The sequence below is a fragment of the Salvelinus fontinalis genome, chromosome 38 (assembly GCF_029448725.1).
Source record: "Salvelinus fontinalis isolate EN_2023a chromosome 38, ASM2944872v1, whole genome shotgun sequence".
Lineage (NCBI taxonomy): Eukaryota > Metazoa > Chordata > Actinopteri > Salmoniformes > Salmonidae > Salvelinus > Salvelinus fontinalis.
Genome location: NC_074702.1, coordinates 21,866,772 through 22,155,129, shown reverse-complemented (window position 1 = coordinate 22,155,129; position 288,358 = coordinate 21,866,772). Strand labels below are relative to the sequence as shown.

General features: G+C 43.9%; 4 protein-coding genes across 9 annotated transcripts; 2 read left to right on the top strand and 2 right to left on the bottom strand.

The window, feature by feature from the left end:
* Positions 1-49,602: 49,602 nt before the first annotated feature.
* LOC129837937 (semaphorin-6D-like) lies at positions 49,603-199,224 on the top strand. Of its 4 annotated transcripts, none has more exons than XM_055904523.1 (21): positions 49,603-49,816; positions 74,424-74,529; positions 121,140-121,337; positions 151,654-151,862; positions 159,789-159,903; positions 160,271-160,328; positions 165,934-165,990; positions 166,393-166,494; positions 168,379-168,469; positions 168,719-168,841; positions 169,092-169,180; positions 171,582-171,799; positions 172,114-172,245; positions 172,440-172,595; positions 173,435-173,608; positions 173,915-174,052; positions 176,133-176,210; positions 178,906-178,964; positions 179,349-179,399; positions 185,009-185,089; positions 195,448-199,224. In XM_055904523.1, exons 4-21 carry the CDS (start codon positions 151,715-151,717, stop codon positions 196,812-196,814), a joined length of 3,237 nt encoding a protein of 1,078 aa, XP_055760498.1. In that variant the 5' UTR covers positions 49,603-49,816; positions 74,424-74,529; positions 121,140-121,337; positions 151,654-151,714; the 3' UTR covers positions 196,815-199,224. The 4 variants fall into 4 exon arrangements, with proteins under 4 accessions (XP_055760498.1, XP_055760496.1, XP_055760497.1 ...); XM_055904521.1 differs by having other exon boundaries at positions 185,009-185,173; XM_055904522.1 differs by lacking the exon at positions 74,424-74,529 and having other exon boundaries at positions 185,009-185,173.
* Positions 199,225-230,176: 30,952 nt separating this feature from the next.
* On the bottom strand, positions 230,177-235,522 carry LOC129837939 (GA-binding protein subunit beta-1-like). Of its 3 annotated transcripts, none has more exons than XM_055904526.1 (9): positions 235,432-235,522; positions 234,461-234,571; positions 234,092-234,259; positions 233,696-233,893; positions 233,332-233,437; positions 233,066-233,146; positions 232,712-232,876; positions 231,815-231,933; positions 230,177-231,728 (listed from the first exon to the last, which is right to left on the bottom strand). In XM_055904526.1, exons 2-9 carry the CDS (start codon positions 234,566-234,568, stop codon positions 231,261-231,263), a joined length of 1,413 nt encoding a protein of 470 aa, XP_055760501.1. In that variant the 5' UTR covers positions 234,569-234,571; positions 235,432-235,522; the 3' UTR covers positions 230,177-231,260. The 3 variants fall into 3 exon arrangements, with proteins under 3 accessions (XP_055760501.1, XP_055760500.1, XP_055760502.1); XM_055904525.1 differs by having other exon boundaries at positions 234,461-234,568; XM_055904527.1 differs by having other exon boundaries at positions 233,696-233,890; positions 234,461-234,568.
* A 474-nt stretch (positions 235,523-235,996) lies between these two features.
* On the top strand, positions 235,997-256,865 carry LOC129837935 (tyrosine-protein phosphatase non-receptor type 23-like). Its single transcript, XM_055904519.1, has 23 exons — positions 235,997-236,081; positions 241,893-241,967; positions 242,088-242,215; positions 247,650-247,726; positions 247,842-247,891; positions 248,071-248,202; positions 248,347-248,427; positions 248,660-248,791; positions 248,895-248,942; positions 249,079-249,135; positions 249,280-249,338; positions 249,532-249,611; positions 249,704-249,884; positions 249,988-250,133; positions 250,228-250,548; positions 250,636-250,790; positions 250,910-251,061; positions 251,290-253,792; positions 254,098-254,282; positions 254,372-254,476; positions 254,591-254,729; positions 254,903-255,019; positions 255,661-256,865. The coding sequence occupies exons 1-23, from the start codon at positions 235,998-236,000 to the stop codon at positions 256,234-256,236; spliced, it is 5,583 nt and encodes a 1,860-aa protein (XP_055760494.1). The 5' UTR covers position 235,997; the 3' UTR covers positions 256,237-256,865.
* Positions 256,866-256,968: 103 nt separating this feature from the next.
* Positions 256,969-283,454, bottom strand: LOC129837936 (sterol regulatory element-binding protein cleavage-activating protein-like). Its single transcript, XM_055904520.1, has 21 exons — positions 279,383-283,454; positions 278,943-279,149; positions 275,475-275,595; positions 275,072-275,229; positions 274,744-274,964; positions 271,601-271,879; positions 270,835-270,961; positions 270,167-270,279; positions 269,269-269,363; positions 269,008-269,106; positions 268,493-268,705; positions 267,661-268,055; positions 267,322-267,468; positions 263,397-263,598; positions 263,117-263,232; positions 262,239-262,746; positions 261,828-261,996; positions 260,842-261,008; positions 260,640-260,720; positions 259,857-260,063; positions 256,969-259,701 (listed from the first exon to the last, which is right to left on the bottom strand). The coding sequence occupies exons 1-21, from the start codon at positions 279,418-279,420 to the stop codon at positions 259,456-259,458; spliced, it is 3,909 nt and encodes a 1,302-aa protein (XP_055760495.1). The 5' UTR covers positions 279,421-283,454; the 3' UTR covers positions 256,969-259,455.
* Between the last annotated feature and the right edge of the window lie 4,904 nt (positions 283,455-288,358).

Below are 288,358 nucleotides of genomic sequence, written 5' to 3'. Positions count from 1 at the left end.
CACTTTATATTTGAGTTAAAAATATATAAACTGTTTATTCAGTTTAGATACTCCTCTCTTATTCCTATGAAACCCTTTTAACATCCTTTCAAAGATTTTGTCAGGAAAGTGGTTCGCAATTACAAATGTCAGTTTCAACGTCACTTTAGTATGAAGGAACTGAACAAGGTATGAAATCAAATCAAAGTTTATTTGACACGTGCGCCGAATACAACAGGTGTTACCTTACAGTGAAATGCTTACTTACAGGCTCTAACCAATAGTGCAATAAAGGTGTTAGGTGAAGAATAGGTAAGTAAAGAAATAAAACAACAGTAAAAAGACAGGCTGTATACAGTAGTGGGGCTATAAATGTAGCGAGGCTACATACAGACACCGGTTAGTCAGGCTGATTGAGGTAGTATGTACATGTAGATATGGTTAAAGTGACTATGCATAAATGATGAACAGAGAGTAGCAGTAGTGTAAAAGAGGGGTTGGCAGGTGGCGGGAAACAATGCAGATAGCCCGGTTAGCCAATGTGCGGGAGCACTGGTTGGTCGGCCCAATTGAGGTAGTATGTACATGAATATATAGTTAAAGTGACTAGGCATATATGATAAACAGAGAGTAGCAGCAGCATAAAAAGGGGGTTGTGGGGGGCACACAATGCAAATAGTCCGGGTAGCCATTTGATTACCTGTTCAGGAGTCTTATGGCTTGGGGGTAAAAACTGTTGAGAAGCCTTTTTGTCCTGGACTTGCCATGCGGTAGCAGAGAGAACAGTGGGGTGGATGGGGTCTTTGACAATTTTTAGGGCCTTCCTCTGACACCGCCTGGTGTAGAGGTCCTGGATGCCAGGCAGCTTAGCCCTAGTGATGTACTGGGCCGTATGCACTACCCTCTGTAGTGCCTTGCGGTCAGAGGCCGAGCAATTGCCATACCAGGCAGTGATGCAACCAGTCAGGATGCTCTCAATGTTGCAGCTGTAGAACCTTTTGAGGATCTCAGGACCCATGCCAAATCATTTTAGTTTCCTGAGGGGGAATAGGCTTTGTCGTGCCCTCTTCACGACTGTCTTGGTGTGTTTGGACCATTCTAGTTTGTTGTTGATGTGGACACCGAGGAACTTGAAGCTCTCAACCTGCTCCACTACAGCCTCGTCGATGAGAATGGGGGCGTGCTCGGTCCTCCTTTTCCTGTAGTCCACAATCATCTCCTTAGTCTTGGCTACATTGAGGGATAGGTTGTTCTTCTGGCACCACACGGCCAGGTCTCTGACCTCCTCCCTATAGGCTGTCTCGTCATTGTCTGTGATCAGGCCTACCACAGTTGTGTCGTCTGCAAACTTAATGATGGTGTTGGAGTCGTGCCTGGCCATGCAGTCGTGGGTGAACAGGGAGTACAAGAGGGGACTGAGCACGCACCCCTGTGGAGCTCCAGTGTTGAGGATCAGCGTGGCAGATGTGTTGCTACCTACCCTCACCACCTGGGGGCGGCCCGTCAGGAAGTCCAGGATCCAGTTGCAGAGGGAGGTGTTTAGTCCCAGGATTCTTAGCTTAGTGATGAGCTTTGAGGGTACCATGGTGTTGAACGCTGAGCTGTAGTCAATTAATAGAATTCTCACATAAGTGTTCCTTTTGTCCAGGTGGGAAAGGGCAGTGTGGAGTGCAATAGAGATTGCATCATCTGTGGTATATCATCTGTGGTATGCAAATTGGAGCGGGTCTAGGGTTTCTGGGATAATGGTGTTGATGGTGTTGATGTGAGCCCTTACCAGCCTTTCAAAGCACTTCATGGCTACGGACTTGAGTGCTACGGATCTGTAGTCATTTAGGCAGGTTGCCTTTGTGTTCTTGGGCACAGGGACTATGGTGGTCTGCTTGAAACATGTTGGTATTACAGACTCAATCACGGACATGTTGAAAATGTCAGTGAAGACACCTGCCAGTTGGTCAGCACATGCCCGGAGCACACGTCCTGGTAATCCGTCTGGCCCCGCAGCCTTGTGTTTGTTGACCTGTTTAAAGGTCTTACTCACGTCGGCTACGGAGAGCGTGATCACACAGTCGTCCGGAACAAGTGATGCTCTCATGCATGCCTCAGTGTTGCTTGCCTCGAAGCGAGCATAGAAGTGATTTAGCTCGTCTGGTAGGCTCATGTCACTGGACAGCTGTGCTTCCTTTTGTAGTCTGTAATAGTTTGCAAGCCCTGCCACATAAGACGAGCGTCGGAGCCAGTGTAGTATGATTCCATCTTAGCCCTGTATTGACGCTTTGCCTGTTTGATGGTTCGTCACAGGGCATAGCAGGATTTCTTGTAAGCTTCCGGGTTAGAGTCCCGCACCTTGAAAGCGGCAGCTCTACCCTTTAGCTCAGTGCGAATGTTGCCAGTAATCCATGGTTTCTGGTTGGGGAATGTACGTACAGTCACTGTGGGGATGACGTCCTCGATGCACTTATTGATAAATCCAGTGACTGATGTGGTGTACTCCTCAATGCCATCGGAAGAATCCCGGAACATGTTCCAGTCTGTGATAACAAAACAGTCCTGTAGTTTAGCATCTGTTTCATCTGACCACTTTTTTATAGACCGAGCTACTGGTGCTTCCTGCTTTAATTTTTGCTTGTAAGCAGGAATCAGGAGGATAGAGTTGTGGTCGGATTTACCAAATGGAGTGCGAGAGAGAGCTTTGTGCGCGTCTCTGTGTGTGGAGTACAGGTGTTCTAGAATATTTTTCCCTCTGGTTGCACATTTAACATGTTGATAGAAATTTGGTAGAACTGATTTAAGTTTCCCTGCATTAAAGTCTCTGGCCACTTGTAGCGCCGCCTCTGGGTGAGTGGTTTCCTGTTTGCTTATTTCCTTATACAGCTGACTGAGTGCGGTCTTAGTGCCAGCATCTGTCTGTGGTGGTAAATAAACAGCCATGAAAAGTATAGCTGAGAACTCTCTAGGCAACTAGTGTGTCCTGCAATTTATCACAATGTACTCTACTTCAGGCGAGCAAAATCTAGAGACTTCCTTAAATTTTGTGCACCAGCTGTTGTTTACAAATATGCACAGACCGCCCCCCTCGTCTTACCGGAGTGTGCTGTTCTATCTTGCATGTGCAGCGTATATCCCACTAGCTGAATATCCATGTAGTCATTCAGCCACGATTCTGTGAAACATAAGATATTACAGTTTTTGATGTCCCATGGTAGGATATTTGTAATCGTACCTCGTCTAATTTATTGTCCAATGATTGCATGTTGGTGAGTAGTATTGACTGTAACGGGAGCTTTCCCAGTCGCCTTCGCCGGGTCCTGACCAGGCATCCGGCTCTTTGTCCTCTGTACCTGCGTTGCTTCCTCTTGCAAATAACAGGGATGTCGGTCCTGTGGAGGTGTTTGGAGAATGTCTTGTGCGTAGTCTTTGTTGTAGATTTTTTTTTGGTCTAATCCGAGGTGAGTGATCGCTGTCCTGATACCCAGAAGCTCTTTTTTTGCCGTAAGATATGGTTGCAGAAACATTATGTACAAAATAAGTTACAAATAACGCGAAACCCCCCCACATAATAGCACAATTGGTTGGGCGCCCGTAAAACTGCTGCCATTTCGTCTGGCAGCAAACTGCTGCCATTTTAGGGCGCTTGTGTGTGTACTGTATGTGCGCGCATCTGTGTGCATGTGACTGAAGTTACTCTCTTATTAAACCATTCATCAAAAGTCCTGTATCGATTACAGGGATGTAATTAAATTGTGAGTATAAAAAAATGATGCTACAGGCACCGCACCCATGGCGTGCTGCGCTAAACACCCATAATTCACCTGTGCGCCTTGTCATCATAATAAAGAAGTCATTTCTCAGCTGCGTAGCATTGCTAAATGGTCCCATATTTGTCAATGTATTATAAACGCATACAGTGTTGATCCTCCCATCTCTACCAGGCTCTATCAGGTACCTCTGGTGCAAATGGCCAATGACTTCTCCTTCATTATCTCTCACAGGGAAATTTTAAAAAAGTAACACAATTACAGAGAAAGCAATTAGTGCCACGCTGTCAATGTTACGGAACTGAGGGGTGTAATTACCAAGATGAGGTTTTTGACGGCTCTGACTGTGTTGCGCTCGGCAGCGACGCCACCCTCCATACCTGTTTTTTTAATGAGTGTCTCTCGGCTTGGGTGAGGCGGTAAGGAGTGGTGAGGATGTTCACGGGGTGCACAGGAGAGAAAAGGGTTCCATTATGCAATAGGATAGATGCGAGACCGACAAATTGACTACATAAACTTTAACTGAATAAGTAATTCTCCAATATTAGGCTATTACCCCATCTTAGAAACATACTGTATCTAAACTATAAATACCATTTGATCATATACAACATTTCTTTAGCAAACATCACATAAAGCTAGGTTGTATCTGATAGCATCACCTCTCTCCCCTCTCATGTCTATGTGCTCCCCCTGTGACATGAAGAGTCTACACCACATATGAGATCTTGAGAAATCCTGACCTTTCGCAGGAAAACAGTTCCCTGCAGCCATCTGTCAAAAGCCCTGCGAGATGAAACCCTGGCTTACAGGGAACAAGATGGATGACTACACTTCATGTCCTCTGCACTTCAGTGGCAGCAGGGTAGCTTCTGTAGCAAGTATTCTTCTGTCATGGCGCACCTTTGTAATGAGTCACCCTTTAGCAGTATGGAGTACTGATATCATTTGTGCATGATTATTCGCAAGAATACACATCTGTTCATTCAACAACAGCAAAGCAAATGCCTGACTGCATAATATAGGGTGGATTTGTATATTGAGATTGTGAGTGTACTGTAGTAACATAGTATCTTTAGGTGCTTTTTATTTGAAAAAGACAGCCAGGTGTATACTCTTACAAAGTATTGTAAGGACTATGACTCCATAACAGTGATAGAGAAGTCCTCCTCAGATTAAGTAGTGTATAGCTTTAGTCCGGTACGTTAAGCCGATGATCTAGGTTTTATGGCTCCATTTCTCTGTATCACGGCCCAAAACGTCTCTGTTGAATGCACCACAGCCCCATTATATCATTATGGAGCCTCAGCACCAGCTTGGAGTGACTTCCTGACTTTACACACTGATCCAGTCAACCACAACTGGGCTTCAAAACTTCAATGTGTCACCATAAGCCTGGTGATACTTGCTTTTTATGGGTGGTTTGATGGTCACCTTTACTGTCTTCAGACTAGAGTCTGATACTGGTTGTATACTGCCTCAGCTCAGTGGGGAAAGCAGGCCAGTGTTGATGGAATTGCGGATTAGCATAGATGGCTGTTGGTTTTACATGCATGCAGTTTTTGTTCATGTTGCTTTTGAACGGCATTCCAGTGTTTTGAGCACAACATTTCCAGTAATTTGTCTTGACTGTAGCCTATACCGTATGAGGGAATATTGGAGCTGAATAGAAACCAATAACCCAACATGTATTTTACATTACTGTGTCGTTCCATGAAATGAGTGACCCTTTAATATTTGAAGTAGAAATTGTGCCCCAATATTGCATTTTAAAAGCCTGTTATAGTCAATGAAGTAAAATAGACCACATGGAGAATTCAATAAATCAATTTTTTTGATATTAATAAAGACTTGCTAAACTGCCAAAATTCAGTTGAACATGTGCTCTTTATGACAGAATTGAAATATTTTGTGAAATCAGATGTTTTTTTTCTCACCAAATTACACCTCTCAGAAGGCACCGAATTAGTGGAATGTATACTAGTATGTTTAAAGGTAAGTGGTTGCAGGTCTTCAGGCAACATTATTTGCCAAAACATGCACATTCAGAGAGAGGAGGAAATGACATTTTCCACATATTCTTCTTAATGCAATACATGTCCAGATCACTGTTGTTAAATTATTTTACAAGAATATGTGTGCCAATCCTCTCTCCTTATTGCTCTCATTTTCACCTTCTTTAATTGCTCTCATTTTCACCTTCATTTTCCCTTACTCCTTCCTTCCTTCCCTCCCCCCTCCATCCCTCATTCCCTTCTCTCCCCTCTTTCCATAGACACAATCAACTTTTCACCCTTAGATTTGGGTTAAGTGTTTACAGTGAGAAAACGTCCCGTATTGTGACTGCTTCTCTGTCTGCAGCCGGAACCCTAAGAGAGCTCTCAAAGACTGTCTGTGCTTTGGCTGTCTCATATCGCTGGAACAGATTCAGAAAACAGGGCCAGTCATAAGGCAAATTTATGGAGAATGACGAGACAGATATGGAAATGTCCAGATGGTTATCATTTTTACCCTGACTGTCTGGGTGCTTATTAGAATATGCTTATATCTCTGAGGCCTTGAGGATGTCTTAGGCATTAGACATGGTCATTTATTAAGCCTTTAAAAAGCACTGATGGATTGTGAACGTGGCAGTGTTTAGCTGAATGTTACAGAGACAGTTTATTAGTGTGGTGACAACAAATAGTGCATCGGTCTTAGAACTGGCCAACTCTACTGGGATTCATTTAGACAGGATCACAGAGCAATAGGCATTTTAACATTTCCCCCATGTCTAGGCGTGGTCCGATGTTTATTTGACGTAGTTCTCTGATATATATTCAAGATCACGTAAGTGTGCAATCTTCAGTATCATCATGGATTAGCAACCACTGAGACAGAAATAGGGGATTCTGATCGGCAGACCCATTTTGATTTTTGCAGTCCAAAAAAGACACAATCTCCTTATGAATAATAGCCCAAATCCTCTTATATCAGGCATAATCGCGTCTTGTGGGGCTTGTGGATTGCTTGACGAGAGAGGAGATTGGAGACAATTTTTTGCATCACTTGTTTTTTATGGGTGGAAAATATGAATTGATTTATTAAAAGTCATTGTCTCTCCCATCCTAATCCTCTGGTTGGTATCCCGGAGATGCTACAGTGATTTCAAGTGACATAGTGTGTCGCTTCGGGAGTCCAGAATTATCATACAGATAATGCAAGTCCTTGTTATAGTCTGTGGGTTTAGTTCAGCTTAATGGAGTGATTTTAAAGTGCTTTTACAGTTGAATAAAAAATAGCAACAGCTGAGCAAAGGAGCAATAACATCCCATAATGTTACATTGGGACAATGATGTGCAAGGGCCAGGGCTAAAACTCCTGCTGTTACTGGGGCAACATCTAATCTAATGCATTATACACACCTCTCACATCACACGCACAGGAAACTCTTGTTTTCCAAAAATGCTATTTCAATTTCAACCAGACAGGAGAAAATACACACCTAGAGTTACCAGGCACAGGGATTTTAATCCTGCCATCTAATCGATTGGTATTGTACGATGAAGCCAACAGCTGTTCAATTGTCAACACCCATCCACTAGGGCACATTTAGCTTCCTGCTTTGTGTCACATTCTGCATGGTTTTGAATGAACAGCTTCCTGCCTGCAAGCCGGAGCATCTCTCCCATTCTGACAAGGCAGCTACACTCTATGTAGACACAGACAGCCCAAGCCTTTATCAGCTGTGGAGAGAATGAGAGTGCTGCAATTGTGTTATCTAGCCTCGGGCCAGCTATTTCCCTGATACTTCTGCTCTCTCAGTACCCACTCTTCTCATAACATCATAGCTACACCCATTTCAAGGCATCCAACGATTAATTGGGACCCCAAGTGATTCACAGCCAAAGGGCAGAAGAACCTGAAGAGTCTTTTAGATTACAGCATTTTGTTTAAACACCTCTAATAGCTACTTATGTCTCCTAACTCATTCCCCCATGGTAACAACATCCCCATTCACGAACATTACTTTGCAGTAAGCGGTAACTTGCGGTTCAAGAGCATATTGATTTTATACAGCTAAATGCTTCAGAGATATAACAGTGGAACACCACTGAATTACCTCGAACATATCCTGTGTCAACCTGGACTAGGGGTAGACGTAACATAGTAAACTCAAATTAGTATGATATGTTCCGTTTGGTATGTGTTAATTTGTGGACGTCCATCATCCATTTCATATGATATGTTACGAATGAAAATTTGAATGATATGTTACGAATTGCAATTTGTACAGTATGTTACAAATTTATAATATGTTACGAATTCCAATTTATTGTGGCTAACGTTAGCTAGGTGGGGTTAAGGTTAGGATTAGGATTAAAGTTAGGGTTAGGAGTTAGGTTAAAATTTAGGGTTAGTTTTAGGGGAAGGGTTAGCTGGAATGCTAATGTATCGGGTCTTATATGTACCACAGGAGAACCAAGAAATGAAGAGCGACACCACGGCTGACTTTTAGGCATTTATGTTGATCTGCAATAGTATTGTGAAAAGACAGGACAGGAACACATCAGTCTCCAATGCACCATCTGATAAGTTGTTCTTTCTCTCTCAGTCTTTTCTCGGACTCACACAATCACACTCATACATAAAGCCATAATGTATAGTATAAAATAATAACCAGTCCTTAATACAACAAATGTATAGTCTTAATTCTTAGACAATAGAACCATACCATTGTGAAAAGCCAGGACAGGAACACATCAGTCTCCAATGCACCATCTGACAAGTTGTTCTATACAGGAGCATGAAAAAAGGTAAAAACACATATCCTGTCTCACATCCCCAATACATTGCTAGGTGCTTTCAGTGTTGACAGTATCAAAATACAACAACTCATGTACAAAAACACTGCAACACAAACAAGTTACGTGAAATCACCTCTATCCCATTCAGACCTTAGTGTCAAAACTACATCTCCCATAATGCAACGCCAGCAACAGTCGGCAGCTCAGCTAACCGTCTGCATCACAGAAAGGCATGCTAGCTAGCAACAGCAGCACTTAGCACTCTGTAAACTATATTAATAACAACAATAAAACTCTGAAAGTTACATTTTTCAACAGTCTCAAACTCCCTTATAACAATATCTACAGCATTAATCTTGGGATGTTTTATTTATTTCACGTTATGGACTTCTACAAAGGAGTAATCTGCAACACATACCTTTCTCTCTCAGTGTTTTCTCGGACTGAGGAGAACGGGAGCTACGGGTAGTACCAGGGTGTTAGTAGGTGACGCAAGCACCCAGATGAAATAAAATACATTTAATGAAACACAACCCGAAGATGTTAACATCATTCAGCTACTGCAGCTGCCTACCTAACATCAACAGGCAGCACCAGTAGCGCAACAATTAAAAATAGACACCAAAAGTAAAGTTCCTGGCGATCATAGTGATCTGACTCCCCCTTTCTGTCTGAACTTGGAATATTCCTGTTTGCGGGCTTTGGCCACTGACCCTCAACCTGGTTGTTCTGTTCTGCGTTGTGTACTATTCTAATAATTTGAAGTTTGATGGAATAACCATTTTAACTCTCCTACACTAAGTAGATGCAAAGTAGCTCAAAAGTAGTAAGTAGTTGCAAGTTTGCTAGTTTACTAAAGTTGTCCATAATGAGATTCGAACTCACAACCTTTGGGTTACTAGACGTTCTCGTTCTACGTCTACCCATCCACCCCGACCAACCAACCTTCTTTTCATTTTTGCCTTATTAAGTAACCTTCTGTCTTATGTTACGTTTGATATGGATATATATCATACTAATTTGAGTGTACCGAATTTATGTCCACTATGTTACGTCTAGTCTATGATACCAGGCTGCTTGTGTTTACACTATGGCTGACATTTTATCAATGTAACATGCAAACTAATAAAGATGTGAAAGAGTGCAATAAAATCTATCATGGCACTAACTGAAAACTCCAGATCACAATAGTCTGATACAGTATGGGAGAGTAAGCACAGAGAAACTGTATGTAAAGCTGCATGTCATCAGGGAGGCTCTGAGACAGAGTGTAGTGAGGTGTTGTATGTCTGTATCATCAGACAGACTTTGAAGGGCGTTTTACGTACACACTCTCCCTCTAGCTCGTGCTCTGTCCCTTGGAACTGCCATGCAGGCTGGTGACAGTCTGGGGCATGCCCCTGTCACTGGCATCACCCAGCCCAGCCACACTGTCTGACACACCATGCCCTGCCAACCATACGACTCAGGGGAGAAATGAGCTCAGAAGTTAGTGGAGAGTTATTGTGCTATGTCAGTGAGTAAGTGATGGATTGAGTGAGTTAGTAATTGATTGACTTAAACGTTTATATAATGGAAAAGCACAGTGTATATTATTTATTTATTTAACCTTTATTTAACTAGGCAAGTCAGTTAAGAACAAATTGTTATTTACAATGACGGCCTACCAAAAGGCAAAAGACCTCCTGCAGAGATGTTTTTCAGAAGCTTGAAGTCCGTGGATTGTAATTTAATAATGTGACTTATTCACAGTCAAATGCAGGGACTGTTTCACTAACATGAACACTATAGAACAATTTGGTTTTAGGGTTTCCTGGACACAGATTAAGCCTAGTCCTGCACTAAAAAGCATGTTAAATAGAGATTCTCCATTGAATGTGCTTCTGTGTCCAGGAAACCATTGGTATTAGTGGAGGCTAGGACTATTATTTAGGTACATACTATTTTCATTCTAATGCAAAGTTACTATTCTCTAATCCTTCCTTCTCAATGTACTGATGGAGATTGCATGGAAAAGTCAAATGTTTATTCATAATCTTAAAAAGTTTGGAAGTTCCATGGCATATTTCACAGTTAAATAGTCATAATCTGTGCACTGCATAGCCGGCCATTTCATGAATAGGACAATTATTATATTGTACGCTACATTAGCCGTAAATTAGTCCTTAGAAAGGCTGTACATTTTTCCTGACAGTAAGCAGAGGATTATGACTTGACATACCTTTTTAACAGTTGTCCCACGTTTTCCCCATCGTCAAAGCGGGTATTGGCATGTCCTTACTCTTCAGGTCCTTTGTCAGTTTCAAGGATTCCTCATATGGTCTTTTCTTTGATAAGGGGCTAGCTCTGCTGGGTCATATGTCAGGCTTTTCAAATGGAAAAGTCACTGACTTCGTCTCCCATCCCTTTTCTAAGGCCTCCTGTCAGATAGTGGTAGAGTAATACAATGTGTTGTGGAGCTATACTGAAGAGGTTGATATGATTATGAAGGTGGTGAGAGGGCCATGTGCAGCCAGCAAATCAATATCACCTCTATATTATTTTTTACATTTTGTAGTATGGTTAGTCTCTTTTTTGAACCAACATTTCAGTGAAAGGGTCTTCAGTCTTTTAATTATATTTAAGTGATTTGTAATTCAATTATTTAATGTCTGTTTTTTCTGATACCATTTTCTTCAAAGTACTCAATTGTCATACTTGAGTAAAAGTAAAGATATGTTAATAGAATATGACTCAATAGGGCCTCCCGGGTGGCGCAGTGGTCTAGAGCACTGCATCGCAGTGCTAGCTGCGCCACCAGAGTCTCTGGGTTCGCGCCCAGGCTCTGTCGCAGCCGGCCGCGACCGGGAGGTCCGTGGGGCGACGCACAATTGGCATAGCGTCGCCCGGGTTAGGGAGGGTTTGGCCGGTAGGGATATCCTTGTCTCATCGTGCTCCAGCGACTCCTGTGGCGGGCCGGGCGCAGTGCGTGCTAACTGAGGTGGCCAGGTGCACGGTGTTTCCTCTGACACATTGGTGCTTCTGGGTTGGAGGCGCGCTGTGTTAAGAAGCAGTGCGGCTTGGTTGGGTTGTGCTTCGCAGGACGCATGGCTTTCGACCTTCGTCTCTCCCGAGCCCATACGGGAGTTGTAGCGATGAGACAAGATCGTAATTACTAGCGATTGGATACCACGAAAATTGGGGAGAAAAGGGTTGTTTTGCTGTTGTTTTTTTTAAATAAAAAAATTACTCAATAAAAGAGAAAATGTCACCAAGTAAAATTCTATAGTAAAAGTCTAAAAGTATTTGGTTTTAACTAAACTTATGTATCAAAAGTAGGAATAATTTTAAATTCCTTATATTAAGCAAAACAAACAGCACAATTATCTTTTTTTTCTTTATGGATAGACAGGGTCACACTCCAACACTAACATTTAAAAACAAGGCATGTGTGTTTAGTCCGCCAGAGCAGAGGCAGTAAGGATGACTAGAGATGTTCTCTTGATAAGTGTGCGAATTGGACCATTTTCTGTCCTGCTAAGCATTCAAAATGTAACGAGTTCTATTGGGTATCAGGGAAAATGAATGGAGTAAAAAGTACAGAATTTTTAGGAATGTAAGTGCAGTAAACTTTTACGCTGTCAAAAATATAAATAGTAAAGTAAAGTACAGATACACCCAAGAACTACTTAAGTACTTCACTGCATAGAAATACTGTTGAAAATCCCTTTTATCCTCACCACTTTCCTCTGTTTCGTTTGTAAGCCTTTAGTCATTCCCTTTCAATCTACCCCATGGCCTATAACCCATAAGCACAGAAATATCTGTGGATCAAAGTTTGGAACACCCGTTGTGGCTAGATTGACACAGCATTGGGATTTCTTCTGAAACATTAGTATTCTCACCCTCTCAGCAGGTACTATAATTAATCCATCTTCCCTAATTACTAAATGATTAGCGGCGTATCATAATTTTGTTGTTCTGAAGGTTTCTTTTGTCTATTCTTTTGGGGGAAAAACAGATATGAGTTTTGGATGCAATTAGTCATCATTAAAGATGTGGTTGTTGTTGTTGACAGTTCTAAAGGTTCGCTCGGGAGACAGATTAGTGGAATATGTGTTGTATAGAAAACCAAGACGATGCCTCTGATTTTGGAATTGGGAGGGGGCGGAATGTTAATGACCTATACTGTATTTAGCAGCACCTATCAGGTATGAAGGTAAGACCCAGATGCAGACCAAATCCCAAAGGGGCAAGCAAAATAGACAGGTCATTGCAGGCAGGGGTCAATAATCCAAAGAAGTGGGGGAGAGGTACAGGATGGCAGGCAGGCTCAGGTCAGGCTGAGGTCAGTAAACCAGAGGTAGGGAAAAGGTACAGGAAGGCAGGCAGGCTCAGGATCAGGGCCAAGGAGAGTGGTCAGGGAGGCGGGCTCAGAGACAGGACAGGCAAGGTTCAAAACCAGGAGGGCGAGAAAAAGAGAGACTGGGGAAAAGCAGGAGCGGAGACAAAATGCTGGTTGTCTTGAATAAACAAGATGAACTGACAGACAGACAGAAAACACAGGTATAAATACACAGGGGATAATGGGGAAGATGGGTGACACCTGGAGGGGGGTGGAGACAATCACAAAGACAGGTAGGACGCCAGGTGTCGCCACCAGGCGTCCTACCTGGGCGCGTACCTGGTTGACCGGGGTGCCGGCGGTGGAAGTCGGTGATGAGGGCTGGGTCCAGGATGTCTCTAGAGGTGGGGGGGAGTACTGTCACACCCTGATCTGTTTCACCTGTCTTTCTGATATAACCGGTCCAGGATGTCACCTGTCCAGGATGACCCAGCACCTCTCCTCTGTGCTGTAACCCTCCCAGTCCACCAGGTAAACACCTGCCCAGTGGTCAAACACTCAGCAGGCATCTCCCCGTGTATGCCGTGCAGAACGCCCTCCAGAACGAGAACTGCGGACCCCGGTCGAAGACCCTGTCCACCAGGAGTCCGTGGATCCGGAAGAAGTGCTGAACCATAAGCTGGGCCGTCTCCTTGGCCCGAGGGTAGTTTGGGGAGAGGAATAAAGTGGGCGGCTTTGGAATAAAAAAAAAATAATTGGTCGACTACAGTCAGGATGGCAGTGTTGCCCTCAGACGGGGGAAGACCCGTGACGAAATCTATGGATATATGAGACCAGGTACAGTGAGGGACAGGCAATGGTTGGAGAAGACCAGCCGGAGTTTGCTGTTGAGTCTTTTCTGGGCGCAGGCGGCAACAAACGCGGCGACATCCGGAAACATGGTAGGCCACCAGAAGCGTTGTCGCACGATGGCCAGGGTCCGGTGAGAGCCCGGGTGACAGGCTAGCCTGGAGGAATGGGCCCACTCCAGGACTACGGAGCATACAATGTGAGGCACGAACATCCGGTTATCTGGGCCTTTCCCTCAGGGTTCGGCTGGGACCGCTGACCTGTTTCCCTCAGCTGAGTGCCGTCCCCAGGCATGAGGTGGGAAGGATGGTCTCGGGCTCCAGGGTGGTAGCCGTGGGGTTATAGCGGCGGAACAGGGCATCCGGCTTGACGTTCTTGGACCCCGGCCGGTAGGAGAGTGAAAAGTTGAACCGGGTAAACAGCAGGGCCCATCTCACTTGCCTGGAGTTGAGGCGCTTGGCAGTGCGGAGATACACCCGGGGGAGTAGCAGACAGGGGGGAGGCCAGTGTGCTGTAACTCCGGATAAAGCGGCGATAAAAGTTGGCGAACCCCAGGAAGCATCGCAGCTGCACCCTGGACGTAGGTGGAGGCCAATCCACCACCGCTTTCACCTTCTCGGGGTCCATCTGGACACTGCCAACAGAGATGATGTAGCCCAGAAAGGGAATGACGGCACGATGGAACTCACTTTTCCGCCTTGACAAACAACTGGTTCTTCAGAAGGTGCTGGAGAACCTGTCGGACATGTAGCATTTGTTCCTGGGGGGAGTGGGAGAAGACGAGGATGTCATCCATGTAGACGAACATGAAGCGGTTCTGCATGTCACGGAGAACATCATTCACCAGAGCCTGGAACACGGCAGGGGCGTTGGTGAGGCCAAAGGGCATGACCAGATATTCATAGTGGCTGCTGGCTGTGTTGAAGGGTGTCTTCCACTCGTCCCCCTCTCGTATCCGAACCAGGTGGTAGGCGTTCCGTAGATCCAACTGGAGTGGCCCCTGGAGTGGCTCGAAGGCCAAGGAAATGAGTGGTAGCGGATAATGGTTCTTCACAGTGATGTCATTGAGTCCCCAGTAGTCAATACACGGGCGCAGGGTCTTGTCCTTCTTCTCCACGAAGAAGAACCCTGCGCCAGCGGGAGAGGAGGGATGGATAAATCCTGTAGCTAGGGAATCTCCAATGTAGTTCTCCCTAGCCTTGGTCTCTGATCCCGACAGCGAGTACAGACATCCCAGAGGCGGCGTGGAGCAAGGGAGAAGGTCAATCCTGTAGTCATAGGGACGGTGCAGCGGCAGGGAATTAGCGGAGAGATCCGGGGCCATCTCAGAGGCCCCTGGAAGTCGTCCCGGGGCAGGTTGCACCGACTTCACACAATGGGCGTGGCAGAACAGACTCCTGCCCATGATAGTGCCCATAGACCAGTTGAGTGGATTGTGTCGCTGGAGCTGGAGAATCCCAACACCACAGGAATCTGGGGGTACTTGATGAGCATGCCTGAATGGTCTCGCTGTGATTCCCCAACACACGTAGGTTGATGGGAGTGATGTTATGGGTGACCCAACCTATAGAGCGCCCATTCAGCGCTCTAACATCCATGGGAAGGGAGAGGGGCTGAGTGGGGATGTTCAGCTCGGAAGCCAGTGTGGCATCCAGAAAGCTCTCATCGGCCCCCGAGTCAATGAGGACCTGGAGAGATTTGGACTGATTCCCCCACAGCAGAATGACATGTAAAGGGGTGCGAGTAAGGGAAGCAGAAGCATTCTAAATAAGACTCACCTGAGTACTCACTCCCTGGCGAGCATGGTCCTTTACCGGGCACGAGGACACAAAATTACCAAAAGTCCCACAATACAGACAGCTCCTTGTGCTAATCCTGTGTTGCCGTTCCACTGGTGACAGCCCAGCTCTGCCTAGTTGCATGGTCTCGGAAAACAGTGCCTCGGCTTTCTTTAGTAACTCTCGAGGAAGGTCGGGAAACCTCGGGTGCTCTCGGCTACAGGACCGTTGGGGGCTTCCGGGGTGGCGAGGTGGAATCCCTGGATGAGCGAGTGACATCGAATTCCCTCTCAATCCGTCTTTCCCGCAATCGGCCATCGATGTGGATGATCAGGGAGTCAAGGTTCGTGTGTAACTCCCGATCCGCAAGCTCGTCCTTAACCTACCCTGAGACGCCATGCAGGAACATGTTGAATAATGCTTCCGGGTTCCACGCACTCTCCTCTGCCAACGTGCGGAAATCCACCGCATAGTCGGCCACAGTGCAGACGTCCTGCCGGAGCTGGATTAGCTTCCGGGCAGCTTCTCTCCCAAAGAACGGAGCATCGAAAACCTTCCTCACCTCTCCCACGAACCCCCCCAGGCTCACGCATATGGCCGACTGCTGTTCCCATACGGTGGTAGCCCAGGTGAGAGCCCTTCCAGACATCAATGTGATGAGGTAGGCTATTTTGGAGCGATCCGAGGGGAAGGAGGGCTGAAGCTCGAAAATGAGGGCACACTGAGCTAAAAATGCCCAACAGGTGCTCGGCTTTCCATTAAAGCGTTCTGAGGGAGTTAACCGGGGCTCCCGGGAAGGTGGAGTGGGGCTGCTAACCGCTGAGTTACTGGGGGGCGGTGGGGTTCCCACAATGGCAGGCTGCGCCCCAAACAACCTGCGGAATGGCTCCTGCAGCATGTCCAACGCCCGGTCATGGCGCTCAGCCAATGTTTGAACCCCCTCTATCAGCCCACGAAGCAATTCCTCGTGCCTACAAATGGAGGCTCCTTGGGAGGGGATGGCGTTGCGCAACTGGTCCGGGTCTGCTGGATCAATCATGGCCAATTCGTGCTATCAGGTAGGAAGGTAAGCACCAGATGCAGACCACTTCGGATAACCAATAGTTTAATAATCCCAAAGGGGCAGGCAAAATAGACAGGTCAAGGCAGGCAGGGTCAATAGTCCAGAGAAGTGGGGGAGAGGTACAGGACAGCAGGCAGGCTCAGGGTCAGGTCAGGCAGAGGTTGGTGATCCATAGGTAGGGTAAAGGTACAGGATGGCAGGCTCAGGGTCAGGCAGAGTGATCAGGCAGGCGGGCTCAGAGACAGGACAGGCAAGGCAAGGGTCAAAACCAGGAGGGCGAGAAAAAGAGATGGGACAAGCAGGAGCGGAGACAAAACGCTGGTAGGCTTGAACAAACAAGACAAACTGGCACAGACAGACAGGAAACACAGGTATAAATACACAGGGAATCATGGGGAAGATGGGCAACACCTGGAGGGGAGTGGAGACAATCACAAAGACAGGTGAAACAGATCAGGGTGTGACAAGCACCATCCCATATGAATAGTAGATCCTGGGTTAACTTCTGGGGTTTTAAATAGAAGTTTAGGAAGAGTGTGCATGTGAGTGTGTGTATATTAGGCATTTGTGTATAAATGCATGTTTATCTAGATTATTGTTCCTGCTTCTGCTGATAATGAGTCATTTATCTTGATCATTTAGAGCTCAAAACAACAACAGCAGTTTGAAATGATGTGCAACTTTACAAATGCAGCCAGATAATTTGGTAATGCCCTATAGACATTGCATTGTGTAGTAATTATTCTCTATGTTATGTCAGTAGGGAAATACACAGCAGTGAAATTATGGAGCACCTATGGAGAACAGGAGCTAAAAATATTTTTTTCTTCTTCATTTTGTTCTCTGTGGGATATCTAAAAGCTAGCCTGGCCTTGATTTTCTGCCAACATAAAAGCAGCTCAAAAATATCTGTACATTAGAAGGATGTTGAGCACAGATATTACTGCTTACACTAACCTGTGATCACATTATTTATGACCAAACAGATGCAAATATTTGAGGACCCAACCTTGAGAATGAGATATTGCTCATGTTCCAGAGTGGTGATTCCCTATACATTGGCTTTTGGGGGTTTGTATCATTTGATTTACACAACATCCCTACCACTTTGAAGATGCAAAATATTTTTTTATTGTGAAACAAAGAAACAAGAAATAAGCCCAAAGTAAATACTTTGTAGAGCCAACTTTTGCAACAATTACAGCTGCAAGTCTCTTGGAGTATGTCTCTATAAGCTTGGCACATCTAGCCACTGGGATTTTTGCCCATTCTTCAAGGCAAAACTGCTCCAGCTCCTTCAAGTTGGATGGGTTCCGCTGGTGTACAGCAATCTTTAAGTCATACCACAGATTCTCAATCGATTGAGGTCTGAGCTTTGACCAGGCCATTCCAAGACATTTAAATGTTTCCGATTAAACCACTCGAGTGTTGCTTTAGCAGTATGCTTAGGGTTATTGTCCTGCTGGAAGATGAACCTCTGTCCCAGTCTCAAATCTCTGGAAGACTGAAACAGGTTTCCCTCAAGAATTTCCCTGTATTTAGCGCCATCCATCATTCCTTCAATTCTGACCAGTTTCCCAGTCACTGCCGATGAAAAACATCCCCACAGCATGATGCTGCCACCACCATGCTTCACTGTGGGGATGGTGTTCTCGGGGTGATGAGAGGTGTTGGGTTTGTGCCAGACATAGTGTTTTTCTTGATGGCCAAAAAGCTCAATTTTAGTCTCATCTGACCAGAGTACCTTCTTCCATATGTTTGGGGAGTCTCCGACATGCCTTTTGGCGAACACCAAACATGTTTGCTTATTTTTTTCTGTCCACTCTTCCATAAAGCCCAGCTCTGTTGAGTGTACAGCTTAAAGTGGTCCAATGGACAGATATTCCAATCTCCGTGGTGGAGCTTTGTAGCTCCTTCAGATTTCTCTTTGGTCTCTTTGTTGGCTCTCTGATTAATGCCCTCCTTGCACCGGTCCGTGGGTTTTGGTGGACGGCCCTCTCTTGACAGGTTTGTTGTGGTGCCATATTCTTTCCATTTTGAAATAATGGATTTAATGGTGCTCTGTGGGATGTTCAAAGTTTGGGATATTTTTTTAAAACCCAACCCTGATCTGTACTTCTCCACAACTTTGTCCCTGACCTGTCTGGAGAGCTCCTTGGTCTTCATAGTGCCACTTGCTTGGTGGTGCCCCTTGCTTAGAGGTGTTGCAGACTCTGGGGCCTTTCAGAACAGGTGTATATATACTGAGATCATGTGACAGACCAAGTGTCACTTAAATAAAGTACACCTGTGTGCAATCTAACTAATTATCGGACTTCTGATGGTAATTGGTTGCACCATATCTTATTTAGGGGCTTCATAGCAAAGGGGGTGAATACATATGCACGCACCACTTTTCCGTTTTTTTTTTTTTTTTAACTGTTTGAAACAAGTCATTTTTTTCATTTCACTTCACCAATTTGTACTATTTTGTGTATGTCCATTACATGAAATCCAAATAAAATTACATTTAAATTACAGGTTCTAATGCAACAAAATAGGAAAAACGGCAAGGGGGGTGAATACTTTTGCAAGGCACTGTATCTATCAATCAATCAATCAAATGTATTTGTAAAGCCCTTTTTTTCATCAGCAGATGTCACAAAGTGCTAATACAGAAACCCAGCCTAAACCCCCCAATGAGCAAGCAATGCAAATTTGTACAAATTTGCTCTACAATGTCTGAGAGTTTCGACAAGAAATCGTTTGCTTTGCAGATGTGACCCCAGTAAAATCATGGCTTGAAATGCTTACTGGGAGAAAAACGCCATGGATAACAAATATTGATCGAGCAGCCAAACAATCGATAAGCCGCGATTAGGAAATTAAATAGTCAGGTGAAACAGACAGGCTTGTTCTCTGATTCCCCAGCGACTTGCTGCAAACATACATATTTATAAACGCACGCGTGCACACACACTCTCACATGGACAAACATTCCCCCTTGTCCCATACAAACTGAACTTCACAAACACTGCCATGTTCTATCCTTCACACTGGCTAGAATACCTTTCTGGGAAATTTCAAATAAATTGATAAAACAATGAAACAAATAAATTATCCAGGCTGAGGATGAAGGATTATGCCACTAATAAAATGAAATAGCTGAACAATTGTATTAGCAGGGACAAACAATTGAATTAGGACCATTGACGGATGTTTGCCACTGAAACGATTCACATTCAATGTTTTCTATCATTGTCCACAATAATACTTTGTCCAAGGCCTGAGCAGGCCAACTGTATTGGGTGTGAGAAAGTGACTGCTATTGTAAATGAGATGTTTTGTGGAGTGCAATTGTGGTGCTGAAAACTTGCCATACAGTATGTTCCCTAACACAGATTGATTGGTATATTTTTGTTTTTAAAGTGGTGTTGAGAAGTGCTTGATGTATTGCATGCTCACCCCATCTTTGGAGCATGACTAATTTACTGGTACTGGACACTGGTCTCGACTACCTCCAGCAACAACCTGGTGCCAGTCATTTCAATTCAAGTCGACCACAGCCAGAAGCACAAATACTGTATAGTAAAGGAAATAACACTGCTACTTGTCAAGCCACCACAGGCTGTAATTAGTATAATTTTAGACCATGTTTACTGTTCAAATTATATTCTTTGAGTGGCATCATAGTATCATTATTGTGTTGGTGAAATTGCTGTAATTAGTACCCTGGTCACTATGCATTTGACATAACCTACAGTATATGCCTATTATGGATATGGGTTCTAAAAACACCCCGGCAACAACAACATTTCCCCCACTAGTTAGGTTTAAAAAGATAAGTCACACACCCACGCACAGCACTCTAGCCATTAGATGTTGACAGGCATTTGTGATTGTCAGTTGTTGGAATTGCAGCATTTGTAGCAGCTCTTTAGGGTTGGGAAATGGGCGAGAAAGTAGACAATTTAGGTTCATCCATTTCCTCTTGTAATGAGCCGACCAAGTGGGAATCTATCTAATAACAAATTACATACGTCCTCCCACTCCCTGTCCATGTATGGGGAGTTTGGAGTGAGTGGGTTTCTAAATGGGTGAGTAGCAATGTGGGGGCTTTGTTAGAGGAAATGTGCCTAGACACCATTTTAGGAGGAGGAGATGAGTGTCTCTCTGTTTGTTCAATGTAGCAAAGATGTTATAAAAAATAAAAAAAGATATACAGTTGACAGTGGAAGTTTACATACACTTAGGTTGGAGTCATTAAAACTCGTTTTTCAACCACTCCACAAATTGCTTGTTAACAAACTATAGTTTTGGCAAGTCGGTTAGGACATCTACTTCGTATATGACGCAAGTAATTGTTCAAAAAATTGTTTACAGACAGATTATTTCACTTATAATTCACTGTATCACAATTCCAGTGGGTCAGAAGTTTACATACACTAAGTTGACTGTGCCTTTAAACAGCTTGGAAAATTCCTGAAAATGATGTCATGGCTTTAGAAGCTTCTGATAGGCTAATTGACATAATTTGAGTCAATTGGAGGTGTACTTGTGGATGTATTTCAAGGCCTAACTTCAAACTCGGTGCCTCTTTGCTTGACATCATGGGAAAATCAAAAGAAATCAGCCAAGACCTCAGATTTTTTTGTTGTAGACCTCCACAAGTCAGGTTCATCCTTGGGAGCAATTTCCAAACGCCTGAAGGTACCAAGTTCATCTGTTCAAACAATAGTATGCAAGTATAAACACCATGGGACCACACAGCTGTCTCCTAGAGATGAACGTACTTTGGTGCAAAAAGTGCAAATCAATCCCAGAACAACAGAAAAGGACCTTGTGAAGATGCTGGAGGAAACATGTAAAAAAGTACACTGCTCAAAAAAATAAAGGGAACACTTAAACAACACAATGTAACTCCAAGTCAATCACACTTCTGTGAAATCAAACTGTCCACTTAGGAAGCAACACTGATTGACAATAAATTTCACATGCTGTTGTGCAAATGGAATAGACAAAAGGTGGAAATTATAGGCAATTAGCAAGACACCCCCCAAAACAGCAGTGATTCTGCAAGTGGTGACCACAGACTACTTCTCAGTTCCTATGCTTCCTGGCTGATGTTTTGGTCACTTTTGAATGCTGGCGGTGCTCTCACTCTAGTGGTAGCATGAGATGGAGTCTACAAGCCACACAAGTGGCTCAGGTAGTGCAGTTCATCCAGGATGGCACATCAATGCGAACTGTGGCAAAAAGGTTTGCTGTGTCTGTCAGCGTAGTGTCCAGAGCATGCAGGCGCTACCAGGAGACAGGCCAGTACATCAGGAGACGTGGAGGAGGCCGTAGGAGGGCAACAACCCAGCAGCAGGACCGGTACCTCCGCCTTAGTGCAAGGAGGAGCAGGAGGAGCACTGCCAGAGCCCTGCAAAATGACCTCCAGCAGGCCACAAATGTGCATGTGTCAGCATATGGTCTCACAAGGGGTCTGAGGATCTCATCTCGGTACCTAATGGCAGTCAGGCTACCTCTGGCGAGCACATGGAGGGCTGTGCGGCCCCACAAAGAAATGCCAACCCACACCATGACTGACCCATCGCCAAACCGGTCATGCTGGAGGATGTTGCAGGCAGCAGAACGTTCTCCACGGCGTCTCCAGACTCTGTCACGTCTGTCACATGTGCTCATGTGCTCAGTGTGAACCTGCTTTCATCTGTGAAGAGCACAGGGCGCCAGTGGCGAATTTGCCAATCTTGGTGTTCTCTGGCAAATGCCAAACGTCCTGCACGGTGTTGGGCTGTAAGCACAACCCCCACCTGTGGACGTCGGGCCCTCATACCACCCTCACGGAGTCTGTTTCTGACCGTTTGAGCAGACACATGCACATTTGTGGCCTGCTGGAGGTCATTTTGCAGGGCTCTGGCAGTGCACCTCCTGCTCTTCCTTGCACAAAGGCGGAGGTAGCGGTCATGCTGCTGGGTTGTTGCCCTCCTATGGCCTCCTCCACGTCTCCTGGTGTACTGGCCTGTCTCCTGGTAGCGCCTCCATGCTCTGAACACTATGCTGACAGACACAGCAAACCTTCTTGCCACAGCTCGCATTGATGTGCCATCCTGGATGAGCTGCACTACCTGAGCCACTTGTGTGGGTTGTAGACTCCGTCTCATGCTACCACTAGAGTGAAAGAACCGCCAGCATTCAAAAGTGACCAAAACATCAGCCAGGAAGCATAGGAACTAAGAAGTGGTCTGTGGTCACCACCTGCAGAACCACTCCTTTATTGGGGGTGTCTTGCTAATTGCCTATAATTTCCACCTGTTGTTTATTCCATTTGCACAACAGCATGTGACATTTTTTGTCAATCAGTGTTGCTTTCTAAGTGGACAGTTTGATTTCACAGAAGTGTGATTGACTTGGAGTTACATTGTGTTGTTTAAGTGTTCCCTTAATTTTTTTGAGCAGTGTATAATAATGGATTCATATCCAGGAATTCCACAAAATGGAACAATTACATGTTAAAAAGTATAATGCCTAAGACAGTCAGTAATGACAAAGAGTTTAAATTGGAAGAGATGAACAGTAATGCTCGTTAAAATAGGACTTTATTTTTTAAAAATGTTCTATTTGTCAATAAAACTCATTAATGAAACTGTTTATGTCAGATTGTCAAATTGTTTTGTGTTTTACTTGTAACTCTGGTTGTCCTGAAAAGAAAATAGTAAAACAACTGTTTATGTCAAATTGTTTTATTTTCTACTTGTAGCCCTGGTTGTTCTGAAAAGGCAATTGTAAAACACTTAATTGCTAAATATAAGTGCTGGACATGCAAATAAATTAAAGTAGCGAAAAAAAATGCTGAATTTTGCTGGGGTCCTCGGACCTGATGAGGTTTTAATGGTTGGGCGTGGATAAAAGGTCACCACCATTTTGTTACTAATGCCCGTGTTTCTCTTCCTGGTTTCTTTCTTCCTCTCTTTTTATTTCTCAGTCATCATCACTCCTGAAGTCTGCCTCCATTTTCTGTCCTTCCCACTCTGTCATCCTCATCTTCAATCTTTCCTTTCTTCTCCTGTCAGCCTCTGTTCTTCCTCCCTTCCTTCTCTCTTTCTCCTGCTGTCTCTCTTGCTTCCTCATCCCCTTAATCTTTCTCTCCCTCTCTATCCTGCTCTTTGTTCCTGTCACCCTCTCTATGTTAGTAATGACCTCCGTCATTGAAGGAGATGTGGTAGGAGAGGGAGGGTGGTGGGTTGGCTTTCTACAACTATGTTAAAGTTGTCTCACACACACATACACGCGCACTTGCACGCAATCACGCTCACACTCACAAGCACTCACACAAATATACTATCCACCCACAAACGCATGCATCCTTTAGATTATCAAGAGTGAAGAGAATGGTACCTACCTGCCCTGCAATCATACCGTCTCTTGAGCATTATAGTGAGTATTATCAAAGCCATTTCAAAGGCTGAAGGACACGATTGAAAGCGTCAAGGACCCTTATTTAGGAAAGATTTCTGACAGAAACTTGGCACTTCATCTTGTGTGTGTTATGAAGAGAGGGAGCGTAGAAAGGAGAAAGAGAACGAAGAGTAGAGGAAGGACAACCTTGGAGACCAGGCGTAGACAGACTTAGCCCTTTCAGACCAATGTCCACATGAATTTCTATTTTCAGAGCAACATGAAAAATGTCCACCTTCTTTATTCCAAGAATGAAATGGAAACTCTCGGTACAGCAACTTCGGAAGCAGGATTTAATAATTACTGGAAATCGGTCACAACGTTTTAAAGGCAAAAACACTTAGCTCTATAAAAGCTTGGAAATGATGAGTCTCCAGGAAATTATAAAAACAACAGGCAGGAGTACTGAAAGCTTCCAGCAGGTCATGAAAGGGAAATACTATAGATAATTGTGACATTTAAAGGATAGCTGTAATGAGTTGTGTGTGAAATAATCTCTTGGTGGTTTCTACCATACAGAATGAATGACTGACCAGATTAACTTTCGTCACTGAAATGTTTGACTGTTTAGTTACATGTAACAGAATTCTCAACTAAAGTCTAACTTAGTGTTAGAGTACAGAAGTTGAGAATTATGATGCCTGTCATGTGACCTTGGAGATGTGGTGTGTGGACACCTGAGAATAAAGTCACGTTTTGTTGCAATGTGTGCTAACCATATTCTTGAGTGTTAGTTTTATTTACTTGTTGTTTCATCGCCTGAACCCAGGCAACGGCCGTTGTTTCATTCACAATTCACAAGTTTGGATATTTTGCTCAAGCTTTGATTCCCTTTGAATGAGAAAGTTCATCTTCAATTGCAGTGCATTCAGCTCATGGCTCGATGTGTTACCACATGAGACTCTCCCTCTCCTATGCTGCTGCTGCTGTCATGCAGGCTAAGTAGCCAACAGAGGGTAAGACAAGACTGTTTACGTTCTGCCACAGACTCCTGCGTTTTGCTAGGACACTAATCCTGTCATGTTCCCTCAGTGACGCAAATACAAAACCACACACAGCCTCTGCAAGGTCAGGACAACCTCATTGAGTTCCCTCCGAATCCCGTCGCCAGCCACTCGCCATTCAATTGGACCGCCCCTGGTTTGGTGACAACCGTGGTTTGAAAATTTGTCATGACAGATAGGTATCACTTCCTTCCTGGTGTGATTTTTTTTTATCAGCAAGACTTGATTATACACCAGTGGACCAACTGACAGCCTGGCACGGTCGCCACCCACAACCATCTAATGTCTCCCTATCTATCTCAGGCTGCTCTCTGATTCATGCACTCTTTCTCTTTCTGAGGCAGCCTTTCCCTCAGCTCAGCTCGTCACCCCTATGCATTGCTCTCTTTATCGCTCCCAGTCTGACACAAGCACAAAAGCAGCTTATTGTGTATGCATTGGAAATGGCCCTGGGTGTGATTGAGCAGCAGAAAGGCTGCCGGATGGGGCGATTGTTTTTTTTTGGGGGGGGGGGGGGGGGTTGGATCTGATTAAGCTGTCAGGGAACTGTGAGACAGAGTGACATTGCCCATTCATTCAGATTTCAGGTAACTAAAGTAGAAGTTTACAAGTATATTTGTGGTTTCTTGTACATCTCCTTAGAACTTTAGACCAATAGTAGAGCTACTAAAATTGGGAACCTGTCAGCTTGGTTGTTTATCAAAGACCTTGATGAACTTGCCTGGTATATAATGGTCTATTGACTAGTTTGCATTTAAGTCTATGTAAGTCAGTTATTAGAGCTATCGTTACCATAATGTGCAAGATAGCTTATTTGAGTTGTGTTTCCCTGGAAGCAGTATTGTATTGCTGAATAATATCAATTAAAATACTGGGCTGGATAGTCGGGAATGATAAACCTGTAGGCAGAGCGTCTGGTGTCTGGCTCAGTCCCCTGTAACAGTTACATCCCCAGTCTCAACCAGAGCAGAGAAGTCATCACAGTTTACATTTCATGCAGAGATGGAGCCCCTCTGAGAGATACATCCCCTCTGGCATGAAGATATTAGCACTGAGTTGTGGTGTGACTTTGACGAAGCGAGCGTTACTGATGATCTCTTCCAATTTAAACTCTTTGTCATTACTGACTGTCTTAGGCATTATACTTTTAAACATGTAATTGTTCCTTTTTGTGCAATTCCTGGATATGAATCTATAATTATATATAATAGTTGTTTTTCCGCAGTTTTTCCAGTGAAAATGTCTTCACAGAAGTTCTTTGTGTACTGTCAAATTAGGATGAATTACGATGGCCATGTACATACAGTATATTGTTGTGGTGCGGTAATGGTTTCAAGATCCTTCATTTTTTCTTTAATATAGCAGGCGACTTTCGATTCAATAAAAGTGGACCCATGAGACCACATTGAATTTCTACACTTCATTGCAGACTGCATGCAATGAAGTTTCCCATCTTACTGTAAATATTTTCAGGGAACTACCTCCAACTAAAGTTTTACAGGGCAAACATACGTTAAGATAAAGTATCAACTGTTTTGAATAAATGTGTAGAACACATTAATGTAGAATACACTATGGATAGACATTTATAGCAACACACACAGCTTCTCATATAATTAGCACATGTTGAACAAGAGGCACATTTTTCTCTCCACATGACCTGCCTCTCAGTGTGTCAACACTTAGGAGCTATAATTCCTCACCCCGCACTCCCACGATATCCCCAAATCTATAGAATGACCCCCTGGGTCTCCTCACCTCCCCTAACCCTCACACCCAGCTTATTTCCCCAAATGAACTACCAAGTCCCACTCTTTCAGTGCCGTCCCTCTCCTCCCCCCTAAACCAACATTTGGTCTTCATTTAGAAGTCATTTACTGTTGGGCCTGGGGCTGTACAGACACACTAGCCACACTGCTAATGGGACTTGACTGTGGGAGAGTAAGGCACCAAAAGTGTTTGGTAGGGTTATAGGAGAGGGTTGTGGACAGAAATGCCCTGCTTCTATAAATCCAAACCAGTTTTGAGAAGAGGGCCACCAGAGAGGGGTTTAGAGGGGGTGGAGTTTTAAAGCTTCCATAGTTTACAGCCAATGGCAGCAGCCGCCTGTTATAACCAAGTACCACTGGCTTTTATTTATTTACTTGAGCAATTTAACTTTTATTCCACCAGGAAGTCTCGGAAGTAGGGGGGGGGGGGGGGTTAAAAGTCAGTCTAAGTGTGCTGTCAACTTTTGGGCTTGATTTGGGCCTCGTGTTCATGCACATAGCCCAGAAGTTGCAAGACCAGCTGAAATTCTTGATTAAAGACATGTCATCTTCAAAGTGTTGACTCTCATCAATAATGATCAATATTAGCAGCCGCAGTAGAAGTGACAGCATTAGTATTAATTATCCTAGCAATTTACTTGGAGGATTCAGGTTAGTTCTATAGGTTATGTAATAAAGAGACTGGTTCATTGCTTTGGTATGGTCTACTGACCTTTCAACACCACATTACTTTTCTTTCTGAAAATGCCCCCTCCTTGTTTTTACTAGGACTATGGCATATTGTATGTGCAACAAGTCTTGTCAAGGTTGGGAACAGGACCTGAAAGTTCTTTGCAGGACAGGGTCCTCATCACTGCCCTGTGTGATTCCGGGTTTCCTTCAGACCAGATGGATGAGTAACTTCTACTGACCCTTACTGACCCTCCAACACCATTTTCATCAGAAACCTCATTTTCCCAGGTGGTGTGCCATCCAACTGTTGGCTTGATCTAACCTTGCTTAGCTTCAGATGAAAGCCAGCGGAGGGATACAGGGTGTAGCCAGTAGCAGAACAACATTATTTGAAAATCTGCAGGCAGACATTTTGACTGTTAATCTCAGTTTGTTTCAAACAGGTTTGTGTTACTGAGTGCATATTATCCAAGGGAGATAAAGCTGGACAGAGTCTTGTGACAATCCAACATTACACCATAATGCCTGCAGTGGTTTCCTAGGCACAGTTTTGGTCATGTCAGGGAATAGACTAAGAGCATCACTCCAGCCTAGCTGTCTCCAGACAGGAACCCTCTAGGACAGCTTGTGTGGTGACAGTAATGAGCACAGGGTGTGGGTGCCATTGCCACGTGAGCCTGGCACCATGCCCGCAGGGGCTCCGTACCATGCCATGCAGCGCCAGCCTGATTTATGTTCTCTCTAATAGGAACCAGCGGCGTCTCCGGGAAAGATTTAAGCTGATGCCACCTTCAGCTCATTCACATGCAACGGAGGTCAACCATGGGAGAGCGAGACAGAGGAGTGAGAGAGAGATGCAGACAGATAGAGAGATATGGAGGTAGAAAGAGATAATGGGAGTTGAACTGGGGCTTGTGTATAACAATCAGTGTGTATAATAGGCAGATTCTAGTTACCAGTTTAGAGTCCACTGTATCATTCTTCTATTATAAATATCCCTTGGCTTTGTTGGGGCATTGAAACAGTCACTTCCTTCACTTCTATTTGCCAAAGTAATACCATTCATTCTATATCAACATTTGACCACGAAATGAAATGTGACCTCGCAAAATCAAATAAAACAGTCCATGTATAATAAATGATGGCTTCACTCCTCAAACCTCAAACTCATTCAAAGGTTAAAAAAAAAATCTCTCTCTCTCTCTCTCTCTCTCTGGATTTGGCACACTCGTACATTCATGTCATTAGATCTGTTGCTATTTCTGAAAATGAAAGTCTGTATCCTGCCATTTAAAAGAATGTTACTTATTCTTTTAGAAACGGAGACCATTTAATATAGAGAGGAGAAGCTGCAGGTTGGAAACAAACAGCGGTGCTCACTAAACACATTAGCTGGGAGAAACAGCCTTTGCGTGGGCGGAAAAGGTTAGCGCATCCATACGGCATAAACAGAAACAGCATTAACATATTTCACCGCCTCACCAACAAATGAATATCTGTTGTTGTTGAAGTGTTGCTTTTATGCCTACAGTGACATTGAAAGGGAAAGAACAAGGTCAAACCATTAGAGTATTCATCACAAAAAGCTCCGATATGACCATGAGACACAGTGGTTTATGTAGGTAACTTTTTATTTGCTTTTTATTAGCTCAGTATGGCTCCCGAGTCGTGTAGCGGTCTAAGGCACTGCATCTCAGTGCCAGAGGCGTCACTACAGACCCTGGTTTGATTCCAGGCTGTATCACAACTTGCCGTGATTGGGAGTCCCATAGGGCGGCGCACAATTGACCCAACGTCGTTAGGGTTTGGCTGGGGTAGGCAGTCATTGTAAATAATAATTTATTCTTAACTGACTTGCCTAGTTAAATAAAGGTTACCTTTTTTTTGCAACTCTGATGTTCTCCAAACAGTGGTTTATTGATGAAACAGAGAAGACATTCACATAACAGTAAAGTTCTCTTGTCACTCCCTGACCTTAGAGATCCTTTTTATGTCTCTATTTTGGTTTGGTCAGGGCGTGAGTTGGGGTGGGCATTCTATGTTTTGTGTTTCTATGATTTTCTATTTCTATGTTTTGGCCGGGTATGGTTCTCAATCAGGGACAGCTGTCTATCGTTGTCTCTGATTGAGAACCATACTTAGGTAGCTATTTTTTCCACCTGTGTTTGTGGGAAGTTGACTTTTGTTTAGGGCACATAGCCTGTAGCTTCACGGTTAGTTTTTGTAGTGTTTGTTTTGTTCGGCGTCATTTTGATCAATAAAGAGAAAATGTACGCTCACCACGCTGCACCTTGGTTCTCTTTTTCCAACGGTCGTGACACCTCTAAAGGCAAGATAGTGTTTTTACTTCAAAGTCGATCTCACGTCTCCAAATCATCAGTCTCGACACCTACAGGATGTGGAATACAACCACGGAGTACTAAGTTAGCCCAATATTTGGTTCTTTAATGTCTTTCAAGTACTTTATAAATTGAAAGTATCAAAGTTCACTGTACTTATGTATATGTAGTATTCCAACTCTCTAGATCGTTTTTTTTATGATTCCACCCCTGTAACCTCGGTTGGCGTGGGTGATATGAATTCATTATTCTGAGCAAAACATATGCAGGGCTCTTGTTAACCTCACACCCAGAGTGTGTTTCTGGGTTTGTGAATTAGATATGATTCTCTCCCGGACAGAGGAGCCCTCTTCTCTGCTCATGTCTTCAGTTCACATCCTCTTTGAAGCCAGTAATATTTGAGAGGGTCTAGTTGGGGTTAGCAGATTCACATATGATGTTGTCTGATCACTTCCACATTTGGGGAGTTGAAAAGCTTTAGATTCTGACAGAAGGTTAAATTAGGATTTTTTTTCCAGAATTGGTGCCCAAGGCCAGCGCACACTTTAAAATGATATTTGACCTTCCGGTGTACCCTTGAAGTTGGGGAGAGCTTTTTTGCCCACTCTCATTGATGCGTCTGTCAGGAAATGGTCCTCAGGCTAAAGTTAAGTAAACGCAAAGTGTCACTAAGTTTACCATGACTCAGACTGTCACAGCCTAAATACTTAAAGGGGAAATCTACACTTGCTACATCAATTTTTGGACATATAAGTTAACAACATGTACCCATTAATTCTTGAAGAAACGTAGAAATGCCTCATGAGCTTAGTTCAACTCTCACTCCACATCAGAACCCAAAATATAATTTGTTTTACTCCAATCTTTGTAAACAACATGCATGTAAACAAACACCATATAGCCAAAAAAATTATTACAAATACAATTTTGATATCATGTAAATGGTTACATTTCTCCAGCCCCATCTCTCAGATTATTAGAAAAAGAGTAGCGGGGATATGCTTTGTGTCACGTTCCTGACCTATTTATGTTAGTTGTTATGTGTGTTAGTTGGTCAGGACGTGAGGTTGGGTGGGCATTCTATGTTTTCTGTTTCTGTGTTGGTTTTGGGTTGCCTGGTATGGCTCTTAATTAGAGGCAGGTGTTTGGCGTTCCTCTAATTAAGAGTCATATTTAGGTAGGCGTTGTCACAGTGTTCGTTGTGGGTGATTGTCTCCTGTGTTTGTGTATGTCGTTGCGCCACACGGGACTGGTTTCGGTTTGTTTGTTAAGTGTCATTTATGTGTAGGCTTTTTCCCTGTTCGTGCGTTCTCGTGTGTTATGTGAGTCCGTCGTTCAGATCTGTTCTACACCGTTTATTTGTTTTGTTAGTGTATAGTCAAGTTCGTGTTTTTTCGTCTTGTCATTAAATTCATTATGTATTCAAACTCCACTGCGCCTTGGTTCAATCCCTGCTCCTCTTCGGATGAAGAAGAGGAGGACAGCCGTTACAGAATCACCCACCATACCAGAGCCAAGCAGCGGAGTCAACGGAGAAGGGGACAGGAGAAGAAGGAGCAATGGACATGGGACGATGTATTGGACGGAAAGGGTTGCTACACTTGGGAGGAGATCCTGGCTGGGAGGGATCGCCTCCCATGGGAACAGCTGGAGGCACTGAGGAGAGCAGAGGCTACCGGGGAGAGGAACCGGAGCTATGAGGGAACGCGTCTGGCACGGAATCCAAAAAAGCCCGTAAGTAATTCCCAAAAATTTCTTGGGGGGGGGCTAGGAGGTAGTGGGCCAAGGGCAGGTAGGAGACCTGCGCCCACTTCCCAGGCTTACCGTGGAGAGCGGGAGTACGGGCAGGCGCCGTGTTACGCAGTAGAGCGCACGGTGTCTCCTGTACGAGTGCATAGCCCAGTGCGGGTTATTCCACCTCCCCGCACTGGGAGGGCTAGATTGGGTATTGAGCCAGGTGTCATGAGGCCGGCTCAACGCGTCTGGTCTCCAGTGCGTCTCCTCGGGCCGGCATACATGGCACCGGCCTTACGCATGGTTTCCCCGGTTCGCCTACATAGGCCGGTGCGGGTTATTCCACCTCCCCGCACTGGTTGGGCGACCGGGAGCATTCAACCAGGTAAGGTTGGGCGGGTTCAATGCTCAAGAGTGCCAGTACGCCTCCACGGTCCGGTATTTCCGGCACCACCTCCCCGCCCCAGCCTAGTACCTACAGTGTCTACACTACGCACTAGGCTACCAGTGCGTATCCTGAGCCCTGTTCCTCCTCCACGCACTCTCCCTGTAGTGCGTGTATCTAGCCCGGTGCCTCCAGTTCCGGCCCCACGCACTAAGCTACCAGTGCGTCTCCAGAGCCCTGTACAAACTGTATCTTCTCCCCCTACTAATCCTGATGTGCTTGTCCTCAGCCCGGCGTCGCCAGTGCCGGTACCACGCATCAGTTATAGAGTGGGCTTTGAGAATACAGTGTGCCCTGTCCCTGCTCCCCGCACTAGTAGGAAGGTGCTTATCATTAGCACGGTGCCTCCAGTTCCGGCACCACGCACCAGGTCTACAGTGCACCGTATCCGGCCAGAGCCATCCGTCTCCCCAGCGCCATCTGAGCCATCCGTCTCCCCAGCGCCATCTGAGCCATCCGTCTCCCCAGCGCCATCTGAGCCATCCGTCTCCCCGGCGCCATCTGAGCCATCCGTCTCCCCGGCGCCGTCTGAGCCATCCGTCTGCCATGAGCCTGCAAAGCCGCCCGTCTGCCATGAGCCTGCAAAGCCGCCCGTCTGCCATGAGCCTACAGAGCCATCCGCCAGACAGGAGCCGCTAGAGCCGTCAGCCAGACAGGAGCCGCTAGAGCCGTCAGCCAGACAGGATCTGCCAGAGCCGCCAACCAGACAGGATCTGCCAGAGCCGCCAACCAGACAGGATCTGCCAGAGCCGCCAACCAGACAGGATCTGCCAGAGCCGCCAACCAGACAGGATCTGCCAGAGCCGCCAGCGAGCCATGAGCAGCCAGAGCCGTCAGCGAGCCATGAGCAGCCAGAGCCGTCAGAGAGCCATGAGCAGCCAGAGCCGTCAGAGCGCCATGAGCAGCCAGAGCCGTCAGAGCGCCATGAGCGTCGAGAGCCGTCAGCCTGCCATGAGCGTAGAGAGCCGTCAGCCTGCCATGAGCGTCGAGAGCCGTCAGCCTGCCATGAGCGTCGAGAGCCGTCAGCCTGCCATGAGCGTCGAGAGCCGTCAGCCAGCCATGAGCGTCGAGATTCGTCAGTCAGCCATGAGCTGCCCTTCAGCCTGAAACGGCTAGATACCCAGAACTGCCCATCAGTCCAGAGCTGTCTCTCTGTCCGGAGCTGCCTTTCAGTCCGGAGTTGCCCCTCTATCATGATCCCCCTCTCTATCTTGATCTACCTCTATATTCTTATCTATCCCTCTGTCTTGATTTATCTCTCTGTCCCGGTGCTGTCCTTATTAGTGAGGTTATTAAGAGGATTTTGTGGGGGTAGAAAGAGGGTGGACATTCTTAGAGGGAGGAAGCTAGGATGGATTATGGTGGGGTGGGGACCTCGCCCGGAGCCTGAGCCACCACCGTGGTTAGATGCCCACCCAGACCCTCCCCTAGACTTTGTGCTGGTGCGTCCGGAGTTCGCACCTTGTGGGGGGGGTAATGTCACATTCCTGACCTATTTATGTTAGTTGTTATGTGTGTTAGTTGGTCAGGACGTGAGGTTGGGTGGGCATTCTATGTTTTCTGTTTCTGTGTTGGTTTTGGGTTGCCTGGTATGGCTCTTAATTAGAGGCAGGTGTTTGGCGTTCCTCTAATTAAGAGTCATATTTAGGTAGGCGTTGTCACAGTGTTCGTTGTGGGTGATTGTCTCCTGTGTTTGTGTATGTCGTTGCGCCACACGGGACTGGTTTCGGTTTGTTTGTTAAGTGTCATTTATGTGTAGGCTTTTTCCCTGTTCGTGCGTTCTCGTGTGTTATGTGAGTCCGTCGTTCAGATCTGTTCTACACCGTTTATTTGTTTTGTTAGTGTATAGTCAAGTTCGTGTTTTTTCGTCTTGTCATTAAATTCATTATGTATTCAAACTCCACTGCGCCTTGGTTCCCTCAATACTCCTCCTTTTCCGAAGATGGAGAGGAGGAGGATCGCCGTTACACTTTGTTATTGTATCAACAGCTGATTGCCCCTTTAAAGCCAATCAAGAAGGGACGATATCCTCTTCCACTGCCTTCCTCTTACAGTATATTTTTCTTAATTAAGGACAAATACATGGGGCCCTGTTCGTAATTACTAATCAGCCTTTTATCACAGTTAAGGTTAACTGGGTGTCTAGATGTTGAAAGATGGGAAGGGGGAGGTTGTCACATGCTCAAAGTTCAGAGCCAAAGGCACTGTTGGTTGAAAATGAGAAGAGACAAGTTTCAGATAAATCAAACCATTCCCATGTACTACCTTTCAGAATCGCTAATTACAGGAAGGTGAATAGTCAAACAAATGTCTAACAGCTTCACTGTGGCTTAGTATCCTAACCACAGAGGATCACTGGATTGCGTGGGAATCATATATTCATCTAAACACACACGAATACAATACAGCCATTCAAATGAGCACTTCAATGAATGTTCTAGTGGAGACATTGTTTAGTGATTACTGACAGCCAGGTGAGTGGCCCAGACAGAGACTAACTTTGAGTTTTGCTCTCTACCCACTGCGCCGCCTCAGGGCAGCACAGTGTCGTTTGAAGACTAAACCCATCCTCATACATCTGTCAGCTTCCCACATACAAATGTAGATCAACGGAAAACAGGTGACAGCTGAACGCCTTTATGAATATGGATATTGTTCATGTGTTGAATGTTGCCAGTCTGGCTATAGTCTCCTACTCTGCTCTGGAGAGAGATCCTCATTGCCCTACACAGGAGCACTAGGCCTAAAGGTCAGACAAAAGCCCATAATCCTTTGCACCAGCATTGTTTCTCTCTGTTAGATTTCCTACATGACTAGGAAGTTAAATAGAAGCTGACTTCTGGAAACAAACTTTTCAGGAACGTTAGCTGTTTGCTGTCACGGAACTGTCCCGGGCCCGTTTCCCAATAGCACTGGAACTTAGGCTTATGTGTGTTTTAATGATGTTTCTTTCCTACAGCGGCCGAAGACATAACATGCGTTTTCCAAAACACCACGCAGAGAGAACGTTTGATAAGTGCATCGTTGAGGCATGTGTCGATACTGATAGGATCGAAAGACAGGAAGCACTGCTCTTGAATCAGCGTTCTCTCTTTCCAATCTTACCTTAACATTATAATTATTCCATAATACTGACAATGGATCAGCTCCTAGAGAGATATCACCTATGTCTACAAATATTGAGGTGTCTTGTTCTAATGAGTACCCCATAATAATGCACTAAATCAAAATTTGCCACATCATTCCGCACATGTTCCACATCATGAAATATATTGAGGCAAAAATGAGTGACAGTAGTGTACAAATACCGTAGCTAAATAAAACAATTGATTGAACATGAAATTGATTTTAATATGATTGAAACACATACAGTACAGTACCAGTCAAAAGTTTGGACACACATACTCATTCAAGGGTTTTTCTTTATTTTAACTATTTTCTACATTGTAGAATAAAAGTGAAGACATCAAAACTATGAAATAACACATATGGAATCATGTAGTAACCAAAAAAAGTGGTAAATAAATCAAAATATATTTTATATTAGAGATTCTTCAAAGTAGCCACCCTTTGCCTTGATGACAGCTTTGCACACTCTTGGCAGTACCAATCCATGTAGATCATGGCTGCCCAACCCTCTTACTGGAGATCTACCATCCTGTGGGTTTTCACAACCCTAATTTAACACACCTGATTCTACCTATTAGCTGCTCAACAAGACCTTAACTAGCTGAATCAGATTACTCTTCCAAGATGGCGTAGCAGTCTTTGTCACGTTCCTGACCTGTTTTCTGTTATTTTTGTATGTGTTTAGTTGGTCAGGGCGTGAGTTGGGGTGGGCATTCTATGTTTTGTGTTTCTATGTTTAGGTCATTGGAAATTAGCCTTATATGGTTCTCAATCAGGGACAGGTGTTTGACGTTTCCTTTGATTGAGAACCATATAAAGGTAGGCTGTTCACACTGTTTGTTTGTTGGGTGGTTGTCTTCCGTGTCTGTGTATCACACGGGACTGTTTCGTTTGTTCGTTTGTGTAGTCTGTACCTGTTCGTGCGTTCTTCGTGTATATGTAAGTTCTCTAGTTCAGGTCTGTCTACGTTCGTTTTGTTATTTTGTAAGTTATTCAAGTGTTCTTCGTGTTTCGTCTTTAATTTAATAAATTCATTATGTCATATACAAACGCTGCGCTTTGGTCCAATCCCTACTCCTCCTCTTCGGACAAAGAGGAGGAGGACAACCGTTACAGTCTTGTCCTGTCCCGTGTATATATCGTTTTCTTCATTTATATTTAGTCTATATTTTTTATCTCAATTTCCATCTACGAACTGAACATACTCTCCTGCAACCCGCCTCACCCAATGTGGCACGGATTTACTATTTTTTATACTTTAGAACCGGAACTCCCATCAGCAGCTGGCCAGCTAACTAGCTACTAGCTAGTAGTCAGTTAGCCACTGCTAGCAGCCATCACCGTTTACTCGGATATCAGCCAACCTCAGCACGGCCAGTTCCTGCCAGTCTGCACAGAGCGATATCAACCCAGAACATACTGGACTGCTTTTTCTCTACCACATCTCCGGATTCCTACCGCAAGCTCTGAACCTTTACTCCGGATCATTGCAGCTAGCTAGCTGCTATCCGAGTGGCTACTCCTGGCTAACGTCTCTGTCCCGAAGCAAGCACCAGTTAGCCTGGAGCTAGCCGAAGAGATCCATCAGACAATTCCTGGGTTTCAATACCTCTTTTGCCAATTGGCCTGGACCCTTTGCTTCCGACACGGAGCCCCGCCGATCCATCACGACGGGTCTGCCGACGTAAATGTCCGAGAGGGTTTCAACAGGCTCTTCCGTTGCGACGTCCCCCTGAGGCCCACCTGCTAGCCCAGGCCGGCTAGCTGTCTGAATTGATGTGTCTCCAGCTCACCTAGCTACTCACTGGACCCTATGATCACTCGGCTACACATGCCTCTCCCTAATGTCAATATGCCATGTCTATTGCTGTTTTGGTTAGTGATTTTTTGTCTTATTTTACTGTAAAGCTTCCAGCCCTGCTTAATACGCCTTAGCTAGCCCTTTTGTTCCACCCCCCACACATGCAGTGACCTCACCTGGCTCAAATTGTTCCTCTAGAGTGTGCAGTGAGGCATGTGTAGCCGAGTGATCATAGGGTCCAGTGACAAAATCTCTCTCATCATTACTCAATGCCTAGGTTTACCTCCACTGGACTCACATCCTACCATACCTTTGTCTGTACATTATGCCTTGAATCTATTCTTCTGCGCCCAGAAATCTGCTCCTTTTACTCTCTGTTCCGAACGTACTAGACGACCAGTTCTTATAGCCTTTAGCTGTACTCTTATCCTACTCCTCCTCTGTTCGTCTGGTGATAAAGAGGTTAACCCAGGCCCTGCAGCCCACAGCATCACTCCCATTCCCTAGGCGCTCTCATTTGTTGACTTCTGTAACCGTAAAAGCCTTGGTTTCATGCATGTTAACATTAGAAGTCTCCTCCCTAAGTTTGTTTTATTCACTGCTTTAGCACACTCTGCCAACCCTAATGTCCTAGCCGTGTCTGAATCCTGGCTTAGGAAGGTCACCAAAAATGCTGAAATTTCAATCCCTAACTATAACATTTTAGAACTGCCAAAGGGGGCGGAGTTGCAATCTACTACAGAGATAACCTGCAGAGTTCTGTCATGCTATCCAGGTCTGTGCCCAAACAATTAAAAAATCCACCTTTCCAGAAACAAGTCTCACCGTTGCCGCTTGTTATAGACCCCCTTCAGTGCCCAGCTGTGCCCTGGACACCATATGTGAATTGATCACCCCCCCCATCTATCTTCAGAGTTCATAGGGTGCCGTCTTTCGGATGGGACGTTAAACGGGTGTCCTGACTCTCTGAGGTCATTAAAGATCCCATGGCACTTATCGTAAGAGTAGGGGTGTTAACCCCGGTGTCCTGGCTAAATTCCCAATCTGGCCTTCAAACCATCATGGTCACCTAATAATCCCCAGTTTACAATTGTCTCATTCATCCCCCTCCTCTCCCCTGTAACTATTCCCCAGGTCGTTGCTGCAAATGAGAATGTGTTCTCAGTCAACTTACCTGGTAAAATAACGGTAAAATAAAAAATAAAATAAATACTGTTGGGTGACCTAAACAGGGACATGCTTAACACCCCAGCCATCCTACAGTCTAAGCTAGTTGCCCTCAATCTCACACAAATTATCAAGGAACCTACCAGGTACAACCTTAAATCTGTAACCATGGGCACCCTCTTAGATATCATCCTGACAAAATTGCCCTCTAAATACACCTCCGCTGTCTTCAACCAGGATCTCAGCGATCACTGCCTCAATGCCTGCGTGCGTAATGGGTCCGCACTCAAACGACTACCCCTCATCACTGTAAAACGCTCCCTAAAACATTTCAGCGAGCAGGCCTTTCTAATCGACCTGGTCCGGGTATCCAGAAGGATATTGACCTCATCCCATCAGTAGAGGATGCCTGGTTGCTCTTCAAAAGTGCTTTCCTCACCATCTTAAATAAGCATGTCCCATTACATTTAAAAAAAACTAAGAACAGATATAGCCCTTGGTTCACCCCAGACTTGACTGCCCTTGACCAGCACAAAAAACATCCTGTGGCATTCTGCATTAGCATCGAATAGATCCCGAGATATGCAACTTTTCAGGTAAGTCAGGAACCAATATACTCTGTCAGTTAGGAAAGCTAAGGCTAGTTTTTTCAAACAGAAATTTGCTTCCTGTAGCACTAATTCCAAAAAGTTTTGGGACACTGTAAAGTCCATGGAGAATAAGAGCACCTCCTCCCAGCTGCCCACTGCAAAGAGGATAGGAAACACTGTCACCTCTGATAAATCTACGATAATCGATAATTTCCAGAAGCATTTTTCTACGGCTGGCCAAGCTTTCCAACTGGCTATCCCTACCCCGGCCAACATCTCAGCACCCCCTGCAGACAAACAGAGAACACAGGTATAAATACACAGGGGATAATGGGGAAGATGGATGGATGGGGGTGGAGACAAGCACAACAACAGGTGAAACAGATCAGGGTGTGACAGATTAATTTGTTATCTGCGGTCAAGGAAAGAGAGATAAACATCTTCATATTCCCTCAGGAAAGTTGAAAGGAAAGCTGTGAGCAGAGGGATGTCACCTACACGAGTGAAATGTCCCCATTTTGACACTCCTCTTCCCTTTCCTCCTCATCATGTCTGAAATATTCAAATGCCAGCAGCGCGGGGATATTGTGAGAGTCTGATTTGATCAAATGCAGACATCTGGCTGGTCCTCTGCAATTCTCCAGAGAGCGAAACTGGAAGTGACAGAGTGCAATCACCATATCTCATCTCCCAATGAGGAGAATGGGCAGCAGGGGATTGAGTGGCCGACCGGCCGTAGCATGTCGCTGTGTCAATATTATTGAATTATGCCTGGACAGGAAGCTACTTGCTCTCAGCCATGACGTGCTGTGGATGGTGTGAGTGTGAATGCTGGGTGAGGTCTTGCTGTTGTTTTGAAACCTGCAGTAAGTACATCTATGGATGTACTATTACAGTTAAAGGACGTGATAGGAATGCATTGGTTATCATACAATGATGGAGCCTGCTGAGATGAACAGTAGGTCTGCCTTATTTCTTTCTCCATCCCTCCTCTCTCCCCTCTCCAAACTTTATTTTATCTACACGTGTTAGCTCATGCAACGGCCCCTCTTTCACCCAAGGTAATTGTTACAAGGACGACAATTATGGAAAAGCAGCGGACCCGCTAGATGAATCAGGTCAGGGATCTGACGGAAATTACACAGCAATATAGCAGGCCCCCATATTGTTATGCAGATATATACGATACACAGGGCACCCGCTGTAATACAGTCACTGAGGTATTATACGAGACGATAGGTACAACAGGGTGGAAAGGTACGTGCGGCGCCTCTCAATGGAGCACTGAGGAGAGGAGATCAGTAGCAGAGGGCAACTGTCAAGATACTGTAGACACTAGTGCATGTGAGAGACAGTTTCATCTGCCTACCTTTTTTAGATGATGAGATTACATTTATATTTCAGTATGTTATAATTAGAATCCAATTATTTCAGTTTGTCTGAATATGCTGCCGTTAGACAATTTGTCAGATTTTATGATAGCTGTTTTAACAGTGTGGATTTATGTTAGATTTACTGTATGGTCATTCATAATCATTTGGCAGGCTATACTAATTTCAGAACATTTGTCAGATTACACAGATTTTCTGTGGTGTTTGAATTCCATTGGGGTGGACTCATTCAGTGTACCATATTTACAGCAGTGGAATATGTAGCACCTAGAACGCCTCATTCTCAGTCTCTCTTTCCTGTTTATTGTTGTTGTTATTGTTGTTTTCCACTACGGGCGACAGAACAGAGTTGGGGTACGGTGAGGTGCCAGTGTGCCTGTCACCTCCAGGAGGGGGACTTCCATTACAGCCACATTCAGCACAGAATTAATTGCTTTCACTTCACTGGGGGGGGGGGGGGGGGGGGGGGGGTATAGCCCCCCTCTTGTCCCTCTGACAGTCTAATTAGTCTTATTTAGTACAGGCTCTGAGCAGTAATGTGTGTGTGTGTGTGTGTGTGTGTGTGTGTGTGTGTGTGTGTGTGTGTGTGTGTGTGTGTGTGTGTGTGTGTGTGTGTGTGTGTGTGTGTGTGTACATATACAGTGTTAGAATGGGGTGGGGAGTGGGAAATGCCCTCCGGAGTTATGGGTCATCAACGCCCTGCCTCTTTACTAATCACCCCTCCCTCCCTCTCCCCCCCTCTTTCCCCCTGCTCCCATACTGCCACCTTGGTTTGATTAACACCATGCCACCAACCGCTCCCAGCCCAAGCCACTGTTGCTCTAACGACGCCATCTACAGCCCTCTCTTTCCTTCCACACCAACTGCTGTTTGTTTCCTGCTGTCTGCTCCATGTAAACAAGCCTGCTGTTTAGCTGCTGCTGGTAGAGAAAAGTGTAATGTTGCAGTGTAGTAGGGTATGAGGCATTTATCTTTTGTAAAATCCCATGGTCCTCTCAAATGGTCCATGTAAAATCCCATGGTCCTCTCAAATGTCTCTTGACATTTAAAAAAAAAAGCGCTTTCCACAGCTCATCTGCAAGGACTTCTCTTAGTTCTAAACAAATAGGAGCTTTAGCTAACCTTTCCCGAGACAAACAGACAATGAAGGTTGGAGGAATTAGGCTTTAATATCATGGCCAACAAGTGACTCAGGACATCTCAGGAGGACATCTGCTGAGCAAAAAGCCATCAACATTGTAAGCCATTAAACAATGCTGAGTAAAACCAGGATTTGATTTAATTTCTCTGAACTAAACCAGTCCCCATTCCTGAGTCGCAGCAGACGGACCCAATAAAACATTTTATCACTACTCTTTAAAAGGCCCAGATTTATTCACCGAACACCACGAGGGCCAGGATGGTGTGATCTGATCTGTTTAAAATACCGCCCTACATCCGCCCAGGGCCAGGGTTCTCAGGCTAGTTTTGTAATATGAGTCGGCGTTTAACTGCCCACCAGTGAAAGAGCAGAGGAGCCAGCAGGCAGATGTCAGCCCAAAGTTAGCATCGGAGCCTGGCCAGTAGTACCCCAGGGCAGGGCATCCAGGTTGGATGCTCACCCAGCCACGACCCTCACCCAAGGACACGGCTCAGCAGCCCAAATGATCTAACCTAACCTCCCACCAACCTCCCAAAAAATCTTCCCTAATTGTTATTCACATGCCCGATGGAGACGGCTCCATCATCCTCTGTGTCAGGCCAGCCTCTGTCTCTGAGCCAGCTACCATCATGGTGGTGAGCAGAGGCGGTGGGTAGTTTAACGAATATGAATAAGTCATTTTCTCTAAAGGCTTCAACAACTTTTGCCCACTTTTGATTGTAACTTTCTAAATGGCCCCAAAATAAATGGCAGTTGAGTGAAATCACATTCATCTGAACTATTAGAGACATAATAATAGACAGGTCCTTACTAAGCTGGTTCCTCATTCTCCCCTCCTCTCTCCTCAGTGACCTGACTCTTCCTTCATCGCCAGGTAATTGTGCTGTGTGGAGGGTGGTCTTGGCTACTCTGCCACAAAAAGGCTTGATGCTGGGTTTATAATCCCTGTTCTAGCTCTAGCCGTAAATTGGCTCTTGGCTGCAAAGTGAATGTTTTTCTGAAGCATTGACATTTCAGAGATCCTCCCATATCCTCAGTTTGTGTCCTTCTATTCTATTCTGTCATTAATGGCATAATTGGCATTATACTTTTCACCAAGATTATTGTCAAATTCTCTCATTGTGCATTTCTCCCCAAAATAAAATGTTTGGTTGCTTTCCTCTTGTAAAAGGGAACTTTTCCAGCAAATTAATTAGACATTAGGATGGGACCACAACTTTCCACAGATGTTTACTCAGCGAAATAATGAATGAGAGAACATGTGATTGTGAGTGTAACATGACAATTGATGTGCTGTCAATCCAAATATTGTTTCTATTGTTGTTCCATGCTGGATCATTTTGATTGTTCACAGCTATCACATTGTTTTTTGAGTAGGCAAAATGATATCGAAAGACTTCAATAGGTAAGTCATTCTGTCAGTGGTGGGAAAAGTACCGAATTGTCATACTTGAGTAAAAGTAAAGCTACTTTAATAGACAATGACTCTAGTAAAAGTTAGTCACCAAGTAAAATATTACTTAAGAAAAAGTCTAAAAGTATCTGGTTTTAAATAGAGTACCAGTCAAAGGTTTGGACACACCTACTCATTCAAGGGCTTTTCTTTTTTTTACTACATTATTTTATTTTACTACATTGTAGAATAATAGTGAAGACATCAAAACTATGAAATAACACATATGGAATCATGTAGTAACCAAAAAAGTGTAAAACAAATCTAAATATATTTCATATTTGAGATTTTTCAAAGTAGCCACCCTTTGCCTTGATGACAGCTTTGCACATTCTTGACATTCTCTCAACCAGCTTCACCTGGAATGCTTTTCCAACAGTCTTGAAGGAGGTCCCACATATGCTGAGCACTTGTTGGCTGCTTTTCCTTCACTCTGCGGTCCAACTCATCCCAAACCATCTCAATTAGGTTGAGGTCGGGTGATTGTAGAGGCCAGGTCATCTGATGCAGCACTCCATCACTCTCCTACTTGTTCAAATAGCCCTTACACAGTCTGGAGGTGTGTTGGGTCATTGTCCTGTTGAAAAACAAATGATAGTCCCACTAAGCACAAACCAGATGGGATGGTGTATCGCTGCAGAATGCTGTGGTAGCCATACTGGTTAAGTGTGCTTTGAATTGTAAATAAATCTCTGACAGTGTCACCAGTAAAGCACACCATCACACCTCCTCAATGCTTCACGGTGGGAACCACACATGCAGAGATCATCCATTCACCTACTCTGCATCTCATAAAGACAGTGGTTGGAGCTAAAAATCTCAAATTTGGACTCATCAGACCAAAAGACAGATTTCCACTGGTCTAATGTCCATTGCTCGTGTTTCTTGGCCCAAGCAAGTCTAGACTTATTATTGGTGTCCTTTAGTAGTGGTTTCTTTGCAGCAATTCAACCATGAAGGCCTGATTCATGCAGTCTCCTCTGAACAGTTGATATTGAGATGTGTCTGTTACTTGAACTCTGTGAAGCATTTATTTGGGCTGCAATTTCTGAGGCTGGTAACTCTAATGAACTTATCCTCTGCAGCAGAGGGAACTCTGGGTCTTCCTTTCCTGTGGCGGTCCTCATGAGAGCCAGTTTCATCATAGCGCTTGATGGTTTATGCGACTGCACTTGAAGAAACTTTCAAAGTTCTTGAAATGTTTTGCATTGACTGACCGTCATATCTTAAAGTAATGATGGACTGTCATTTCTCTTTGCTTATTTGAGCTGTTCTTGCCATAATAGGGACTTGGTATTTTACCAAATAGGGCTATCTTCTATATACCACGCCTACCTTGTCATAACACAACTGATTGGCTCAAGCGCATTAAGAAGGAAAGAAATTCTATAAATTAACTTTTAACAAGGCACACCTGTTAATTGACATTCATTCCAGGTGTCTACCTCATGAAGCTGGTTGAAAGAATGCAAAGAGTGTGCAAAGCTGTCATCAAGACAAAGGGTGGCTACTTTGAAGAATCTCAAATATAAAATAGATTTTGTTGAACACTTTTTTGGTTTCTACATGATTCCATGTGTTTTTTCATACTTTGATTTCTTCACTATTATTACAATGTCGAAAATAGTAAAAATTAAGAAAAGCCCTTGAATGAGTAGGTGTGTCCAAACTTTTGACTGCTACTTTGATAATTTTTATACTTAAGTATCAAAATGTAAGTATATTTGAGCAATTAATTGAGTATCAAAAGTAAATGTATAAATTATTTCAAATTCCTTATATGAAAGCTACAATATGTAACTTAGGCGCCTGACCAAATTCACATAGAAATGTGAGTTATAGGTCTTTCATTCTCATTACAAGCAAGTCTATGAAGCGGTAGATCTGCTCTATGTGCACTATTTCTATGCTTACCGTATCAGTTCATAAGTTTCCTTTTGCGTTTTTTTACTTTCAGTTTTTTGTACACCAGCTTCGAACAGCTGAAAATACAATATTTTTGGTTAGGGAAAATATATTTAACAGTGGTTTAGATGGTACAATGATTCTCTACAGTCTACAGGATGACTGCTTGTTTTGTCACATAAACTGAAATTAGAAAAACTATTAACATTTTAGCAATCAGGAAATGGTAGAATGATTTCTGCATAATACATCCAAAAACAGTACAGTATGAAGACAGGCTAAAACTGTTTATACAATAGAAATCCCAGATCACGCTTGTAGGCGATGTCATGGCGACGTTGGCTAGCTAAGCTCATGCTCAGAAACAAGTCATTGGGTCTAATGGTCATCTCGCATCGAACTGCGCACGTGCAGGCAGTCAAATCAAAGGTACTCCTTCGATATTAAGTTTGTTTTGACATGCCGGTTGGTCACTTTCGCGAGGTTGTTCATTTACTTAAGACAGACTAGGTTGTGGCTTTAGATTTCAAGATAATTAACAGCCAACTAAGAATTTTTCACTTCTCTCATTGACTTCTCAAACCCCAAACTCCGGTTTGGTCTGCTTGGTCTGCTTCGCAAGCATGCCCGGAAGTCTCGCCATGTTGCGTTTTTTATCTAGTTACGGAGAGCCAGGGGCACACTTCAACACTAAGACATCATTCACAATCGAAGCATTTGTGTTTAATGAGTCCGCCAGATCTGAGGCAGTAGGGATGACCAGGGATGTTCTCTTGATAAGTGCTTGAATTTGATCATTTTACTGTCCTGTTAAGCACTATACTATAAGTTTTGGCTCTTTCTGGTGATTGGACACAAACGAGAAAAGATAAGCCTGACAGATAGTCTTTTCCCGTTGTTTTAACTCCCTACTCTGACAACAATGTCACTTGTTGTTCACTGCAACCAGGCTCCTGGAAGGGTGAGCACATGATGCACAGGAGAAGATGATGACACCCACACACCAAGACATGACGCCAAAGAAGGATTGATTGGAGTGTGTTTGTGTGTGTATGTTCCTGTCATATGTTACAAACAGGGTATATCCTGTGTTAACAGGATGAATTATATACAGTTGAAGTTGGAAGTTTACATACACTTAGGTTGGAGTCATTAAACCTCGTTTTTCAACCACTCCACAAATTGCTTATTAACAAACTATAGTTTTGGCAAGTCGGTTAGGACATCTACTTTGTACATGATGCAAGTCATTTTTCCAACAATTGTTTACAGACAGATTATTTCATTTATAATTCACTGTATCACAATTCCAGTGTCAGAAGTTTACATACACTAAGTTGACTGTGCCTTTAAACAGCTTGGAAAATTCCTGAAAATGATGTCATGGCTTTAGAAGCTTCTGATAGGCTAATTGACATAATTTGAGTCAATTGGAGGTATACCTGTGGATGTATTTCAAGGCCTACCTTCAAACTCAGTGCCTTTTTGCTTGACATCATGGGAAAATCAAATGAAATCAGCCAAGACCTCAGAAAGAAAATTGTAGACCTCAACAAGTCAGGTTCATCCTTGGGAGCAATTTCCAAACGCCTGAAGGTACCATGTTCATCTGTACAAACAATAGTACGAAAGTATAAACACCATGGGATAATGCAGCCGTCATACCGCTCAGGAAGGAGACGTGTTCTGTCTCCTAGAGATGAACGTACTTTGGTGCGAAAAGTGCAAATCAATCTCAGAACAACAGCAAAGGACCTTGTGAAGATAGAGGAAACGGGTACAAAACTATCTATATCCACAGTAAAACGAGTCCTATATCGACATAACCTGAAAGGCCACTCAGCAAGGAAGAAGCCACTGCTCCAAAACCACCATAAAAATGCCAGACTACGATTTGCAACTGCACATGGGGACAAAGATCGTACTTCTTGGAGAAATGTCCTCTGGTCTGATGAAACAAAAATAGAACTGTTTGGCCATAATGATCATCGTTATGGTTGGCGGAAAAAGGGGGAGGCTTGCAAGCCGAAGAACACCATCCCAACCGTGAAGCACAGGGTGTAAGCATCATGTTGTGGGGGTGCTTTGATGCAGGAGGAACTGGTGCACTTCACAATATAGATGGCATCATGAGGGAGGAACTTTATGTGGATATATTGAAGCAACATCTCAAGACATCAGTCAGGAAGTTAAAGCTTGGTTGCAAATGGGTCTTCCAAATGGACAATGACCAAAATCATACTTCCAAAGTTGTGGAAAAATGGCATAAGGACAACAAAGTCAAGGTATTGGAGTGGTCATCACAAAGCCCTGACCTCAATCCTATAGAAAATGTGTGGGCAGAACTGAAAAAGAGTGTCTGAGCAAGGAGGTCTACAAACCTGACTCAGTTACACCAGCTCTGTCGGGAGGAATGGGCCAAATTCACCCAACTTATTGTGGGAAGCTTGTGGAAGGCTACCTGAAACATTTGACCCAAGATAAACAATTTAAAGGCAATGCTACCAAATACTAATTGAGTGTATGTAAACTTCTGACCCACTGGGAATGTGATGAAAGAAATAAAAGCTGAAATAAATCATTCTCTCTACTATTACTGACATTTCACATTCTTAAAATAAAGTGGTGATCCTAACTGACCTAAGACAGGGAATTTTTACTAGGATTAAATGTCAGGAATGGTAAAAAACTGAGTTTAAATGTATTTGGCTAAGGTGTATGTAAACTTCCAACTTCAACTGTATACTCTGTGTGTGTGCCGGCATGCATGAGCATATTTTCCTATGTATAAATCAAAAACATACATGTTCACGTGTAGTTCATGTGTCTATATGTTTTAGTGTGTGTCAACAGCGTGGAGATGATGTCTTGTGACAGACCCAGACCAGCAGTAAGCTGTTTGAGGCCAGGCACTGGAGGTGTTGACAGGAAGCGAGAGAGAGGGAGAGTGAGAAGAATCCCAGTCCATTCGGTCTGCTCTCAAATGCTCTGGACAGTATAAGCTAGCTGGCATTACACCCATTTCCTGTTAACGACAGAGTTGACACTCAAATGGCATTGTTCCTTGGCAGATTTGAAGACCCTTAGGTGTTCAGTCCTCACAGCATGCAAACACAGTGTCCTTTCGGAATACCACTATCAGCATTCTTCAAGATGCTTTACCTTTTACTTTCAATGCCATTCGCTTTCTCAACCCTCTGAAAGAGCCACATGGTAATATGGATACACCGCATCCGGACAAGAGTCCTCTAGTCATTCCCATGGACTCACAAGTCTATATGAATTAAGCTGTTGTGCTGATGGGCTCACATGCTTTCTCCTCACTTAGCACCCATTGGCTCACTGCAATTCAATTGTGTAAAAAAAAGAGTCAACCAGTTTTAGAATGCGTGTCTTTTTGATAACAGCCAGTGCTTCTTGGCATTTAGTTTATTTTCTTTTGCTTGCTGGCATAGGAGAAATACAGTGTGTCTGTTTTCTGCAATCCCATGGTGTGGCAAGATAGCATGATATTATTGATTGGATATCTTTAACCTAGTTCTCTAATAACCTTACCCAGAATGAGTTGCCTACTCACGCAAGAAGGTGAGTTGGTATGGGTTGAAAACTGTGCCAGTGATGGGTAATAATTTGTCATGTACATTTTGTCCTGCTCTGGAGATATTTGGGATGTATGTATTACACACTTTCATGAAACTCAGCTATTGCCCTATTGAACTTAAAAATTAGAAAATGAAGTGGAACAGCTCTTTTATTTCAGACTGCCAAAACCAGTAAGCCCCTACTGGCAAAGTTGACACTGAACATATGCCTACTGAGATTTAGCGTGTCCACTCAGATCGCGGACTTGGGAGCTTGTCCTCTCCTTACTCCTGAAGGCACCTTACCACAATGGCCGGGCTCACAGACTCTATTTCACTGCCAAGAGAAATGACTGGAGTAAAACTATCAGCATTGACCCTAAACTTACCAAAAATGATCAGCCATTTGTTTGTGGTTCCAGCCGCCCTGAACCCAATGGGATGTTCATGACTAAGCATGTTAAGAGTGGATACAAACCGTCAATATAAAACTAAAGTGAATCTGTTATTTGTGTAACCAAGAAACTATAAAAAATAAAATCTCATTAACAGCTGACATCTATGATAGATAAAAAATATACATTTTTATTTAAAAGACAGGATGTGACCGGAATATTTAATAATATCTATCTACATGATTACTATCTCCACTAGACAGTGATTTGCAGTTGGATCATTTATAATGATCAGCAAGGCTCTCCTATGCAGATATCTCAGTAGGATCCCCCAGTAGGGGAGCAATAGCTTCATACAGTATAACTACTTTCACCAATTAACCCTACTGGTTCCCTCATTATGCTCTCTGTCTTCCTCCTGCCTAATTCCCTGCCTGTCAAATTAGACAGGACAACTCTACTTAGCACCTTGACATACTGTACGCTAGGCTGCATATATTTTGAACCTAAAAGGCCTACTGAAAACAGAAATTAAATGCATAGACTATTGGCTCTGTGTAGCCTATACTAAGTGCGCCGCTTTTTTTTGTTAATAATCTGAAGAACAGTTTTACTGTTTAACCATTATTACAATACAAAGGATGCTATTACACATATTTAATGTGAAAACTGAAAATGCTATTAAAACGGCATGGTGTATGTAATTATAGGGATGTATGAGCAAAACATGAAGTAAGTTAGATCCATGCTATTTGATATTTGGACAACTATTAATAACTGAAGGCAACGGAGAAGAAACTTGTTAACAGAATGAAAATATTTTTTTCAGTTTTCTTATATGTGGAGCAAAGTAACCCCCTTCAGAAAGAAGCTCAATGATATCTCGATTTAAATACCCTAGGCGGAGAGACTGGCTGCAGGCTCGGGTTGCAAGGATCCAGATGTGTAGGTATCCAACAACTGGACAAAAGTGAGATGTGGAGGGAGAAGTCAAAAGAAAAGGTTTGCACAAAACACGTCTCAAACAAGGTCTGGTACTATCCACCCCCTTGCCATTGGACCGACTGGCTGCCAATTCAACACATTAGGGCGTGTATTCTCCGACGCTGCTCTTCGCTGGGTGAAGTATGTTGTGATTGCAGTCCAGCTCGAGCGTGCGCGGGTCTCTGTCATAACAAAGGGCGCTCTTTCGCGCTCTGGGAATACGAGCATTTTTGGAAAAACATAACTAATCTTGTCTCAACGCTTCTGTAACATTGGTCTCTGTCCTGCAAGAATCAATTATTGTCAACGAAACAAGATAGCCAAAACGAAAGAAAAAGGTAAGAGTTATAACTACGGCACTTTCTCCAGTAGCTGACTGTCTCGGTTGCTGCACCTACATTGAACTTTCGCATCGGAGTATTTTGTCGTGCCACAAGTTTGCCCCAGTATCTACATTGTACATAGAGGACATTGGGCTATTCAAAACGATGTCGTCTTCTAGTTCTTAGTAGGTAATTCTAGGAAGGTCTACCATTCATAACGTGTTCAGACCGCCTACCTCCAGCCCCCGTTTAGTTTTTTTGCCCTAGCGCTACACAGCGGATTCAAATAATCAACGCTTGATAAAGAGTTAGTTATTTGAATCAGCTGTGTCGTGCAAGGGCAAAAACCAAAACGTTCACCCAGGAGGGGCCCCGAGACCGAGATTGAGAAACCCTGACTTAAACCATCGGCTGCAGCTCGATCATCTTTTCAGCAAAATGCATGCGATAAGAGCATTTGTCAGAAAATAAATATACAAAAATAGTATACTAGAAATACTCTATGCGTTTTTGGATAGGCTATATGATTGTGTTGTGTCGTTGTGCAGACGGACGTCTGTTTGTATTTGTGTAGCCTATAGTTTACATAAATGAAAATGAGACTTGAGTAGGCTATATAATATACCTGCAACCATACATGTCTTTCAAACGCTGTTATAGAATCTCACTGGGTCATTTGAACAAAGTGAATACAAGATCGCGTTTGTAGAAAAAATTGTTGCCAGTTAGAGTAAGTTGAAATGCGTAGCTGCGTGCGCCAAGATGTATCGAGTTGGGTGATTTCACAGATTTCGCAGTCCTTTGTGTGGTGTGACAAACTTGTTGTTGTAGACCTAGATTTACCTTACTTGGTTCACCAGCTTTATATCATAGACAATGTCTTGTCATTTGGACAGCAGCTTAATTAAAATGCGCATTGGGGGATTTTAGTTGTGGGTGATTTTTAATTTTCCACAACTGCAGTCTGTCCTAATGCAATTAAACAAATGATGAATCCTTTGATTGTATGTTTAGGCTGATTAACTTGATTCTTAAATTGTTTTATGGTTTTTGAGTTTGTGCACATATTTATAGCCTCTAGCTGTATTTTCAGGCTATCAATAACAGTGATTCGAGTTACATGTTGATATGAGTTTTTTTCATGTACTTTTTAATGCGTTTTGATAAACACTAGCCAAAATATAATAGCCAATATTGTGTCGAAGTAGCAAGAATAATGTCCATTAGTTCCGGATGGGAGGACATTTAAGGTACAGGTCTGGGTGACAGTCTGTGTGTAGCCTACAGACTTGGATTGAGACAAAAATAGGCTATATTTTTATGCTCTTTAGAACCACTCTCAGCTAGGACCAACAGAGAGAAGCTTTTTGTAGGCTTATATCTGCAAGTCAAATATCTTGACCAAAGTATGGCATGAAGTACAGGGGTTCTGCTCAAATCTGGGTAAAGGATTGAAAGGAATGTGAGTCTTATTCAGTACATTTAATAATTTCTTGCTTTTCTAAAGTCTAGCAACCTGACCAGCAGGCAGGTTACACAAGCTAATCTAATTTAATTGATAGCCTGACATGGCTTGGTAGCTAGTTATGCGATTGGGAATCTATCAAGCTGGCTATCTAAGGCCAATTTCATAAAATTGCTAGGTGGCTAGTATTATCAATCAAATGTTTTTATAAATCCCTTTTTACATCAGCAGATATCACAAAGTGCTATACAGAAACCCAGCCTAAAACCCCAAACAGCGAGCAATGTGGATGTAGAAGCAGACAAACTACAGAACATTTTTGTTTTATGTATTCATGAAGAAGAAATCAATAGGCTACATAGCTTGATCACGTTCATTTAAAAAACATACCTTCGACCCAGCACCGTCAGCTAAAATCAAATCAAACGCTGTGTGTCACTCTACTGTACACTCTCTCCTCCTCCTCCTCCTGACGATACTACACGCACTAGTGTATAGTGTCCTGCCTTTCTTTTCTCGGTGCACCTGGGAAGGGACCACTTACTAGGGAGAATGGGGGGGGGGGTACTCTTTGCCTAGTCCAGTCAGCGTGTCCCGTCTGTAAAATACCGCCGACAGATCTTTTTATAAATAATTATGATAAAACATGGGCTTAAAAATGAAGATGACTAATTTCAAAACGTGACATATTAGGGGGCACGTGCCTTTGTGCCCCTGATGGTCATGACGCCACTGGCAGCATGCACAACTAACATAAAGACACATCTTTATTGCCACTGTGTTTCCCCTCCATAATTGTTTTGGTGATGTGGATGTGTGATTACTGTGTCTAGATTCCAAAGTTTAGAAGAAATGTAAATATTCATGTTAATCTGGTGCAAAACTCACCAGCTCTAGGGTATCATTATCTTACAGTACACACAAGGTTGTTTTTCTCCTTTTTAAATGTTTCTTGCTGCAGATATTTTATTAAAAACTATATTCACCCCCATCTTTGACATGTTAGAAAGGAAACCAAAGTTGTAGTTGGTATCATAGTTTTTTACAGGTGCTTGTCGTCAGGGCTAGGCTACAATCCTGTTATACATTAGGTGGTTTAGATGTCATAGCCTAATCAACAAGTGGTGATATTGCTTCCCTTCAACAAGAGTTGGAATATCCTACAGGTTTGTAGCTTTTTCTGGTTTTGTCATTTTTTAATAATATGTTTATCATATTATTTGTAACTCCTACCCAACCGGTATGCCCTCTCTGAACTCTTTTTACCTTGCTCTCTCGCTTTCTCATTTTCTACCTCCCAGAAACACACATCTCCGCTTTCTTATTACCCAACCCCATTCAATAAGTAACTCAGGTCTTGCAGGCTGGTGGGTGATGGTTGTAAATGACTGGCGCTGAGAAAGGCGAGTGTCGGCGGCCCATTCCCTCTCTGTCGGCTCCCAAATTGCATGTTGTCCGGCTCTCATTTCAGCCCTGAAAGAGCCGGCGCTCGGTTAGCATGGCTAATGGTGCATTTAGACTAGGGTGTAATTTTATTTCCAATTTCCGATGGAGCTATAGTTTTGTATTAAATGACGGGAGGTCTGCTTCAGGGCTGTGCTGGGCTGTGACGTGTGGATGGCTGTGTCTCCGTAATGGTCCGCGGGGTAATGAGGGCAGAAATAGGCTCCGGCCCAGGACTATGGTCCTGTGGGACGTACAGTACAGCCTATACCTCCCAGCCCACGGTCACCCCTGTGATGCAGATATTTCCTCATTCCAACTCGGCTGCCTCTCCAACTGTTCCAACACACTTCAGAACTGGCCCAGACTCAAGTTACTGTACTGTTTAGAGAAGCAACTGTCTTCTGCGGAAGACTGTGGTACCATTATACTATCCATAATATTATATTGAATGGTTTCGATTAGGAACCTGAGAGACCCCAGATGCCCTGGCACATATCAATTGAAGTGGTTGAATTACTGCGATCTGTCCCTTCTGTGTTGATAACATCCATTTTGAGATCAATATGACTTTTATAGTATATTTTTGTAAGTGTAGAGGATTGACAGTAACCAATATGTCTGAGGTGACTTTGAAGTACTACCTACGGCACTAGAAGGCTGCTGGAGTTTAAAAATGGGCAGTGTGACTATGTTTGGCTTGAAGAAGCAACAGTTAATCTTCGCCTCCCACCCCCAGCCTATGGGACTTTGTTTGGCCCTGCACCGGAGTGAAGCACTGGACTGTGGCACCTCATATTTCATATTGATGGTAGTTTGTTACCCATGGCAACTGGGCAGCCAATGGGTACCCCAATATCTGGCTTAGGGGGAGTGGAAAGGTGGGGAAAATAAGGAAAGGAGGGTTTTGCAAGGCCGTGCAGTCTTCCACCCTCCCTGCCTGCCTGCTTCTGTTCAGCGAAGGGTTCCGGAACCCTGGGGAGTGAATTATTACCTGTCAGCCCCAGAGCATCCCCATCATCCATAACCCAAGGCTGACACGGGACAGGCCTGTCCCAGCTATCTGCTGAGACCACCAGACTTTGGCCTTCAGGTCTGGCCCCTCCAACGGACCATGGGAGAAAATCACATTAACATGTAGCATCAAGCATTACAAATGGTGGGTTTAGGAAAGCCTCGTGGCTTTGCCATGGCAGCTGAAGGGGCTTTTCAGTCATTGTCTGGGACCAGTAGGGGGAATGCACTTCACTGTGTTTCAGCCGTTTGCTCTTCACAATGCAGAAACTTGTTTTACTGAGTCCTCATTACAATGCTAAGCTTCACTGTATTTGGTCATCATAGATTTTGCATGATTTATTGCATTTTCTAGTATTGGTTTGAATATCACCCCTTTTCAAAACTTCTGTTGTTATTTATTTTTCTGTTTATCTATGTTAATTTCAGCACTCACACCAGGACCTGCGTGCCCAAAATAAATGTCTGATTGACTGTGTTCAATATTGACACTGTTTTATCCTATTAGCCCCATCAGTAGCAGTCATTTAAATAGAGTCCTTGACAGGGCAGTAATTAGCTCTGATTCTTAAAAACAGGCGAGCGGTGGCTGCCCTCTTGTCACACTGCCGCGGTTAGCACTGTACGGGTAATTATACCAGAGCTGGTGAGTGTGTGAATTTGGGAGGAAAAAGAGTTGAGTTCAACCAAAGGATAGAATGAAAAAAAAAAGAACACTCTGGACAAGTGACAGGCCTCAGTCCTCCTTTCCAGACTGGCTGTCTTCCTGTGGTTTTATAAAGCGTTTTCCAGCAGTGTTAACCCCTTGTCAAACATGGTCTTTGGCTGCTCAGCTAACCCGCAGCAGCCACGGGCCGAGAATGCCGGGTAACTGTCTGGTTAAGCTCCATGAACTGAAGTGGAAGGGTTCCAGCAATTACAGGGGGAATGTAACCTGTGTCAGCAGATAGTATCTCATTTATGTATTCAGGTCAGTAAAAGTTTCTCAACCCTTTAAAAAAGTATTTGCATGTGAAAATGTTTTCATCCTACTTTATTTGTGTTATATTAGTATTTAAATCATGCTGTCAGAGTGGCTTGTCTATGTTTGTTTGAAGCACCTTCACAAATCACAGAATTACAGAATTACAATCTGCAGTTGAGTAATCCTTTTAGATTCCACTACCTCTTTGTCTTCCTCAAAAGAGATTGGCCACACACACACACGGCTGTTTGATTAGTGTGACGGGAATATTGTGCCCGGTACCCTCAGGGCTGGTAAGGGAGAAGAGTTTTGGGCAAGAAATACATCCTGTTGAGATTAAAAGTCTTTCCCTTTCATGCATATTTCATCTGAGGAGGTAGCTACTTCTTCATTTGCACATTGAGTCTCATCATCCCTGAGGATTACTGAGCGATGACTAAGACCATTGCCTTTTTTAAACTCACATTTTAACTGCGACACCCACAATCCCCCAGAGCCCCCAATGCACCATTAACAAACTCAAGGGCAATATTCAGGTATTGAGATACTATTATATGCATACAGTACCAACCGGTATCAGTAAACTTGAATCAATACACTTTCCCACTGGCTACTTAATGCAGGAAGCAACATATTTTGCCACAATCTTGTTACTCTGCTGCTCATCTTCTCAAAGAATGCAAGTTAACGAAACAAGCCCTCCTGTAAATTGGTGCTGGCCACACATACACTTTATTGATTGGCGCAGTCCTAGTGGGGCTAAAGGTGCAGTGGTTTTTGTTCCAAATTATCTCTTAATCACTTCATAATGAGGGCAGCCTCCCTCCATCCTGCCTCATTGATTAGCTGCTCATGTTGAAACCGAAGCAGTCCATCCACTTCACTTCAGTAAATGTTTACTTTGGATTCGCTGGTGTTTGGGCTTAGTTGTATCCGAAATCCTTATAATGGGTTTAAGTTGATTTTGTTTCTGGTGGTGCATTCATGCAGTTTTTGTATAGTCTATTTTGGTGATCATGCAATGGATTTCACTATAGCTGAAGTTCCTGCATGATTTCAAAATATAATGTTTTTATTTTTAGGCTAGAAATAAAATACAAAACCGACTCTACTAACCACGTTCCAGGAATTTTAAATGTGGGTACATGCTGGAGCGTGTTATTCTTGGAAATCGACCCACAATTTCTTAGCATGCAGGAAAGATCTGTTTCGCAAAGAGAAAATGTGTGAGGAGGACATTAGTAAAAGAGGGAGAGCGAGAGAGATTGGGAAATAGGCAGAGTAAGTAGGAGAATAACATCAACAAAAATCCATCATTCATGCCACAAAATACATGCATTAGGGCCTGATTCAGACTTAGGAAATGTATGCCTTTTTTACGCATGCCTTTCCTAGGCACTTCTCAGCAGTTGGTATTCAGACTTACCTTATGCAGGTGCGTAACGGGCTTTTCAGGTGTGATTCCCTTGCGGGCGCTAAATATATTACATTGAATCTCTGAAAAGCCTCCCACTTGCTGGCCAACAGATTTTCTTGTGGAGTTTTCATTCAATAGTGTTTTCAGTACATGTATCTAAAACCATCCCTTTAAATACTTTAACTTTTTAATTATAATTTTCTTGACAGGCTCACTAGAATATACACTGAGTGTACAAAACATTGTACATGCTCTTTCTGTGACAGATTGACCAGTGAATCCAGGTGTAAGCTATGATCCTTTTATTGATGTCATCTGTTAAATCCACTTCAACAAAGGAGGCTGACACAAAATGTGCAGAGCAACAGATGGGCTACAGCTAGTCAACTAACAGTCCAGTACAACATTGGTGCCCAAAAAACAATAAAATAATGCACAACTCATTGTACCTTGACAACAAATGGGGTATGGAGGTCTATGACCTTAGAGTTCCACTTTTTTCAGCAAAACACAAGAAACTGTGGTTGCAGTGGGCTAAATGGAGAAAACACTGAATACTGGAGAATCAGAAACACATTACCGGGTCTGACTCCCGGTTCCTGCTGTTTCACACTGATAGTAGGACTAGAGCATGGAGAAAACCACATGAGTACATGCATCCATCATGCCGCGTGTCAACATTGCAGGGTGGTGATGGTGTAATGGGGGGTGTGTTTTCATGGCACGTATTGGGCCCCTTGATAAAAGTGGAGCAACATTTGAATGCCACAGGATATCTGAACATCATTGCCAATCAGGTGCATCCCTTCATTTTTTTATGCAGGATAATGCCACAAGGCTAGTATTGTTCAGGAATGGTTCCAAGAAAATTACGGTCGATTTCAGTTTACTGCAGTGGCCTGCCCAGTCACCAGATCTCAATCCAATAGTGCATCTGTGGGATGAGATGGAATGATCTATTCAGAGTAGAGATCCACTACCAGCCAACTTGACACAACTGTGGAAAGCATTGTAGTCAACAGCGGTTTGATTCATCATGAAAGTTTCCGTGTTCAATTCATGAAATATTGGAAGGTGAGAAAGGGGTACAATAGGGGTTGAACAGCAGTCCTATAAAACTACCCTAATAATCCTCACTAATCCCGGAACTGTGATGACAATGATCCAGTCGTCATGAACCATGCTCCAGGTTTAAACTGCTATTGTTGTGACTTTAATTTCATTAATCTGATGACGTTATTTATTAAATCAACTAACTGTGTTTAATTGTCACCCGATTTTAATTAAAATTATTATTATTATAAAAAAATAAAAAAAACATGCAACAATTAACTCATTAGGATTTGGGGCACCACGGAAGAGGTTGTTTTAAAGAGTTACCGTCTCCCGAATTAAACTCTATAAGGCTCCCGAGTGGAACAGCGGTCTAAGGCACTGCATCTCAGTGTTAGATGCGTCACTACAGTCCCTGGTTCAAATCCAGGCTGTATCACATCCGGCCATGATTGGGAGTCCCATAGGGTGGCGCACAATTGTCCCAGCGTCGTCCGGGGTAGGCCGTCATTGTAAATGAGAATTTATTCTTAACTGAATTGCCTAGTGAAATAAAGGTTCAATTAAGAATGAATGTGTATATATCTATTTCATCGATAAACAGTTTTTATTAATCATTACCTCTTATCATATCATTATTCTGACCAGTTGTAACCTTCTTGGATTTGCAAAAACCCCAGCCTTGCTCATTATTCAGTACTACAGAAAATGGTTTAATTATTGATTTACTAGCTAACTAAATAATACCAGGATAACATACCCACTTGATACATGAGAAGAAAGTCCCTAGTGGACTGCCGCAACATGGTGTTTTACAGACACACAGAGAGAGAATGACATATATTCTAGAACTATTCTCACAATCATATAGTTTGCACATGAACCGCTGCCCGTTTGGAATAAGAAATCATTAATGTATTTACGTTTGGGTGCCTTTGTCCATTGTGTAGTCCTAAACTGAACTAAAGAGTTCTCTTCCATTGGCTCCTGAAGCTGCTTATTTGAAGATTTTCCAGCCGTGCCGATGGTTCCAGTGGGGTGATAAGAGTAGCGTACTACGGTGATTTGAGACTTGTAGTAGGAAGGGATGGTTTGAAGAGGTTGAGATATTTGACTCCGGACAGCTAATCAGCTGTACCAGGGACTGAGAGGGGAGTTTGTCACCTCTTCCTCCTCGTTGATTATTCAGGGTGCAGGATTCAGACCACTATGGAAAAGGGCTGCAGCTCTTCGTCTTGCTGGTCTAATGGAAGATGAGTTTATTTCTTCACCACGCGTTGAGGCTCAAAGTTTCAAACATGTAGCTAACATCTCATGTTTCCTGGTCGAATGTTCATTTCGTTACCAAGGCTCTTTATGCACTCTGGCGAAAGGGGATGGCGCCATCCATCTGACACGCTCTCCAACCTCACTTGGGGCGTGGCTACTTACTTATGTACAGTTTATAGGAGATAGATTCTCTTATACCTCCTAAAATCACATTTCTATCTTAACAAAAATACTTTAATAATGTTTTATATTATATGCACAACGTATTGGATGTAAACTTGATAGATAAAGGAGATATACTTTCCAAGTTACAGTATTTCATCCATACAGTTTTTAAAAAATGACATCACAAAATGAAAACCAATATTACATTTAGTTTTCCATGGTTCCCCACTGACCATTCCCCACATTCACGTTTTGGATGTTAGCGTTTTGGGCGGGGAAAGGCCCTTGGAGACAAAGGACATTTCTTTAGCCAAAACTGGAGAGCAACAGAGTCCTCTCCTGGATAATTTACAACCGAGTGTGAGCTATCAACCCAGCAGTCCCCCCCTCTTTGTAGGTGGGAGAGAGTCTGGTTATTGTCAACCATTGCTGAGCTGAGCCATTTGATCCTCACAGGAGAGTCATGACACTAGGTATGGTCTGTGTTCCATCATGATTCAAATAGGCTACATGTCCCAAATTATGGCACTTGTAATATGTTAGCCTATTGTAAAACACTATTGACCCTCAGGAACAACCATACGGACTTGACAGACGAAAGAAAAGTAAACTAAAAATGTAAGGGAATGATGCAAAAAGTGTCATATTTCTATAAAATGTATAAAATAAAACACTACTATATCTTGATTAGAGAAGTATTCAACCTTCTGACTCAAGACATGTTAGAATCACCTTTCGCAGCGATTACAGCTGTGAGTCTTTCTGGGTAAGTCTCTAAGAGCTTTGCACACTTGGATTGTTTGTTGATCATTGCTAGACAGCCATTTTCAAGTCTTGCCATAGATTTTTTTCAATACGTTTTTAAGTCAAAACTGTAACTAGGCCACATTGAATGTTCCTATGTCTTCTTGGTAAGCAACTCCAGTGTATTTTTGGCCTTATGTTTTAGGTTATTAGGTGAATGTGTCTCCCGGTGTCTGTTGGAAAGTCTGTTGGAACCAAGTTTTCCTCTAGGGGTTTGCCTGCCTGGCTCTATTCCGTTTCGTGTTATCCTAAACAAAACTCATTAGTCCTTGTCTAGTCATTAGTCAATGACTAGCATACCCATAACATGATGCAGCCACCATCATGCTTAAATATACAAAGAGTGGTACTCACTGACGTGTTGGATTTGCCCCGAACATAATGCATTGTATTCAGGACAGTTTTTGCAGTTCTACTTTAGTGCATTATTGCAAACAGCGTACATGTTTTGGAATGTTTGTATTCTATTCTGTTTGTATTTAATTTAGGTTAGTATTGTGGAGTAACTATGTTTTTGATCCATCCTTATGTTTCTCCTATCACAGCCATTAAACTCTTAACTTTTTTTAAGTCAGCGTTGGCCTCATGGTGAAATCCCTGAGTTGTTCCTTCCTCTCCGGCAACTGAGTTAGGAAGGACACCTGTATCTTTGTAGTGATTGGGTGCATTGATACACTATCCAAAGTGTAATTTATAACTGCACCCTGCTCAAAGGGGATATTCAGTGTCTTCTTTTTTGTGTTTACCCATCTACCAATAAGTCCCTTTCTTTGTGAAGAATTGGAACATCTCCCTGGTCTTTGTGGTTGAATCTGTTTTTGAAATTCACTGCTCGACTGAGGGACCTTAAAAATATTTCTATGTGTGGGGTACAGGGATGAGGTAGTCATTCAAAAATCATGTTGAACACTTATCATTGTCCATGCAACTTATGTGACTTAAGCAAATTTTTACTCCTCAACTTATTTAGCATTGCCATAAGAAAGAGGTTGAATACGTATTGACTCAAGACATTTCCGTTTTACATTTTTAATACATTTCTAAAAACATAATTCCACTTTGAAGTTATGGGGTATTGTGGGACACAATATCAATTTAATCCATTTAAAATTCAGCCTGAAACACATAAAAATTTAGAAAAAGTTAAGTGGTGTGTGAATACTATCTGAAGGCACTGTAGGCCTATTTCTGTGGGTGTTACTGATGGTGGCTACTGATATTGGCTAGTACTTAATATGATAGAAATAAAATATTTTTTTAATTACGAAAATGTCCGGCCATATAATTAAATAATTCTAGAGTGCATACATCAACTCGGTAGGTTCGCCGCTACTGTCAGTGCGCACGGGTTTTCATAGGCTAGAGCCTCAGCTTGGGTCTCCAAATTTCAGACCCACAAATTATGAAGCTTTAAGGCCTACAATTAGAATTCTGAATAACGGCAAAGCTATTTACACGTCACTGTGGAAAAGAGTACCAAATACCTGTCATGTTGTCATGCTTTTTAGCTTGCTGAAATATGACTGGTTTCACATTTGTCTCCAGGGATCATAAGGTAAAATAGATCTAAAACAATTGTCATATGTACAATTCCCTTATCCAAACGGATTACTCAAATAGCTCTGTAAATGTGTAAAAGTAAGATGTTGTTGCACTTGGAACCGACAGGTTGCTTGACCTTATTCATCATTTCATTTTGCGTGAAGGCGTAAAGGAATACAGTGTTTCTGTGGAAATCTCTGCCACACCTTCATTTCTTTGATCTCTACCCCAAACGAATAGTAGCTGAATAGCATGCTATTCTTAGGCGTAACATCAGAATACGGATATAGAGAAAGCAAATAAAATGTACTTTCCATTTACGTATGCTTCACTTTCGTCAATTCCCCCCTATTAGTCTTTGTTTGTGTTCTTAGAATCTGGGGCACAGTTATTGTGTCTGTTGTCACAGATATAGCTTATACCGTAAAGCAATAACTTCATGGGAAAAAATTCAGCGACTGCAGAACCTATTCTGAGTCATGATCATGTCTCAAAGTAGTTTATTGCAGTTTTTGGAAATTATGATTTTTTATGGGCCCGAAACGTGAAATGAAGCAGGAAATTAAAAACTTAAGCTTGTTTTTCTCGCTTAAAGCCGCTGCTTCATGCAGTAATGCCTCATCTTACCCGATTCAGGCTCTGCACGCACTCAAAAAGTGAATGGTATTCATTTACACAAAAGTGTTTTGATTAAACCGCTTAGTTTTTTTTTGTTGAATGGTATCATGCGACTATTGAAAATAAATATGCTAGTCTCACACATTGGTGTTATATGACATGCATACTGCCAAGTGGGTTTTTATTAGCTTGTTCAAAACCCTACATTGAATTTCCCAACTATCCATAAATAGCTGTCTTGTTCGACCTTGTTACTGGAAACTTGGCCCCGGGTCTATCAAGACTTAGCGTGTACTGTACATGTATGCACTTAGGGAAGGAATGACAATGGATCGCATTCAAGTGTCTGCTAGTCTTCGCTTTGTTTAACGTCAATGTGTATGTGTGTGTATTTATGCATGTGTTGGTATATGTGCTGGTTTTTACAGTGTAGGTCTACATCTCTGGGTGGTGATAATGATATCAGTCGTTTGGTTTGGACGAGGTGCAAGATTAGTTCAGTAACAGACTCCTATCGCTCTCATTTTCCTGGATTTCTCAGAACTCCAGACCCTTTCGCCTGATTCAGGGTTATTTTTAAACCGGTCTGTGGGGGTAGAGGTCCAGGGAGTTAGTGTCAAATAATTCTACCCAGGGCGCCCGGCCAGGGTGTGTACAATTGCCCCCCCCCCTCTCCTTCTCACTGCAATCGTCCCATTCCGCGGGTGTGCCAGTTAACCATGTGGTGACTTATACATGCAGCTGTGTTTGTGTGTTATAACAGCTGCTACGATGTTTACCATGTGTTTAGTCTTTTACACAGATACAGTAAACATATTTGTGTTGACGCACACAAACGCACTCCTACAGGTTCTCTTTCTCCTGCCCAGTGCCTCCAAGGCGGCTTCATTTTATCCTCCTTTATTGCTTTCCCACATTATCTCTCTGCCTCGACCAGTCTCTCCCTGAGGGGCAATCACTGGTGATGGACGGTATGAAAGACAACTCAAGGTAAACAAGTCTCCAACTGCAGAGCTTGATACTGCTTTACTGCCTCGTCTCAGAGAGATGAGAGAGAGGTACAGTAAACCGGGTATATCTTTAGTCACCTAATTTGAAAGGACCCAAATAGCCACCACAGCGGAAATGACCCCTACCTCCCACTGTCACACTCTAAACATGGTTCCATTACCTGCTACTATAATCACAGTCAGTATCCGTGACTATTTTCGATGGTCACAAAAAAGGTTCCAAAGGTTTGTCACATACACATGGTTAGCAGGTGTTAATGAGTGTTGCAAAATGCTTGTGCTTCTAGTTCCAACAGTGCAGTAGTATCTAACACTTCAACAATTCCCCATCAACTACCTAATACACACAAATCTAAAGGGGTTAATATGTACATGTAAGTATATGGATGAGCGATGGCTGAGCGGCATAGGCAAGGTACAATAGACGGTATAAAATACAGTATACATGCGATATGAGTAATGTAAGATATGTAAACATTATTTATAGTGGCATTGTATAAAGTGACTAGTGATCCATTTATTAAAGTGGCCAGTGATTGGGTCTCAATGTAGGCAGCAGCCTCTCTGGGTTAGTGATTGCTGTTTCGCAGTCTGATGGCCTTGAGATAGAAGCTGTTTTTTAGTCTCTCGGTCCCAGCTTTGATGCACCTGTACTGACCTCACCTTCTTGATGGTAGCGGTGTGAACAGGCAGTGGCTCGAGTGGTTGATGTCCTTGATCTTTTTGGCCTTCCTGTGAAATCGGGTGCTGTAGGTGTCATGGAGGGTAGATAGTTTGCCCCCGGTGATGCGTTGTGCAGACCTGGGTGACAAGCCAACTTTCTTCAGTCTCCTGAGGTTGAAGAGGCGCTATTGCGCTGCCTTCACCACACTGTCTGTGTGGGTGGACCATTTCAGTTTGCCTGTGATGTGTATGGCGAAGAACTTCAAACTTTCCACTTTCTCCACTGCTGTCCCTTTGATGTGGATAGGGGGGTGCTACCTCTGCTGTTTCCTGAAGTCCACGATCATCTCCTTTGTTTTGTTGACGTTGAGTGAGAGGTTGTTTTCCTGACACCACACTCCGAGTGCCCTTACCTCCTCCCTCCCTGTCTCGTCGTTGTTTGTAATCAAGCCTACTACTGTTGTCGTCTGCTAACTTGATGATTGAGTTGGAGGTGTGCATGGCCACGCAGTCATGGGTGAACAGGAAGTACAGGAGGGGGCTGAGCGCACACCCTTGTGGGGCCCCAGTGTTGAGGGTCAGTGAAGTGAAGGTGTTGTTTCCTACCTTCACCACCTGGGGGCATGGTTGAGACCCAGGGCCTCCAGCTTGATGAAGAGCTTGGAGGGTACTATGGTGTTGAATGCTGAGCTGTGGTCAATGAACAGCATTCTTCCATAGGTATTCCTTTTGTCCAGATGGGATAGGTCTCATCTAACCAGCAAGCCCCCCCCCACCACCACAATGAACTACACATCTCCCATAGTTTGTCCCATTTCGTCTTTCCCTTTCCTCAGTCGGAACAATTCTGAGGTGCTAATGGAGTCGTAATGGAGAGAGACAGACTGAGCTCTGAGGAACACGTATGGGACAATCAGGTCAGTGATTGCATTGAGGTGACCATTCACACACAAGACCTTTTTAATTATGTTCCTTTAATTAACCAGTGAGCATTATGTCTATGTCCATTTGTCTACCCACTCGCCTTGGCAGACTAGGCTGAATACGCAGGCATTGTGTTCACTGGGCTCCGAGGTCCCTGCCTCCTACTATATTTTCCATTCAGTCAAATCAATGTTTTCTCTCTTTTAGATTAGCATGATAATACCCCACAGGGGGAGGATGGTGAGGTGTCAGCACAGGGTTGCTAATCACATTAACCGTGTGCACCGCCTGGTATTATTCTCCAATATCAATGGGGTAAGAAAGGGGGAAGGAGCACAATGGCAAATTGTGGGCTATGTCTTGCTCCCTGGTGTCCACACTATTGTTCCATGGATCTTTCTCCAGTGTAATTATGCTATGCTAATACCCTCCCCTTGGTCCCCAGTTATACCTGCATCAGGGTTGTTCAGCCTTGCAGATTAGACTATGCTATGTCACGTTGTTGTAGATGGAGTGAAACTAGAGCAAAAAAAAACTGTCCTCCAGTGCCTCTGAAACATGAGCATATCCTGGGCTGTTTCTCAGACAATCTCTGTGGTGGTGGGGGTTTGACAGGAAAATCATTGGCTGAGCTTGTTGCCATGGTTTCAGCGTCAGGGTCAGGTGTGCGTCAGACCACCTTGAACTCCTCCGCTGGATTGATTGTGTTGGCCTTGACAGGGTTAGACCGCTGCTCCTCACCTTGACACGAGGACTTTGTTAAAGCCTGACACAGGGAGCACAGACAAACCCCCGTCATGGTCTGAGGAGAGCCGGGTGAGGTCAGGGGTCAGGGGTTAAGGTGGAGTTGTGGCTTGATCTGAATACTGATTGATTTTCTTTGGTTATCTGGGGAAAGGGGCCATCTTAGGAGGGAGGTCAAGTCATTTACCCTTATTCACTGTTAAGACAGAGTATGGGAATGTGGTGAAGGAATGGCGAGAGACGAGTAGTCACAACATGCCTCGCCCTTTTGCTGGACTGTGTGTGTGCTCCTTGTGATTTCACTCTCACTGACCCACAATACTACACTGACCCACAATAATTTATAGCTGAGAGGAGGAAGGCCAGTTACAGGGTACTCTGTGTGCCCGATGAACATGTTCTTGGTATTCTGTAGATATGCTCATTTCTGTGGTTAGTTCTTTTAACATTTTATGTAGAGCTGAAAAACTCCCTTGCTTGTCTTGCATTTTCTCCTAGTAAAGTTGTTTTGACAATGAGATGACATGCACAAGATAGCTCTTGAGTTTAGCTTGAACTCAACTGATGATATTTTGATGTTCTTTGAGTGGCTATATGTGGCTCACATATGGATGGTTCTTCATGCATTTCTAGAAAAAGGGCTCAATTATGTGCACCAAGTTAGTCCCTTTCAAAAGTCTACATTTTAATTGACAATTTAGATGTCTCTCCTCTTCTCAAGTAATCGGAGATATCATCAAAATTGTGAAAATAGAAATTCTGGCACTCTCAAAGTAGTTTGAGGTAGTCCATGAGGTAGTTTGAACCGCAAACCGTTGCTAATATTGACTGTAACAGAAATTAGGGGAGCTTGAAACATATATGCTTGAACAACGACCATTTTGGAACCCCTGTATTAAACCTTCAAGGGGGGTTGGACAATGGCACCACCCGCAGTGACATGGTGGTCCACAGCTGTAGATGATCCCAATACCTTAATGTCGAGCCCTGGTCCTGATCCTGCACCCTGGTCCTGATCCTGCACCCTGGTCCTGATCATGCACCCTGGTCCTGATCCTGGATAATGAGCAGCTAAGTCTTCCCGCTTTAGTCTCTGTGATTAATCAAACTACTGCCAGGTCAGTGGAGGGGACACAGGGTTTGGAAGAAATCTGTCCTCTCCTAACCTCTATCCCTTTCCTTCATCTCTTCCGCTTGGCGAGATCTGTGGTTGTTGTCATTTGTGCTATTTTGCTGGTTAATGGAGGTTTTCTGGTTTCTTTGGAGATGTGGTATCTCTTTCACTGTTGAAGATCCATATTCAGAATCGATGCAGAATCGCACATGCTCATGTCAACACACGTTAACATGTCGGTGTGTGAGCTGCTTGTTTGTCCTTCCAACCATATATGGAAGCGTCTGAAAAGAGTGGAAATAAAACAAACATCCTGTAAAATGTTTCAGCTGCCAGAGTTGTACATGATTACGTACCAAGTTGTGATTACGAGCAGTGGATTTTGTAACGGTGTTTACATGTTATCACAGAGTTGAGAGGAAGCCCAGGCTGGACAGTTTTGTTGCCTTAGCTCTGGTGGTGGACTCGTTCGTCTCTACTAATGTTACCCAATCAGAAAATATTATGCTGGCACCATTATCTCAAAGCCCTCTCAGATCTTTTTTCCCCTACCAATTTACATTTCCGTTTTTCCTTTTTTAGGTGTTTAGCTTATGCTACTGTTATGCTGGCTTGCGTATCATACTTTTAGATTGAGGCAAGTTTTAAGGAAAATAAGATTGAGCTCCACATACCATATGGTAAGAGCCTTGAACGTTTACTGAACCCGACAGAAGCTTGCTTTTTCCCTTACTCCTGGAAAATATATTTAGAAATTGCATTGACGAGTTGATCGCAGTGCACCAATCAGATAGTATGAGCATGATCCAAACAGGTGGCTTATTGATCTGTGGTGTTGATTAAACTGTGCGATCTTCCCCTCCTTTCCGAAGGAAAATAAAACACATAGCCCTACCCTCTAAAATACATCTACTGGGCATTTGGGAGCAATTTGAAGTCTGGGACCTTTTAGTACCTTGGAGTTAATCATGTTTTGCTGTTGAACTTGAAATGGAATTTGGTTTCCACTGTACACAAGCGCTGAATATGTTATTATTTTGTTTTGTTCTTTCTCAGGCTGTGCTTTGAAATCTGAACTGATCCATTACAGCTCTTACAGATGGCAAGTACCAGCATTCATCGATCAACATTTTGCTACAGACCAAAAAAGATCAAAACAATAGAATATTGGCCAGAAGCCCATGCATATCACGCAACCCACAAATAGGCTGTTATTGATACACGACAGTTTAGATTTTTTCTCTTGGTGCTCTTGGCCTTTTCCCCTCATACTGGGGGCATAGATAAAATAGAAAAAGTACAAATAAACAGCGCTATTATAGAATTTGAGACAATAGAGGAACCAGCATGTGGCTGCCAGCTGGTCTATTTTTTCTTTTTGTCCAGTGGCTTCTTTTTTTAACATGTCTTTACAGGTTGAACTACCTGCTGTGGGGAACTAGGTCACATACACGACCTTGACCATTTGTCTAGGATAGATAAGGTCCTAGTTTTGGATTTAGGCCAATGCTCTAATCATGGCCCCAAAAATGTTCAATCACAGATGATTTTGACCGACCAAGTTCAGTCTGACTATAAATAGCCACTGCAATGGGAGGGAAAATGCACTTTCTTGAGGCTCTGCTGAATCGACTGGCAGAAGGAATTTTCCAGAACAATGACCAGGTTAATGTGTTTACAAAATGTTAATTGTGATTGATGGCCCTCATGTTAAGCAAGGCCTTGTCCTGATTTGGGATTTCAGTAGAGTACATTTTTGTGGCCAAGGACTTGGATAACCCTCATAATGTGCTATAATTCACAACATGAACCGTGTACTGCAAGAGCATATACATGCTCTGTCATCATTTAAAAGATTTGACCTAAATCTAGGTGTCAAATCTAGGTGAACAACATCACTTACTAAACCAACAGGTTGCTTTTTTTCCATTGTTTGAAAGATCTCTTTGCCATATTGTCAGAGTGGAGAATTCAAAGAGAGAAATCCAAAGCTTTCTCAAACCGCTCTGTGCTGAAAGGGGAACTGGCAAAGTGAAGCCTAATTCTCTTTAAGCAGATTGCCAGAACAGATTGTGTTCTGAGATGCCCTGTGATTTGGCCATCTCCAACTCTCTCTAGGATTTGTCAACAGATTCTATTCATAATCTGCCCATTATCAATGTAAACTAAGTGCAATTTTGTTAACTTCCCTTTCTCTGAATAGAGAAGAATCTGTAAAGAAACTTGTCCTCTTCTGCTTTGTTAGCCAATGGAATTTCTCTTCTGACATCTTAAGCACAGGACATTTAAATGTCTCTTTTTTTTTTGCTGCTCGGCTTTCCTTTACTTCAATAATCATTGTTTGCCTTCCACTATAAACCTGGCTATATTATTGAGAGGGGTATCGAACATACGAATCCTGCCCACGGGTGGTTTGAGTAAAAAAAAAAATATATATAATAATTTGAACGGTAGTATATATATTTTGGGGTCACTTATAAATGTCATTGTTTTTTAAATAAAAGCAAAGAAAATGTCCATTAAAATAACATAAAATTGATCAGAAATACAGAGTAGACATTGTTAATGTTGTAAATGACTGGAAACGGCAGATGTCGTCGCCAAAAGTTTTGAGAATGACACATATTAATTTCCACAAAGTTTGCTGCTTCAGTGTCTTTTAGATATTTTTGTCAGATGTTACTATGGAATACTGAAGTATAATTACAAGCATTTCATAAGTGTCAAAGGCTTTTATTGACAATTACATGAAGTTGATGCAGAGTCAATATTTGCAGTGTTGACCCTTCTTTTTCAAGACCTCTGCAAACCGCCCTGGCATGCTGTCAATGAACTTCTGGGCCACATCCTGACTGATGGCAGCCCATTCTTGCATAATCAATGCTTGGAGTTTGTCAGAATTTGTGGGTTTTTGTTTGTCCACCTGCCTCCTTGAGGATTGACCACAAGTTCTCAATGGGATTAAGGTCTGGGGAGTTTCCTGGCCATGGACCCAAAATATCGATGTTTTGTTCCCCGAGCCACTTAGTAATCACTTTTGCCTTATGGCAAGGTGCTCCATCATACTGGAAAAGGCATTGTTCGTCACCAAACTGATCCTGGATGGTTGGAAGAAGTTGCTCTCGGAGGATGTGTTGGTACCATTCTTTATTCATGGCTGTGTGCTTAGGCAAAATTGTGAGTGAGCCCATTCCCTTGGCTGAGAAGCAACCCCACACATGAATGGTCTCAGGATGCTTTACTGTTGGCATGACACAGGACTGATGGTAGCGCTCACCTTGTCTTCTCCGGACAAGCTTTTTTCCGGATGCCCCAAACAATCGGAACGGGGATTCATCAGAGAAAATGACTTTACCCGAGTCCTCAGCAGTCCAATCCCTGTACCTTTTGCAGAATATCAGTCTGTTCCTGATGTTTTTCCTGGAGAGAAGTGGCTTCTTTGCTGCCCTTCTTGACACCAGGCCATCCTCCAAAAGTCTTCGCCTCACTGTGCGTGCAAATGCACTCACACCTGCCTGCTGCCATTCCTGAGCAAGCTCTGTACTGGTGGTGCCCCGATCCCGCAGCTGAATCAACTTTGGGAGACCGGTCCTGGCGCTTGCTGGACTTTCTTGGGCGCCCTGAAGCCTTCTTCACAACAATTTAACCGCTCTCCTTGAAGTTCTTGATGATCTGATAAATGTTTGATTTAGGTGCAATCTTACTGGCAGGAATATCCTTGCCTGTGAAGCCCGTTTTGTGCAAAGCAATGATGACGGCACGTGTTTCCTTGCAGGTAACCATGGTTGACAGAGGAAAAACAATGATTCCAAGCACCACCCTCCTTCTGAAACTTCCTGTCTGTTATTTTAACTCAATCAGCATGACAGAGTGATCTCCAGCCTTGTCCTCGTCAACACTCACACCTGTGTTAACAAGAGAATCACTGACATGTCAGCTGGTCCTTTTGTGGCAGGGCTGAAATGCAGTGGAAATGTTTTTTTGGGGATTCAGTTCATTTGCATGGCAAAGAGGGACTTTGCAATTAATCTGATCACTCTTCATAACATTCTGGAGTATATGCAAATTGCAATCATACAAACTGAGGTAGCAGACTTTGTGAAAATGAATATTTGTGTCATTCTCAACTTTTGGCCACGACTGTACATAGATGTCCAGAGGCCCATTATCAGCAACCATCACTCCTGTGTTCCAATGGCACGTTGTGTTAGCTAATCCAAGTTTATCATTTAAAAAGGCTAATTGATCATTAGAAAACCCTTTTTGAAATTGTTAGCACAGCTGAAAACTGTTGTTCTGATTTAAAGAACCAATAATACTAGCTTCTTTAGACTAGTTGAGAATCTGGAGCATCAGCATTTGTGAGTTTGATTACAGGCTCAAAATGGCCAGAAACAAATAACTTTCTTTTGAAACTCATCAGTTTTTTCTTGTTCTGAGAAATGAAGGTTATTCCATGCGAGAAATTGCCAAGAAACTGAAGATCTCGTACAACGCTGTGTACTACTCCCTTCACAGAACAGTGCAAACTGGCTCTAACCAAGTAGAAAGAGGAGTGGGAAGCCCTTGTGCACAACTGAGCAAGAGGACAAGTACATTAGAGTGTCTAGTTTGAGAAAGACGCCTCAAGTTCTCAACTGGCACCTTCATTAAATAGTATCCGCAAAACACCAGTCTCAACGTCAACAGTGAAGAGGCGACTCCGGGATGCTGGCTTTCTAGGCAGTGTTGCAAAGAAAAAGCCATGTCTCAGACTGGCCAATAAAAATAAAATATTAAGATGGACAAAAGAACACAGACAATGGACAGAGGAAAATTGGGGGGAAAATGTTATGGACAGACGAATCTAAGTTTGAGGTGTTCGGATCACAAAGAAGAACATTCTTGAGACTCCGAAAAAATGAAAATATGCCGGAGGAGTGCTTGACGCCATCTGTCAAGGATGGTGGAGGCAATGTGATGTCTGGGGGTGTTTTGGTGCTGGTAAAGTGGGAGATTTGTATAGGGTAAAAGGGAACTTGAAGGAGGAAGGCTATCACTCCATTTTGCAACGCCATGCCATACCATGTGGACGGCGCTTAATTGGAGCCAATTTCCTCCTACAACAGGACAATGACCCAAACTGTAATAACTATTTAGGGAAGAAGCAGTCAGCTGGTATTCTGTCTATACTGGAGTGGCCAGCACAGTCACCGGATCTCCAACCTATTGAGCTGTTGTGGGAGCAGCTTGAGCGTATGGTACGTAAGACGCGCCCATCAAGTCAATCCAATTTGTGGGAGGTGCTTCAGGAAGCATGGGGTGAAATCTCTTCAGATTACCTCAACAAATTGACTAGAATGCCAAAGGTCTGCAAGGCTGTATTTGCTGCAAATGGAGTATTCTTTAACGAAAGCAAAGTTTGAAGGACACAATTATTATTTCAACTAAAAATCATTATTTATAACCTTGTCAACATCTTGTCTATATTTCCTATTCATTTTGCAACTCATTTCATGTATGTTTTCATGGAAAATAAGGACATTTCTAAGTGACCCCAAACGTTTGAACGGGTGTGTGTGTGTTAGCTCAACCGTCCCATGGGGGACCCACCGATCCTGGGACGGTTGAGTTAATGTAGGCTAATGCGATTAGCATGAGGTTGTAAGTAACAAGAACATTTCCCAGGACATAGACATATCTGATATTGTCAGAATGCTTAAATTCTTGTTAATCTAACTGCACTGTCCAATTTGCAGTAGCTATTACAGTGAAATAATACCATGCTATTGTTTGAGGAGAGTGCACAGTTATGAACTTAAAGTTAATAAACCAACTTTGGCACATTTGGGCAGTCTTGATACCATTTTTTTTAACAGAAATGCAATGGTTCTTTGGCTCAGTCTACACAAACCTAAATTGCGTCTGGGCTGGAATAATACATTATGACCCTTCTCTTGCATTTCAAAGATGATGGTACAAAATAATACAAAAAAACGCATGTTTTTTTTCTTTGTATTATCTTTAACCAGATCTAATGTGTTATTCTCCTACATTCATTTCACATTTCCACAAACTTCAAAGTGTTTCCTTTCAAATGGTATCAAGAATATGCATATCCTTGCTTCAAATCCTGAGCTACAGGCAGTTAGATTTTGGTATGTCATTTTAGGTGAAAATTGGATCCTTAAAAGGGGAGATATATAAATGTATACTTTTTTAAAAATGACTTAAACCAACTGTGTATAAATGATAATAGCCCTTCATTCATACAGTTTCTTGACTGTCCAGTTCTAATATTATTGACCTGCTGCATCTTGTTTTTAAGAAGTAGTCCACTTGTTAACTTCTCTGGGATAGTTGGGACGCTAGCAAGCACCCCCAACACCCCCCCCTCACTGATTAGCATCGCGTCACAATGAAAAAAGAAAATCTAAATATCATTAAATCACAAGTCCAAGACACCAAATGAAAGATACAGATCTTGTGAATAAAGCCACCATTTCAGATTTTTAAAATGTTTTACAGGGATGACAAAATATGTAAATCTATTAGCTAACCACGTTAGCAAAAGACACCATTTTTCTTTGTCCACCATTTTTTCTCTCCACCAGTAGCTATCACCAATTCGGCCAAATAAAGATATTGATAGCCACTAACCAAGAAAAAACCTCATCAGATGACAGTCTGATAACATATTTATTGTATAGGATAGGTTTTGTTAGAAAAATGTGCATATTTCAGGTAGAAATCATAGTTTACAATTGCACCCACCATCACAACTCGACTAGAATAAATACAGAGAGTAACGTGTATTACCTAATTACTAATCATAAAACATTTCTTAAAAATACACAGCTCACAGCAATGGAAAGACACAGATCTTGTGAATTCAGACAATATTTCAGATGTTCTAAGTGTTTTACAGCGAAAACACAATAAATCGTTATATTAGCATACCACATATGCAAACGTTACCCGAGCATTGATTCAAGCCAAAGAGAGCGATATCGTTATCATCGCCAAAATATATAAATTTTTTCACTAACCTTCTCAGAATTCTTCCGATGACACTCCTGTAACATCATATTACAACATACATATAGAGTTTGTTCGAAAATGTGCATATTTAGCCACAAAGAAACGTGGTTATACAATGAGAATAGTAGCCAACCTGGGCTGAAAATGTCGGGCGCCATTTTGGACAGTGATCTAGCGTAATGAATAACTAATCATAAACTTTACTAAAAAATATAGGGTGGACAGCAATCGAAAGACAAATTAGTTCTTAATGCAATCGCTGAATTACATTTCTAAAATTATCCTTACTGTGCAATACAGGGTTCGCCAAGCGAAGCTACACAAAACAAAATTGCGGCTTATGCGTTTGACATTTTTCAGCAGAATAACGATTTATCATCAAAAATAGTCCTTACTATGAGCTGATCTTCAATCAGAATCTTGGGCAATGTATCCTTTCTCCGGTCTAATCGTCTTTTGGTCGAAAGATGTCCTCTTGTCCTGTCGAAATGGCCACTAACGTTCGACCGGTACTGGAAACGTGCCCAGCGCTTCAAATTGCATCACAAAGAAATGCCTCAAAATCGCACTAAACGGATATAAATTGCTATAAAACGGTTTAAATTAACTACCTTATGATGTCTTTAACACCTATAACGAATAAAAACATGACCGGCGATATATAAGTGGCTAAAAAAAAGCTTGGAAGGAGGCCAGTCCGACGACCACTCTGCGTCGAGCGCACTGTTGAAAAGGACGTTCTTTCCAGGGTCTATTTATAGAGCCCGGATTGCGCAATCCACTCCATTCAAAATCTCCCTGCTTACTGACATCTAGAGGAAGGCGTAGGCAGTGTTTGTAGCATCATAGCATTCACAGGGACTTATGAACTGACCTGGGAGCAGGGGCCAAGATTTCTGAAATCTCACTCCCTGGCAGGAAAAGTGTTGTAGAATGAGTTCTGTTTCACTCAGACATAATTCCAACGGTTATAGAAACTAGAGAGCGTTTTCTATCCAATAATAACAATAATATACATATTGTACGAGCAAGAATTGAGTACTAGGCAGTTTAATTTGGAGACCAATTTTCCCTAAGTCGAAACAGCACCCCCTATATCCCAGAGAGGTTAATATAATTGTGTCGGTGTTCTAAAGGAACTTTGGGAACCCTGCTTCACAATATATTAATTGATCCATGACAGCGGCAGAGGGATTTGATTGATGTGACATGCAGGACCGCCGAGGTGTGAAGATCTTAGTTTACGCTAAAAGCCCTATTTTTGATTAAAATTACCAAATGGAGCAGATGGTCTAGCCAAGAAATAGAACATTACATATGGTGAATGTCTGACTGTAAGTCAATCTTGAAATTGCCTCTGTTTTAAATCATTATTATTTTGGTTTTTGTTTAGATTGTGGATGTCTTCACTCGGGGTGGCGATCCTAACCAGCTAGTGCCAATCATCTCTCCGTGTCAGCTGGCTGAATCTCTGCAGTCAAATTTGTCGAAAGTTTAAGGTAAGACTGCCGTGAATTTTAATTGCAGTGAGATGAATGTTGATTTGGAGTTATAGCTCTGGCTATGAACGTTCTTCTTACTGTTTGATCTTGAATAATTCTGGATAAGAGTGGTTTGATGGGATGGGTGAAAGGTCTGCTGGCTGGAGGCACCCAGTGACAGATTGAGAAATGGAAGCAGTGTGAAAGGTTATTAAGCCACTTTTTAAATTCCTGTAATTACCTATATTATTCATTAGATTTTATACAATATTTTAATCAATCTGCAGAGCTGAGTAATTTTCATGGGCAAATGTAGGGGGAACTCCTCTTCATAACTTTGAAATATCCTTGCTTTTTGTTTTTGTAGAAGTAGATTAGACATATATTATCATGTTATGCGTTTATTAGCGTGACAATAGCAGATTGAGGAATAGGCCGTGATGGAAAGTGGCTTAAATTGCGTTATGGCCAACCCGCCAGTCATGCGGGTATTGAAAAAACAACTGCATAGATTCCCCTAGTGACTGTAGCCTAGATGTAGAGGCATCCTGTCTAGTCTGACAGTCCCTGGCGACCATGACCATGGACAGTAGAGGACAGGGCCAAGGTGTGCTGGTGACAGGCCATCTCACGGGATGGGTCTAAACAGATGGTTGGCCAGATGCAATCTAGCTGTGACCTTGGACCAATCTGAGGGTAGAACCAGTGCAAATTGCAAATGTCTAAAAAAACATGTCCATAATATCAGTCTAAGACCCATTTTACAGTTCTTTGTTATTGTTTGGTGATGGTTAGTGAGTGATTTACATTTATTTTACATTTTGAGGACATACAGGTATAATTATAGCAATTTCTGCACATATGCAGTCTTTGGGGAGTGTGTCCTATTGCTTAAACAGCAGCTTCACTCTTCTCAATAATTCCCATCTCACCCGCCACTTGACCATCCAGGGCTCTCAGAGGAGATGCCCCAACCCTGGCCCAATTCAAACAGCCAGATCCAGAAATCGAGTGAGAGGAACCTGGGGAATGACTGCCACATCAGCCCAACACTCACCAGCCCTGTAGAGTGATTTAAGAGCAGTGAAGGGAGGGGCAGGACAAGAGCTGTATGTGGGATTGGGGACTGGGGATAAGGTTAGAGGTGTCATGCGTATAATTGGGGTGAGGAGATCTCGGGGTAGATAGAGAGAAGCTTTATTAAGTCAGTTGAACTCGGATGTGACCCGTCCACCTTGCTTTCCCACACACCCACACATACAGGCCAATCTTCCATTTCCACAAGAGAGACTGTTCAACAAAGACATAGAGGGCAAACTCCTCAGGCTCCTTTCAATCAGATAAAAGACAAAGACCTCATTAATCTACAAATGCTAGTGGGAAAGCTATCTATGGTCCTGTGTCCAAATGGTTGACACAGTTCCAGTTGAAAACATATGCTTCTGTCAGATAGTTATGTTTTAAGGACTGATTTAGTTAATATGCAAGTGTGTTCAGTAGTTTCAGGGCTTTTTTATTTGTTTCAAAGCCAGATTGACGCGACACTTTTTCAGTGACGTCGTCAGTTGGAGAAATGTGTTTTTATTTTCTTCAAACAGTAAATGCTAAATTGTTAATGCTCGATCATTGAAGTCTCTCCTTCGCTCAGGCTCTTATTCTGCTATGCCCTGTAGAGGCCTGTTTTTCAAAGCCACTGTGAAGGAGAGGGACATTGACAGCCTGGACACAGCTCTCTTTTCCTGAGAAAATAGTTTTAGACTCTGAGCAGCAAAACAAGAGAAAGTTGATGCGGAGAGGTCAGAGGCAGAATTAGCTGCCTCCCTCAGTTCCTCCCAATACAAATTGGTTTCCGAGGAACTCAAGAAAGAGGCTGGCTCCTTGTTCTCTGCTTCCTTAGTAGCTTGTTAATCCCCAGCTCTGTCCGGAGGGGAAATGCTTGCGCACACACTACCCCCCAAAAACGACCCCCTGTCCTCCTACCCAATCCTACAGGGACTTGCTAATCCTGTGCCTGGTCATGGTGTGGAGATTGCTGGCTTTTCAAAGCCCGTCTCTGGCCAGACTTCAAAGTCACAGCGATACAAGGCTTGAGAAAGTGGGCTTGGTGAATGAGGTCCACTGAGAGCAAACCTGCTCTGAGGGTCACCTCAAATGTTACCTATGCACTTTCCCCAAGGCAACACTGAGAAGTTCAGTTTCGAGGGGATGGCTTTCTTGATTGGGGTACTGGATGGGGGATAGCTGGTGTGTGGAGGCCCTCTCTGGCCATAACTTGTGAAACCTGACAGAAGGATGGCAGGGCTGTGAAGCTATTTTTCCCAATTTGAAGAGCTGCTGCCAAATTGAAAGGTACCATTTCAAGTGAAATACAAGGAAAAAATAAATACATGGGAAACCCTTCTCTCCCTTCATTTGAAGTCTTTTTCATTCTTGAACTGACAAACTCCTAATTCTGAATATGGGCATTTTGATTGATCCTTATCATTTATAGTGATGAATATGATACATTTGCTTTGTGCCAATCTTGTCAGATTATGTCCATTGAGCTGTCATAACAAGTCTATCTATGTATAGGATGTATCGTGGGTCAGAATTTTGGCTCTGGATGTATTAATTGTGAGACATCTCACTGTTTATAATTTTACAGCTCCTTTGCCAAGAATCACTCCAATTACTACCATGTACATTATTTTTGGGTCCTCATACTCAGTTAGATTCTCAGATAAGAATTGTCTTGATTGGAGCAGCAAGGATTCATGTCAGTTTAGTAGGATTTTCATTGCACTTTTTTTTGTGATCAACAGGGGTTTACTGTCTTAACAAGCCTGTGATAATAATTTTGTTAGTATCTCTGAGTTTTCTGTTCAGCATCTGTCGCCCTTTCTTAGAAATTATTTAACACAATACCATACTTGTTATTTCAATTGGCATGACTAATCTTGTGGGCTTCAAATTCAAAGCATTTAAGTACAAATGTTTGTGCCCATGTGCTTGTTAGTCCTACCAAGTGGAAATCCAGTTTTCGAAAATATTTGTCCTCGTTTTGTCATCCTCTTGAGTTATTTGTCTCGTTACTTAAATGTAATCAGAAGTCTTTGTTGCTTGGACGGTTGAGAGGGCTTGCTCAATTTAGACCCTTGATTAGAATAAAGGAATGATTACAGTGAAGGACTCCTTACTCCTGATAACTTGCCTGCTCGCTTGTTTAACGAATGCAGCGTGCCCGTGCAACCTGGCAATTAGCTTAAGTGAACTCCCCCGGCTCCAGATGATGCTTTTTGCCTTCCCGAACAGGAAAGTGCTGGGATGGCAAGTGGGATTCAGCTCTAATGCTCAGAGAGCTTTGCCCTGGGCTAACCCAGTGTAAGAGGTCAGCAAGGTTTAGTAGAATAATGAGGAGGTTCTGTTAACTACGGATACATTAGTAGATGTGATTTTTACAATTCATTGAGCTTATTCAATTAGCAAACCCTAGCCTATTATTTAGTGCAGATCTTTCTCTACAGATTGATTTACATACCTTTCCCGTCCTTTGTTAGGTGATAAAAATACTTTATTTCTAAAGTGGTTCGTCCTTTAAAAGTTGCAGCGTACTGCAGCACAGCTTGCACGGTGCCGCAGAATTCTATGGCACGTTATTTAAGTGTCAGCCATTGTAAACATTAAAGCTAGTTAGTGCTAGTTTGACCACCAGAGGGCATCTTTGAGAATAATTTGATAGACTTCAATAGTGGCTGTACTAGATAATTGAAAACCTTTTTTTGTAAGAACATAGTATATGGGACTGATTTTAAGAAATGTTGCTTAATTCATTTGATTAATATTATGGTGTTTCTATTCCAAGAACAACCCTCTGGGTTTCCGTTAGGATGGAACGGAAAATATGGCGCTGTACAATGTGACGGTCGGGAGTAGGCTACAGTACTGGGCTATTTAGCTAAAGAATCCCTGTGTCGTGCGGGCACGCGGGAGACCGGGGTTCACTTCCCTGATGGGGAGGAAGGTGTAGGCTATCCTTGTAAATTAATAATTTCTTCTTAACTGACTTGCCTAGTTAAATAAAGGTTACACTAAGGGTGTAGGAATGTTATGCTCTAATTGTATAATTGTAGTCTAAACAATACCCAAATGGAGATTCAGTGAAAATGAACATCTCATTCATTTATCAAGACCAGTTCCCATGCTTCTCTCAGAGCAGAGTGAAACGGTGCTAAAATAGTTGTAGGTTATGGCTTCAAATCCTATTGCTTCTAACTTCAATATGCTCTTTAAATAAATAAGACCTACACCACTTTGAACAGCACATTACTCAACACTAGTGAGACTCATGTCACCTACGGTAGGCCTACAGTATATCGAAAAATACTGTATCATGCTGTACCAGGCGGTGATATAGGCGGTGATACAGCCCAACAGGATGCTCTCGATTGTGCATCTGTAGAAGTTTGAGTGCTTTTGGTGACAAGCCAAATTTCTTCAGCCTCCTGAGGTTGAAGAGACGCTGCTGCGCCTTCTTCACAACGCTATCTGTGTGGGTGGACCAATTCAGTTTGTCCGTGATGTGTACGCCGAGGAACTTAAAACTTACTGCCCTCTCCACTACTGTCCCGTCGATGTGGATAGGGGGGTGCTCCCTCTGCTGTTTCCTGAAGTCCACAATCATCTCCTTTGTTTTGTTGACGTTGAGTGTGAGGTTATTTTGCTGACACCACACTCCGAGGGCCCTCACCTCCTCCCTGTAGGGTCGTCTCGTCGTTGTTGGTAATCAAGCCTACTACTGTAATGTTGTCCGCAAACTTGATGATTTGAGTTGGAAGCGTGCATGGCCACGCAGTCATGGGTGAACAGGGAGTACAGGAGAGGGCTCAGAACGCACCCTTGTGGGGCCCCAGTGTTGAAGATCAGCGGGGTGGAGATGTTGTTACCTACCCTCACCACTGTGTTTTGCAGTGTATTCTGTCCAGCGTCCACAAAAACAGTGCCTACCCTTTGCAGGGAGCTGGAGAGAGCGTGTATTGATCTGGCCATGAGACGGATGGTTTATGTGAAAGATTGATACTGTAAGCAGCAATGGACTTGGAGCTGTCTGCATAATGTGGAAGAACCAGTTTGATCAGCGATACTGACAGGGGAGCAGGGCTCGGAGATTTACAGTGGCAGGTTGTTTTCCACTGAGCTGGGTTGTTTTTCCTCCTCCTTTATTCCTTCTTTATCTGTCAAGGGACTTCTGGGTTATTACAATGTGAAGACTGTTGGTGTTTTCAGTAGATCACAAAACCCCCAATCAGAATTTCTCTTGGAAATTACATGGTGGAGCTGGATGGTTTTGTCCAGTGAAGCATTTGTTAGCGTTGAGGGGGATGTTTACTGGTAGTGGTATCATGCTGTGACTGCTGCAGCAGGCTACAAGTTCTATCTCATTGACTCTCCTATTTAATATAATTGATGTTTAGAAATTCCCTAGGTACGGCATTACAGGGATTGCTGTATTAATTGCCAACGTATGTCTTCTAAATAGGTAATTGCAAGCCATTTGCTGGAATATAAATGCACTCTGCTTGTGTTTTAATGGAGTTTATTTATATGGAAGTACTACAGGCCCATTTCATTAATAAATACAGACAATAAAATAGTTGCTTTCCCTTACTTGACCTCTCGCCACATTTGTTCGACTCCTCCCATTCAGTTCCATAAGTACGTGGCTGTGCATTTCAAGGACATTTCACATTTCCGTATTTATAATGCATGTCATTATATTACCTTTTCTACCGAACCACAACCTTGCATTTTTGCAGCCAATTGAGTTTGTAGTGCAATCCGGAGGTTCCCATTCTTATCACAAACCTTCCCTCCCCCACTGCCGTTTGTCTGTCCCATGATGAATGACCTCTCTATGGATGCCGACACCGGTGGATTGGACATGGTCACTAAACCTCTTGGTTCGGAGTCCCCTCCCCATACTCAATATTATCGACTTGCTCATAGCCCTTGCTCCCTGTGTGGGTGGGCGAAATTATCTTCCACCAGGGCCCCCGTCCCTTCCTGCATTCAATATCCAATTCCTTCCAGATCATGTACAGTGCCTATAGAGGTCTACACCCCCTTGAAGTTTTTCACCTTTTGTTCCATTACAAAGTGGGATTGAAATAGATTGAACTGTTCTTTTTTTTGTCATTGATCTACACAATACTCCATAATGTCTAATTAATACAAATTCTATCACAAAAAAATTGTCGTTGCATAAGTATTGACCCCCTTTGTTTAGGTAAGTCGAAAATGAGTTGAGAAGTAAAATTTGGCTTAACAAATCACATAAGTTATATGATCTGTCCTCCATACATACAACATCTAAGGTCCCACAGTCAGGTATTGAGTTTCAAGCACAGATTCAAGTACAAAGACGACAGAGCTTTCCGAAATCCTTATAGAGAAGGGCAGTGATTGTTACATGGGTAACTATAACAAATCAGACAGTGAATATATATTTAAGCATGGTGAAGTTAATAATTATGCTGTGGGTGATGTATTAAACCACCCAGACACGTCAAAAATCAAATCCAAATCAAATGTATTTATAAAGCCCTTCTGACATCTCAGTGCTGTACAGAAACCCAGCCTAAAACCCAAAACAGCAAGCAACGCAGGTGTAGAAGCACGGTGGCTAGGAAAAACTCCCTAGAAAGGCCAGAACCTAGGAAGGAACCTAGAGAGGAACCAGGCTATGAGGGGTGGCCAGTCCTCCTCCACCCGGCACAGCCAGAAATTATAACAGAACATGGCCAAGATGTTCAAATGTTCATAGATGAACAGCAGGGTCAAATAATAATAACAGTGGTTGTCGAGGGTGCAACAGGTCAGCACCTCAGGAGTAAATATCAGTTGGCTTTTCATAGCCGATCATTCAGAGTATCTCTACCGCTCCTGCTGTCTCTAGAGAGTTGTAAACAGCAGGTCTGGGACAGGTAGCACGTCCGGTGAACAGGTCAGGGTTCCATAGCTGCAGGCAGAACAGTTGAAACTGGAGCAGCAGCATGGCCAGGTGGACTGGGGACAGCAAGGAGTCATCATGCCAGGTAGTCCTGAGGCATGGTCCTAATGCAGTTGTCCTTCTGAACTGAGCTGCATGACAAGAACGAAACTGCTTGGGGATGTCACCATGAAGCCATTGGGGATTTTAATGGCTGTGATTGGAGAACTGAGGATGGAGCAACAACATTGTAGTGACTCCACATAACCTAAATGACAGAGTGAAAAGAAGAATACAAATATACAGAATGCAGAATATACAGAAGGAATGTACTTTTTGGCCTAAATGCAAAGTTTTATGTTTAGGGCAAATCCAACACATCACCGAGTAACTGCCTCCTTATTTTCAAGCATTGTGGTGGCTGCATCATGGTCTGGATATGCTTGACATCGGCAAAGACTGGGGAGTTTTTCAGGATGAAAAGCAGGATGGAGCTAAGCACAGGCAAAATCCTAGAGTTAAACCTGCACCAGACACTGGGAGAGGAATTCACCTTTCAGCAGGACAATAACCTAAAACACAAATCCAAATCTACCCTGGAGTTGCTTATAAAGAAGATAGTGAATGTTCCTGAGCTGCCAAGTTACAGCTTTGACTTAAATCTGCTTGAAAATCTGACGAGACTTGAAAATTGCTGTCCAGCCATGATCCCCAACACCTTGACAGAGCTTGAAGACTTGAAAAGAATAATGGGCAAATATTGCACAATACAGGTGTGCAAAGCTGTTATGAGACTTACCCAAGAAGACTCACAGCTGTAATTGCTGCAAAAGGTGTTTCTAACATGTATTGACTTGGGGGTGGATATTTATTTAATCAAGGTATATTAGTGTTTTCTTTTTCATTAATCTTTTTTTTTTTTATGTATAAAAAATGATCCACTTTGACATTAGAGTATTTTGTGTAGATCGTTGACAATTACATCAATTTTAATCCCACTTTGTAACACAAAACGTTAAGAAATTCAAGGAGGGTGTAGCTTTTCTACAGGCACTGTACACTGTGTACCTAACGCTGCTATCATGCTCCACCGGCACCCTCCTTCCATATCTGCCAGGTCAAGCCTGAGAGATGGGTTAAGCGCCCTCCTTACAAGCACCTGTATGACACAGGGAGAGAAGGATGAGGGCAGACTGATGAGACGAGGACAAGGAGGGCAGATGAAGAGGTGGAGGGAAAAGGAGATTACTTAGGGCAGACCAGGGGGGTGAGAGAGGTGGTAGATTCCATGTACTTTGTGATGGGTATTAGGATGGAGCAACCTGCAACCCCCTACACACACACACACACACACACACACACACACACACACACACACACACACACACACACACACACACACACACACACACACACACACACACACACACACACACACACACACACACACACACACACACACACACACACACACACACAGCCTTGCTCTCTGTCAGCATATCTCTATCAATCTGTTCATCCTGTTGGTGGTTATTTTCAATCACCTGCTCCCGTGGCTATGCTAGCCCTCTCATCCACTCCATTATTTATTCCCATCTTCTCTTCCTTTCTTTTTCTCCTTCCTTATCTCCACTCTCTCCAGATTTTTCAATATGCCTGTGATTGGTTCACTGATGCGGTGTGCTCTCCAATCTCATCCCTATTCATAGTCTTCTGAACACATCTCTTTCCCCTGCCACCTTCCCTCTGCATCCCTCCAACAGTCTCTCCACTTTCCACTTCTTATGTCTTTGTTTAAGACATGTTGTTTGGCTTTATAGTCACTTTTACTTATTCGATTGACTTCCCTCCAGTAGCTCGTTGACATTGCATCACAAGCAAAATGCTTTGTGAGCTCTTTAGCACCAGCCACAGTGTACCGTTCACTCTCCATAATTACTGCTGAAACAAGCAGCTCGGAAGTTATGCTGCCTACTGACAATCTCCCAGCCTTTATCACCCACCGCTAAGGCTTTCTTTCACTGTGTGGCTGCCATGATTACCTTGCAGATCAGAGTATGTAAGTGAGGTACAGTATGTAAGCAGGGTTTTTCACACTTCTGAAGGAAATCACTTCCAAAATGGCACCATACCTAAGGTCCCCCAAATAAAAGGGTTTCAATTGCAGAAAGCTCAAAACTGTCAAGCCACCATCTGGGTTTCCATGGAGATTCTCCACTCTCTGTGCTCTAAGTAGAGAACTTCAATTCCATTACTCTCAGATTGCCCTGTCAAGCACACTTTTGCAGAGGTTTTGTTCGGTCTTTCACTCCTGGCCTCGTCCAGCGCATGGGGCTATAGAACATGGGATCAAGCTGTCAAGAATTGGCCATTGGGCAGAGCAGGTAAACGGGGGACACTTTCCCTAAGGTTAGGTGATTCCCTTTAATGATCGCCTGCCTTTTTGTCTGAGAAATGTCTCTTGTGCTTATTCCATAGAATGGGTATTGGCATTTATTTACTGTATGTGAGAAACGTCACATTCTTTCGTTGCAGCCGTACCCAGAACTGCATCCCAAGGGATTAAGGGAAAAAACAGGCAAAGTTGTTTAGCTTAGACCAGCGAAACAACTAGCCACAGCCATTCCTCAGTCTATATGGCCACGTGGCCACTGTCTGTGCTTCTGTGTGCCGTGAAATAGCTGTTCTAGATTGGTCGGTGAGCGTGTATGTGTGGGTGCCTGCATCCAGCTGTTGAATGGGTGGAACTCATTGAACAACTAAAAAGAAAAGACGATGGAACTGCTGGTGGAGAACGCCCAACAACAGCATGTGGAAACAGGTGTCACTACCTGCTTGCAGGCACCTGCCCTGGGGTGGAGGAGACTAACCAGTTCTCAGAAAAACTAGCTAAATGATGACACCAACACAACGATGTGTGTGACTCTGAGTTCCCTCCTCTCAATGTTTTGCCCTTCCCAGTGTCTCTTAGAGCGGTTGAGAAATCGATAACACTTGTCTACTGCGGATGCAGGACTCTTCACTCCTCCATCTCAAAACATTTCCACCAACCCTGGCAACAATGCAGTGGTGAACGGTGTAGAGATTGGATCGGGAGAACAGAGCTCAGCTAACAGTGGCGTTTCAACCAGGCAATGAATGTTTCAGAGTTTAAGTGGTTCTGCTACAGATCTCTGAATTTTTCCTCCATTTCCAGTCAAATGTTTGAATGCACCTTTCACGTGTGAGTTCCAAATATCTCTAACGGTCGCCCCAGCGTGAGTTTAAAAAAAAACTCAGAATGCAGGTAGTGACACACTGTTCCAAAATGTGATTGTTATGCAACAGGGCAGTTAACCCACACTGCCCTCAAACCAAGGTACACTGCCTGTCAATTATCTATGGGCTATGTTTCAACTTGTCAATTTCTAATTATTTTCTAAAAGCGTTTATTTTCAAACACCAGTTTGAATTCAGGTTTGTTTCACCTCATTTTACCACGGCTGGGTCTAATGCTGATTGGTTAAAAGCGTATTCCAGCCGGTGTCTATTCCACAAGTTACCACCGGTTAAATCTATGACGTTAAAATGGCTATTTACTCTGTTCCATCTGACGGCGCAATCCATTGTCTCATCAGCCCAGGCAGGGAAGTTATAAACTTGATCTTCACTATAAAAAGCATCTGGACATTATCTCACATTTTATTTTAGACCAACATTTAGTTTTCAACAGCGGAGATTTGTATAAACCTTGCTGTGTCCCCGACATTTGCAACATTGTTACAATATTCAAATTCGATCTCCAACTGTCCCATAGAAATGAACGTGTAGGGGTCGGGACGAGAGAGAGAGGCAGGCATTTCTCAGCCAGTCGAAATCATGAATCAGCTGGCATCATTTTTATGGATATATACAAAGAAATGTAAATTGAAAAAAGGTCAAACAAAATGAAGTGCAGCTAGTTTGCAGTCTTTCCAGCTTCAGTTTGAAGTGATTGTGTTAGCTGTGTGTTGGTTAGCTCCTCTGAACAACAGTGTCCTGACGAGAGAGCACATTTTCTATGCCAAGCGAAATCGTGTCTCATTAGCTCATTTGTTATGGATGTATCCAAATAAATGTCACTAGAAAACAGCTTAAACAAATGCAGCTACTGTTGTTATTCTATTTGCACTGTTTGACGTGACTGTAAGTTAGCTGTAGTTAGCTAGCTGGCAAACAAGACATAAGAACGTTGCAAGCCAGTACGGCATGGAACATTTAGAACGAACGACTGGGTCACGTCCATAGATACAGAGTAAAAAGACTGAACGAATGGGTTGCATCTCTGGCAACCGAACCAATGAATGAACGACCAGCCGGCTTGGGGAGCAACCCTAGATTTGTTTCGGGACTATATCTTGTGGAAGGATGAAATAGTATGAATAAATTAATCAAAATAACGTTTTTAATGAAAATATGTCAATCATTATTTTAATATGTTGGTAACCCGTTGTATAAAAGTGATAATGCCATCAAAGCCAGTGTTTGGAGGATATATTGGCAAGGTTTTCGGGCCCTAGACTTCATCTCGGGCCTAAACACATTATTCATGATAGTTTTTATATATCATGTTGTCGTTTCTGCTTGATAGAGGTCATGAGCAGATGAGCTCCCACATTTTTCAGCATGTTTTTAAAAATAGATAGATTTAGAGTTAGACAAACGTTGATTTTTTGCGATGGACATATACAGGATGCTACTCTAAACAACATAACCTTCACTCCAAATTGAAACTCCAAACCTACAACCTGATTTTGGATGGAATTACTTGGAAAACTTCCTACATTCAAGGATTATTATTCCCAAAATATACATAAAATGCTCTTGCAAACAAGCAGAGACCTGAAAACCCCATCCAACCTGGCGCTGAGTGAGTAATGCTTAGTCAGAAGCAATTTTTGTACTTTCAAAAGCCAAGAAGAAAAATACATTACAATTTATATATACACTGCTCAAAAAAATAAAGGGAACACTTAAACAACACAATGTAACTCCAAGTCAATCACACTTCTGTGAAATCAAACTGTCCACTTAGGAAGCAACACTGATTGACAATAAATTTCACATGCTGTTGTGCAAATGGAATAGACAAAAGGTGGAAATTATAGGCAATTAGCAAGACACCCCCCAAAACAGGAGTGATTCTGCAGGTGCTGACCACAGACCACTTCTCAGTTCCTATGCTTCCTGGCTGATGTTTTGGTCACTTTTGAATGCTGGCGGTGCTCTCAATCTAGTGGTAGCATGAGACGGAGTCTACAACCCACACAAGTGGCTCAGGTAGTGCAGTTCATCCAGGATGGCACATCAATGCGAACTGTGGCAAAAAGGTTTGCTGTGTCTGTCAGCGTAGTGTCCAGAGCATGCAGGCGCTACCAGGAGACAGGCCAGTACATCAGGAGACGTGGAGGAGGCCGTAGGAGGGCAACAACCCAGCAGCAGGACCGCTACCTCCGCCTTTGTGCAAGGAGGTGCACTGCCAGCGCCCTGCAAAATGACCTCCAGCAGGCCACAAATGTGCATGTGTCAGCATATGGTCTCACAAGGGGTCTGAGGATCTCATCTCGGTACCTAATGGCAGTCAGGCTGGCATTTTCTACAAGAAATCTGCCTCCAAAAATAAAATCTTCTCCCAAGTGGGTGACACCTACTCCCATTGCCTGCTGCACTGCTGCTTGGATTCCACCTGGCAATCTGTTCACCATTTGCCCTGGCCTGTCTCTCTCCCGGGCTTTCACTCGCCTCCAGTACACGTGCACTGTTGGGGCGAGTGACTCTGAACTTAACAATGGCTAGCCCCAAGTTGTTATATATATATATTTTTTATTGTTCATATTGATATTTGCCTTATGACTCCTTCATGCTCTGTTGGGTAAAGAAAGTTTGTAGACAGCTGTGGAACAGACTATGTTTGTTCCCACACTCAGGACTCAGTCTGTGTAACCAATAGAGAGAGTCAATCAGATTATTACCAATCCCACAAGGTTTGACTCCAAACACCCAGAAAAGGCTTCTCTTCTTGATGTTATCCTCGCAAATAATCCTGATAGGTATCAGTCTGGTGTTTTCTGTAATGACCTTAGTGATCACTGTTTTACAGCCTGCGTTCATAATGGCTGCTCAGTGAAACGACCTGTCCTGATTTGTTATAGACGCTTGCTAAGAAACTTTAGTGAGAAAGCCTTCCTTCATGAACTGGCCTCTGTAAAATGGTATAGAATCAGCTTGATCCCCTCTGTCGAAGACGCTTGGACCTTCTTTTTTCATATTTTCAGTGGTATTGTTAACAAACACGCCCACATAATGAAAATTAGAATTATAAACAGGTTCAGCCCCTGGTTCGACCGTGATCTTTCAGAGTTACTCCACCTCAAGAATTGCATTTGGAGAAAGGCTCGGCACACACATACTCAGGCTGACTGACTCTCGTTCAGGCAAATGAGGAATAAGTGCACTCAGGCTATACGGAAGGCCAAAGTTAGTTACTTTAAGGAGCAGTTCTCTCTCTGTGGGTCTAACCCCAAGAAGTTCAGGTAAACGGTTAAAGACCTGGGGAATAAAACCTCCCCCTCACAGCTGCCCATGTCCCTTAATGTTGATGATTTGGTTGTTACTGACAAGAAGCACATGGCTGAGCTCTTTAATCACCACTTCATTAAGTCAGGATTCCTATTTGACTCAGCCATGCCTCCTTGCCCGTCCAACATTTCCTCATCTCCCACCTTTTCTAATGCAACTGTCCCCGATGCTTCTCCCTATTTTTTTTTCTCCTGCCCCGCTACAAAATTTCTCCGTGCTGGCTGGCAGTCACTGAGTCCAAGGGGCTAGAGGAGCTCCTGAAACTTGACCCCAAAAAAACATCTGGGTCAGATGGTTTAGACCCTTTCTTCTTTAAGGTTGCTTCCCCTATCATCGCCAAGCCTATCTCTGACCTCTTTAACCTGTCTCTCCTCTCTGGGAGGTTCCCATTGCTTGGAAGGAAGCCACGGTTCGTCCTTTATTTAAAAGGTGAGAACAAGCTGATCCTAACTGTTATAGGCCTCTCTCTATTTTGCCCTGTTTATCAAAAGTGTTGGAAAAACTTGTAAATAATCAACTGACTGGCTTTCTTGATGTCTATAGTATTCTCTCTGGTATGCAATTTGGTTTCCGCTCAGGTTATGGATGTGTCACTGCAACCTTAAAGGTCTTCAATGATGTCACCATTGCCCTTGATTCTAAGCAATGTTATGCTGCTTTTTTTGTTGACTTGGCCAAAGCTTTTGATACGGTAGACCATTCCATTCTTGTGGGCCGGCTAAGGAATATTGGTGTCTGAGGGGTCTTTTGGCCTGGTTTGCTAACTACCTCTCTCAAAGACTGCAGTGTTTGAAGTCAGAAAATCTGCTGTCTCAGCCACTGCCTGTCACCAAGGGAGTACCTCAAGGCTCAACCCTAGGCCCCACGCTCTTCTCAATTTACATCAACAAGATAGCTCAGGCAGTAGGAAGCTCTCTCATCCATTTATATGCAGATGATACAGTCTTATACTCAGCTGGCCCCTCCCTGGATTTTGTGTTAAATGCAACAAAGCTTTCCTATTGTCCAAGAAGCTTTCTCTACCCTTAACCTTGTTCTGAACACCACCAAAACAAAGGTCATGTGGTTTGGTAAGAAGAGTGTCCCTCTCCCCACAGGTGTGATTACTACCTCTGATGGTTTAGAGCTTGAGGTAGTCACCTGATACACGTACTTGGGAATATGGCTAGACGGTACTCTGTCCTTCTGTCAGCACATATCAAAGCTGCAGGCTAAAGTTAAATCTCGACTTGGTTCCTCTATCGTAATCGTTCCACCTTCACCCCAGCTGCCAAACTAACTGATTCAGATGACCATCCTACCCATGCTATATTACGGAGACATAATTTATAGATCAGCGGGTAAGAGTGCTCGCGAGCGACTAGATGTTCTTTACCATTCTGCCGTCAGATTTGCCACCAATGCTCCTTATAGGACACATCACTGCACTCTATACTCCTCTGTAAACTGGTCATCTCTGTATACCCGTCGCAAGACCCACTGGTTGATGCTTATTTATAAAACCCTCTTAGGCCTCACTCCCCCCTATCTGAGGTAAACTCAGCAAAAAAATAAACGTCCTCTCACTGTCAACTGCATTTATTTTCAGCAAACTTAACGTGTGTGTGTGTAAATATTTGTATAAACATAACAAGATTCAACAACTGAGACATAAACTGAACAAGTGTGAACATGTGACTAACAGAAATGGAATAATGTGTCCCTGAACAAAGGGGGGGATCAAAAGTAACAGTCAGTATCTGGTGTGGCCACCAGTTGCATTAAGTACTGCAGTGCATTTCCTCGTCATGGACTGCACCATATTTGCCAGTTCTTGCTGTGAGATTTTACCCCACTCTTCCACTAAGGCACCTGCAACTTCCTGGACGTTTCAGGGGAGAATGGCCATAGCCCTCACCCTACGATCCAACAGGTGCAAGATTTGCTCAATGGGATTGAGATCTGGGCTCTTCGCTGGCCATGGCAGAACACTGACATTCCTGTTTTGCAGGAAATCACGCACAGAATGAGCAATATGGCTGGTGGCATTGTCATGCTGGAGGGTCATGTCAGGATGAGCAGGAAGGGTACCACATGAGGGAGGAGGATGTCTTCCCTGTAATGCATAGCGTTGATATTGCCTGCAATGACAACAAGCTTAGTCCGATGATGCTGTGACACACCACCCCAGACCATGACGGACCTTCCACCTACAAATCGATACCGTTCCAGAGTACAGGTAATACTCATTCCTTCGACGATAAACGCGACTCCGACCATCACCCCTGTTGAGACAAATCTGCGACTCGTCGGAGAGGAGCACTTTTTGCCAGTCCTGTCTGGTCCATCGACGGTAGGTTTGTGCCCGTAGGTGACGTTGTTGCCGGTGATGTCTGGTGACGACCTGCCTTACAACAGACCTACAAGCCCTCAGTCCAGCCTCTCTCAGCCTATTGTTGTTGCCATCCTGTACCTGTCCCGCAGATGTGATGTTCGGATGTAACGATCCTTTGCAGGTGTTGTTACATGTGGTCTGCCACTGCGAGGACAATCTGCTGTCCATCCTGTCTCCCTGTAGCGCTGTCTTAGGTGTCTCACAATACGAACATTGCATTTTATAGCCTTGGCCACATCTGCAGTCCTCATGCCTCCGTGCAGTGTGACTAAGGCACATTCACGCAGATGAGCAGGGACCCTGGGCATCATTCTTTTGGTGTTTTTCAGTGTTAGTAGAATGGGCTCTTTAGTGTCCTAAATTTTCATAACTGTGACCTTAATTGCCTACCGTCTGTAAGCTGTTAGTGTCTTAACGACCGTTCCACAGGTGCGTGTTCATTAATTGTTTATGGTTCGTTGAACAAGCATGGGAAACAGTTTTGAAATCCTTTACACTGAAGATCTGTGAAGTTATTTGGATTTTTATGAATTATCTTTGAAAGACAGGGTCCTGAAAAAGGGACATTTCTTTTTTTCTGGGTTTATCTACTGCAGCCCTCATCCTCCACATACAACACCCGTTCTGCCAGTCACATTCTGTTAAAGTACCACAAAGCACACATATCCCTGGGTCACTCGTCTTTTCAGTTCCCTGCAGCTAGCAACTGGAACGAGCTGCAAAAAACACTCAAACTGGACAGTTTTATCTCAATCTCTTCATTCAAAGACTCAATCATGGACACTCTTACTGACAGTTGTGGCTGCTTTGCGTGATGTATTGTTGTCTCTACCTTCTTGCCCTTTGTGCTGTTGTCTGTGCCCAATAAAGTTTGTACCATGTTTTGTGCTGCTACCATGTTGTATTGCTACCGTGTTGTTGTCATGTGTTGCTGCCTTGCTATGTTGTTGTCTTAGGTCTCTCGTTATGTAGTGTTGTGTTGTCTCGTCGTAATGTGTGTTTTGTCCTATATTTATATGTTATTAATTTTTTTCCCAGCCCCCGTCCCCGCAGGAGGTCATTTGCCTTTTGGTAGGCCGTCATTGTAAATAAGAATTTGTTCTTAACTGACTTGCCTAGTTAAAGGTTCAATAAATGAATACAAATAAAATACTGTAGCACACCTTATTTATGTATGGAGCGTAATGCAAGATGTTACGTAATTCTATCCTCCTGATTCCTGCTTACGATCTAAAGCAGGAAGTACCAGTGACTCGCTCAATACGGAAGTGGTCAGATAACGCGGATGCTACACTACAGGACTGTTTTGCTAGCACAGACTGGAATATGTTCCGAGATTCATCCAAAGGGATTGAGGAATAGACCACCTCCGTCATCGGCTTCATCAATAAGTGCATCGACGACGTCATCCCCATAGTGTCTGTACATACATATCTCAACCAGAAGCCATGGATTACAGGCAACATCCGCATCGAGCTAAAGCCTAGAGCTGCCGCTTTCAAGGAGTGGGAGACTAATCCGGACGCTTATAAGAAATCCTGCTATGCCCTCAGACGAACCAATAAACAAGCAAAGCGTCAATACAGGATTAAGATTGAATCCTACTACACCTGCTCTGATGCTTGTCGGATGTGGCAGGGCTTGAAAACTATTACGGACTACAAAGGGAAACCGAGATGCGAGCTGACCAGTGACGCGAGCCTACCAGACGAGCAAAGTGCCTTTTGTGCTCACTTCGAGGCAAGCAACACTGAAGCATGCACGAGAACACCAGCTGTTCCGGATGACTGTATGATAACTCTCTTAGTAGCCGATGTGATCAAAACCTTTAAACAGGTCAACATTCACAAAGCCGCTGGGCCAGACAGATTACCAGGACGTGTACTCAAAGCATGCGCGGACCAACTGTCAATTGTCTTCACTGATATTTTCAAACTCTCCCTGACCGAGTCTCTAATACCTACATGTTTCAAGCAGACCACCATTGTCCCTGTGCCCAAGGAAGCGACGGTAACCGCCCCGTGGCACTCAACGTTGGTAGCCATGAAGTGCTTTTAATGGCTGGTCATGGCTCACAACAGCATCCTCCTGGACACACTACACCCACTCCAATTCACATACCGCCCCAACAGATCCACAGATGACGCAATCTCAATCGCACTCCACACTGCACTTTCTCATCTGGACAAAAGGAACACCTATGTGAGAATGCTGTTCATTGACTACAGCTCAGTGTTCAACACCATAGTGCCTGCAAAACACCTCCCTCTGCAACAGGATTATGGACTTCCTGACGGGCCGCCGCCAAGTGGTAAGGGTAGGCAACAACACGTCTGCCACGCTGATCCTTAACACTGGGGCCCCTCAGGGGTGTGTACTTAGTCCCCTCCTGTATTCCCTGTTCACCCACGACTGTGTGGCCAAACACGACTCCAACACCATCATTAAGATTGCTGACGACACAACAGTGGTAGGTCTGATCACCGACAATGATGAGATCGCTTATAGGGAGGAGGTCAGAGAACTGGCAGTGTGGTGCCGGGACACTAACCTCTCCCTCCAGTGTGAGCAAGACAAAGGAGCTGATCGTGGTTTACAGGAAAAGGCGGGCTGAACAGGCCCCCATTAACATCGATGGGGCTGTAGTGGAGCGGGTTGAGAGTTTTAAGTTCCTTGGTGTCCACATCACAAAACGAATTATCATGGTCCAAACATACCAAGACAGTCGTGAAGAGGGGACGACAAAATCTTTTCCCCCTCAGGAGACTGAAAAGATTTGGCATGGGTTCCCAGAAGTTCCAAAGGTTCTACAGCTTCACCATCGAGAGCATCCTGACCGGTGGCATCACTGCCTGGTATGGTAACTGCTCGGCATCTGACCATAAGGCGCTACAGACGGTAGTGCGAACAGCTCAGTACATCACGGGCCAAGCATCCTGTCATCCAGGATGGCTGTGTCAGAGGAAAGCCCATAAAATTGTCAGAGACTCCAGTCACCCAAGTTATAGACTGTTTTCTCTGCTACCGCACGGCAAGCAGTACCAGAGCGCCAAGTCTAGGACAAAAAGGCTCCTCAACAGCTTCTACCCTCAAGCCATTAGACTGCTGAACACTTCATAAAATCTCCACCGGACAATTTACATTGACCCCCCCCCCACCCCCGTTTTGTACACTGCTGCTACTCGCTGTTTGTTTGTTACCTATGCATAGTCACTTCGCCTCCACCTACATGTACAGACTACCTCAACTAGCTTGTACCCCCGCACACTGACTCGGTACCAGTGCCCCGTATTATTTAGCCTCGTTATTCTTATTGTGTTACTTTTTATTATTACTTTGTATTTTTGTCTACTTGGTAAATATTTTCTTAACTCTTCTTGAACTGCACTGTTGGTTAAGGGCTTCTAAGTAAGCATTTCACGGTAAGGTCTACACTTGTTGTATTCGGCGCATGTGACAAATAAAGTTTGATTTGATTTACTGTTTTATTCACATCTTTTTAAGTACTGATAACAAATCATGAATTCAGATTCTTGCATTTGTGCACACTTTGTTGAAGGTTGTACTGATTATGATGAGCTAATGCTAAGCTAATTGCCAACTATGTGTGACGCCATGTTTGTTGCATTCTGGTTGTCATGTAAACATCTGTCAGAATAAAGATGTTATAACAAAATGAGGTGAAGGGATAGTTCACTCGTCTTTCGAGTAAACTTCTGTAAGGGAATAAGTGGACACACCCACTTCAACATGCATACTGCAAACAGACCCAACTCATCTTGCCACCTCTTATCTTTGGTTGACGTGAAAAAACAAACATGGGGACGTGTACAAACTACCCATTTTCAGATTACTTTTGACTTTTAGTGTTTTTTTACTCCAATTATTTTGGTCGCTGGTGAGCTCACCCGTGTTGTGATGAATTTTAAATAGTAATTGCTATTAACTAATTCAAATTATGGTTTCTGTCAGGCGAGAGTTAGCTAAATATAACCACTTGTGTTAGGTCACTCTTTCCTCATCGCTAGGACTAATGTAGCCTACATTTTTCTGGTTTGGATGAGAATGTGTTATGCTGTCACTACTTCTGTGAATGTCTGAACATGGCATCCCAAAATAAACTGCTCACATTGAGGACATAACATTGTAAAGACTGTTTGTGTAAAATGTTTCTGTGAAAAAAGTGTGGCCAGCTCCAACGCTGACTGTTGCATCAATCGTAACTGGACGTTCTAAGGAAGTGTTCTAATTACACCGGTTTGAGTGTACGCTGCGGAGATCACTGTAGAATGACCATACCTGTGTGTTCGTATGTATCAAAGGGTTGTAATAGGAACTTTGAAACGCTTACAAGATACAGTAAAAAATGTCAGATTGGACTGTGCCTGTATTCTATAGGTTCCCAGAAGTCAGTGGGATGAAACACACCGTTTCACCCTCTCCCCTCACTCTTTCTCTCTTATGTGTCACTTTCTTTCTCTACTGGTGTGTTCCTCTCCTCTCTTTTTAAAATAGTAATGCTGCGGGAACATGTTGAAGCACCCTGGCCGAGAGTTGACTCTACTCCTAAAAGCTTTCCTTTATGGTCGCTCATGCAGGGTTTCCAAGGCATCGGCCGCCATTTGCCGAGAATCTGGTCTCTGCTAAATCATTCGAGCGATGGCTCCAGCTTTTCACCACAACACCCAGGGTCTATGATTATTGTTATTGCAGTAATGAAGTGAAGGCTGAATAAAAACATGTGCACGGTGTTGTCCTCTCTGTGCACTCACCCCCATTTAGGAGAATCCAGATAAGCTATGAGTCTTATTCAGCTGATGCCTTTGCAGCTTTCTGCTGGTATTGCCTTGACTAATGCCCAAACCATGACAAATGAAGCTAATGCAGTTTTCTGTGGAGTAATATAAACAGCTTGAATCCTTGGATGACTCTTCCTTGTGGGTTGCGGATGGACTTTGCCAATAGCCAACCATTTTGAGCTCTATCAAGTCTGGTCCCCTGAGGTAATTGGGTGGTGGCTTAAAATTTGCACACAAACAAAAAAACAGAGTGGAGGGAATAACTAATTTGCATGTAAATACACTCGCATGTCTTATACACCCACACACCATCTAAAAAATACTAAGAGAAGCGAAGAATAATGCCCATTGAGTGTTTCATTCTCTATTAACCACACACACACACACACACACACACACACACACACACACACACACACACAGATGAGGCAATGGCCATTGGCGCTGCTGGCGAGAGTACAGTTGAAACTGCTGGCTGTCTGGCCCATGCACTGTCAGTGACCCTAATTGATATCCTAGACTTTTTCTTCAGATAACACAGTTCTGAATTCTCAGACCTTTCTAGGCCTCAGATCTTGGGAAAACTGCTCAGAGTAAACATCTCACCCTGTGGTTGTTTTCACTGGGTGATGAGTGAGTGTGTGTGCGTGCCGGAGTCCTGCTAGGGGTGCGTGCGTCAGTTGATTGCCCTGTGTGGACTTGTGTGTATGCATGTGTGTATGCCGTCTTGGATTCTGCCAAATATTTTGAGTAACAAGCAAATGCAATGTGTTTAAAGACCAGGCCCTTACTTTCTCTTGCTATTCTATCTGTGGTGCTTTTCTCAGCTTTCCTGAAATATTCCTCCACTCCATGAACTGTTTAACAGGCAGCCAAACACTTCAAAAGATATCCACTTGAAGCATGTCAGCCCCAGGTTGGCAGCTCTCTGAAATTATCTCCCTCTTGTCCTAACCCTCTCATTACCCTCTTAAAATCCTCCTCAGCACGAGAGCTTTGTGTGTATCACTCATTTCAGCCATTTTTCAATAATTCATGCGAAGGGTTAAGCAGCACTACTACTACACTAATGTGAATTTATATGTATTTATTTTCCGGTGGGGCAGTCCATGGGGACGCAGGCTGGTTTGTCATGAAAGGGGCTCTACGTGACGGCTGATTTGTGCCACATATGCTGTTAAACCTCTGCCTGCTCTCCCATGGCGTCACGGCTCCTGCGACGGTGTGTCACCACGGCTCCTGCGACGGTGTGTCACCACGGCTCCTGCGACGGTGTGTCACCACGGCTCCTGCGACGGTGTGTCACCACGGCTCCTGCGACGGTGTGTCACCACGGCTCCTGCGACGGTGTGTCACCACGGCTCCTGCGACGGTGTGTCACCACTACTGTATTTAAACACCACTCCCCTGCGGGCTCCCAGCACGGCACCATGCCTGAGCTTTCCCCCCTCCCTCTCTCCATCTCTCTTTTTTATATTCAACAGTCATTACGGGTGCATAAATAAGTAATGCATGATCAATCAGAAAGAACTTGGCCTGGAGGGAAGCTCAGGGACTGTATAATGGAGTTATTTAAATAAGGGGCCTTTGTTTTTTGGGGGACTCATCAGAAAAGGGCCCCGCTTGTCCCACAATGGATCGGGCTCTTAATTGAACGCCTCCTAATGCAAATTGGTCATAATTTATGGATGGTTTGTGAAGGGACTGACAGAAATCCTTTTCTACTGTAAATTGTGCTCGCAGTCTGACTCCAGAATTCAAGAGGCTGTGTTTATCTGACTCATTCACTGCTGCTCTCTCTGTCGCTCCCTCAGCGACTGTTTTCTTCTCTCCGACTCACTCCTCCAGCCCTTTTCTCTTTATCTCTCTCTTGTTTCCTTTCTCTTCCTCTATCCTCACCTTGGCAGCTGCCCGTTCCCAGCCTCTAAATTGCTAATTGACTTTTCATCGGTGTGCGCTGTAATTGAGTTTTAATCACCGTTTTACATTATGTTTTGATAATCAAAGCAGCCATGTCAGCCAAGAGAAGGGGCTCTTCACCACGCTGTCATTCACAGAATTTGATTAAAGCACATTGACGTTTGATTGCATGTTCAACGTTAGCGCCTGCTTCTTGAGCGAGCCGAAACACCTGCAGACACTGTTTTTACAGGACCAGCTGAAATCATAGGATCCAGCTGAATCCACCAAGAGCTGATTGATATGTATCTGAGATAGGGATAACTTTGTAACAGTCATTGGTTCTTGCTCATGGCTCTTATACCAGCGTGGGCTAGGCAATGAAAGCTTCATATAAGCCAATTCGATTCAAATTTAGAACAAGTTAAATTGCAACCACCAAGGGAAGGGAACAACTATCAAAAACAAATGTGTGGACTCCGATACAGAAGAACATTGTCCTACATATAGAGTGGTTTTCAGTGCCTGTGGGATCCGTTTGGATTGAGCGAAAGACGAGACCAACTTGTAGAGTCAAAAGATTCTGCCTCTGAACAGTCAGCTGGCATATAGATGCATGTGTGCCTGGCTGGAATGGAAAACAGGTCCAATCCCTCGACATCTCCCAGCTTTGAAACCTGAACTCTATAGTCTCTTCTCAGATTATACTGCAAGCACCACAGGAAGCACGGATTAGGATGCATGAGCCTCTCTCTCTGTCTCTCTCCTTCTCTGCTCCTCTCTTGTTATCTCCCTTTCTCCCTCCCTGTTGGCTGAAAGATTGAGTGACGTTTAGCAAGTCTGCAGCCATTGGGAAGGCTTTCGGGGTGGGCCCTCTCTTTTTAGCATGTCCATGACACTCTCCAAACAAATTGTAACACTGAGATGAAACGTGAGCTGGCAGCCAGCGTGTAACCCATTCAACACCTCAGAGCTTCGACAGTTTTTTTTCTTCCTTATAAGACTCATTCCGTGTCTTTTCAGATTCTCCCTGTGACATTTAGTTTAGAATATTAAAGCATTGTTTTCAGTGTGTGAATTGCTGCGCTCCCTCTGTTGGGAGGGTTGGGAACATACTCCAGAGTCATTGCTTTGACAGACTTTTTACCTTCAAAGTTTGTAAAAAGAAAAAATAATAAAGGTTTTCTCCACCCAAGCATTAACCATCATGACAGCTAAATTGCCCCAGATCATTGCTATGAGTCAGTCACTTTTCACATCTGCTTAGAAATGGTTCATTTTTCAATCTTTTTGGTGCCTGTTTGATTAATTTGGTGGGAATTTAGAGAGGCAATTATTATTTCAAGTAATTTTTTTGCATTGCTTAATTATTCAATGAGTACCCCAAGCCACTCTTTTGATACTGTATCACTAGACATTACTCAGGAGAAGTAGAGCTATTACAAAGCAATGTCAAGGATAGAACCAGGAAATGAACGCAAATAGCCTACATATCCATGGACTGTGTGGTATTTTGTCATGTATCCTCCGCGACATTGCGAGTTTGGCCAGTTCAGTCGCTACATGTCAGCCCTTAGTGTTTCCCATCCATCAACAATGCTCCCTTTTTATCTTTGTCTTTGCCCTTCTGACGGTATGAAACCAGCCCGGTAACGAGGCCTGCCATTTAAAAGGCTGCTGCCGGCTGCATTCTTCAAGTGTCGCCTCTCATTACAAACCACTCTGATATTTGTTTCTTCTCTCCTCCCACCTTCTTCCATGGTCTCAGTTTTAAGGTGTCCCGTAGACCAGACAGTGCTTATCAGGACCTCCACTTTTAAGTTCAATGCAACAGGACATGTTTTGGTAAGGAGAGAATACTGTACATCAGCTACTGCTGTCCATTCTTACATTCTTTCCCTTTTCCCCCCCTTTTTGGCTAGGTCTATCTTGTTTCGGCACAATTGCACAGATTGTAATCTCATTCTGGTAAAAAGCCTAACTTGAAATGAAGCCATACATCAGAGTAAACAGCGGAACGGAGAGGGAGAAAGGGAACGCGAGGCGGAGGGAAAGGCGGGGATGGGGAGCATGAATTGCCGAGGGAAAGGTAAATAAACACTGGCATCAATCAGTTCACAGAAGTCAATCTAACTCGCCGCCATCCCCGTTTTCCTCACAAGGATGTGACATTTAAGAGAGCGATGTCCTGTTTTTTTAAGGCCTAATTAAACATTCCACGTTGTGCCAAGAGACAGAGGCACCCAGCCTGCAAGTCCTTCCCCTGTAGTTGTCCATTTCCCCTAAAAGAGCATTCGGGCAACTTCCTGAAAGTACTAACCTTAACTGGCATTCCCTGAATGGCATTAGAAGGGCGATTCTGGTGCCCTCTAGCTGTTTGTGTGTGAAGACCCTTAATGTGTTTGGCAGTGCCCTCCCGTGTACCCCATTGTGGTCAGTCTATTTGCCAGCAGGGTCAAGCAGTTGTAACTATGGTGACTGTGCTCTGAACCCCTTGAGGTTTCAGAGCCCCCAGGGAGTACCACTGAGCTATCTGAATCTGGACGCCTAGCAGCCCTTGTTACCTTGCAAGGACTTTTTAAAATGGTTATAGAGATGTAAGAAAAAGCATCTACTGACGTCAATAGAAAATACATTTTCATCTCATATTTGCTAGTCCGGACAAAGAACAGAACACTGTCTGCACTGACAAAAGTGCACAATACAGGGCAAATTAGCGGTGTGGTAGCAGTGTGGTCTGCCTGTGTTGTCAACAGTGACAGAAGTGAGAGTGTATACATATCTAACCTACTCACTTCCCAAGCGACACTATAATTATACATACAATGAGATTACCAATAGGTTAAACAAAATGAACATTTCAGATGCTCTACTCTCTCCCAACTGTCCTTATATCCCTTTGGCATGAATTTTGCAATAACACAGGGGGGATATGGGAAGCTTTAGCCTGAGAGGTCACTCACGCAGGGTTTGAATTCTGGGCCCGCAACAAAGAAAAGCCATATTCCCTGTCCTCAGGGCTTGATTCAAAATGCTCGGCTTGGGTTATATGGAACAAATAGGCGCCCTCCCTGTGACTGCATGTGCTGTTTTCTGCCTCGACTAGCACCTGTCTGCTTATCAGTGGGGCAGGCAGGTATTGAGCTTCTGCAGATGACAGAATTGCCGGGTTCCATCTCTGAGCCTTGAACAAAAGAATGAGACTGGCAGGGAGGTTGAAAAGATGGATGTCACACAGAGGCTGAAAGTAGGACAGCTCTCAGAAGGACAGCGGAGTGACAGCGCCAGGGCAGGGATGATACCAAATGGCAGACGGTTCTTTCTTAATTCGTGGGGAATACTGACCTGAGCATACCTGCACAGACATGTTTATTCATCAGTCTCCTGTGCTCTGGGGTGTTGCGTCTGCCATGTTTTAATAAAGAATTAGTAGAAGTGTTTCTGATGTGGTGCACCTTGAGTAAAAATCTCATCCCTCAAGTTCAGCTGTGCATCCACTTCAAATACAACCTTTCCCCTTGATTAGCAGATCCTGAAATCATTGTTTTCATATCTATAACTGTGGATGAACTCCTATATATAGCGTTTCTGTCTGCTCAGGTCTCTGGACAGTCTCTTGTGATCAATTCCTCAGCCCATCTGTCGGCCAAGCTTACTCACAGGGCTGCGCAGTTGGGAGACGGACTCTTACGGCAGGAGTCTTAATTAAACCAATCCCTGCCTCCACCTCATCCTCCCACACTCCCCGGGCCTGGCCAAAGTTAATGAGAAGATGCGAGCCCCTTTGAAACCCTCCCCCTCATCCCCAGTTCCTTATCACCGCCACTGCTTTTCTCTCATGGCTGCTTGAATCATGGCTGTAAGGGTAGTGGCTGGTTAGCCACCTCCCAGCCTTCTTTAGCTTTGTCTCATTCCTGCTGTTTACTCTGAAGGAGTGGTAAGGAGTGGTAACTGGCTGCAGGGGTCTGTGTGGGGAAAGAGCATTGTGGATCAGTTGTTTTCACCTAGAGAAATGGATTTGCAGTGATGGATTGCATCAGTTGAGCCCTACAGGACGCTGCCTGTAGCTGAATCATAGCTTTAAACAAATTACGTGGGCATAGCGGAGCCGTTGTGCTCCGTGCCCAAACTCAAGACCTGGCTCGTCGAGTGCACTGCCAGGGCATGCATGCCAATTACCCCTGCTGACTTGCCAAGAACAATGAAAGAGAGAGATAAAATAGAGGTATTTTCTCACTTGCTGAGACAAACACATTTCTAAAGCACCATTTCTATTCACTACATGAGTCAAAAGAAACAGTCACGCAATGTAATGACGTTTCAAATGACAATGTTTTTTCATGGTAGGTTATGGACTGCATCCATAGGCTATGTTTCTTTCACATGTGGCTTGGCCTAACTGCATAAGGCTGGCAGTGTATCATCACAACCCTTGGGCGGTGTAGGCCTGTCTTCATATAGATTGTAGGGACTGCCATAGCAATACATAGAGAGCACAGGATCTGAGTAATAATTTGTTGTTTGTATTGTCTCATCTTTTACTGGACCCAGAAAAATGCATACACTCTGTCTTAAGGGAGGTTGAGTGGCAGTAAATAACAAGGTTAAACTCCTTTGATAGCCCCGCCAACACCTCCCCAACCCGAGCAGGGAGGTTGAGGCAGGGCTGCACGACCCGAGCCCTTGCTTTTGGGTCTGGCGTGAATTAAGACGAATGGAGCCATCCGACTGTCAGATGATGAATTGCAGTCTGGAGGAGAGCCTCTCCTTTATGTAAAAGAGGTGCTCGCAGACATGGCACTTTCATCAATCAGACGGGGCCCACTGTAATTTCATTACAACGGCAGAAAGAGGAGCCAGTGTGCCGATGCAGCAGACAGACTCCTTGACAGACCGCTGTTTTCCTTTTGCTGTTTGGAGACTTAACCCTCTCTGGGTCTGTGGCTGTGACTGGGGATGAGACACTTTCACTTTATTTGGAGGCAAAAGCTATTCGTCCCACTATCTCAGTAAGGTTGTACATTGTTGCAAAGTTAAAATGTCCACCCACAATTCAGTTGTATTGCTCCTACAGCAGTATCTCAGTCTCAATTAAAGTGACACCTGGGTCTCACATTCACACCTTCCACAAAGCCCAGTACAGCTCCCTGACAGTGGCCCCCCATGCTTAGTCAACCCTTCACAGGCTCCGGAGATGAGTTTGGCACAGAGCGCTGCCCCAAATGGAATTCCTGTGCGTTACATTGGGACTATATTGAAATGGCAGCAGAGGAGGTGGAACGAGCCGTGAGTGAACAGCGGAACAAGGCTAGTGTAATCTCCAGGTGAGGGAGTGCAAAAAGTAGAGAGAGAGTGTGATTCCTCCAACCTAGTTTTTCTCTCCCTCTACCACGCTTTCCAATTTCCTCTTTTTATACTGTTTCTCTCTCTCTACGTGGGGTCATTCAGTCGCGGCGGCGCTCACAGCTAGGGATGCGGAGCACTCCAGCTGTTTTGGCAGATAAGCTGCTGCCTGCCCGCCTGGCTTCCTGCCGCTCGTCAGTCGAACGGGACTCGCACTGTCACCGTTATTCACGCGGGACGGGCAGGTTTCTACTGCGAACGAGACCCCATCGCCAACCTTCGCCTAATCCCTATGTCCCAGAGAGAGATGGCGAGAGACCAAATCAACAGAGCAGCTCCTTCCCCTGCTACACAGATAGTGACGGTAATGGAAATAATTAACTGAAAATAGAAAACCCTTGTCCACATGGCTGAAGATCCTATGCATCACAGCGATGGTATGTTCGAAGTAGCTTATGTTGCTAATATGGTCTTTAAATAATAGGACAGAACTTTCTGAATGATAATAATTCAGTCATTTATTTGGACTTGCTCGTACAAGTGTTGCTGTAAACTGTCAAACCAAAAGCTTGTTGCCAAAAAGCCTGTTGCCAAAACTTTTCCAAAAGTTTGGCGCTGAGAAAGGAAGATGCTGAAAAGCTGTAGTTCTATAATTTTCACAAATTCTGTCCTATTGTTTTTTTTTTTTCCTTGTATGTTTTTATAAAGATTCAGTATCCCATAGACCAGAAAGTGGCTTGCAATTTCACACTGTCATAATATGGAATGTTGACATTCACCCCATAAATGAATGATGTGTGTTCCTATGGCAATCAAAGGGACATGATATGAGTACTCAAACAGTGTGCGCTGCATTCAGACATTGTCTCTCACACCCCCTTGTGTATGGAGCCTTTCAGCTCCATTTATTACAGTTAATTGATTTGTTATTCCACTAATTATTGCGATATATCTCATTGTCACCCATGATGATTTTATCAACTCTGAAAGGAGTGACAGCTGACACTACTGAGACGTACAGTCCCATAGGCGCTCGCAGCCCAACGTCCCTGACGTACCCTGATGTGAATGGAGAATCAGGGTTAGCAGCTCCATCCAACTGGAAGGTGGCGAGTTTACAGCCGAGGGCAGAGGTCTTAGATTATATTTCTGTATCTGGAGCAGGGAACTGATTGCCTGATGAAAGCCCATGCAAAAGGTCAATAAACAGCGGCCCAGTTATTGTGTGGCAGATTGGAAAGGAAATTGTTTTGCTGTGCTGGGAGGTGTGGTCTGTGTGTGCAGCCTCGTGCCTGGATCTTTCCGCTGTGGGTTTCTCTTGGCAGCGAGTCTTCCAGCTGACCTGTCAGTGTTAGTCAGTCTGTGGGACTGTGAAATGGCCCACCACGGGGCACGCTCGGGGCCCCACCACGGGGCACGCTCGGGGCCCCACAACCTCTTTAGCTTTCTCCTTTTATTTTGTCTTTAGCTTGCTCCCTCTCTTGCACTCTTGTTTCCCTGTCCCCCTTTCTCTTCACGGGAGGTTTAGTGTTTCCTGTTGGGATCCTGTTTGCCTGGCTTGAATACGAATCAGTCGAAAGAGAGAGACACATGTTTCATAAAGCACTGGGAGCACGCCAAGAATCGGAACAGGCTATCTCAACAGACCATCTTGCTTTAAGTTTTTTTTGGCTGTGTCTGCTGTTGAAGTATCAGGTACGGGGTGAGTTTGCCGAGTCGCTTTTCTCTTTGTATGTGGCTTAGTTTGTGTTAGAGTACAGTCCTGCTGCAAATATGTTCCTCCATGTGCAATACATCCACCTTTTGTGTACAGTATTCTATGTCTATGCCCGTGTGTTTGTGTGTTTGTTCATTATGAGTGGGTGTGTGTTTTGTGCAGGGCTGGCCAGCGGGACTGCAGTATTTTTACTCAGGTGGAGCGATGGAAAGAGGCTGGTCCTTCTGGCATTCACATCAGTTGGGCCGACATTGGCAGCCACAAACCCCGAGGACCATTAGCAGACCAGAGTAGTCCTGTAGCGGGCCTGCCTGGCGGCCCGTGTCCCACTGGTTTCCATGAGTCTCCTTCCAAAACACTGGCTCATGCCAGGCTCCAACATGTCAGTGTGTATGGGCACCCTTGCTCCCTGGCCCTCACTACATCCATTCATCCAAACAGCATGTTGACATACGGTAGTGCGGTCATTAATGTGCACCCTCCAATGGTTCAAGGGTCAGAGTTTTTTTCATTTCATGAGTAATGGTTTATAGTAACTCAGTGGCTGTCAAAAATGAATTTATTATCTAGTAAAAAAAAAAAATTGAATGTATGTTTTACACCGCTTTTGAAACATGAGGCAAATCCAAGGCTGGGGAATTGTAATTTTTGTGAAATGTTAGCATTACATTGGAAACATGCTCCTTTTCCAACTGGATGTGTAACAATTTGTGTTGATTTGATTTTGAGGAGGAATTTCACTGCTCAGCAAGTCCTCTCTTTATTTTAACTGTTTCTCTACTGGGTGAGAGGTTAGCTTGCCTGCGTTAATTAACCAAGCTCTGTAAAGAGACATTTTGTTTTTCTGAATGTCAGCATGTGTTCTCTTTGTTTGAGCAGCTGCTTTTGTTGAGGAAAAAATCTCTTGTTTTTTGTTAAAATATATATAATGAGTCCGTTATGGGGAGAGAAACATGAGCTAATTCTAACCTGCTGCCAGAACTCCAAGTCTGTCTGCTATAGTAACTGTTAAATTAGCAGTACATTAAGCACCAATGGATGTTTGAAGGGATGAACAGTATGAAGTAGCCTAATAAGCTTTTGGGACTGTAGATGAAGTTACACACACCCTTGGGTTTAGTAGAACTTCCCATTCTAAAAGTATTTTAAAAGACAAATAGGTTGAGTAAATACTGAGAAAGTCCATACTAGTTATTCCTGTTTGACCTTTTTAAAGTCATGTTTTATTCACAAGGTGAAGGCGGTTAAAAGTAAGAATCACTTAAGCAATGAATATACAAAAAGCTAGTCTGAAAAATGGTCTGTCATGCATATGAAATGCTTAAGAGAAGCGGAGTTAAAAAGTAGAGCGTTAACCTGAGGTATGAGGACGTTTTGTGTTACCTAGAGGTTGAGAATGCTGAAAAGCTCAACCTGTGAATGTTTCTCTGAACCGTAATACCAAAACATCACACGCTTTTCATTCTACATACACTTAAAGACATTTCTTTAGTCATGGCAGACTGCCTACATCACGAGGAAACAACTTTTCAGTTTGTCTGAATTTGATGTTTTGGAGTATGGTTGCCATGTTGTTACAGAGTGCTCCCCCACAGGAAATGTCATAGTATGCTGTGTCTTCTCAAGTCATGTAGTAGAGTGATGAACCTAAGAGGGCTTGAAGCAAAACCAGAAAGTCAACCACTTCTAACCAGAAACCAACCACCATAATTACAAGCCAATGCTCACTTCCGTTTGATGTATGACTTTAGGGAAGTTGGTTGGATACCGCCCTATAGCGATAATTGTGCTGTGAGCTTACTGGTGTAAACTGGCTGTAGTGAGTCACCCAATTGGGGACAAGATAATTTTTGTTGCTCAGGGTGAGTTCGTTCCACCCAATATAAAGGGCTATTAAATCCTCCGATATAAAACACCCCATGTATTGTCATTGTTATTACCAGGTTGCTGGCTTTGAGATCGGAGGCAAAGCGTGACCTTTTCCTTGAGGAGCATTTTACATGTTCCCCTTATAATCATCACCTGCGTGGAAGTAATCAAATCAAATGTTATTTGTCACATGCACCGAATACAACAGGTTACAGTGAAATGTTTACTTACAAGCCCTTATAGAACAATGCTTTAAGAAGTTTTAAGAAAAACAAGTGTTAAGTAAAAAATCAAAAATAAAAGTAACAAATAATTAAAGCGCAGCAGTAAAATGACAATAGCGAGGCTGTACACAGGGGGTGCCGGTACAGAGTCAATGTGCGGTGGAACCGGTTAGTCGAGGTAATATGTACATGTAGGTAGAGTTAAAGTGACTATGCATAGATAATAAACAGAGTAGCAGGTAGCCCTTTGATTAGCTGTTCAGTCTTATGGCTTGGGGGTACATGCAGCCAGGGTAGCCCTTTGATTAGCTGTTCAGTCTTATGGCTTGGGGGTACATGCAGCCAGGGTAGCCCTTTGATTAGCTGTTCAGTCTTATGGCTTGGGGGTAGATGCAGCCAGGGTAGCCCTTTGATTAGCTGTTCAGTCTTATGGCTTGGGCGTACATGCAGCCAGGGTATGCATGCTCCATTCCTGGTTTCCAATCAGACATTGAGGGATTTCAGACAATATGAAATCTCATCTGCCTCCTGGACCCCCATGATTACCAAAGAGCTTGGTGGGGAGGGAATGGGCAAATGGGAGCTTAGAGCACGGTGGAAAGGACAGCGTTGACAAGGCAACTAGAGCTCATTATTTCTCCATCTATGCAGGGGCACGGCGCTCCGTTGATGGGCACCAGAGGAGAGGATGGAAGGATGGATGAGGTTACGCCCACGTCTAAAGGGCATCCAGGATATGACACGACTGGACTGTAATCCAGGATTACCTGTCCGATTCTGTCTTCTGTGTCAACGATCCACGTCAGCAGAGATAACGACACCGGCCAAGACTTTGACTCACTGTCTGAGTGTTTCTCTGTGTTATGGCTCTGCAACATCAGCACAGCAGCGGTAGTTGGTTGTGAATTGCCCAGCCTGCACAGTGCCCAGGTTTCCACAGTGGGTCTGGGAGGATGTGTGGTATTGACATAGGTGAGGGGGCCGATGTCTGCTGGCAGAGAGACTGGGGGTGTCTGGTTCTGAAGCACGGCAGGGTGTGATAAAGATCTATACTGAAGCTCTGTGTGTGAGAGAGGTCCTCTGAGACTTGTCTCTTGTGGTTCAGAACTACAGGTCACATTACAGTGGAATGGATTACAAGAAAACCCCAAGAACAGCCCTGACTCTTGTCTTTGTATTATCCACTTCTTCAACGGTATTGCTACAGAATAACAACTGCTATTTAAATATCATGTCTTCAGTAATGTCTTTCCACAGTAAGGCTCGGTTTGGAGGTGATGTTCCTCCTGCAATGTTTACAGAGGGGCACTTAATGTGTACACACGGGTTGGAGGGGAAAAGGGTATTTGGGACTTCTCTCCTTTCGGAATTTGCATTATTTTGGTTGAGAGTACTGAGACAGGCAGCGAAAGCTGAATTTTTCATTTGATTGGTACATGCATCGCTCTGTGAGTTTAAACAGTCAACGGCTTTGCCTCTAAAATTAGACACTGTCTAATAGATTTCTCTACCAAAGTTTGTTCAACTCAAAATGTCACTGTCAGTTTGAGCGACTTGTACTCAGTGAGGGGTTGGTAAATGTACAGTAAGCTTCATTTGCCTCAATGAGCGATGGATCTAGTCTCTTGACAAAGATTCAGTGAGTCTACAGTAAAGTATTTCTGTGAACTTTAAAGAGAAAGCTTTCATAGATCGAAAGAGCACATAATAACTGTGAATTTGTTACCAAAATCATTGTCTCCTTCTCAAAATGTTAATGTTTTTATAATAGGCCTGCTGGTCCTTCAGGTTCGATAAGCTAGACCTGTGGGATGGCTTATAATTGCCTGTTCATTTAGTTTTATTACGTCCCTGGGCCAATGTTCTCTCCATTTTGGATGTGCTATGTTGTAATTTCTCTGTGACTGTGCTATCTTAGACCGTACATTGCTACGGTTTGTCAGAATCCATGTTTACGTTGACATTTTCCAATTAAATGTTGTCAAAATTACTAAAAGGAAACAAATGCATGCATGGACCCATGCAGGCAGGCAGCCAGGCAAAAACCAACCATACTGTGTGTATTTCTGCACATACAAACACACAGACATGCACTGAAGTGTGCTTCTTAACTACAGCCATCACGCTAGCATTCATGACCCTCCCCTCTCAGGCCACATGTCATACATTTACACGGCATGTATAGCATCTGTGTGTGTGTGTGTAAAGGATGTATGCTTTTCCAATGGAGGATAGTTGGAGGGAGAAGAGGGGGTCTCCCCCGTATAATGTGGTCTTTAATAAAGACACAGGTTGCCAGGTTGGAAGTGTCAGTGTGTTGCAGCATGCAGTCTCTCAGGGTGATTTATGACTGTGCTGCGAGGCTATTAGATTATGGGCTCTGCTCCGTGTGGGTGATAAGAACAGCCTACCGCCATGGGAAAACTCCCTGTTCACGCGCCTCATTTCAGGGGGGCATTGCTGTTTTTTTTCACAACGTGCCATCTGAAGGAAATGATATCTAAGCACATTGCCTGTGTTGTTGGTGTATCAGAGTTCCAATTTAATGTTTTATCCTTTAAAAGTTTGGGGAGTCTCGCTTAGAAAGGGGATGTAATGAATGATCATCAGCAGCACTCAAACAAAGTATTTAAACATCACTGTCTCATTTTCACCTCTTGGGTTGCTGGCTCCAATAAGTGGACCTTTATTAAAATGACTTAATCCACTTACATGCAATTCTGTCTAATTTTGACAAACCATTCTTACCTTAAGCAGAACAACAACCAAATCTGCAACTCTGCAGTTTCTCCGTTTCACCATGGGCCTGAAATATGGGATGTGGGGGGAGAGGGGTTAGATCGAGAGGACAGAGCGCTGGGGTCAGAGTTTGCGCTGCAGCACGCCGCGGCTGAAAGGCCAGTTGTCAACGGCCGGTGAAAGAAAACAATGGGGCATTGGCTGGAACGCTGGGGGAAAGGACGAGTCAGGGTCGCTTTCAATTAGCGCAGCGGGCCATCTCTGCAGCTAGCCACAGGGGCCGGGAGGAGGTGGCGGGAGCGGCTGAGGAGCGGAGTGGGTGGAGGCGATGGGGGAGCAGGTGCAGCACAGCACGAGAGAGAGAAAGACACCGAGTGAGAAAGAGAGTCGTGCTTGCCCCAACTGCTCAAGGAAGAACGCTTTTGCATGCCTGGAAGGAAAGTGTGTGTGTATGTGCGCGCTTTGAGAGTGAAATGAAGAGATTCATGTTTAGATAGGCTTACTGTTTGAAACCATGATGGAATCCTGACAACACCTCGTTGGGAAGAAAACGGAATGATCTCATACTGTCAAAAATCCTGATAAGGGATGAGGATCTTCAAATGATTCATAAGACAGAGAGGAGAGACAAAGGACCTCCTCTATAAATCCCATTACAGTAGTGTATCACTCTGACATTCTATACTGGGGAAAGGATGAACAGTATGAAGTAGCCTAAAAGGATGAGGCAGTCCTGCTGTACTGTATTCAGGAATGATGAGTTGCCTTTGTAAATTGTATTTTCCCTTCAAAATAACCAGATGAGATTGGAAGTAGGACAATACGGTGTGTTGTTTCACACACTGTACACACACTCCTGAGGTTTCTGTGCCCCAGCTGGCAGGATATGACTTGCTATGCTTTAATGTGGACGCGCGTGCACACACACACACACACACACACACACACACACACACACACACACACACACACACAATGATGTGTGTCAGATCCATGCATAAGTGGATTTGTTTCTATTGTGGGTGTTGGCGTGTTGTAATAAGTTTGGTCATACCAGCCAAAATATACAGTATACACACACTAGTTATTCCAACCATGATCTATGCCTGACCACCAGTTACCAATGGCAACACATATAAGCACAGCATTAGACGCATTAATATGCACATACATGCCAACACTGCACCACAGGGCTCTCCAGAGGGTGGTACGGTCAGCCCAACGCATCATCGGGGGGAAACTCTGCCTCCCCTCCAAGACATCTACAGCAACCGGTGTCACAGGAAGCCCAAGAAGATCATCAAGATCCTTAGCCGCCCAAACCTCGCCCTGTTCACCCAGCTGCCATCTAGAAGGCGGAGACAGAACAGGTGCATCAAAGCTGGGACCGAGAGACTGATAGAAGCTGTTTATCTCCAGGTCATCAGACTGTTAAACAGTCACCACGAGCTGGCCTCCACCCACTACCTTGCCCTGAAACTTTTAGTCATGGCTCATCCTATATAACAAATTTTCTATTCACATACTGTCTATACACACCATTCACATACAATCTCTGTGGAGTTTATTTGGTACACCCACCACGTTCACGAAAATGGTTCGCTCCCAGAGATAGTTAGTCACGTGGCCGTGGCTTACTATATAAAGCAGGCAGACAGGCATTGAGGCATTCAGTTACTGTTCGATTGAACGTTAGAATGGGCAAAATTAGTGACCTAAGCTACTTTGAGCTTGGTAGGGTTGTCGGTGCCAGGTGTGCCGGTTTCAGTATCTCAGAAACGGACGGCGCCCTGGGATCTTCACGCACGATCTTCACTCACAAAAATTATCCAGTTAGCGGCATTCCTGTGGGCAACAACAGCTTGTTGATGAGAGGTCGAAGGAGAATGGCAAGAATGGTGCAAGCTAACAGGCGGTTCACAAACAGGCAAATAACAGTGCAGAATGGCATCAACAGTTCCTGTTGCATTTTGCTGATGGCAGAGTCAGGATTTGGCGTAAGCAGTCCATGGCCCCATCCTTCCTGGTGTCAACTGTACAGACTGTTAGCTGTGTTGTAATGGGGTGGAGAAGGTTTTCCTGGCACATGTTAGGTCCCTTGATACCAATTGAGCAATGGGCCAATGCCCCGAAGCATTCAGGCTGTTCTGGAGGCAAAGAGGGGTCTAACCCGGTACTAGATGAGTATACTTAATATCTGGCCACTGAGTATGTGTGTGTGTTATATATATATATATATATATATATATATATATATATAACACACACACACACACATAGCAAACATTAAGAACACCTTCCTAATATTGAGTTCCTAATATTATTTGTGTCCTTTTCCAATTTCGTGGTATCCAATTGGCTGTTAGTCTTGTCTCATCGCTGCAGCTCCCGTACGGACTCGGGAGAGGCGATGGTCGAGAGCCGTGCGTCCTCCGAAACACAACCCAACCAAGCCGCACTGCTTCTTGACACAATTCCCACTTAACCTGGAAGCCAGCCGCACCAATGTGTCGGAGGAAACACCATACACCTGGTGACTGTGTCAGCGTGCACTGCGCCCGGCTCGCCACAGGAGTCACTAGTGTGCGATGGGACAAGGACATCCCTGTCGGCCAAACCCTCCGCAAACCCGGATGAAGCTGGGCCAATTGTGCGCTGCCCCATGGGTCTCCCGGTCGCGGCCGGCTGCGACAGAGCCTGGACTCGAACCCAGAATCTCTAGTCGCTCAGCCAGCACTGTGATGCTGTGCCTTAGACCACCGCACCATTCGGTGGGCAGATTACAGAATGTTTCTGATGAATAACACTATCATTACACACATTATACCAAATCTACATCTCTGTCATATCAAAGTGTGTAGCCAGATGTTGATGGCTAAGCAGATACATCCAAAGAAATAGCTAGCAAATGAAAGTAACGATATCATCAGGATGGGTGATTTGGTATACAGGGGGTTGAGTTAATTTCGTTCAGCAGACACACACTGTGCAATAATGGAGAAAACCTCTATTGAGAAGCCGCTTGATCAATTCCTCATTTCTGTCAAGTGCATGTTGCACAAATGTTACGGTATCTCAAATGACATACCCTCTCAACCCTGGCGTCAACCAAAGAAACTGAACAGGCAACCCCAGTCTAGCCAACCCCCTCACAGTTTGCGCTACCCGTTTCAGCATTCGGTATCCCTATCTCTGAATGCCTCCATGCCAAATGCACTCCCCTCTCAGTTGCCAGCTAGGCCTCCAGACTTACATTCTCCTCCCCTAAAAGACGGCAATTAATCCAATTAGTAATCAATCAGCCGTCCAGGCCCCATGTCTCCCCCAAGCTAATGGAGGATATGACAGCCGGGCCCTGCATTATTAATACCTCCATTTCAGGAGCCCAGGGGCCCAAAGGTGCCAGGGGCCATTGATCACCTCTACAGCAGCACGAACCACCACACTGTGCTATGCCTGCTGGGAGATATCTGGAGGGTAGAATGAACTGAGAGATGGAGAGAGGGTGTGGAGGAGGGAGAGGGTTTGCAAAGACTTAAGGAGGACACTGAATGTTTTTTTTGAAAGGCGGGAGGAATTGCACATAAATGGTAGGTGAAGGTTGGAAGTGATAAAAATAGAGAATAGGAGGCGAGAGGTGAGGAGCCTGCAAAGAAAGAAGGAGGGATTTGAGGGCAGAGATGAACTGGACACTGGGGGAGGGTAGTGCCTTTTTTCCCCTGGTTTGCATTTGCCCTTTTGCAGGTTTTACTATTATAAATTCTTCCATCCTAGCCAAATGTCCTCATCTGCTTGAATGCACCTCCCCTATATCAAGGTGTTTTGGTACTTCCCATGCTACTTCCCACGCTGTCTATCCTGCCCTCCATCCACCATTCATAGTGACAATAGTGGTAGGTGGATCGTTTGTCCAGTTCTGCAATATGCAAACTAGCAATCATACTACACATACAATCATTCAAAGCTGCACCAATTTTCAATATAATTGGAAAGAACAGTGAAGACATGAGACATGCAGCTACCTTATTGATCTTGTTTAGGAACAATACAATAGACTAGTCTACAACACCACCTTACAATGAATAATTGCATTATTGTTTTCAAGTGAGTACAAAATTCTACTCTAGGCCGTAAACTGCAGTGCAAATGTCATTTGAATAATGTGACTTTGAATATTTCATTCCATTTGGATCAGGGGTCTACTGAACAGTTTATAAGGCATAGAAAGGCACAGTAGCAAGCCAGTCTGGCTGTATTTTAAGTTGTGATACGCTGTCTGTTGTGGATCATCATTCTCTCAAGTCGTCCTATAAGAATGTGGCCACATATGCTCCCAGCAGGCCCAGTTATTCAGGAAAGGTTAACGCGCACTCTGCCTCCTCTCCGATATTCATTTACATTTAAGTCATTTAGCAGACGCTCTTATCCAGAGCGACTTACAAATTGGAAAGTTCATACATATTCATCCTGGTCCCCCCATGGGAATTGAACCCTGGTCCCCCCGTGGGAATTGAACCCACAACCCTGGCGCTGCAAGCGCCATGCTCTACCAACTGAGCCACACGGGACCATATTCCTTACGCACGTAGAACCAATAAAGCTTCAATATACCCTAAATATTTGTCATTTAACTTTTAAAATGTATTACCTTTTATGTGTGGCATAAACACATCCAGACAATTAGGGGACGGAAGGATACCAGTATCGCGATACTCGTTACTATCGTGGCAAGGAGACAAATTTAACTTTAGGAAAACTGCCCTAATATTGGAAACAACATCCCACTCGGCAAAAACGGGTGGAATCAACGTTGTTTCCACTGGGGATGGGCATGAGTACTCAAATGGACGTCAAAGCTCAATCTTTAACCAGAGATCACAATTTTTTCAAATGCTGTAAAACTATTTGGTGGAATGTGCTTTGTGGCTGCCCAAAATGGCAAGTGAAATTGTCTTGACAAGTTCATTTGCTTTGACTCGTGTTACATGTGTTCATGTGTATTTGTGGGGCACAACAAAGAAGAAACCTAGCGAAGAATCACACAGTCCCTCTCCCTAAATGTCTCATTCACTCAATTGTGTTCCGACCGCTCCCTAAACACATGCGTGCTGATTGCACACACAAGCTCCCATTAGGTCTACAGAAAGAAATGCCTATAAAAACGGATTTATCTAATGTGTCACAAACCGGCTCAAAGCCCGTAACAAAAGGGAGACAACGTGGAGAAAAGGAGTAACAAAATATATATTTATTAACTAAAGTAACTAAGTATAATATACAATGGTGTGTGTAATCAGTAATGTAAGTGAGTGTTTTGCATGCATGAATGTGATAATGCAAGGTGTTGAAAGATGCTAAAACAAACAACCAAAAAACCACCAAGAAACACAAACAAATCTATCAAGGTGTCTGCCTGGAGAGTGTCCCTCCATGAATGGGGAAATGGTGCATTTTATCCTATGACAGTGGGCCCAGGTGTTTCCCATGTAGCTGACGACCCTCCCAACTCCGCCCACCGACATCCTAATAAGGAAACAAGAACAAAGAGAGAATACGGCACACAGAGTGGGAGGGTCGTCACAAATGGAATACACAAGCTACATTCCTTGCCAAATGACAACAGTTTTATCACAAATTCAAAATGGACTGGTTGATTTGAAGTAGGAAAATACACTGTGTACAAAACATTTCCATGACGTAGACTGACCAGGTGAATCCAGGTTAAAGCCAAGATCCATTTAGAATTGTTTAGGCTTAACATAGACAGCTTTCACACTGAAAATACACAAACCTGCTCACCAAACAGATGCCATGGCCATCATTTATCACCATGCAGTATTCAATGTGGAATTGTTAATCCATTTGGGAAATTCCAAAGAACAGTTTGAGTATATTAAATGAAACGTCTGTATATTGAAAATGATTTCAACTCGCCATATTGAGTCCTGTTTCAAATGATCACTCTTTGAAAATAGCTGTTCCAGACTTGAGATGTGCATCACTTCGCACTGGCATTATGTTCTATTATAGTCTGTTATTTTAGATTTTTTTTTACTATAAAATAGGTGTCTTGACTGTGATAAGGGCTCAGGAGATAAGGGCTGCTATATTAATAACGCCGTTGCAGTCATAGGCACAAGCAAGCCCCACTGCTGAGGTTGCTACTTTTTACTTGTTTCACAATATAATATAACTAGATGACTCGTACACCCCCAAAAAATGTATGCGAGTACTTGAACAGTAATAAAATGTTAAATCCCTAGTGTCCATATCATTTCAACCAAGAAAAGCAATGTGATCAAATAAAATGAATTTGTCACATGCTTCGTAAACAACCGGTGTAGATGAACAGTGAAATGCTTACTTACGGGTCATTTTACAACAATGCAGAGTTAAAAGGGATGACATTGAATCAACGTGGAAAACTGATTGGATTTTCAAAAAGTCATCAATGTAAGGGCATCTTGTCTTTTTCCCCGACTTTTAACCTAAAACTATATTTGTTGTTGAATTCAAGTTAGTTAACTCAACCAAATGTAAATCAAAACTACATTTTGAACTGACATCTGTCCCCAGTGGGATCATCATGTTGTCATCCAGAGTCACATTTATTTATTTTCCAATCTATAGCACACAATATTTTACATACAGCAGGATTTTAAAGGACCAAAGAGTTTGGGCTGCTTCATGTTTTCATTTTTGCCATGGGAAAAATATTGCGATACTGGTATCATCACAGCTCTAGTCACGATGTTTTAATCTGATTAGACTACTTCAAAAATCTCTTGTAGGCTACCTGTGCACGTTTGTCCAAAATATAATTCCAGCCTCCAAACTGTGCAGATGGTGGTGTTGAAATCGCAAACCATGACATTGAAGCGGCAAAAGTCGGTATGCTTTGCTTATTGGTTGTGATGCGTTGGCACAGAAACCTGTTGGTGGAAAATTTGTTTCATATAAAATATAAATGATTATAAATATAGCATCAAAATGTTGAAAGTCTGATTTCCACCTAGCTGATCATTATCTTCAGCCAGCTATGATCGTAGTGTAGGTGTAATGAGAAAGGCAGGGAGAGTAGCTTGTACGTTGTGGTCGGCGAACGCTTAACCTTCTGGCCCTTAGCCCTGCTTGGCATCGACTGAGTCACAAAAGCATGCTGATGTGGCAAAGTCTATATCCACGTTAATAAACACAGGGTCGCTACAGTTAGGGGAAGGGTGTGCACATTTTTTGTTACAGTACAAGGGGAGGGTCATATGAAAACATTTGTAATGTCGGGTGCATTTTTTTTATATGACACCAAGTTGAACAAGCTGTCTCTAAGGCAGGTGAAAGTGAGCCGCAGTGCGGCCAATTCAAGCAAATAAGATGATAAATTATTGGACAAAATCTGAACAGTTAAAACGTGATCAATGCTTTATATTCTCCATACTTATGTGTGCACCAAAACCAATTCTCTCAACTTCAGTTCCAGGGCATGGTAATGTTTGTTTTAAGAAGAAGAAAAAAGTAAAGACCCCGTCTAGAAGTTTTTTTTTAATTTTGTGAAATCAATACCGCAAGTCATTCAATGTTGGGCTGGGGAAAACAAGCAAGCAAAAACAACAAAACCCCTTGCTCATGCCTCCTCTTAGCCTCTACTCTAAAAAGACACATTGTGTGCCAACGAAATCAGCTGACCTTAATTTGAGCTATCCTATGTGCCAGAGGCTGCTAAATTAGCTATCTAGGATGCTTGTTGTTGTCGTCTTTCAACACATGTTGACAGGGCCTCTGCAACGGTTTAGTGTGACTCCAAAATGGCTGCTCTGTGCCAAATGTGACCACTGTGGTCTTAAGTATGTGAAAAGGGAAATGAGTGGTAGAGGGTATTTGTAGTTGAACCTGGTGATCTTAAACAAGTCTTTTGCACTGACATCAGTCCTATACAGCAAACTTCTGTTTCCCATGATTGGGAACCTTTGCCATGTAGACCAAAACGCATCCCTTTACCGACCCACACTGTGTGAGTGAAGGGTCGCGTCCCCCTCTTCACCACATAGGTTTAGTCACTGTGGGTCGTTATGCCAAGGAACCCACGCTAGCCTAGTTAATGTGGAGAATGCTGGGGTGGTTCTGGGTTTATAGCCTTATTCATGGGTGCATTAGACCACTGTTGGTTAGGCTCCTGAGTCACTCTGCAGTCTATAGCAGCTGCAGTCAGCTGGGTTAATATCCAGGGGGGTCAGAGAGACTGATGTCCTTCATCTGCTGTGCTGTGTGAGTCAGTTTAGTGAGTGGACATACTTTAGTAATCACAGGATGTAAGGGAGAGCTCCAGGGTCATGACCTGCAATCCGCAGCCATTTGTGTGTGACCCTGTGCGCATGAATGGATGTGCGGCGGGGGGGGGGGGGGGTGTATTTGCGGGCGCAAGACGCATCGACCACAAGCCATTAGTCAGTGCTGGTCGTTAGCAATGTGCGCAAGACGCATCGACCATATGCCATTAGTCTGGAATGGATTGAAGGGAAGTTCATCTGTCACGGGTTCTCATCACTGCAAGGGGGTTTCTTTAGGAGAGATGGTAAAACCATGACGATACAGTTAGCTGACAAGGCCGGTTATAATTCAAACCCCCAGATAGTTCCGAACCGATGAGGCTCTGAAGCTCTTAAACAAGCTTCACTGGAATAACCATTTGTAACAGAGTTGTTAGCAGCAACTTTTTATGAAGAACCATTAGGCTGTTAGCGTTACTACTGAATGTAGCAAACAACCTTCGGTGATTGACAGCTCTTTTTTCCATTAGTGTCTATATTACACATCCATTGTAGGCTGTTTGAATAATCTAAATAATTTGGGACTATGGGGAAACTGGCTATTTAACTTCTTACGGCTGCATCCCGCTACTGGGATCGATATGACAACAGCCAGTGAAAGTGCAGGGCGCCAAATTCAAACAACAGAAATCTCATAATTAAAATTCCCACATGTGTCTTATATAATTTTATAATAATATAATTTTAAAGGTAATCTTGTTGTTAATCCCAACAAAGTGTCCGATTTCAAATATGCTTTTCAGCGAAGCACTACAAACGATTATGTTAGGCCACCACCAAACCACAATAAGCACAGCCATTTTTCCAGCGAAATATAGCAGTCAGAAAAAGCAGAAATAGAGATAAAATGAATCACTAACCTTTGATTATCTTTATCAGATGACACTCATAGGACTTCATGTTATACAATACATGCATGTTTTGTTTGATAAAGTTCATATTTATAACAAAAAATCAGAGTTTACATTGGCGCGTTATATTCACTAGTTCCAAAACAAGTGATTTTGCATAGCCACATCGTTTCAACAGAAATACTCATCATAAATGTAGATGATAATACAAGTTATACACATGGAATTATAGATATACCTCTCCTTAATGCAACCGCTGTGTCAGATTTCAAAAAAACTTTATGGAAAAAGCAAATACTGATACTGATACTGTTAACCATGAGATTCTCATCACAAAATTGTCCAAGTTCAACTTTTCCCTAGATGCCTTGAGATGGATGAAATCATATCTTGAAGGCAGAACTCAGTGCGTCAGAGTGAGCAATGAGCTGTCGCCCACTCTTAGCTATGATGTGGGCGTGCCCCAAGGGTCAATACTGGGGCCCCTCCTGTTCAGCCTGTACATTAATGATCTGCCTTCTGTCTGTACTGGGTCTGAAGTTCAAATGTATGCAGATGATACAGTGATATATGTGCATGCAAAGAGCAAACAACAAGCTGCACAAGAACTCACTACTGTAATGGTCCAGGGTACAAAGTGGCTCAGTGACTCGTGTTTGCATCTCAATGTGAAAAAAACTGTTTGCATGTTCTTCACAAAGAGGGCAACAGATTCTACTGAGCCAGATGTCTATGTGTCAGGGGAGAAGCTCCAGGTGGTATCTGATTTTAAGTACCTTGGCATCATACTTGACTCCAACCTCTCTTTTAAAAAGCATGTGAAAAAGGTAATTCAAATAACCAAATTCAACCTAGCTAATTTCCGATTTATAACGAAATTGTTTGACTACAGAGGTAGCAAAACTGTACTTCAAATCTATGATACTCCCCCACTTAACATACTGCTTGACTAGTTGGGCCCAAGCTTGCTGTACAACAGTAAGACCTATTCAGTCTGTCTACAAACATGCTCTCAAAGTGCTTGATAGGAAGCCCAATAGCCATCATCACTGTCTCATCCTCAGAAAGCATGAGCTCCTGAGTTGGGAAAATCTTGTGCAATACACCGATGCATGTCTTGTATTCAAGATTCTAAATAGCTTGGCTCCCCCTCCACTCAGTATTTTTTTTAAACAGAAAACCCAAACATATGGCAGCAGATTCACAAGGTCTGCCATGAGAGGTGACTGTATAGTTCCCCTAAGGAAAAGCACCTTTAGTAAATCCGCTTTTTCTGTGAGAGCTTCCCATGTCTGGAATACACTGCCATCAGACACACATAACGGCACCACATATCACACTTTCACAAAATGCTTGAAGGCATGCTAAAGGTTAATCAGATTTGTGAACATGGTCCCTAGCTGTGTGTTGCCGCTTTCCATGTTTGTTGTCTGTAACTTGTGAGGTGTGGAAACACTTTGTTGCTTTTATGAATTTTGTCTTGCTGCTTTTTGTTCTATGTTGCTCTGTCTGTGTGCTACGTCTTGCTTGTCCTATGTTGCTATGTCTTGCTTGTTCTATGTTGCTATTGTCTATATTGTAATTGTTTTTAATAACCTGCCCAGGGACTGCGGTTGAAAATTAGCCGGCTGGCTAAAACCGGCACTTTTACTGAAACGTTGATTAATGTGCACTGTCCCTGTAAAAATAAAATAAACTCAACTCAAATCATGCAATAATCTGAGACGGAGCTCAGAACAATAGCCAAATTAGCCGCCATGTTGGGGTCAACAGAAACCAGAAAATACATGATAAATGTTTCCTTACCTTTGAACTTCATCAGAATGCAGTCCTAGGAATCCCAGGTCCACAATTAATGTTTGATTTGTTCGATAATGTCCGTTATTTATGTCCAATTAGCTACTTTGGTTAGCGCGTTTGGTAAACAATTCCAAAGTCACAAAGCGCGTCCACTATAACGTGACGAAATGTCCAAAAGTTCCGTAACAGTCAGTAGAAACATGTCAAACGATGTACTGAATCAATCTTTCGAATGTTGAATAACGTTCCAACCGGAGAATTAGATTGACTTCAGATGAGCGGTGGAACGGAGGTCTTCATGTGAACGCGCATGTGAAAGCATGGTCAGCTCGTGGCAGTGGTGACTAATTCCTGTCTCCTTCGGCCCCCCTTCACATTAGAGTCATCAGACAAAGTTCTATTGACTGTTGACATCTAGTGGAAGCCGTAGGAAGTGAAAACACATCAATATCTCGCTGTAATTTCAATGAGAGTTTGGTTGAAAATCTGCCACCTCAGAAAAAATTCAAACAGGAAGTGGAACTTCTCAGGTTTTTGCCTGCCATATGAGTTCTGTTATATTCACAGACATAATTCAAACAGTTTGAGAAACTTCAGTGTTTTCTATCCAATACAAATAATAATATGCATTATATGCACTGAGGAACAGGCAGTTTACTATGGGCACCTCTGTGCACCTTTCATCCAAGCTACTCAATACTGCCCCTGCAGCCATAAGAAGTTAAGAAAGGGATAAGTATAGAGATAAGTTCTCACTATACTGTAGCGCCACAGCGTCTCTGTCGCCTCACCGCCTCTACCCTTGTGGAGCCCCATGCATCTGGTTCTATTTAGAGCTCATCTGCTTGTGTTATGCTGCTATGTTATGACAGTAAAGCGACTGAGGAGATTATGCTAAGAGGATGTTTGCCCCCCCCCCTCCCCGCACGTCTTCCTCAGTCATGGGTCAGTGGCCCGTTGCAGTATCCTGCCGAGGCTGTGCGTTGAAAAGGCAGAGGTTATTAGCCTGTGTGTTTGCAGCGCAGCTGTGCTTTGAGAATGTCCCTCCTGTTGTTTTACATACTGGGCCATCACTGCTGCAGTGCACCGCTCATGTTGTTTGTCTCTTGTTTTTTTCTCTCACAGGAAGTTTGCTGAGGATTGCAAAACGAATTGTGAAAAAATCTGAGGGGGGGTTCAACCCCCTGACCCTCCCCCAACTGCACAACCCCTCCCCCTCCGTACTTATTGGATCGGACCCTCTGAATTCTTCACATCTGTTGGGAGGAACCAAAGATCGACTGGGCCATTTGGCGGTGTAATCCATCTGTACTGATACAGAAAGTGAGTACTGTCATCATTAATCTTCCCTCTTCATGTCTACATTTCAGACATAGAAACTTGGCTTGAAAACAGGATCCAAGTAGTCTAACCCATGGGTTGAGATGGAGTATGACGTCAAACATGCTGGGTGTAATAAATGCTGACTCGTATCTAATGGGTGTTCTATAACTCAAGGGTCACAGAGTGGTGTGCTATGATGCCTATAGTAGATGTTTCAATGGCCTTCCGGATAACACCCGTATCTGATTACGTAAGCCATCACATCATGAAGTGATTGTTGTCCGCCGTGGAAATGAACCCTTGAGGACTTTCATTGAAGCCTTACATGTACAGGCCCGGCTTTGATGGACAACCGCCCTCAATGCTTTATATAACAACAACACAGCTGCTATTCTGTCTCTGTCATCCTTTTCACTCCCTGTTGCCCGTATTTTCAACCTTTTGACGGGATGAGGGTTCACATTGGACACCTCTGCTTTCATACCCCTTTATGTGCATTGGCTTTGTACTGATAGCCCTCTTTTGGCCGGCTATGTATGAAAACACCACGGGCCATTGTGTATCGTTGTGCATCAATCAAACTGAGTGCAAGCCAGCCACTTGCATTGTTGTCAAATATGTTAGCAGGCAAACAATGCATTAGGGTTTGGTGTGCAGGCCATGTAGAAAGAGGATATAGGTGTTGTGCTCAGTTGGTCACTGGCAGAGTAGTTGGGTGTCTACAGCTGGCTCTATGGTTGGACATTTTCTGCTTTTCATTATGGCTGCCACAAACGGTAAAATGGGAAGGAACACCAGTCAGTGGGAGCATAGGCATGAAATGTGATCAGACGGAGCACTGAATGGAGGAATTGTCAGAGCAAACTGTGTGTGTGTATGTATATGAGATGACTGTCTCGCATTGCTTTCATACCTTGACACCCACTCACTTCACAATACAGCACAGTCCCTGTCCCACTGGCCTCACACACTGGCACAGTGTGTAAAATTCTATTCAGATCTTCCATGCATCGCTGCAAAGGTTGTTTCACTGCTTTTTCTAGTGAAAGATGGTAAGAAATAAGCTCTGATTTGTAGTGTACACTCTTTTAATGCCTTGGTTGGCACCAGTTTATTGCCCTGTCCCAAACCTCACTACTCTATAACAGCTCATATAAGACATTCATCCAACCGTTTCCATTGCCACTGGAGGGTCTTCACTAGAAAACACTAATTTCATCCACAAAACTGAACTGTCTTTCATCCTCAAGATTCAGTTAATCTTACCAAAAACTATAAACCTGTAGCTGATATTGATGGGGGGGGGGGGGTATTCATGAGACAGTCTTCACTACTTAATTCTACATTGAGCTAAGGTGTTTTGTGGTTGTAGAATCAGTATGAAAATCTAAATGTGCACAAAGATTTGCTAGGTAACTAGTGACCTGCTTGCTGTCTGAAATCAAATCAAATGTTATTGGTCACATACACATTTAGCAGATGTTATTGCGAGTATAGCGAAATGATTGTGTTACTAGCTCCAACAGTGCAGAAATATGTACTGTAATAATTAACAACAATACACACATCTAAAAGTAAAATAATGAAATTAAGAAATATATAAATATTAGGACGAGCAATGTCGGAGTGGCATTGACTAAAATAGTGATTCCATGTCTATGTATATAGAGCTCTGCGGTTGCGAGCGGAGCAGTTTTTGTACCAGGCGGTGATACAGCCCGACAGAATGCTCTCAATTCTGCATCTGTGAAAGTTTGTGAGGGTCATAGGGGCCAAGCCAAAGGTTGAAGTGGCGCTGTTGCGCCTTTACCACACTGTCTGTGTGGGTGGACCATTTCAGATCGACGAGGAACTTGAAGTTTTCCACCTTCTCCACTGCGATCCCGTCGATGTGGATATGGGCATGCTCCCTCTGCTTTTTCCTGAAGTCCACGATCAGCTCCTTCATTTTGTTGACGTTGAGGGAGATGTTATTTTCATGGTACCGCTCCGCCAGGGCCCTCACTTCCTCCCTGTAGGCTGTCTCGTCGTTGTTGGTAATCAGGCCTACTATGATTGTGTCGTCTGCAAACTTGATGTTTGAGTTGGAGGCGTGTGTGGCCACGCAGTCATGGGTGAACATGGACTACAGGAAGGGGCCGAGCACGAACCCTTGTAGGGCCCTTGTGTTGAGGATCAGTGAAGTGGAGGTGTTGTTTCCTACCTTCACCACCCGGGGGTGGCCCATTAGGAAGTCCAGGACCCAGTTGCACAGGGCGGGATTCAGACCCAGGGCCCCGAGCTTGATGATGAGCTTGGAGGGTACTATGGTGTTGGCTGAGCTGTAGTCAATGAACAGCATTCTTTTTTCTTTTTTTTTTCTTTTTTTTTATCCCATTTTCTCCCCAATTTTCGTGGTATCCAATGGCTAGTAATTACTACCTTGTCTCATCGTCTCTCCCGTGCCCGTACGGGAGTTGTAGCGAAGGTCGAAAGCCATGCGTCCTCCGAAGCACAACCCAACCAGCCGAACTGCTTCTTAACACAGCGCGCCTCCAACCCGGAAGCCAGATGCACCAATGTGTCGGAGGAAACACCGTGTACCTGGCCCCCCTTGGTTGGCGCGCACTGTGCCCGGCCCGCCACAGGAGTCGCTGGAGCGCGATGAGACAAGGATATCCCTACCGGCCAAACCCTCCTTACCCCGGACGACGCTATGCCAATTGTGCGTCGCCCCACGGACCTCCCGGTCGCGGCCGGCTGCGACAGAGCCTGGGCGCGAACCCAGAGACTCTGGTGGCGCAGTTAGCACTGCGATGCAGTGCCCTAGACCACTGCGCCACCCGGGAGGCCCTAATGAACAGCATTCTTATATAGGTATTCCTCTTGTCCATATGGGATAGGGCAGTGTGCAGTGCAATGGCGATTGCATCATCTGTGGATCTATTGGGGCGGTTAGCAAACTGAAGTGGGTCTAGGGTGTCATATATTAAAATAATATAAGAAATACACACAAAAAAAAAAATACTGCAAAGTTGCTTAGGAGCTAGAAGCAGAGCTGCCATGTCTGCCGGCACCATCTTTCCAGTCTCAAATCAATCCATATGAAATTAAAGAGATCTTAGCAAGTTCACACACTCAATGCTGGATACTCACGCTAGCTAGTGTAGTGAAATTCTAGCCAATAGCACTAGTGAGTTTTCATGATAAGGCAGTTTCTGTTCTGCCGTGACAAGTGCGCCGAGTTTTGCAGCACAGCTGACTGCTCTCTGCGGTGTTATGGCGTTGGCCAAATGTTACAAAGTAGCGAGCCACAGTGCCAGCTGTCAGACGCATGCAGATTTCTTAGAACAGTCCCATAACTTTGGTGCCGTACAACTTCATCAGCAAGCTGGCAAACTACCTACTCTAATGGCCATTCAAACAGGGTAGCACTAGTTGGCTCAGCTGATCGAGCATGGTTTGCTGTAGTAGCCAGTGCATCATAGGTTCAGAGAGTGTAGAATTATGAACTAGTGTTAGGTGGATGAGCAAAATCATGATTCTTAGAGATGAGTTCCACGTTTGTTTAGACAGATGGCTCCTCGCAACTGTGTGTCACGTTAGAGTGAAAATGCTGGAGGGTGTTCACCTCAATTAGGTAATTCTAATTCAGTTGGGTGCAAACTAATTTCTGACACCAGTCCAAACCAGTAGTATCTCAATAACTTCCCAAAAGTTCCTTAGCCAGTTTGCCTTTGCCAACCGTTCTGAACTCCTGCCGCCGTTCACACTTGGTTTCCAGGGCTCAAGCTTAAACCCTCTGCCAATGCTATTTTCTCCTTCCTTCCTTCCTTCCTTCCTTCCTTCCTTCCTTCCTTCCTTCCTTCCTTCCTTCCTTCCTTCCTTCCTTTTCCCCACAGCCATCTTCCTCAATGTTGAAGGAGGGCATCGCCACACATGACTGTGCTGTGACAAATTGGCTTGGGGACAAGGCAGATGGTGACTGGGAGGGGACTGGTGTCACGCCATTTGCCATGGTGACATGAATTGATCTCGCGGAGCGGCACACATGCTCCGCTTGTGTAATCCTCACTTGCTAACCCCCCTGCATCCACACTTTCTCACACACACCCCTCCCTGCCTACTTTACCTCCCCATTACTATCAATGATGTGTGCAGTGGATGCACGCGTAACATGTCACAGGCTTTCCACTCCGCTCCCCTTGAAAAGAAGCGAGGGACAAGGAAGGATTTGACAGAGACAAGAGTCAGACTAATGCCAAGCCTAGGAGACTCTGGGGTTTACAGCAATATAGGAATATAGGCACTGTACATGTCAGGATGTCAACAACGAAATGTTCTGTTTACACAGTTGCCGTTGTTGACGTTTGAGCAATGAGTTTGTGTCTGAATGCCCGAAGTCCCTGTGGACACTATTCAAATAAATCCAGTTCCTGCGTTTCAACGCAGGTTGATGCATGTTGCTTACTTTTGATTTATGCAGCAATGTTTTGCTTACAGATGTAGCTCTCGCATTTTGTAAATCGACAGACTCCTACCTGAAAGTAGTTTTTCCTCTGTTCATTGATACGATTTGCATTTGATCATCTCAAACCGTAGCGTGGTGGGTGGGTGACTGGCTTAGGATAATTGTGGGCTTTGGCTCTTTTCACCTGGAGCGTGATGGGATAACTTTCCCACGATGACTTAATATTCTGTGAACACACTGCGTTAAGCTCCGGATATTGATCCACAGATCCTTGCATCCTGTGGGACTTTCCCCTGAGCATCTGTGGGATCTTCTGTGTGGGAATGCTAATGCCCCCCAACCTCGGCTGGTCCTTAGAGACCATGGGAGGCAACACAGTGGAGATGAGTGAGAAAGAAACGAGCTAGGCTGGAGAAAGCGTTCACAATATCTCCTCTGTGTGTTCTTCCTCTCAAGGAATTAAATAGCGACGAAGCGAAAACTTTATTAACTGTATTGTTTGCATTTTGATTGCATTTTAATATAGGGAAGATAGGCCATGTAGATATGTTCATATTGAAACATGTCCTCTTGTTTGTGTTCCTAACTTGTTTGATAAGATTAGTACAGATTTTCTCAGGGCACCCCACATGGGGCCCTGACCCCAAGTTTCGGAACCACTGTAATGACCTCTCTCTTTGCTTGCTTCCGTTCTGTCTGTCTCCTCTGCTTCCTCCTGCAAGCATTGCAGCCTGCCTCAGCCTCACCACTGAGCGCCACCTCACTGTCTGTCTCAGTAGCCTACTCTCTGTAAAGAAAAGTTATTATGAGAACTTAGTAGCCTATTTTTTTTATCCTGCTGAGGTAGGCTCCATTTATTGTTAGCTTCTTACTTCATCCTTCTAGCTGGCTAAGTAATACTAGCCAGACCAGAGACCCTTCAACGTTACTTAAATAAAAGTGTCTGCTGGCAGCTAGCCACCTGACTGAAGTGCCTTCAGAAAGTATTCACACCCCTCCCACATTTTGTTGTGTTACAACCTTTAAAATTGATTATATTTTCATTTTTTGTCACTGGCTTACACACAATACCCCATAATGTCAAAGTGTAAATACACTGAATAAAAAATATAAATGCAACATGTAAAGTGTTGGTCCCATATTTCATGAGCTGAAATGAAAGGTCCCCGAAATGTTCCATACGCACAAAAAGCTTATTTCTCTCAAATTTTGGGAACACATTTGTTTACATCTCTGTTAGTAAGCATTCCTCCTTTGTCAAGATAATCCAGCCACCTGACAGGTGTGGCATATCAAGAAGCTGATTAAATAGCATGATCATTACAGAGGTGCACCTTGTGCTGGGGACAATAAAAGGTCACTCTAAAATGTGCAGTTTTGATACACAACACAATGCTACAGATGTCTGAATTTTGAGGGAGCGTGCAATTGGCATGCTGAATGCAGGAATGTCCACCAGAGCTCTTGCAAAATAATTTTATGTTAATTTCTTTACCATAAGCCGTCTCCATGGCCCCATGTTGCAAGGATCTGTACACAATTCCTGGTAGCTGAAAATGTCCCGGTTCTTCCATGGCCTGCATACTTACCAGACATGTCACATATTGAGCGTGTTTGGAATGCTCTGGATCGACGTGTACTACAGCGTGTTCCAGTTCCCGCCAATATCTGGAAACTTCGCACAGCCATTAAAGAGGAGTGGGACAACATTCCACAGGCCACAATCAACATCCTGATCAACTCTATGAGAAGGAAATGTATTGCGCTGCATGAAGCAAATGGTGGTCACACCAGATATTGACTGGCTTCTGATCCACGCCCATACCTTTTTTTTAAGCTACCTGTGACCAACAGATGGATATCTGTGTTCCCAGTCAAGATAGATTAGGGCCTAATTTATTTATTTATTTAAATTGACTGATATCTTTATATGAACTGTAACTCATTCAAATCTTTGAAATTGTTACAGGTTGGGTTTGAAATATTTTTGCTCAGTATGTTTTTTTCAATTTTTATAAATAAAAATGAAAAGCTGATAGTCTTGAGTCAATAAGTATTCAGCCCCTTTGTTAGGAGGGTATTCACCTCCTAACAAAGCCTAAATACTCCATGTTCAGGAGGAAAAATGTGCTTAACAAGTCACATAAGTTGCATGGATGGACTCACTCTGTGTGCAAATATATTGTTTTAACATGATTTTTGAATGACTGCCTCCTCTCTGTACCCCAAACATACAATTACAGTGCATTCAGAAAGTATTCAGACCCCTTCCCTTTTTCCACATTTTGTTACGTTACAGCCTTATTCTAAATACATTAATAAATACAAATGATTATCAATCTATACACAATACACCATAATGACAAAGCAAACATAGCGTAAAAACTGAAATACCTTATTTACATGAGTATTCAGACCCTTTGCTATGAGATTCGAAATTGAGCTTAGGTGCTTCCTGTTTCCATTGATCATCCTTGAGATGTTTCTACAACTTGATTGGAGTCCACCTGTGGTAATTTCAATTGATTGGACAAGATTTGGAAAGGCACACAGCTGTGTATGTAAGGTCCCGCAGTTGACATTGCATGTCAGAGCAAAAACAGAGACAGGATTGTGTTGAGGCACAGATCTGGGGAAGGGTAGGAAAAAAATGTCTGCAGCATTGAAGGTCCCCAAGAACACAGTGGCCTCCATCATTCTGAAATGGAAGAAGTTTGGAACCTCCAAGACTCTTCCTAGAGCTGGCCGCCCGGGCCAAACTGAGCATTCGGGGGAGAAGGGCCTTGGGTTAGGGAGGTGACCAAGGACCCGCTGGTCACTCTGACAAAGCTCCAGAGTTCCTCTGTCGAGATGGCAGAACCTTTCAGAAGGACAACCATCTCTTCAGCACTCCACCAATCAGGCCTTTATGGCAGAGTGGCCAGACAGAAGTCACTCCTCAGTATAAGGCACAACAGCCCGCTTGTAGTTTGCCAACAGGCACCTAAAGGACTTTCGGACCATGAGAAACAAGATTCTCTGGTCTGGTGAAACCAACTTTTTGGACTGAATGCCAAGCGTCACATCTGGAGGAAGCCTGGCACCATGCCTACAGTGAAGCATGGTGGTGGCAGCATCATGCTGTGGGGATGTTTTTCAGAGGTAGGAACTGGGAGACTAGTCAGGATCGAGGTAAAGATGAACAGAGCAAAGTACAGAGATCCCTGATGAAAACCTGCTCCAGAGTGCTCAGGGCCTCAGACTGGGGCGAAGGTTCACCTTCCAACAGGACAATGACCCTAAGCACACAGTCAAGTCAATGCGGGATTGGCTTCAGGACAAGTCTCCGAATGTCCTAAAGTGGCCAAGCCAAAGCCTGGACTTGAACCCTTTCGAACGAATGCCACCTATTAGTAGATGGGTAAAAATACACAAATCAGACATTGAATATCCTTTTAAGCATGGTGAAGTTATTAATTACACTTTGGATGGTATATCAACACACCCAGTCACTACAAAGATACAGGCGTCCTTCCTAACTCAGTTGCCGGAGAGGAAGGAAACAGCTCAGGGATTTCACCATGGGGTCAATGGTGACTTTAAATCAGTTACAGAGTTTAATGGCTGTGATCGGAGAAAACTGAGGATGGATCAACAACATTATAGTTACTCCACAATACTAACCTAATTGACAGAGTGAAACGAAGGAAGCCTGTGCAGAATACACATTTTCTAAAACATGCATCCTGTTTAAAATTAGATATTTTTATTTTTCATTTTCAATAAATTTGCTAAAATGTCCCCCCAAATTTTTTTCAACTTTTTCATTATGGGTTATTGTGTGTATAAAAAAAAATATATATATATATAGTAATCATACATTTTGAATTTGGGCTGTAACACAACAAAATGTGGAATAAGTAAAATAACTCAGGCCCTCGGCCTGTGCTGCGAGAGGTTGGAGTTAGCCGTTTGAGAGAGTGGTGAATGTGTTGTTAAAAAGGCAAATCCGGGAGGCAAATCAGGGGGATGCAGGTGATCATAACGAACAAACCACTGTTCATAATTCCACTTGTTCGCAAAGGCAGGTGTGATTAGAGTGGTCAAATAAAGAATTTAAGCATCCTGAGCGTTGATGAATGCTAGGAGCAATATTTAGATGTTGACCTGTAATTTATTTTCTTTATTGTGTACAAAATATATATTTGTATTTTATTTAATTACAAATTACAAAAAATGATTGAGGTCTGACCCTCGGTGTCCTCATATGTAGTTACGGACATGCTCTGCTTTTGTACTTTGCTGAGTTCGAAGTAGCATGGAACGTTAAAGGGGACAAATTAATGATGCAACTTCTTCATCCGGTTAACGTTCCTCTGAAAAAATATGAACTTCACACAGCATGGAATTTTTTATGAGGTGTGCTCTCAGACACTCCAGGCTGTAGGTTTCGATCCAAACCTCTCCCTCTCTCTCTCTCTCACACACACACACACACACACACACACACACACACACACACACACCCTTAATTAAGTACTTAAGCTGTGAGGAGACAAGCAGCACTCCCTCTGTGATAACAGCTCTACTGTCAGCACATACTATCTGCAGACCTTACTCCCCCAAACGCTAGGACTCTCTCACTCCATGAAATCTAGCCAAATGAAAGCTGCAGGCAGAGACATGTAAATAAATCCTCTCACCAAAGTGGAAGAGAAATGCCTCTAAAACCACAGAATGAGTTCTACAATGGCAACAGCAAGGCTGGTTATGTATGGCCCATCTGACCTCCACTGCCCTCTGTCCTACTCTCTCTCCTCCTCTCCTCTCCCAACCGTCCGGTCTGGATGAAGACATCAGTCAGGTAGGAGATTCAGGTTTCCTGATTGTGTTTTGCTATACCCCACTAAACCACCTCCCAGGGCGATTCTTTGCCAGCCTCTTGGTTTGAGGTCTAAATAAATACTGAAAGTGTTCTCATTTCAGAAGGTGACGGACTATATGATGCTTGTTGGTTCTAACAGTTCTGGTTTTGTTGCAGATTTAGAAAGTCCTAAAGCCTTTGCAATGTTTTACGATAAACTAATTAAAGAAAATTCAGTAGATTAATTAATGCAGGTTTGCCTGTAAGTTAATGGGACTTGCTTGTTTTTGCCATTTGACTTAAGACATTTCTGAGTTTTATTGGAATGTAACTGCATGTATGCAAATGTGTTCAGCTATTGAATAATGTAAACTGTGAAGGAAAAATCTAAATTAATTTAATCATCTTAAAGTTCATATTTCCTTATTAAAATTACATCACTTTCACCCTTCAGATAACTCTTGAACAAATTAAAATTGATTTACTTGGACAGTTGGCTGTCATCCAAAATGGATACTTTAGTTTTAATAGGAATTCCTTTTTTAGCTTTTGGCTGTTTGCACTTGTCATCTTGACATTGCCCCTTGTCTGTACTTTTTCAGTGCAGAGCATTGAGGTGAACCTAGAATGCTTTTAAAATCTACATAATTGGTGGGCGCACATAAATGCACGCACATGCACTCGTGCAAATGCACTGTCCTTAAAGTACTGTATATTCTGAGTAGGAATTCTGATTTGATGTTGTACAGTGGAACATGAGTGTGGTTGAAGTCTTTCATCTGCTATCTGCATTATTATGTCAATATTGTCAACATTAATCCGGAAAAGCATCTTTCACACTTCACCTTTCCTGATTGAATTGACTGCATACTCCCTTGGCTTGGCTGCCTAAGAGGCTAGAGCAAGTTCTTTATTTTTTACAAAGAAAAATGTATTAATTTTTTGTTGGACATAAGACTAATGTAACAGTAGAACTTTAAACCGTCCCCTCGCCCCGACACGGGCGCGAACCAGGGACCCTCTGCACACATCAACAACAGTCACCCACGAAGCGTCGTTACCCATCGCTCCACAAAAGCCGCGGCCCTTGCAGAGCAAGGGGCAACACTACATCTAGGTTTCAGAGCAAGTGACGTAACTGATTGAAACGCTACTAGCGCGTACCCGCTAACTAGCTAGCCATTTCACATCCGTTACACTAACAACATCAGGAAATCAGCTACAGGTGACTTTAATTTAAGAAATCTGTTCCCAAGTATTCCCACGCGTAATAGAGAGAAACTTGATCATATACAAATGTAAGCAAGGTTTGAAATTATTGTTTTAGTCAAACATTATACACTATATATGACGTGTATAAAATCGAGCACACAGTCATCTCCATAGTCAAACATTGACAGTAGAATGGCCTCACTAAAGAGACTTTCAACATGGCACCGTCATAGAATGCCTCCTTTCCAACAAGTCAGTTCGTCAAATTTCTGCCCTGCTAGAGCTGCCCCGGTCAACTGTAAGTGCTGTTATTGTGAAGTGGAAACGTCCAGTAGCAACACGGCTCAGTCGCAAAGTGATAGGCCACACAAGCTCACAGAATTGGACCGCCGAGTGCTGAAGCACATAGGGTGTAAAAATCGTCTGTCCTCAACTGCAACACTCACTACCGAGTTCCAAACTGCCTCTGGAAGCAACGTCAGCACAAGAACTGTCCGTCGGGAGCTTAATGAAATAGGTTTCCATGGCTGAGCAGCCGCACACAAGCCTAAGATCACCATGCCCAATGCCAAGCGTCAGCTGGAGTGGTGTAAAGCTCACCGCCATTGGATTCTGGAGCAGTGGAAATGCCTTCTCCGGAGTGATGAATCACGCTTCACCATCTGGCAGTCCGACGGACGAATCTGGGTTTGGCGGATGCCGGGAGAATGCTACCTGCCCGAATGTGTAGTACCAACTGTAAAGTTTGGTGAAGGAGGAATAATGGTCTGGGGCTGTTATTCATGTTACGGTCTAGGCCCCTTAGTTCCAGTGAAGGGAAATCTTAAAGTTACAGCATACAATGACAATCTAGACGATTCTGTGCTTCCAACTTTGTGGAAACAGTTTGGGGAAGGCCCTCTCCTGTTTCAGCATGACAATGCACCCATGCACAAAGCAAGGTCCATACAGAAATGGTTCGTTGATCGTTGTGGAAGAACTTGAGTGGCCCTTACAGAGCCCTGACCTCAACCCCATCGAAACACCTTTGGGATGAATTGGAACGCCGACTGCGAGCCAGACCTAATCGCCCAACATCAGTGCCCGACCTCACTAATGCTCTTGCTGAATGGAAGCAAGTCTTTGCAGCAATGTTCCATCATCTAGTGGAAAACCTTCCCTGTTATAGCAGCAAAGGGGAGACCAACTCCATATTAATACCCAGAATTTTGGAATGAGATATTTGAGCAGGTGTCCACATACTTTTGGTCATGTAGTGTATCTGTTTGGGCTTTTTGCGGTCAATTTGCTGTCTTCAAATTATTTGTAATTATGTTCCGGCCCCCCGACCATCCGCTGAAGACAAAATTGGACCGTGGCTGAATCTAGTTGATGTTCCCTGGGCTAGAGGGATAGAGGACTTTCCCTCTCATTATCTGCTGTATATATTCAGTTTGTGTAATGCCAGCCACTAAAAGATGTAAATAAAATGACTCCTATGGGTCACAGTAACTCACAGTTATTAACTTTTTGCTACCCAGGAATGTGTGTGATGAAGCTCAGCACTGGATGCAGGCAGCCAACAGGCTCAGAGCATGGCTGTATCAGTCCAGGACTCAAAGCTTTAGGCCTAAAGGACACAATGTGGTCCATCACTGAGCGCTGATTAAAAGTGTGCATGTCAGGGACAGGGCAGCTGCGACATATGGCTATGAAGCTTAAGCACACAGAAAAGATATCTGCACCGCCAATCCTTGGAATGAAGAAAAAAATAACAAAGATTAAAGTGGATCTCTACCCGGGCGAGAGACTATGAGCATTGCTAATTTTAGATGGCACAGGGATGTAATGTAATGGAAGGTAGTCGTCACTATTGCTACTTCCAGACTTTAATTGGCATGGCATTTCAACACAAAGGAAGCTACTTTTGCCTCTTTACAGCATGATTAGTAATTTAACTCCCAAAATAAATAATATTGTTATAGTTTCTACTCTGGAAGACAATTTGAACATTAGCTCATTTTATTTTGGCTGTAACTATACCTAGGTCTCGTTAGAGACTGTCTGTTTCGATTGAAACTTAACTATCGTAGGGTTATGGTGTAAGAGACATGACTTGCAAAGTCGACCTTTGCTTTACAAGGCATCACTTGCTATTTGGGGATTTTATGAACCCTAACGCCCAAGCGTAGCACTGTATGGAATGTTTTGACGGGTCCTTTTAAAAGTATGTATGTAAAGTTGTAGTGAAAGTAGGGGGTGGGGTCCTTGCTCCTTGTTTCAATTCACACAAACATGCTTTTGATTTGGATGAATGCCAGACCACACATTTGAAAGATTTAAGAGGGGGAAAATGAGTGCAGTCATGAAATGTACATTTTATTGCATGTTTACACATTTTGACACATTTTGACGCTAATGTAGTCTGTTGGGCAGATTTGTGTAAATAAACAATACAACTCTCAGAAGGAGCTATTTTATAGCATGCAGCGTTGAGTTCGACTCAGCTTTTTATGCTTCAGTTGTTTTCTAATCATATTTCCCTTGTTTCAAAGTAATATCCATCCAAATAATTAATAGCATGTTATCTTGGTAGTTCAATGTAAGACCTGGGTCAGATTGAGAAGTAAACCATGAAAATAATATTTAGAAAGTTATTTCCAGTACACAATCCATTAAAAGCTATTTTGATGCCACCTTGATGATAACTTGAAAATATAATATCCTGCGCACTTTGTTTGAAAGACCTATTTAGGAAAGTTAATTTGTACCCCAGTACCATATTGGTTCATTTGAATCCTTAGACATCCGCAGAAACCTGTTTTAAATGGTATCATCTTATAGCTTTAAAAATATCTCACTTCATTTAGATTTAGCTAGTTATTCTTCTAACCTGATGATTTGAAGAGCAGATACTGCAAAGGGCATCTATATTAAAAACTATTCTCATATCCTTCTTAGTTGTTATGCGGAATCTACTGCACCACTTTCTATTGCAGTACAATGCAGTCTCCGTTCTAGAGGACATTTCCTATTCGAAAATAAATTAAATTCAAAACATGATGCAATTCAACATCAAGGTCAAGATAGCGGTAGCGTCGCCACATTTCACAAGAGGGGGAAAGTCAATCTCTAAGTGAGCAAATGCGGTCGGTGATGATGAGGCGGCCCAGGAATAGTTTGACAAACCCTATCACCCGAGACAAATTAAAAGTGTCACCAACCTGTAAGTGGCTGTTCTCACATTTCCTATGATGTTCTATGATAAGCCAGCGCTGATATGAACAACTGACAACAAAGGGCTGCCTGCCCATTGAGCAGGGGGAGAGGAGGCTTAGGGACGACAGGGTAACAGGACACCTGGCCAGACACTATCTCCAAGTATTGATTGGAGCAGAGCAGACGTCCAGACGACCCACAGGTCGTTCTGCGGCTGGCTGCTGCTATAGCTGTGGCTGTCTATACCTTGAAGGGAGCATTTGAGAAACCTGACACAACATACAAAGCAAAAACACACGTTCACTTCCTATATACACTGAGTATGCCAAACATTAAGAACACCTTCCCCCCGCCCTATGTTGACTCCAATGCTTTCCATAGTTGTGTCAAGTTGGCTGGATATCCTTTAGGTGGTGGACCATTCTTGATACACACGGGAAACTGCTAGACGAGAATAACCCAGCAGCGTTGCAGTTCTTGACACAAACAGGTGCGCCTGGCACCTACTACCATACCTCATTCAAAGGCACTTTTTTGTCTTGCCCATTCGCTCTCTGAATGGCACACATACACAATCCATGTCTCAAAGCTTAAAAATCCTTCTTCGTCTATACTGATTTTGAATTGGATTTAACAAGTGACATCAGTAAGGGATCATAGCTTTCACCTGGTCAGTCTGTCATGGAAATAACAAGTTTCCTTGTGTACTCAGTGTATGTAGACACCTACAGAGCATTTCACCATGACACAGAAGGATATTATTATCAAACTATTTTACACACCCTCACAGTTGTACGTTGCCACACACGTGAAACACACATTCCCTTCGTACGCACGTACACAACAAAACACAAGCACTAGATACAGACACACAGACACACACTCGGCGCGGTGTCACCGCAGCCACAAGCGTAATAGCCTCCGGTTCCCTACTGCACACAGAGAATCTCAAATACGACAAGCCGAGTGCATTTATCACGTACTCGCACGTAATGACACCATCGCCCAGGCGTAATAGCACCCATACACCACTATCTAGCCTGTTATAGATGGGCCTGTTGGTCTCTTATCTTTTCCATTACGGCTGCCTGCTCATACCTTCCCAGCAGTGGAGGCTGCTGAGGGGAGGACGGCTCATAATAATGGCTTGAAGGAGCAAATGGAATGGCATGGAACACATGGAATCCATGTGTTTGATGTATTTGATACCATTCCACTAATTCCACTCCAGCCATTACCACGAGCATGTCCTCCCCAATTAAGGTGCCACCAACCTCCTGTGCTTCCCAGTGCTGATGAGGGAGAGGAGGAAGAGAAGTGAGTAGTGGGTGATGGTAAGTCTGGGGGATACTGGAAGCAACAGACAGCTTTTTTTTTTCTCCCCCTCTCGCTCTCTCTGTTTTTCTGTCCATCTTTCATTCTCGCCCTCGCCCTGTGGATTTGTCTAGTCTGTCTTTGTGACTGCCACGTTTCGCTTTTTGACTTCAGGACAACAAATGCAGATGAGTGTTTGTGCATGGACGGAGGAGCAGCGGGAGACTACATCTGGCGCTTTGATCCACACTGTGACTGTTGTGGGCAGCGTTCTATACAACGGCTCTCACCTCATCTCAACCCTAACGAAATGTCTGTCAAGAATGACCAGACTGATTTGTTTTCTATACATTTCAAACAAGGGTTGCTGCAGTGTACAGTATTTAGCTAGCTTGATAACTCATTGATCGTGCTTTGTGAACTGTAGTCAGTGTCTCAACTGAATGGTAGAATGGCTGGATACACAAGCTGTTTTATACTGTATGTCCATCATAAAGATCTATCTAGAAGGAGAACATTTGGTAACACTTGACAGCAGTGTCATGGCATGGTCATAACTATGTCATATGTCATAACAGCTGACATAACTTGTTATAACCTGTCATATGGGCATAACACTGTCATGGCCCATAAATTTACACCTGTTGTGACATATTGCACTATTTTATGGCTGTTTATGAAACCCACATTTATCCAATAGTTTTTTCCCTGCCAAGAATGGTCTTTTGTTTGAAAGTTTGTTTCTTTAAGTTCTTTGTTGTAATGAATTCTTTAGTCATCTTTTCCCCCATCATATTTTAAATAACTTGTAGAAAATACACTTTATGACACTGTCAAGAAGCATTATGACATTCATAATCATATGAACCAGATAGACCTATCACGTACATGCCTTTATATCAGTCATCAGTCAAAAAGAGGGTGTCTTGTCCTGCTCATGCAATCTACTCATGCATTCTTCTCAGTCATCAGCAACAGATCAATGGGCCAGGTGCATATCTGATTGGTGCGCAATTACAATGATAATTTAATATGGTCAATTTCTGAAAATTGTATGTAACATAGCGTACTTGTCAACAGTATGTTTATGGTGTAATGGAATGTTTTGCCTTGTTATGTAGGTTTCATAACCAGCCATAAAGTAACACAAAATATGTGACAACAGGTCTAAATGTATTTGTCATGCCAGTGTTATGACCATATTATGACAAGTTATGTCAGCTGTTATGACATGGTTATGGCCGTGTCATTACGTATTATGACGCTAGGTGTCAAGTAAAGTGTTACCGAAAATGATTTGAACTCTAATTAGTTGGACTTCTAAGCAGCTCCGGCGCCCCTTAACGACTTTTGGGATTTAGCCGAAAGATAAGAGCTTATCCTCCCTAACAGCAGCAGGATCTACAATATCTGCACTGTGATCAGAGATTCACTTTAACAGCCGAGACACACACAGACAGACTACTAAATAGTAGGGCCGGGACGATACCAGTATCGTCATATTTTTTTCCATGGCAAAAATGAAAACAGCAAGCAGACCCAACTCTTTGGTCCTTTAAAATCCTGCTGTATGTAAAATATTGTGTGCTGTAGCTTGGAAAATATATGAATGTGACTGGATGACAACATAATGATGTTTGTTTTGAACATTGGGGCTGTTTTCCTAAAGAAGTTTAATCCTCTTCATGGTTTGTTTCCTTGCCACGATACTAATGAGTATCGCGATACTGGTATGGAAGTCCTGCTCCTCAATAACTCCTTTCTCTTCCAGTGCACACTAGCTCTGGTCTAGTGCACTTCTAGCTCTGGTCTGGGCTAGTGCACCTCTAGCTCTGGTCTGGGCTAGTGCACCTCTAGCTCTGGTCTAGTGCACCTCTAGCTCTGGTCTAGTGCACCTCTAGCTCTGGTCTGGGCTAGTGCACCTCTAGCTCTGGTCTAGTGCACCTCTAGCTCTGGTCTGGGCTAGTGCACCTCTAGCTCTGGTCTGGGCTAGTGCACCTCTAGCTCTGGTCTAGTGCACCTCTAGCTCTGGTCTAGTGCACCTCTAGCTCTGGTCTGGGCTAGTGCACCTCTAGCTCTGGTCTAGTGCACCTCTAGCTCTGGTCTGGGCTAGTGCACCTCTAGCTCTGGTCTGGGCTAGTGCACCTCTAGCTCTGGTCTGGGCTAGAGTCATGAGATCCATTGTTTACTGTAATACACTATCCAGAAATCAAATAAAACATGTCCTAAAATAAATATTATAGGTGGTGTTATTCTAGTGTGCCTGTTTTGTTAGCTTTTGTTGTTTTGGCACCTTAACCTCTCAATGTTGTGTGGAGCTGTCAGTACATCTGCTGAACTGAGATTGAGTGGGAGGATTGATTGCTTGGCTGATTCCAGATCAGTGCACTGCGAGGTCACAGACATCATCCTCATTTACAGCGACTGGTTCTTTCTCAGCACAACAGGGCTAGACTACATGTCTCCAGGACATAGTCTAGTCAGACAGGCCTGCGCTACCAACCCAAGCATTTTGATAGTACTTCAGACTGACACAATATAGCCTTCAGCACACCGAGAAGAGCCTCACTTCACATTCTGTGTATGAGTAGCCAATGGTCATGGACTTTCTTGAGCTGAGAAAGAAGTGCCACAGCAATAACATGAAATAAATGGAGCAAAAAGTCCCCGGGGCCTCAGAGATGCCTCTCGATGATGTCATCAGTTGTGAGAAGGCGTTAATGATGTCAGGTTCATCCACTAGTCCATAACCCCGAACGTAGGGATGCCCTGAAACCCCATGCTCTCTCTTGCTCGCTCCCTCTCTTTCTTGCTCAGGCGGTGTGTGATGGTGCTGTTAAGAGAGGCAGCCTGGTTGGTCTGAATGGGAAGGTGTTAGATTATGGGATGCATGTTGGGAATGGGGACTGTTTGTAGCCAAGACAAGGATAAAGCGTTTAATCTCCACAGGAACAGTGAAGCACGCAGGCATGATAATACCATTACAGCGAGGAGCATTCTCCAGAACCCCTCCACCGCTCCTCACCTGATTTATATGTCCCTTCATCAGCATCGACTTCTCAGATTGGAAAATCATTCATTTATTAAAGAGGTCGGCCATTTTGTGCGCCGGCTGCTAAAGATGCTCGGAACATACTACTGTCACCAACCCGTCTTGTGTGCCCACTCTTCCTTTTTTAAATGAATTTTTCAGGTAATGTGATAAGCATGGATCTGGTGGGTGATGGCAGCATGATTGCAGATGCTATTTATCTTCCTTTCACAACTACTCTGTCTCTAATGTTACGCCTGAGTCCTTGCCTATTTGCTTTCTACATGTTTTCACATGTATCATTGTGTGCTTGTCCTGCGTTATAAGGGCGCTATCTATGGCTCTGACGAACATGGTGCAGGTCCTTCAAACAGAATGAAAGAAAGATATTCAATTGGCACGATGCGACTGAGATAAGTCAAACCCCTCAATTTACTCATCTTCCTTCACTACCTCTAAAGTTCACTCGCAAATGAAACCTAACTCCGGAACACCGTGACACTCCAAATTTACTTTTTTATCAGGGGGGAACAAAAGTTCTGCAATATCGATAATTCATGTGTCTTCCAACTTTCAGAATTGGAACGCAGAGATTGAAGTGCAAACAGTGCACCCATCTAATTGGTGCCTGGGGAGGTTCCATTTGCTGGAGAGCATAGAGAAAGATGGAGATCAAAGAGCTTTCTGTTAATAGAGATGTCGCACTCTCTCATTGTTCCCCACCTTAAATACAAAGACGGATACAAAGGTGTCATGAGCGCATCATCACAGCAGTCCTCAGCTCAAGCACCATTAAGGGCCGTAAAGAAAAGTTGCTCTCCACATGTTTTAAAACATTTGATTTACTTAATTAACCCCATTTCTATGGGGCTCAGTCTCAATACCTCTCCTTGTAAGGCCATGGTATAGAAACGTAGAAAAACATTTAGCAGAGAACACTCTGTCTAATTCATGAATTGCTCCTTCCGTCATGTTAGAACATTTAGTTCTTAAACCTACAGTACAGTTTAAGGTTGGCCATAACAGTAAACTTTGTTTCTCCTATTTTTCATCGCTCTGCAGTGAGCATAATTACTGTTGTCCTTCAGAATCAGCCTGGCTCCGATGCGCTGATAGATATGCTTTATTTTGGGCGCTCGCTTTCTGCATTGGCAGCAGAACAACGGCTTGCCAAGCCAGAGAACCACCGTAGTGCCTAATCAGAGCCGTGTGATGAGGGGGATCAGCACCACACACACACACACACACACCCTTGCTCGCTCTCTCGCTCTCACTCTCTCAACGAGCCCAAATCTAATCACAGGGAGACAGACCAGCCACTTAGCTCGGTCGCCCCTCCCATTAGCTTGCACCCCCACCCAAGGGGCCCTGGCACCAGCAGGAAGACACATCTCCACCCCGCTGCTGCTCTGTACTGTACCACCAAGGCTGAACTCAGGGGTCCTAAGTGATAGGAGGGTCCAGGGCTTGCCCCCCCTTGGTGGTAATAAAGAGCCACTGGAGAACGCTGAACGATCAGCAACCTGATGAGCACTGACAGCGCTGCTTATTCACCTCATCCTCTCCTCCCGTTCTACTCTCCCTCGCTCTATCGGTGCAGCGCGTTTCATCTTCCCCAGCAGGAGTGTGGGGAATAGCATCTTCATCTGGCTGCTCTCTCCTCTACCCGCCTCTCACCTCCCCTCCGGGCGGTCGGCAGTTCTGGTGAAATAATGATAGGCTCCGCTGGTACTATAGTCTACAAAGCGTAGTGGGAGGGAGCACTATCTCTGTTCCTATTGTTGACCTGTCAGAGGAGAGGACACTGCACGACAGCACTGTTGAGTTTGCCATATTTGAATATTGTGCATAAAAGCGAAGCTTTGAATACCACTGACTTTGTCGTTGAAGATGTTTAGTGTGAATACTGTAGTTAGGTTTTTGACAGTTTTGCTATTGTTGAAACTTTAATCTAGCTCTATGAATGCTGTATCTTTTTTTGTTCTACCACCCGCATCAACACTGAAATATTAAAGCTGTTGATATACTGCATGTTATGATACAATTGTATGTCATACTGGTGAGCCTGTTATTTTTAAGCATGTACTGTGGGAGTTGCTTTGTGAAATCAAACTCCTCAGAATTGTAAGCTTCCCAAAAGCTGTTACTCCTGCTTGCAATGCACTTCTCTTCACCTTTTGACTTGTGCCAAACAACTGCCCTCTCCAGGTTTGACAAAGAGCTTCACTGCCCTTCCCAATCTGACTCATCTGCAATCCCTCCACAATCCTTTCTCCACGGTGCTAGATAACCAAGCACTTTCCCGCCCACCTTTTAAAACACCCCTGAGGGGAATGGTCCTAAGACCGGCCGAGTCACTCTATGCACGGGATGGCTCCTGCTGTGTGCTGTTGGTTCTGGAGGCAGTTGGTTTGGAGTACTGAAATAAATATGTAATAATAAAAACAAACACACCACACACACACACACAATGACACCTCAACAAAAAACATAAACACAGACTCCTGTTCCCCCGCCTGGGTCTCTAGCAGCAGACTTTGAGGATCCAATTATGATGCCCTTGAGGGAATGACAGTGCTTGAGTTTCTGTCAATAGAGGTCCAGGTAGTGTTTCTCAATAACACTTTGAATTATTGATGATGGGGAGATTGAGAGGAGGAGGTAGATAACATTCAGTTTTAGTTATGAGGTGGAGACGACGGGAGGAGGATCGAGGAGGATCGAGGAGGGAGCTTGAACGACATCTGCATTTTCCTGCCAGTAGGTCTGATGAGGTGACCTGGGGTTACACTCATCTGAAGATGTCACACTAGAAACAGTAGAAGAACATTGAGATGGATGGATACTGTAGATGGATGGATGGATGGATGGATGGATGGATACTGTAGATGGATGGATACTGTAGCTGGATGGATGGATGGATGGATAGATAATGTGGATGGATGGATGGATAATGTGGATGGATGGATGGATACTGTGGATGGATGGATACTGTGGATGGATGGATACTGTGTGATGGATGGATACTGTGGATGGATGGATACTGTGTGATGGATGGATACTGTGGATGGATGGATACTGTGGATGGATGGATACTGTGTGATGGATGGATACTGTGTGATGGATGGAAAATGTAGATGGATGGATACTGTGGATGGATACTGTAGATGGATGATAGATAGACTCAGGCAATCACAGCATTCTTATTGGCAGACTCAACAGCCTTGGTTTCTCAAATGATTGCCTCGCTTGGTTCACCAACTACTTCTCCGATAGAGTTCAGTATGTCAAATCGAAGGGCCTGTTGTCCGGACCTCTGGCAGTCTCTATGGGGGTGCCACAGGGTTCAATTCTCGGGCCGATTCTCTTCTCTCTATACATCAATGATGTCACTCTCGCTGCTGGTGATTCTTTGATCCACCTCTTATGCAGACGACACCATTCTAGTATACCTCTGGCCATTCATTGGACACTGTGTTAACAAACCTCCAGATGAGCTTCAATGCCATACAACTCTTTTTCTATGGCCTCCAACTGCTCTTAAATGCAAGTAAAACTAAATGCATGCTCTTCAACCGATCGCTGCCCGCACCTGCCCGCCCGTCCAGCCAGCATCACTACTCTGGACGGTTCTGACTTAGAATATGTGGACAACTACAAATACATAGGTGTCTGGTTAGACTGTAAACTCTCCTTCCAGACTCACGTTAAACATCTCCAATCCAAAATTAAATCTAGAATCGGCTTCCTATTTCGCAACAAAGCATCCTTCACTCATGCTGCCAAACATATACTCGTAAAACTGACCATCCTACTGATCCTCGACTTCGGCGATGTCATTTACAAAATAGCCTTAAACACTCTACTCAATAAATTGGATGCAGTCTATCACAGTGCCATCCGTTTTGTCACCAAAGCCCAATATACTACCCACCACTGCGACCTGTATGATCTCGTTGGCTGGCCCTCGCTTCATACTCGTCGCCAAACCCACTGGCTCCAGGTCATCTACAAGTCTTTGCTAGGTAAAGCCCCGTCTTATCTCAGCTCACTGGTCACCATAGCAGCACCCACCCGTAGCACGCGCTCCAGCAGGTATATCTCACTGGTCACCTCCAAAGCCAATTCTTCCTTTGGCCGCCTCTCCTTCCAGTTCTCTGCTGCCAATGACTGGAACGAACTGCAAAAATCTCTGAAGTTGGAGACTCTTACCTCCCTCACTAGCTTTAAGCACCAGCTGTCAGAGCAGCTTACAGATCACTGCACCTGTAAATAGCCCATCCAATCTACCTCATCCCCATACTGTATTTATTTATCTTGCTCCTTTGCACCCCAGTATCTCAACTTGCACATTCATCTTCTGCAAATCCTACCATTCCAGTGTTTAATTGCTATATTGTAATTACTTTGCCACCATTGCCTATTTATTGCCTTACCTCTCTTATCCTACCTCATTTACACATGCTGTATATAGATTTTTCTACTGTATTATTGATTGTATGTTAGTTTATTCCATGTGTAACTCTGTGTTTGTGTATGTGTCGAACTGATTTGCTTTATCTTGGCCAGGTCGCAGTTGCAAATGAGAACCTGTTTTCAACTAGCCTACCTGGTTAAATAAAGGCATAAAATAATAAAAAATAGATAGATAGATACAGTTGAAGTCTGAAGTTTACATAAACCTTTTTTAAACTCAGTTTATCACAATTATTGACATTTAATCCTAGTAAAATTTCCCTGTCTGAGGTCAGTTAGGATCACCACTTTATTTTAAGAATGTGAAATGTCAGAATAATAGTCGAGTGATTTATTTCAGCTTTTATTTCTTTCATCACATTCCCAGTGGCTCAGAAGTTTACATACACTCAATTGGTATTTGGTAGCATTGCCTTTAAATTGTTTAACTTGTGTCAAATGTTTCGGGTAGCCTTCCACAAGCTTCACACAATAAGTTGGGTGAATTTTGACAGAGCTGGTGTAACGGAGTCAGGTTTGTAGGCGTCCTTGCTCGCACACGCTTTTTCAGTTCTGCCCACAAATCTTCTATGGGATTGAGGTCAGGGCTTTGTGATGGCCACTCCAATACCTTGACTTTGTTGTCCTTAAGCCATTTTGCCACAACTTTGGAAGTATGCTTGGGGTCAATGTCCATTTGGAAGACCCATTTGCGACCAAACTTTAACTTCCTGACCGATGTCTTGAGATGTTGCTTCAATATATCCACATCATTTTCCTACCTCATGATGCCATCTATTTTGTGAAGTGCACCAGTCCTTCCTGCAGCAAAGCACCCCCACAACATGATGCTGCCACCCCCGTGCTTCACGGTTGGGATGGTGTTCTTCGGCTTGCAAGCCTCCCCCTTTTTCTTCCAACCATAACGATGGTCATTATGGCCAAACAGTTCTATTTTTGTTTCATCAGACCAGAGGACATTTCTCCAAAAGTACGATCTTTGTCCTCATGTGCAGTTGCAAACCGTAGTCTGGCTTTTTTTATGGTGGTTTTGGAGCAATGGCTTCTTCCTTGCTGAGCGGCCTTTCAGGTTATGTCAATATAGGACTCGTTTTACTGTGGATATAGATTGTTTTGTACCCATTTCCTCTATCTTCACAAGGTCCTTTGCTGTTGTTCTGGGATTGATTTGCACATTTTGCACCAAAGTACATTCATCTCTAGGAGACAGAACGCGTCTCCTTCTGGAGCGGTATGACGGCTGCGTGGTCCCATGGTGTTTATACTTTCGTACTATTGTTTATACAGATGAATGTGGTACCTTCAGGAGTTTGGAAATTGCTCCCAAGGATGAACCAGACTTGTGGAGGTCTACAATTTTTTTTCTGTGGTCTTGGCTGATTTCTTTTGATTTTCCCATGATGTCAAGCAAAGAGGCACTGAGTTTGAAGGTAGGCCTTGAAATACATCCACAGGTATACCTCCAATTGACTCAAATGATGTCAATTAACCTGTCAGAAGCTTCTAAAGCCATAACATAATTTTCTGGAATTTTCTAAGCTGTTTAAAGGCACTGTCAACTTAGTGTATATAAACTTCTGACCAACTGGAATTGTGATATAGTGAATTTTAAGTGAAATAATCAGTCTGTGAAACAATTGTTGGAAAAGTTACTTGTGTCATGCACAAAGTAGATGTACTATCTGACTTGCCAAAACTATAGTTTGTTAACAAGAAATTTGTGGAATGGTTTAAAAACGAGTTTTAATGACTCCAACCTAAGTGTATGTAAACTTCCGACTTCAACTGTAGATGGATAGATACTGTAGATGGATGGATAGAGAGAGCGTGATTTGCCTGTGAATTACAAGGCTTGTCTGAAGATAAAAATAAATAATGAAGACGAGGCAGACATGTAGAGGATGACAGTGTGTGTCTGATCTCTCTCTCGCTGATAGCCTTTGGGGCATTTTTTCATCTCAAGTAGACACGAAGACGATGGATGACGCTCTCAGCGGTTCTCCCAATCGATCGGACGACCGTCTCAGTGTCTGTGTCTCGCATAGATCCCTTTTTGAAGTCTGGCCACCTCGCCCACTGTGGCGGGATGCCTTACAGGTTTAGGCCCAGACTGGTGGCAGAGGCACTTTTCTCAGAGATTGATACCAGTAAACAGAAAGTAATGGGTGCCAGTTATTTTTCTATGCATCACTGCTGTAGTGTGTTTGAGTTGTCAACATCTCTCGGTCCTTGAACATTTATGCGATATTTCAACCTAATGTTTAGATGCTCCCTTTGTCTCATTTTTAGAGAGCCTTCAGCCCAGGATTACTGAACATGTTTTCGCACTGACTTTGTACAGTATCACTTCTTCCTACAGTACAACTTTAGTTGACTCTCTCTGTCAACTTGATTCAGCTCAACATCATTACTAGAGAGAGGAGCTGGTGGGGATGAGTTGGAGGCTTGATGCGCTGCCCGTGGCTGACAAACAGGCTTTAATCTGTGGGGACCCTTCCATGTGGAAGGTGTAGAGCACTCTTACGTAGAGTGACAATAGATGGCCCATCTCACAGGACGACCCGTCACTTTGTCTGAATCCAATGGGTGAGGAGGGCATCACAGCATCCCTTTGGGGCAAGTTGAGTGGCAGTGATGGCAGGGAGGGTCCTGACCTCCACTGACAGACACATCTCGCACTGGATGCCATGGTGCCCCACATCTCCGCTCCCCTCACCCAACCTCTTTCCTCCTGCCCATGCAACTGTTCAGATAAAGACTATAAGGATAGATTCCACGACGCTGCCCCCATCAGTTTGAAATGCAAATTCCAGAACTAAGGGACTATTGGGGCCAAAAGGAAAGCAGCCAGCCGTCACTCCCTCTTGACCCGGCATACTAATAGAGCTTTCTGAGACCCCCCTTGAGCCGCTCTCATGTTACTACTACAGGGCCTCTGAAATTCCCCATCAACTTCAACTGACATGTTGTTATTCAACAGCAAGTTTAAGTTTCTGTCCCTCATCTAGATCAAGTGTTGACTTCATTCACAGAACTTGGCCTGTCAAACCCTGCCAATATTGCAACTCTGACCCTGACATCCAAAATTGTTGCACTCCTGCCCCAACTGAAAGTAGAATTCAGAAGTAACTGATAAAGAAGTGTTTAAAAACTACTGTGAAAGTAGTTACACCAGCAGAGGCTATAAACGTCCTGAAGCCTGCTGGCCTTGCTACATGTGGTTGAACTCGTAGAGGTGCTTTCAAAGTCTCCAGGCTTAAACTAAGTTAATTTACGAGCAACAGTAGGATGAACTCCTAGCACCACCAATAGTAGTCGTCTGAAAGTCACCCATAAAAATCTCCTCCGTATCCTGCGGGGTCTGTTCCCCAATTATTGCCCAATGCTCCTTGATCCCAATTACAATTTGCCTCATCGGCATCTGTGTGCTATCTAGCCATTGGACATCTAATTAGCGAAGTTCCTCTGTCTGAGTGGGTCATGTAGAGAGTTGCCCCTGGGCAGTTTAGGGGCTTGTTGAGGGAGTAGCATCTAACACAAAATCTACCGAAGGCAGAGAGTTGAGAATTCAGAGTGATAAGAGGAGCATCATACTTCCTGAAAACCATATGTGACTCATCAGCTGCATATAGTGCTGCCACACTGTGAGGACTCTGTAGGGGAGTGGATGTCTCGGGGTAAGAGGAGAGTTGTGTGTAAGACTAGAAAACGGTCTCTGTGCAGCAGCTAATCATCAGCCTTGTGATGGTGCATCATGGGACCGTGTTCAGATATCGACAGTCAGATGAACTCTCAGAGAGTAGGGTAAGGACGATGTTGCCCATTCTTAACAACGGGATCTTTTGTAGCGCAAGGTCACTCACAAAACACATGTCTTGGATGAGTTTTCTTCCAATGAAGTTGTTTTTGCACAGCAGAAAATGTATAAGGTGTTGGTCAAACTTGTTTGTCGGAATGAAAAGAAAGTTCTGAAAATAAATTCCTGAGGTCTTGAATAAACAATGTGCTTCCTCAGCTATGAGTTGTGAAGATCATTGGATCACTGAAAGTAAACAGACCAGAGAGAAGTCACGACAGCTAGGGGATACATGGTCAGAGAGCTAAACAGGCATTGCAGTGTTCCCTTTCCCAAATGAGGTAGACACACATCCACAAAGGCCTTCACACTCCGACCACACACACATTCTGCGGCAGATTATCTGGCCCCCTGTCCCTGCTCATCGCCATGGTGATGTGATAGTCCCCAGCAGAGCCCCGGGTGGGTAATGGTCCATGGCCAGATACATGCACCCTCATTATGTAGGCCCATGTATACTGGGGGTGGACTCATTCAATTCCTACTTCTCTGGGGCCCTGTGGCATCCCAAGGCACAGAGGCGGGAGGTGAGAGGTGTTGGCTAGCTATTGCCCTGTTATCCAAAACAATGAAGGGATTCGCCTCCCCCCAGTGAAACGGCAGCGGTGTTCAGTTTGTGAGGTCACAGCATGTCAGAGGGGGTGGGTCTGCATTGGGATAATGCGCCTCGATTTAGTTTCAACGACAGGTGTTGGCAGAAAATAAACGTCCCTGGAGGAGATAGGTGCATAAAGCGGTTGATTTGAGGATGAAATTGACATTTAATATCTAATTGCGTCTTTTTATGGAACAGTGGTCCCTGGCCAAACTGAAGCTGGGTCATAAAGATTGACTTGTTTATGTATGAAATAAAATGGATTCCTTTTAAAGATGACACCGTGGCCTCATCCACCCCTCATAAAGGCTCCCATTTTCTCATCATGAAGTTTCCTTTTCGCACAGTGCTGTGAAAAGCCCTCAAACCACCAGACTGAAGACATCTCATCAAACCACAGAACCAGCACTGTGGTCTAATCCACCCCTCATAAAGGCTCCCATTTTCTCATCATGAAGTTTCCTTTTCGCACAGTGCTGTGAAAGCCCTCAAACCACCAGACTGAAGACATCTCATCAAACCACAGAACCAGCACTGTGGTCTAATCCAAATGAATGTCAGATAATCAATGTGCGGCCCTCAATCCCTTGCCCTACAAAGAGGCCCAACTGCCAGTATCTCCCAGATGGCTTGACAAGTCCAGTTCATTAAAAACAAAACGATCCCACACCTCCCATCCAAAACAGAACACAGAGAGAGAGTGTGGGTCGGGATAAGCAGTGGCTTATTTCCCATCGACAGCTGTCAGCTCATCAGCCTGCCTCCCCATTTACTCTGTAAAAGGCGATTGATTAGAGAAAGAAAACGGAGAGCAACACATTCCTGAAGGGTGCTGCATGGTTTACATGTTTATGGGGAGGGTGTGGTGTGTTTGTGACCTGGCAAGTTTTGGCGGGCGGCATTCGGTGTGGCGGTAGCAGCTGGATCCTGGTATCGGGTTTTAGATCATGACTCTGTCGCTATTGAAATATCCCATTGAGAAGAAGCTGAAGAATTTACGGGTTGAGGCGATAAACAACATGAACACATTAGATGCTCCACATGCAGGGCAATTTGAAGGCAGGCCCCAAATATATTTGTAAAACCACATCTTAAAAGACTGTTAAATGAAGCCATTGGCTTTATGGGGATTGAGCATAGTGAGTCTCTGAGTTTATGTCCCTTTTGCAACTTCCAAAGATGTTGACTTTGTCACTGTGGAATGTCTATGCATGTCTTTTAAAGAGGCGGAAATCGGCCCCTGCTCTCGCAGTGATGCTTACCATCACATCTGTCACTCACTCAGCATGAAAGTCTGGACGTGCCTCACATACAGTACGTTTCAAGTCTACATGATAGGGTTCTTTCTACCATGTCACTGTCATCAAGCCCTAGATAAAGGCTCCTTGCCAAATCCCCACCACCAGCACCCGTCTGAAAGTGAACCCCAGGACAACAGTGTATGCAGCAGATCAAAGGGACTTATGCTGGTTTATATTACATTACTGTAGCTAGGACTGAATTGGATTACGTTGGGCACTTCGTAATAGCATTTTCCACTTCCACAAGCTCCACATCCATTCCCAGCTGTGAGGCTCGTCAACATGTGGAGAACGTCATAAACAGAAACGGCAACTCTTCAGGGTGCTGCTGATAAACACGCCAAGAAGCTCATCCACTCAGCGTCTTTGTGTGGAAATCTGTGGAAGGTCCAGAAGCCTCAGAGGGTCTGTAGGGTCAGTGCATTTGTTGGTCTGTCTTGCCTAAGCTCCTGCAGGCACTGTGCTTGTCTTGTTGTGAGTCATCTTTGCATTTTCCTGGCTTTATAGCCATTGGATAAATACTCTGCACTTGTCGATATTTGATCTCTGCCCAGTCTCCATAACCTTTGATTTTCGCACTCTACATGTTTATGATCGTTGGTCGAGTCTATGCATATTCATGAGAGCAGAGAGACAGTTATGCAAATAATTTCATAGTTTTATTGAGTTTTATTTAGCATGTTTTTAACTGCAACTTTACTAACTTTTTTTTTTAAATTTCAAGATCCCTCAAGCATTTGCATAATCAGTATAAATGTGAGCCTACTCTTTAACTTGATGGCATTGCTCAACCATCAGAGCATGTACTAAGATCTTAGTTCTTCAATGATAGATTCAGGTTAGATGCGGTGACAGTGGTGTTTGGCCTGCTCAGACAGGAAGCCACCGCATCATATCCTGTTTGCTCAAGCTGTCTGCCTCCTCTGAGAAGCCGAAAAGCCTGTGAGTCAATCCATTGGGAGTAATGTCCTCATATATCGCCCAGGCAGGACACGCAGGAGGCGGTAATTCATGAAGTAAACAGGAGCATACACCGCCTCCCCTCGATTTATGACACTGTGATCATCGCTTGACCTCATCGCTAAATGCAACCGTCTCCTCTGAATCAGAATGAGGCAGCCCGTTATCAATATTGATGGGGTTCATATCTCTGTTGACTTTGTTTTCGGCTCCCCATTTAAAAGCTGTGTGGCAGGATCTCATTGGTGCAGTACATCAATCTGGGCTGTGCTGAGTTGAAACCCTTAGAGGACACGCTGCCCTTATTAAGTTGGTGCCAAAACACAGGTCACAGCATTCTAGAGATTTAGTTGAACAAATCCCTGCGCAATCTGCGTCCATCTGTCCCGGTCTCATCTCAGAAATCAAGCAGATGTGGAAATTAGCATTTCGAGACAATTCAGGTCTGACGCATAGCTTACCTGAGTGATTAATATTGCAGAGAGCAAACTTTGCTCAAACTTGAATCTTCTGACCTTCTTACAGGAGCCGCTCGTTTTTCCCATCTAGTCAAACAATTTATAGTTTGTTTTGTATATTAGGTGAAAGTGGGTACCTGTCGCCTCCCCTTGGGCCTAGTGTCTTGGTGCAGACAGAGGGAGTCGCGTTCCCCCGTGGGGGCGGTGGTTAATTGTGTGAAGTCACCTGTGAAAGATTTAAGGCTGGGAGTAAATGAGCCAGGTGTCCCAGTCAGGGGCCCTTGTGGCCTCACCTCTCTCTCCGTTCCTGTCACTCTCTCGCTCTCTCTCTCTCTCTCTCTCTCTCTCTGTGTGTTCACACTGCCATCACAGTTCAGCTAACACTCAATCACAATGCCGCACTGGCAATGAGCATCGCATGCTAATGAGAGCTTAGCATCCAAACTCAGAAAGTTCCATCAGCTACTGTAGAACTTGATAGCAGAATTATAGTGATCATTATGAAGCCGATGCTGCTGTTGTAGTCATTCACATTAGCCTGTGACCGTTTTAACAGATATGGGTACAGCTAATGTTGGTTGTAGCTATGTTAACCTGTGTCTCACTCTCTCTCCTCTTCTAGGTGGTGGTGTGCCCGCTGTTGGCCATGCTGTTCTGGTGAGGTGTGGTGAACCCCTGCCAACATGAGGCTGGTGCCCGGGTCGCCTCGGCCCCTCCCCCTTCTGGAGGTGGGCCTGGCTCTAGCCCTCACAGCCCTCTTACCTCACCTGGCCATGGGAGTCACACCCTTCCCCCAGGACCTGGAGCCAATCAGCATTGTGGGAAGAGAACGTGAGTGCAAGCCCGTTATGATGCAATGTTGCTCCTTTGTTCAGGGGGGCATGATGTTCTGATGTACCGTTAAAGGGCAGCATCTTGTCAGTTGTATGTACACATATTTTGTCAGTCGTCTTACAGATCTACGTCAGTAATAGTATGACTTCTTCTAATACAGGGCTGCCCAACCCTCTTCCTGGAGATCTACCATCCTGTGGGTTTTCAATCCAACCCTAATTTAACACACCTGATTCTACCTATTAGCTGCTCAACAAGACCTTAACTAGCTGAATCAGATATGCTAAATTAGGGTTGAACTGAAAACTTACAGGACAGTAGATCTCCAGGAAGAGGGTTGGGCAGCCCTGTTCAAATACATAATTACCACTATCGAAATAAAATATCTATACATTTTAGCTATATGACATAATACAACATCTGATTGGGCCACACGTACAGCCCATCAGTGGCACCTAATCGATAGGAGGTGTGGTAAGGAGGTCCTGGCGTTTACAGTCGCCAGCCCCATCCTTTATTTAAGAGGTGACAGAGACTGAGGCCTGTCGCTTTAATTGATCTATCTGGAGGAGTGGACCATTTGCACAAATAGCCACACTAATAGATCTATATGTGGAGCCCATCTCAGGTGTAATGAGGGCCATTTGTCAGCAGGTCTGAAGGTGTCTGGGCGTCAGAACCCCTCACAACTCCCCAGGATGTCCATTATGTATGGTAATACATCCAGTGCCCAGCTCCACCGCCGGAATCATCTCCCTCGCAGAGGCTAATTGGAGGAACTGGGTTAGAGGTTTCCGTGGCGCCAAAAACTTTAAAGGAAGTGAAAGTGCTGAGGAGTAATTAAAGGGACGAGAGGTCGCCGGGGTGGACTTATCCCTCTCCCTTTCTGCCCCACAGCGAATCACTGCTCTGCTTGACCCAATCACCCCCGAGTTAAAATCTTTAAACAGTCGAGTCGGACTTGCTTGGTTGGGGGAAAGATGCTTCCCTCGAGGAGATTGTAATTTCAGATAGGGTCCCATTTTAGAGGTCTGCTAATTCAGCTACAACTGCCAAGTTGGACGGGAAGGCCTAAGCCAGGGGTGTCGAACTCATTTTTCCCAGGGGTCTACAGGCCAGCCTCGACGGATTGATTTTGATTTAGCTAGGCAACTCAGTTAAGAACAATTTCTGATTTGCATTAGGCCTTCTGCGGGGACGGCTGCTGGGATTTTAAAAATTATAATAAATATATGACCAAACACACATCACGACAAGAGAGACAACACTACATAAAGAGAGAACTACGACAACATAGCATGGCAGCAACACCTGACAACACAGCATGGTAGCAACACAACATGTCAACAACATGATAGCAACACAACATGGTAGCAGCACAAAACATGGTACAAACATTATTGGGCACAGACAACAGCGCAAAGGGCAAGAAGGTAGAGACAACCTTACATCACGCAAAGCAGCAACAACTGTCAGTAAGAGTGTCCATGATTGAGTCTTTGAATGAAAAGATTGAGATAAAACTGTCCAGTTTGAGTGTTTGTTGCAACTCGTTCCAGTCGCTAGCTGCAGCGAACTGAAAAGATGCGACCCAGGGATGTGTGTGCTTTGGGGACCTTTAACAGAATGTGACTGGCAGAACGGGTGTTGTATGTGGAGGATGAGGGCTGCAGTAGATATCTCAGATAGGGGGGGAGTGAGGCCTAAAAGGGTTTTATAAATAAGCATCAACCAGTGAGTCTTGCGACGGGTATACAGAGATGACCAGTTTATAGAGGAGTATAGAGTGCAGTGATGTGTCCTATAAGGAGCATTGGTGGCGAATCTGATGGCCGAATGGTAAAGGACATCTAGCCGCTCGAGAGCACCCTTACCTGCCGATCTATAAATTACGTCTCCGTAATTTAGAATGGGTAGGATGGTCATCTGAACCAGTTAGTTTGGCAGCTGGGGTGAGAGAGGAGCAATTACGATAGAGGAAACCAAGTCTAGATTTAACTTTAGCCTGCAGCTTTGATATGTGCTGAGAGAAGGACAGTGTACCGTCTAGCCATACTCCCACGTACTTGAATGAGGTGACTACCTCAAGCTCTAAACCATCAGAGGTAGTAATCATACCTGTGGGGAGAGGGACATTCTTCTTCCAGACCACATTACCTTTGTTTTGGAGGTGTTCCGAACAAGGTTAAGGGCAGAGAAATCTTGTTGAACAATAAGAAAACTTTGTTGTAGAGCATTTAACACAACATCCGGGGAGGGGCCAGCTGAGTATAAGACTGTATCATCTGCATGTAAGTGGATGAGAGCACTTCCTACTGCCTGAGCTATCTTGTTGATGTAAATTGAGAAGAGAGTGGGGCCTAGGATTGAGCCTTGGGGTACTCCCTTGGTGACAGGCAGTGGCTGAGACAGCAAATGTTCTGACTTTATACACTGTACTCTTTGAGAGAGGTAGTTAGCAAACCAGGCCAAAGACCCCTCAGAGACACCAGATCTCTTTAGCCGGCCCACAAGAATGGAATGGTCTATCGTATCAAAAGCTTTGGCCAAGTCAATAAAAATAGCAGCACAACATTTCTTAAAATCAAGGGCAATGGTGACATCATTGAGGACCTTTAAGGTTGCAGTGACACAACTATAACCTGAGCGGAAACCAGATTGCATACCAGATTGCATACCAGTTGATTATTTAAAAAAAAATCCCAACACTTTTCTTAACCTGTCTAGGATCAGCGTGCCGCTAGCGGCACTCCCCCCCCCCCCCCACTGAAAAACCAGTGCCGCGAAATTCAAAAAAAATATTTTTTTAAAATATTTAACTTTCACACATTAAAGTCCAATACAGCTAATGAAAGACACAGATCTTATGAATCCAGTCAACATTTCCGATTTTTAAAATGTTTTACAGGGAAGACACAATATGTAAAGATGTACATCTATTACCTAAAAACACATTAGCATATTCCACCATCTTTTATTTGTCCACCAACACCAGTAGCCATCACCAATTCGGCTAAACTAAGATATTTATAGCCTCTAACCAACAAAAAAACTCATTAGATGACAGTCTGATAACATATTTATGGTATGGGATAGGTTTTGTTAGAAAAAAGTGCATATTTCAGGTAGATGGCATAGTTTACAATTGCACCCACCATCACAAATGGACTAGAATAATTACAATGAGCAACGTGTTTACCTAACTACTAATCATCAAACATTTCGTAAAAATACACAGCATACACGAATCGAAAGACACAGATCCTGTGAATACAGACAATATTTCAGATTTTCTAAGTGTCTTACAGCGAAAACACAATAAATCGTTATATTAGCTTAGCACATAGCAATTAGCAGCCCAGCATTGATTCTAGCCAAAGTGAGCGATAAAAGTCAACATCGCCAAAAGATATTAATTTTTTCACTAACCTTCTCAGAATTCTTCCGATGACACTCCTGTAACATCACATTACAACATGCATATACAGTTTGATCGAAAATGTTTATATTTAGCCACCAAAATCATGGTTAGACAATGTGAAATGTAGACAAGCTGGTAAAGAAAACGTCCTTGCGCCACTTAGACAGTGATCTACTCTTATACATAAATACTCATAAACGTGACTAAAAAATATAGGGTGGACAGGGATTGATAGACAATTTAATTCTTAATACAATTGCGTTATTACATTTTTTAATTTATCCTTACTTTTCAATACAGTTTGCGCCAAGCGAAGCTACGTCAAAAAACATGGCGTCCTAAGCCACTAAAATGTTTCGACAGAAACACGATTTATCATAATAAAAATGTCCTACCTTGAGCTGTTCTTCCATCAGTATCTTGGGCAAAGGATCCTTTCTTGGGAGAAATCGTCTTTTGGTGGAAAGCTGTCCTCTTGCCATGTGGAAATGTCAACTACGTTCGGGATGAACTGAAAAGCGTGACCAACTTTTCACATCGTTGCAAAAATAAATGTCCCAAAATCGCACTAAACGGATATAAATTGCTATAAAACGCTTTAAATTAACTACTTTGTGATGTTTGTAACTCCTATAACGAGTGAAAAGATGACCGGAGAAATATAACAGGCTAAACTAACGCTTGGAACAGGAGAGGGTCGGTGTCTTCCACGCGCGTTACGCAGCAAGAAAAGACTTGCTAGCTAAAGGTTTTTTTCATTTGTAGGGCCTGTGAACGAGCAATCGAGCCCGTTGGAATCGTCATCACGTAAAGGCATCCAGGGGAAGACGTAAGAAGTGTCCGTATAGTCATAGCAACGACAGTGCCCGTTTAAATGACTTCAGAAAAGTGGCCAACGTTTCTCAAATCTGACTCCATGTCAGGGAAATTGCTGTAGAATGGGCTCTGTTCCACTTAGAGACAAAATTTCAACTCCTATAGAAACTATAGACTGTTTTCTATCCAATAATAATAATAATATGCATATTGTACGATCAAGGATTTTGTGGGAAGCCGTTTAAAAAATTAGCCACATTAGCATAAATAGTCTAAACAGCGCCCCCATCCCCAACAGGATAAACAAGGAAAAATAGAAAGAGGCCTATAACAGTTAGGATCAGCTTGTTCTCACCCTTTAACCTGTTGAGGATGGGGGCGCTGTTGTCACTATTTATGCTAATCGTGTAATTTTTGAAACGGCTTCCCACAAAATTCTTGATCGTACAATATGCATATTATTATTATTATTGGATAGAAAACAGTCTATAGTTTCTATAGGAGTTGAAATTTTGTCTCTAAGTGGAACAGAACCCATTCTACAGCAATTTCCCTGACATGGAGTCAGATTTCAGAAATTTTGGCCCCTGATCTGGAGTCAGTTAAAAGGCCACAGTTATTGCTATGAGTATGCGGACACTGCTTACGTCTTCCCCTGGATGCCTTTACGTGATGACGATTTGAATGGGGTCGATTGCGCGTTCACAGGCACTATAAATTAAAAAACCCTGTAGCTAGCAACTCTTTTATTGGTGCGTCACGTGAGTGGAGGACACCGACCCGCACCTGTTCCAAGCATTAGTGTTGGGAGTAATCTTTCTCCGGTCATGTTAAGACTCGTTATAGGAGTTAAAAACATCATAAGGTAGTTAATTTAAAGCGTTTTATAGCAATTTATATCCGTTTAGTGCGATTTTGGGACATTTATTTCTGAAACGCTGTGAATCGCCGGGCACGCTTCCAGTTCATGCTGAACGCAGTTGGCATTTCCACATGGCAAGAGGACAGCTTTCCACCAAAAGACGATTAGACCCAAGAAAGGATCCTTTGCCCAAGATACTGATGGAAGAACAGCTCAAAGTAGGACATTTTTATTATGATAAATCGTGTTTCTGTCGAAAAATGTTAGTGGCTTAGGACGCCATGTTTTTTGACGTAGCTTCGCTTGGCGCAAACTGTATTGAAAAGTAAGGATAATTTAAAAAATGTAATTCCGCGATTGTATTAAGAATTAAATTGTCTATCAATCGATGTCCACCCTATATTTTTTAGTCACGTTTATGAGTATTTATGTATAGGAGTAGATCACTGTCTAATATGGCGCACGGACATTTTCTCACCAGCTGGGCTACTTTCCCCATTGTCTAACCATGATTTTGGTGGCTAAATATGCACATTTTCGAACAAACTGTATATGCATGTTGTAATGTGATGTTACAGGGGTGTCATCTGAAGAATTCTGAGAAGGTTAGTGAAAAAAATTATATATTTTGGCGATGTTGACGTTATCGCTCACTTTGGCTAGAATTAATGCTGGGGTAATGTTTGCACCTGTGCTATGCTAATATAACGATTTATTGTGTTTTCGCTGTAAGACACTTAGAAAATCTGAAATATTGTCTGTATTCACAGGATCTGTGTCTTTCGATTAGTGTATGCTGTGTATTTTTACGAAATGTTTGATGATTAGTAAGTAGGTAAACACGTTGCTCTATGTAGTTATTCTAGTCCATTTGTGACGGTGGGTGCAATTGTAACCTATGCCATCTACCTGAAATATGCACATTTTTCTAACAAAACCTATCCCATACCATAAATATGTTATCAGACTGTCATCTGATGAGTTTTTTTCTTGGTTAGGGGCTATAAATATCTTAGTTTAGCCGAATTGGTGATAGCTACTGGTGTTGGTGGACAAATAAAAGATGGTGGATTATGCTAATGTGTTTTTAGGTAATAGATGTACATCTTTACATATTGTGTCTTCCCTGTAAAACATTTTAAAAATCGGACATGTTGGCTGGATTCACAAGATCAGTGTCTTTCATTAGCTGTATTGGACTTTAATGTGTGAAAGTTAACTATTTAAAAAAAAATATATATTTGAATTTCGCGGCACTGGTTTTTCAGTGGGGGTGGGGGGGGAGTGCCACTAGCGGCACCCTCATCCTAGACAGGTTAAATAAAGGACGAACCGTGGCTGCCTTCCAAGCAATGGGAACCTCCCCAGAGAGGAGAGAGAGGTTAAAAAGGTCAGAGATAGGCTTGGCGACGATAGGGGCAGCAACCTTAAAGAAGAAAGGGTCTAAACCATCTGACCCAGATGTGGGGATGAAGTTTAAGGAGCTCCTTTAGCACCTTTAGCACTTAGTGACCACCTGCAGGGAGAAACTTTGTAGCGGGGCAGGGGAAAAAGAGGGAGGAATATCGGGGCTAGTCGCATTAGATGGGGTGGGAGATGAAGAAATGTTGGATGGGCAAGAAGGCATGGCTGAGTCAAATAGGAATCCTGACTTAATGAAGTGGTGATTTAAAGAGCTCAGCCATGTGCTTCTTGTCAGTAACAACCACATCATCAACATTAAGGGAAATGGGCAGCTGTGAGGGGGAGGTTTTATTCCCCAGGTCTTTAACCGTTTACCTGAACTTCTTGGGGTTAGACCCACAGAGATAGAACTGCTCCTTAAAGTAACTAACTTTGGCCTTCCGTATAGCCTGAGTGCACTTATTCCTCATTTGCCTGAACGAGAGTCAGTCAGCCTGAGTATGTGTGTGCCGAGCCTTTCTCCAAATGCAATTCTTGAGGTGGAATAACTCTGAAAGATCACGGTCAAACCAGGAGCTGAACCTGTTTATAATTCTAATTTTCATTATGTGGGCGTGTTTGTTAACAATACCACTGAAAATATCAAAAAAGAAGATCCAAGTGTCTTCGACAGAGGGGATCAAGCTGATTCTATACAATTTACAGAGGCCAGTTCATGAAGGAAGGCTTTCTCACTAAAGTTTTGACAAATCAGGACAGGTTGTTTCACTGAGCAGCCATTACGAACGCAGGCTGTAAAACAGTGATCACTAAGGTCAATACAGAAAACACCAGACTGATACCGATCAGGATTATTTGTGGGGATAACATCGAGGAGAGTAGCATTTTTTGGGGTGTTTGGTAATAATCTGAGGAAGATTTCGGGAGTCCCATTGCTTTCGGACTTGGTCAGGTGGTTTAAGCATGTCCCAATTGTTGCAGTGTTTTTGTTTTGTATAGCTCTTGTGATATACTTAGGGTCTAGAGATGCTTCCCGCTCCCCCCTCTTAATTTACACAGTTAAGTGTATTATCTCTAGCAGCACAGCACAGAGTCATGGGATATCCCACATTAACAACCACATGACAGTTAGAACAAATTGCAAGCTGGGCATCTGCAGCAAATGTGGGGCAAAAGAAAAGCATGCAAAATAGAAACTGAGAAAGCATACTGGAATCAGAGGGTTTTATCAAGTCAACAACCTATTTTCTCTCTCTTGTACTCCCTCAAACAATCTTTATTTTTGTGCTTGAATACACCTTATTTTCAGATTCACTCCCTTGATTTCTTTAGTGCTTGGTTTGTCGTTATGGAGATTTTTTCCCCCGGATTAACACTGTCACTGAACTGAGCTTACTACTCTTTCCCCCTCCCCATGCAGACTCATACCTGTACCCAAGCTTCCATGGCCTCATGTCGGACAACGATACAGTACGACTGGGCCTGGACTTCCAGAGGATGCTCCGGATCAACCACATGCTCTACATCGCAGCCAGGTCAGTCAACACGCCTCTCAGTATTGTTCACTCATCTTCAATGCACTGGACTGCCTTACATTAACCCTGTATTGACTACTCTTCATTGAATCCCTTTGTAGTATTTCTGTCATTGTATCAGTCAACCATATTGGATAGCTCCCGTTACGTTCATATTGTCATACAGTAGGTTTATTATGTAAACGGTTCCTCAGGCTCAGCAAGAAGCCATTCTACATCAATAAGCCTGCGTTAAAGAACTGTGTGACTGACCCTAATCAATCTAATTTAGGCTAAGAACAGGCAGCTTGGGTGTGGTGTGGTGGGATTGGGTTTCAGGGCAGAGAGGAGACATCTTCAAATGTTTCTGACCTTTGACCTCTTACAGGGATCATGTGTTTGCTATCAGTCTCAGCGCCTCCTCTGAACAGATCGTCCCACAACAGGTAAGCCTTATGTTGTCCCACAAACACATTGTTTACATGAGTCATGACCTCATGGGTCATAGAGTAGTGTATCATTGCAGCTGGCTGGATGTAAGAGCATTACTGGTGGTTCAATGGATCCTACTTTTCGGCTCATCTTTTAAATATAGTTTATTTGTGTTGTTTTCTTCTTACTCAGCCGGTCTCTTCATTCAAGCAGAAACGAAGCCATTTCACTTCAGACAGATATCCAATAAAAGTTATGTCATGCACTCCTGGTTTTGAAGTTCTGTGCTCTTTCTCTTCCATCTGAATCCCATTTGTCAAACACGATTGCTCTTAAATAAAAATCACTTTAAGGCCTGGTTTTGTGTTTGCTTGTCCCTATCGTATTTAGATTAATTTACAGCATGAGTCATCTCCATAAGGGACCCACTCAACATCAATGAGATCTAACGTTATTGACTTGTATTTGATTGCAGTGGAAATACATGAGCAGAATGATGTGTAGTGCATAGAATTGTCAGAAGAGAAAGTATGTTTTTTTAAAGAAGTTAGGAGAACTAACAATATGTGCATTGCATAGTACACAGTGCATTTTTTTATTTCATGTTTATTTAACCAGGCCAGTTGAGAACAAGTTCTCATTTACAACTGCGACCTGGCCAAGATAAAGCAAAGCAGTGCGACACAAACAACACAGAGTTACACATTACACAGAGTTACACATAACACAATAGAAAATCCATATACAGTGTGTGCAAATGTGGTAAGATTAGGGCGGTAAGGCAATAAATAGGCCGTAGTGGCGAAATAATTACAATTTAGCAATTAACACTGGAGTGATAGATTTGCAGAAGATGAATGTGCAAGTAGAGATACTGGGGTCCAAAGGGTAAAAAAAATATATATATATATATATATATATATATATATATATATATAATATGGGGATGAGGTAGTTGGGTGGGCTAATTACAGATGGGCTGTGTACAGGTGTAATGATCGATAAGCTGCTCTGACAGCTGATACTTGAAGTTAGTGAGGGAGATATAAGACTCCAGCTTCAGTGATTTTTGCAATTCGTTACAGTCATTGGCAGCATAGAATTGGAAGGAAAGGCGGCCAAAGGAGGAGTTGGTACGGGTGGGTGCTGCTATGGTGACCAGTGAGCTGAGATAAGGCAGGGTTTTACCTAACAAAGACTTATAGATGACCTGGAGCCAGTGGGTTTGGCGCCGAATATGAAGTGAGCTCCAGCCAACGAGAGCATACAGGTCGCAGTGGTGGGTAGCATATGGGGCTTTGGTGGCAAAACGGATGGCACTGTGATAGACTGCATCCAATTTGCTGAGTAGAGTGTTGGAGGCTATTTTGTAAATGACATCGCCAAAGTCAAGGATTGGTAGGATAGTCTGTTTTACGAGGGTATATTTGGCAGCATGAGTAAAGGATGCTTTGTTTTGTGAAATAGGAAGCCGATTCTAGATTTAATTTTGGATTAGAGATGCTTAATGTGAGTCTGGAAGGAGAGTTTACAGTCTAACCAGACACCTAGGTATTTGTAGTTGTCCACATATTCTAAGTCAGAACCGTCCAGAGTAGTGATGCTAGACGGGCGGGCAGGTGCGGCAGCGATCGGTTGAAGAGCATGCATTTAGTTTTACTTGCATTTACTAGCAGTTGGAGGCCACGGAAGGAGTGTTGTATGGCATTGAAGCTCGTCTGGAGGTTTGTTAACAGTGTCCAAAGAAGGGCCAGAAGTATACAGAATGGTGTCGTCTGCATAGAGGTGGATCAGAGAATCACCAGCAGCGAGAGCAACATCATTGATGTGTACAGAGAAAAGAGTCGCCCAAGAATTGAACCCTGTGGCACCCCCATAGACTGCCAGAGGTCTGGACAACAGGCACTCCGATTTGACACACTGAACTCTATCTGAGAAGTAGTTGGTGAACCAGGCGAGGCAGTCGTTTGAGAAACCAAGGCTGTTGAGTCTGCCGATAAGAATATGGTGATTGACAGAGTCGAAATTCTTGGCCAGGTCGATGAAGACGGCTGCACAGTATTGTCTTTTATCGATGGCGGTTATGATATCGTTTAGGACCTTGAGCGTGGCTGAGGTGCACCCATGACCAGCTCGGAAACCAGATTGCATAGCGGAGAAGGTACGGTAGGATTCGAAATGGTCGGTGATCTGTTTGTTAATTTGGTTTTCGAAGATTTTAGAAAGGCAGGGTAGGATAGAACATAGGTCTGTAACAGTTTGGTTCTAGAGTGTCCCCCTTTGAAGAGGGGGATGACCGCAGCAGCGTTCCAATCTTTAAGGATCTCCGACAATACAAAAGGGAGGTTGAACAGGCTAGTAATAGGGGTTGCAACAATTGCGGCGGATAATTTTAGAAAGAGACGGTCCAGATGGTCAAGAACTAATGATTTGAAGGAGTCCAGATTTTGCAGCTCTTTCAGAACATCAGCTATCAGGATTTGGGTGAAGAAGACATGGGGAGGCTTGTTGCTGTGGGGGGTGCAGAGCTGTTAACCGGGGTAGGGGTAGCCAGGTGGAAATTATGGCCAGCCGTAGAAAAATGCTGATTGAAATTCTCGATTATCGTAGATTTATTGGTGGTGACAGTGTTTCCTAGCCTCAGAGCAGTGGGCAGCTGGGAGGAGGTGCTCTTATTCTCCATGGACTTTACAGTGTCCCAGAACGTTTTGGAGTTTGTGCTACAGGATGCAAATTTATTTTTGAAAAAGCTAGTCTTTGCTTTCCAGACTGCCTGTGTATATTGGTTCCTAACTTCCCTGAAAAGTTGCATATCGCGGGGGCTATTCGATGCTAATGCAGTACGCCGCAGGACGTTTTTGTGCTGGTCAAGGGTCAGTCAGATCTGGAGTGAACCAAGGGCTATTTCTTAGTTACATTTTTTTGAATGGGGCATGCTTAATTAAGATGGTGAGGAAAGCACTTTTAAAGAATAACCAGGTATCCTCTACTGACGGAATGAGGTCAATATCCTTCCAGGATATCCGGGCCAGGTCGATTAGAAAGGCCTGCTCACTGAAGTGTTTTAGGGAGCGTTTGACAGTGATGAGGGGTGGTCGTTTTACTCCGGACCCATTACGGACGCAGGCAATGAGGCAGTGATCGCTGAGATCCTGGTTGAAGACATCAGAGGTGTATTTAGAAGGCAAGTTGGTCAGGATGATATCTATGAGGGTGCCCGTGTTTACGGATTTAGGGTTGTACCTGGTAGGTTCCTTGATTATTTGTGTGAGATTGAGGGCATCTAGCTTAGATTGTAGGACGGCCAGGGTGTTAAGCATATTCCAGTTTAGGTCCCCTAACAGTACAAACTCTGAAGATAAATGGGGGGCAATTAATTCACATATGGTGTCCAGGGCACAGCTGGGGGCTGAGGGGGGTCTATAACAAGCGGAAACAGTCAGAGACTTGTTTCTGAAAAGGTGGATTTTTAAAAGTAGAAGCTCGAACTGTTTGGGCACAGACCTGGATAGTATGGCAGAACTCTACAGACTATCTCTGCGGTAGATTGCAACTCCACCCCCTTTGGCAGTTCTATCTTGGAAAATGTTGTAGTTGGGGATGGAAATTTCAGCATTTTTGGTGGCCTTCCTAAGCCAGGATTCAGACACGGCTAGGACATCAGGGTTGGTGGAGTGTGCTAAAGCAGTGAATAAAACACACTTAGGGAGGAGGCTTCGGATGTTAATAACATGCATGAAACCCAGGCTTTTACGGTTACGGAAGTCAACAAATGAGAGCGCCTGGGGAATAGGAGTGGAATTGGGGACTACAGGGCCTGGGTTAAACTCTACATCACCAGAGGAACTTAGGAGGAGTAGGATAAGGGTACGGCTAAAGGCTATAAGAACTGGTTGTCTAGTGCGTTGAGGACAGAGAATAAAAGAAGCAGATTTCTGGGCATGGTAGAATAGATTCAGGGCATGTACAGACAATGGTATGGTAGGATGTGAGTACAGTGGCGGTAAACCTAGGCGTTGAGTGACAATGAGAGAGGTTTCGTCTCTGGAGGCACCATTTAAGCCAGGTGAGGTCTCCGCATGTGTGTGGGGTGGGACAAAAGAGCTATCCAAGGCAAGGTGAGCGGGACTGAGGGCTCTACAGTGAAATAAAACAATAAGAACTAGCCAAGACAGCCGTAGTCAAGGCATATGCCAGGTCGCAGTTGCAAATGAGAACTTGTTCTCAACTAGCCTACCTGGTTAAATAAAGGTTAAATAAATAAAAAATATTGACAGTAGAGAGAGGCATAAAGCAATCACAGGTGTTGATCAGGAGAGCTAAGACAACAACGGATAAATGGCGATGAATGGGCAGAGCGGGTCAGTTAGGTACATACAGGACCTGAGTTTGAGGCTGGGGCCGACAGGTAAATAAAATTAGGGGCATCAGCTGTGTAGCCGAGTGATCATAGGGTCAAAAGATCAGCAATAGGTGAGTCAGGGTGGCTTTCGGTAGTCACTACTACGCTAGGCGAGCAGGGGACACCGCGTTCAGAAAAGCTAGCGGGCCAGGACTAGTAGATGGTCATTGGTCATCAACCATAATACCAACCTGGCTTTCTCACCTTCCCATGCTTCTTATCTGTCTCAGAGAGCTCATTAGTGTGCGCCTGAGTCATAATCAAAAACCCACAGTCTGCTTCATCATGGATCTATTCCATTTCTATGGCCCAGTTTCAGTTCTAATCCCGTCTCCTCACCAGGCCCACCATGATCCCCCACTCAGAGATACTGTATATCAAAGGACTGGATGGGTAAAAGCAATAAATAGCTAGCTCCACCCCACTCTGCCAGAGGGCTAGAGGGAACTATTAGCATATTGCTGACGTCTATCCTATTTATCCTATCATATTGGATCTTCAATAGGGAAGTGAGAAGAGCCTTGGGGGAAACATTTCACTCCACTTTAAGGCCCAGAAGGGTAGCAGTTGAGTCTTGAACCAAAAGAGGGATTTCACGTTAGTCTGGATAAATCTTATTTCCCAGCATGCCCCATGGTGTTGATGAGTTTGGAGCTCCTGCAGGGAGGACAGAGGGGTCAGCAAAACACCCTCCCAGTCAGTCGGCAGTGGAACAGTGGATCTGCACTGGTGGGCAGTGCATTAAACCACCTTCAACCAGGCGACCTTGTTAACAAGTTGATGGATCTCTTCCTATTCACTCCACTAGCGGGGGCCCACTGGGGGGCCAATGCTAAGAGATAAGGACATCCAGGATTGCCCTGATACTAGCTATCTATGGTCATCTACTTCCCATAGGAATGCATTGCAGATTTCTTTCTTATTCCTTGATCTTCTTGTTGGTCTAATTATCCATAGAGATGTCTTGTTGTTGAGAAGTACAGGTGGATTGGGATGGATTGTATGGGAGATGGATTGTAGAGGAACAATAATTTTTAGTTGCACGCTGACAAGGTTAGACACAGCTCCTCATGTGTTTCAGATGTTTGTTTGTCAGAAGCTTATTTGAACTTGATGAGATTTTCATTATAGCTGTCTCCTAATAGCATTTGAATGGCTGGGTGAAAAAAGGGTCTCTTTCTTGCTCTGACAGTTGGTTGTCTGTCTGTGTGTTGCAGAAATTGACTTGGAAGACAAAAGATGTGGATAAATGCACAGTGAGGGGGAAGAACAGCGTGAGTATCTCTCTCCCTTTCTTTCTCTCTGTGTCTCGCTCTCCCACTGTCTGGTCTGCGATGTGGGAGGGTAGTACTAACAATAGCATAGATTGCTTATCAAAATCAGCACCACAGGTATCTGTAGTTCCAGAATCAGTCTCTGGCACAAGCAGTGTCAGCCTCCCAGAGCTCTAGTGAAACCATAGAGATCAGCACAGGGATTATGGTAATGACAAGAATAGGAACAGAAGTATGACTGAGAAGGAGGTTGTGTGTATGTGTGTGTGCGTGTGTGCGCCCTTAGCAAAATGCCATTCAGTGCTTAATAAGCTGTGCAATGACACTGCAGGTGGGGTGATAACACCAGCAGCCAGTAGTCATATTGCCGTCCCCTGAAACCCAGCTGTTTCCCTTTGACAGGATGAGTGCTACAACTACATCAAAGTTCTGGTCCCACGCAACGACGAGACGCTATTTGCCTGCGGGACCAACGCCTTTAACCCCACCTGCCGCAACTACAAGGTAGGACACTACACCTCAGTCACCTTTCTATCTACAGCCCCCAGCTCCATACCCAGCACTGTTCTGAAACATAACAGCTGGGGTAAATAAGCTTAGTTTAAAAAAAAATGGTTAGCATGGGGAGGTTTAGCGGTTAAGGGCATTGCATTCCGAGCATATGCCTCTACAGGTGTTGACATCCTGACTTTCTCCTAACTTTTTGTGAGAAAAAAGTGTCCTCTCTTTATCTACAGTATAAAATCATTAAGTCGACATTGTCGTGCACAGATAGACCCCTATAGCGCTCCAGATTGCAGAACCACTTCAAAGGAGTGCTGCTATCCTGGATGTTGATGGAGAAACATGTTGACTCAACCGAGGTTGGCAGCAGTCTGTTGACTGAACACAGATCCAGGATGATAATAACAGATCATGTCATCCACTGAGAGAGAGAGTGGGGGAGAGAGGAGAGAGTGGGGGAGAGAAAGAGCGGGGGAGAGAAAGAGTAGGGAGGGGGGAGAGAAAACAAAACATGCCTGAAAACTAGAGTCAGAATCCCAGGGGAGCCACTACTTTAGTTCCATAAAGGAACTCACGCCACCTACTCTCCATGGCTATCTGACTGCTCAAATGATTAACAACCTTAAGTGTGCCAGAGAGAGATGTCGGCTAAGTGGAAACATACAATAGGAAAATAGCGATACGTTAATTGTGACAACGGTGCATAGATAGACTCATACTCCCCAGGATGTCTACCAATACAAAAGAAGTCTGGTTGAGCTGAGATGACATCACGGTTCTGGGCAATGATTCACAGTGTGCTTTTTGGAAGAGGGGATGTAACGTCTACAGTCTGAGAAAAACCAGGAGCGATGACTACCTGGAGAACTGGGAATAGTGTGCTGAAGTGTAAATCATATCATGCAATCTGTCTGCAGCATTCCTTGGAAAGACTGAGGAGGGCAGTGGGGTCAGGAGAGGGTGTGTTAGGGTGAAGGGGATTGGATTGTGGGTGTGGACGGGTGGAACATGTTTTACTTTGCACAGAGTGCGTTTTCCATGTAAATTGATCTCCACAAAACACTCTGCCCAATGAGCCAGCTGGATCAAAGACAGGGGTTGTGTGGCCAGGTGGTAGCTAGACCAGGAAGTGAACATTGGTGTATTTCTCACTTAGAGAGTGTACCTATAGGGAACACTGAGCAGTGACACAGCGTTAAATATAAACACAGATGTTGACAGCTGTCACTGTGTGTGTTTGTGAAGGTAGCTGTTTGCTGGAGTGTGCTGGAGCTGCCGAGAATGACCTCTCCTCCGGGTCGCATTCTGTACCCCCCCCCCCCCCTCCCCACCACAGCAGGATTCACACATATTGTCTGAGTCGAGGTTTACGACCTTGTTATCGGTGGGGCAGGAATAGCTGCTAAAGATCTGTGGTTAGGAGATACTGTCTCCTCACAGTGGTGCCAGAGTAGCAGCCATAGCACAGGCTGACAGGAGTGTTACTCCTGACCTTTTGACTTCACTGTTGTTACAATGCAGTGTAAAACGTACTAAATAAAAGGTATCTTTATGACACGTGTTCTTATTTATTCAGCAGGATTGACGAGAGGCACATTCTGTCCATGACTTTAAGGGGTCGACTTTATAACTTGGCAGTTAGCAGTAAAGCTAACCTGATATTAAACAGAACAATACTCAAGTTTGGACTGAAATGGATTTTTCAGTAAGGGGAAAACAGTCAACTTAACAACTGCAAACACTGACCTAGTTATTTTAGTTGAGGTTTTTCAATATAAGCTCCTTGGAGTTATTTTGTTTTAGTTACACTCCTATAAATAGCTTTATGAAGTACCCCCTTCCCTCTCTGAGTCCCCTCTTCTCTCTCTTCCCTTTCTCTCCCAGATGTCCACACTGGAACAGGATGGTGAGGAGGTGGTGGGTCAGGCCCGCTGTCCCTTTGAGTCTCGCCAATCCAACGTCGGCCTCTTCGCTGGTGAGTTGCTCTGGACAGAGACAGAGAGACAGCAACTTGATCAGTGAACCTGCCCTCAATCTTGCCAATTTGCCAGTGACATTTAGACATAGTTCACACAGTGTTATTGAGAGCAGCACAGACCCTACATCAAATGTAGCCATGAGATGAAAATACACATTGGGAGGCATGGGTTTCTAGTCTTCATTGCAATTGTGTTCATTTGAAAAAAGCAAACCTTTCTTAAATTAGGGATTTTGTTCCTCTCAGGTGGTGATTTCTACTCGGCCACCATGACAGACTTCCTGGCGAGTGATGCAGTAATTTACCGTAGTCTGGGAGAGAGCAGCCCGGTGCTTCGTACCGTGAAGTACGACTCCAAATGGCTACGAGGTGAGCACCTGGCCTTGGCCTTAGGTCTTAATTTGAACCAACTTGTGAATTTACCTTTAGAATCTTACTCAAAATCTTCCTCAAATATCATTATCTATTTGTATGCAGTAATTCATTCTAAATCAAAGTGTGGTACCCACATGAGTGATGCTTCCTACCAAAACACTGACTGCCTAATACTTAACTGTTGTGAATACCAAGTAGTACAGTCAGTGTTACTGTTTCATATTTCTCCCTTTTGTCTCCTCAGAGCCTCATTTCCTCCATGCCATTGAGTACGGGAACTACGTGTACTTCTTCTTCAGTGAGATTGCTGTGGAGTACACCACACTTGGCAAGGTAAGAGAGTTGTAGTTCAATACTACAGAAGGGTGTGGTAGGTAGCCCAGCGGCTAATGACCTGTAGACGAAAGGTGGCCGGTTCGATTCCCGGGACGGGCGCTGGAAAAAAGGGTACAATTGATCTGGCAAATAGAGAGCTGCTGGGTTCTCATCCTCAAGACATTCCCCTACCGTTGGGCCCTTGAGCAAGACCCTTTACCCCATAGATTCGATTTCCCCGACCCCATGAAAATCTAATTAGCATAATAAAAAAAATCCCCTTCAAAATCAGTCAGTTTAAGCTAGATATGTTTTTTTGCATTGGATGCGTCTCAATCCACCGCATCCGCTGATGTCGCACTTTCACATCTGCAGGGAAAGTTGGCAGTGCTAGAGTGGTGTTTGTCAGACCAATCAATCTTCTCACAAAAACATCTGTAGCATCCGACAAACTATTATGGAAAGATGAGACTCTCACCAACACAATAGTGTTCTCTGTTTTGCTGTACGGCCCCACAAGCGTCTTGGGACTCGTCTGATGTCGGTACAGCCGACCTGCCAACTTCTGTCTGTAACGTCCGAACAGTTTCGTTTACACACTAATATGACCGCTCTGTGGAAAGGTGAGTTACTCACAAATACGTACATGTCCGTTGTTTTGCTCCAGGACGCCGACAAGCCTCAAGACTCATCTGAAAATCACCCTGTACCAGTAAAAAATTATCTACACACAATACGCCATAATGACGAAGCAAATACAGGTTTTTTGATATTTTTAATAATGTATAAAAAATACAATAAAAATGAAATACCTTATTTGCATAAATATTCACACCCTTTACTCAGTACTTTGTTGAAGCACCTTTTAGCAGTGATTACAGCCTTGACTCTTCTTGGGTATGACGCTACAAGCTTGGCACACCTGTATTTGGGGAGTTTCTCCCATTCTTCTCTGCAGATCCTCTCAAGGTTTGTCAGGTTGGATGGGGAGCATCGCTGCACAGCTATTTTCAGGTCTCTGCAGAGATGTACTTTGCTCTGTTCATTTTTCACTCGATCCTGACTAGTCTCCCAGTCCCTGCCGCTGAAAAACATCTCCACAGCATGATGCTGCCTCCACCATGGTTCACCGTAGGGATGGTATTGGCCAGGTGATGAGCGGTGCCTGGTTTCCTCCAGACGCTTGGCATTCAGGCCAAGGAGTTCAATCTTGGTTTCATCAGACCAGAGAATCTTGTTTCTCATGGTCTGAGAGTCCTTTAGGTGCCCTTTAGAAAACTCCAAGCGAGCTGTCATGTGCCTTTTACTAAGAAGTGGCTTCCGCCTGGCCACTCTACCAGAAAGGCCTGATTGATGGAGTGCTACAGAGATTTCTACAGAGGAACTCTGGAGCTCTGTCAAAGTGACCATCAGGTTCTTGGTCACCTCACTGACCAAGGCCCTTCTCTCCGATTGCTCACTGTCTTCTTGACCTTCAATACCACAGAAAGGTTTTGGTACCCGTCCCCAGATCTGTGCCTAGACACAATCCTGTCTCGGAGCTCTACGGACAATTCCTTCGACCTCATGGCTTGGTTTTTGCTCTGACATCCACTGTCAACTGTGGACCTTATATAGACAGGTGTTTGCCTTTCCAAATCATGTCCAATCAATTTTCTTTTGAGGAACGACGTCCAGTAATGCTGTAGAACCCTGGGAGTACCTCCGCTGTCTGGGGGGGTTAAGAAAACAGAACTTCGGGCCTCCCGGGTGGCGCAGTGGTCTAGGGCACTGCATCGCAGTGCTAACTGCGCCACCAGAGTCTCTGGGTTCGCGCCCAGGCTCTGTCGCAGCCGGCCGCGACCGGGAGGTCCGTGGGGCGACGCACAATTGGCATAGCGTCGTCCGGGGTAGGGAGGGTTGGACCGGTAGGGATATCCTTGTCTCATCACGCTCCAGCGACTCCTGTGGCGGGCCGGGCGCAGTGCGCGCCAACCAAGGGGGCCAGGTACACTGTGTTTCCTCCGACACATTGGTGCGGCTGGCTTCCGGGTTGGAGGCGCGCTGTGTTAAGAAGCAGTACGGCTGGTTGGGTTGTGCTTCGGAGGACGCATGGCTTTCGACCTTCGTCTCTCCCGAGCCCGTACGGGAGTTGTAGCGATGAGACAAGGTAGTAATTACTAGCGATTGGATACCACGAAAATTGGGGAGAAAATGGGATAAAAATTTAGAAAAAAAAAAAAAAGAAAACAGAACTTCTGTTGTTCACTGTAACATATGAACAATAATGTTGTATTGAATAGGCTGCAATGTAATGTCATGTGAAACAGTGTAATGTCATGTCACTGTGTTCTGTTACTGAATGAACACAAAAGGAATGAACATTTGTTGGAAAATCCTATAAAATCAAACCTTTCTCCATTCTCTCTTTCCCCCTCAGGTTGTGTTCTCCCGAGTGGCTCGTGTATGTAAGAACGACAACGGAGGTTCTCCCAGGGTTCTAGAGCGTTACTGGACGTCGTTCCTTAAAGCGCGGCTCAACTGCTCGGTGCCGGGCGATTCCTTCTTCTACTTTGACGTTCTGCAGTCGCTGACCAACGTGCTGCAGATCAATCACAGACCAGCCGTGCTGGGGGTCTTCACTACACAGGCCAACAGGTCAGTCACAGTACCAAGCGGCAACATTACAGATGGCCATAGAGATATACAGGACATACTCATACAATGAGTATGAGGTTTTACTGTACCTCTTCTTCTAGAAAATAGAAAGAAAAAAAGATCATGTTCACATTTGCAATATCATAACCCTTGATATTGTATATTTTTAAAAGCCTATTTTATAAGATTGTTGTTTAAGGTCCTTTACAACCCTGGGCAGCAGTCTTGAATGCTTTATAGCTATACAATCCATTATAACCTGGGTTAATATGGGCCTTTCCCATGACAGATGTCTCTGTTGTTTTCCTCATCAGTATCACAGGCTCAGCAGTATGTGCATTCTACATGGATGACATTGAGAAGGCCTTCAATGGGAAGTTCAAGGAGCAGAGGAACAGTGAGTCAACCTGGACGCCCGTGCCTGAGGAGCAGGTACCCAAACCCAGGTAAGACCAACACATATGAGTGGGAACTTTGACAGCCTCAGTCCAGACATATTTACTTTATTCCAGTGTAAACACTGTCAACAAATGTTTGCATCTACAATATCATATTCCCTCAGCGTGAGTTCTTAGTAAATCTAGCCCACTGACTTTGAAACTCCACTGACTTGCTTCTTCTCCGCCTCTCTGTCTCACAGACCAGGCTGCTGTGCCGGCGACGGCTCTGCCGCTGCCTACAAGTCGTCCACGACCTTCCCCGACGACACCCTGACCTTCATCAAGAACCACCCCCTGATGGATGAGGCAGTTCCCTCCGTCAACCACCGGCCCTACTTCACACGCACAACCAGCAGGTAGCTACAGCAGGGATGAAAAGATAAAAGGGAAAATTGATGGGTAGAAAACTATTTAATCGATCTCCTTGGTGAAATAGATAACAGTTGGTCCCTTGTATCAACATGAAAAGCCCTTTAAATATAAAAGTTAGACGCAGTCAGGATGGGGTTTTCCAAAACACCACATCAAAGATCGACACAAGCAGGATATGGCCTCCCCAAATTATAGATCCAGCCAGAAGGGGGTCTGTGAAAAGCTGAAAAGCGCATCAACTAAAGACAACATCCGGATGTGGTCTACCAGACTAACACAGGAAATAGCTCCAGTGGCTCATTAGAAGCCCAGCCATGTAGCGGTGCTGAATGAAGAGTGGGTGTCAGAGGGCTGTCAGACAGCCCCCTAGCTCGATCCCCTGCCGTGACTTACATGGTGAAGCCGAGCCAGTCTGACAGACAACCAGGCGTCTTCACACAGCGGAGGGAGGGCACGCTGTCTGTCTCACATCTGCCTCCAAACGTCACATCTGCTTCAGAACTCTCCCGAGACGAGTTGAACAACGGAACTTCAACGATGAATGCATCACTTTGTTGAGTCATTTAGCTAGCGTAGTGCTAGTCAGTGTGATGTTCTGAGTAAACATGTCGTCAACTTGTGTGGGACTGAAGGAAAGTTGAGAGCAGCTGTACAATGGTTTTACTTACAATAGTGTCCTGCATAATCTTACACAGTGGGGTCACGTTGCAGTGCATGGACACACTCCGACAATAGTTCACATCTTTAATTGCAGATGCTTAGTCTCTTCGGAGGTATCATCATGTTAACCCCGAACCACAACCCTGTTGTTGTGTCCACCCAGGTTCAAGTTGACCCAGCTAGCAGTGGATACGTCTGCTGGGCCCTATAAGAACCACACGGTGCTGTTCCTGGGGAGCGAGGACGGCAGGGTACTGAAGATCCTGGCCAGCACCCATCTCAACGCCTCCTTCAGCACACAGCTACTGGAGGACATCGATGTCTACAACCCCACCAAGTCAGCCTCCCTTTCTCCATTCTCTTTCAGATATATGATACAAACTATTTGTTTTATAATACAGTGCACTCCTCTCATAACATTCACTTTTATTGGTTCAGCAACAAACAGATGTATGTGATGCTTTCAAGACGACTCCACTGTAATAAGACAGAGATATGTGTTGTGGGGCTGTTAGTACATATCCTGAAAAGCTTTTGAACTCCTCTCTCATTTGCATACTCTCCCAGGATGCTGCTGTTGTCACCATCCATCAGCATAAATTTCGGAAATAATGAGTCGTGTTTGTTGTTTCCCCTTTCCTAGATGTAACGTCCGCGGAGAGGACAGACGGGTTCTGGGATTGGAGCTGGACAGGGAACATCACACCCTGTTTGTGGCCTTCTCCAGCTGTGTGATCCGAGTACCTCTGAGCCGCTGCAACGACTACGGCTCCTGCAAGGAGTGAGTGATACCCGGTCTATTATATAGAGCTAGTACTGCGCTGTTAACAGTTGCCACGTGTATGTTAATATAATGCAGTGGAATTCCATTGTTCATGTGTTTGCCGCTATAGAGGCTTCCTTCCCCCAGTGCTACTATGGTGATGTGAAGTTACACATGTGTGACTTACAATCAATCAGCAGCAGGGTGGTATCGTTTATGCCAAATTGTAAATATGCTGTATGCAACAGACTATATTCAAAATATGAATCACCAAGAGTTTAGAAGCTGACGTTGTTATGAGGGAAGTGAAAAGGGCTTCCTTGCAGTCAGAGCAACTGCTGTGATTTCTTTTGTCAGGGTTGTTTTTGTCCGAGCTAGTGTACTCCACAATCTTGTGTCCTATTTTGGGGTTGTGGAGGAATGTTCCCCACCGCCTCTACCCAACCTCCCAAGAAAAACATTTGTATTAAATTTGAACAGGGGTGCGTATCCCCCATAGCATGCTAAACCCTCATTGCGAGCCTTAGAGAAGTGCTCAACAGCATCCCTGTTGAGGGACGCACAAATTGGAACCAGCTGATTGGCGGCAGGCCAACCCACGGCCAGGGTTTCAACGCAACGAGGAGAAGGATAGGGCCTGCTCACTTTAGAGGGCTTAAAGCCCCTCCATCGCTGGATCCCGCTGAAACAGCCCAGTGCACATCAACCAGGGATTAGGGGCCCCTTAAGCCCCATGATGCCTTGCAGGGGTCAGGTTTCAGGCCCATATCCTCCTCTCCACACTCTCCATCTGTCTGCCTCCAAATTAGGTTTGGTTGGTTTGGTCTATCTCTCCACCTTACTGTAGCCTCTATCTTGCACAAAGCAAAACCATTTTTCTATCTCTCGCTCTCGCTGCAGCTGCTGTTTCTATTAGGTTTCAGAAATGGATATGGTTCAGACAGCAGAAACACATTGAATGAAATATATAGAGAAAAGAGAGTTAGTGAAAAAGATGGCAAAGAGAGATATCAAAAGTTGTGACATTCTCAACCCTCTGACCCACACAATGTTCTTAACATTTTTATTTCCCCCCTTTTTTAGTTATTTAAGCACAAAAGTTTTTAAAAAGTTGTCACATTTGCATCTGTTTTCATCACAGTGCTGGATTAATGAGAACCCCTAGAATAGGTCAGCTGTAACCCCACAGACCAGGGGTGATATTCTCAGTAAAGAACAGAAAATCAGCAAAACAGGACAAGCCACAGGTAGGGAGGAGACATCATGTATTTACACCACAGAGAGAGGAGAGACTAGACATGGTGGACCTTTGTTCCAGACAGACAGTTTCTAATGAGTGGTTCCATACAGAGCTATAAATATATACACAGCTCTAGTGGTCCCATAGGTGAGAGGAACACCTGTGTCTTCATCGTGTCCTGACAGGCACAGAGAAAAGGAGCCAGCAGGAATGCTTCAAGTCTCCCCTACAGATAGGGGTCATTACCTTTAACTCTGACATGTTGTCAATGCTGGTCTGGTGGAGACTCCTCCACTCTCCCTCTCTACACGGCCCTCTGTGTTGTAAACCATGTTGAGCATGACTGACCTAACTCGCAGTCCTCCTCTCTGGCTCCCTACATCTCTTCTACATACTGGCCTGTTAGTTGGGCTGTGTCACTGAGTCCCTGTCCAAGACTGCCTCTGGCTACCAGACACCCAGGGGGCTTTCAACAAACACTGCTGTCTGCAGCCTCACAGACCGACAGCCAGTCACACTACATTGACCATCTCTCATATTCATCTCTGCCTCTTTCTGAGCTCCTAGATAGGAGAGTTACAAGCTAGGTTCACCCGGCAGTTGAAAAAATGAAATGGCAGGTTTTTTCTGAGGTAAAATGACACCCTGGCCTGATCTGTTTTACTTCGTCTGGTGTGACTGTGTCCTGTGATGTTAATGAGACACTCCAGAATATGGGGGTGTTGATAGGTGAATAGATATCACATATCACTTCAGGTCATGCCTCACCAAAGAGTCTTCATTAAAATATGTATTTGGTCTCTATTACTCTTTAATAGTGTTCACACACCGAAATCTGACTGTCTGTCTGTCTCGCAGGAGCTGTCTGTCCTCGAGGGACCCTTACTGCGTGTGGCAGAGGACGGGGAGTTGTGCTATGGTGGTGCCCGGATTCAGGTACGTCACAGACGCTGCATAAGCACCACCCCACCACGCAGCCAATCATAAGAGATTAGGTTTAGAGGCCAAGTACCAAACCCATCCCTAGCCCCTACTCTTTGGTCCTGGTTTTGTTGAGTACTATGTGTCAAATATTACTGTTGAGTCTTCGATCAGAAAAATAACATTTTGCTGACAATTTATCAACATCAAATGGCCATATGATCTTGCATGAAACATACAGTAAATGAATGAAGTAGCAGTAGCCTCATAGTACTCTGCATACCACTTCCTTGTATACTTTCAATAATCAATACCTAATCTGGAGTTTGACTTGCCCAGATTGTCAATGTGATGAATACGGCCTCTAAATTACAGTAAAAACATTGGTCTGTCGGCTCCATTTCACATATAGGACGAGCATCCATCTTGTTTATTTCTAAGTGGTGGACATACATCACGTCTGCAATCACTCGGAAATGAAACCCCAGATACCCGCTTGGAGGGGTCATGCGTCACTCTGGGGTGGAACTGAAAGGCATCGATCAAAATGACCTCAATGTAATTTACTGATCCATTCTGATGAACTGGAAGGAAGCCATTTGACACTTAGAGCTATCGACTGGCTCAGCGTCAGCACCAAGCAGGGTGTGTGTGTGCAAACAAAAAGCCAATCAATTCCTCTGTCTGAGACTCCCTCCTGACCCACTGTCTTTCTCTTTCTGCACTGTAGCATGGAATCGAAAGTAATGCTCAGCTGGGTGGATTTCAATCATGTTGTGTGTACCTCACTGTCTTCCGAACAGAGGGAGTGAGGGAGGGAAGGAGAGAGGTAGAGGAGGAGATGCAGTAGAATACACTATTTCATCTCCTATGTTGCCTCCTGACACTCAGGAACTGGGCTGTCACTGTTTCTCGGATTTTCAGTGTGGCATTAAATCACCTGCTGTTGGTATTCACCTCTGCAAACATGGGCTGTAAACTTAGTGTGGTTGGGTGGACAGGCATCACAGTAAAGACAGCTGCCACTATCCTAATAGTCATATGGACTGCTTCAAATTGATTATTCTGCTGGGGATTGACTTATTGCATATCCTGTGATTGGCCACCCATGGGTTTTATTTTCCATAGCTTCACAGCCAGAGGTTAATGGAAGATTCCAAAAGTGTGTATGTGTGTGTGCGGCGGTGTGTACGTGCTGGGCAGGTAATCAGAATTGGACTGAGGCTTGATTTATCACGTTTTTAACCAGCGGGACAGTGCCATGCAGCAAGCCAATGGAGTGGAACCGAAGAGATTGGCAAATATTATACATGCAGTCAGTAGAGCTATTACGCTGTGCCTGCTCTGTCCACGTCAGAGAGAGCGAGAAAGAGTTGATATGGTGTGAAATAGTCAGAACCCGAGCATGGCCATGCCTCCAGAACAGATGCAACAGCTCATAAAGGCTGTAATGGGGCTGGACCGGAGAGCAACGGGACCCCCCCCCCTTCTCTCTCCTCCCTTACTCTCTCGCTCCAGAGGTGGCATAAATTCTGCCGGCAGCTTTTTTGGGGGGGGTTGAGCCAGAGGTGAACCGTTTCCATGGTTTCCTGTCCCTCTCCCATCACTGTCAACGCCTGGGGACATGGCATGCCAAAGAGGCCAGTCTAGGTCTCTCTCCATGGCTCTTTCTCTCACACTCTCAGAAGAAAGAAATACATTAATAGAACAGACAGAAAGGGAATGGAGGCATATGGTAATACTGGTTACTAGTTGTGGTCCACACACACGGACACACAATCACGCAAAATCCCCCAGGCCGACCTATTCACTCACAAACAAACCCACTCTGCTGTGGTAATACAACTAATGCTATCGGCTGTCAGTGGGCCAACTGCTGAGCATAGAAAGATAAGTGAAGTTATTATTTCTCTGAGTTTATTATTTCTCCCCTCTGAATTCCATGTTTTATTTTTTCACTCTTGATTTGCTCACTGGGTCTGTATTCACTCATCTAGGCCTGCTTTTCATTTAGATGTAATTTGTTTTTGGCTGCGCCTGGAAAGTCTGTGTGTGTGTGTTTGCATATGTGTGAATGTTCATGAGTATTTATATCTGTTATTTTCTTTGATTGCCTGTTCAGTCGATACTGCGTTGTAGAAGATTCAGTGCCATTGATGTTATGTTCTACTTGACTAAGGGGCCACTCACTCCACTGTGCATCAACGCAATCACATTACTCACCAGGGGGAATGCATGATTTCTGAATGTGTACAAGCCTTTGATTCATAGAAGAAGGATGTCCAAGAAAGTGTCCAATGCACTGGAGCACAACCAAATGTAAATAAATACTGGAGGTACTAAATGTCTTACAAGAATGCAGTGTTTATTTTGCTATATAAGAGAAAAAGTGGAGAACTACAGAATCATCATGCAACTGGTGGTGAAACATTATTCTAGCCAGATGATAGCACCTCGACACATCCATTAGAATTTGGACTCAGGTGAATTAACAAAACAGTCAGCCTGACCTTGCAGAGACTAAACCAATTAAATGGTTTTCTTTTGCAGCACCATTTATTTAAGTCTTTGTCATCAACAGAACCATTTTGGAAAGCTTGACAATGTACCCAATTAATGAAAGCGGGGGTTGTGTTTAAATGGTGAAAGAGGAATGACACATACACGCTGACAGGCCGTTTTGTCCTCTTCTGTTTTTGTTTTTCCTCAGGGGCGGATTTGAGCAGGATGTGGAGAACGGCTACCCTCACTACCCAGACAGCTGCCACGGTAAGGTGGACCAATCATCTGTTCTTAATGGCTCTCCACTACTGGCACAGAGCCATCATAAAAGCTCTTTCATAACAAGCGGAGCTTATCAAGTGCGTTTAATTGTCCAAAATGATCCTGAAAAAGTGATTGCCATACTTGGGGAATGATACTACAATGAAATTAATCAGCAACTCAATACAAGTATAAGTAGCCTGTCATTTCCTAGCTGAAGAGAGTACCCCAGTGGGAATTTTGCTCTCAATTTTCCCCTGCAGATGGTCACGTTAAACAAGCAGTCAATTATACATTTAACTAAAAACTGTTTGAGTATTTAACCACTACTCAGACTTACACAATGTACTGTTCTGTCAATATGTCTGTTGCTTCCCTTTTCTTCTCTAGATGTCCTGGCGACCACACGCAAGCAAAGCACTCTTGCTGATTCAGCATATGGTCAGTTGACATTTCTTTATCCTCTATTTTTAAAGCTTGTCGAACTGCCTGAGGTTGTTAGCAAACAGGCTAATGCTAGCAAAGCCTGGTAAGCAACATCTCTATTCCCCATTTTTGATCTTGTTATGCAACATGAGTAGTTCAGGAACATTTGTTGCAGAGAACACCACTTCTCTCACACAAACAGCTATCTTTAACATTGTAGCTGTTGTCCAAAGCTAGTCCTGGCAGCAGCACCAGCATGGTTGTTTAACAGGCTAGCAGCGCCAGTGGCCAAGCTGCCTACTTCCCTTTATCAAGGAGAATCATCATCTCTGTAACGCTCCATTACTCCCCACTGCCTCCCATAGAGCAGGGTGGCTACAGAGATCAGTGGCTGGCAGCAGGCGCTAAAGCACATTGCTAGCGCTCTCAGCTGAGATGTATTCTTTTTTCTTTCTTTGATTTATTTCACCTTTATTTAACCAGGTAGGCAAGTTGAGAAGAAGTTCTCATTTACAATTGCAACCTGGCCAAGATAAAGCAAAGCAGTTCGACACATGCAACAACACAGAGTTACACATGGAGTAAAACAAACATACAGTCAATTATACAGTAGAAAAATAAGTCTATATACAATGTGAGCAAATGAGGTGAGATAAGGGAGGTAAAGGCAAAAAAAGGCCATGGTGGCGAGGTAAATACAATATAGCAAGTAAAACACTGGAATGGTAGATTTGCAGTGGAAGAATGTGCAAAGTAGAAATAGAAATAATGGGGTGCAAAGGAGCAAAATAAATAAATAAATACAGTAGGGGAAGCGGTAGTTGTTTGGGTTAAATTATAGATGGGCTATGTACAGGTGCAGTAATCTGTGAGCTGCTCTGACAGCTGGTGCTTAAAGCTAGTGAGGGAGATAAGTGTTTCCAATTTGAGATTTTTGTAGTTCGTTCGAGTCATTGGCAGCAGAGAACTGGAAGGAGAGGCGGCCGAAGGAGGAATTGGCTTTGGGGGTGACCAGAGAGATATATACCTGCTGGAGCGCGTGCTAGAGGTGGGTGCTGCTATGGTGACCAGCGAGCTGAGATAAGGAGGGGACTTTACCGAGCAGGGTCTTGTAGATTACCTGGAGCCAGTGGGTTTGGCGACGAGTATGAAGCAAGGGCCAGCCAACGAGAGCGTACAGGTCACAGTGGTGGGTAGTATATGGGGCTTTCGTAACAAAACGGCACTGTGATAGACTGCATCCAATTTATTGAGTAGGGTATTGGAGGCTATTTTGTAAATGACATCGCCGAAGTCTAGGATCGGTAGGATGATCAGTTTTATGAGGGTATGTTTGGCAGCATGATTGAAGGATGCTTTGTTGCGAAATAGGAAGCCAATTCTAGATTTAACTTTGGATTGGAGATGCTTGATGTGAGTCTGGAAGGAGATTTTACAGTCTAACCAGACACCTAGGTATTTGTAGTTGTCCACATTCTAAGTCAGAACCGTCCAGAGTAGTGATGCTGGATGGGCGAGCAGGTGCGGGCAGCGATCGGTTGAAGAGCATGCATTTAGTTTTACTTGTATTTAAGAGCAGTTGGATGCCACGGAAGGAGAGTTGTATGGCATTGAAGCTCGTCTGGAGGGTTGTTAACACAGTGTTGAAAGAAGGGCCAGAAGTATACAGAATGGTGTCGTCTGCGTAGAGGTGGATCAGAGACTCACCAGCAGCAAGAGCGACATCATTGATGTATACAGAGAAGAGAGTCGGCCCAAGAATTGAAACCTGTGGCACCTCCATAGAGACTGCCAGAGGCCGGTACAACAGGCCCTCCGATTTGACACACTGAACTCTATCTGAGAAGTAGTTGGTGAACCAGGCGAGGCAGTCGTTTGAGAAACCAACGTAGCATTAATAAACAATTACTGTAGAATTATCTTCAAATTATGATAATGACATTCATGGGCCATGACTTGATTGTTTTCTGTCAGAGAGCAGAATTGTTTACTGCTTTTATTGACGTAGCTCAATGGTTTTCGGTTAGCTGAGTTAGCCGGCTAGTTAGTTAACTAGTCAGGTAGGTAGTGATACAATTGGCGAACTCATTCAGGCTCACTCCTCTCAAACTTACTTATCAGTCTAATTCAATGGGAATCCACAGTTTTCCCCAAAAGTAGTTGCTGGTTAAAGAATATATATACAGTTGAAGTCGGAAGTTTACATACACCTTAGCCAAATACATTTAAACTCAGTTTCACAATTCCTGACATTTAATTCTGGTAAAAATTCCCTGTCAAAGGTCAGTTAGGATCACCACTTTATTTTAAGAATATGAAATGTCAGAATAATAGTAGAGTGATTTATTTCAGCTTTTCTTTCTTTCATCACATTCCCAGTGGGTCAGAAGTTTACATATACTCAATTAGTATTTGGTAGCATTGCCTTTAAATTGTTTAACTTGGGTCAAATGTTTCTGGTAGCCTTCCACAAGCTTCCCACAATAAGTTGGGTGAATTTTGGCCCATTCCTCCTGACAGAGCGAGTGTAACGGAGTCAGGTTTGTAGGCCTCCTTGCTCGCACACGCTTTTTCAGTTCTGCCCACAACTTTTCAATGGGATTGAGGTCAGGGCTTTGTGATGGCCACTCCAATACCTTGACTTTGGGGTCCTTATGTCATTTTGCCACAACTTTGGAAGTATGCTTGGAGTCAATGTCCATCTGGAAGACCCATTTGCGACCAAGCTTTAACTTCCTGACTGATGTCTTGAGATGTTGCTTCAATATATTCACATCATTTTCCTACCTCATGAAGCCATCTATTTTGTGAAGTGCACCAGTCCCTCCTGCAGCAAAGCACCCCCACAACATGATGCTGTCACCCCCGTGCTTCACGGTTGGGATGGTGTTCTTCAGCTTGCAAGCCTCCCCCTTTTCCTCCAAACATAACGATGGTCATTATGGCCAAGCAGTTCTATTGTTGTTTCATCAGACCAGAGGACATTTCTCCACAAAGTACGATATTTGTTCCCATGTGCAGTTGCAAACCGTAGTCTTGCTTTTTTATGGCGGTTTTGGAGCAGTGGCTTCTTCCTTGCTGAGCGGCCTTTCAGGTTATGTCGATATAGGACTCATTTTACTGTGGATATAGATACTTTTGTACCTGTTCCTCCAGCATCTTCACAAGGTCCTTTGCTGTTGTTCTGGGAATGATTTTCACTTTTCGCACAAAAGTACGTTCATCAGAACGCGTCTCCTTCCTGAGCGGTATGACGGCTGCATGGTCCCATGGTGTTTATACTTGCGTACTATTGTTTGTACAGATGAACGTGGTACCTTCAGGCGTTTGGAAATTGCTCCCAAGGATCAACCAGATTTGTAGAGGTCAACAATTTTCTCAGGTCTTGGCTGATTTCTATAGATTTTCCCAAGATGTCTAGCAAAGAGGTACTGAGTTTGAAGGTAGGCCTTGACATTTTCCACGCTGTTTAAAGGCACAGTCAACTTAGTGTATGTAAACTTCTGACCCACTGGAATTGTGATACTGTGAATTTTAAGGGAAATAATCTGTCTGTAAACAATTGTTGGAAAAATTACTTGTGTCATGAACAAAGTAGATGTTCTAACTGACTTGCCAAAACTATAGTTTGTTAACAAGAAATGTGTGGAGTGGTTGAAAAATGAGTTTGAATGACTCCAAACTAAGTGTATGTAAACTTCCGACTTCTACTGTATATCCCTTTGTCACCTTACAAATTATCCATGGGTACTGATGGTGGCTGCTTATCCCTAGAAGTGATAAACACAGCATTGAGACCATCTTAGTGAGAGTTGCTGGGCATTATATCTCAACAATACCATCCATCCAGTGTCCAGTCCAGCCTTTCCATCTACTTCAGAACAGATGCAATACTGTCTGCACTGCAGCTTAGCCTCAGACCTCCACATTCCCACAATGCCTTTGTTCTCCGTATCCTCTCTGCTGGAGGAAGTAGTGCCGCTCAGTGGGCAGTGGGACTAGATGAGCAACCCCACTGGCTAATTCCGCCAGGCGATTACTCCATCCATGCCTCTGTACTCTGTTTGAAGTACTTCACATACTGTCATACTTCAGACTCAGACTTGCAGAAGGACAAAAACCTTTGAGTCCAAACTGAAGATCAAGGTTTCCCCACAATAGAACACCCCATAATGTTGAACAATGCCATTCTCGCTGGTGTGCATTGGTTTCTGAGTCCTCTTTCTTACTATTCCACGGAATGGAACAATCCCATCCCATAGAGAAAGCAGCGAGAGACAAACACCCAGCAGAGTGGACAATCAAACCATTCCCCATTGCATATTGTGCTTTTCTCCTTTTCCTTCTGTAAAGGAGAAAACAATGCACAGGCACACACACAATGTTGATAAATTGAAGTAATAATGCAGGCCTGGAGCTGTTGTCTGGCATGCCAAGGCTGAACTCCCCGGTGTGCCGTTTTCATTTGCCTGGCGCAGATGGTGCTCTGACAGGGCACCTTATTCAGAGTGAAAACTATCAACTGGCATCGAGAGCGGGCCTTTCGCTTTCAATCTGGGCTGGCACCCTCCAGTATGCTAACATTATGGCCGGCTTATTAGCGAAACGTCCACGTCAATAGAGGCGTGCTGCACACAAGGCCTCAAGGACATCCAGTGTCAGAGAATTAGGAAGACACTCATGATGGGTGTTGTGACGATGACAGTGCTTTCTTCTGCCAGGTCTCTCACAGTACAGACCCGTATTTGATCCACAGACTCAGACACCACATAACCCGACAGTACCAGTATAGATCCTAATTGGATATGTTGCCATTGTCACATTTTCCGTAAACATTGTCACATTTTCCATAGACCATTCCATATGTAGGTTAAGACGGTAACTACCTGTAAAACAGTTTAGTGAAGCAGAGAACCGAAAGTTGCTGTAAATCATTACCTACCATTACCTCAGCTACTGGTATTTATTTCACCTAATCTGTCAACTACTTAGTAAAGAAAATCGGCCGTGAAAGGTAACTGTATATCAAAGTTTGTATGTGCTGGAAGAGTCATTCATGCACCAGTTGGTAGCGTCCACAACAACAGGGTTTTGCTGTGTAGAATGTACTGCAGTGCCAGGTGCAAGAGATTCCTCACTGGTTCAGTAACAAAGGTAGCAGGTTTGGAAATCTTAAGGCAGGCACTGCAGCCAAATCATGACCATATTGCCCCTGAGTGTTTTTCTCCAATGACTCGTAATTGCTGCAATGCCTAAATGTTTTATCTATTAAGGGCATTAAACAGTGGGGGAAAACGTTGGTTCTAAACCACTGAATGTTGCACCTATGGAGGAGTGCTTTTCGTGTAATGTATAGGCTACCTACTTTATTTATTGCAGTCATGGATTCAGTTGAATTCTCTTCAAAGCACTCTTTATGTTAATGCCCTCCTTGTCATCATCAGCTTAACAGTAATTATGAGAGTAATCTTTTTTTCATGCTGGATTTATGTTTTTTTTCTCCAAGGCACAAAGAATCCTTCCCTTGTCATAAAACAACATTATATTTAGGTGTTTTTGTGTGCTGCATTTCCATTTCACTAACGGGTCACTTTGTTACCCCTCCCCCACCTGCACAACAACAGGGAAGACCACACCCACAACAACCGCCAGCACAACCAATCAGGTGGCCCCATTCCCAAAGGTGGCAGGTGACTCTGAAAGAGGTACAGGTCCAGATGGCGGTCCTCCAGTCTCAGTTGGGGACCAGGGGTCACCTGACTCGGAACCAATCAGTGTGGAGATGGAGGGTAAGGGGGTGGGGTGTCTGTGTCTGCTGAACTTCGACCTGCACTGGATTGCATTGATGGGCCCTGAAGCTTCACTGCACACTACTAACCAGGCTGAGCACTAACACTCTAATCTCTGTGTGTAGGACACTGAACATTTAACATATATCCACTCACTTAATGAAGCAACCATGAGTTAGAGAGGCTTAATCACTTAAATAGATACTGCATTTGCTCCAATTAACCCTTCAATTAACTATTCAAATCAATCTCCAAACAGAATGACTCCTGCTTGTCTCCTCATCTCTTAATTTGTCCGTATACTAGGGTAGCTTACTCTCCGCTCTCCAGCGGGACACACTTTAACAATCACACACGACCAAGCATGTCTTCTCTTCTCACGCTGTCTAGAGCGCTGCTTCCTAAATGTCATTCCCAGATGACTCCCAATAGGAAACCAACTGGAGCTCCTAATATTGAGCAGGATGGGAAGGCTGTTCGTTGATGCTATTTCTTTTAGCCCAGGCTCTCCTTGCTGCGCTCCTCTGGCGCCTTGTCAGGAGTCCATAAATCCTTGCTAGTGATGGGTTCCATTCAGGCCGACAGAGTCTCCGGCTGCAATGATGAGCTACCCAGGCTCAAATGAGAAAAGCCTGTAACAAATAAATAACCAGCAGCCGGCGCGCGGACAAGGAGAAACCGTAATAGAAACTTGGGCAACGCAATCTATTTCAGCATGGGCTAGTGTCGCCTGGCTGCCGGTTCAATCAAAAGCACGGGGAACCCGACTGATAAGGCGAGAGAGGAACCTTTCTGGAAGTAACAGTGTGGCAGTTCCAGGAAGGCCTCTCTCTCTGATGCACCCACACACTGTACTAGCTATTGGTTTCAGTTAAGGAACATCGTGGAAACTTCAGATGAGATGCAGTATACTGTAGGTAGAATAGGGGTCAAGAAACTCTGCTCCTGGAGGGCAGCCGTGGGTGCAGGCTTTTGTTCTAGCTCAGCACCAATACAACTCATAATGTACTTCTGTAAACGGAGGTTAATTTGAGAAGAGCCTAGATAGCGCTGATGTAAGTTTAAGGTTGGCCTTGAGGCAGGTTTGAAACATCTTTGGCACAATAAACAAAAACAATTTACCACAAGCTACAGTAATAGCAATTCTGAAGCCCTCTAGAATTGCATCCCAACAGCTTTTGTTTTTATTTTATGTAAGGCCTACACAGGCGCAAATAAAAGGTGACATGATTCATCCAGCTACGGATAGAAGCAATCTATTATATAAAGACTATGACTGACCAAAATACAAGTACAAGCACCCCTTGTGAGACCTCGCTGTTATGAACATTTCCAGCAATCATTTAGCTGCGGTTCGGCCCTATGTTTACCTCAAAGGAGAACGCCTACCTCCCTATAGTGTCAGAATGCTTCAACCTACGCGTTTGCAAAAGCACGATATTTAGACCCAGCTTTTAGACCTCGCTGTTTGTTTTCCCAGTGTTATTTCCTGCTTAGCTTATTTTAAGCAGACCTCCTGGGTCGTCTCCATATTCAAATGAACCTGTGTGGGTACGGCGGGAAAAAACTTGCTAGCAGCTAATTTAGCCAACAAGTACAGGGAGACCACTCGATAATAGAGGCAAACAGGCAGGGCTCTGAAACTCATTAAAGCACTAGGAGAAGAGCAGAGAATGAACTCAGGCTGAACTTCTCTTTGCTGCTGAAAAGGGTTTGGTGTCCTGGAGAGACGGTGCCAGTTCCTTACTCTTGTTTATATCTCAGTGGCTCGAGGAATATAGACACCAGATTACATCACTTCCCGTCTAGCCATCAATACAACTCAACTCTCATGTCACCTCTCTTCTTAATAACGACATCATCAGTCATGCTATGTCGCTAAATTCATTTTAAGTTGTGCATTAGAAACTCAAAAAATGTGGATAATTTAGGCATATCAACAATCCAATGCAGCATCCTCCTGAAGCTGGGTGTGTACATTAAGCTATTCATCATAACCAGGAAAATGTTGCCCACCTCAATAAAATGCCTCAGTCACAGCTGTTACAGCCAATTTGGTATCACTACTTAGTCATGTGGTAATGACACTAAATAAAGGTCACTTTACCTAGATCACTGTTTCCTTTAATTCTTCTGCCCGAATTACTCGCTCTTTATGACAGCTATGATGAACATCAGGTTTTACTATGAAAACACACACTGTAGGGCTCTGTACTGTACACCTCCCCACGGGTCATATACAGTACATGCACAATACTACATCTTTCCATACGCAGCAATATGAACACCTCAAAACATGCACTATACTGAAGTTGTTCACAACATGTTCTTGCCTGTCTGTCAACATTAGCGACTGGTTTCCCGTTCACAGATTAACCCTAGTCCTGGACAAAAAAAAGCTGACGGTGATTCTCCATTGAGCATGCTTTTTAATCCAGCAATAGGCTTAATCTGTGTCTGGGAAACGTCCTATATGTTTACTGTCACCCTCGAGTTCAGAATATTTAGTGTCACCATTACATTTTTATTGTCATGTTAACACCATGGAGACCAGAGTGTTAGTCAACATCAGTGTTGAGTGTCCCAGTGACGTTTGGGCCCACAGTGTACAGATCCACACACGCAGTTGTCCTGACTACCCCCAACCCCTTACCCCTTTCTGTCTCCTCGACCCCTGACCCCTGGGGAATAGTTGTCTATTAACCTGCCTGTTTTTCGGATGGACTGACTAACCCTTATCTGCCTCCTTTGTTGAATCCTCCTCTCCTTCTCTTCCCTCTTTCCCCCTGTGACCTCTCTACCCAGTTTCAAAGCCTATGACTGAAACTGTGCTTTGTGTGTTGTTGTTGCCTACAAGCAGTTGTTTCTCTGTGGCTTTAGGCGTGCTTTCAGGCCACTGTTTGGTAAAGCTATGGTTCTTCCAGCGCAGCTTTTCTATCCAGACAGTTAATATGTTTGTTTAGGGATTGGCTCTGGAATACAGTAGCTTTTCCAGGTGCTGAATGGTGAATGCCCTCATTATTCTCTCTATTTTATTCCTGATGCAACTGCATGTAAAATGTCCCACTGCATGTAGTGCCATGCTTGATTTGATGGTGGATGTTGAGGCTATCAGACACTACTTGAACTATGTCTGTTCCAAAGCTGTTTGAATATAGAAAATGTGTCTTTGAACTGTATTATCGCTCATGTTTTGACAGATAATATCTTGGTTTTCAAAGTCAGCGTTGACTGATGTACTGTACTGAGATATTATGGCAAATTGGTCTCTACTTGCCAGGTTCTAAGGGATTGTATGTTATTTGTAACGAGGAATACTTGGAGAAAATCGGATCTCTGAAATTAAAATGGATGGCCTTCCCTTCAGTAAAATATATTTTATCTGACCCTCCATGAACGTTTGAAAAAATAAACTCCCCAATACCCAAAATAATAATTAAAATATAAAGTGGATAGCAAAAAACATGCCTACCGTTTATCCTCACTCCTAGGACAGACGAGAGCTTTTTTGTAAGAATTACAATGCAAAGTAGCCAGAAGGTTGTGGATTCTCAAACCACCACGGACAAGAGAGGTGAAAAGATATCCATTATAATAAAAGCACTGCATGAATCTATCTATTCACTTAGTCTACGAAAAAATGCCTTTTATAAATGCATTTCTATGCAATTCTACGTCATTTCTATGAAAATGACTGGAGACAAGCAGAATCTTTTTAATACCACAACAGAGCATGACAACGAATGAGCGCATGATGCAGCACCGAAGCCATTTAGATTTAAATTCTGGCTATTGTTAAAAAAGAGGATAGTCGGCTTACCGAGTTGCGCAGAGGTCTAAGGCACTGCATCGCAGTGCTTGAAGCATCACTACAGACTCAGTTTTGATCCCAGGCTGTGTCACAGCCATCCGTGACCGGGAGACCCATGAGGCGGCGCACAATTGGCCCAGTGTCGTCCTGGTTAGGGGAGGGTTTGGCCGGCCGGGATTTCCTTGTCCCATCGCGCTCTAGCAACTCCTTGTGGCGAACCGGGCGCCTGCAAGCAGACTCTGGTCGCCAGTTGGACGGTGTTTCTTCCGACACATTGGTGCGGCTGGCTTCCGGGTTAAGCGAGCAGTGTGTCAAGAAGCATTGTGGCTTGTTTTGGAGGACGCATGGCTCTAGACCTTCACCTCTTCCGAGTAAGTAGGGGAGTTGCAGTGATTGGACAAGACTGTAATTACAAATTGGATATCACGAAATTGGGGACGAACAAGGGGTAAAATTACCACACAAAAAAGAGGATAGTCTAAGTTTGGAACAGTGCTAGAGTGATCAACTGTTAAAATGTATCGCAACAGAATCAGTTACAACTGAAGTATCTGATCATCAATGAATAAGAGAAAAAGCCATTCATTGTTTAACACCGCAGCCACATAACAGGTAGGCATATATGAACAGTCTTTATGGGAAACTATAATTTCCTAATTTATTATATTTTATTCCATGATATTGATGTTACACTAAACCCTCCCCCTGACTGAAATTGATAAAGCATGACCCTCCCCCATTTTCCTCCAGGTAACTATTGTGTACATTTCGATCTCTCCATTAGCGCCTTTTACATTTTTTGACTAGTATTCAACACAAGTCTCCTCAGTGAAACCTCTTGATGCTCTACATGCATCAGCACACTTCTAATAAAATGCCATGTTCATTAGCACTATTTTTCAATTGGACTGAACCAATTACATTACAGCGTATCATATTACCTTGTGTGTGCATAAATCAAGCTGCGTCCAATTGGTTGGGCACTGATGTGTAATATTATGCATATTCTTAATAATGAGAATACATGATTGAATTCATTCACATGAACACCCAGACCCCCTTTTGCACATGCTCACACACCACACACACAAACACAGAGCGTTAACTGTGTTCATCATTACCCAAGCATCAGCTATTTGAACTGTCAAAGTACTCCGAATTTTAGTTAGCAGACTCCTGTTCGTGTTTAATTTTGAAAACACTCACAGTGCTTGTAGTGTATCAGCCGATGATTTGTTGTTTTTTCCACGGCAGAAAATACATCTCTGGCATTAGTTGAGGGTAGTAGTTGCCTGCGAAGCCTGGGGCCATTTTGACTCATTGCAGCACTATGGAATGAAGTACCCTTTAATGGAACTATTACATTCTCCCCTCAGCTGTAGAGAAACAGAAACTAATTAGGCTATTTTGGAACGTCTTTACTTGATGCAAATATAGAACTCAGGAGTTGTTTCCAGTGCCTAGCTACAGTACCTTCAGAAGGTATTCACACCCCTTTTTCAACATTTTGTTGTGTCAGAGCCTGAATTTTCAAATGGATTAAATTTAGATTTTTGGTCACTGGCCTACACACAATACCCCATAATGTCAAAATGGAATTATGTTTTTCGAAATGTTTACATATTCATAAAAAATGTAAAGCTTTTAATCTTTAAGGACTGGGAAGTTTTTCAAGATAAAAATTAAACAGAATGGAGCTAAGCAAGGCACTATCCTTGAGGAAAACCTGGTTCAGTCTGCTTTCCACCAGACACTGGGAGATGAATTAACCTTTCAGCAGGACAATAACCTAAAACACAAGGCCAAATCTACACCTGGAGTTGCTTACCAAGAAGACCGTAAATGTTCCTGTGTCCACATTACTGTTTTGACTTAAATCTACTTGAAAATCTAAGGCAAGACCTGAAAGTTGTTGAAGAATTCTTGAAGAGCTTGAAGAATTCTTTAAAAAATTATGGGCAAATGTTGCACAATCCAGGTGTGGAAAGCTCTTAGAGACTTACCCAGAAAGACTCACAGCTGTAATCGGTGTTTCTACAAAGTATTGACAGGGATGTGAGTACTTAATTAAATTAGATATTTCTGTTTTGAATTTTCAATACATTTTGCACATTTCTATAAACATGTTTCCATTTTGTCATTATTGGGTATTGTGTGTAGATGGATAAGAAAAATAATACATTTGATACATTTTGAATTCAGGCTATAACACAACCAAATGTGGAATAAGAACAGGGGTATGAATACTTTCTGAAAGCACTGTAAGTGTGATCTTGAGCAGTGTATTGACACAATGGAAAAGTTATCTTTAAAGGGATAGTTCACTTTGAAAACAACATTTGCGTACTGTACTTTGAAATTTTCCCAAAGTCGAGCCGTGTCTATATTCCAACATTCCACACCATAGTTAAGTATCAGCAATCAGGATTACCAAAAGCACCGTAGTATCAGCTCAATAATCGGTTGATGTTCAGTTTATCCTAAATTCCTGATTCTCAAGACCATCCATTTGGCCATCAACACTGCAGATGCCTAGCTGATTCTATGGTGCACATGCAGTAGAATAAAGCACTGCTTGACGCTGATACACTTCTAAGGTATGTAGAGTAGTAGTTCAGTTGGGCATTTTATGGAGATAAATGAATCTGTATGATTTATATAACTATCAGTTTTAAGCATCTCAGAGAAGGGTTAGAAGTGAGTTAAAGGTGAAAACCCCTGCTTGCGTTGTTTGTGTTTCACTTTTTTTGTTTGTTTTGGAGCTATTTTATCACCTGCCGAAATAGCACTTCACACTCCAGAATCGCTCCTCGCACAACCCGTCCCCAATTAGTGAAACGCAGAACAGACTCCAGGTTGCGTATCGCTTTAGCTCAGTTACATAATGCACAGCGTTGTCTATTTTTACCATTATGGTAAAGAGCGTCAAGCGGGGTCCTTCTACGTACCAAAACACAGCTGCTTCTGAGAGCGATGCTTCAAAACCCACCAGGCTGACAATCTGTCACTCACTTTGACACATCTCTCTCTCTCCATCATCATCTCCCAGCCTCCCCCTTACAATCTGCTCCCTGCACATTCTTTCTCACACTCTATTTCTGTCACTTTTTGTCCCCAGCTTTCTGCCACATTCTATTTCATTTTATTTTCTCTAGTTCTCTTGCTCGCTCGCTCTCTTTTCCGTTGCCTGGCAGTTTCTTACTGAAGTTATATTTTCTCTCCCTACTGTATCTCTCTCTCTCTTTGTCGCTCTCTTCCTCTCGAGCATGAACACTTCCAGCTGTCCCCCCTCTCTCTCCCTTTCTGTCACCATTTCTCCCCTCCTTCCCTCCTGTCAAATCTCAACCATATGTGTGTTTACCTTTTTAGAAGACTTGAGAGTTCTTAATGTGTGTGTGTTCCTGTTCGTCACGCATTACATGTATTGTAGGCCTCTGTTTAGCAGAGACCATGCTGAACCCACACTTTGGCTAAAGATATAGTGTGACAATCGAGAAAAACAAACATGGAAAAACACTGTTATTAACATTATATAAACCATTGAGAGGAGGTTATTGTTGCTTTGAGTAGCTTCAATTATCCTGCGGCACCACATATCTTTATATAACACACCTATATTTCACTAACATTTTTAATGCAACTCTACCACTACACAGGTGCAGACAACTCCAGTTAATGGTCACATGTTACATTAAAGTAGCGCTCTCAAACCTTTTTGTTTCACCTCTTTATCAGAGGTGTCATACGATATTGGATCATAAAATGATTAATTTGACCCTTTTTAAAGGTATTTTCTTTCAACACTGTACTGAGGCAATGCTTTATCATCAACTGGCAGTATACTGTTTGCCTGCATGCTATGCCTCCTGTGCGCCATCTAGCAGCACACCAGTTCCCCCATGCCATGATTCAGTGGGTATTAATTTCACTGTGACCATGCCACCATATGTCACGCATACGGCCCGATTGAGTCATCCACTCCAGCCCCAAACGTGTTGTGACAGGTTGTGCATGGGGTTGGAGATCTGTGTATCCCCACTGTGTCGCTTGACTCATAGCTCCTCGGCCATGTGGAACCCTTCAATAGTCATAGGGTCCTGGTCAGGGGTCCCAGATGAGTCACAAGACTGGGAGCTGGGAGCCACAGGGAGGCTGGGGGAAGCCACACAGAGACATGGGCATCCTGGCCTGTATTATTCATAAAACCCCCATGCTGCCACACTGCCTCTGCTCACTCCAACACACTGGCCTAGGACAGATAGGATAAACGAAGCATCGTCATGCCAACGCCATAGAAATACAATGGATATAGCACTTGAATGGATAGAACTCGCGATTTCAAAGCAGCACATCAAACTTACTCTGTGAATTTAACATTATCGCCAGGAGAATGTGATAGTACAGTATATTGCATCTCTCTATAGGGGAATGGCACTGATGTAGAGCAAATGGCCAAATTGATATTGATGGAGAGCTTTGCAGTGCTCTAAAATCCTTTACTTCCTGAGAGCGACAGGGAGCAGACACTTTTCCTGTAACTTTGTGGCCTACATATAACTTTCCATCAACACCAGGCAAAGAGAAGACTCGTGTCGGCAGCTCCTTCAAGACCAAAGAACGAAGCCCTGTTTGAAGCTAATTCTGCCCCATCTTCTCTCTTTTTGTATTAAGAGACTGTCGAAGAAAAACGGTAATGGTGACAAGTACCCTTTAGAGTTACTAGCAAAGTGCCAGGAGCTTCAAGGCCGATGCCTGTGCTCCTCTATTGACACATTGAGATTTTCCCTGTTGTGCTTTTGTTACTTGTATAGATAGATTCATGATGAGTTTGTGCTTGAAGCTGCAGTGGAGCTTTGTTACTCATTTCTTCAGCCTACAATGTGTGCACTGAATACCTGTTCTCCACATTCAGAAAATACCTAAAGACATACTGTGTGTGCACTGTATACCTGTTCTCCACATTCAGAATATACCTGAGGACATACTGTGTGTGCACTGCATACCTGTTCTCCACATTCAGAATATACCTGAGGACATACTGTGTGTGCACTGCATGCTTGTTCTCCACATATATACCTAATGATACACACACACACTTGACCTAAGAGCATTTTTAAAAATGTATCCAAGGTCATTCTGTGCTGTGTTCTGCATGTACTGTAGATTCATGTGAGGTATTATTCACATCTCCCTTTCCCTTATAAAATAATGAATATCTTTCAAATGGTATTGGTATGCTGCCTGCATTTACCCTCACAGACTCCAGTTTTCGGCCCAACAATGTTTTTCTTATTCAGACAGAATAATGTATTGGCAACCTATTTGAACAAAACCCATGTAAAGAAATTATGAAGTGTAAGACACTGCTGTCATTGTAATTGTTGTACGAGATGTTTGATTCCGCTAAAAGCCTAATTGTAAATTCCCTCAGTGAAATTCCCTTCTAATCAAGTGCCCTCACTCTGTTAAAGCTGAAGCATGTGGCAGCTCTTTGTAATTTCATCGAAAGAGAGAAACCCTCGACAAGTCTCTCTTAGGCCCAATCATTTACACCCCCCACCCTCCTCCTCATCTTCAACATCCCATCACCACAGTTACGTCTAAAGCTGGCACTATCATTGCCCATTACTGCCTAACCTGAGCTCTCATTACGGGATGAAATTAGCCTATTTGGGACACCTGCATTTCTCCTCCCAGTGCGGGCCAATTCCCCTCCCCAGACTTAGCATTTTCACAGAGACTATCATTAAGGTTGGAGAAGGGCCTGACACCACAGATGGCCGCAGCCTTTGTAAATGAGCTCTGATTGCGAGAGAGGTGGCTAGTATCACTCCTCCTGTTGAATTTCAGATGCCATTAGGCAAATATAGTGGCAGGGTCACACCATCCAAGGGCGTTTTCATAGTGTTGAGATAACTTTGAGATTTTCAGGTGCTTAGTTGCGGCAGTTCGGATGTTTTCCCAAACAACCATTTGAATCAGTCAGACTCTCGTTCATTTAAAGAGTGATGTATTCTATGAGCTAGTTAGTCGAGTTGGTTATTTTTGGCAAGTTCATTGCATGTGCACTCACCCTGATCCATGCATTTGAAAGCACAGCCAGTGTGAATGACATCAGACTCCTGCCAGTGCACCCATCAATATTTAAAGCCCAAACTCATTTTGGAGTTGATTTCTCCCTGACTGGGGAGCTCTTGCACTCTGCAACTCTTTGCAGTTGGAGACGAAAGATGAGGTCTTGGCAAGAAAGAGTTTATTGATTCATTAACAGAGAGGGAGGAAAGCCAAGGGGCTAGTTCCAACACCTCTGCAATGCTGCTTCCCACGTAGTAGAGCTTCTGTAAACACAACCGGTATTTTCCAGCTGCTGCCTGCTTGACCTCATAGAAATTATAGTCTCTTCTAGGTCTCTGGTTTCATTACACTAAAGACCATTTTGTTCTCGCTCTCTTTTTCTGTGAAGGTGTCCGACGGCCTCCCGAGATGGAGAAGACCAACCACAGTGTCCACTACACCCTGCTGATTGCCTGTGTGCTGGTGGCCTTTGTCCTTGGAGCCTTCCTCTCAGGCTTTCTGGTCTCCTGCTACTGCAACCACACCGGCAACAAGACTAAGAGGCTGGCCAAGGACCCGGAGGCCCCCATCCCTCACGCCCTGTCCCTTCGCAGCCTGGCAAAGCTCAATGGCCTGCTGGACAGCCAGAACAAGGAGGATAAGATGGAGGTGTCCTCGCCCAAGCTCTACAACTCCTTCTTCCAGAACGGGAAGGAGCATCGTCAAGGAGCACCCAGACGGAACGGTGGTCACCACCCAGGGATGTCCATGGGAGATCTGGTCCACCCCCATCACCTACACCACTCTTCGGAGCTCTCGGGTCTGCCCACCCCAGATTCCACCCCTGAACTGCCCATCAAGAACATGAAGGCTTTCAAGAACCAGTGGGAGAAGAACCAGAACTGCAACAATGCCAAGGAGCCCAAGTCCCACAACATGGGACAAGGCTCCAGGTCCAGCTCAGGCCTGCTCCACCAGCAGATATACCCCTACTCTCACAGCTTCTCCAATGGGCAAGCTCTGGCCAATGGGCATGCCTTGGTTGGTGGACCCCAGCACCTAGAGGAACGCAAGATCCACAATACCGAGCGCATGTTGGTCCAGCAGCCTTACCCCTGCTACCCACAGAAGGTGATGGAGGTCACATCGCTGGACGAGCTGCTCAAACACATCCACGAGGCCAACTCCAGCAAGAACACCCAGGTCATGACTTCATCCGGCCTGTCAGCCAGCGGCGGGTGCCATGGGGGTCAACTAGCTTTTGCCAACCGCATCCAGCCGCACATCCCAGAGACCGAGTCGGCGCCTTACTACAGCTCGTCCACCCTGCCCCGAGACAGCCTGACCCGCCGCATGGACGTACCTCCGGACATGCCCCCTCACCACCAGTCCACCCTGGAGCGGAGGCACTCTTCACAGAGACACTCACTGATTACCGCTGCCACTAAGATTGCCAACGGAGGGGGTGGTGGAGGGATGGTCCACCGACAGCAAAGCTTCAGCCAGCGTAACGGCCACCAGCACCAACCGCCCCCTATGCTGGCTCGAATGAACTCCACCGGCAGCGCCTGCGAGATCCACTACCCGCTCATCCCCAACGGGTACCTGACGCGCCAGCAGAGCTACAATGGAGAGCAACAGGAGGATACCGGAGGATACCTCCACCGGGGGGCCATAGTCCGCCGGACCACGTCCCTCAAACCCGACGTCCCTCCCAAACCCCTCTTCATCCCCGCCTCCTCTCCCGTTAACCAACAGGGAAACTTCAACTACTGAGGAGAAAGAGGAGAGGAGGAGAACAGGACAAGCGTGACTGTGCCTCGTCCTCTCCTCTCAATGGGTGAAAAGTGGAAGACGTGCCCTGGATTTTGTGGCAGCCATTCTCGCTGTCGACAAACCTCAAACAAACTTGTTATTTCCACCTTTTTGTCCAATGAATATCTTTGTACCATATTGGTATTGCTCAGCTACTTGCTTATAGAAGGTGAGGGACTGGGGTTGGTGAAACGCGACCCTCTTATATTATGCTGCCAATGTCCTCAGTGTGGATTTACCATGCAACTTAGTTATGGAAGGGTTTGCCATCAAACATCGGACAGCTTAAGATTGAATCTAGAGCTTCTTGCGATGCCTATGAAACTTGCTTTTGCTTACCTTTTTCTTATGTAGTGTTGACAAAAAGTCCTGATCCCCCTAACGTGTTTCTATATATGCATGTGTGTGTATATATATGTGTGTTTATATCTACACCGTATATGTATACATATACATATGCAGTATATGTATCCCGTGAAACAATATCAACAAAACTCCTTTAAAGTTAGCTCTGTCTTTTTGCCTTACTTTGAAACTGAAACCATTATGTTGAAATACATTACTGGTTGGTGTTTGGCATCTCAAATAGAAGTTCTCGAAATGAGGCAAGGCCCCTTCTGCCCCTGTTTCAGCATGGTTAGTATGTGGACTAGGGGAATAAGTAATCCTTTACCATATTAACAAGTTCATGGGGAATGTACTACTCACATTCAAAAAAAGAGCCAAGATGGTGGATACTGACAAGCAAAGGAAACTACTCAAAGCAACTATGCTAGGCGTTTCTCTTTTTTGGAAAATGGAGACCCTACTATCCTGCCAAGTCCTGAGAAACAGATGAAAGGCATTAATGCAGCTGGTCTATGAAGTAGGGTCTACTACAATTCCTAAAGAATGTTTTTATCACATTGGTGCTTAGTTGATCCTCATGAATTCTAATATAATTATCATGTATCACACCCAAAGAGGACCAGACACTCAACCCCCAAAGAATCAGAATCAAGATCAGACCATCCGCCCCCCAAAAACACTCAACATGGTACAGACAGCAGTTATTATAATTATTAACTTTGGCTATTGGTTGTAAATAAAGGAATAATACTAGCCAAATGTTAATTGTATGTGTAAATGTGTGCCTTATTTAATATAGTATGTGGTATGGGGTAGGGGTAAATGCAAGGCGCCAAGATGCTATATAATAGGTGTTAGATTTTTTTGTTATGGTCGTCGGAATGTGTCATATCTATTGTAGATTTGTATTTCTAACTAGGGTTTTTGATATCCCTGAACTGTGAGCCTGCCAGCACTGGCATAGCGACTACCACAGCTTGAGGCTGCATCTTTTTTGTTTGCCTCCTTTTCATGTGTTTTCACTTGGTTGGCTTTTTCCCTGATTGCTAACTTTACCTTTTGATTGTTTGTAGCATAGCAGGCTACTCAATAGATTAAAAGGGGGGACATCAGTCCCTCAGATGTTAAGATTATTCAGGCTCTCTGATACTCCCTACATATCACTTGATCTCAACCTCAACACCACAGGTAGCGAAAAAAGATCAGAAGGTTGGGATTTAGTGTTTTCTTGTCTGATCAGAAGATGTTATAATTGTTTTAGGTAGAAATTGAATGGGCTGCCTGATCCGCAGACCGGAAGGGATCGGAAGCGTCTGCTGGGCGTTGTCCTCAGGGAGAGAGAGGGAAAGCAGTCAGATCGGCCTCAGAAATACCACTCCCTCTGGAACTCTCTGCTGTTGCACTTTCTGGGCTACTTCATGGGTTGCTGGATTCATGGTCAATTATTTGAGAGAGAAAAAAACACTATAACTGTATCTGAAAATAGTATTTATGCCCTAGATTCCTGAAGCTGGTCTGACCCCAAGTTTACGATTTGCACTTGAATTCACCTTGGGACTGACCGATAGATACATGAGCCTGAACTACAACATTAGTTATAGATGGCTACATTCTTGCGTTTTAGGCAAACTAGTTGTTTGGATGCAACACACGCGTAAGTAGAATCCTCACAGATCATATGGATCCCTCCCATTACACATGAAACCAGTATTTGATTTGAATGTGACCATATCTCGTAACAGGAAAAGGGCAGCTACAGTACTTATTGGTGAGTGAAGTGAAGTTTATTTGAGTTTGCATTGAGATTGTATGGGAAAGGGAATGGTCTATTCTACTTTTAATAGCTATTGCACAGAGTGTAAATACATTCTCTTGGGGGGGGGGGGGGGACTCTCGTTGATTCAGAATGTTTTCATTCTCTTGGCAGAAGCTCTTGGGCTTTTATGAATTTGGTCTCACAGAATACCATTGTATGTCTCTTATAATAGAAATAAATGAAAATACATTGCAAGTGTGTCACTGACTCTGATGTCTGTCACGTTATTCTCATAGAAGTTACCTGTGTTTTATTACAAAGTATTTAACAACTTTATAAACCATTGTCAAGAGTAGGGTTGAATAGTGAGAACAGGGTTACCGAGACTTCCCGCCCAAACCCACTCCCTTTTCCCCGGGATAAATCACTGCTAAAAACCCGTAAATTGTAATAAATTATTTCTATCAACAGCAGAACATGAAATTGAACTGTTAAATTATATCTGGCTAAATCTGGCTTCTCACCGGCCTTCTCTCTGCTATCTGCATGATCAATCATCAATGCTCAGGGTGGGGACAGAGCGCATCTCAGTAGGCTATGGAGCGCAGTCCAATGCATGATCTTATCATGATAACTTATTTTTGACAGGTAGGTCTACATTAGCTGCAGCATAGCCTTTGCCACAGTAGGATCATATAAGGACTGAATGGACATCTAATTTACACATCTCCATCTTTCAGGGTTCACTTTACTTTTTAATTGTAACAATATTTATATTTTTATTCGCAGCTGCAGAGTCTTTTAACAGCCTATCACTCGAATATAATTGCTTTAAATCAGTGGATACTTGAGCATTCAGTGTTTCCCCCTCTGAATCAATTTCATTCAAATTGCATCCCAAATAGATCATCCTATTCAAGATGTATATATACTGAACAAAAATATAAACGCAACATGCAACAATTTCAAAGATTTTTATGAGTTACAGTTCATATAATTAAATCAGTCTATTGAAATAAATGAATTACACCCTAATCTATGGATTTCACATGACTGGGAATTACAGATATGCATCTGTTGGTCAAAGATACCATAAAAACAAAAGTATGGGCGTGGATCAAAAAATCTCCTTCATATAGAGTTGATTAGGCTGTTGATTGTGGCCGGTGGAATGTTGTCCCACTCCTCTTCAATGGCTGGGTGTTGCTGGATATTGGCTGGAACTGGAACATGCTGTCATACACGTCGATCCAGAGCATCCCAAACATGCTCAATGGGTGACATGTCTGGTGAGTATGCAGGCCATGGAAGAACTGGGACATACCCCATAATGACAAAGCAAAAATGGGTCTTTAGAAAAAACTGAAATACCTTATTTACATAAGTATTCAGACCCTTTGCTATGAGACTTGAAATTGAGCTCAGGTGAATCCTGGTTCCATTGATCCTCTTTGAGATGTTTCTACAACTTGATTGCAGTCCAACTGTGGTAAATGAAATTGATTGGACATGATTTGAAAAGGCACACACGTGTTTATAGCAGAGCAAAAACCATGCCATGAGGTCGAAGGAATTGTCCGTAGAGCTCCGAGAGAGGATTTTGTCTAGATGTAACAGTATAGCTTCCGTCCCTCTCCTCGCCCCAACCTGGGCTCGAAACAGGGACCCTCTGCACACATCAACCACAGTCACTCACGAAGCATCGTTACCCATCACGCCACAAAAGCCGCGGCCCTTGCAGAGCAAGGGGAACAAATACTTCTAGGTCTCAGAGTGAGTGACGTCACCGATTGAAACACTATCAGCGCACCACCGCTCACTAGCTAGCCATTTCACATCAGCCACATAGGCACAGATCTGGGGAAGGGTACCGAAGAATTTATGCAGCATCGAAGGTCCCCAAAAACACAGTGGCCTCCATCATTCTTAAATGGAGGAAGTTTGGAACCATCAAGACTCTTCCTGGAGCTAGCTGCCCAGCCAAACTGAGCAATCGGGGGAGAAGGGCCTTGGTCAGGGAGGTGACTAAGACCACGATGGTCACTCAGACAGAGCTCTAGAGTTCCTCTGTGGAGATGGGATAACCTTCCAGAAGGACAACCATCTCTGCAGCCCTCCTCCAATCAGGCCTTTATGGTAGCGTAACCAGACGGAAGACGTTCCTCAGTAAAAGGAACATGACAGGCCAGTTGGAGTTTGCCAAAAGCCACCCAAAGGCCTCTCGGACCATGAGAAACAAGATTCTCTGGTCTAATGAAACCAAGATTGAACTGTTTGGCCTGAATGCCAAGCGTCATGTGTGGAGGAAACCTGGCACCAACCCTACGGTGAAGCATGGTGGTGGCAGCATCATGCTGTGGGGATGTTTTTCAGCGGCAGGGAATGGGAGACTTTTCAAGATTGAGGCAAAGATGAACAGAGCAAAGTACAGAGAGATCCTTGATGAAAACCTGCTCCAGAGCGCTCAGAACCTCAGACTGAGGGCGAAGGTTCACCTTCCGACAAGACAACAACCCTAAGCACACAGCCTAGACAACGCAGGAGAGGCTTCTGGAAAAGTCTCTGAAAGGCCTTGATCCACACTTAAACAAAGTAGCCTACTGGAGCTTGTTTCAAACAGAATAGCTACATCTATGGACTTTTATGTTTTCTGTCGTGCGTAATGTGAGGTAACCTATATATTTTATTTTACCTTTATATAAGCAGGGAGTCACCATAGGTTATGTATTGGATGACTGTACAATCATTTGGGCTTCATTGGGCTTGGGCTCATAAAATGTATTTAATGTAGAGCTCATAAAATGTCCTTAGTCTATGGCTCATCAGGCAGCATCCGGCTTGAATTTTCATGCCGATCAAAGCTCGAATCAAATCCAGACATACAGTATTTGTATGCTTTAGAATGACACTTCCGGTTTTGGCGGGAAACACTGGGTTACCCAGGAGAAAAGTGATTTATTTTTGGGATAGAGCATTTGTAAAATACCGGGGAAATATTCAATACTAGTCAAGGGGACTGTTTACATGTGTTGATGTGACCTGGGATTGTCCTCTTGGCTGTAAACCTTCTCCATGTTGTTGATGAGGTCCAATAATGCTGTGCTGAAAATGCTTGACTTTGGCTCCACCTGACAGGCCTGTATTGATTAGCGTACACAATTATCCTCAGTGCCTGTTGGGTAATCATGACTGCATTAGCATGGGTGTAGTGGTGGGAGTGAGGAGAGTGTACAGAGTCAAAAGGCCCCACTCACACAGAGGTGAGGCGTTTATTTATTTAATAGGAGTCTACTGCTGTGGTCAAATAAGTAGACGTCCCTTGAAATAACTTATGATGGCTTATCAGAGAGACATCACTTAAACCACTTTGCACCTTAATGAAATAGCTGTCCTTTTAAATGTATGAACCTTATTTTGGTGCTTTTAACTGCAAATAGTTTACTTTGGGAAACTAAAGAGTATATTCAATTGCTTGTATTCAGTTTATTACGCAGAAAGCTGGTTTATCTGACACAAATCAAGCCTACACCTGTGTGACTTGAATCCATATGGGAAGATATTTTTTTCTGTGTCTCGTCTTTGAATTGAGGTGTATGAGAAAGCCCTCTGGCCTCAAATAAAGAAATTTCACCCCTGGATGTTCATGTGAAACAAATTCGATCAGAACACCACCTACACTTTTTCTCCTGATGAGAAAAATCAAACGCCCTGAAATAAGTCACTGTCTGGCAAATTCCAGGACTAGATTGGTCCTTCAACTTTCTACATCGAAGAAAAACTAATAGAATACCGATGTAAGAAAACACCACGTATGATTGACAGAAAAATACATTTTCCAATTACCTTGCATGGTCCCATACCTCCCTTAATCCGCCTGACTGTTGACTTCACAAACCATGTATTTTTCTCCTTCTAAATAGGTTTATATGCTGTCAGCTATTCCATCGTGACCTACCTGCACCCCCCAACCCATTCCACTCCCCACATCCCCCTCCCCTAACAAATATAGCTCCAGTGGAATCATGGAATCGCCTTAATATTACTTCCTATTCCCGACGTGTCCACCCTAGCGACAGCACACTGACAGCTGGCATCAGAATTCATTACATATCTCCCAACGGAACGTCTGAAAGGCTGGGCAGACGCAGTCACCATTTCTTACCAGCGAGACCTGTCAGTGAAATTATCACTGTCACTGAAAAGTTGACAGGGTTTTGCCTGCAAAAAAAGACGATGCTGAGAACATTGATCCAGGTTTCAGGACACGTGTAATGCTGCTTGTCCCGTCCTTGTATTCATACTTTTCCCTCCATCAACCTTTCTTGTGTTTTTCTGTTCATATAGTCCCATTCATCACTGTCACTGGCCTTAAACAAAGAAGGTGGCCTCACTGCACCTGGCTGTCACTATACAGACCACAGCATTGCTGTTTGACAATCCAGACAACAAATATGACCACAGAATAAAGAAATACAGTGGAGTCTTTTCCCACTGTGAACATTTGATTGAGTTCTCAACTAATTTGAATCCAAGCTTTACAATATTAACACACTTTATTTGATTGCACATTATTTGGTGAATGATAAATACTGTAAAATCTCTAACCTCAAAGTTCCTCATTTTCTTTTCACAGTCAGCGCATGTGTGCTTCAACTAAGAGATGTAGGGACGCCAGCCTTCTGAGGGCAAATTCAACCCTGTGATTTTTCTAGAGAGTAGAATACAAGGACTCCATTTATGAATGCCCCCAAGACTCGATGGAAACGATCTGAGGAAGCTCCTCATTAAACTGGATATTAATTTGAGCTTGTTTTATACTCCACCACCAAGGCTTTCATCTTATTTGGCGACAGAAACATCTTGCTGAAGTTGACAGTAAAGAAGTTTTCACTTAAAAGTCAGTGGCATACTATCTTCTGTCAGTATGTATCACAAGGGGATGAGGAAACCAAGGTTAGGTTTTTTCAAGTCAGCTTTGAATTAACTTTGGTATGCTTTGAAGGGCATTAGTACACATCTGATCAGATAAGGGGGTTATTGAAATGACTAATTTGGTCCAGTACCCTATGATGCTTGTTCTTGGATGCAAAATGTTCCTTACAGACTCGCTTAGTGTATTTTAGTCAAGATAGCTTAAAATCATAATTGATAATGTTCCTCTTTGATAAGAATACTATTTATTATTTGTTTGAGAAGAAGAGGGACACATCCTCAAATATCTTGTTTTGGTCTTGTACTTGAGTATGTGCAATAGATCCTCTCAGAATGGTTTCCTTCTGAAAAATGAAAACATTTATTGACCAGATCATTGCTAAGCTCTGTAGAAGCTATACTCAGTGAAATAAAAATGGATGCCAGAACGATGGAAGCGCTTACAGACATATAAGCCAAAAAACTCTCTATCCACAAGACTAGTGTCCATAACTCAGACTCCTCACTATTTCTGCAGTATTTGTTTTTACAGTAGGCCCAGTTTGGCCTCGCTCCCAGAGAGGAGTTGGGAAGGACTAGTTGGCCACAAACCACAGTGCATTTGGAGCCTTTTAAATGGCCCATAAACACTGGTGGAGAAACACAAGGTTTCACCAGCACAGAGAAAAGCAGCCTCTAGTCTCCTTTCTACTAGGGTGAAAACCATTTCATTTTCCTGAAAATTGTAGTATGAAAAATATGACATGTCTCTCATGCTCTCCTTCTTCCTTTATTGCCTTTTCATGAAAGACCCTTTCATGCTGAAAAGAATGTGGGGGGAATTTGCTGTAATAGTATTTAATCTACACCACATAGATACTATAGGATCCATTCTCTGTTAAAAATGCATTATCACCAACACGAACGTGTCGTGCGAGGGTAATTGACAGGCATACCTATTATGAATTAAGGGTGAAATTCTATCAGCTAGGCTATAGGTCTCAAAGGCTTTTTACACTAATACTAACCATATAGTGGCCTCTTATGGCCCCTGTTCAGCATCTGACTCTGGACCCATGCAGGTCTTACAGTAGCTTGCACAACATGATCACACTGACCTTGTCCTCTCTTACCCTCTGGCCTCCTACCACTGCAAAGCAGTAAACCACGTACCATCAAGTCTCCCTCTGAAATGTATTGGTTTACCAGACAGTTTCTCTGTTTCTCTTCTGCATGTTTTGTGATTGATTGGATATTCTCTTCAGGGCTTTCTAAATTGCTTTCCTTTTTTTCTGCCCACAAATCTGACCTCAAGGGTTATTTCAACATTTTCAACTATTGCCTAAAACAAGATCCTATTTCGTGGACCTAGAACATACAGTACATTTAAAATGGACTTGGATAAAATTAGCTTACAGGAAAGTTATTATGTTTAACTAAATTCACTGGCTTGTTCATTAATCCTTTGTGAGCTAGCCATTGAGAAAGCCACAGACTGTGTGTATGTTGTTCCATGGGGAATGTGAAGCATATGCCCATATCCACAGTGCTACACTCTCTGTTCCAGCTACGTGGCCTTTACACTGTGGGGTGAGGAGGCTTGTCGCGCTGGGCTCAGCCACAATAAGGGCTTAGGTCAGTAGAGAGCTATGCTGTATGGTTGGCACGCCTGGTACGTCCGGCACCCGTGGACCGTAGCACACCCCCAGTTGGCAAGGGCGGAGCGGAAGGGTGCCAGTTCAATCCGGCCCGTTCCGGCACAGTAGAGGTCTCGACTCAGCACTTCTGACACTTTCACCCGGAGACAAGAAGCCACCTGTGCTTGTCCGTTTCTGACGAGTCTCCTCTGCCCCTCCCCTCCTTCACCACCCACTCCTCGCCCTTCGTGCCCCCTCTCATTTCTTCCCATGTTCCCTGCCTGTCTCAACCTGTTCACCCTGCACCTGTCCAGACCAGGACATCCCGTCACAGTATCAACCCCCAACACACAACACTTGCTGGCCTCAGACCTGCCAGACAACTGGAAGTCCCCCAGCACAACCAGTCTAAACAGCCTTCAGCCAGTCCAGTCCACACTGATACCTATCACAACACTTAACCACAGCTGCCCTGGAAGCTACACCTATATTTAGACTGTGTCCTCAGATAAACCCAAGGCTTTCTGTTGCAGTCGAGAGCGGACCAAAATCGATTATCCCGACACCAATACCACGACATCAACTATCGATGTCTTTATGGACGGTATGTTGAGTGTCTTGCCTTGTGATGTGGTGAACACCTCTGGGTTTTAACACCTGACAGGGTGATTATTGTTTGTTTTGTTGGTTCTGTGTTGCCCCATTAAAGCCTCTGTGATGGAACGGCTGGTGAGCATAAACAGAGAGGTATTCAGAGCCAGAGGAAACAGGAAGTGACAGGTTGAGTGTTCTCATCATGGCCCGTTATCCTTGTGTTAAACAGAGGCCGTTCTCAACTTGGCTCTGAAGATGATAGGCGCAGTAAAACAGGCTCTCCCTCTGCACTGAAATCCTGAATGCAGAGATATACGTCCTGCCCAGTTGTGGATGATGAAGTGAAATGGATGATGAAATTGGTTTCCACTTCCAGCTCAGTGGGTAGCTCGTCTAGCAGCTACGTGGTTATAGCTCTTGAGGAATACCACCATTTCTAAATTCTTGACATAAAAAAAGAGTGGGTATATAAACTTAACGTGAAGTTCACTGAGTCATGTAAATGGCTTATGTGACTTGCAGGATGTGAAGCAAGGGAATGATATCATTATTATCTTAAAAGTTAAGATCTACAAGTAACAAAGCTGAAAGCTCCTAAACCCATGTGTGGTGATTCTGCAAGACTCTAGGCTGCAAGGAGTGAAGAAAGATAAAATCCTGCTAAAGCATTCAACTACTGTTCACTTTGTTCCAGTGTCTGAGAAAGGCGGTGTGACCTGGATTTTAAAGTCATTGTTGAAATGAGCAAGATCAAACAGAACGGGGAGTGTACTGTGACAATAGACAATTTTTCCACTTCCTTACACATCTTCAGGTGTTTGTACATTCTAATTAAATTGCTTAACTCAGCAGTACGTGTACCTAACCTCACTTAACACGCCATACACTCCCTCGCTCTGCCTTTCATGACCTTTTATGCCGCCCACCGCTCATCGGTTGAATCGGCTCAAAGTCGCCCCTATTAAAATGCACTCCTGCCTGGAAATGGGGCTTCATTTTCCTAGCTTTACAGCCGCCCACCTGGTTATGCTGACGCCGGCGCTTTGAGGCCGACCCAACGATGGCTCACCCGGACACTCAATTAGTCCCGTAACAGCGCCACTTCCACAGAGCTAACGATTCGGAACCTCTTCCCATCCTTCCCCGAGACATCATTCCTTCTTTCTTTTTTTCCCCAAACTAATTTTTTCCTTCATTTGCACAGCCTAAGGATCATTACTGTCTTTGGAAGATTGAGGAGATGACAGTTTGGAGAAATGCTGATTTTCTTTTCAGGCAGTAACATTTTAGTCTTTGTCATTTTAAATGAGTTGGGCTATTTCCGGATTCTCTACAGTTCCATCAGGTAAAAAGCCAGAGAATGAGAGAGGGGATCGTGAAGACCAGAAGCACTGCCTAAGAATTGATCATGAAGCCTTAGCTCATTGGTTTTTTAACTTGTTTTTGTGAAGAATGAATGTATATTGTCCATTGTGCATAGTGCGATCCTGCTGATAACACAGAGGTGTGTATCATGTAATTACTCATTTCTCACTTTCACAAATAAATCTGTCATTCATCTGCTAATGGATATTACATACAGTAGATTGCCCCCAAAGTACAAGAACACAAAATAAAGATGGGCCACAGAACAGGAATCTTTGTGTGATGAAGAATCCTCACCAATAGGAATTCTGTCTGAGAGGCAGATAGTTCATGTTGTATTTAATTTCTGTTTTCACACCAAATGTATCTGCTCTCTGCCTCGTTAATTCAAATGATGTGATATATCATAGAATCCTGTTGTGGCAATCAAAAGGTTGATTACTCATGGTAATTAACAGCAAAGTATATGTTTTAAAAGCGCTTGTGATCCCCTTAATTTACATTGTAAACAGAGCAGGATCAAGTCAAAAGCATCCAGACATTACTAGCTCCACATCACCACTAAAGATGAGAGTACAGTGATTTCTACATAGATTTTTATGGAAGAGAAGCAAATATGCTGTAATAACTTAGAGAGAGCGCGTGCAAGCGATTGGGACTCTGATCTTTTTTAGTGGTCTGCTCTACAGTTGTATAGAGTGAGACAGCTCTGCTGCAGAGCTGCCAAGAGCATAGAGGCCACAACTCTCCCAGACTTCAGGAAATTAAACACTTGTCAAACTTCCTGTACAGTACATGGAGGATATTTTCCAGGCACAGAAGCCACTTTCAGGGCTGCTGTTGTGAATCAAATTTACAGAGCAGCAAAATCCATGTTCGACAGGATCTAGACAATGATCAATAAACATTTGAGATGTTTATTTACTGCTTTATACATGAATGGCGTCTGACTAAAGGTCCTTTTTGGATTATGTACATGAGATGTATAATATTATACTGCCCTCTTGTGGATAGAAACGTAGCAACCATTAATCCATTTGTGACTTCCTTCCATGCCCTTATATGAGCTCTTTGATGGACAAATGTCATGTTAACTAACTATTGCATGAACTATCAATAATGAATTCTCTTTATTTTGACATTCGTGTTCAAGGGTTTACTTACATTTTTTTCACTACACATTCAATAGGCCACATGTTTACTGACAGATCAACACCATCCAACAACATAGCATATTATTACAATACACACATGAAATCAGTCAGCCTACTGAGACGTGGAGGTAGGTATGTTTCCAAATAGAATATATGTTCATCACACCTAGTCCATTCAGGCCCCAAAGCCACAGTCCATTCAGGCCCCAAAGCCACAGTCCATTCAGGCCCCAAAGCCACAGTCCATTCAGGCCCCAAAGCCACTAAACGTCATTCTAGTAAATAGACCTTTCATTAATACATTTAAATGTCATCAACACATTTCTCCTTGTCAAACTTGAAAATATGTCTCAAGAGTGTTGCTAAGTGGGACACGTGCATTGTAGGTATTATTCTTGGTTCAAAGTCAAACTAATGCTTAATAATGTCTGAGCGGACTCTGACTATTACACTCCTCTCCAAATTACATTATTGAGGTTATTCCTACTGGGATTTTTGTCTAAGAAATACAGGGAATAGATTTGTTGAAGTGAGCACAAAGCTATTAATTAATTGAGGCTGGGGAGAACACACAGACGAGTCTACATGGAATGGAGAGGAACTATTGGTGTCAGACAAAGTATGTCTTAGCTGGAAATGCCTAAAGAAATGCAGGGATTTGATTGATTGATTTCATTACTATAGTGTCACATCTTCAGGATGCCCAACCCACATGGGCTTATAAAACACTGCATCTGCAGTAGCAAAGAAAGTAATAATATACTGTATATGCACGCATGCATACACGTTCTGTCACGACTTCCGCCGAAGTCGGCCCTTCTCCTTGTTCGGGTGGTGTTCGGCGGTCGACGTCACCGGCTTTCTAGTCACCATCGATCCATTTTTCAGTTTTGTCTGTATTATACACACCTGGTTTCAATTCCCCCATCATGTTCCCTATTTAACCCTCTGGCTTTCATTTCTGTTTTGTCCGTGATTGTTTGTGCGTTAGGTGTTGTAGTTGATACGTGTATGTATCTGTTTATTTTCCATTTGTGGAATTGTGCATTTATTTGAGTAAAACACTGTGGTTTTCGCTCAACACTGTGTCCTGCGTTTGACTCCAAATATTCTCCGCACACAATCCTGACACGTTCACTATATTTACAAAAGTATGCGGACCCCTTCAAATTAGTATATTTGGACATTTCAGCAACACCCGTTGATGTCAGGTGTATAAAATCGAACACACAGCTGAACAGGACAGAATGGGACCGCCAAGTGCTGAAGGGCATAGAGCATTAAAATCGACTGTCCTCGGTTGCAACACTCACTACCGAGTTCCAAACTGCCTCTGGAAGAAACTTCAGCACAAGAATTGAAATGTTCATCGGGAGCTTCATGAAATGGGTTTCCATGGCCGAGCAGCGGACACAAGCTTAACACATGCTCAATGCCAAGCGTAGACATGAGGGGTGTAAAGCTCGCTGCCATTGGACTCTGGAGCAGTGGAAACACATTCTCCGGAGTGATGAATCAAGCTTCACCATCTGGCAGTCTGACAGACGAATCTGGGTTTGGCAGATGCAAGGAGAATGCTACCCGCCCGAATGCATAGTGCCAAATGTAAAGTTTGGTGGAGGAGGATTAATGGTCTGGGCTGTTTTTTATGGTTCGAGTGAAGAGAAATCTTAATGCTACAGCATACAATGACATTCTAGATGATTCTGTGCTTCCAACTTTGTGGAAACAGTTTGGAGAAGGCCCTTTGCTGTTTCAGCATGACAATGCCCCTGTGCACAAAGCGAGGTCCATACAGAAATGGTTTGTCAAGATCGGTGTGGAAAAACTTGACTGGCCTGCACAGAGCCGTGGCCTCAACCCCATCAAACAAGTTTGTAATGAATTGGAACGCCAACTGCGAGCCAGGCCTATCCAACATCATTGCACGACCTCACTAAAGCTCTTGCTGAATGGAAGCAAGTCCCTGCAGCAGTGTTCCAATATCTAGTAGAAAGCCTTCCCAGAAGAATGGAGGCTGTTATAGCAGCAAAGGGGACCAACTCCATATTAATGCCCGTGATTTTGGAATGAGATGTTTGACGAGCAGGTGTCCATATACTTTTGGTCAGGTAGTATACATACATTCATACAAAAATAATGAAAGGAAATCAATTTCAGCCCACTAGTTAAAAGAAATATATATAATAATTTGTAATGTTATTCAGAGGCTGTGCCTGATGAATAGTTGAGAAAAATCGTGATTTCACATGAGAGGATATGTGTGTTTTTGTCGAGTCGGCATTTATGTGTGTGGACGTGTTTAACTATACAAAAATAATAAACAAACAAAAATTTGACCAACTGAGGGACATTTTGTTAGTACCCACAATGTCAAAGGCTACTTCTAAGGGGTTTAGGGTTAAGGTTAGAATTAGGGTTATGGCTAGGAACTAGGGTTAGTTTTAGGGTTAGGGTACGGGTTAGGTTTGGGGTTAGGGAAAATAGGATTTTGATTGGGACTGAATTGTGTGTCCCCACAAGATTAGTTGTACAAGAGTGTGTGTGGATGTGTTTAATTATACAAAAATAGTAAACAAATGAAAATTTGACCAACTGGGGACATTTTGTTAGTCCCCACAAGGTCAAATGTTACTTCTGGGGGTTTAGGGTTAAGGTTGGAATTAGGGTTAAGGTTAGGTTTTTGGGTTAAGGTTACAGTTAGGGTTAGGGGTTAGGGAAAATAGGATTTAGAATGGGACTGAATTGTGTGTCCCCACAAGGTTAGTTGTGTGTCTCACAGGAGGTTGGTGGCACCTTTTTTTGGCACTTTGGTACTATTTTCACATGTACAGTGCCTTGCAAAAATATTCACCCCCCTTGGCGTTTTTCCTATTTTATTGCATTACAACCTGTAATTTAAATTGATTTTTATTTGGATTTCATGTAATGGACATACACAAAATCGTACAAATTGGTAAAGTGAAATGAAAAAAAGAACTTGTTTCAAAAAATTTGAAATTATTTCAAACTGAAAAGTGGTGCGTGCATATGTATTCACCCCCTTTGCTATGAATCCCCTAAATACGATCTGGTGCAACCGATTACCTTCAGAAGTTACATAATTAGTTAAATAAAGTCCACATGTGTGCAATCTATGTGTCACATAATCTGTCACATGATCTCAGTATATATACACCTGTTCTGAAAGGTCTCAGAGTCTGCAACCAAGCAAGCGGCACTATGAAGACCAAGGAGCACTTCAAACAGGTCAGCGACAAAGTTGTGGAGAAGTACAGATCAGGGTTGGGTTATAAAAAAATATCAGAACCTTTGAACATCCCACGGAGCACCATTATATCCATTATTTTTAAAAATGGAAAGAATATGGCACCACAACAAACCTGCCAAGAGAGGGCTGTCCACCAAAACTCAGGGACCAGGCAAGGAGGGCATTAATCAGAGGCAACAAAGAGACCAAAGATAACCCTGAAGGAGCTGCAAAGCTCCACAGCGGAGATTGGAGTATCTGTCCATAGAACCACTTTAAGCCGTGCACTCCACAGAGCTGGGCTTTATGGAAGAGTGGCCAGAAAAAAAGCAAGCAAACATGTTTGGTGTTTGCCAAAAGGCATGTGGGAGACTCCCCAAACATATGTAAGAAGGTACTCTGGTCAGATGAGACTAACATTTAGCTTTTTGGCCATCAAGGAAAACGCTGTGTCTGATGCAAACCCAACACCTCTCATCACCCCGAGAAGACCATCCCCACAGAGAAGCATGGTGGTGAGCATGGTGGTGGCCGCATCATGCTGTTGGGATGTTTTTCATCAGCAGGGACTGGGAAACTGGTCAGAATTGAAGGAATGATGGATGGTGCTAAATACAGGGAAATTCTTGAGGGAAACCTGTTTCAGTCTTCCAGAGATTTGAGACTGGGACGGAGGTTCACCTTCCAGTAGGACAATAACCCTAAGCATACTGCTAAAGCAACACTCAAGTGGTTTAAGGGGAAACATTTACATGTATTGGAATGGCCTAGTCAAAGCCCAGACCTCAATCCAATTGAGAATCTGTGGTATGACTAAAAGATTGCTGTACACCAGTGGAACCCATCTAACTTGAAGGAGCTGGAGCAGTTTTGCCTTGAAGAATGGACAAAAATCCCAGTGGCTAGATGTGCCAAGCTTATAGAGACATAGCCCAAGATACTTGCAGCTGTAATTGCTGCAAAAAGTGGCTCTACAAAGTATTGACTTTGGGGGGGTGAATAGTTATGCACGCTCAAGTTTTCAGTTTTTTTCTTATTTCTTGCTTGCTTCACAATAAAAAATATTTTGCATCTTCAAAGTGGTAGGCATGTTGTGTAAATCAAATTATAAAACCCCCCCAAAATCTATTTTAATTCCAGGTTGTAAGGCAACAAAATAGGAAAAGTGGTGTGAATACTTTCGCAAGCCACTGTATGTGGTGAATTTTCTAAACTCCACACTGGTAACACTTGTTACGCAGCCATTCTGAACCTTTCATTCAAAACCTTTCATTGTGCATCCATTTAGTTTGTATACATCTTTCACCACACAACCATTGATCCAGAATATAAGTTTACTGTGAAATATAATGAGTACATTGGTTTAATCACCGAAACATATTGATATCTTCGCTTTTTTGTTGATTATAGTACATGACTATCACGTTTCAGGTAAGACCCAGATGCAGACAACGTCGAAGTAACAACAGTTTATTAACAGAACAGGGGCAAGCAAAAGACGGGTCAAAGGCAGGCAGAGGTCAGTAATCCAGATAGGTGGGGCAAAGGTACAGGACGGCAGGCAGGCTGAATGGTCAACACCGGGAAACCTAGGAATCAGGAACAATCGAGAGACAGGAGCAGAGGGAAAAACGCTGTTAGGCTTGATGAAACAAAACAAACTGGCAACAGACAAACGGAGAACACAGGTGTAAATACACAGGATAATGGGGAAGATGGGTGACACCTGGAGGGGTGTGGAGACAATCACAAAGATAGGTAAAACAGACTAGGGTGTGACAATGACAGTTTTTCAATACACTACTGTGACGACTCTCCCACTCTGTCTGCCGTATTCCCTCTTTGTTCTTGTTTCCTTATTAGGATGTCGGTGGGCGAAGTTGGGAGGGTCGTCAGCTACATGGGAAACACCTGGGCCCAGTGTGTCCCAGGATAAATACACCACTTCTCCATTCATGGAGGAGACTCTCTCCATGCAGACACCTTTATAGATTTTGTTGTGTTTCTTGGTGGTTTTTTGGTTGTTTACTTTAGCATCTTTCAACACCCTGCATTATCACATTCATACATGCAAAACACTCACTTACACTACTGATTACTGATTACACACACCATTGTATATTATACCTAGTTACTTTACTTAATAAATATATACACTGCTCAAAAAAATAAAGGGAACACTTAAACAACACAATGTAACTCCAAGTCAATCACACTTCTGTGAAATCAAACTGTCCACTTAGGAAGCAGCACTGATTGACAATAAATTGCACATGCTGTTGTGCAAATGGAATAGATAAAAGGTGGAAATTATAGGCAATTAGCAAGACATCCCCAATAATGGAATGGTTCTGCAGGTGGTGACCACAGACCACTTCTCAGTTCCTATGCTTCCTGGCTGATGTTTTGGTCACTTTTGAATGCTGGCGGTGCTTTCACTCTAGTGGTAGCATGAGACGGAGTCTACAACCCACACAAGTGGCTCAGGTAGTGCAGTTCATCCAGGATGGCACATCAATGCGAGCTGTGGCAAGAAGGTTTGCTGTGTCTGTCAGCGTAGTGTCCAGAGCATGGAGGCGCTACCAGGAGACAGGCCAGTACATCAGGAGACGTGGAGGAGGCCGTAGGAGGGCAACAACCCAGCAGCAGGACCGCTACCTCCGCCTTTGTGCAAGGAGGAGCACTGCCAGAGCCCTGCAAAATGACCGCAAAATGACCTCCAGCACGCCACAAATGTGCATGTGTCTGCTCAAACGGTCAGAAACAGACTCCATGAGGGTGGTATGAGGGCCCGACGTCCACAGGTGGGGGTTGTGCTTACAACCTGTGGCTGTTCCACTGGATATCTTAAGATGAATGCACCAATTTGTAAGTCGCTCTGGATAAGAGCGTCTGCTAAATGACTTAAATGTAATGTAAATAAGAGCATGGCATTAGCAACACCTGAGCTGTGGGTTCGATTTCCACTGGGGTCAAACACCAAAATGTGTGGACTGTTGTCACTTTGGGTGAAAGTTTCTGCTACGTAAATGGCTTATATTACGGTATACAGTGCTGTATTGCGCATTGACATTGTATTAATGCATTGTAGGAGCTAGAAACACAAACGTTTTGCTGCACTTGCTGTAACATCTGCTAATCTGTGTACGCAACCAATAAACTTTTAATTTGATTGGATTTGTTATGAACAGTACATCTCTGATCTTTTCAATAAACTTTTTTGAAGTCACCATTTAGCCTATAATAGTTAATTGGAGTATATATCATACTTTTTATGTTTCTACTTTATAGACATACATTTTCATTATGTTCTCAAAATTTGTAGTAGACAAACCAGTTTACATGTCAAATCTATAGGTTCACCAAACGTTTAAGTGATCATCATTAAAGAGCATTCGGATTAAGTAATATAACAAAAATAATGTGAGCATTGCATTGTAAAAGGCAATTACTTTATATGAACATGTATTGCAATGTGAAACATGTATTTCTGAAACACTGATTAAGTTTGGTGAAAAAGTGACTGTATGATTTTGTGTGTTGTTCAATCAGATGTCAGCCGCGAGGGTTAGGCCTATGGCTTTGTGACAATGATCAAGAACAGTTGCTTACAGATTTTGACAGCTCCAATGCAGTTACACCTCCGACACATCCAAAACATCAGCTATGACACATCCAAAACATCAGCTATGACACATCCAAAACATCAGCTATGACACATCCAAAACATCAGCTATGACACATCCAAAACATCAGCTATGACACATCCAAAACATCAGCTATGACACATCCAAAACATCAGATATGACACATCCAAAACATCAGCTATGACACATCCAAAACATCAGCTATGACACATCCAAGACATCAGCTATGACACAGCCAAAATATCAGCTGTGCGGGTGTCGGCTATCGCCGGTTAACGCTTGATCTGATTAAATCTAGGCTTGTGCTTAGAGTTTTGAACAACTGCCTTATAGATGACCTGTTTTGAGTTTTGTACTAAGAGTTGTAAAAATGTACCACGTACTTGTGAAAATTGCACCAAAGGGATTTAAACAAATCTGTAATTGGGGAGGATGGGCTCATAGTAACGGCTGGAATGGAATAAATGGAATGTTATTGAACTCATCAAAAATATGGTTTCCATGTGCATGATACCATTTCATTCACTCGATTCCAGAAATGATGAGCCGTCCTCCCCTCTGCAGCCTTGTGTGTGTGTGTGCGTGTGTGTGTGTGTGTGTGTGTGTGTGTGTGTGTGTGTGTGTGTGGGGTGGAGGTGTGTTTCACATGAGAGGGTGTGTGTGCACATGTGCCCACTCATTTCTCAGTAGAAATTTGACCTTAAAGCTCTGTAAGCTATGTAGCCAACATGAAAAGCATCTATCAAGGGATGGCCTGAGTGCATGTTTGAAAATGTTTCATCTGTTCTGCAACCACCTTCCCCCTGGGTAAAATATATTTTTTATGCTCCTCTTTCAAATGTAAATTCATATGGGTTTGTTTTTGGCGTGTGAACTAAAGTGTTATGGTCAAATGTACCCAGCTTCTTGAGTATATAGCTTCTTGAACGAACTATGCAAATGGTGTTTGATATGAACGGTGTTCATTTCAATTCATTTCCAGAAAAGAACATGAAGTGAGAATGTCTACTAATTGGAGGGTTAGGTAATCAAAGACTGTGTTTCAGTTCTCTATTGGAAAGAAAGCAAAAAACAGTCAGAGGCTACAAATCCCCAAAGTGTTAACAGTGGAACTTCCATAGGGATCAACAATTGAGTACATCTTTGATTCTTACTTAAACATAAAAAACTATTGTTTGCCTATACGTGTATTGTTTTTGCATAATAATAGCTTGCATGCAGTGAGGGTGTAGATTTATTTAGATTCAGCTTCCCTTTGAGTCAATGGCAGCACTGGTATAGCCCCATCGCTGTCTGGTAACTAAACGCCTGAGGCTCAATACCAGGTTATACAGTATATTCTTATATACTGAGTGTACAAAACATGAGGAACGCCTTCCTAATATTGAGTTGCACCCCCTTTTGCAGTCAGAACAGCCTCAGTTCATCGGGGCATGAATTGAGGCTGTTTCCCACAGTTGTGTCAAGTTGGCTGGATGTCCTTTGGGCGGTGGACCATTCTTGATACACAAGGGAAACTGTTGCAGCGTTGCAGTTCTTGACACACTCAAACCGGTGCGCCTGGCACCTGCTACCATAACCCGTTCAAAGGCACTTCAATCTTTTGTCTTGCCCATTCACCCTCTGAATTGCACACATACACAATCCATGTCTCAATTGTCCCAAGGCTTAGAAATCCTTATTTGACCTGTCCCCTTCCTCTACACTGATTGAAGTGGATTTAATAGTTGACATCAATCGGGGATCATAGCTTTCACCTGGATTCACCTGGTCAGTATATGTCATGTAAAGAGCAAAGGTTCCTGTTTTGTACATTCAGAGTGTCTCCATTGTGTGCTTTGAACTGCAATGCATAAAATACCCACCAGAGAGCTCTGTGGTGCTTTGTATGCCAGGCCCATCAGTGAATTTCAGATTAGTGAACAACAATGGGGATTAGGTTTTTGCAAGCAGTCTGACCCGTCATTCTTAAATGTGGAAGACTAACTGCTTGATGTCTGGCTCAGAGCAAATCATGTTCATCGAACACTGAGGTCAAATAACCCACTCTCTGTGACCCAAAACAGTATTGGTCTGCTTATTTTATGAATCAAGTAATTCAGTCACATTTTACCACTGAGGTATGTCTATTGTAGCCTATTACTCACAGACCATTAAGAAACTGACTTGCATGGTCATCATTGTTTTTTAATGAAAAATAATTCGGATATTAGGCAATAGTTTGGTAGCCTGGACTATCGGTGGGACTCAGGGAATGGGATATGAGTCAAAACCAAAATACTAATCTTTGTGCAAGGTTTCTCTACATGTTTCTTCCAGCGGGAAAAAAAATGTTTTAAATCAAATGCCAGAATTTAGTCTTTTCGATGTGTTATCTCTATTTATTGCGATATTCTGCACATTCTACAATAATTATCTAACAAAGAGGTTGTGGAAGAACCAGTTATTCGTGTATGTCTCAAACAGAAGCGTATAAATTTGCTATGTCATGAAACACACAGACAGAACCACACCTTGCTTTCTCTCGTGCACTTACACCTGTACGGATGGATTACTATGGCAACAGGTTGCCATTGGCGACGAGATAGCCTACTACATCTCTTTGGTGGGAGTGAGTGAGGGGGACGACAAAAGCTCTGGGTGGATGAGCAGGCAGAAATATTAACAGCTTGAAAGAAAGAGAATGAAAATGGGTATGTTTAGATAAAATGCTTGTTATTGTTTTTCTCGCAAAATACTGAAAAATATTACGCTATTCATAAATGTATTGCTTGGTGCGCGCGCTGACGGAATTTCCCGCGCTCTTCTGATACAACAGGTAAGCGTCACGCCATCTTCTCACTAGTCTAAAGTAGGCCTAATACATAAATTATTTTGAGTAATGTTTTGGTAATTTATTTTAGCATTTAAATGCCATGCTGCTCATTGAGTGACATTAAAGAGACAAACTTGCCTATTTTTCTGTATTATCATTTTGGCACCTGCGCACAGGCTAGAGAATGCCTTGAATTTTCCTTTTAATTTCCCAATGTCGCACTGATGGAATATTTTCTGATATCGATTGTTATTGTAATAGTCTATAAACTCTTAAAAAACATCTTAAAATAAACATGTATTTAAGGGTGTGTCCTGTTTTCTAAAAATAGCTGTTTTCTATTATCAAAATGGTGTGGTTTGTCAATGCGCACGCAACACGTGCCATTCTGTTACATTATTTCAGAAGTCAGTAGATCCCAGGCAAGTATGTGTTTGTTATGAGATATAGCCTACAATATCCATTCTCGACACTGTAGAATCAGTAACAAAACGTATGGAACCCCTCTTATAAAAGTATTATTCTCTCCAGTTTAACTAATAAAAACATATTTAATGAATGCTGTTCACAGCCCTCCCTACAAAATGACACTAGAAGTCAGCTGTAGAATAAAATCATAATTTAAAACAAAACTCATCCTCTTGGCACTTTTATAGTCAACTCTGTCCATGTCTACACAGGCATGAACAATCATATTATTTAATGTGTCAACTGCCTCCTTGATTCTTTGTGTATCTGAGGCTTCCATAATGCAATGACAATGCAAAAAGCTCAAGTAAATGCGAGGAGACTTGATTTTATATTGCCTAACAACAATCAGCAGAGTAAAATGCAGTTGCTAGACTTAATTGCTCAACAATATAGTACCTTGAAGGGACAGAATTAAAGAACTGGAGGAGGTAGCCTATATCAAAAGCACTGCTTAAACATGTTCTCTTTTTTTGTAGTCTAAATTATTTATTTCGTCGTGGTAAGAAATTGATATTAGCTTACATTCATCAACAAGTATATTGTATTAACTAATATCGATTTATATCAGACTGATTTTTATTTTTTTACCGTAAAACGGACAAAAACTTATTTTGGTTCCTTTTCCATCAGCTGTGCCTACTGCCACATCACCTTTCACTTTCCTCTGGCAACACTATAAGTCAGCAGGGTGAACTATCATTCTTGAGCCCTAAGTGTGATGGATTACAGGATGTTCATCCTCTGCCCATCACAGAGAAGCAGGGTTGAAAGCTTCTCTCCCGTGAGTCACTGGCAGAGATATGTCTAGAATAAAGGGCTCTTTCGTCTTTCTCCTCACCATAAGCCATCACATAACACCACCGGCTTTGCCTGTCATCCCCTCCCAGGTGACGTTCTCAATCTCTGTGACAACGCTTAACGCTTACAGAACCACGAGGCCTAAATCCAACCCAAAAGATCCTCTTAAAGCTCACAGTCGAAAGAGAGCAAAACACTCTTACACAATGCTGCTGCTTGGAGCCTGAACCATTCAAAGCAATAGGGAGCCACCCTGCTCCAGTTTAAGAGTGTTACCACACACTCTGCTGGCATTGTGTTTGCTGCCCCCGCTTGGCTTGTCCTTTTACATGGCCGTGTTGCAGTGTTCTGATGTAGGCAAGCCAGTAGTTAGAATACTTTTTACCCTTGCAAGTATTTACTATTCTTGCCTAGCCTCTACATTAGCAGACCAAGAAAGAATCTAAAATACATTTTTATTTAAAGCATTGTGGCGATTTTAGCATGTAAATCTTGGTGGGGAAAAAAACTAAGTGGGATACATGCCAGCAAAGCCACTACACAACACTAAAATATACATTAATTGCACTATACCACTGCTACACCTGGCTATCAGCGGAGCCTTGTCTGGCAGCGAAACAGTTCATTCAGCCTCATTTGCTGCCTTTTAAAAAAACATGGCTGATATGGCTGATTTGCTTAAACAAATGTGGTTTCTACTGACAATTGAGATGTACAATCTATGGCATAAGGGGGTCGACAAGCGGATTAGAGGCAATCCGTAATTTCGATTAAGACATTAATGAGCGAGCTAGGACGGACGTAGTCGATATAACTATTTGTTCAGCACTTTTGAAATGTACAGCGACCGAATTCAGAACATGGGCTGTTCTTACAGTGTTCTCCCTGTACACCAAGTCAGAACCGTAGGATAAATGAAGGGGGCATATAAGCAGACAATGAAAGCTCTTACAATATTCAATGATTACATTTGTCAAAAAAAAGTTAAAGACTATTACCAAGTCAGAACAGTAGGCAAAATTAAGAGGTGAAAATAGACCAAATTATTAGGGTGAGGCACATGGGCTACTAACAGCTTACTACACAACATACACTTAGTTTATTACTTTGTTACTTTATCTCCCTGGCATATTAAATCATTTATGCAGCAGCATACAAGACATTTTTGACTCACTTTGTCGTGCTGTGCTCACTTGAACAGGAACATGGAGGTCCTTCGTGGGCAAATTTTGTCATCAAACTTTGTCATAAAAGTCTGGCATTCTCTGTATTTAGGATGCTTTCAAGACAAATGGAAACGGGAAAAAAAAGTTTGAATCATGATGATGTAAGTGATCTTCAGGTCGTAGCTCTAGAAAGAGGCCCGAGTTCCGGATTTACAATTCCGAGTTGGTTGAAAGTTCCAAACTTATTTTCCCAGTCGTAACTCGTTTTCCCGAGTTCCCAGTTGTCTTGAACTCACTAAAGTCAGATTTTGCAGTTCCGAGTTAACAGTTTTTTTGACGCCGGCACAAATCTTGCTTCATTGACAGCATGGCCAATGTTGAATGTTTATCATTTTAAACTAGGAAAAGAGACCCTTAATCTTAGACTTGGAACCACACAGCCACAGCCACACCACTCAATAGCAGGCTAATGATTGCTTTGCAATGCTTGCAGTTAGCTACTGATTCCTTCCAAACCACTCATTGTTGAATTTGCGATGTCCAACTTGTTGTGTAATGTTTATGTCCATTGGCCGATGAGCACCGATACGTTTATCTATAATTTTTCTTCATTATTTCTCTTCATATGACAAGGATTAAAATGGATTTGCCAGAAGAGTGTCAACTTGATTAATTTATTTATTTTACTAGGCAAGTCAGTTATGAACAAATTCTTATTTTCAATGACAGCCTAGGAACAGTGGGTTAACTGCCTTGTTCAGGGGCAGAACGACATATTTTTACCTTGTCAGCTCGGGGATTCGATCTTGCATCCTTTCAGTTACTAGTTCAACGCTCTAACCACTAGGCTACCTGCTGGCCCATTCATGATGATGACTGCTAGCGAAGATTTTTAAAGTATGATGTTGACATGATCAGTCCAATCAAAGCTACTGTATAACATGATTTGACATCATTTTATCTGTGGCCAATGACCTTGAGCCTTCTTGGATGGGCACTTCAACTCTATGGCAGCACCCAAGGGGCTAGAATTTCCAATGTCTACCCTTAGACTTGGCGGTGAGGTAGTGTCCCCATGAGTGACAGAACACTGAGCCAATCATGGCGCAACACTCCGTATTTTCTGCTGGCTTTCCCCACCACCACAGAAAGCACTAAGCTAGGCTGAAACACCTGCATTTTGGAGCTGCCTTACTCAAGAAAACAAAAAAGAGGCCATGTTTGTATGCAGCTTTATTAACTCAATATATATATATTTTACAATGTTAGCAAACTGATATGTGACACTTATTAATGCCAAAATAACATGCAAAACAGGCAAACCCCACCTGCCCTGAATGACGGCTCGCCACTGATTATATACAATGCATTTACTCATATTTGATTGGTTTAGCTTTCACTACAGGTGCCACCAGTGCTCCAGTATCTTCCCACATCTGTAAGTGATTGTCTGAGGAAGGCAGGAGGAGCAGTGACGAGATGGATGAGGGGTCCAGGATGGCTGAGGGGAAGGCTGCCTTTGTCTTTGTTCTCCTCCTCTTCATCGCCCTGGCCTTGCTCATCGTGCGCTGCTTCCGCATCCTGCTGGACCCATACCGCAGCATGCCCTCCTCCAACTGGACAGACCACACAGAGAAGGACACGTTTGACTACCGCATTGTCTAAGGAGGACCTAAGGAGCTCCCTCGACACTGTATTTCAGTTGAAGCACTGTCAACTATTGCAATGCTCGAGGAGCAACTTTGTTTATCCATTTTGCTTAAGGACCACATGCTGTATGACTGCCGGTGCCAAACCACCAGGGACCCCTTTGTATTAGATGCAGCCTTCGAGCATGCATCACCTAAGGCCTTTGTCTGCTCTATTGTAACATGTTATATCAATTCCTTCACCAATTACTGCAGTCATGAGCGGTAATAGCCAACCCTTATTACCCGAATGACAACACATACGAGTGATTCCATACGAAACCAGGGGGGAAAAAGGCCATAATTTTGCTGATTTAAAAAAAAAAGATTGAATCCATAGAATGGTCCTTTGGAAGAATGCTTGTTGACATATATTTGACATTTGTATCTAAAAGCATAATTGAGAAATAATTTATCAAAGTTGTCATATTTATTACATTTTGGCCTTACTCAGGCCTCCTTAAATACACCATAATGTTTAATCTGTATGGGCTGCAAAGATGAAAATTGGTGTAATATGAAGTGTTACCACTTGCTCTGTAATATGAGTAGCATTTTCATTTCAATTTTTATATGAATGTTGAAAAATAGAAACATGAATATTGATGTATATATTTTATATATATTTTTTTTTATATTGTTGAACATAATACTCTACGGCCCTCCCACATAAGGAACTCCCTTAATTAAAAGGAAAAAACAAAAACCCGCAGACACTCGGCCCTCCATGGAATGAGTTTGACACCCCTGCTCTACGGGCATATCAAAGTTCCAGAGTGGGATCTATGCTACTTTTAGAGTTATGATCCAGTTTGTTAACATTACCAAAATGGATTCAAAATGGTCGGCCTCTGCTGGTGATTTGCATGAGGTGCAATGATGCAAGTAAAAGGAGGGCTGTGATTGGTTACATTGCCTGCTGTGCCAATTTCTCTATATAAAATGGGCCATAAAATTAAACTAGCAGAGATCCCACTCTGGAACTTTGATATGCCCCTAGAGTATATTATGTTCAACAATATATTGAAACATTTGCCAAATACATATTTTTTTCAATATTAATGTTTATAATTTTCAATATTCATAAATGAATGTACAAAAATGTTATTGAAATCATAATACTACTCATATTACAGAGCAAGCATTAAAGTTTCATATGACACCAATTTTTGCTTTTTAGCATTTACAGATGAAACATTATGGAGTCTTAAAGGAGGCCTGGGTATGGCAAAAATGCCATAATATGGCAAATTTGATTCAGTATTTCTCAATTATGCTTTTAGATACAACTGTCAAATATATGTTAACAGTCCTTCCTCCAAAGGACCATTCTATGGATGAAATGTTGCAAAAATCCCCAAATCATCGTATTTTGTTTGTTCTGTTTTCGTATGGAATCACTTATAAGGAACATCTTCTACCAAATGGTCTAACACTATAGGCATCACCTAAGGTACCTGCTGTAACACCTATCAAATCTATCTCCTGAAGACACTCTCCAGGCTACCTTGTTGCCACAACTATTGCATCATTTCGCTATCCCATCCCCTTAACCTTTCTTGGCAGTCTTAAACAAATCTACTTAGAAAAAAAAGTGAACACCTCACACACATGGTTATGGGTTTATAAAAATAAGACAGCTTTACCATGTCAGATATAGAGTTGAAATTCATTCAATTTTGAGTTTGCATCTCATTATTACATTTTATAGACATCACAGAGTACTGAAATATAACACAACCGTTTGACATAGCAACACTGGATGTTTATTAATTATGAGAAATATGAATAACATTCCACCCATGAGACCACTTTTGGTCATTCGACTGCAGGAAAGGGCTACAGGTGCTCTATGCAACAGTTCCTCCTGCAAATAGGCCTACATTTCAATTGTGTACTTGTAGTAGTAAAGGAATAAAACTCCATGTAAGAACAAGAAAAAAAAAGAAAGAAAAAAAGAACAAGAAAAACATTTAAATGCTGTTTGAAGCTATAAAGTTGCTTGTTTGTGGCAAGGTCCTCAGTGTATACACAGTGTATCCTGTGGAATTTTTTACTTCAATTGTCCACTTTGGCCAAGGTACAAAAATGCACAAACAATCAATCAAGCATTGCTCAAACAAAAATACACTTACACAGAAAAAACAAATGTAGTTACATTTATGCCAACCAGCGCCTTGTGCACTCACAAAGACCCTCACCCTCATTGAGCTGGTTAATACTTTTTGAAATTGGAAGACAGATATTTCCTTTAACATCAGCCAGCCTATAACATACCATTGATATCCAGATCCATTTCCTCGTCACCCAAGTTATTTCTTGCCATCATGGAAAGAGACAATGTTTCAAAGAATCCTTTAAAGAGACTTCATTGTTTTTTGGGTGGCTTCAATGGGCCTTAGATGTTTGATGTCAGCAATGGGATAAATGTTAACTATTCAATGTCTGCAATCAAAAAAATGACAAATAGACAACTTTGTCACTTTTTATGGAAAGGATGCAGAGTCATAAATCTGAATGACCAAATGAGGTTAATTGAAATGTTTACTGTGCCGTAACTTGTGCCTAATTATGAACATCTAGATGAGCATTTTAGGGAAATGAGTCGAAGAGATTCATACCAGTAGTTCTGTTGTAGATAGCATCTTGCTATAGTTCTATGTAATATCATTTTCATATCTGAAATAAAATAAAGCATATCACTGCCCACAGATGGCATGTTAGCAGTGTGCTACATCTGAACAGATTATCACACCTTGGACTATCCCTTTATGGACAATATCTGTGTCTCTTTATTTGGGCATCTCCTTAACTGTACGCCTTATAGAGTAGCATGTTTACAGATAGTCAATAGCTGACAGAAAAATATGTTATGCACTTCAAGCAGATGCCATACACCTACCAAATGAGTATGCTTTCACACTTTGACATGTGATGTTCTTGTGATGAACTGTGGTCTTTTCCTATCACAATGTATCAGTTTAGTGGTACCGTTCTGTGCACAAGTGTCTTTGCATGTTTTTGCAAAATATCCCCTCCAAGCATGTTGAGTGCTTTACGCATGTTGATTCTGCTGTTATTTAGTTGGTACAGTACAGTATTCACTGTCAATGTTTGAGCCTTCTTTTGAACGTGTATTATGCTTGCCTTGAGCCTCTTTCCTTTCATAATAAAAGTAATTACGATGCATTACCTTTTTTGTTTTTTGTTTTAATACGTCAAACATCAGACAAAAAGTTAAGGGAAAAAACCCTAATTATTATTTTTTAATTATGCCGTTTCCAAGCTCATGATATGGGTAAAAACATTAACACTTTCTCTTTAACACATTCTCAGCTTGTGGCAGGGGTGGCTCGCAGCCGTCTGTATCATTTGTGTGAACCCAGGCACTTTGTCTGGCTCTCATCAGGCCACTAGACACACCTGCTATTGCTCCAGCCGCAGGCAAGGGCTGCTCTTTCGAGCGAGACGGATCCAATACCACGCAGAATAACAATTCACTGTGACACACAAATGGTGTGCCTTGATATATATAATTATCGCATAGACAGACAGGGATGGGGAACCTATTTAATATTACATCTCAAATTATTTATGTACAATCATTTTGTGAAATATTAAAACGCTTGTGTAAAGCAATAAGCAATTGTTATTATGCCATTTCATACAATGCTGTTACATATCTTTCAAAAAAGCCGTAGAGGTCTTCAGTAATTCATATTATCTACCTTAAATGTTTTCCAAATATATTTTTGATATTTTCAACACTTCTCTTTGTCTGTTTATTAAAGATACACATACACTAACATTGGAACATGAAATACAAAGCCTTTGTGTGTCTTCCTGTTAGAAGCAGGCATTCATTTCCATATCCACATACTCTACTACAGTAATTTGGAGTTCTCTGCTCATGGTAAGGACATAAACCTGTGGGGATCAATAACTATCAATTATCAATAACTGATAATGACTCTTGTAAAGGAAATGCACCCATTAATTACATGAGTATTTTAAAGGCACAGTGCAGTCAAAAACTTGACTTGCCTGTGTTTTATATAGGGTGGGGTCTGAAATTATTGACACACTTGATAAAGATTAGCAAAAATGAATGTATAAAATAAATCATTCAAATAGTTATAGTTATATTGTATGCTACATTTTTGGGGGAAGGATATTATTGAATACTAATACAATTGCTCAGAGAAAATATTTTGTTTAACAAGTAGTGCTTAACTTGGGTGGGAGCTCACTGGAGCTTAGTATCTGCACCTCAAATGTTCCTGTTCCTCTTATAGAATATTAGCTCAAAAGTATTGTGGCACTCCTGCACCTAAATATAAACTGTACCGTCACCCAAAATGACTACCGGAACCAATTTCAATCCAAGTCAAGCACTGTTAAGAAGTCATATATTTTCTTCTCAAAAGGGTAGGGGTCAAAATTATTCACACCCCTATTTCAAATACTTTTCGATACCTCTCCTTGCGAGGATAACGACACTGAGCCTTTTTCTAAAATGTTTTATGAGTTGGAGAACACATTGGGAGGGATCTTGACCATTCCTCCATACAGAATCCTTTGACGGGGCTGCAGTGGAGCAGATCAGTAAAGACTTAAAATGGTCCAAAAACAGTCGTGAAGAAGGCGCGACACCGCCTCTTACCCCCTCAAGAGGTTGAAAAAAGTTAGGCATGGGCCCTCAAATCCTCCAAAAGTTCTACAGCTGTACCACTGAGAGCATTTTGACTAGCTGCCTCACAGCCTGGTATGGCAATAGCACCGCCCTCGATCGCATGGCGCTACAGAGGGTGGTGCGGACAGCCCAGTACATCACTGGGGCCGAGCTCCCTGCCATCCAGGACATCTACAGTATATTAGGCGGTGTGGTAGGAAGGCCTGGAAAATTGTTAAAGACTCCAACCACCCAAGCCATAGACTATTCTCTCTGCTTCCGCATGGCAAGCGGTACCGGTGCTTCAAGTTTGGCACCAACAGGCTCTTGAACGGCTTCTATCCCCAAGCAATAAGACTGATAAATAGCTAACAAAATAGCAACACTGAGTATCTGAGTTAATCTTGAATGTTAATTATATTTTTTATTTTTGCATTGCTTCTATGTACACTCACAGGCCCTACACACACGTACACACCCACTCACATACAAGCTGATGCTACTCTGTTGATATTATATCCTGTTGCCTAGTCACCTAACCCCTATACATATCCACCTCCATCACTACAGTATCCCTGCACATTGTACATATGGTATTGGAACTGACCGTGTACAGTACATTTGGAAAGTATTCAGACCCCTTGACTTTTTCCATATTTTGTTACGTTACAGCCTTATTCAAAAATGTATTCAATTGTTTTTTCCCCCTCATCAATCTACACACATAACGTAACAAAATGTGGAAAAAGTCAAGGGGTCTGAATATTTTCTGAATGCAAGTATGCTTAATTACTTACTTATTGTGTTCTTCATAATTCTTCTTATTTCTCATGTGTTTTTTTCTCTCCTAGTATTACATTGTTATTGATTATTGCATTGTTGGGTTTAGAATTGAAACTTCCAGATCCTTGATATCCTTAGTCTGCACTTATGGACTGCCGTCTACATTTCAAACCACAAGTCCGGAGACTAAAATGGCCATTGCAAAATGTTTATTTTGGGGCCAATTATCAATTCTTTGTGGATTTTGATGTGTGCTTGGGGTTATTGTCTTGCTGGAAGATTCACTTGCTGCAAGGTTTCAGCCTCCAGGCTGAGGCAACCAGGTTTTTGGCTAAAATATCCTGGTACTGGGTAAAGTTCATGATGCCATCGAACTTGACAAGGGCCCCAGAACCAGTGGTAGCATAATAGCCTCATAACATCAAAGATCCACCACCATATTTTACAGTAGTATGGAATTATTTTCTGCTCATGCATTCTCATTTCGACACCAAACCCACCACTGGTGTGCGCGACCAAATTTTGCAATGGCCATCTGTCTCCGGACTTGAAACCCAATGATAACCTGTGAATCGAATTGAAGAGGGCAGTCAATAAGCATAGACGAAGGATATCAATGATCTGGAAGGATTCTGTATGGAGGAATGGTCTAAGATCCCTCCCAATGTGTCCTCGAAAAAAAATGTAAAGGCTCAGTGCCGTTATCCTTGCAAGGTGAGGTATTGAAAACGGGTGTCAATAATTTTGACCCCTACCTTTTTGAGAAAAAAAAGATTACTTGTTAAACACAATCTCTTTCTCTGAGCAATTGTATTAGTATAAAATAATATAATTTCCCCCCGCTTTTTTGGCATTCAATATACCTCAGTATTTGAATTATTTATTTTATACATTCATTTTTGCTCATCTTTATCAAGGGTGTAAACAATTTCAAACCCCACTGTATATTTCCACACTATAAGATTGGAATAATATTATGAAATTGTGAAAATTATGTTACATTTTCAGCTTCCCCCTCCCCATACATACCAATCTGTGTGTTTAGTGGCTCTTTAAGGTCTACTACACACACTCAGCCACCTTACATATACTGTACGTACAGACTATATTTTATTCCCAAAGGGGCTGTTTTAGTTTTTCTGCTGTAATCTATGCAAGTTTATTTAATGGTCCGTAAACAGTTTTCTTGGGAATGTTCCCCTGTGAGTGGGAATGGCCATGAGTAGGACTTAAAGAGGTTATTGGAATTGCACAATCAATTTTGCAGTGCAGGGGAATGATTCCTCCGTTGGGGTACAACATTTATCTTGGACTTTGGACTACTTCTTTCTTCTAAGCTTCTTGGGTTGAAACATGGTGCACAGCTCATACCTTGACCATATAGAGAGACTGATGTACTATGGTACATTGCTGAAACCATCACAGCTGTATAAAAGAACAGAATAGACGCTGTACATGTATAGCTAAGCACTGAAAAAAATTGCTTGACATTTTCCTGATTGGTCACCAGGGACATCATTGTGAAATGAATGCTATAAATAGAGGTGAGATTGGACGAGCTTATTAAGCAGTCCTCCAGAGAAAATATGAAATTAAAATAAACCTCTCAGGCTCAACGAGACAAAAAAATAAATGCCCCATTGTGCCAATTACTTACAGAAGCTGTGTGGTGAACCTTATGCAACCCCAAAAAAATCATTAAAACTAGTCAGTCAGGACTAATTCAAAACACATACGATTGTATATGCCTGCAGGTATACACAGTGTACAAAACATTAGGAACACCTTCCTAATACTGAGTTGCACCCCCCCATCGGGGCATGGACTCTACAAGCTGTCTAAAGCATTCCACAGGGATGCTTGCCCAAGTTGACCCCAATGTTTCCTACAGTTGTGTCAAGTTGGCTGGATGTCCTTTGGGTGGTGGACCATTCTTGATACACACGGGAAACCTACTACCATACCCCGTTCAAAGGCACTTAAATCTTTTGTCTTGACCATTCACCCTCTGAATGGGACACATACACAATCCATGTCTCAAGGCATAAAAATCATTATTTAACCTGTTTCCTCCCCTTCATCTACACTGATTGAAGTGGATTTAACAAGTGACATCAATAAGGGATCATACCTTTCACCTGGGTTCACCTGGTCAGTCTGTCATGGACAGAGCAAGTGTTCCTAATGATTTGTACACTCAGTGTATGTAGATGCAGTTTGTCGATGAGCAATAGTCATATAATAAATAAATCAAAAGGACAAGTAGCATGCATGGACAGAATAACAATAACTGCTTATTTATTGAATTCTAAAAATACATTTAAGAAAGGGGTATTCCACAATTTCCCATATTTTCTCACTAACATTATTTTGTAGCAAAATTTGAATTTTGTTTCTCCTAACCAACTGGAAGATAACCCCTGATTGTGCTTTTATAATGTTCATAAAGAAACACTTAGTGTCAAACTAACCAGCCATATAAAGAGAGCATATGTAAACAATATTTTTCTGAGAGTATTAGTTTAAACTGGAGTGCGATGACAGATCAATGTCTATTGACAGATGCTGGTCTATACAGAGTGTAATGCTTTAAAATTACAAAAGGAACAAAAATAAGAGCTTAAGAATAACAGTAACTTACACATTAAAATCTAACACTACTTGGAACAAAAAATGAAAACCTACAGAATCTTAGTGTCTGACTGGTGTGCGGCTAAAATAGTACTAGAATAGGATATTCAAGACAGATTTAAGAAAGCTGGCCATCTAGCAAAGAAACACCGATATCCCACACCTCGACCTCACCCACACACACAGGTACGCAAATAACTAGAACTTAGCCAGCCTTGGAGAACATTTTCTGAAGAATCAGATCCATTTTCTCAGTTAGCACTATACACTTGAGCTAACTTGATTCTATTTTAAACATGACGCTGAAGACATGAACAGGAAATGTTGTGAATTGAATATCCTATTTAGAATGCGTTGCAAACCTTATTCTTAGGAGAATGAATGCACAGTGCAATCAAACCCACATTGCAGTATTTACACTCCTATGCAAACATACCTTTTTCTTACTTTCTCTAAATTCACAGAAATGTTTGTACACTGTGGAGCCATCCGCATCCTTAACTCCTCCCGTAGGGCTCAGCGTTAGCTTACAAGTGCTCGCCAATGGCTTCTTCATCAAAAGTATTGCAAGTAAATAAAATTCTCTCAAAACCTAGTTACAAATACAAGTACAACGTTATCGTTCTAAAACCGCAAACAAGTAATAACCGTTAATATTAATATAAAACCATTAAACAAGACATATCATGAGAGAAAACCAAGAGAACAGAGGGACGCTTGACTACCGCCTCCTTCCACGTCCTCGTCCCCTCCCTCTCCCCCGTTTGGGGGTCGTTGTGACCTTAGTTGAAGCCTTCTCCGTTTCCTCGGTATCATCCACTGTTATCTGTTCTCCCTCCCCTGAATCCAGCTCCTCCTCCACTTTAACCAGAATGGTGTCTTCCGGAAATGGGACGTCCTCCTCCCCTTCCACTTTGTCCTCCTCTACAACTATCTCCTCTGTCTCGCGTTGTTTTTCCATTTGGACCACCTCCTCTTCTACCTCCTGGACACCTGTGCTGGTAGAACCAGCAATGCTACTGGTATTGTTGCTCTGTTGTTGCTCTATGGCCTCCTCTAGTCGGAGGCGGTACTGCTCAGCCTCCTGCTCCTTCTGTAGGAGCTGTGTGCGGTACTCCTGGGCCTTCCGATTGGCCTCCTGCAGCTGCTTCTGGAGCTGCTCCCGACTGCTGTCCCCTGACTTCGCTTTCTGAGAACAATGGACACACACAGTAAGAGGAAAGAAACCATTTCAGAATATTATGCCAAGCCACAAATATGGGGACCTTTGCTGACCTTGTCTTTGGGTCTGGTTAGGATGGCTGCAGGCTCTATTCTCCTCTTGCGTGCAGGAGAGGGGTAAGGCTCCTGTTCCACCACCTCCTCTGTGATCTGACCAGCCGGGACTGCCACCACTACAGAAACAAAACACAAACTCATGAATGCATTCATTGTAATGTCTTGAAAAAGGCTGACATGAGCACAATGTAAACTAAATAAACCTACACTCAGTGGCCAGTTGATTAGGTACACCTATCTAGTACCGGGTCGACACCCCTTTGCCTCCAGAACAGTCTGAATTCTTCAGGGCATGGATTCTACAAGTCGTGGCGTTCAAATGTTGCTCAATTGGTATCAAGGGACCTATCAATAAGCTTTTTCTTGTTTTTAAGCTGATAGGAGTGGAACCCGGTGTGGTCGTCTGCTGCAATAGCCCATCCGAGACAAGGATCGACAAGTTGTGCATTCCGAGAAACCGTTCTGCTACGTTATTTGCCTGTTTGAGGCCTGCCTGTTAGCTTGCACGATTCTTGCCATTCTCCTTCGACCTCTCATCAACAAGTTTTTTCCCACAGGACTGCAGCTAACTGAATGTTTTTTGTTTGTTGCACTATTCTCTGTAAACCCTAGATACTGTCATGCGTGAAAAGCCCAGGAAAAGCCATTTCTGAAATACTGGAACTGGTGAGCCTGGCTAACGTTTTGCCCATTCTAACAGTCAATCTAACAGTAACTGAGTCCCCCCCCCCATTCTAACAGTAACTGAATGCCCCGATGCCTGTCTACCTGCTTTTCATAGCAAGTTACAACGACCTGACTTACTGTTTGTAGGAGCGAACCATTTTCGTGAACGGGTGGTATGCCTAATAAACTGGCCACTGAGTGTATAAATAGATGTGGTTTCCTACTTACTTTGCTGCCCCTGCATAGTGACAAAGAACTGCTGCCCAAGTCCCGCTGGCTGCAGGTTTCCGTGTTGGTCCGTCACTATGGTGATGACCCTCTGACCTCCATCGCCCACTACATGCTGAATGGCCGAGTCCACAGAATCTGCAGCGATTGCATCCTCAGATTTGCCTGTGGGAAAGATAGAGTTACTTACCATTGCAGTCTAAGAACTATAATACAGATCTGAGTTAGCCCTAACGCACAGAGAATTATCATTTTATAGAATATGATATAGATCAAAGTACTATTAATTGTAACATGAGTAGATCAGAGTAATTTGTAGTGTTATCCTCATGGTTATGCATAGACATCACTTACCTGCATTTTTACCCATGGGACCTGAGGCTTCTGCCAGGGCTGCCAGTGTTGCCAGGACTGAGGTGGTAGAGACAGATTCTCCTGGAATAATAAGACAATGAAAAACCTCAATCAAGTCATCCCATTTAGAAGTGTCTTGGGTGAGGTCAGGTGGTAACTAAGGTTTCCCCATTTATATAAATGATAAATGTCAGTGAGTTATATTTGATATACCTCTAGTTAATTTGTACCTAACTTACTGTAACCTGTGCTCCAGTTACCCATACCTGACTTGGCGGTGGTGTTGACGAGGTCAGAGAGGTTCACGACCCCAGCAGAGGAGATGATGAACTGGGGCTCTGGGTTCATGTTCACTTGGTTCTGCATGCCATCCTGTGTACATACACAAAACACACCTTGAAGATGTTATCTAACAAAAGAACAGATACAGTTCCTCCCACATACTGGGCAACAGTTTAACCTTCAGGGCCTCAACACGTGTTACATAAACCAGTGATAAGAGCACATACTTGCATGTGTTTAGATAAAAAATAAATAATCTGTGTTCACTTCCCTTCTTAAACAGACATAAGGGCATTTTTGTGAAAACAAATGAACATCAGAGCCATATAAAAACAACAATGCCTTCACCTGTAACAGTATCATGAGCTCAGTGTTGCTGGTGTCCATGGCGATGTCAAAGGGCGTCTTGTCAAACTTGCTGAGGGAGTGAACGTCTGCTCCATATTTGAGCAGCAGCTCTGCCACCTCTCTGTGACCGTGCTGGGCCGCCCAATGCAGGGCTGTCATCTTCAGCATGTCCTTAGCGTTGATGTCCGCTCCGCTCTGCTAGAGAGCACAGCACACGCCCCCCCCCCCAGTAGTGGGAAAGAGATAGGAAGATGAGACGGGTAGCCTAGATTCCAAAATGTGGGTGGTGAACATTCAACATTTAAAAAATAAAATTTGTTTGTCAGTCACTTTAATGAATTTAGAACTGTTATGTTTTTCTTATAAACAGCTGAATACTGTCCTTACTGCCCTTACACTGACTAGCAGCTCCACTATATTGGAGTGGCCCTCCGTGGCCGCCATGTGGAGTGGGGTCCTGTCCACTTTGGTCCGGGCATCCCTGCTAACGCCTGCTCGGAGAAGCACCTCAGCCGTGGAGTGGTGTCCGTACTGAGCAGCTAGATGGAGCGGGGAAGTCCCCAGCTAGAAGACACGATTTGGTTTATGAGGACCCAGTCCTTACAACACTGTGTCTGGATTGTGTGAAAGAAGCCAGCACTGCAACATAGGTAGATTTGTGATGTACCGCAAGAGATCTGAGGAACAATATCTCTGTGTTAGGCTACATGCGGTGTAAAATCATAAATTGTGTAGATGTGAGTATCCCTACAGTGAGACCCTTACCCAATCAGTGGTGAAGGGAGCTCCATTGACCATGAGGGTCCTGACATCATCATCCAGCCCTGCCCGTGCAGCCTCCAGCAGCCGCTTCCCCAGGTCCACCAGTGACATCTACTGGGAGACAGAAAGAGTGCTTTTGCGTAAGAGTGTCAAAACAATAAGACAAACCCCTTGAGTGAATATAAGCCAGGCACTGCTAAAAAGTCTCTAGAGAAAGGTTTTTGCTGCCAAAATAGAATTGTTTTTGCTCTGCGAAACATGTTGCATCAATGTGTTTTAATGATGGTTGTATTGAAGGAAAAATTGCAGTACTAGGAAATATTCCGTTTGTGTAAATTTGAAGCAATCGTAGTCAGAACCCATGTGAAATTGTGGCAGCAATAAGAACCAACTTGGCAAAAGTGAAATTATTTATTTTGCTAAAATACAGTGTCAAGTCACAGGCTAGCTGAAGAAACACTGACTGAATTATCGCACAGTTCAACTAGCTGGGCTTGAACTTTTCTCGTTAGCTAGTAATACATATAATAATGTAACAATCAACAATATAAGCTTTGATACTTGGTTGGTGGTATGTTCCGGTGGAAGTCGAATATGAAACTACGGATGGCAAAGTGGGCACCAAATCTGGCTACTTCCACATCCGCACTATTATTGCTAGGTTGTTACTAGCATTCAGAACTGAAGATGGCTTTGATTTTCACAAGACTTCAAAAAAAGCATATCCCCGACACATAATCAATAACATCTTAATAGTATTTCGCGTTTGCGTTTTTGGGTATTTAGCTACATTGCAGGATAGCTAGCTAGATAAACAGCTAACAATGTCAATGACTTAGTTTTACAAGTAGCTAGCTCGTTAGCTTAACGTTAGATAGCTAGCTAAGTTTGCAGAGCTTCTTTTTTTTTTTTTACACGGTTTGTTGATATTTAGCTACAGCTAACTATGGATTAGGGTTTCAAGTGTTGCTTACCTTAGCTAGTCGTTCGCTAAAAGTGCAACTCTTCTAATTTCTGCCGCCGAATGTGTGTTTATTACACTTTCGTAACTTCTAGACAGCTAAACAAACATAATATTTATAGTTTTTGCAGAATCAAATATGGCGGCCAGGCACACCGGACGTGGTAATAGTATGTAGTGTGCAGCAAAAATGTTCTACAAATGTTCCCACGCTCAAACATGATGATAAGAGACATTAGTATCACTTTACATAATATATACTAGTATGTCATGTAGTTATTGGCTAACCAAAGATACTGAATATAGCTAGATGTTTCAAATTCAAGCCTCTGGTGAAACAACTAGTCTGATTTAATATAGTGAAATACATTTCCCATAAACATTTGCGCACTGGAACATTCCTTCTGGCGTCACGTCCCTTATCATCCATCGTTTCCTGTTGAAGTGTAAATGGAGACGTGACACAGTTTGGGTATTATAAGAAACAATATAGTTAGAAATCCACTGAATTCAAAACTGCTGAAGTGAAATTTAAATAGAAGTCACTTTAACTCAGGCTCGGTTCAGTCGCTGGCCGCGATGGAGGCGGTCCCCCGTATGCCAATGATCTGGCTGGATCTGAAAGAGGCAGGGGAGTTCGAGTTCAGCCCGTCGGTGAGGCAGGTGAGATGGGTGAGGGAGTGGGACAACCGGGCACTGTCGGGCGGTTGAGATCGGAAGTGAAGCAGACAAGGATTACGTAAAATAATCATAAGTATCGAGCACATCTAGACTGTTATTAGCCTGACGCATCAAGTAAAGGTAGTTAGCTAGCTAGTATTGGGTTAGCTGTGTCAGCCATGACAATCGCCTTTGTTTACAGTTAGCTAGCTAAGTTGATAATTAGTTAGCTATTTATGTCAACATGTAGTTAATGTGTCAGATACCCCAGTCACAACAAATAAATAGTCTTTAAAATAATGATGTCATTGTCACATTCACTCTGAACCAGTTTGCTTTGATATAGAGACAAGTCTGGCAGGTTGGAATCCTGTATGTTCACACCCCTGTCAGTTGTCATTAAGGGGGGGGGACATGGTGAAAAATAGCCAAGACATTCAGAAATTAGTGCTGGAATGAGTTAAAATTAGAGAACAGCAGAGTAACGTTAGGTGAAGGGTCATAGAGCCAGGAGTTTTTTCTGGTCATCTGCCCCGGCCAGGGAAAACTCTGCCCTAGTCATCATAACATATGTCTGAGGAAATTCTCCCTCACAATATTTATTGAGAAATATTGCAAAGTAACACACCCACCACAATGACGTCTAATGCCTTACTATCCAATCTCCTTTCTTCCTCCTCCGCCTCATGCTCCAGATATTACTAGAGGACTTTTGCCCTCTCTGGTTCTTCTTTTTTGCTGCCTTAGTCCCAGATAAATTTTCTAGCAACCTTTGTCAATGACATTCAATGACGGTTACGATTTTTATTATAGCAGCGACAGATTTTATCTGGAAAGAAAATGAAGCATAACAGTCCGTGGAAAAGTAATAGAAAGAAGGAGAAAGACAGCCCAGAGAGGAATGAAGAGAGAATAATAGAGTTCCATTGTTTAGACTAGTGTAACCGATGTGAAATGGCTAGCTAGTCAGCGGGGTGCGCGCTAATAGCGTTTCAAATTGGTGACGTCACTCACTCTGAGACCTTGAAGTAGTTCTTCCCCTTGTCCGGGCTCTGGCTGGGCCAGTCAAGGACATTTCAAAGCTACTCCTGCGTTGTCTTGGCTGTGTGCTTAGGGTCGTTGTCCTGTTGGAAGGTGAACCTTCGCCCCAGTCTTTGGTCCTGAGCGCTCTGGAGCAGGTTTTCATCAAGGATCTGTGTACTTTGCTCCGTTCATTTTTCCCTCGATCCTGACTAGTCTCCCTGTCCCTGCCGCTGAAAAACATCCCCACAGCATGATTCTGCCACCACCATGCTTCACCGTAGGGATGGTGCCAGGTTTCCTCCAGAAGTGACTCTTGGCATTCAGGCCAAAGTGTTCAATCTTGGTTTCATCAGACCAGAGAATCTTGTTTCTCATGGTCTGAGAGTCCTTTAGGTGCCTTTTGGCAAACTTCAAGCGGGCTGTTATGTGCCTCTTACTGAGGAGTGGCTTCCGTCTGGCTGCAGAGATGGTTGTCCTCTGGAAGGTTCTCCCATCTCCACAGAGGAACTCTGGAGCTCTGTCAGAGTGACCATCGGGTTCTTGGTTACCTCCCTGACCAAGGCCCTTCTCCCCTGATTGCTCAGTTTGGCTTGGTGGACAGCTTTAGGAAGAGTCTTGGTGGTTCCAAACTTCTTCCATTTAAGAATGAAGGAAACAACTGTGTTCTTGGGGACCTTCAATGCTGCAGAAATGTTTTGGTACCCTTCCCCAGATCTCCGACTCGACACAATCTTGTCTCTGGGCTCTACAGACAATTCCTTCGACCTCATTGCTTGGTTTTTGCTCTAACATGCACTGTCAACTTTGGGACCTTTATATAGACAGGTGTATGCCTTTCCAAATCATATCCAATCAATTGAAATTAAAACATGTGGACTCCAATCAAATTGTAGAAACATATTGAGGATGATCAATGGAAACAGGATGCACCTGAGCTCAATTTTAAGCCTCATAGCAAAGAGTTTGAATACTTATGTAAATAAAGTATTTCTGTTTTTATTTGGATAAATTAGCAAACAATTCTAAACCTGTTTTTGCTTTGTCATTATGGGGTATTGTGTGTAGATTGAGAGTGTTTTATTTAATCCATTTTAGAATAAGGTTGTAACGTAACAAAATGTGGAAAAAGGGGTCTGAATATGTTCAGAATGCACTGTGTGTATATATAATATATATATATATATAAATTAGTGAGCTGTGTGCTCGATTTTATACACCTGTCAGCAATATATACACAGTCACACGCACAAAAGTATGTGGACACCCCTTCAAATTAATGGATTTGACTATTTCAGCCACACCTGTTGCTGACAGGTGTATAAAATTGAGCACACAGCCATGCAATCTCCATAGACAAACATTGGAAAAAGAATGGCATTACTGAAGAACTCAGTGACTTTCAACGTTGGAACGTCATAAGATGCCCCCTTTCCAACAAGTCATTTTGTCAAATGTCTGCCCTGCTAGAGCTGCCCTGGTCAACTGTAATTGCTGTTATGAAGGGAAAATGTCCAGGAGCAACAACGGCTCAGCCGCGAAGTGGTAGGCCACACAAGCTCACAACGGGACCGCCGAGTGCTGAAGCGCGCAAAAATCGCCTGTCCTCGGTTGCATCACTCACTACCGAGTTCCAAACTGCCTCTGTAAGCAACGTCAGCACACTAATGCTCTTGTGGCTGAATGTAAGCAAGTCCCTGCAGCATTGTTACAACATCTAGTGGAAAGCCTTCCCAAATGTGGAGGCTGTTATAGCAGCAAAGCGGGGACCAACTCAATATTAATGCCCTTGATTTTGGAATGAGATGTTCGACGAGCAGGTTTCCACATACATTTGGTCATGTAGTCATGTCAGTACTATTCAAATTTTGTCCACCACTTACCAGATTTAAATAACTGTACAATAATCCGTCTGACAAAATCAAAAAATGTATCAACTAAGACATCCTTCCAAAACTACACATCATTGATTATTAAACATGTATTTTTTAACAAAAATAGATGTAGTTGCCCAGCAACAGCCCCAAAACATCACTGCTCTAGAGGAGATCTGCATGGAGGAATGGGCCAAAATACCAGCAACAGTGTGTGAAAATCTTGTGAAGACTTACAGAAAACGTTTGACCTCTGTCATTGCCAACAAAGGGTATATAACAAAGTATTGAGATAAACTTTTGTTATTGACCAAATACTTATTTTCCACCATAATTTGCAAATAAATTCATAAAAAATCCTACAATGTGATTTTCTGGATTTTTTTTTCTCATTTTGTCTGTCATAGTTGAAATGTACCTATGATGCAAATTACAGGCCTCTCATCTTTTTAAGTGGGAGAACTTGCACAATTGGTGGCTGACTAAATACTTTTTTGCCCCACTGTATATACACTGCTCAAAAAAATAAAGGGAACACTTAAACAACACAATGTAACTCCAAGTCAATCACAATTCTGTGAAATCAAACTGTCCACTTAGGAAGCAACACTGATTGACAATAAATTTCACATGCTGTTGTGCAAATGGAATAGACAAAAGGTGGAAATTATAGGCAATTAGTAAGACACCCCCAAAAAAGGAATGGTTCTGCAGGTGGTGACCACACACCACTTCTCAGTTCCTATGCTTCCTGGCTGATGTTTTGGTCACTTTTGAATGTTGGCGGTGCTTTCACTCTAGTGGTAGCATGAGACGGAGTCTACAACCCACACAAGTGGCTCAGGTAGTGCAGTTCATCCAGGATGGCACATCAATGCGAGCTGTGGCAAAAAGGTTTGCTGTGTCTGTCAGTGTAGTGTCCAGAGCATGGAGGTGCTACCAGGAGACAGGCCAGTACATCAGGAGACGTGGAGGAGGCCGTAGAAGGGCAACAACCCAACAGCAGGAGCGCTACCTCCGCCTTTGTGCAAGGAGGTGCACTGCCAGAGCCCTGCAAAATGACCTCCAGCAGGCCACAAATGTGCAACAGATTCCCAAGTCAACATTATTTGATATGTGGACCTCCAACCATCTTTATGGTACCATTTGAAAGTAAAAACTGGATTCAAATGTTAGTACAATTATCAGCCAAACATGACACCCACCCTGTATTCAAGAGCATGTTGTGTCTCAACCGATGGTGGGCACAACATCAAAACCTCAGATCATGTAAAATAGGGTCTAAGTTAGAACAATTGAAGCATTTTTAGATCATTGACATTTTAGTAGGACTGTGGCTATCTTGGAATTTGAGGTTATGGTAATTGTCCAGGCCAATGTACACGGTCACCGACATAACCGTTCAGGGGGGATCACAACTCTGTTTGTACACTTTAACATAACTTTGTTATTATCATGGCATTTCATTATTGTTTTTAGATTACTTATATTTATCAACAAATTAGGAAATGCCAGGTTGGAGACGATGTGTTGCTTTTTCGTATTGGCACAACATTAACAGAGATAGGCCAGAGGAGGATGGTGGGAGGAGCTATAGGAGGACGGGCTCATTGTAAATGGCTGGAATGGAATTTTTGGAACAGAGTCAAACAAAAGGTTTCATATGTCTGATACTGTTCCAGTCATACCATTCCAGACATTACAATGAGCTCGTCCTCCTATACCTCCTCCCACCAGCCTCCACTGATATGCCTACCTAGACCTTGTCTGTTGGCTTTTCTGCATATAGCTACATTTTTTAAAATACAGTTCCTATTTCGACGCACAAAACCATTCAAACGAAGTATTCGCATACCGTCACAATAATTTGAATGGATACAAAAAGGTCTTTGTTGGCTTACTGTGTGAGGTGAAGAAAATACGCCCAGCTGGGCACTTTCCTACGTTTGACATTAGCGAGAAGCAGGCCAGGTACTTCTATCGTAGGGTTTACACCACTTCCAAAAGTTACGACCCCATTAATTTTCAACTGGAACACTCAGACCATGAGAAACAAGATTCTCTGGTCTGATGAAACCAATATTGAACACTTTGGCCTGAATGCCAAGTGTCACTTCTGGAGGAAACCTGTCACCATCCCTACGGTGAAGCATGGTGGTGGCAGCATTGTGCTGTGGGGATGTTTTTCAGCGGCAGGGACAGGGTGACTAGTCAGGATCGAGGGAAAGATGAACGGAGCAAAGTACAGAGAGATCCTTGATGAAAACCTGCTCCAGAGCGCTCATGACCTCATACTGGGGCGAAGGTTAACCTTCCAACAGGACAACGACCCTAAGCATACAGCCAAGACAACACAGGAGTGGCTTCGGGACAAGTTTCTGAATGTCCTTGAAGGGCCCAGCCAGTGCAGACAAGAAGACTCGAGTCTGTAATCACTGCCAAAGGTGCTTCAACAAAGTACTGTAAAGGGTCTGAATAATTTTGTAAACATCAACTGTTCAGAGGAGACTGTATGAAATCAGGCCTTCGTGGTCAAATTGCCACAAAGAAACCACTATTAAAGGACACCAATAAGTAGAAGAGACTGGCTTGGGCCAAGAAACACGAACAATGGACATTATACCGGTGGAAATCTGTCCTTTGGTCTGATGAGTCCAAATTTGAGATTTTTGGTTCCAACCACAGTATTTGTGAGACGCAGAGTAGGCTTAGAGAGTTGATTAGAGGAAAATGTAGGCCTATAAGAAGCACAACAAACTTCTTCTTGAAAGGATGATCTCCGCATGTGTGGCTCCCACCGTGAAGCATGGAGGAGGTGGTGTGAATAGATGAATGAATGAATAGACCTTATTGGTTAAATAAAGGTTATTTGCTGTGCTCCCAATGGCCCCTCTTATCTGCTTTCCCTGTGTCCTTTCAGTTCATCCTGAAGAACTATGGGGAGAATCCAGACAGCTATAATGAACAGCTGAAGAAGCTGGAGACACTGAGACAGGTATGAACTGGGACTGAGCGAGTTGTTCTATGCAAATATCATATGTTGTGATTTTATTTGTTATGTTGGTCATATACTGCACTTTCTTTCTATCATATAATAAGTAAGTGTTTGTGGCAGGGTGCGGTGAATGTGACGCGGGACTTTGAGGGCTGCAGCATTTTGAGGAAGTATTTTGGGCAGCTGCACTACCTCCAGAGCCGTGTGCCTCTGGGGCCTGGGCAGGAAGCAGCAGTACCCATCTCATGGTATGAGGCAATGAAGTACACATAGGAGCCCTATATTTACACCCTTACCCATGAGATCCTTATCATACACACACTTGCTTTCATAAACTCGCAGACAGCTACGGAAAGACCGGAAGAACACAAGGTAACACTTTATTTGGATAGTCTGTCGAGCATCTACAGATGGACTATCTACTAACCCTAACATTAACCCTTATCCTAACCCTAAACTTAACCCTAACTTTAACTCTTACCCTAACCCTTATTCTGAACCATCCCTAACTGTAACCGTAGCAAGCATTTGATTATGAACAGATCTACAGAGCATCTACAGATGGACAATCTGGACTATCCAAATAAAGTATGAGCAAACACACACACACTTTCATAAGCTCTCCCTACCATACGCGTAGACACACACCACACCCTCAGGTGCCAATTTCATTCTCTCTTACCAGGACAGAAATATTTTCTGGAAAAACAGTTACTATGAAACAAAGATGAATGATAGTAAAAAGGTTTGGATCACTTTACATTACATTTTGGGCGAACTCAGCTCCATCCTTCATTGAATCAGATGGCTCATTCATCACAAACCCACCGATATTGCCAACTACTTAAATCGTTTTTTCATTGGCAAGATTAGAAAACTTTGGCATGACATGCCAACAACAAATTCTGAACCTACACATCCATGCATAACTGACCAAATCATGAAAGACGAGCATTGTAATTCTGTAAAGTGAGTGTTGTTGTCTGTCAACAATGACAAGCCACCTGGTTCTGACAACTTGGATGGAAAATTACTGAGGATAATAGCGGACGATATTGCCACCCCTATTTGCTATCTTTTCAATCTAAACCTACAGGAAAGTGTGTTCCCTCAGACCTGGAGGGAAGCAAAAGTCATTCTGCTCCCCAAGAATAGCAAAGCACCCTTTACTGGCTAAAATAGCTGACCTGTTACCAACCAACCCTTAGTAAACTTTTGGAACAAAATAGTGTTTGACCAGATACAATGCTATTTCACGATAAACAAATTAATAGCAGATTTTCAAACGCTTATAGAGATGGGCATTCAACATGTACACCACTTACACAAATCACTGATGATTGGCTAATAAAATAATAAGTAGTAAACAGATTGTGGGACCTGTTTTGTTAGTCTTCAGTGCAACTTTTGACGTTATCTGTAATAATCTGCTGCTGGAAAAGCGTATGCGTTATGTAATGTTCCCTACATTTTTTTCCGGCACTGAGCAAATTTCAGGTCTGCTTAACGTAAACCTGAACGTTGTGAAAATTCTGTGCAACTTCCAGCACACGTTTACTGTGAACACGGAGGCTGTACCCGCTTTAAGTTACAGTTTTAACAGTGACCAAGTAGGCTACTATGGCTATTTGATCATAATGTCTGTAGACCAACCAGAGTAGCCTAACATCAAAACAATGGAGAAAATGCATCCCATAACATTTTAACGTGGAAACGGCTGTTCTATCATTCAGCCTAACGTAGCAGCCAATGTGTGGTGCTCAATGTAGGCCTACATTCCATGAGACTTTTGAAAAAAAAGTGCAGGGCTTGACATCAACCTGTTTATCCACTTGTCCTTCAGACAAGGAGGTGACTGAAAATGTCATTGTTTGATGCAAGAAACCACTTTACAAAATACATTATTATTCCCATACCATTATTACAGAGAATCAGACAAATTATTCTACCCTCTGCCTATTGGCTACTTAGGTTATTCAAGCCGGTTTCAAAATACAACACTGCCCCTTTAAGACATAAAAAAAAGCTCTTTACCTGACTCGCTTTTCAAAGACGTCTAGAAATGTATATGTTTTGTGCTCTTGTAGGAAGCAATCCCTCCCCTATTGCTGACTACAAATGATCTATAACTGGGCTAATAACTCACTAACTAGCAAAGGATATGAACAAAATGTGCACACATGGCTACAGCAGCTCTTACTTTGACCTCAAATGAAGCGCATCTACTCACGACCGCTCATGCTGCAAACGCAGTCCAGTTCAAAGTAAATGGCACATATCCATATATGGCAATGATCTATTTGCATATAGGTTAACTGCAGCTCTGATTGTTTATACCGCACCGGTCTGTGTAGAGTACGGGCTGAGTAGTGCGTGGCAATGCAATTGAATCCTACTCTGATGCGTTCTGCCTATAACAAAATCTCTTGCATAGTTTCGGTAATATTGCATTGATTCGATCACAATTTCCACGGTAAATGGAAACGTTGATAGTGTTAACAGGGAAAACTCTAGAACTGTGGTCACCAACCTTGTCTGAGTCAAGATCACTGAGTCAAAATTCAAGCCGAGATCTACTACTCACATTTTTTTAAAGTCATGTTTAAAAAAAAAATCTAAGCCTATGCAACAATCAAAAACAGTTCTGTAACAATGAGGTTTGTGCAGTAAGTTATAGGCCCAATACATTATCACTGCATATTGGCTTTGCTTGAATTGCCCTGCCAATGCATTGTTGTTCAGGCAACTAAAAACAAATACATTTTAAAACAAATTTGGGGGGGCTGATGGTGCCTGCATCTGATGGTCAGTCTCAGCGGAGGGAGAGAGCAGCAGACTGAGGGTCCGCCTCTCAACATCCCTCCACTGTCCCTTTCCTCCACTGACACTGACCAAAAAGGGACACCGTCTTCCAGCTGGCGAAACTCGACTCGCACCGCATTATTTCTGCCTCATGCACAAAGTCATGTTGAACAGAGAAAGTGAAATATTCCTTGAAATTAAAAAAGACCCAAGCCGCTAATAATAATAACAACAACGCAAGCCTATAGATACTTTCCTACTCATTCGTTACTGCTGCAGTGCTTGTTGTAGCGCTGAGTGGAAATAGGAACAACGTGCATTTAATGGCTCATAAAAGTGTTGAATACAAAGTGTTGACAGTGCTGAGTAAGAACTTAAACTCAGTCATAAAAACAGCATCTCTTTGCTGTATTCGCTGACAGTCTCTCTCTACTCATAGTTTTAAATGTTTAGAAATGTCACAGTATCAACTTTCTGTGGCTTTCTTTTATGCCGTGCTACGTTACTGCAGACACGGTCATCTGAGCCATCCGATTGGCCAGCGGTAGGCCGATAGTGCACTTAATTTGCTCTCTGGGTCCGCAGGAAAGGCATATTTTATACTTTCAGACACATGCAATGGTTCAGAATGGCAACAGCTCGTGTACCCGGCGCACAGGGCAGCTGAATCGAGTGCACCTACCGCCAACAGCCCAAGACTAAAACAAAAAAATAGGAACACAAGGCTTTATCGTTGGTTTTTTTACGGAAATGTTTGGCAATCAACTAGGAATGTCTTGGAGATTGACCGGTTGGTGGCCGCTGCTCTCGTGCTTCTCTCTGTGGGCTGATATTTCTGCATGGCAGTTCTGGGTCTACACGCGCGCAGCTTAGATGGAGCATTGGTGTTATGGCTTTACATCCCCTGCTATATTGTGGATCGAGAGTTACCTGTATAACAGAACACAGGCCCCTTATTATTCAATCTTTACTAATGACCTGCCGCTGGCTCTGAGTCAAGCCTGTTTGTCTATGTATGCTGATGACTCAACACTATACACGTCAGCAACCACAGCAAGTGAAATCACTGCAGCGTTTAACACACAGCTGCAGTCAGTTTCAGAATGGGTGGCAAGAAAGCAGTTGGTCCTAAATATTAAAAAAACTAAAAGCATTGTATTTGGGACAAATCATTCACTTAACCCTAAACCTCAACTAATGAATAATGTGGAAATTGAGCAAGTTGAGGAGACTAAGATGCTTGGAGTGTCCTTGGATTGTAAACTGTCATGGTCAAAACATATTGACACAACAGTAACTAAGATGGGGAGAGTTTGTCCATAATAAAGCACTGCTCAGCTTTCTTAACAATGCAATCATCAAGGCAGGTCCTACAGGCTCTAGACTACTGTCCAGTCGTCTGGTTAGGTGCTACAAAGAGAGACTTAGGAAAATTACATTTGGCCCAGAACAGGGCAGCACGGCTGGCTCGTAAATGTACACGGAGACTTACTAACATTAATAATATGCATGTCAGTCTCACCTGGCTCAAAGTAGAGGACAGATTGACTTCATCACTACTTGTATTTGCGAGAGGCATTGACATGTTGAATGTTGAAAGCTTTCTATTTAAACCTTTAGCATACAGCTTGGACACCCATGCATACCCCACAAGACATGCCACCCGAGGTCTCTTCAGTCCCCAAGTCCAGAACAGACTATGGGAGGTGCTACATAGAGCCATGGCTACATTGAACTCTATTCCACATCAAGTAACTCATGCAAGCAGTAAAATTAGATTTCAAATACACCTTATGGAACAGCCGGGAATGTGAAGAGACACACATAGGCACAGACACACACACACCCGATAACATACTCACTATACACATGTATTTTGTGTTGTAGATATGTGGTAGTAGAGTAGTGGCCTGAGGGAACACACTTCATGTATAGTAAAAATCTGTTGTGAAATGTATTGTAATGTTTTTTAAATTGTATATAACTGCTTTAATGTTGCTAGACCTCAGGAAGAGAAGCTGCTACCTTGGAAGGAACTAATGGAGATCCATAATACATACAAAAACAGACAGGCCCATACATGTACAGTTGAAGTCGGAAGTTTACATACACTTAGGTTGGAGTCATTAAAACGCGTGTTGCGGGGGTGCTTTGCTGCAGGAGGGACTGGTGCACTTCACAAAATAGATGGCATCATGAGAGAGGGAAACTATGTGGATATACTGGAGCAACATCTCAAGACATCAGTCAGGAATTTAAAGCTTGGTCGCAAATGGGTCTTCCAAATGGACAATGACCCCAAGCATGCTTCCAAAGTTGTGGCATAAGGACAACAAAGTCAAGGTATTGGAGTGGCCATCACAAAGCCCTGACCTCAATCCTATAGAAATTTGTGGGCAGAACTAAAATAGCGTGTGCGGGCAAGGAGGCCTACAAACCTGACTAAGATACACCAGCTCTGTCAGGAAGAATGGGCCAAAATTCACCCAACTTATTGTGGGAAGCTTGTGGAAGGCTACCTGAAACGTTTGACCCAAGTTAAACAATTTAAAGGCAATACACTCAATTATTATTTGGTAGCATGTAAACTTCTGACCCACTGGGAATGTGATGAAAGAAATAAAAGCTGAAAGAAATAATTCTCTACTATTATTCTGACATTTCACATTCTTAAAATAAAGTGGTGATACTAACTGACCTAAGACAGGGAATTTTTACTAGGATTAAATGTCAGGAATTGTATAAAAAAATAAAATAAAAAAACCCCGGAGTTTATTGTATTTGGCTACGGTGTATGTAAACTTCCGACTTCAACTTTAGACACACACCACACCCTCATGTATGCAAAACAGTGTCAACAATTTCCTTCTCTCTTACCAGGACAGAAATATTTTCTGGAAAAACAGTCACTCATGATGACATCAGCTATGAGCAAGCCTGCATCCTCTACAACCTGGGTGAGTTGAACCATTTGAATGGTGTAGTGTAAAACTGACCTTAGATCAGCACTGAGGGCAAAACCATCCGTCAAACAGCAATGTCCTGATTGCCATAATGTTATCTTCTCTGTAGGTGCTCTCCACTCCATGTTGGGAGCCATGGATAACAGGGTGTCCGAAGAGGTGGGCAGAAGCAATGGCCGTCTATCTCTACCACGTTAACCTCTCTCTCCATGACATCTCACACTGACATCCATTGTGTTGCCCTCCTCTTTCTGAAACTCAATATGTCCCTTTGTCTATTTCTCTCACTTCCATCCTCACTCCCTTCCGTCTCCCTTCCCCTTTCTCTCTCCCTCTAGGGGATGAAGGTGTCATGTACACACTTCCAGTGCTCCGCGGGGGCCTTCTCCTACCTGAGGGACCACTTCAGCCACAACTTCAGCGTGGACATGAGTCACCAGATCCTTAATCTCAACATCAACCTCATGCTGGTAACTATCGCACACTCGCACATGCACGTGTTCACACACACACACACACACACACTCACTCACTCACTCACTCACTCACTCACTCACTCACTTACTTACTTACTTACTTACTTACTTACTTCATGGTTATTTGTCTCCATTCAGGGTCAGGCTCAAGAGTGTCTCCTGGAGAAGTCCATGCTGGACAACAGGAAGAGTTTCCTTGTAGCCCGCATCAGTGCTCAGGTAAATCTCTCTACTCTCAACACATGACGTAGTAGCAGGGCATGATAACACCCTCTAGACCATAGTTGCCGTAGAGCAGGGTCGTTCTCAATAGGCATCAAACGGGGAGGGACTAACTGAACTTGTCCAATAAGAAAATACGAATTGTTTTCTGTTGCAAAACGTTTTGCTACGGTGTGCCCTAATGAGTACGACCCAGGTGTGTGACTGTTCTGTTGTTGGCTTGGTGCAGGTGGTGGACTACTATAAGGAGGCGTGCAGGGCTCTGGAGAACTCTGACACGGCCTCCATGCTGGGTAAGATCCAGAAGGACTGGAAGAAACTAGTACAGATGAAGATCTCCTACTTTGCTTCCATCGCCCATGTGAGTTTGAGACAGGACACTCAGTTGTGAGGGAGTGTATATCGAATGTGTTCTCAATTTGGTTTACGGATACTCTGTTATTGAATAACATATTTATTTTCAGCTGCATATGGGGAAGCAGGCTGAGGAGCAACAGAAATATGGAGAGCGGGTATATCACCTTCTTGACTATCCCTACTCCCCTGTGTATATTCCTCTGCATACCTCCGTTCATCTACATGCATACCAATGTCTCTCCTTATACACCTATTTTTTTCTAAAGCTGTGTATCTTTGTGTTTTTAACAGCTGGCTTACCTGCAGAGCTCATTAGACAAACTCAGTGAAGCCATCAAGTTGGCCAAGGTACAGTCACCTTCCAATTGACTCTTTGTGTAACCTTTTCGATTTGGCCTTCTGAAATGGTTTCTTTTGTGTCTGTTATCAAGCTTACAATGACAAAGTAACTGTCTTTATGCTCCTTCCCCTCAATCTCTCTGTTTGGAACAGGGTCAGCCGGACAGTGTGCAGGAGGCCTTGAAGTTCACCATGGACGTGATAGGGGGAAAGTAAGCAGCTATATTCCCTACTGTATATTCACTTATGATTGTGGGTAGGTTGGTACAGTCTTTACCCTTTGAGATAGGTAGACAGTCACACACACTCTGTCACTCAAACAGTGGCACTCTTGCTGAAGTGTTTCTCTCTGATCCTTCTTCTCCTTTTTTTATTTTGCTCTTCCTTATCCCCTGTCCCTTGTAGGTTCAACTCTGCCAAGAAAGACAATGACTTCATCTACCATGAGACTGTCCCCTCGTTGGAGACTCTTGCTTCTGTCAAAGGTAACATCGAACCCTGACCTATCCTCACACACAACCTCTCCTGCATATCATATACTATATTTGGATTTTCATTGTCATCATGTCTTCTCTAGGTGCCCCCCTGGTGAAGGCCTTGCCCGTGAACCCAACTGATCCCAGTGTCACAGGCCCAGACCTGTTTGCCAAGCTGGTGCCCATGGCTGCCCACGAGGCCTCCTCTCTCTACAGTGAAGAGAAGGCCAAGTTGCTACGGGACATCATGGCCAAGATAGACAGCAGGAATGAGACTCTAGAGTGAGTGGGAGGGGCTGTGTGTGTATTTGTGACGTCTAGGTACGCCTTTTACGATTTAATATAGTGACTTTGTGTGGTTACTGATCTAGCTCTGGGTTTACAGGCAGTTTATGGACTCTCTGGGTCTGGAGCCAGACTCAGTAGATAACCTGGACATGTACAGTCACATCCCCCCTGTACTGATGGAGAAGTGTGCTGCGCTCAGTGTCAGACCAGACACCGTCAAGAGCCTCATTCAGTCCATGCAGGGTGAGTGGTTGGCCTGGGACACACACATACACATGTCAAACACACACATACGCACACAGCTTTTCGATACTATCCCTGTGTCTCTCTGCCTCAGTCCTGTCTGGTGTGTTCACGGACGTGGAGGCGTCTCTGAGGGAGATCCGGGACGTGCTGGAGGAGGACGCGGCCGGGGTGCGGGCGCTGCAAGAGGCGGCAGGAGGAGGCCCCGCGGCGGAGCTGCACCCCCAGGCACATGCCCAGACCTTGGCTGAGATCCGCAGGGACCTGGAGAAGTACATGGAGGCCCATGAAAAGGCCAGCTTCACCAACACAGAGCTTCACAGAGCCATGAACCTGCACATCAGTAACCTGAGGCTGCTGGGGGGACCACTGGATGCCCTGAGAGAAGCCCTGCCGAGGCCCCAACTCAACCAGGGTGGGTATAGGAAAGTGGAAAAGAGTTATGATGTTTGTGGTGTCATTTGGAGTGTGTTTCTAAATATATATATATATGTTCCTACAGAGGAGGTGGCGGGGCTGCAGTGCATGAAGAGGATCCTGGGTAAGGTGCAGGAGATGAGGGATCAGAGGAGCACCCTGGAGAAACAGCTGCGTGACCTCATCCAGCAGGACGACATCACTTCCTCCCTGGTCACTACCGAGCGCACTGACATGAAGGTACAGGACAATGTGTGTGGGTTTGATGTTAATGAAATTCTAGACTAACGCATGCCTCTTAACACACTATATGTAACATTTGCCTCTCTCTCCCCCTCCCTTCCTCTCCCTCTCTATAGAGGTTGTTTGAGGAGCAGTTGAAGAAGTATGAGCAGGTGAAGGTGTACATCGACCAGAACCTGTCTGCCCAGGAGAACATCCTCAAGGCTCTGACGGAAGCCAACGTGCAATACGCCTCGGTCCGCAAGGGTCTCGCCGAGACGGAACACAAGTGAGCAAGGGCTTGGGAAGGGTTTTAGTGGGACACCAGTACTATTGGTCAAAGGACTTTGACGCTGTTCCAGTCCAAGGTCATAGGGAAGGGGCCAATATAGGGAATGGTTTCCACTGGAAACACTAGATACGTAAAGCACTAGCATCATGTCATTGTTACTGAAGAAGTTCTCACCTCTCCCTTTCTTTTCCTCTCCTCCTTCCTTTCTCTCGCTCCAACTCTCAGGTGGAACGGCACGGTGCAGACCCTGGTGGCGTCCTACGAGGCTTACGAGGACCTGATGAAGAAGTCCCAGGAGGGGAAGGAGTTCTACGAGGACCTGGAGACCAAGTCCTCCCGCCTGCTGGAGCGAGCTAAGACTCTGTGTCAGGCCAGGGAGGAGGAGAGGAAGGCCGTGCTGGACAGGGAGACCCAGAAGAATCCCCCTTCTCGGCCCACTGCAGCCAAACCGTCCCTGGGGTCCAAGGTGGGCTCAGATGTGGACTCTGCCTGTTCTAGTCTGGAGGATGCGGAGCTAGCCCAGATCAACGCTGCTATACTGAGCCTGGGAGGAGACCTGCCTGACGAGCTCCGTAGTCTACCCCCCGACCACCCCTCCCTACACTCTGTCCTTCGCCCGGGACCTGAGGCTTTCCTTCCTGGTGCCAACCTGGGTGGCAATGCTTCGTTACCCTGGCCAGGGGCGCCTGGGGCACCGCTCTATACCCCTCAGTTCCCACCAAACCATCGCCCACCCCAGTTCCCCGGCCAGGCTTTCCCTCGCGGACCCTTCACTCAGCTACCACCCCAGCAGACTCCTGTTTCTGGCTATGGCCCTCCCCAGCCACAAGCCCCCCAAACTGGGGGAGTCAGGCCTGCCCGTGCCCCTTTTCGTCCCTCCACTACTACAGTAGATAGTATCCAGACCCCCATCCCCAGTTATAACTCACACCCACCTACTGTCTCTGCAGGCTACGCTGTTCCCCCACAGATGGGTGTGTACCCACAGTACATGCCCCAGCCTGGGGTGCCCATGCAAGCGCCCAGCCAGGTGCCACACCAACATCCACAGCATCAGTACCAACACCCTCCTGGGCAGCTGCCCCCTGGCTACCAGTCTGCCCCCAGGGCTCTGCCCGGGCCCCGACCCCAGGCCCAGCAAGGCTACCCACAGTACATGCCCCCCCAGCACCAGCCCCGGCCACCCATGCCCCCCCAGTATCAGCAGCCATATCCTGGTCAGCCCCAGCCACAACCCCAGCATGGCTACCAGCCCCAGTTACCACAGGGCTATCAGCCTCAACACCCTCAACAGGGCTACCTGCCCCAACAGCCCCCACACATGATCCCAAGGGGCCCTCACCCACAGATGCCCACCACTTCCCAGCCCATACCCCCTGTCTCCCAACCATACATGCAACCTGCCAACCAACAGATGCCCCCGCACCCTCATCAGCAGATGCTACCTTCTCAACAACAACAAATGCATCCCAACGCCCAGAAAATACACCCGCATCCACAAATGCACCCTGGCCCTCATCAGCAGATGCCCCCTAACAGCCAGCAGATACCCCCTAACAGCCAGCCGATGCCCCCAGCTTCCCAGGCTTACCTGCCCCCCACCAGCCAGCCCATGCCCCCTGGCCTGCACCAGTCCATGCCCCCTGCTTCTCAGCCCCATCATGTCCACCTCCCTCAGGCTTACCTGCCCAGGGGCCCCCTCCCACCTCAGGGGCCCCAGATGCCCCACCCTGGTCAACCCCCCCAACATGTCTACCAGCCCCAGTTACCACAGGGCTACCAGCCTCCTATAATGCCTCAATCTGCCCCCCAACAGTCCCAGGCTCCCCAGCCTGTAGCCCCCATGACCCCCACCATGTACCCTACTCCTCCAGGTGTGAACGGCTCTCCTGGAGCCCCACCACAGCCCACCTCTATGGGCCAACCTCGGCCCCCTCCCCAGCACATGATTCCACCAACTGCTGGAGCTCCTCCAGTGGCCCTCCCACCTAACGGCATCCTTCCCTCGCCCTCCCCTTCCCCTTCTCCCTCCCCAGGCCCCTCTTCCCAAGGCCTGGCTCCCCAGAGGCCCTCCCCGGCCCCCACCCCTGGCGGTCCACCCTCTCTCCCTTCCTCCTTATCCACCTCCCTCTTCCCGCACCAGAACTCCATCACAGACGACCTGCTCTCCTCCAGCCCAGAGAGCCAGCCCGGTGGCCCCAAGGCCCCCGCCAATGTCCTCCAACCCACCAAGGCTGACCCTCAGGACGGGGAGCGCCGCAAGAAGAGCTCCCAGGGCGTTCGGCTGATCCAGGGCGACCCGTACCAAGCCCCTGAACGCATAGCCCGCCTCTGCAGCGAACTCGAACGCTTCCGGTCGGCCGTGGAGTCTCTTGAGCGCCCGTCGGTTGACGAAGGTGGTCTTTCGCCGCTAGATGCCCGCTGGAAGGAGCTCCAGGAGGGGCAGGAGAGGGACGCCAGGCAGCTGTCCATCGCCATCGCTCGCTGCTACACTATGAAGAACCGTCACCAGGACGTGATGCCCTACGACTGTAACCGCGTGCTGCTGCGCTCGGGAAAGGACGACTACATCAACGGCAGTTATGTGGAGGAGCTGTCGCCCTACTGCCCGCGCCTCATCGCCACGCAGGCGCCGCTGTCGGGCACGGCCGCCGACTTCTGGCTCATGGTGTGGGAGCAGAAGGTTTCGCTGGTGGTCATGCTGGTCTCAGAGCAGGAGTTAGATAAGGTATGAACACACTCAGAAGGGAGAAGGAATGGGCCATTCTAGGGGTCGCTCATAAAGGCTTACTACTGTAGTAGATGTACCACCTGTTTGTTTTTTACACAAGAAGGAATCAAAGGTAGGTAAGGAATTGGATAAGGCAGAACTTTGATTAGATGGTTTATTTATTTCCAGACTATTGACATAAACGTCTGTGAAAACACATGTATTATTTAATTTGAAGTTATCAGTCCATATTTTGATTGACGCATTGTAATTTATTGAAAGAACCCCAACTCTTAGTCGGTTTCTTTACTGTGTTTCCGTAGGGAAAGGTTTTGCGCTATTTCCCGACAGAACGTGGCCAGCAGCTTGCTCAGGGACCAATCACAGTCACCCTGACTACACAGAAGACCACGCCCACCCACGTTGAGCGAATGATTGGCCTGCAATACCGTGACCAGAGCCTCAAACGCACCGTCATACACCTACAGTTCACCTCCTGGCCTGAGCTGTGAGTCCACACAGTAACAACTGAATAACCACTGTATACATGGAAATTAATATCTGGCTAACGAATACCATTTCTCTTTCTCCCCCCAGGGGTCTTCCTATGAGCAAGAGCAATCTAATCTGCTTCATCCAGGAGGTTCATGGATACTACCTGCACCAGAGGCCCTTACACACACCTATTGTTGTGCACTGCAGGTAACACACACATGCTATTTTATTACTATCACCAAACATAATGATGATTAATCAAAACCAAAGTGTGTGTGTGTTGTGAATATTGACACTAACCCGGTCTCTCTCCATGACCAGCTCTGGCGTGGGGCGTACTGGCGCCCTCTGTCTGCTGTATGCAGCGGTACAGGAGCTGGAGGCAGGGAACAGCATCCCTGACCTACCTCTACTGGTCAAGAAGATGAGGCAGCAGAGGAAGAACATGCTGCAGGAGAAGGTAAGAACACGCACACCTAACAAGCTCATGCTTTACAAGGGGTTAACTGTGCAGTTTCATAAGGGGCAAGTTGTCTAGTAAAAGCTCATGTCACTTTCCCAGTGCATTGAGCCAATGTTGTTTGTTGGTGTGATGGCTCTTCAAGGTGTCTCCTCTCTGGTGTCTGTCCGCAGCTGCACCTGAAGTTCTGTTACGAGGCGGTGCTGAAACACGCTGAGCAGGTCCTCCAGAGACACGGCTACCTCCCTACCGCCCCCTGCAGCAAGACACCCAGCACTGCTGCCACCAAGGTGAGCCCAGTCTCTCACTGAGCCAGTTTTTCATCCTTTTGGCATTCAGGTTTTAAGGTCTCAGAAACCTGAATGGATAGTGAGTAGTGGTGATTGAGGTCGTAAATATGGTCCTATATACAATTTGTATTTGCTTAGATTTTGGTGGTACTCGATGTAAGCTAAAATTGAGAGGCCCTATAGATGGGTTAGCTGACAACGTCACGAAAACCATGCTCACAAGAATTCCATGGGTTGTTGTGATTCTGGATATCAAGATAGCTACCAACAATGACAAGAAACTGCAATGTGGGGAATCGTGACTCGTGTCAGCTAGTTTTATCATGGTATATTTATCATGGACATGGTATATTGATACCATGTCGTGTTTTGACTGATTTCATGTCAATATGGCAAAACATTTGCTAGCTAGCTAATCAACAACTGTAATGATGTATGAGACAAGTGTTCATTGTGCACATTTATTGTTTTCAATAAACATTGGAGACTAAATATAGTTCACATGCTGTCAACAATCTAAGCCAACCCCGTCTGTTTTGCCCCATAGTTGTGCACGTGTTGGTTTTGTTGCTTAACAACCAACTCTTCTATGCTACTGCTTTACTGCTTCCTCCTGTCTAAATATTGTCTTCTCCCTGTAGCCTTACTCTCGCCAGGAGTCCCAACAGGACATTGTTCTGGGAGGTGACATGACCATCAGCTCCATTCAGGCCACCATCGCCAAACTCAGTATCCGGCCCCCCAGTGCCACTGACCCAGCCATGGACCCTGTCCTTGACATTGGTGCCCCCTCTGGCCTAGAGGACCAACCCTTCACACCCCCCACCGGCCTGCCCTTGGATAGAGAGCTAGAGCCAGCCGCCACCCCCGCCCGGGACCCCTCTTCCAGCGGTACCCAACCCTCCTCCCTCAGTCCCCCACTCTCCTCCCCAGAGAAGGTTCAGTCCCCACCACCCAATGGTGTGGATACCACCGCCCCTTCCTCTCCCCCCACAGCCAATAACCAGGTTACCCCTGATCCAGCCCTGAACTCTCTGGAGCTGCTGGCCTCTCTGACTCCTGAGGCCTTCTCCATGGAGGGTGGTGGGTGCAAGGGGAAGCACCGTGTCACTAAGCAGAGCTTCCTGCAGCCTGCCGAGGGCCAGGGCCTCCACGAGGAGGGGGGAGACGACCCCCTGAGCAACCTCGACCCCCTCTGGAGCCTCAACAAGAACTGAAACACAGGAGCCACGATACCCCTCTTTCTTTCTCACTTCATAGCCGTGTGTCAAACTGACCTGTAGCCTTTAGTACTAGTTCTTCTTGATTCTCTGATTCTTAGTTAATGAACCAAAATGACTAGAAACTCCAAGAATCACAACTAGAAGTGCTTAGTGGTTAGGTCTAGGGGTTGGTTTGAACCTGGGCCTTTGTCGCTTTAGGGGCACTTCAGGGGTCATACATTCCGCCTTCCATCACTGGTGGCCTGGCTGTGCTTCTGGGACCAAATAATGGTGCACTCGTCTTTTCTTTCCTTCTCTTTGTCTGTGTTTCTACCTGTACCAGATGGGTCAGTTCTTCACTCGCTGCTTCAGAGCTGGCCACTCAGCACCACTACAATCCCAGCATGCACTCCTAGCAGCAGTGTCTATGGTTCCCTCTTACAGCTGGTCGCTCTGGGCCAGGGGTTGGCGTGGACTCAGATGATAGTGACTGATATGATCGCTGAAGGGTGGGGGAGGAGCTTGCAGACGAAGGCTCTCGTTAACCGCATACATAGAGCAGAATCGGCACGTCTTAACACTTTTGTTTTCTTGTCTTTCATTAACACTGTAAATATATCTTGAATAAATGTAGGTTGGCATGGTTTTGACTACTGTATTTAATACACACCAACAGTGGATACTCAAACATTCCATAAGCTAACTCCCCCCCCCCCTACAGAAAATCACACACTACAGACCACATGACAAGGTATCAAAGCCTCTTTATTTGGAAATTAGTACAAAGTTTTGCTCCTGTGTTAAAAATAGTAAAATAGCCCAGAACATTTGCTACCGCCACTACAGTCTGTGCACCCTAGTCGACCAAAGGGAGGTGGTTCAGGAGGGGGGCAGAGCAGGCCTATGATTCCACAAAAACTATTTACACCGGTTTCTTTCTGCCCCTCCCTCCGTCAACTATTTTGTAGGACCAAAAGGGTCAGATCAAGGGGACATGGGCTGTGCTCCAATTATCTTAAATGCTTCCCTTCTCATCTCCTTTCATCACTACAGTGGCAGAAAGCTGTAAAACAAATGTAAGAACTCCTGTTCCATAAACATTGCAATGTTGTTTGGAGCATAGTGCTCACAACACCAGAGTGGTGAGGTTTAATTCCTGCATAGGCCACATATTGTGACAGAATGTGTGGGTGTCAAATAACTATCGTATCATTATTTGCAAGCAATGAGATAAGGAAAGGCAGCTTAAAAGGACTTGGAACACAACCATATTTAACTCAGGCAGCAGTTTATATCCTTACAATTATAAGTGAATCTACACTCTAAAGCGTTTACCTATTATTTACATTAAAAAAAAGGAAATAAATTAGAACCATTACACGGGTGCACAACTCCAGTCCTTCTGGGTTTTCAATTCATCTTCTTGATAAACCAGCAGACAGCAACTTGAGGACTAAAGCTGTCCACCCGTGCATTCACAAGTCTGATGTGTGCGTTTTTATGTTTTCAGTATGTGTGTCTTTCTGAATGTCTTTCTATACATTGTGTTTCAAAGTGCCTAGTGTGTGTGTGTATGTGCATTTGAGAGGGTTAAGAGTTAGTGCACAAGTTACTGTTATATTTCTGTTGGTTGAAGTTGAGTGGATTTGCTTTTCAATATCAAGCATCACGGATCTACATTCAGCTATGGGTGTAAGTAACCAAGTAGGCTAACGTCAAGTCCACTACGCTCTCTCTGCATTGCGTGTGTCTGCAGGCTAGCTCTACAGTCACTCAGAGGTAACGGGCTGGGAGAAAGGTTGAGTTATTAGTACAGAGGCTCCTACCTAGAGGGTACCATCATATTCCTAGTCTGAGGCCCTCGCTGACTACTTTGCTCACATGAAGACTAGATGGGCCACGGTGGAGTTAACCACATTACCGGTACACTACCCATCCTCTCCTTTTACGCCTGATAGGGTTCTCAAACTCACAAGCAGAGAATTACAGAGATAAGGGAAAGAAAATCTATATTTTCAGTGAATTGGGAAAAAGAGCGGACAGAGAAACGCAGTTGTAAGATGTTTTTCAAGAGGAAGCCATTTTAGGTATTTAAAAAAGTAACGTGATTTCCTCAATGGAACCTTTTGTCAGAAAACAAGACGTACAATGTAGCATGACAATGTTACTAACGTAAAACCGTGCAATTGAATATAGTCACAATCTCAAAAGATCTGACATTTCTCCTGGGCACAGTCAACATGGGAAGAGAGCAGCCAATGTAAACTCTGACAATGTGTGCCAATGTAGAGCTACCACACCTTCAGATGCAAATCTCAAATTCAAGCAGAAAGTATAGAGCCTCTTACAGCTTAAGGGGGGATGGGTCCTCTTGCAGCAACAGTAGCACTAAAATCAGAGCCTGGGGTAAGGCAAGGAACCTCTCCCCCTCAATCCCCAACTCCAAGAAAACACTTTAGCGTTTTCAGTTCCAAAATATTATTACAAATATTAATCTCATCATAACCAATGTTTAAAAAAAATCCTACCCGACATTTATGACATCAACTCCACATTATATTATGCACATCTCAAATTGTTACTTAAAAATGTATCACTAATAAATAGATTTAAACATAAAAACAACCCCCTCTGAAGGTGCATTTCATTACAGTCATCGTATCCAGTTCTCTCGCACACACACAATAATGAAGGATTTTTGTCAGCCATGTTTTCACCATAAAAAGGCTGTTTCTTTCCCAGGACACAAAACACACGCATGCTAGTAACTGCTTAGCCCAACGGCCATCAGACATCATGACATGAGCCTGCTACAGCTGCGCTACATTGATTGGCTGGCGTGGTATCAAACACTCCGCCAATGACAGCCTGATTGTTGGATGGGAACCCCTTGGGGTGTGTGTACCCCAAACTATCCAATGCTTGGATACAAACCCCCTGAGCTAGTAACAAGGTCAAGGGTCATCTTTCTGGTGGACATCTGTCTCTCCAACCAGACATTAGCTTTATAAAAACGTTATGTGTTGCTATAGAAATGCCCTCCCACCTAATCGGGTGAAGTGCTAACGATCTAAATTAGCCAATCACGTCAACTCTTTCCAAGAAGATTGTCCAACTGCAGCGTAGTGTAGGGCCAAAATGAGTTGCATTTGCATATATCCCCATTGTCAGTACTGACCATTTCATCTACTCCTCCAGGCCACTGTGTGGAGCCTGTCCTAGTTCTGCTTCTGCTCAGTCCAGCTTCTCCAGCACCGCGGGTACGTAGACCAGGCTGAGCTCGGAGCCAAAGTCGCAGACGATGGCAGCGTTGTTCAGCACCACGAGCTGGCGGACCCCCTGGCCGTCGCTGCTCTGGCCCAGGTAGACCGTCTGGAGAAGGTCCCCAAAGTTCAGGTCCCAGAAGGACACACAGCCCTGGCCCCCTGTCACCAGGAGAGACTCAGAGATCACCCCCAGACTGGCACCGCAGCCCACCTCCTTGGGGAGGGGGGGAAGAAAGACAGGTTAGGTTTAAAGAAGGAAGGAAAAATTGGGATAGAAGCAGGCGAAGAGGCATAAACTATTGTTGAATAACAGGAGACTAGTTTACCTGATTTCTCCCAAATTATCCACACACACACAGAGAGACGCACCTGCTGTATGGAGTAGAGCTTGATGCCCGTGCTGCGGTCCCAGATGCAGATGAGGTCGTCGAGGCCGCTGCTGATCACGCACGATGTGGTGCACACCAGCGAGGTCACGTCGCCGCGGTGACCGTACACGTGGCTCACCCGGCTGCCCGTCAGCACATCCCACAGACAGATTGCTCCGTCCTGCCCCCCACTGGCCAGAACCATGGTCTGCAACACGACAATGACATACTTCACATGGGTCATATTCATTAAGTACAAACAGAAAAAAGTGGACTGCTATGGGGAGGGACTACCTGGAGTTGTTCATAAGAAATCCCAATTTTCCGTTGCAAAACGTTTTGCTATGATGTGCCCTAGTAAGGGGGGCTTACACTTGAATGGATTTTGATCGGAAAGGAGTACCTTAGGCCGCGTTTACACAGGCAGACTTTTAACCAATGAGACCACCTCTGAAAAAGATCTGATTTGAAATGATTTGATGTGATTGGTCAAAAGACCAATTAGTGTAAAAAAAAAAGTAAAAAATATTGGGCTGCCTGTGCCTTAGTGACTGTCCTGCACACCCAGCAAGACTGGTACAGAAGGTTTGGAAAAGGTGGAATTTTAGGAGCAAGGTGAGCCCATTGCATAACTAACCTTCTGGGGGAAATTCTTAAAGGGAGCAGATTTTGGGTTGGAATGCAGCCAGACAACAGTTTAGCCATTGGAACACAGCTTTGGGGGACATGGCTGTACCATTGGACTGCCCGATGGGGGGGGATACAGACTGTACCATTGACTAACCTGGTCTATGTAGATGGCAGTGATTCCCCCAGAGTGGCCCTGGAGCGTGAAGAGACAGCATGAGTCCTCCAGACGATACACCTGACACACAGGGACAAACAGCAGGGTTTTAGTGTGTGAGCGTTGATTTTATACTGTATTATCATGGAAACAGTTGGTGAACGATATACACGTGTGTTTCTGTGACCGTGTTCTCCCTCACCCTGACGGTGTGGTCCTGGCTGCCCGTGACCACTCTGCCGGCAGCGGCTCGCAGCACCGTGATGGGTTTCTGGTGGGCACACTGCACCGAACGCGTCAGCTGGCATGAGATCACATCCTCACTGCTGTAGCAGGGCGAGGGCGGTATGTTACTACGCCCGGGGGGACCTGGCACCACACACACCCAACATAGATAACACACTCATTACAGACGTCTAGAGTTAAAACGCTCCGAAAGTCAGAACGTCACAAACGTCAAAAGTAAACATGTCTGGAGACACCTTACTTGATAATTAGTTAACTACACTATTTATAGCTACCGTTGTACTGCCCTGTCAATAACGTCTCCAAAAATGACCAGGTGACTCTAGTTGTTGACATTTTACCGATTGTGACACAATCGACTTTCCAAGCATATTAGACATACACTGAGTGTACAAAACATTATCAACACCTTCCGAATACTGATTTGCACCACCCTGTTGCCCTCAGAACAGCCTCAACTCATGGAATCTACAAGGTCTCGAAAGCGTTCCACAGGGATGCTGGCCCATGTTGACTCGAATTCTTCCCACAGTTGTGTCAAGTTGGCTGGATGTCCTTTGGGTGGTGGACCATTCTTGATACACACGGGAAACTGTTGAGCGTGAAAAACCCAGCAGCGTTGCAGTTCTTGACACACTCAGAACGGTGCACCTGGCACCTACTACCATACCCCGTTCAAAGGCACTTAAGTCTTTTGTCTTGCCCATTCACCCTCAATGACACACATACCCAATCCATGTCTCAAGGCTTAAAAATCATTATTTTACCTGTCTCCTCCCCTTCATCTATACTGATTGAAGTGGATTTAATAAGTGACACCAATAAGGGGTCATAGCTTTCACCTGGTCAGTCTATGTCAAGGAAAAAGCAGGTCTCTAATGTTTTGTACACTCTGTGAATATTGACATCATTGGGTCGTTTGACAGTGTGTGTGAAGCTCACCTCTGTACTGCAGTAAGCCCAGAGGCTTGTTGATGTCGACAGTGAAGAAGTCTAGAGAGCCGTCGAGTCTGGCCGCCACAAGCCTGTTGTTGAGGAAGGCCAGGGCCGTGATCCCCGAGACGCCGTCTTCATTACTGCAGCGTAACGAGCCCTCCACTGCGTCCCACAGCTAACCACATAACACATTAGTGCCCTGGCTTTTTCTCACTTTCTCTGTGCCAATTTCCCCTACTGACTCTCTCTCCTCTTGCAAATATTGTTTCCTGCTTGCTCATTATAACTACCTCCTCTCTTTCCATCTCATCCACTCCCACTGCACCCATTTAGTTGTTTATTTCTGTTCTACAAGGGAGCATAATAAAGTGTCTAGTGACGGGCTAGGGGGGGGGTTGATCTGGGATTGGGTCTCACCTCCAATTTGCCGTTGCTCCTCCCAGCAGCGATGAGGTTCCCCCGGAGCTCCATGGCCCACACGGCGCTTTCCCAGTCCGGGGTTCCCTGGCCCTGTGGAGCAGGAGGCTGGATGTACCCCAGGCTGCGTCTCCTCTGGGGAGGGGGTCCCGACAGGGGTGAGGAGGAGGGGTAGGAGGCAGTGAGGCCCAGCGAGGGAGGCTCGTGCTCCAGGTAGGCCTTCTCCACCAGCCCCCCAAAGTCAAAGCCATCCCTGGGCGGGGTGAGGAGGAGGTGGGAGGGGGGCTGGGAGTCAAAGTTGGTGTCGATGAGGGGGGTGAGGTCGGGTTGGTTCTCAAAGAGGGCAGGACGTGGGGTGGCCCGCCACCTGAGGGGGTAGCCCTCGTCCTCGTCGAAAACCCTGCCACCTGGTTCTGTTTCGCCCCCCAGATTTTCAGGTTCGGCCACACCCACGGCGTCCCAACCATCCCGCTGCTCCCAGCAGCCACTGCTGCTACTCCGCCGCAGCCTGACAGAGAAACAGTTTAATGTTCAGACCAGGAGGCTGGATATGCATATAGGAGAACAGGTTGGAAGACTATGTAGGAAGAAATAAAGGACATGGGAATGGGAAGAAGGGAGAACACATAAAAACTATGCTGAAAAAAACCCATCTAATGACTTGTACTTACATATGTAAAGTTAATATTGTACATTTATTATTAAAATAATACAAGTTGTACGCCGAAGAGGTGGGTGGTGCCAGGCCAAAAAAGATTAAACATTATGCATGAATACAAGCATGAACTGTCCATAGGTGTGTGTATGTACGTGTGTGTATGTAATCCTGTATCGGCCAAGGTGACCTTGTGGATATGGTATGTGTGTGCGTGTCTTACCCATGTTTAGGAATTACGGTGAGGCAGTCTCCAGTCTGAGTGTCCCACACACGGATCTGTCCTGCCAGACAACAACTGGCCAACAGCATGCCATCACTCGCCAGACACTCTATATCCTAGAGAGAGATATAGAGATATAGAGAGAGATATATAGAGAGAGAGAGATATATAGAGACATAGAGAGAGATAGAGAGAGAACGCAGAGGAGAGATACTCGTAAATATTCATGCACATGAACAATGGTATTTGTGTCAGCGTGTGTGTGTGCCCAGGCTCTCACCATGCTGTGTCCACGCAGCAGCAGGGGGGAGATCTCGCTGATGGGTGGCGAGTAGCCGTAGTCGTCGCAGGGCAGGTCACCGTGGCGACGGCGTCCGTGGGCCACGCCGTTCTGGCCGTAGTTGCGTGAACAGAGGACCCGGTAGAGACAGAAGAGCAGCAGCACCAGCAGAACCCCTGCCGCCAGGCCCAGAGCTGCTACCCTAAAGAGAGAGAGACAGACAGGGTTAATAACCTGTTTGCTGCCTTCTCCATACGTGCCAATAAAGCTGGTTTGGATTGCATTGACATAGAGAGAGAGCGGGTTAAGCGTGTGAAGAGAGTGCACGTTAGAGACAAACAGAGAGTACCAATGACGGGGAGACCAAGCCATCACGTAGCCTGCACAGAGCATCTTACAATAGAAAGACTTGAACGTTGAGAGAGGTGTGAACTTGACGCAATGACGTACCGACATAAATCATCAGCTCGTCAGAATGACATTCCATAACATGACCGACTGTTCATTGTCCCTCCGTGAGGAAAGCCTGGAAAGCAGAGCCGTATGTAATGGGTCCAGTGTGTCCCTCTAGTGGAGACGGGGGTAAAGGCAGAAGCCTAAACAGCACCTGTAGTGTAGAATGAGTCACTGCAATGACAACAGGGCCTGACGCACTGGTGTGACCAGCTCGACGTGCAATACCAGTCCTGAAACCACGGCAGAGTCTGATTGGTCCAGCACACGTACTCTCCCACACATGCTCATGCATGGAGTCAGCGTGTACACACTGACTTTATTGTCCCCTTAGGGAAACGTTGTACCCATGTGGTGTTCACACTGGCTGCACATGTTCAAGCCAATCAGACCACTTCAGTGGAAGTATGCAAATGTGGACCGTTGAGAGCCAGGGACAAAATTGCTGTTTTTCCCCACCTTATGGTTTCAGTTCCATTCACACTACAACAGAAAGCAGCCTTTCCATTCACACTACCACAGAAAGCAGCCTTTCCATTCACACTACAACAGAAAGCAGCCTTTCCATTCACACTACCACAGAAAGCAGCCTTTCCATTCACACTACAACAGAAAGCAGCCTTTCCATTCACACTACAACAGAAAGCAGCCTTTCCATTCACACTACAACAGAAATCAGCCTTTCCATTCACACTACAACAGAAATCAGCCTTTCCATTCACACTACAACAGAAATCAGCCTTTCCATTCACACTACCACAGAAAGCAGCCTTTCCATTCACACTACAACAGAAATCAGCCTTTCCATTCACACTACAACAGAAAGCAGCCTTTCCATTCACACTACAACAGAAATCAGCCTTTCCATTCACACTACCACAGAAAGCAGCCTTTCCATTTGAGGCTTGAAATTATGTTAGAAAATGATCCTACTAACGCAGGGGTCGGGAACCTATGGCTCCCGAGCCAGGTGTGGCTCTTTTGATGATTGTATCTGGCTCGCAGATAAAACAAAATATTCTCACTTTTTTTAAAATTTGTTTTATTTTTTTCTCCCCTTTTCACCCCAATTTTCGTGGTATCCAATCGCTAGTAATTACTATCTTGTCTCATCGCTACAACTCCCGTACGGGCTCGGGAGAGACGAAGGTCGAAAGCCATGCGTCCTCCGAAGCACAACCCAACCAAGCCGCACTGCTTCTTAACACAGCGCGCCTCCAACCCGGAAGCCAGCCGCACCAATGTGTCGGAGGAAACACCGTGCACCCGCCCCCCTCGGTTAGCGCGCACTGCGCCCGGCCCACCACCTGAGTCGCTGGAGCGCGATGAGACAAGGATATCCCTACCGGCCAAACCCTCAATAACCCGGACGCCACCCAGGACCACTGCGCCACCCGGGAGGCCTATTCTCCCTTGTTTTAATCCATCCATCGATTTTTCACTGCTCATGTCCTGTTCAGGGCTGCAGGAGCAATTGTCCATTATTTTAATTAAATGATACTGGCCTACGTTGGCAGTTGCTAGGTTAAACAGGTAAACGCCTCCTTTTGAATCAGTCTGCTCGGTCATTAGCTCAAAGCTAACCCTTCGACGAAGAAGATGGCGAAAAGAAAAAAAGATGACGAGTATCGTACATTTCAGGACGAATGGACCGAAGAATTCGCCTTTGTGGAGAGAGCAGGTTCTGCGGTGTGTCTAATTTGCAATGACAAAATTACGTCGATGAAACGGTCGAATGTAAAGCGGCACTTCGACAAATTCAGAAGCTTATTATACTGACATTTAGTTGAATTCACTTTTAAAATATATTATATGGCTCTCACTGAAATACATTTCCAAATGTTTTGCTTTCATGGCTCTCTTAGTCAAAAAGGTTCCCGACCCCTGTTAACGTAACTCCATCACCACCACAGGCCTAACAATCAAATAGTGTCTAACATTGATTGGCAACCAGTTTATTTGTTTATGACTATTGTAAACAGGCTTAGGGAGATTCTCTGAAAATAACACTGAGTCCACCTAAGCAAGAGTTCCAAAGGACCAAAGGAAGCTGTCCTTGATTGGACAGCCATAGATCCTACTTTAGACTACAGATCCTACTTTATTCTGGGAGAACCATCCAGGCCCCTCCTCCTTGACCTGACCCAACGATTCTAATAGATCAATCTCCATCTGTGCCTGGCCTGTGTTCCAGAGATGACCTTCACCTCTGTGACCTTTATCTCAGATATGAACCGTGAACACGGATCTGGGTTTCACAGATAACCATGACCTGATGAACATGATTCAAACCGCCCACTTCCAATGAAAAACCTCCCTGGCGTTACACATCACAGTGGACACAGTTCCAAAGTTGGATCCATTTTAACATGCTATTGGTCAAGGATGTGGTATACTGCAGGAAAAACACTGGTGGTCTTTGAAAACAATATTACCACCCTTCTCAAACAGCACAGCACCCACCTGCATAATTCTGTTTGTTCTAATAGAAACATTGACGTTGGCCGTACTGCCTGTTACTTTGAGGAACCTTTGCCCCCTACTAGGGAAAACACAGTTGAGAGACCGTTTCACTCAGTCCAAAAACCACACCAACCATCACCCACTCCACCATGACATCATCAACCCACGGACATCTTACGAGTAACCTGACAGCCAATCAGATGAGCCGGTAGACAGGACCAAAGTCTGTGAGTCAGTGAGGAAGTTAATTTTGCATGGCCCTGTGCCCCGGGTGGGTGGGGGCACCGATGCAAAACCATCCTCGCCCAATATCCAGTCAACTCAACTATAGAGATAAGAAGAAAAAATATATATATTTCTTCCTACCTTTTTTGAGATAACCATTGACACAGTGACAGACTGTTTGGCCTTGTTTCGTTTGCAAGGTTAGAAGGAGAGGAAGAAGAGAGAGGTGTGGGACTAGCGTTGCACATCCTGGTTGGACGCTTCCGGATTTCCTGCTTATTCCTTCCTGATTCCAGGAGTCCTCCAACCAGGATTTGAGGAAAACCAGGGAATTTATTGAAAGTTTCCGGAATTTTGCAACCCTATATGGGACAAATGTAAGCCTATACTGTATGAAATGTGGGTTTGGACTGTGTGAATCTCTTGGCCTTGAAGCCATAATCGTTCACTATGACATTAATCTTTCGCCTGCACAAGAGCATTAGCATGGACTTTGAAGTGGTGTGCACTGTGCATGGGTGTGTGTGTGTGTGTGTGTGTGTGTGTGCATGGGTGTGTGTGTGTGTGTGTGTGTGTGTGTGTGTGTGTGTGTGTGTTTGAAAAACATGAAGTGCATGATTGTGGTAGGGGGAATATTAGTCAATCTGTAGTTTGAAGGCGTTGGATATAGAGGTTGGTGTGTGTGTGTGTGTGTGTGTGTGTGTGTGTGTGTGTGTGTGTGTGTGTGTGTGTGTGTGTGTGTGTGTGTGTGTGTGTGTGTGTGTGTGAGTATGTCAGTACTGACTTGTAGAGCGTGAGGTCTGCGGGCAGGTCGTTAGTTTTGAGGCTGGGCGGCGGGGGGTGGCGTGTGTCCTGGGGGTGACGCGTCTCGATGGCCTCCCGGGGGCTCAGGTGAAGCGTGATGGGGATGACAGGCAGGATGCTGATATATCTGTGGAACAGAAAGGTAACAAAATGACATTTCCCAACATTAAACAATGAATTCGACCTAACCCAAAAGCATGGTAAGTAGGGTCAACAGTGACACACACACTATGCACATATGCTCACACACATCCAATAAACACACACATGCGATAAACACACACACACCCAGTAACTCATTCCAACTCCCCTGACCTACCTCTTTGCCAGAGTAATATTATAGTAGCTGAAGAGCGAGGGCCAGTGTCTGAAAGACAGCTTTCTCCAGCCCTCCTCATCCTCCGCCCCCCAGCTGATCTGGGGCACCAGGGGTGGGGCCTGCTGGGGTACTCCTTCCCTGGGGGCCCCGTGGTGGCCCTGGGACTGGTTCTCTGGAAGCGGGGTGGGTTCAGCGGGGGCAGGGAGGACACTGAGGGTGCTGGCGGGGTCCCCTCCTGGTCCAGGGAAGACCGGGGCTACTCCCAGGTGGGGGGGCAGACCCCCGGCCCCGCCCTCCCCCAGGGGGCTCTGTTCAGACACCTGGGCTGCCAGGTAGGTACGGAGGCCAGCGGGGTCCGTGTAGGCCAGGATGCCAATCCAGATCACTGTACCCACCTACAACAATACAGGGATAGAGGGACATGTCAACGCATACAGTGGACTACTTCAAGGAAGTACTGTAAATGTTCAGACAGTCATACAGAGAACAACAAATACTGGCAGGCGAGACAGACCTTAGCACACGCAGACACGCAGCCCAGCAGTCTGACTCGATGAAAAGGCCATGAGACAGACCCTCAAGGCTTTTTCACACTGCATGTTCTTATCCCAGTGCTAACTCACCCTCTTTTCACACAAGCATTTGTTAACACTGGACTAAGTGAAACTAGGGTAGCAAAATTTCGGAAAATCCAGTTGGAAGATTCCCGGAAATAAGCAGGAAATCAGGAGTCTTCCAAACCTAATTTCTGAAAAGCCTGTGCATTTTCCAAAATAATCGTGCAACCCTAACTTAAACGGTCTTTTCAGGAAGTGCCTCCAGCCAGTCTCACCATGATGAAGCGCTGGGCCAGACGCGTGCGGGCCAGGAAGTAGACCACACGGAGCCTCTTGGGCAGACGCAGGTTCCTGAAGGCGGGCGTCTGCAGGGTGATGGTGTGGGGCGAGGGCCGTGGGGGAGGAGGCGCCTCCCGAGGGCGCAGGGGGCCCGGTTTGGGAAGGGGCATCCCCGCCTCGGCCGGAAGACGCCGGTTCAGATCGGCCAACTGTGTGTGAGAGGACAGTTTTAGGGTGCGCGGGCATGTGGGAGTGTGCAACACGTATGAGAGTACAAGTATGTGAGTACATGTGTATGGATTAGTGTTAGAGTATACATGTGTATATGACTGTAACAGGGGAACAAGGTGTATAAAGAGAGACTGTCAATATTTTAAAGAGCACTGTAGACTGAAGAAATGACTCATGTCTCAAGAGACCTCACCTTCACATGGCAAATGTGTGTGTCTATGACCTCACCTCCATGCTGTAAATTACTAAGGAAAGCACTGTTGACAGTGTGTGTGTTCACCTCCATGCGTCGGATGTCAATGGAAAGAACTGTGGTGAAGAAAAACATCTGAAGGAAGAAGTCAGACACCAGCCCCACCACAGCAAACAGACAGAACTCCTGGAAACACAGAGACATAAACAGGCCGCTCATAACATACACAGTAGAAGTGGGTGTGTGCATGTTGTGTGGCAGTATGCTCTACTCTGTCTATGTGAATGAAAGTGTGCGTCTACCTGGGTTCATACACCAGTGTGTGATAGATCGGTGTGTGTGTGTTACCTGGATAGCAGGCACCAGGGTGAAATATCCTATGAGGATGATGCACAGCTCTGTGGCCATGTTCTTCATGATAGACCAGCTCTCATTACTAAGGCCTGGAGAGGGACAACACAATACCACATTAACAAATGCTTGGATTTCACACACACACACGTTTTGTTCTTCTATCCTCGTGGGGACCTAAAATTAATTTCCATTCCAAATCTTATTTTCCCTAACCCTAAACCTAACACTTACCATAACCCTAACCTGTAACCCTAACCCCTTACCCTAATTGTTATTATCATATATATATTCATTCTGGTAATTTTTACCCCTTTTCATCCCTGATTTTGTGATATCCAACTGGTAGTTACAGTCTTGTCCCGTCACTGCAACTCCCATACGGTCTCGGGAGAGGCGAAGGTCGAGAGCCATTCGTCCTCCGAAACACAACCCCGCCAATCCGCACTGCTTCTTGACACACTGCTCGCTTAACCCAGAAGCCAGCCGCATCAATATGTCGGAGGAAACCGAAGTCAGCGTGCATGCGCCCGGTCCGCCACAAGGAGTCGCTAGAGCGCAATGGGACAAGGACATCCCGGCCGGCCAAACCCTCCCCTAACCCGGACGACGCTGGGCCAATTATGTGCCGCCTCAGGGTTCTCCCGGTTGCAGCCGGCTGCGAAACAGCCCGGGATCGAACCCTGGTCTGTAGCGACGCCTCAAGCACGATGTAGTGCCTTCAACCGCTGCGCCACTCAGGAGGCACCCTTACCCTAATTCTAACCATAAAATATCCTTTGTCCTCATGGGGCCATGGGAAAGAGAATTTTCCTTGTTTTACTATCCTTGTGGGGACTTAAGGGGATTTTAGGTCCCCACAATGATAGAAGAACCAACCCACACACACTCTTACCCTGAGCGATGCGTAGTTTGACCTCCAGGTCAACAGGGGTGGACACCACAGACTTGGTGAGAACCAGGACGTTCTCCAGCCCTATCACCACCACCAGATAGGGGAAGATCTCACTGACAGAGAGAGAGACAACATGATTACAAGGCTGTTGTGAATAATACTTCATAATCTCATTTGAGTAACCAGTGCTCTCAGATTACTTATTTGTGGATCAGGTGATAGATGCAAGTTTGGATGTTAGGGTGGGAGAGAGGTCAGGTTATTCAATTTGATTGTTGTCATTATGTTTGTCGTACAAATAAAAAACAGGTTAAAAATAGAAAACGGGATATTTAGTAGACAAGAGTACGGATGAAGAAAGAGAAAACTACACCACAGATAAAGATGAAGATAGAAGATAAAGACTAAACACACCTGTTATGTGGCCATTGTGTCAATATGCACAACAGTGGGTATGTAGATGTTGGCCCAGTACGCCACATCAATATCTATCCCCGCCCTCTTAAGAATCCCTCCTCCCCTTTAAGTCCACATCTGTTGCCTTTGGTAACACAGTCCCCTGTCACTCACTGTACATTAACATCTGCAGTCCCACAGTCATCCATACAGCTCAATGATCAGGAGATGGTCAGGGGATTTTAGTGTGTGTGTGTGCGTGTGTTTCTCACCCTCCATTGAGTGTGGGCGTCAGGCCGAACAGGGTGCAGAGCCCCACAGACATAAGCAGAGAGCTGAGCACTGTTACCACGGCAGCCAGCGCCAAGCCCCATTTTGACTTCACCATGTCAATTTTACCTGGAGAGAGGAAAAAGTAGAGTTAGCATAGACAGAGTCTACACACACTGGAAGGAAAGAGTTAGCATAGACAGAGGCCACACACACTACAAAGAAGAATGTCTCTGAGCATGAGAATTTATGCAGCTCTTGGTTTAAATGAGGTTTGTGTACAGTACAGACTGCACGTCTGTGTGTGTGTGTGTGTGTGTGTGTGTGTGTGTGTGTGTGTGTGTGTGTGTGTGTGCCAGCATATTGTTGGCGGGTCTTATCATGGTAGATTCTTATGGTGGACTACAGTGTTCCTATATAGGGGATTATCCCTGGACTAGACAGGAACAGCCTTGGCTAGGACTCGGTCAAACACACACATACACACTAATCTGGGTCTTGGCTCTGTGGCCTTGACTGGGCACAATATCCCAGAAAAAACAAGGGGCCCCCAAAGCAAGAAAGGCGACTTCAGCATGTCATTTGAAACTAATTTCCCCCACCTGTCTTAGTAAGGGGACACATTACTTCAAAGAAGAAGGGATGGAAAGAAGGATGCATCTTAAACTAATTGAAACTAAGCCAACTCTTTCAGATCAGTGCAGATGAAGTGAACATCTAGACTATTGAGATGCCCCTGTGGCGCCCAGACTCCAGTCAGAGACTTACGTGTGGAGAAGTAGATGTAGGCGAACAGTATGATGTAGGTGGTGACCAGGGGGATGAGCTCAGCCATGCCTATCTCCTCCTTGAAGTGCACGTGCACCATGTGGTCCTCGCGCAGGCTGCAGTTCACCGAGGGGTGCAGCTGGCGGAGACGTGCCCGCAGGCTAGACAGGAACCTGGCGTCGTAGCTGCCCAGGACCATGGTGATGGTGTAGGTGACCACTCTCTTCCTGCTATACAGACTCACCCCTGTGTGTTTCACCGGGACGCCAAACAGCAGGTCTAACACACACACACACACACACACACACACACACACACACACACACACACACACACACACACACACACACACACACACACACACACACACACACACACACAATTAGCATGGAACAATATCAGCATTACCAGTCTGCCTGACACTCGTAGGGGCCAGTGTACGTGAGCAGTGAGGAGCATGCCCAATTTGACTGGAGCACAGAGCGAGATTTCCAAAAGGCTGGAGCGTCGGCCATCCTGCCCGCTCTAATTTAGCTCCAAAAAAGTAACGCTCACTTCAGGAGCTCAGTGCATGTCCAGCCCAGCATGCATTTGTAGACTACTTGTGTGCTGCTATAGCCCCATGCTTTAGCTACAGCTATGGAGTTCACAAAATATTTTTATAAAGAAACTGATAGAACACACAGGTGCAAAATCAAGGTGACTTACAAAGATGAGGACCGAGAGCAAAAGAAGGAGTGTGGTGATGTAGTGTCTACAACTACAGAATCATTGTGGGATCTGAAAAGACGCGTATCCAGAAAGCATGATAGTATACTTACTACATGTACATGCTAAAAGAAAGGAACGAGGTTTGTAGATAACTAAAGTGTGTCATTGCAGCAAAATATTTATAAACAAAAAAATCTGATCTCTTAAAAGAGATCTATAAAATAGGCCATAAATATTTTGGCCCAATAGGCCTGGCAATGTTACATTCCCACTTTCAAAGAGCTTTCCGTTTTGATTATTTTGCCTAAAAACCTTTAGGCCTACCTATAGAACATTTTTAAGACATCTCAGCTCAGCCTGGCAAGAGTGGCCAAAAGGGTGTTTAGCATCCCCAGTTGCTCTGCAAGAGTGGAGAGGATATTCTCCGCTGCTGGCCCGCACTCCAGGCACCATCGCATGAAGACACAGACTGGCGTGTAATCAAAACATTTATTAAAAGGCACTGTAGACAGACTAATAAGGCATTTTTCATTTAATTTGTATTTAATTCTAAGTAAGTCACAGCCTAAATGTACAATTAACAGACTATAATGATTTAATACAACTAAATGTTATTTAAATGCTGAGCGCTTTATGTCCCTACCAGCCTGGTGTCGCATTCACAAATGCTTCACAATGTATTTCTTTGTAGGCTACAGCCTTGAAATAATTGAAATAATAGCCTAAATAATTCATTTTTGTTCCTTGTTAGTCTCCCTGTCTGGCTCCTGACCTATTTAGAGTGATTATATGCTGTTTAATATGACATGTAGCTATTTGAAATTATGTTCGCTTCTTACATTTACATGTTTATTCAAATACCTTTCATTCAAATCCATATGGTTTGGTTTCAATACATTAAAAAACAATTGGTACACCATAGTGCCCTCAAAGCTCATCACTAAGCTAAGGACCCTGGGACTAAACATCTCCCTCTGCAACTGGATCCTGGACTTCCTGACGGGCCACCCCCAGGTGGTAAGGGTAGGTAACAACACAACTGATCCATGCTGATCCTCAATACGAGGGCCCCTCAGGGGTGCGTGCTCAGTCCCCTCCTGTACTCCCTGTTCACCCATGACTGCATGGCCAAGCACGACTCCAACACCCTCATTAAGTTTGCCGACGACAACGATGAGACCGCCTATAGGGAGGAGGTCAGAGACCTGGCAGTGTGGTGCCAGGATAACAACCTCTCCCTCAATGTGATCAAGACAAAGATGATTGTGGACTACAAGAAAAGGAGGGCAGAGCGCGTCCCCATTCTCATCGACGGGGCTGTAGTGGAGCAGGTTGAGAGCTTCAAGTTCCTTGGTGTCCACATCACCAATGACTATCATTATCCAAACACACCAAGACAGTCATGAAGAGGACAAACAACCCCTATTCCCCCTCGGAGACTGAAAAGATTTGGCATGGGTCCTCAGATCCTCAAAAATGTTCTACAGCTGCACCATCGAGAGAATCCTGACTGGTTGCATCACCGCCTGGTATGGCAACTGCTCGGCCTCCGACTGCAAGGCACTACAGAGGGTAGTGCATACGGCCCAGTACATCACTGGGGCCAAGCGTCCTGCCATTCAGGACCTCTATACCAGGCGGTGTGAGAGGAAGGCCCTAAAAATTGCCAAAGACTCCAGTCACCTTAGTCATAGACTGTTCTCTCAGCTACCGCACCGCAAACGGTACCAGAGTGCCAAGTCTAGGTCCAAAAGGCTTCTTAACAGCTGCTACCCCCAAGTCAAAAGGCTATCCGGACTATTTGCATTGAAACCCCCACCCCCACACTGCTGTTACTCTGTTTATCTATGCATAGTTACTTTACCTTTGCCTACATGTAGATATTACCCCAATTACCTCAACTAACCTGTGCCCCCGCACATTGACTCTGTACCTGTACCCCCTGTATATAGGCCGTCAATGTAAATAAGAATTTGTTCTTAACTGACTTGCCTAGTTAAATAAAAGGTTAAATATAGCCTCGCTACTGTTATTTTATTGTTGCTCTATAATTATTTGTTATTTTTCACTAGCAAATATTTTAACACTTATTTTTCTTAAAACTGCATTGTTGGTTAAGGGCTTGTAAGTAAGCATTTCTACACCTGTTGTATTCGGCGCATGTGTCAAGTCCAGGTCAAGTCAGGTCCAGGTAGTCACAAAAATAGATGGGTGTTGGTTAAATTGTGATTTTAATAAATGGAGCAAATTTGGAGCGTGTTTTTAGAGGAAAGGACATGGAGCCCAAACACTGCTCCATTAGCGATGAGCGGCTCTGCTCACACGCTCTGATTGGGGCTCAATGAGCATTAGCCAAAGGGATACAAAAGGATACTTCCTCTGCTCTGCCCTCCATTTACCTCACCCCTTCCCTCCCTTCCTCCCCTCTCTACCTCTCAGTGTGGCAGAGGTGTGCAGTCCTTTGGGTTCGTGCTGGTGGACGGTCTTCAGCAGGTCGGGGTCAGAGTCAAACAGCTCCCGCTGGTTCTGCCAGTAGTTGCCAGGGGAGACCAGCAGACAACCGTGCTCCGGCAGCACTCTCTGCATACGCCGTAACCCCGGCAACAGGTCCGTCACCTGCAGGCAGAGCGCCTCCAAGCTCCTGACCCCAGAACTGCAAAGAGACGAGAGGTAAGTCCGGTCAAGACAAGGCGCATTTTAAGATAGAGCAAGCTAAAGGTGGGGGAGAGACATTGGATGTGCGTGTGTAGTTTCCCATACCCGTCGTCGTGTACATGGTTGCGGATCTCCTCCAGCAGGCTGAACACGCGGCCCAGTGGGGAGCGGAACACGTCCACAGGGACCAGCGTACTGTCCCAGGGAGACACAGCTGCCTTCACCAGGACCGGCTGGATGTAGGCCACCGGAGGACCCCGATACTGGAGGAACAGAGCCATAGAGGGTTTTGAAAAACATGGCACAGAAGTGGATGAGTTAGTTATTTTACAGTCCCTTTTTCAGTTGGTATTTCAAAGAATTCAATGCAATTGGTAACTACCTGGTACCAAATGGTACTTAGGTGTTAGTTACATTTTTAAAGATCATGATGTTACAAATGTACCCTGTAAACAGTCAAGCCATGTGGGTACTGTAAGTGGGGTGATCTTTTAACCATCAGTCTTACCCAGTCAGGCCGCTCGCCGAGGTCTCCCTGGGGCTCATGGGAAGGGACGGTGTAATCTCGGACCCGTGTGGTGAACTCCACCGGCCCGGTCCCCGGCAAAGGCAGCTGCAGCAGGGGGTAACTGAGAGAGTGGGGAGAGAGCGATGACATGGGAGAACGTGGGATTGGAGAATAAGTGACAGCGGGGTCTGAATATTAGTTACAGGCCTGAGTATTGCGAATTCTTATCACAGCACTAAAATATACACCCTCTACCAAAATGATCATTGCCTTACAGTTAAATGTACACTGAACAAAAACATAAAAATGCAATATGGAACAATTTCAAAGATTTTACTGAATTACAGTTCATATAAGGAAATCAGTCAATTGAAATAAATTCAGGCCCTAAATCTATGGATTTCACATGACTGGGAATACAGATATGCAGTTGGTCACAGATACCTGAAAAGAAACGGTAGGGGCGTGGATCAGAAAACCAGTAGTATTTGGTGTGACCATTATTTGCCTCATGTAGCACGACATCTTTAGCATAGAGTTGATCAGGCTATTGCGAAGCTACTGGATATTGGCGGGAACTGGTACAAGCTGCCGTACACATCGTTCCAGAGCATCCCAAACATGCTCAATGGGTGACATGGAGAGTATGCAGGCCATGGAAGAACTGGGACATTTTCAGCTTCCAGGAATTGTGTACAGATCCTTGCGACATGGGGCTGTGCATTATCATACTGAAAAATTAGATGATTGCGGCGGATGAATGGCACGACAATGGGCCTCAGGATCTTGTCAAGGTATCTCTGTGCATTCAAATCGCCATCGATAAAATGCGATTGTGTTTGTTGACCGTAGCTTATGCCTGCCTATACCATAACCCCACCATTGGGGAATTATTTTCACAATAGCAAACCGCTCACCCACACGATGCCATCTGCTGGTACAGTTGAAACCGGGATTCATCTGTGAAAAGCACACTTCTCTAGTGTGCCAGTGGCTATCGAAGATGAGCATTTGCCCACTGAAGTTGGTTGCGATGCCGAACTGCAGTTAGGTCAAGACCCTGGTGAGGACAATGAGCACGCATATGAGCATCCCTGAGACGGTTTCTGACAGTTTGTGCAGAAGTTCTTCGGTTGTGCAAACCCACAGTTTCATCAGCTGTCCGGCTGATCTCAGATCTCAGTCCGGCTGATCTCAGACGATCCCACAGGTGAAGAAGCCGAATGTGGGCTAACTGCACACTCCCTCGAAACATCTGTGGTATTGTGTGAAAAAACTGCACATTTTAGAGTGGCTTTTTATTGTCCCCAGCACAAGGTGCACCTGTGTAATGATCATGCTGTCTAAATAGCTTCTTGATATGCCACACCTGTTAGGTGGATGGATTATCTTGGCAAAGGTGAAATGCTCACAAACAGGGATGTAAACAAATTTGTGCACAAAATTTGACAAATTCTGCGATCTTTTATTTTAGCGCATGAAACCAACACTTTACATGTCACATTTATATTGTTGTTCAGTATAATAACACATGTATGTGTATATAAGCATCCCTGAGTGTGTGAATGTCTGTAAGAGAGAAAAAAAGAAGTCGGTGCCACTGCCTCCCCTGTCCTTTGTTGGCAGATTGGGCATTAACTAGAGACCGACACCCTGTTTCCCTGGGAAGGGGTTTGCTCTTATGAAACACACAGATTTGCAGGATTTAGTAGACCGATACACTCTCACGTGCCGAATTGCACGCCCACACACAGCCACAGGAACGAACTCACACACATACACTTAATGAGAAAAGGATTTAAGGGGTTTAGTGCTTAATATGTATGCCAATACCATATCCACTCATGAAGGTGTGTTTGTAAAACATGAGTCTAACTAATGCCCACTAATTCCACCCTAATGCATGAGTAGGTAACTACACCTTTTATCTCAGTTTGTCATCATCTTCACTCAATCATTCTCCTAGAAAGGCCCACTTTCTAGGGCCCATTTGTCCTGCAAACAAACGCATGAGAAACTCAATGAGAAAACACACACACACACACACACAGAAAACCAACAAGTCCATTAAGTTCAAGGGCGCCTCCAAAATTCATGGACAGCTACGAGGCTAAGACAAACAGCCAGAGTGACAGTGCTGCATTTGTCTGCCTCTGTCAGGTCATTGGGTTCACTTTACCACGACCGGAAATGATGATGACAGCCTGGCAATACTGTAGCAAAGGGATGAAGGTAGGTACAAATTTGGATGATGCCACAACCATAGCCAGTTTAAATCTCTGTGCCACCTAGTTCTATAAATATCCGGACCTTGTGAGTGGAAATCTACAATTGTGTAATTGTATTACCCCTCGAGAGCAGACTACCCCACTGAGAAGGGTATAGGCCTTGCTCTATTGCTGAGAAGTTGTAGCCCACCTCCAAAGACGAGCAAAAGCATTTCAAACCTCTTGAATAATGAACTAAAGATTCCAACAGGTCATTGGGAAATTGATTTTCATGTGAGGACTGAACACACTGAAACGTTTCTGGGTGTTCTATATACTAAACACTGACTCAGTATCCTGACCTGTAGTTTGCATAGTTCCAAAGTATAGTACAATAAATAAAATCTTATTGGTCACATATTAAGCAGATGTTTTTGCGGGTGTAGCGAAATGCTTGTGTTTTTTTTTAATAGTGACGTGACTGACAGTGTTGCTCAATATCTTAGTGCTTTAACACTCTTTCATCCTGGTTCTTTGGCAGCCTGTCAGGCCTGGGGCCACGGGATACACATTTCTCTTTGAGGACACTACACCCTCTCTCCCACTCGCTCGCTCTCCCTCTCTAAGGTCACTGTAATGCCACAAAGGGCTTTTGTTTTGCAGCAGGAGCCCCCACCTCCTGGGAGGCAGATGGAGGGCCAGGAACACACAGATAGGCCTATTCTCCAGGGGTCACTTTCTCACAGCCTCTGCTGTGTCTCTCTTTTTAACTCTGCTCCCACCCCCTTAATTCCCTGCACTCAGTGCAGCCGTCAGCCAGCCGTGCTTTTGGCACTGCACTGCTGCCTCCATGGTTCCACGCTGTAACGTATTCGTTCCATTCTGTCCTGACTTCTCATCTGTGACGGGGTTGACCTCTAATGTGGAACTCTGAGGTGGAAAAGTGTGTGTTCTGTTCGCGAGTGCTGATTTATGTGTATGGCTATGGCCGTTTCATTTAGTTGACTGGGTTTTGCAGGGTCTGCTCCTTTTTCTCCCAGCTCTGTTGTTTACCTCTTTTTTTATTTTCATCCATCCACTTCTCTTCTCCTGACCTACCATCTCACCTCTGCCCATGTTGATAAAAAAGTAGATACAATCGTTTCACAACTTGCCTTAAACAAACAATGAACGTGTTCAGAGAAAGCAGTACAAGAACTCTTGAAGATGCCCATCCCCAGAACGCCCATCCCCAGAATGCCCATCCCTTCCTCAGACGTACCAGCAGGCGAGGATACTGGCGGAGGTGAAGAGGATGATGGGCACCGGATAGGAGGCACACAGCAGCCCGTGGCGGTAGAACGCTGCGGAGATCTTCTCCCGCAGCCGCTCTCTCACCGTCATCCTGTGGGGCGGGGTCAGCTGCCGGCCATCAGGGGGCGCCGTGCGCGGGTGGGCGAGGACGGAGCGCCGCGGGGCATCCAGGGACCTAGGGAACCACAGAGACGAGAGGTGTGGGTTAATACAAACTCAGATGATACCTGGGTTGGGGTCAATTCAAATTGAATGCAGTCAATTCTTGAAGTGATTTGAATTTAAAATGAATAAATGGAAAGAGCTTTGAATTAAAGCAATGAACATAGGTATTTTTTTCAATTATTGAATTGGAATTTCATTTTACTTCCTGAATTTGAATTGGCCTCAACCCTGGAGGACACTCACCACATAATCAGTTGCTGCTGAACGTAGCCTGTGTTCATGTTGCTTTGGACGGGTCTGCCTTATTACCAATTTATTACACAAAACACCTCAAACCCCTGTATGGCCACACACTGCAGAAACCAAAGAGAAGCCCTCTAACTCCCTGTCCCATCAGAAACACCATAGATATCAGAAAAAGTGGCTTTCTGTCCCAGTACCTGTTCAGGGGGGAGCTTGGCTGCCTCTCACGCTCTCTCGTGCCTGTTTGGCCTTTGTCCCCCAAAAGCACCGGATTTTAAAAGTTTTCACGGAGATCCTTGACTTAAAACAACAGAGCCCTATTTCAGGCACCACAGCCAAAGTGTGACTGACTGGCTCAGCTCTACTCCCTGAGAACTCTGGAAACATTCCTCCGGGGAAATTAGCCTACCTCTGGAGCGGCTTGATCTTCCACTATACTCTATATACAGTAAACACAGCAGGCAGCACAACACACATACCAACACAATGGGTAGAGTGCAAACCGAGGGTTCAATTTAATCAAAGAGACCTAGAGTGCCTTGACTCACCCCATTTTTACTTTGTTCTACATATTGACCTGATATCTAGCCTGTAGGTCCCCATTATGCCCTGTGCGTCCATCTCCTCAGTCCTTCCCTGGTGTTGTGGTGCAGGAAAGCGAGGCCTGAGTTGGCAGGTGCTCAACAACATCTCCGTCAGTGAGTTAATCCGGGATAGGAAACGCCACGACAACGCTCACAGGTCTACGCCCCCACCCTCTCTACCTCTTTTCCCCTAGTCTCTCCATCCTGCAGCTACACGGGTGAGGCAGACTTAACAGGTAACACTCTGTACACACATCAGGCAGGCAGTCAAGTCAGTCTGCACATGATAGTCTGATGTATGCACTGACTCACTATGAAGCATTTTAAGACAAAAAAAACGACTGGACCCAGCCAGCAATACCACAGAGACTTTATGATGCCAAGTCTTGAGACATGTGCCACTATGGATTCCAGTAGCCCAGCTCAGGGAGGGGGCAGCAGTTTACCTTCAGTAGGCCTACCTGCTTAACCACTCATACAGAAAACAATACAGCTTCTGACAAAACAGAGCATGTCATTATGTTCCAAAAGCACTTGTGCAAAAACATCAGGGACAAAAATGCCTCCCAAAACCATGAACCTCTTTTTACATAGTAGCCTGTGTGTACTGTAGATATGCTGCTCTGAAGAAGAGTGTGGCTGAAATAAACCAAATAAATGCTTACCTCCTAACGATGCTTCCTAAAATCCCCAGTTTGAAGGCATCACTGGATCCTATACAGTCCATTGCCATGATCCACACCTGTGTAAGGGGTCTTAAAACCCAACGTAAAAAAGCTAAGACTCCTGGCAAGTAGCACCAGAAATGCTGAGATTTTAGGCTGCATTGAGAAGCAGCAAGATTGTATTTCAGCTCACTTCTCCCATAGTGAACTGAGTACTTGCTCCTCAACTCTAATGCCCCATAACTGTACAGACCATTCTTGAGTCAAAGTCAGCTGGGACTAATGTCTGCAGGCTTTATTGCGACACAACTCATTTACAGCCACCAATTTACAAACACACAGGGAGCAAACTGGCCCAGTCAATCAGTAACCACTATTATAATCAATAAAAATGGCAAAAACCCGGTCCAAAAACCACAATGTAAACGTTGAGCGACCCGTCATAAAGGCTTTAGTGATGAGACACAATTAATATTTAAATGGAAAATCAGTGGGCCTATGTAGTGTACTACGTAGTGTACTGCGCAAAAAAACTAAACTCCTTAACATTCACATACTGAGTTGAATAAAATATCTGCTTTTATTAAAGAAAACGGTATACAACGTGAATGTGTGGATCTGTGTGGTATAAACATGCATGAAACATATGAATGAATGGGAAAAGTGTGTCTGAAAATGTGAAAGTGTACAAAATGTCAATAAGTCTATAATTGACTTTTTGGCCAGCAGGTGATTTTATTTCAACCTCCAAGTTATAAGCAACATTTTTTTTTGCATATACTCCAGAATGTTATGAAGAGTGATCAGATTAATAGCAAAGTCCCTCTTTGCCATGCAAATTAATTGAATTCGAAAAAAACATTTCCACTGCATTTCAGCCCTGCCACAAAAGGACCAGCTGACATCATGTCAGTGATTCTCTCGTTAACACAGGTGTGAGTATTGACGAGGACAAGGCTGGAGATCACTCTGTCATGCTGATTGAGTTTGAATAACAGACTGGAAGCTTCAAAAGGAGGGTGGTGCTTGGAATCATTGTTTTTCCTCTGTCAACCATGGTTACCTGCAAGAAAACACGTGCCGTCATCATTGCTTTGCACAAAAAGGGCTTCACAGGCAAGGATATTGCTGCCAGTAACATTGCACCTAAATAAACCATTTATCGGATCATCAAGAACTTCAAGGAAAACGGTTCAATTGATGTGAAGAAGGCTTCAGGGCACCCAAGAAAGTCCAGCAAGCGCCAGGACCGTCTCCTAAAGTTGATTCAGCTGCGGGATCGGGGCACCACCAGTACAGAGCTTGCTCAGGAATGGCAGCAGGCAGGTGTGAGTGCATCTGCACGCACAGTGCGGCAAAGACTTTTGGAGGATGACCTGGTGTCAAGAAGGGCAGCAAAGAAGCCACTTCTCTCCAGGAAAAACGTCAGGGACAGACTGTAATTCTGCAAAATGTACAGGGATTGGACTGCTGAGGACTGGGGTAGAGTCATTTTCTCTGATGAATCCCCTTTCCGATTGTTTGGGGCATCCGGAATAAAGCTTGTCCGGAGAAGACAAGGTGAGCGCTACCATCAGTCCTATGTCATGCCAACAGTAAAGCATCATGAGACCATTCATGTGTGGGGTTGCTCCTCAGCCAAGGAGTGGGCTCACTCACAATTTTGCCTAAGAACACAGCCATGAATAAACAATGGTACCAACTAGAGGTCGACCAATTAATCGGAATGGCCGATTAATTAGGGCCGATTTCAAGTTTTCATAACATTCGGAAATCGGTATTTTTGGGCGCCGATTTGCCGAATGTATTTTTATTTTTACACCTTTATTTAATCTTTATTTAACTAGGCAAGTCAGTTAAGAACACATTCATATTTTCAATGACGGCCTAGGAACGTTCTGACAGATTTTTAACCTTGTCAGCTCGGGGGATCCAATCTTGCAACCTTACAGTTAACTAGTCCAATACTCTAACACCTGATTACATTGCACTCCACGAGGAGCCTGCCTGTTACGCGAATGCAGTAAGCTGAGGTAAGTTGCTAGCTAGCATTAAACTTATTTCATAAAAAACAATCAATCAATGATTGTCATTGCTCCAATGTGTACTTAACCATAAACTTCAATGCCTTTCTTAAAATCAATACACAAGTATATATTTTTAAACCTGCATATTTAGTTAAAAGAAATCCAGGTTAGCAGGCAATATTAACCAGGTGAAATTGTGTCATTTCTCTTGCGTTCATCGCACGCAGAGTCAGGGTATATGCAACAGTTTGGGCCGCCTGGCTCTTTGCGAACTAATTTGCCAGAATTTTACGTAATTATGACATAACATTGAAGGTTGTGCAATGTAACAGGAATATCTAGACACATGGATGCCACCCGTTAGATAAAATACGGAACAGAATAAACGTTTTGTTTTCGAGATGATAGTTTCCGGATTAGTCAAAGGTATATGGTTTAGAGAGAAATAGTCGACACGTTATAATTCCTGTAATAACTTGCGGCTGAACTTGAAAGGGGTTCCTTCGTTATTTTACCGTTCATGTCTTCCATAAAGAATGTCTTGATCTACTTCAAATAAGGTCTGTGTTTCGCAGAGGAGCAGACTGACAGGGGACCATGCAGACAAGCTCTGCTTTCTGCACTACAACCTAACACTTGTTAACTGGGAATATTGAAGAACCATGAAAGCTGGTGGTTCGTTTTAACATATGTTCTCATGTTATTTGGGACTAAATTGATTTTATTTATGTATTATATTAACTTACAATAAAAGTGTTCATTGTTCATTCAGTATTGTTGCAATTGTCATTATTACAAAAATGTGTGTGTGTGTGTGTATGATATATATATATATATATACATATACATATATATACATATACATATATATACATATACATATATATACATATACATATATATACATATATATACATATACATATATATACATATACATATATATATATACATACATATACATATACATATATATATATATATATATATATATATATTACACTGCTCAAAAAAATAAAGGGAACACTAAAATAACACATCCTAGTTCTGAATGAATTAAATATTCTTATTAAATACTTTTTTCTTTACATAGTTGAATGTGCTGACAACAAAATCACACAAAAATTATCAATGGAAATCAAATTTATCAACCCATGGAGGTCTGGATTTGGAGTCACACTCAAAATTAAAGTGGAAAACCACACTACAGGCTGATCCAACTTTGATGTAATGTCCTTAAAACAAGTCAAAATTAGGCTCAGTAGTGTGTGTGGCCTCCACGTGCCTGTATGACCTCCCTACAACGCCTGGGCATGCTCCTGATGAGGTGGCGGACGGTCTCCTGAGGGATCTCCTCCCAGATCTGGACTAAAGCATCCTCCAACTCTTGCACAGTCTGTGGTGCAGCGTGGCGTTGGTGGATGGAGCGAGACATGATGTCCCAGATGTGCTCAATTTGATTCAGGTCTGGGGAATGGGCGGGCCAGTCCATAGCATCAATGCCTTCCTCTTGCAAGAACTGCTGACACACTCCAGCCACATGAGGTCTAGCATTGTCTTGCATTAGGAGGAACCCAGGGCCAACCGCACCAGCATATGGTCTCACAAGGGGTCTGAGGATCTCATCTCGGTACCTAATGGCAGTCAGGGTACCTCTGGCGAGCACATGGAGGGCTGTGCGGCCCCCCAAAGAAATGCCACCCCACACCATGACTGACCCACCACCAAACCGGTCATGCTGGAGGATGTTGCAGGCAGCAGAACGTTCTCCACGGCGTCTCCAGACTCTGTCACGTCTGTCACATGTGCTCAGTGTGAACCTGCTTTCATCTGTGAAGAGCACAGGGCGCCAGTGGCGAATTTGCCAATCTTGGTGTTCTCTGGCAAATGCCAAACGTCCTGCACGGTGTTGGACTGTAAGCACAAGCCCCACCTGTGGACGTCGGGCCCTCATACCACCCTCATGGAGTCTGTTTCTGACCGTTTGAGCAGACACATGCACATTTGTGGCCTGCTGGAGGTCATTTTGCAGGGCTCTGGCAGTGCTCCTTCTGCTCCTCCTTGCACAAAGGCGGAGGTAGCGGTCCTGCTGCTGGGTTGTTGCCCTCCTACGGCCTCCTCCACGTCTCCTGATGTACTGGCCTTTCTCCTGGTAGTGCCTCCATGCTCTGGACACTACGCTGACAGACACAGCAAACCTTCTTGCCACAGCTCGCATTGATGTGCCATCCTGGATGAGCTGCACTACCTGAGCCACTTGTGTGGGTTGTAGACTCCGTCTCATGCTACAACTAGAGTGAAAGCACCGCCAGCATTCAAAAGTGACCAAAACATCAGCCAGGAAGCATAGGAACTGAGAAGTGGACTGTGGTCACCACCTGCAGAACCACTCCTTTATTGGGGGTCTCTTGCTAATTGCCTAGAATTTCCACCTGTTGTCTATTCCATTTGCACAACAGCATGTGAAATTTATTGTCAATCAGTGTTGCTTCCTAAGTGGACAGTTTGATTTCACAGAAGTGTGATTGACTTGGAGTTACATTGTGTTGTTTGTGTTCCCTTTATTTTTTTGAGCAGTGTTTAAATACAATTTTTATATATATTATATATTTATCATACACATATCATACATAAATACATCATATTTATATATATTTTTTAAATCGGCCGATTAATCGGTATCTGCTTTTTTTGTCCTCCAATAATCGTTATTGAAAAATCATAATCGGTCGACCTCTAGTACCAACACATCCTCCGAGAGCAACTTCTCCCAACCATCCAGGAACAGTTTGGTGACGAACAATGCCTATTCCAGCATGATGGACCACCTTGCCTTAAGGCAAAAGTGATAACTAAGTGGCTCGGGGAACAAAACATTGATATTTTGGGTCCATGGCCAGGAAACTCCCCAGACCTTAATCCCATTGAGAACTTGTGGTCAATCCTCAAGAGGCGGGTGGACAAACAAAACCCCACAAATTCTGACAAACTCCAAGCATTGACTATGCAAGAATGGGCAGCCATCTGTCAGGATGTGGCCCAGAAGTTAATTGACAGCATGCCAGGGCGGATTGCAGAGGTCTTGAAAAAGAAGGGTCAACACTGCAAATATTGACTCTTTGCATCAACTTCATGTAATTGTCAATAAAATCCTTTGACACTTATGAAATACTTGTAATTATACTTCAGTATTCTATAGTAACATCTGACAAAAATATCTAAAGACACTGAAGCAGCAAACTTTGTGAAAATGTATATTTGTGTCATTCTCAAAACTTTTGGCCACGACTGTAAATAAAAGCACTAACAGCAAAGCACCCCTACACCATCACACCTCCTCCTCCATGCTTCACAGTGGGAACCAGACATGTGGAGATCATCCATTCACCTACTCTGTGTCTCACAAAGACACGGCGGTTGGAACCAAACATCTCAAATTTGGACTCATCAGACCAAAGGACAGATTTACACCGGTATAATGTCCATTGCTCATGCAAGTCTCTTCTTCTTATTGGTGTCCTTTAGTAGTGGTTTCTTTGCAGCAATTCAACCATGAAGGCCTGATTCACACAGTTTGCTCTGAACAGTTGATGTTGAGATGTGTCTGTTGCTTGAACTTTGAAGTATTTATTTGGGCTGCAATTTCTGAGGCTGGTTAATCAACTGAACTTATCCTTTGCAGCAGTGGTAACTCTGGGTCTTCCTTTCCTGAAACAGAGCCAGTTTCATCATAGAGGTTGATTGTTTTTGAGACTGCACTTTTCAGAGATTGACTGATCTTCATGTCTTAAAGTAATGATGGCCTGTCATTTCCCTTTGCTTATTTGAGTTGTTCTTGCCATAAGATGGACTTGGTCTTTTACCATATAGGGTTATCTTCTGTATACCATACCTTGTCACAAGACAACAGATTGGCTCAAACGCATTAAGAAGTTAAGAAATTCCACAATTTAACAAGGCACACCTGGTAATTGAAATGCATTACAGGTAACTACCTCATGAATCTGGTTGAGAGAATGCCAAGAGTATGCAAAGCTGTCAAAGGCAAAGGGTGACCAAAACATCAGCCAGGAAGCATAGGAACTGAGTGTTTGTGTTTTTTGTCCGCAACTTATGCCTGCCCATACCATAACCCCATCGCCACCATGGGGCACTCTGTTCACAACGTTGACATCAGCAAACCGCTCGCCCACACGACGCCATCTACGGTTGAGGCCGGTTGGACGTACCGCCAAATTCTCTAAAATAGAAATTCTCGCGCTTACGGCAGAAAAATTAACATTAAATTCTCTGGCAACAGCTCTGGTAGACATTCCTGCAGTCAGGATGCCAACTGCACGCTCCCTCAAAACTTGAGACATCTTTGGCATTGTGTTGTGTGACAAAACTTGCACATTTTAGAGTGCCCTTTTGTCCCCAGCACAATGTGCACCTGTGTAATGATCATGCTGTTTAATCATCTTATTGATAAGCCACACCAGTCAGGTTGGTGGATTATCTTGGCAAAGAAAAAAATGCTCACTAACAGGAATGTAAACAAATGTGTGCACAAAGTTGAAGTGGAATTATGTTTTTTACATTTTTACAAATGTATTTAAAAGAAGCTGAAATGTCTTGAGTCAATATGTACTCAACCACTGTTATGGCAAGCCTAAATAAGTTCAGGAATACAAATGTGCTTAACAAGTTGGCACCTCAACAGTATTTTTTGGGCCATTTGCGATGCAGCCAGAGGTGACAGAGTACACAAGTTTGGGCCAGGCCTACAAAACAGACCGTTTTCAAATGTCAAAGCAATTTTAGTGACAAAGGTCCAATTAAACAGTTAATGTATAGCTGTTGACCAATAAAATTGCATTTGGTCAACGTTAACCAACTGGTGTGGCGCAGCTCTGTAAAAATATAAATTCCCCAGACATAAAAAAAGTTAACTACATTTTAATTTCACAATTTGGTATCAATTAGTTAGTACTACTGCTAAAACATAATTCAGAAACACTGTCACCCTCGTCTGTGCACACAGTAGGTAAGGGTGATGCAACACAATAAATATCCCTACAAGTGATCTCATTCAAATCAATTGTGTGAAAGTTTTCCCGATGCTTAGATTAATGGTAATTAATTAGTTGGGTGAATAAATGGTGTTAGTTTTCTGCCATGAGAACAAACTTTACAGGCCTCCCGAGGGCGCGCTGTCAAACGAGTCACCAGTAGCGTTAGCTTTAATAGGTGCTACTTAGCTAGCTAACGTTAGCGACTGCAGGGAAACTTAATTTGAATGCCACTACCTTGCCGATATTTACTTCCTTCGTATTATCATATACAACTGAAACGACCAAAAACGATGTTAATCAATAATTCTGCAAAATGGAACGTAAAATCAGCTTCAACGCTTGAATCCAGCGTAACGTCGTTAGCTAACGGATGGTGTTAAGGTTAGCTAGTTTCTACTGTTAGCAGATATGGTAAATGCTTGCTAACACATTGCTATCTGATGCCAACCAACAGCAGCAACGTATCCATGACAGCAAGGCAGGGTTGTTGACCTTACGCTGTTAGTATGACAGGCAGCTAGCAATTAGATAATCACATTAGTTAGCGATTTTCCGAGTAATGCCAGTGACTTCGTCTGTCAATAGCTAACAGTTAAGCGAACTTCGCTGGCTATAACGTTAGCTGCTACTACCAAAAAACACCTAAT

What these genes read in the sequence shown, in the direction of transcription:
- LOC129837939 (XM_055904526.1), bottom strand. Translation starts at nt 234,568, where the DNA reads ATGTCACTGGTGGACCTGGGGAAGCGGCTGCTGGAGGCTGCACGGGCA. An exon ending in TAGTGGAGCTGCTAGTCAGT is followed by an intron (nt 233,894 to 234,091) that starts GTAAGGGCAGTA and finishes TGTGCTCTCTAG; the next exon opens with CAGAGCGGAGCGGACATCAA. An exon ending in CAACACCACCGCCAAGTCAG is followed by an intron (nt 233,147 to 233,331) that starts GTATGGGTAACT and finishes TTATTATTCCAG; the next exon opens with GAGAATCTGTCTCTACCACC.
- LOC129837935 (XM_055904519.1), top strand. Translation starts at nt 235,998, where the DNA reads ATGGAGGCGGTCCCCCGTATGCCAATGATCTGGCTGGATCTGAAAGAG. An exon ending in TCAACATCAACCTCATGCTG is followed by an intron (nt 248,203 to 248,346) that starts GTAACTATCGCA and finishes GTCTCCATTCAG; the next exon opens with GGTCAGGCTCAAGAGTGTCT. An exon ending in TAGCCCGCATCAGTGCTCAG is followed by an intron (nt 248,428 to 248,659) that starts GTAAATCTCTCT and finishes GGCTTGGTGCAG; the next exon opens with GTGGTGGACTACTATAAGGA.
- LOC129837936 (XM_055904520.1), bottom strand. Translation starts at nt 279,420, where the DNA reads ATGAACACAGGCTACGTTCAGCAGCAACTGATTATGTG. An exon ending in TTGACATCCGACGCATGGAG is followed by an intron (nt 268,706 to 269,007) that starts GTGAACACACAC and finishes TCTCACACACAG; the next exon opens with TTGGCCGATCTGAACCGGCG. An exon ending in AATATTACTCTGGCAAAGAG is followed by an intron (nt 267,469 to 267,660) that starts GTAGGTCAGGGG and finishes TCTGTTCCACAG; the next exon opens with ATATATCAGCATCCTGCCTG.
- LOC129837937 (XM_055904522.1), top strand. Translation starts at nt 151,715, where the DNA reads ATGAGGCTGGTGCCCGGGTCGCCTCGGCCCCTCCCCCTTCTGGAGGTG. An exon ending in CAACGTCGGCCTCTTCGCTG is followed by an intron (nt 168,470 to 168,718) that starts GTGAGTTGCTCT and finishes TGTTCCTCTCAG; the next exon opens with GTGGTGATTTCTACTCGGCC. An exon ending in AATCAGTGTGGAGATGGAGG is followed by an intron (nt 185,174 to 195,447) that starts GTAAGGGGGTGG and finishes TTTTCTGTGAAG; the next exon opens with GTGTCCGACGGCCTCCCGAG.